Source organism: Barbatula barbatula (genome assembly GCF_947034865.1).
Source record: "Barbatula barbatula genome assembly, chromosome: 11".
In the NCBI taxonomy this organism is placed as follows: Eukaryota; Metazoa; Chordata; class Actinopteri; order Cypriniformes; family Nemacheilidae; genus Barbatula; species Barbatula barbatula.
In genome coordinates this window covers 20,869,305-21,109,112 of record NC_136774.1, presented here as the reverse complement: position 1 = coordinate 21,109,112, position 239,808 = coordinate 20,869,305, and the positions used below count along the sequence as shown (strand labels likewise).

Sequence of the window (239,808 nt, the reverse complement as noted above, 5' to 3'; positions counted from 1 at the left end):
TCTATGGTGGAGAAACAGATGGAATGTGTTTGGCTCAGGATTTACAGTATTGATGTGTGCTTGTCTGTGAGAAAAGAGATACAGCGTGGATACTTCTAAGATGGCCCCATTACCTGCAACACGTGCTCTTGTCTGGCAGACCCATTTGGGGGTTCGGTAACAAAGAAACGTGTGGGTCGCTGTGAGTGGCTGTGAATCCTGCCCTGACAGGTCCCCCCCCACAAAGCGCCTCCATTCGTCATGGCAACGACAGGAAATCAAAGTCCGCTTGGCTGTGGGTGTGCACTCTGGGCCACGGAACAGACGGATGGATGAGCTGTCAACACCATCAGCGGTGCCAGCTTATTTAACAATACATTTGGAAATGTCAGTGTTTCCCCTGCGCAGAATTTTCACCATGCCACCCACGGCACCTTTTGACCTCTTCCATTACCCATTTTTAACAGTGGGCAGGATTGTGTTTGCTGTTGAAATGCGCTAGACGGTTCTAATGCGTCTTGTGGGAAAGTCAATCCCAATGAGAGCTCCTCTATATCTCAATTGCTTCACCTGTGCGATAATGGGATGGAGAGTAAAAAATGGAGATTTAATTCTAAGATTCCGTGCTCGTAAAAAGATGACTCCTCCAGAGTTTCAAAAGAGGTCTCGGCAATGTCACAAGCAAGCAAAAAAGTTTAAAAACTCATCTACGTGCCAGACGAAAATATTATTGCTCATTTGTGTTTCATTTAAAGTGATTGTTAACTGGACCCTGTTCACTTGCATTGGTCTTGTGTCCACAATAGAAGTGAATGGGGTCCAGTGCTGTTCGGTAACCACCTTTCTTCAAAATATCTTCTTTTGTCATTAAGGTTGAATGTTTGGGTCAACTATCACTTTAAGTCTTAAATGTTTCTTGTAAAATTGCTTAGGAGAAATAAAAATAGAAACTAATGAGATGATTGTTCAAATCCATGAAGAGTATGGAGGTGTAAAATGAATGTGGATTGTAGAGCTAAAATAATCTGGATTTGGGTAAACGTGATGAGAAATCTTTGGGTTCATATTGAGATCCCAAATAATATTGACTTCTGAGTTCAGTTTGAGACATTGTTGAAATCGCTTCTGAAACTCTAATGGAGACAGTTGTGAGATTTGTTTCTCTCCGGAGAAATATATGAGACACGTTTCCTCTCCATTTAACCTTGTTGATGTCCAAGAGAAAAAATTACTATATTAAAGAGATCTGTGATTTTTCTTTGTTATGGGGCTATGTCGTAGCTCTCTGCGATATTTCTCCTTAAGTATTATAAAAATATCAGTAACAAAGTTACTCTGGGCATTAAATTCGTCCTCTGGGATCACTTGGCTAACACACAGCATATGAATCCACAGTTATTTTTACACTGAATGCCACTGTCATAATGTTGTGTACGCGGGCAGGCCAGATTATGACACTTCCAACAGCACAATTTGCAGAATGCAAAGTAGCTCCCAGCATGCCAGAAGTTAATGACATTTATAATTTATAAGTCATAAAGAAATCACTTGTGCCAAGGTAATAAAGCCGCAGACGTGAACGTATGTTTATGAAAAACTGTGACGCTTTTTAGGGCAAAATCGATTGGGCTGCATTCTGCAATCCATTTTTCAGTATTTACTTCTCGGTGAATACGAATTTAATTCACGTCAAACGCCGGCCCGCTCCAGTTCAGCCGGCGTCTCTTTATTTGTTGCATCCTGTGATCTCTTTCTCTTAGCTGAGAGGAACTCTGAAGTGTCTAATATATGAAGATGAATGACATTGTGTTCTGCAGTATTTTAGCTTGGCTGCTCCAGAGAGAGAAATGCTGTCTCTGTTTGCCGTTGTCAGATATCGTGTGACAGGATGTTGCTCTCGGTTCACTTGTGGTTGAATGCTGAGTGACAGAGACGTTGAAAAGAAGTTCATAGCTTGGGTTAATTAGCTCTTCCACACACAATGCAGGAGGTCTATTTCTGAACATGTTAACAGCGAAGACAAAGTACTGTATATAAAAACACAATTCAGGTCTTCGGTGTGTGACACAAGGCTACACAAATGAGGTTGTTAATTGTAATTGACTTAAACGGCTCTTTTAATAGTCATGGGTTAGTTGGTCGTGTGTGGACTTAAGGGATGTATTCAGGTGAATGTCACAAACCTGTCGAGAGTATGATTGAGGTCTTACCTAACCTGACATCAAAAATAAAAAAATATATGTTTTGCTTAAAAGAATAGATAATGCAAAAATGAAAATGTGGCATTATTGTTATGACGTTTATTCTCATTTCTTGTTTAAATTGTGGATATTTAATAGTAACGCATGCATTAACGCATTTTGTTAAGTAAATATTATTGTTTTATAAAGATAATTATTTTAAGGATGATGATGTTGAATGAATATGAACAAAATACAATATATAAAATATAGATGTCATTTTTTGCTTAATTGTGATTGTCACTGTTTGAAAGATCTTCTATGTGCTGAAAGAAATTAGATTTCTTCATGCAAAATTCGATCTTTCTTTCTTCACGAGCTAAACCCTTAAAGGGACCGTTCGGTCATTCGGTCATCATTCATTCACCCTCGTTTCACTCAAAACCTGTATTTGACTCTTTCTTCAGTGTAGCACAGAAGACGATATTTTAAGATGTGTGTTTTTATGTCGATGGAAGTCAGTGTGGACCAATGTTCAAAGTTCTTCAAAATATCTTCTTTGGCCTATAACATGACGATGAAAGACTTTGAATTTTCGGTAAACTCTCCCTTTATTCCCGTTGTTTCAAATGATTTACAGTGAGAGTTAGCAGCTGTGATTTTTGTTTCATATAAGAATTTCTTGCCTTATCTGCTGTCAGGAACAGAAGAGAAAGCAAGCAACGAATCCACAAAGAAACAGGTGTCAACCTCCTGTCAGTAGTCGCCCGGTGCGGTGTTTGGAGGAGGTTTTGAACCGCACTTGCTTTGAGCTTCATGTTCCCTTGCAGTTGTACCTGAAACTCTTGGCTGGAAGTGACACTGAAGACCTGAATCTGTTCCCTCTGATGGAAGAACTGAAGAGGAGAGCGAAGAGCAAATTTGACTTCGGTGACCCGGTCTGGGTGTATTATCGCCGAGTGCATGTAGATCCCTATCATTCGATTCTGTCTATCACGTCTAGACTAAACAGGCAAAAAACATCCTGTCATATCAATTAACTTTAACAACCTGTGATAGAAAGGCTGTCAAGATTTTGGCACCTCCATTCCTCTGTCTGTTTATCTTTCTCTCTCTCTCTCTCTCTCTCTCCTTGTATCCTGCATTTTCATGCTTATCTCCGTCGGTCTCCATTCATCCTCTGGCTGTTGAAACAAGGCGAGAACGCTGGTGTGCGAAACCTCGGAAGTCGGTGTCCGGCGGCACAGGAACGTTTTCACGGGCGGTTGTGTCATTGGTATGAAACAGGGAAACAGGCATCAGGGGGCTGTAGGAGGGGTTAATTCTCTTATCTAAATTCTGAGCTGCCTAGGATTAATGTGGGCCGTTATGGAAAGAGGTTGTGCCTCTATTTTGGATGATCAGAGAGAGCGAGCGATAGGGAGAGAGAGGTGACCTTCAGTGTTCTTCGTAGTCTTTACAATAATGATGTCTGCTGGGATTTCTCATCTTCACTCAACAAGATGCCCCCATCGCTGTCAAGGTTAAAACAATTTCAATAGACTTTGTATCAGACACACATGGCCTGAAATTGCCAGTAAGTTTCGCTCTTGATGTGTAATATTTCACATTGCATCATCGCACAAAGTAGGACAGGGAAACGTGTTTTTTTTGTACTTTACAGCCCAATCGTGATTTTGAAGTGGGAGCATGCTGAATATTGGTTGATGGGGCCTGTTGTTCTTTAAATAAACGAATTATTGCCGCTTGGCAAGGCATGTGATGCTAAGGTAAGCATGGCTATTACTCTTGCTCGTGGAGTATTTATCTCTGGTGTGTAATTGAGCCTGCAGCGGTTGCGCTCGGGGCATGAATCATATACAAATTGTGCGGCTTATTGAGTAAAATCATGCTATTAGTTTTCTTAGTCATTCTAAGCGGAAGAATGCCATTTAATAAATTGTAAAAAGACAGTTAGGTACCCAAAGCCTCCATGCATTGTAAATATAGTCACGGTTTAAGCTGTTTTTTACTTTTTTAATAAACTTATGGCCTCCGATTGTTCAATAAGATTCACATTAAAGTTTTCTTCTGCTTGATAGCTATCGCATGCTGTCATTCTTTGACTTGTTTAGCAAACAGGGACTGAGAGCGCTTCAGTAGTTTTTCAGTTTTTACTTTTGATGCAGTAAATCATTTAGATTTTCCTGTCCTCTTATATTTGACAGGATATATCGGCCCTGATCATCGGCTGTTTTAAACTAAAAGTAAAATATTGGTTTAAACATCCGATACCGATTATTGCACGATATATCGGTGCATCTCTAGTAAAAAGCATGATATATGCATTACAGTGCAGTTTAGTCTATGTTTACTAGGTCTTTGTACTTACTAATCAATACTTACTACTTTATTGATATACTTTAAAAAGTACTGTTGACACCGGTGTATAAAGACAAACAAAATTATTCAAGATAACAGAAGTGTAAACTACTGTATGGACCAGAATGGCTTTGGGGAAGTGGGTTTTTTCATAGCCCATTAAGCAAGCAGCTAGCGGTGTGTTTTAAAGCGCTCTGAACACTATAAAACTGTTTGTATCACCCTGGCAACCGTCCGCAACATCATAGGCGGGATCGAATGTATGCACAGGCAAGCACAGATATAATTTCATTAAGTAAATGTCAAAAACTAGGCCAATAAATAACATCCAGTGTACTTTTCTCATAGATGAAATGTGGCAGGTGGCCACTCCATTGCATATCAACATTAGTTTGTTTTCTTCTTGACAGGCATGTGTCTGCCCGGGCCAGGCTGACCGTAATCTGTTGTGGAACTGTAATTCTTCAGGTTGCTGGACTGTGAAACAGTTTGGTGGTCCGGCTTGAGAGGCCAGCCACTTGGGAATTGTGTGTTAGACTGGACGTCCTTCTTAATCAGCGGAGGTCATCCTCTCCATCGTCTCCATTGTCATTGTCTCTACACTGCTGTCTTTGCATTTCGAGGGGTCAAGCGCAACCGTGAGTGCTTTTTGTGGGGGGAATATGAAGAATGGCATTAAGGCATGCGGCACCGCAATCAGCATTCGTTTCAAACTAAAATCGAGGCTGACGTGTGGATGGCCAGAGGATACAGTGAGTGAATAGACACAGCGATTTGTCCTCTGTAAGTGATTTTGGATTTTCATGCGGTTCTGCATCTCGCATTGATTAACGCGCTCACGCGGTGTCGTCGCATTTTGGAGGCTGTACTAATTTGTTGTGCTTTTTTTGGCCGATGAGATCTGATTGGCCCTGTATTGGATCTGATCAGAGTGAATTATTATGCCCTTGAAATGAGCTTTCTGAGAAAGAGAATCTTACAGCAGTCAATGGTGATTCATCACTCTCCTAAAGTTCTATTACAGATATAAAAATCCCTTTTCATAACATCTCTATTGGCCCTTCAGCAGTATTACACAAGATTAATTTATATTGTAAATCTGCTTTTACGGCCATTTTAAAAAGCAGAGTTGTACCTGCTTGCTTTTTTTGATGGAACACAAGGGGCTGAATGCAGGAAGCAAAAGACGGAGACTTGAAATACGATTAGGTATGTATGAGTCAGCTAATGTCTTGCCGGACGCGTTCTCGTTCTTCTCTACAGCTTGTTGGTCATTGTGGTCACTTGAATAGAAAGTAAGCTTTGCCAGCACACTGAGAGTGTCGGAAATACTCAGCCAAGCATGTATAGCTGTCAGAGCAAGCGGTCTTTGAGGGAAAGTGGTCTCTCAGGAAAAAAGAGATATTGTGCTTTTATGAAAAACTTGGAACAAAAATGAGCACCTCCAAGGTAAAGCAAAAAGCTATGATTTATATAAAGAAGCACCTTCAAAGGTTTCTGGTCTCACATGTTTATCTTTGTTTCTTTTGATGGCCTTTTCCCAGATGAGAAAATGTGTTGTTCCTGGGCTAAAAAAGATGGAGAGATCTCTCTGATCCACTGCCTGGTTTGCTTTGGGTGGTTTAAGAAATTGCTTCTCTTGTGTTTGTGGAGATCCAGAAGAATAATGTTCAACTATTCGGTTTTGACAGTGTCTGCACTGAGGTGTGGAGATCTGTGGGATTGCATGTTTTTCCGAATCTGTAGTATTGTCTTGTTCCAGAGAATACATCTAAACAAACACATTCTTCCCTTACACAAAGAAAATTTATTTTTCTTTATGTCAATATATAAAATATACCTTTACATTGCAATTGAGGTAAAAGAAAGAAAACTGTGCAACAAAAGGACAACAATGAAAAAGTGCTGTGAAACGCGTCTCTGTTAACACGGTATATGAAGCTATTTGAAAAAAAAAAGAAGAAGGTGATGTTGACGAAAGAGATGTGTCTTTAGACGATTTTAAAGGTGGTTTTAGTATCTCCCAAACAATTCTTGTAGAAACAGGCAGATCATTCCACCATTGAAGAACAGTTTCCATATGAAATTATATCAAATATAGAATAATACATTGTTTATGGGAATTGCTGCTTTTTCAGCACTTGGTTTTAGAATATGGAAATGTATAATTTAATATATTGCATGTTGTTTTAGTATATTTCCATATATTTTTGTTGGGTTGCCATTAGCCACAAATGTAATTGAAGAAATGTAAATAAGTCATATGATCATGTCATATCTTTTTCTTATACAGTATATATAAATCTAATATCTTCGAACGAATAATTCTTTTTGAAAACAAGAACATATATTCACTAATAAAATAATAGGTCTCATTCATTAATGACCTTTCTCGTATTCATATGAACTTTTAAACTTCTCATGAAAACGTTCTTCCTGATTCACAATACGAGCATAGACATGTGAATTTGTTTGAATCTTGTGTATATGTGGTTTAAGTTACAATTATTTTACATTCAATAGAAAATGTAGTACGAAAGTTTGTGATATTGTTCTTACGCAGATTTCAAGCACAAATATGTGGGTAGTTGACAAATAAACTGTGTCCTATGGTGTGACAGCTAAATTAAATGAATACACGTATTCCTTAAGCTTTTTTTTATATCATTTTAAATATAAATTTTAATAGTAATATCATATATTTTCTAACTTTTTACTTATAGGACACATGGTACAGTTATTTTTTTCAATTACCCATGTGTGTATGCGATATTGAATGAGATCCAACGTTTTGCGTTGTAGCTCGACAATCGATCTTCTTACATATCGCTTTGTGTAATATGAATAGACTAACAGAAACAGGTAGCATGCTTGTCCTACCTCTTTTTTCCCCCTGAATGTTATTAACCTCATAATTATGCAAATTAGAACATTAACACAAATTCACAGTGTGACCTCAAACCCAGAGAAAAAAAGGCTGCATTAAACACACCAAACTTCTGCTCTCGCACTAACATTGACTTTTGGAAACAGCTTGCATCTCTTTTCGTCTCTCAAACCTTTCACTGTGATTTCTAACCCCACATGCCTATATAAAACTGTATTGATTCGCATTAAAGCCATGGCTGGTTCTAAAGCGTCTGTGTATGTGTGTACTCCACAGGTCAGTTGCCGGTAGGCACGTGTGAGATTGTGATGTTGAATAGAGACAGCAGTCAACCCAAGCGCACCATCGCCAGGCAGACGGCCCGCTGTGCCTGCCGCAGAGGACAGATCGCTGGCACTACAAGGGCCCGACCAGCGTGCGTGGATGGTGAGATACAGCCCACACACGTACACTTTCACATTGTGTACATGCGCACACACAGCAGTAGCCTACGGTACACGAACGCACGTATCCGCTCACAGCATGAAACGAGTCACATCATGCCGTTCGACTTTACTGTCCCATTTGCATTGTGTTCTTTTTACTTCTAGTGTCAATCTCTGGATATAACACAATAGTCACATGTAAAGAAACGTTGCTGTCACCGACATGTTATTGTCACACTGGAGAACAGCTGAAGCTTTTGAAAAGGGGAAAGAACAAATTCAGTCTTTGAATTGCTGACTGCCGTCGTGGTTTAGAAAGAACGGCTCAGGCTGTCTGTTCCACTGAACACCGGTGGAGTATCTCAGGGGGATGACGCCTTTAGGTTGTTAACCTGAATATGACGCTAGTTGTTGCATTTCGTAGCAGATAAACCTATTCTCCTGACAGATGGGGTTAGCGGTTCGCTTCTTCAGCGCGATAGTGTTTTTGGTAATGTGAGATCTCGGGCTCTTAAACCACACATTAGTAGCACTTTGTAACGGCAAGACCAGAGTAATTAACCAAGAGAGAACCATAATTACAGCAGTGGGGAATTGATTTTTATTGGCTTTCTCTGCTTCGTTCATGCTCCATTAGTGGTGGATCCATTAAAGAAAGACCTGTTGCACGCGCGTACACGCTCGCTGGAGAATTACACAGTAGATAATGACAGGCGTGCGGAGACGACTGCGGTTTTTGAGAATGTGAAGGACATTAAAGATGTATCCTTCCATCCGTCTGGACCTCGTGTCTTCTGCTTAACGGAGCTGTGAACGGTAGAGTTCTGTCATTTAAAATGGCATTCAAAATCTCAACGGCGAAAACGGGTTTTTACCGAAGGTGTATACACATTTCGCACGGAACTAGTGTGAGTTTTAAAGATGTTAGACGATGGATTATGCTCGTGTTGAAAGAATACTTTAAGTAAAGTACTGCACAGAACTTCTTGTGATTTCAAAGGCAAGGTTACGGATTTGAGAAATCACAACGAGAAGCTATAAAAAGATCATAAGGTCGCATTTTATGGTGCATGCCTAAATTTATATGGCGATGCCTTTAATTCTGTTTTAAAAGGAATACTCTTATTGTATTGGGGCAAATCGTGTCTATTGTGTTGAATAAACCTTTGGAATGATATAAAGTCACCCAAGCAATGTATCTGGATTATTCCATCATATTGCTGCTGTCCTTCTAAAATCTCCACATTTCGTGATTTTTTTTATTTGGCATAAATCATTATTATCAGTCACCCTTTATGTTTTTCACTGGGTTTTGCAAATATCCCACCAATAAAAAAGTATTAAAAACTGCTTTTCAACTTAACATCAAGTACAGTGTTTTTTGTTTCATGGGAATTTGGACATCCAAGGTTTCAAGACAACAGCGACGATATGTTCATACGGTCACTAAATACATGTAAAAGCACAAAATAATTTTCTGCTAATAATAGTCACAGTGTAAGTTAATTGTTTTATAATATTTTCATTTGGAATTTGGGAGAAATGTTGTCACTGTCACGAAATGGTTTTGGACAGAACCCAGATGCAGGCAGACGAAGGTATAACAAAAAATGTTTATTAAATAAAACACCCGCAAGGGGGTAAACATGAACAAAAACACTAGAAAAAACAAACACCTCCAACGAGGGGGACAAAAGGAAACAAAGTCCTTAATAATAAAATAATAAGTCCACAAACTATTTGCCTGGAGTCGTGTAATCCCCAGTCACAGCTCAACATAGACATCCACATTAGACAACCAATATAAGACAAAGACAATGCACCAACACTGAACAGAGAGAAACTGAGACCATATAAAGGGAGACACTAACGAGGAGTGATTACATGGGGAGAGTGGTGACAGCTGATGGGAATGAAACCCTAACGAGGTGAATTACAAAACAGACGATGGGAATGAAACTACAGGAGATAGGAGGGTGGGGCTGAGACATAACAGGAAGACACGTGGCATTAAGTAACAACATAAAGCCACCTGTCTCCACACATAACACAACAGAAACCCGAAAGACGTGGCAATGTCATGACTCTGCCCAGGGAGCTAGAAAGCTCGAGACAGGAAGGACAGAGTCCTAACATTACCCCCGCCCCCAGAAACGCCCCATGGCGTCTCAAGGGAGAAACTTCAGCGGGCCAAAACACCAAAGCACAAGGACAAACACCACAAGCACAACACAGAACAAACTAAGGGGAACATAAGGGAGGCTATGAAGGGGTTCGGGTGGGTCAACAAAAACAACAAACATGGGAGGGGGGGTGGGGGAATGGGAGGCCAAACCTTGGGGACACCAGAAAAGGGTGGGACAGGTTGAGGAGACTTGAAACAACCGGACGAGACCGGCGGGGACTTGAAACAACCGGACGAGACCGGCGGGGACTTGAAACAACCGGACGAGACCGGCGGGGACTTGAAACAACCGGACGAGACCGGCGGGGACTTGAAACAACCGGACGAGACCGGCGGGGACTTGAAACAACCGGACGAGACCGGCGGGGACTTGAAACAACCGGACGAGACCGGCGGGGACTTGAAACAACCGGACGAGACCGGCGGGGACTTGAAACAACCGGACGAGACCGGCGGGGACTTGAAAAGGCTAGGGAGAGGTGTGTGTCCAAGGGGGAAAAAAGTTTGAGGTGATGCCGGCCGGGGAACTGGCTGAGGCACCGGCTGGAAGTCCGGCTGAGGCACCGGCTGGAAGTCCGCCTGCGGAAGGACAGGCCTGGACGCCTGCGGATGGGCAGGTCTGGACGCCTGCTGATGGGCAGGTCTGGACGCCTGCTGATGGGCAGGTCCTGAAGCCTGCGGAAGGGCAGGTCCTGATGCCTGCGGAAAGGCAGGTCCTGATGCCTGCGGAAAGGCAGGTCCTGATGCCTGCGGAAAGGCAGGTCCTGATGCCTGCGGAAAGGCAGGTCCTGATGCCTGCGGAAAGGCAGGTCCTGATGCCTGCGGAAAGGCAGGTCCTGATGCCTGCGGAAAGGCAGGTCCTGATGCCTGCGGAAAGGCAGGTCCTGATGCCTGCGGAAAGGCAGGTCTGGCCGCCTGCGGAGAGGCAGGTCCTGACGCCTGCGGAGAGGCAGGTCCTGACGCCTGCGGAGAGGCAGGTCCTGACGCCTGCGGAGAGGCAGGTCTGGACGCCTGCTGGATCGCTGGCTGTGAACCCGGCTGGAGAACCGACAGGAGCGCCGGCTGGGCTGGGTTACGTGCCCCCCTCCGTTGCCTCTTCCTCTTCTGCCGAGCCAATCTCCTGGTAGTCGGCTGGAGGAAGGAGGTGAAGGACGGGGCTGGCTCCGCATTGGAGGCCTCCGAAGAGGACCCCCAGGACTCTCTCCTTCCACGCTTGCCCTGGAGACTGGTAGGTGGTGAAGAGGTTGCAGGGTCCGAGGCTGATGGTGCGGTGGTGGTCACCACCCCAAGCTCCAGGGTGTGATCCTCGGGGATGGGGCCCAACGGAGAAGACAACCTCGGACAGACGGAGACACTGGGCTCCGGTCGGCTCATGGCGAACTGGAGCACACCCTCGAAGCCAAGCGGTCTCAGCCTCATCATCTCCGCAGGCGATAGGGGGACCCTCAGTCCGCTGTTGAATGCCGCCGTCACCTCTTCCTCCCCGAAGAGCTCCTCCACTGCGGCTTCCAGGAACCTGTCCAGGTACTCGTCCCGGTCCAAGTTCCCCTGGCGAATGCTGGAGAGGGGACCAGGCTGGCGAGGCCTTGCAGGGAAAATCGCCGCCTGCTGGGTTCTTATGGGTTGGTGCATTCTGTCACGAAATGGTTTTGGACAGAACCCAGATGCAGGCAGACGAAGGTATAACAAAAAATGTTTATTAAATAAAACACCCGCAAGGGGGTAAACATGAACAAAAACACTAGAAAAAACAAACACCTCCAACGAGGGGGACAAAAGGAAACAAAGTCCTTAATAATAAAATAATAAGTCCACAAACTATTTGCCTGGAGTCGTGTAATCCCCAGTCACAGCTCAACATAGACATCCACATTAGACAACCAATATAAGACAAAGACAATGCACCAACACTGAACAGAGAGAAACTGAGACCATATAAAGGGAGACACTAACGAGGAGTGATTACATGGGGAGAGTGGTGACAGCTGATGGGAATGAAACCCTAACGAGGTGAATTACAAAACAGACGATGGGAATGAAACTACAGGAGATAGGAGGGTGGGGCTGAGACATAACAGGAAGACACGTGGCATTAAGTAACAACATAAAGCCACCTGTCTCCACACATAACACAACAGAAACCCGAAAGACGTGGCAATGTCATGACTCTGCCCAGGGAGCTAGAAAGCTCGAGACAGGAAGGACAGAGTCCTAACAGTCACGTTTTCACAGAATTAAAGAAAAATTATATTTTACCCAAACACTAACCGTTAAATTATTTTCCAGAGCTGTCTATGAGACAATACAGGACAGTATACGAGTCCTAAACTTATTTTCTCATACTATTGTCTCTTGCCTCCAAATTTCAAATCTTTTTTTGCTGTGAATCAGACGGTGTAATGTCATTTTGGATCAGCTTCAAGGCGCACACTTCTTTATTGAAGAATTTCATGAAATGGATACAAAGAATGGGTAATGTATTTCTGTTGAGTTCTGTTGTGTTCTGTTCCTGCAGAGGTAGTCTATAGGTGAGCTTGTGCGTGGCAGATGGGGCCGGGGGGCAGATGGTCGGGGGGGACGGAGGGCGTGTGGGGGCCGGGTCTCCCGAGGCCCTTGTCCCTCCGCCAGCATGTCTGTGTCAGAGTTTACGGCGTAGGTGTGTCGTGCTGGATAGAACCGGCTCAGGTGTTGCATCCGAACACACAGACGAATTGAGTCATGATGCGGAACAGCAGTGCCATGGGAAACGGTGTGTGTGTGGGTGTGATACATCCTGTTTGAAGCTGGACTCATTTTCTCAGCCCAAGCACAGTGGTCAGTGGGTGGTTACTATCTTTCTTCATATTCAAGGGAAAGTGGAAATAGACTATTATCTGGTTGCTTTGTGTTTATGTGGATGTTTTCCGCCGCATTGATGGTGCTTTTGTGCGTGTGTTTTGGGTATATTTTGCATACGCCTGGCCCATATACGCTGACCCTGAAAGAGAAACTATTCCTGTTCCCTTTATTTGCCAGCGGTTAATGATCAGCGAGTTTGGAGGGGAGGCGCACGGCTCTCGGGGAGAGCACGTGTTTGCAGGCCGCATGTATTGCGGAGAGCCGAACCTCATCAGGCTTCAGATGAAACAAATAGGGTACGAAAATATCTGCTAAACTCTGCGTGTGCTGCAATCTGCCGCTCTCTGCTTCCTGTGTGGCCTAGTTAGAGCACTAGACTGTGCCGAATAAGCAAGGTGCACATATGCATCTCACATGCATTAATGATAATTAAGAGTATATTCATGTTTGTATATTAAAGTTTTAGATTTGGGACTTAAAACCTCCTGTGGAACAGAACAGCACCTTTACAGATTTGCTTATGCATAGTGTTTCCATTTTAAGAAATTCTCTATGTGTGATGTCTGTAGTGCTAGTATGAATACTTGCTTTAAATCTGTACTTTTTTTTTATTCGGATTATTCTGAACAGTCTGGATTGATGTGTTGCAATCACGGTTTCTTACTGTACGGTATATGTATGAATGAATGAATACATTTCGAACATGTTCACATAATACAATTTAGATAATAAACAAAACAATACAAAAAAAATACATAATTTATCATATACATATCCGAAAAGAAGTAAGAAGAAGCAAAGGCTTATATAGTCCTACACCCTCCACAGTTATACGATTATCATATTATCTTTGTTATTCAGTCACCATAACCCTATATTAATAAATAAATTACAACTTGCCGCAAATGTTTGATTTTATCTCCATACAACTAAAAAAATCCAACATAGTTACATTCATATCTACCGTAAAGATGAATCATGTAAAAACAAAAAACAAAACAAACAACCAAGGTACAAACAAATTGGGACACAGACAGAAAGGCCGTATGAGTTCTTGCTTTGAGTTCAGTACTAGTGCAAGTTTGCTTATGATTACTTGCCTCGGTTCAGTTAATATGAGTACTTGCTTGAAGCTGGTACTAGTTCTAGTATATCGTTGCTGTCCTTCCAAAACCTTGGATGTCCAAATTCACAGTTTTCAGGAACTAAACATTTTCTACTTTTTGAATGATTAAATGCTGTGTTGTTGAAGTTAACAAGGACTTTTCAACACTTTTTCTTGGTTAGATATTTGCAAACCCCAGTGACGAACGTAAATAAAAACCACGAAATATGAAGATACTGGGTTTCAGAAGGACAGGAGCAATATGGCCGGTACTTGTCCCGAGCTAGTTAGTATGAGGACTTACTTGAAGTCAGTACTAGTACGAGTAATTGTTTGCGTAGTGCGAGTATGAGTGCTAGTGTGAGTTCTGGTTCAAAGTCGTATGACAACTAGATCAAAGCCATTACTAGTGTGGTTGCCATTAGGAGTGCTAGTTTAAAGTCAAGGTAAGTGTGTTAAGGTCAGTTGTAATATTAGTATTAGCTATATGTTTTATTAGAAATTATTTAAAATGCTAGTATGACTACTACCAAAGCATTCAGACTCGCGCGGGATGGTGTTTATTTGTTCTACTCAACAGTCATGGATTTCTATATATTTATTGGATATAACAGTCCACAGAAGTGTCAAAGCTCAGCTAATGGGGAGAAGTCATGGCCTTAAGTTTATCGACCTGTGAGATTACTGCAGATATTACTTTGAGCTCATAGTGCTGGCACACGCACTCCAGAACTTTACATTCCAACTCAAGTAGTTTAATGACGATCGTTTCCTCAGTATAACCCCACTTCATAATGACGTATCGCAGCTTAGACACCCTGACCGACTGTGCGCTAAATACTTCTCTGAAGCGTTCCAGCTTCATTTAAGCCCATTGATTTTCTTTAGCTCTCTTTGTTTTCTTTCTTCATGGCCCAGTTGTATTTGTGCTTTTGAATACTGTCCCTCGGAGGGAGGCTTGTTTATGTGATGTGAGCTGAATTTGATTGTTTTTGGCCCCCGGGGACAGGGGGACTTGGATGAGATCTGTAGCGCTGGCTCGGCTGTCCAGAGCTTTTGCACCGGATCGCTTTAAAGCCATAATCCTTCATTTCAGCAGACCCACTTACTTTGATAAATGCCCAGATAGAGCTTTGGAAACCATATCACACTCGATATTCATAAGTACTGCCGTGAGTCCTGCTATGTGTCTCGGATCAAGCGAATTATTGCAAACATATCTTAAGCGTCTGGTGACAGAAATGTTTGAAAACAGGAATGTCAATTTTGCGGTTTGAAAATTGCGTCACCAAAGAACTTTGCAGGACAAGATTAATAAAGATGTTGATTATTTTTTGGGAATGTTCGGATATTTGGGGTAAACCTAGATATATCACGTATCTGGGATTTGAATGGCTCAGATTGGATTGATGGATTTCTGTCTAATGTTTCATTGAAGCATGAGCCTTGATTCCGACGTTTCTTCTGAAATCCCGTGAATAGAAACAAATGAGTGAAGGGCTGTACGAATTTAGAGCTATAAAATCGTGCACGGCAAAGGTAATTTCATCTCCGAAAGAATTTTATGAGAAATGTTCATATTGAAATCGCCGGCTTGATTGCAGGCTTTGATATCTCTGAAAATCTGAGCAGAACTTTGTGATATTGTTGAGATCTATTCTGAAATGACAAATGAGATATTTCAATCTTTTTCTGAACAGAAAGTTTGTCGACGTCTCTCTTAGCCAAAGGCCTCAATTCACTCTCAAGTGTCATCGAAAAGAAATTATTATTATTTGTATTGAAGAGACCCGCCTGTTCTTCAGACCACATCTTTCCCTCTGGTGTGCGTGGTAGGAAGACACAAAGATGTTGTGCTGCTCTTCTGATTGTTTGATGCCTCAGATCCCTCTTTGACCTGTTTTGTTCCCACCACCTTCTCAGGGCTGGTTGATCTGTGTCTCAACCACTAGAACAGCATGGGGTTTATGAAACTTAGCCGGGATCTATTGAGCAAACACGAGAAGCGCATGAGAGAGTGAGAGAGAGCCTCAGACCGTACACATGTCTGATGTTGCTCTCTTTGACTTGTTTTATGGTTGAAGTTCTACGATGGAAGATAATGAAAGTCTGGGAGCGGAGGCCTGCAGGCTGCTTCCTGAAACATGCATGATTTACCATAATCTCAAATCCACTTTAATACACAAATCCATATTTTATGTTGGATGAAAAGGTTGCTTTCGTTTTGGATGCCTTCGGATCTTCGTGTCAACCAAAGGATCCATTAAAATCCATGAATGGGTAATATTTCAGATTATGGTTAAATTCAGGCAGTTAAAAATTACATTATTAATTGTGTTTTTGTTATTATTTATACAATGGCAAGAAATTGAACAAGACGACTAGCTGGAAACTAACAGGGGTGACGAAATAAATGATGATACTTGAAAGTAACTTTGAGCTACTTGTAAGTATAATAATGTTTTGTTAAAAAAGGGCGAAGTGTTTTACAGAAAACAAACCAACTAAACACGTCAGCAATAATAAAAATCACTTGCTTATTTGTGCTGTAGTTCGTGCGTGTTGTGTCCATACATATTAATTTGTTTTCTAGGTTTTGTCAAATTTAACTCAGCTAAAAGAAAAATCTATTTACACTTGTTTTTTCTGTGTTTGCAGCTCGGATAGTGAAAAGCAAGCAGTGGTGCGAAATGACTCCGTGTTCAGAAGGCGAGATTTGCGGGCTTCTCTTCAATCGTTCCGGTTGGACCTGCACCAAAGGCGGCGGCCGAATTAAAACTGTCACGGTGAGACCACGTTCTAAATATCTGTAACATTTCATTCACCGACTGAGATGTAGCTGCCACATAATGTTAGATCATTCACACTAAATGCGTCTTAGCTCATTACAATATTGGATAGCGCTTTGTGACTTTCATTAGGAAGCATTATTTCTTTATACACAGTAATGCAGAACAGATCATCGGTAAATGTGCATTCAAATTGCATTCAATTGATGGACGCTTTTGCATTTTTGGACGTAATCGCATTTGTGTGTGTACAACAGGAGCTGGTCTGTTAGGCATTGCATAATGTCCATTATTTATTGATGAAAGGCATTATGTAAGGGATAATGTAGACTTAGACGGTCATTAATCACAAAGTAAATGCTGACGGGGTAATCGGGACCCCAATGCAAAGCGGGGGGGTCTTGTATCACCCTAAATGGCTTGCTTTGCGTATGTACCGGATAAACTTACCAAATAAATAAATAAATGGCCATGCAATATTGATTTGAGTTGAAACGATTCTATTATGTGCGAAGGAAGAGAGGGACACGAGGGACAAACTAGCACAATCTGGGACAACGGTCAATTATGCAATATATCATTACATACTAATGTTTGACCGCAAAATGCACGGCTTGTATTCCAGAGAGCCGTTTCATTTAATTTCATTTCAGTTGGCTTTACGCTATGCTGATTGTATGTCCGTAGCATTAATGAAGCGTGTCTTATTCAACAAAACGTCCTGCCCACCCACCTGACCAATTTGCTCATGACTGTGAGGATCATTTGGATTCTACTGTATAAAGCTTGAAATGCAAAGATTGGACTTGAAATAGTTTAATTTGCATATGTGAGAATGAAGGTGAGAATGAATGTGAGATGAGGGTCGGCCATCGGGTGGTCCACGGTTACACAAGGGGTCAATTGTATTGCATTTAGACTGGGCGTTTCAATTTAACTGTCAATTTAACAGCTGGATAGACCGTCGCAGAACGAATGGGATCTTGAGATGAGTGTTTTTAAACGTTAAACTACCTATACCTTAGTATCGCAAACTCCATCACCTTTTCAAACAAATGTAAATTGCTCACTTCCTGTTGGGCGGAGCATATGAGATGCAACGCAAATGGCTTGATGAGGTCTACATGTGTACCAAGTTTTTATTTATTTGTGCAAAAATGTTTTTTTCAGGGGGCGCTGTAGAGCCCCTGTGCTACGCCCCAGGTCCCAGCCTCCGCGGCGTCCTAACGGCCGTAAGTCACCTAAAAATATCAACTATTTCATCATTTCCTCACCCTGATTTCATTCCAAACCTCTGTGACCTTTGTTCTTCTTTTTCTTCTTTAAAGAACGTTGTTAGCCAAACAACATAGGCGCCCATTGACTTCCACTGTATAGACACAAAACCACAGAGATATCCTTAAAATATCTTCTTTTGTGTCACACAGTAGAAGGAGTCATATGCAGGTTTTGAATGACATGAGGCTGAATGAAAGATGACAGGATATTTATTTTATGGTGAACCTTACAAAATGAGAATGAAATGCATTGCTGTGAACTTGCTAGTGATATTAGATTGAGGTCAATCTTTAGGAATACACGCTTGCCACAATAATGCGATTTTTTCTTATTCGTATGCTTTTCTCGACAAACATTACTATGAGTGAACAACTCAAAAACATAATCTTGTAATTTACTTTAATAAAAAGCTGTAACTCGATTTTATCTCTAAACAGTTGTCTCTCCAATATGGATTCTGCTTTTTTGAGTCAGGATATAAATTTGGCCGTGTAATGTTATTCGTCCCTGAGTCGCTGTGTGTTATGTGTCGCGTACATCACGGCCGTAAGTGCTGAGCTCAGGCGGTATTTGGTCGGTGCTGACCCTGCAGACTTTCACCCCACAATGTTAGGAGTCATTCTGTTTTTTTTGTAGTTGCTTTGCACAAAATGACAAGCAGCAATTATGCTGAATTAGAGCCTGTCTTCAGGGGGGGAAAGGGATATAGCAGAGCTGCATATTAAACAAGTGCAGTCTGCTCGGGTTGGAGGTGTAGAGCTATTTGGCCAGAGACGTTGAAATCATCTGTGTGTTTCTGAGGATGTGAAAGTGCGGATGTGAATATTTGAGGCTGTTTTGCAATGTTTTTGTGCATGCTTTTGTGTGTGTTTGCTTATTTCTTTTAAGCCAACATTAAATCCTAATTCCTGCATGCTTCTGTAACATAACCTGTTTCACTCAAAAATGCAATGGATTACAGAGGCGAAATGACTAGCGAACAAGACTCGGGTGTTATTTCAGGTATGCGGCCTGTCCTTTACACTTTCTCTCCGTCTCACTGTTATTCTTGTATGTCTGTCTGCTTGCTTTGTGTGTGCATGTGATGCGTGCGTGCGTGTGTGTGTGTGTCGTCTATGCGAGTGAGCCCGCAGCCTTGTGTCTTGCAGCCTGGGGCATCTGCCACAGATTTCATGCCCCTGTTTCCAGCAGCATATAATCTGGTTTGACAGCAAAGAGTGTGAAGAGTATGAAGAGTTTGCATAGGACTGTTGATGTATGTGAGAGTGTATTGGCTTGAAGTGTGTGCGAACAGATGTTTACGTTTGTGTATTTTTATGGATTTAATGTCCATTTGTGAGCACAAATATGTTATTATTTTATAATATATGGTGCTTTGGATAAAAATACTACCGAAAGGCATACATGTAAATTAGATCATAAATCAGCATACTGGGAATATGGAAAAAAAAATATTGTATTAATCGCATCCAAAATAATAGTTTGTGTATTCATAATATATCTCTGTGTACTTTGCATATTATTAACACATGCACACAAAGGCACAATTTGCAGGTGAGAAATGTGCCCACCACTTTTTGGAAGAAATTAAGAAATGCTTGATGAAGGTGTGTATTGTTTAGGGGTCATTAGCACCTTAAAACTTGGGGAAAACGCTTTCTCACCATCTCCCATTGCTCACACTCATAAGTTATTTTTGCGGAAGATAGTGAGCGGCGACTTCAGAAACGCGGCCAGAATGAAATGCGTGCATCATCCGCGTTCACAGAGCACAAAAACGCATAAACGATTGAACAAGTAACATTTTTAGTCATAGGAATAAGTGTAATGCACCGCAACATCTAAGTGACCTTCCACTAATGATAGTTTGAGAACCACATACTGTGAGAGCCGGAGTCAAAAAGCAGAGTATAGCCAATGGATGGACCGCCCACTATTTATGATAAATATTCCCAACGAATTATTACAGAAACAATTTATTTAAGTATTTATTGTTTTGGTCCCCACCACTTTTCAAAACAAAGTTACGCCACTGCATACACATACATATTAAGGAAATATTTTTATGTATTTATTTATATTTGCCATTAATTGAAACGATGTACTTACATTCATAAATGTTTGTATTTTATATGTATGTGATAATGATGACAACATTTATATGCACAGAACACCGACATATATAATGTACAGCAAACTTTTATCTGGATGCAATTAGTCGTGATTAATTATGTGACATCACTCTTTATATATTATATCATATTATATTATTAAGGGATGTCAAACGATTTGTGTATACATTATATATGTCTATACACTTTATGATTACAAAATTACTATGCACAGTACACTGACATATATTATGTAAACGCAAGATTTTATTCTGGATGCGATTAATTGCGATTATACGTATGTTATGTTATGTTATGTTATGTTATGTTATGTTATGTTATGTTATGTTATGTTATGTTATGTTATGTTATGTTATGTTATGTTATGTTATGTTATGTTATGTTATGTTATGTTATGTTATGTTATGTTATGTTATGTTATGTTATGTTATGTTATGTTATGTTATGTTATGTTATGTTATGTTATGTTATGTTATGTTATGTTATGTTATGTTATGTTATGTTATGTTATGTTATGTTATGTTATGTTATGTTAGCCACACCCATGGTCCATATCATAAATCAAAAATACTACAAAAAGCAGTCAGATATGCGGATGTGCATACATTGATGTTGGCAGCAACATCTCATCTGTGTGTTACAGAATATTACGGCATGTTTATCTTTTTATGCATAGACGGCTAAATAGCAGATGCATCACAGGGTGGCAAAACAACGGCAACAGACGGCCGAAAAAGCACAGAGTGCATAGTGTCACAGGCTCGCATCGAGAAAGCGTGTTCATTCATTTACAACGTTGTTCCACTGTTACACGCACACACATTTGCATGCTTCCGCACCTGCAGATTTTTATATCCAGACCCCCCAGGGTGTAGGGGATTCAGATAGAGCCAGGTTCTGACCCTCTAATGGATTTAGCATATGCAGCGCGCTGAATCCCTGCCAGGCATTAATACAGATCACTCACGAGGGCCACTAAACACGCCGGCCATTTGTCTTCACTAGTGAACTGCTGAAAGGTTCAAATTTGCCACAGTCTCCAGAGTCCACTGGTTTGGCACATCATGGGCTGTAGTGATATTCACAGACGAATATGACTGGTAAACAAAGAGGACGAAGGTGCCGATTGGTCCTGTTTGTGTTGTGAGGCTGGGGAGCAGAGAGGAGGGGTAGAGGGGCGGACGGCATGAGAACTCGCCCCAAGACGGTAGTTCTGCGAATGGCCTGGCCACAAACACTGAGTCATGCTGTCAGGTTGTTTGTGTAAAAGCATAATGCTCATGCAGGAGCGGGCACAGGCCTATGAGCACATCTTTAAAGAAATAGTTCACCCAAAAATAAAGTTTCTGTCCTACTCAACCTTCAATCTTGACACACGAAAAGTATGTAATGTACATCCAAGCCTTCTTAAAGGAACGGTTTCCCATAAATGGAAGGTCTTCATTTACTCACCCTCGAGTTGTTCCAAACCTGCATGAATTTCTTTGTTCTGATGAACACAGAGAAAGATATTGGGAAGAATGCTTGTAACCAAACGGTTCATGGTAACTATTGTTCTGTTAACCACAAAAGAAGATATTTTGAAGAATAGGTTCTGGGGCACTGTCATTTTTACTACAATAGTAGTCAACGGGGGTCAAGAATTGTTTGGTTACAAGCATTCTTCTTCATCAGAAGAAGGACATTTATACAGATTTGCAACAACTCATAGGTGAGTAAATGATGACCGATTTTATTATTTTTGGGGGAACTGTCCCATTAAGTTTTTTGATTGCTTTTTGTAATGAAATACAAATCATGATAATCTTCACAGTCATAAAGTTTTGGAATGACTGGATGTGTACATTTTCTTTTTTTTCGGTGGATTATACCTTGATATGATTTGTATAATCATATTTATTCAAATCAGATCTCTCTCTCTCTGTCTCTTTCTCTGTCTTTCTCTCTCATTGTAACCAGCATTTCTCTGTCACTGTTTTTTAAGGGCTCTTAAAAATGTCAGAAGGATTTATATTATACCCCTGTCTGCTGGCATTGACATCACAGCTCAGGTTGCTAATGAAATACTCGGTACTGTGTGTATTCTTATTAAAATCACTTGTTAGAGCAAAATGATGTCTTACAATGTGAATTTAATCTTATATTTTTACATTGTGGTTTTGGAGCATTAGATAAATGATGAATCTTATTTTCACCCATTCTAAAAGCACCAGGTCTTTATTCGTGTTTTGTGATTTTGATCATGTAGTGATAAAATTGGCAATTCATTTAAATGACCTTTTGGTTTCTTAACGGCATCGGTGAGGTTGTGATTCTGTAATTTTTGTGTCATTTTCCTCGGGGAAGTTGTGAAACAGCGGCTCAGTCAACCCCTCCGTTTAAAAGCACTACAGAAGACGTCGTCACGTTTTCTCTTCTTTGCTGAGGGAGATAACATATTAACGATGCGCCCTGTAGAGCGGTTTGTCCGTTTAGGGGGTGACGAATCCCATGTGAGGGGACCCGCGGTGTATGTAAAAGCTCATTCTAAAGTAATAAAAACTTCTTTCTGTAAGTTCTTTATGCACCTCTGAAGACATTGTTAGGTATATTATATTGCATTTCTGTTCATAGATCCTCCAAACGATTACACACTGGACCTTTAAATGCAATATCTGTATTTGAGCAAATCAACAATATGTGTCGCATGTTAGCGAATGTTACTTATGTACTGTAAATCTTAAAGCAGTAGAATCACGTCGATAATTCAAATAAGCTGTACAGTTTTTATTGCGTTTAACTTTGGTTGATTTAAAGTGCTTTTGATGCCTTATTAAAGTTGCTAAAGTTATTTAGCCAAAAGCTATTTCCCTTTCTTTTTGTCAATATTGTAATATTTCCTAATAACCAATTTTATATGCATTTGGAATTTAAAGCCCTCTCCATAATGAAATTAATAAATTGCTTGTGTTCTTTTTTGTTCTACTTCAATATTGGTTATTAAAGTAGTATAAATTAGATTTTGGACTGGCCTCAGAGGAGCGTGCGTTGAATAATTGGAGAATGTTCACAAGAACTTGCCTACACTTTTATTAAATTGAGGGCTAATATAAGATTACAAAATATGTTGAGTGCATGGTTTAACTAAGACAGATATCTGTCTACGGTGTCCAGATAGCTTAGTCAAAATGTCAGAATATGTGTTCTTCTAAAAGAAAGAGAATACTTGCAGATTGCTTGATAGTTTGTGACTGTAGATAATGCCGTGCTTGGTTTTGTTGACATTGCAGTCAATATCTATCTGGATGTTTATGTGCACATCAACAGAATAGTCTTAATTCGACTTTAAATTTTAGCTGCACACTTCAATAAAATACATACATAATACCTCACTATGGTCTCAAAGCCAATTGAATTAAATCCACTTTCATTTTATGAGGTTATTTAATGTTGATATTAGATTGTGGTGATACCATCGGTCTTTGTTATATAAAGTAGATGGGTTTATGGGAATATTCAGTCAGACATTTATTTGTGTGCTGTGACACATCGTAGATTGGTTCTTCATTGCTTCCCTCTCTGTACTTTTTTTTCTTTACTTTTTTTAACCATGTCACATTCTCTTGATCCGTCTCTTCTCTCTCTGTCCCGGTAATGATATTTTTCCTTCAGTGCACAGGCATCATTAAGGAGAGAAAGAAGGAACGGCGCGCAGGAATGAGACGATTGTTTTCAGCCAGGCGTTTTATTCAGGGAAGAGTAAGGCTCTGTGAGACGGGCTGCGACAGAGCCGTGATCAGACAGGGTCAGACCAAACACCGCGTCTCATCCGGGTTCCGTCCCATCCATCCCCATCACCCCCCACCTCCTCAAACCCGCCCGCGCTAGGTTTCCGCTCACGTCCGCCTCCGTTTGCAAACGTCTGCACTGTTAGAGGCCACTAAATATCTGACACACTGGAGAATTGGCAATCCTTTGAGAGTCTGTAGCCTTTTCAACCTCTCTCTTCTTTTTATTGAATACATTTAGGGAGACGTGCGCGCGGCGCCGCGGGTCGGCTGATTTGATTCCGCGTCGCTTCGTTCATTGATGGGAGGGGTGTCAAAATTCAGCTCTCTAGGTTCTCAAAGAGGCTGATGTGACGCTGCGGTGTGCGTCTTTATTCGTAATTGAGAGAAATACATTAGCCGAGTGACAGCGTGGGGTGTTTTTTTGTAATTGAAGTGGCAAGGTGTAAGGTAAAAAGAAAACACTTGTGGTCTCAGCGGACTGGTGCCACATCAATCGAACCTGGAGTTCTACAAAATCCAATTATTGCATTGTTAGTGTTATTGTTATGCATCCTGCCTCTGGAATAAAAGTATAATTTTATGTTTTTTCTGCCAGTTCATAATCAGTAGACAACTATTAATTTAACTGAAAGCTCATATGTATAACATTTCATAAATAGCGCTCAAACAGCTCTGCTAAAATTCACACCGAAACTAAAAAGACGAACAGACCAAAAAACTGCGTATCTGTAGAGTAGCTACCATTTTTTTGTTCTTACTGCACCTTCACAATGCTTAAGATGTAACTGTCATTGTTGCCAGTGAAACCTGTTTCATTCTCATTCAACTTTTATAAAAGTTGCATCCTGCAGGTGACTTAAAAAGACAGTCGATTTAGCGGCATCTAGTGGTGAAGTTGCAAATTGCAACCAACGGCTCACTCCACCGCTCACCCCTTTCTCTCGAAGCACAACGGAGGCTTAACACAACACTTCAATGTCCTCATGTTTTCGCTTCTTTGTAGGATGGGGAAAGCGTAATTACGAATCGCGCTCCGAAAAACAGTTTGTCCGTTTAGGGCTACTGTAGAAACAACATGGTGAATTCCATGGTGAATACTTAGTAACGTGTAACTGTAGTTTGATTACTTTTTAAAGCGTTTTAATTTCTAAAATAGTTATTCGATTAAAGTTCCAAGCCCATATGTTATATAGTATATCTGTTTTCTAGTTTTATCAATTACATTTACATTTAGTCATTTAGCAGACGCTTTTATCCAAAGCGACTTACAAAGAGTTCGGGGAGCAATAAGCGATATGTCATACAAGAGCAATAATACAATAGGTGCTAATACAACGTTACTAGTTTCAACAAAAGTCCAATACCTGTTTAGAGGGTTAGTGTACATTTTCTTTTTTTTCATTTGTCTGTCAGGTATTCGCCGCAGACGTGTGTTTTAAGTAGTTTTTTAAAGGTTGTGAGAGATGTGGTTGACCGGACCGCATTGAGAAGAATGTTCCACCAGGACCAGGTTCCACCAATTATATCGGAAAAGAGAAATAATTTGTTTGTCACTGTTAGAATATAATGTTGCGACATATCATAAAAGGTATACTTTGTCCCTTGTGTTTGACTTCCAGGAAACTAGTGATAAAATATATATACCTTGAATGCGCTATGAATTACTGTAGATAAAAATGTCTGCCAAATGCCACACTTATCTAAGCTATTGGGTTTGGTTTCTGTAGCTCAGTCGGTGGTTGTGGGTTAACATCCCAGAAAACACTAATACAGAACGTTAATGCATCAATGAATGAGTGAATGTATAAGCTTAAAGACCGGATTCAATCTTTCCATTGCTGCTTTATACGGATATATGTGTCCCTGTTGAGTTACTCCATCATTTAACATCAATATTTCAGGACAGCAGCCGTGCACCAGCATTGAGAAACAAAGGTTTGATTGAAAAGGTCGGAGCAGATCCACGCACGTTTTGTTACGGGTTCGGTGTTGAAGAGATCGTTACGAGTAATTGCCTTATCAAAGCCGTCTGCAATCGATATCAAAATGTTTCCGTCTGTTTTCAACACAGCGAATGATCCCAGCGTAATACTAGCAATTACATCTAAATGTCCAATTTCTGGTCATTTAGCTTGCATACAGACACAGATCGCCTTGTTTAGGTTTCTGTTTAGGTTTTGAGTTTTCCGAAACAGCGTTTCTTGTTTTTATACAACTTTCTCCTGTTTTAACACCCTAGTCCATTTCCCTCCTCAAACCTCAATCCTTTATGCTTCCGGGCCCTTCTCTTTCCTGTTAGAAGTTCCTCTCAGCGAGCCGCCCCGTTACTTTAACCGCATTTAGGCTATTTTCCATCTGAAGGATTGCGATTCTTTGAACTATCGTTTTTGCATCCCCCATGCAGGGCTTCGCATTTCCCGGAGGAATATGAGAGAGATGGGAGATGTTCACTGCGGGTCTATCAGGCGCTGATCAGAGAACGTTATATATTGTCTTTCAGGCCAACGCTTCAGTTTTGGGACTTTTTGAAAGCTCATTAGCATACAGAGACTGGCGTGCACACACTTCTGCGGGATAACCAATAGGGTGAAAAATTATTTTCTTACAAAGAAGAGCTTTTTAAATAATGTATCGCGTTGATGGAAACAGATCTTTCGAAGACACGATCGTACCTTCTGACATCAAAAGATGAAATGAACAGCACTATATAGGAATCCACTGGGGTCCTTTTATAAAACGAATCCCTTTTTCTTAGTTTGATACGGTAATTTTTGATAAGTTTTTATGCATTTTTATGCAGAATAAGCTAGAAGTTTAAAGCATTTTTACATGTAAGTTTTAAAGGGGGAAATGGTTTATGTAACAAATAATTGACGACGGGCCTTTCAATTATTGCATTACCACCTCGGGATGTGCATTAACTTTCACATAATTGAACGGGACGGAGTGAATTATTCCACTTATAACATGGTTACCACACCAAAGGACATCGTCCAAATGTTTAATTTCAATGTGTGTCATGTTATCGTCTTTAAAATGCTGTTGATGGATGGACTACTTTCTTGCGCATCTCATTTCCGTGTGGTGGGCGGAAATTCTGTGTTTGCATGTGAACGCGTGTGCGAGAGATCACGCGCACGTGTTTGCGACAATCAATTATTTCCTTCTCGTATTGTTTCTATCTTCAGCAGTAAAAAAATCACGCAAACTTTTGAAGGAGTAGGTCTATCAAAATATATTTCTTATCCGTTCTAAGCAGCATGAAGAGGAAAATGAACATGTATGCTATCGGTGTTTGTTTTTGTATTTAGTTTTTATATTTATTCGATTTCAGTAGATGTATTTCTCGTTTTTGAAATGCTTTGTTTATTAAAATGAAACTGCACACGTTTCCATTAACAGTAAAGTTTGACACTATTAACATCAGATGAAGAGCGGGGTGCTGTGTGCGGTGACGGCCTGTGTGTAACACTATAACATTTCTGTTGTTTAAACTTGGCAAAGTGATATTGAACTGTAAAGCGATCAGCAGACCTGGAACACCTTCATAAGTGTGCATTTTACTGAAAGTTAATGCATAGACATAGAACGTTTTTCAACCAATCAGATTGAAGCAGCCCAAAGAACAAACTACAAAGATAAACATGAAAGCCAGAGAAGAACTCTCATACCAGGATGGCCGAGACCCCCAGTGGTACCCTAAAAGTCTAGACGGCAACAGGGAATATAGCCTCCTTTTGAAATTCATTTCATGGAGATAATGTCTCTAACTCTTCTCTGACTTTAGCAGTCATTTTCAAAAGCTACTCCATCAATAAACGCTATATTGCCCATCAGGTTCATCCCCGCAGTTTTGCCTGTGATTTATAATTGCCTAATTGCTTCTCTTGCAGTCACTGGAGGAGATTAATCAATCCTTCAATTTTAAATTCCAGCCGATGCCGGTTGGAGGAACAGCCCTCGCCGCCGTTCTCACAGGGCACGTGGAATGGTGTTTAATTCATACAGTAGTCGTGCCTGCTGGTAGCGTGGAAATAGAAACTAACGCGAGCGTGTTAATGCACGCCTCCCACAGTTACAAGATCACTAATCTCTGCCAAAACAACATGATGTTAAGAATCCGCACTCTTTCGATCCCTGCTGTAAAACATCTGATGAATTTAGCCTAAGATGGTCTGTTTGCTGTTTTAGCTGGTCAGACACTACAAATTGAACCAAAATAAATCACTGCAGTTAAACCCAGCTAGCCACAAAATTTGCCCACTCCTTGAACAGTTAGAAGTGTTTTTGTAGTTAAACGGATTGTGGGATTAGCTGGTTTTATCAGGTCTGATTGCTGGTTTCATCATGCTTGATTACTGGTTTAATCAGGTCTGATTGCTGGTTTTAGTTGGTCTGACTGTTGTTTTTAGCTGGTATGATTACTGGTTTTAGCTGGTAGGATTACAGGTTTTATCAGGTTTGATTGTTGGTTTTATCAGGTTTAATCACTGGTTTCAACTGGTTTGATTGCTGGTTTTATCAGGTTTAATCACTGGTTTCAGAAGGTTTGATTGCTGGTTTTATCAGGTTTGATTGCTGGTTTTATCAGGTTTGATTGCTGGTTTTATTAGGTTTAATCACTGGTTTCAACTGGTTTGATTGCTGGTTTTATCAGGTTTGATTGCTGGTTTTATTAGGTTTAATCACTGGTTTCAACTGGTTTGATTGCTGGTTTTATCAGGTTTGATTGCTGGTTTTATTAGGTTTAATCCCTGGTTTCAACTGGTTTGATTGCTGGTTTTATCAGGTTTGATTGCTGGTTTTATTAGGTTTAATCCCTGGTTTCAGCTGGTTTGATTGTTGGTTTAATCACTGGTTTGATTGCTGGTTTTATTAGGTTAAATCACTGTTTTCAACTGGTTTGATTGCTGGTTTTATCAGGTTTGATTGCTGGTTTTATTAGGTTTAATCACTGGTTTCAACTGGTTTGATTGCTGGTTTTATCAGGTTTGATTGCTGGTTTTATTAGGTTTAATCACTGGTTTGATTGCTGGTTTTATCAGGTTTGATTGCTGGTTTTATTAGGTTTAATCCCGGGTTTCAACTGGTTTGATTGCTGGTTTTATCAGGTTTGATTGCTGGTTTTATTAGGTTTAATCCCTGGTTTCAGCTGGTTTGATTGCTGGTTTTATTAGGTTTAATCCCTGGTTTTATCAGGTTTGATTGCTGGTTTTATTAGGTTTGATTGCTGGTTTTATTAGGTTTAATCCCTGGTTTCAGCAGGTTTGATTGCTGGTTTTATCAGGTTTGATTGCTGGTTTTATTAGGTTTAATCCCTGGTTTCAGCAGGTTTGATTGCTGGTTTTATCAGGTTTGATTGCTGGTTTTATTAGGTTTAATCCCTGGTTTCAGCAGGTTTGATTGCTGGTTTTATCAGGTTTGATTGCTGGTTTTATTAGGTTTAATCCCTGGTTTCAACTGGTTTGATTGCTGGTTTTATCAGGTTTGATTGCTGGTTTTATTAGGTTTAATCCCTGGTTTCAGCAGGTTTGATTGCTGGTTTTATCAGGTTTGATTGCTGGTTTTATTAGGTTTAATCCCTGGTTTCAGATGGTTTGATTGCTGGTTTGATTCCTGGTTACAGAGAGTTGGAGACAGAAAGCCAGGGCCAAACAGAATCTATCAACACCATATCAAAGCCATTTTTAGCAGAGATTTTGTGGTGCATGTATTTTGTTATAAATATTTTGCCTTTAGAGCAACAGTGAGCCAACAGCTCGTATATGTCTGAAGCATTTGCACAGACCACAGCGCTACAGTTAAAATAATATAAATGTATTGTGATTAAAAACAACGCACATAATGTAAAATGTGCTTAATGGAGACAATATCATCAACACCAACAAATTACACTCTCTAAAAATCAGCTCTGTCATTGTACATGTTTAGTGTTTTGGGGTGGATAAAATGGGGCATTATTTAAATACGTTTCTAAAGCTGTATTTACTCCTTCGGAAAGTAAAATGTCACTACTGTTAATAATATTATCTCCATTAAGCACTTTTTACCTCCTGTGATGCCAACACCTGGAGCAGTAGCATCATTTGTGCTAATGATAGCTAATCCGCTCAATTAGCAAAGTACACATTTGTAATCTGGGTCTCTATGCTAGAAGGCAAGTTTACATACGCTTTGTCTTCCTCTTGCAGAATAATACCATACGACATTCACAGTACAGGAGCTTAACACAGTCCCTTGTGGTAAAATACGAACAATGGATAGTCAGCAGTGGCTACATTCTACCTTCCCCGCGTCTTACTCATCGTCTTGTGTTGTTTTTCTGCGTCTCAACCCCTCCTTTCCTCCTACAGAAGACCGCATTCACCTTTTTAGCCCATTAATTAGCACCGACGGTTAATAGCGCTTCCCACAATGTCGGCCTCAGCAGTTTTCCCTCAGTGTCTGTGTCACTGGATCAATATTAGGGAATAAAGCACCGGAGAGTCTCTGGTAGGAGTCAGGCCTGCGCAGTCACGACAGCTTCCCTCAAAAATATTTTTCTTCCATTAGAAGCGAGTTATCGATGCATCGATATCTGTGCTGTTTTCCATTCGCTTAGATTTTTTTAAGCAATAACCTGCTGAAAATTCTCCTCGCATCTCCACAAGGAAAAGGAATCTTTTTGGGAGCTCGGAGAGGAGAAATCGAAATCGGAAAACATAAAATCTAAAAGCTTCCTCTCGCTCGCAGGATCTGTTGTTTGCTTTTTACGGCTTTTCTGTTTTTGCTTTTGTTGTTTTTGTTTAACAATGTAGCCAGGGTGCTTAGCATTTAGATGACATGTTTGAGGAGAGGTGCGACAGATCAGACGCGCTGCGTGAAATGTTTCGTAGATTACGCCAGGGCGGGGCGGCATACGGGCGGGCGGGGGTCCGAACGGGCACTGGATAGCCAGTGCTGTCCGTTGAAGCTGCGGGCACTGTCAACACCATTGTGAATGATGCTGTGATGAGCCAATCAGCATGTGTGCCAATGAGAAGCTTAGTGTGCCTTCTGCATGCCAATGAGAGTAGTGGCTCCAAGTACCGCGAGCTTGCCAACAAACGACTCTGAGTCTTTATGGGGTTAAGAGGTTTTTTTAAACATTGAGCGAGCAAGTGGAAAGTTGAAAGTTTCTGGTAGTACAGACTTCAATGCACTGTGAAGTACAGACTACGGGGCCAGTTCATTCGTGCTGGTTTGAGACTTCAGAAGGCCTGTGGAAGCACAGTTGACAATGTTTTAGATGGCCAAACTAAAAGTAGATATGCTGCTAACTTTAGAATGTTCAGCAGCATGACAGTAGCTTTAAAATAGTGAGGTGGGTAATACTAGGTTTTCAAAATGGTGTAACTTCCAGTGACACAATACTTTTCTCCAACAGCTAGCAGTGTGGTTAAATAAAAAAGTTTTTTTTTAATGCCACATTGTATAACTCAACATCTCAACTTGAAAAGGCAAAGGTAGTTAAAAGAATCGCTCTCCAAAAAGTGAAGTGAGTGTTGATTAATTTCAGCAAATTACATTTTGTCCAATTTACATTTAATTTACTTTTGTTTACTATTTTGCAGTGTGGCTACTTTTTTACAGTTTTCTTCCATGGTTATTTATGTACTTATTTGTGTTATCAACACTCTGGAAGCCCTCGTGCGCATTGTTTTGTACATTTAGTGATCGATACTTGAAGCATGATGTTAGCAACTCCAAGGTCACGAGTTGTGTGTACTTCACATTCGATAATTCCCACTTCGACCCGGAAATAATTGATGGAACGGTGCCCTTTTAATGTAAGCAGAGACCCTTAATGTTTTATTGCTCCTAAATCATTAGTAACATTAATTTTTTAATGTTACAAAATCCAGACGTTACTTTCGGTTCGGCGTATTCGAATTTCCGAGAGCACGTGAAGGCAGCATTAAATGCCCAGCAAACACACTAACATGTTCAATACATTTTGAACAGCTTGTGATAAAAGCACATGCTTTTATTTTTTACGTTGATGCATCAATTGTTATCTTGCAGAAAAAGCACGGGTCTAATGAAATGCCTTACAAATCTTTCTTTTCATTCCAGCCTTTGCCCAAGGAGCCATCTTAAAGGACTCCAGATCGCCGTGAGGAGGTGAGCGGCTCTCCAATCAGATTATCTCGTATCTCGCTCTGTTTGTTCTTCTTTAGTAAATCATCACCGTAAGTCTCTAAATCTAATATGCAATGACACCGACGGTCCAGGGAGCACCACCAGAGCAGACCTGCGACAGACAGCGGACCACGTGGCCGCCGCGCTCACCGTGACAGATGGCAGCGACAGAGGTGGAATAAAGTAGAGCAGAATCGAGTGGAAATCTTATCATTTATCCAGCCAATTGTGCCCCGCCGGCGCTGATGAAGTTGTGTTAAGAGTGACGCACCTGTTCAGCGGAAGGGCTGGAGCGGGATTAGAGGGCAGTCAGGGGCGCCGGGTTTGCCGGGGATCAAGAGATGAGAGGAGATGATGATGGTTTGGGACGTGAGCGGAACCCAAAATCCTTCCCCATGCGTTCCAAGAGTCAGCTCCGCCTCAGTAGTCGCTCGACTCGTTGCAGATGGTGCGACGGCGGCATAGAAGGAGATACGGTTGTATTTAACAAGATATAACAAGATATATTTACATGCCAGCTGTTGTTTGTCTTACCAGCTTGCTTTGAGCGGTTCCCGGCAAGCGTACGCGGCTAGGAGGAGAGATATCGTGAGGATGAAAATTTGCATACATTTATGTTAATCCTTGAGGCAATTAGCACCTGTCAGTTAAGGGATTTTTCAGCAATATCGTTCTATTCTTTTCATTACCTGGTAGATTAAAATAAATACAAAATTATAACAACAACATTTTACACTTTTCTTCAGTGAAAACTGTCCTGCGGGAAGCGTTGACTTTCAATGGCATTAAAGTGTTATTCAAACAGTCAATTGAGTTGAACACACCTTCACTTTTGTGTGGGAAAAGCACTATTAAAAAGCGAGTCATGAGGGAGGACGCTTTATTGAAAGGCGTCATTATAAAGCATCCGGAGAGAGCACTTATGCAAGCATCTCAGAGGGAAGCTGTTGTGTTAGAATCCTGAGGAGACTTTCAGGGCTTTGTAGACTTCGCTGTGGTACGGCGTGAAGAAATGAAGTCTCTGCATTGTGGTTCCGGTAGAGTTAATGTCAATGTTATCAACATTTCCAGCATGTCGTGTCCTCCACCCTCGGGAGAGAGCCGCGTGATTCACAGGCAATTACTGATAGATGGAGAAACTGAAATGTGGAAAGGCCATAAATATTTATTTAGAGAGAAACTGGGAGGTTTGAAATTGTTTTTCTGATTTTTGGCAATTACATATGAAGTGCATTAAAGATTGATTCTGGAAGCACGGGGAATGTCACATTTACAAATCCCAGTTCCATGTTATTTATGAATGATGAATTTTGGGGGTTGTTATTTGGACAGCCTTGAACAGATATACTGTACATTTTTGATTCGCTTACTGAAAGAAATCATTTGAGAGAATTTGACTTCTAGGTTTTGATTTATTGACGTGTTATAGAGAAGTTTTTCTAAGTTCTCGAAAAATGTTAAAGCTGTTTGCTTATTGCACTTATTCAGAGCTGTTCTTTATAGTAAATCGTTCAAACTGTTTCGCAAGACCTGAATGACTCATCTGCGAACAGCGTGAATCTATTATTTATTTTTTTATCTGGTAACCATAAATGAATAAAAGGTCAAGAAGCGTGTGAACTCTGGGAAAGATTTTACTATTTTTAATGCGAAACTCCACAAATGTTACAGCAGTTAAGCACATAAAATGTATTTATTAAGAGCTATGGGAAAAAAAGAGATGCAATAATGATGAAGTTCACCGAGGCGTGATTTTTAAACAAGCGAATGTGCACACAAGCCCATGGGAAACAATGCAGATTAGTGTGCATGCAGTGAACATTAACAATTACATATTCAAAGTTAATTCAAATTGATCATGAATTAACACTCAAAGGGCCAACGGCAGGCATAACTTTATCTTTAGGAACAAAGAGGACAGCCACAAATGTATGTGCTCGCATTAAAAGGCGTGCGTGTTTAAAAAAATACATTTTACCAAGGTTTCTCTGCAAAAGCACATCACCCTTCACCATTTACCTTTTGTAAAGCGTGTGTGCTTTTCAAAGCGCAGGCTCTTCACTACGCTGTGATAAAAATCATCAGCCACTAAGTAAACACAAACAAAAGCACAAGAGCAACAAACATGAAAAGACGAGGCAGGAAATGTTGCTGCGTGATGTTTTTTCCTTCCTTTGATCATGCCACAGAATGCATTTCGCTAATGTCCTCACCATCTTTTTTCCTTTGTGTGTGTGCGTGCGTGTGCGTGCGTGCAGGCTTTCTGACATTCACAGGAACATCGCCAAACCGGAATCATCCATCAGCCCCACGTCCGTGTCCATCCTCTCATTTCGGCTCTTCAGAAATCAGCTGCCTCACCCTATCATCCCCAAACTGGAAAAGGAACCATCAGTCAACCATTCCAACGGTTACAAGCGGGTCAAGAAGTCCCAGCAGCGACCCCCACCACCTCTTAACCCCAGCGATTTTCTTAGCATCATCCATCTCAGCTGTTTACGTTTTGAGCTTGAGGTCTTTTAGCCAGAAGAACATTTCGCTTGCTTTCAGATAAGACTGCACGTGCACCGAAACAAACATTACACGTTTCTGACGGAGAGGCCGTTGCATCTAGAAGCTGGACCTTGTGGGAGTTATTCATGCTCGTCACCTGCGAGCAAGGACGCGTGCTGCAGAAGGAACAAGGACATATAGAGACGAATCCACACAGATGTTCGGGTCTCCCTGCAAGGATAGCACGTTCCCCTGTCTTTGTCATGAGTATGAACAGTTACACATTCATTTGATAAATTGAGAACTGGGCCAAAGCACTGTAGATTTGACCTTGGTGTCATTGGCTTCTGTGGACGTATGGATTCTGTGTGGTAAGCTGTGAGAATGGCGATGCACTGAAGCTCAAGTCTCATCATGGGTGATTTAAAGATTAGCAAACGCTGTCTGGATCTCATCTGTCTTTTCTCTCTGGGCCTCTCTTTCACTCTCTGCTTTAAATGTTTGTCTCTAATGGATATATCATTTCTACTGTATGAATACTTTATTTTGACTGTAAATTGACACTTGCGATGGAGTATTGACCTAGATAGAAAATAAAGGGTTGTGTCCATGTAAATGTGCACAAAGCTTTGGGAAGTTTCTCTGTGGGCCGCGCCGGTACTTCAAGTCAACGTGAGATCACCATTGGCTTGCGAATTTATAGTCTTAATAAACGTCCTTGGTTTTATTGGGCATGATTTATCAGTGCGACTTTATTCTTGTATTAAAAAAGTACTCGGATATTAAATTACTTTTGTTTAGCGTCCATGTAATCCAATTGGGCGCTTGAACTAATATTATCTCTTCATGTTGACTTTAAGTACTTAGTTCTTTCCTCGAGTGTTGAAGAAATCTGCCTTTCATCAAGTGAAAAGATCTATTGTTAAATCAAGTTCTCTGCCCACAGGCCTGCGAAGATCAAAACGCAAGGGGTTAAGCGACGGACGTAACTGATTGCATGAAAAAAGAGAGGAGAACCTCGTGTGAGAAGATGAAAGAGTAAAAGAATATGGTCACTTTCAGTGAACAGTAGTAATTCATCAGTCTCGAGGGCCCGGCTCCCTGAGTTGTGAATTTTAATGGTGTTTTTATGGTTCCTAATAAAGTCTGTTATGCTTCTGGCAAATATGCAGACCACGACATCCCTCGCTTCCAATTACTGAGAAAACTCAAGGAGATTCGGTGTTCATTCGTTATACTGCACGGTTACTCAGGAATAACAGGACTCTTTCTCTCTCTGACTCTATAATCTTTCGGTATTTGATTCTCTCTCAGTTTAAAAATGTTGAACAATTTATTGCCATGATTGTGTATACTTATATATAATGCTTTGGCAATATTATAAGACAAAAGGGTCAAATTCTGCAGAAGAACAAAAGTCATAAAGGTTTGGAAAGACATGGGGGTGACTAAATAATTAAATCATGAAATCCTTTGGTGGTGAACTTACCCTTTAAAATAAAGTTTAAATAATGTCCAATGAATGAACGAAAAGAACACTGTGTAGGTGGCTTGTACAAATCAAGACTGAAGTCTTTAATTTAAATACAACGGTGACAAAAATTTTACATTTGTATTCTCAAAGCAATTGCAGGGCTGCGAACAAGTAGTGCAAATATATACAAAGAGAGAAACAAGTAAGATGCATGTAATACAAAGTTAAATAATGGAAATACAAAAAAAGAAAATCTACATATAAGTAACAACAGAATCAATTAAAAGACCTTTAAATAATGTATACTGTAATAAGTAATTTTCCACGTAAAATGTAAAAAAGGTTGTTTACAGTAACAAATGTAAAATTACAGAAAAAGAACGCAAATTTACAAGAAAAGGGGGAAGGGAAATTTTACAGGGAAAACCTGTATTTTACAGTTTATTTCTGGTGCCCCAGCAGCAAGTTTGAAATAGGGTCAAAAACTTTAAAATTACAGAACAAGACCATACATTTTTGTATCCTATAAAATACTTTTTTACAGTGTAGTAATCATTAAAACAAGTCTTTCTCTCTCCTTGCTCTCTCCTTCAGGGCTGTTCAATCTCGTTCCTGGTGGCCATGTGCTGCAGAGTTTATTTTCAACCTCGCTTTTACACACCTGCTGTTATTAAAGTCAAGGTGTATTGTTCAGAGATTATTACTACTAACATTTTTAATTGCATCTCAATATGATGCCAACACAACCCAGCACTTCTTTTCACAGTCTCGGCTCAGGAAACAACTGTATAAATGACCCGAGAGACTGTAATCTCTATCTTCTGACATCGGCATCTGTTCCAGTGATTTCAAGGTGATATTTATGTACATTTAGTTATAAACAGCGCTTGTGGTTATGGGATCAATAATGTCAAAACATCAATTCACAGGTGCAGAACGGTCCAGGGAGGTCACGTTATTACGGCAGTATCTCAGCCTTTCGGCTCACTGTATCAAACCGTAATACACACGTTTTGTCTATCTGTCAGTGCTAACCACACAAGAATCCATCACGCGTCACATTCGTATGACTTAAGATAACAGAAGGATGCAGCGCGTGTCATTCTCATGTAAATGCAACCAGAAAACGTTCTTGTTCTGCCGGAAGCTGATGTCGAGGATTTCATTGAGAAATGTCGGGATGTGCAGTGGCTCCATCTTGAAATTCCGTCTGTGGTAGTTTGCCACCCTGAGGCATCTGTCATTAAGTCTATATAATACATCAGTAATTGGGGTTTATGCCCGGATTAAGCGATCGTTACACTTAATTACAACCAATCACGATGCTCGGAGATGTCTGGCACAGCAGATATAAAACAGAGGATAGTGTAAGAACCTTCAGAAACATAATTGCAACATGTTTTGTCATTAAGTTGGTATGAACAGTGCATTTTATTCATGTAAACAAATGTTTGGGCATTCAGATGTGTGGCGGTCTTCGACTTTATCAATACCAATTTGGTATCAAACATTTTTATTTTTGGTTTGAGTGTCCCTTTAAGGCCACAGTTTGTGATATATTTATGAGCCTGCATAAATATTTCGCCATCTTTGTTTGAAACATAAAATGGCAGGTAATGTTTTACGTGTGTTGAAGTCAAATGACGCCCCGTGATTTCCCACGAAATCCAAAATGACAGCTAAAATATAAATCAAGCTTACGGTTGTTCATTTTGGGTAAGGTAAACGTTATACCAGATTTACATACTATGAAGACCGTTTCGACTGATTTTTATTGTTAAACAAAATATTGCAGAATTAACCCTGAAAGCACACATACATCTGGGAGATCTCTATTTGATATCTGCATTTACATCTGCAAGACATATATTTTCTATTGTTTGCTTATCTGCAATACGTCTCTGAGACGTTTCGTTGACATTTGGAAGATGTCTGTACGTTGTTTATGATTTGTCGTGTCTTAAACATGTTTTTTCTAAGAAATGTATCATATGTTTTTACACAGCAGATGTTTTCCAGATCTTACTAGATATATCTGTGCTATCTGGGATATGTACATATAACACACTTTACAGTTCAATCATAATAATATATTATATATTTTGTAGTTCTGTCTTTGCACATTCATTATTTATACTACCCTTTAAAAAATACGGTGGAAAAAATGACTAAGGCTTGCATGTACAGAAACGCTCCCTACTCTGAGGTCCCAAAAAATATCCAGCCAAGATTTCAATCCGTCGCATTTTAACAGCGATGCATTAATACGAGTCAAAAAACGCCCTTGAGTGTGAATTCCATTACTGACCACCGACTGTGGCGCATGCATTTGCACCTCCGGTGGTCTGCCGTGCGTCGCTCTCAATAGATCCGACACAATAGCAGCCGAGTTCTTGAGTGCAGAATGTGCTTTCACTGTGAAACAAAAAAAAAACACGTCCTGGATTATGTTCAAATACAGGAAATTCGGCAGCCTTTACAGCAAAAAATGACAGAGGTTATTTCATACAGCACATTAAAACAGCACCCGGCCGCATTTGTTGATGGAGTGTGTGCGAGCAAAGAGTTTTACATAACAAAAGTTTGGAGAGACCTGCAGCTCTTGACTTGGTGTTGTGTTTGTTCATTTTTGACGGAGAGAGATAGAAACCCTCAAAGTGCTTCCCCTTAAGCAGATCGCCGACCTCTAGAAGATTGCCGGCCCACGAGCAGCGTGATTGTCAGAAATGTGCTCCTCACGCTCTTCACCCTGAGCGTTCACTCGGAAAACGCACATTCAGACACGCTGATATATGCAGTCACGCTGGTGCAGAGAATGCAAACCGACATCAGCCTTCAGCCAGGCTCTCGGTACGTTCTCCACATATGTGTACGGTCAATTCAAAATGCCTCGTTCATTTTTTGATAGTTTCTTAATTTCTCGTAAATTGCAATTTGGATGCATATTCAGTAGCACATCAACAACATCAAGGTTGTATGAATTGTCTCGCTCTTTCTTTTATTCCCCAGGAGCTGATTGGATTGGATCCTGACCTGAATGCAGTTGATTGTGGAGGATTACTCCACTCTTGAAACACCCGGCACCGATTGGTTGGAAATTAGGTGGCCTTGGTGACATCAGCCAAAATGGGAAGTGTCAAAGGTGGAGAAAGTCATTACAGTTTTGATGAAAGATTATAAAAACATGTTTTCCCTGCGGAATAACATGCGCTGAAGCATGCACAATAAGAAAGCAACATAAAAAGGCCAGTTTGATTTCGTGTTGACCTTAAACATCTCTCTCACCGGCCTCATCAAGAAAAATCGAGATATCAGAAGTCAATGAGAAAAAGGGTAATATTCGCACTGTATTTTACCTTTGCAAAACAGACAGCAGCCTAACTTCACTTTAGTGCAATAACAGGGTTGCGTAGCCTCGGGACATTTTCCTGGAAATATTGACGCTGTGTTTAATATCACTTGTCTTCTCAGGGGCACTTGGCGTCTTTGTGCCGGCATGCCAAATTGGATTGTACGCCGTGCCTCGATTATTTTTCTCTCTTTCCACAGTGATGTCAATCCTAAGGCAGCCATCTAGGCCGACATAAAACGATGCTTCTCTTTTGATAATCTGTCACAAATGTTTGCGCTTTACGCCTTTGACGTTGTGAATTGAACGGGAGCTAAATATAAACGACTAAAGATTTTCTATATGCCTACGTAAAACGTACAAATGATATATTTTAATTCGTATACACATAAGTCTTCATTGATATTCCGAAGGGATCGTCGGCCGGGTAAGATCAAATTGGTAAAGCATCGCAAAAGAGCTTTCATTGAAAGGGAATATGAAAGAAGACATGTGATTAAAAAAAATGTAGGCATAAATAAGACGGAAGGAAAAAATACTGCATTTGCAGAAAAGCAGAGGAATTGCATGAAATCTTTACGACGTGCTGTGTGAAATCTGTGTGTTGGCTGGAGGGCCTATAGCCTACACGTACAGTTTGCACATCATCAAAGGGGAACGTAATTCCCCTCCCACCGCAGAGAGAGAAAGTGAGAGATGCACATCAAAATTATTGACTGGATAAGTAATAGTTTACCTACTGGTGTGTTCTTCCCCGCTTGTTTCATAAGGTCATTGCTGCCTGATTAGATTCTATATATACTGTAATCTGAAATATACTTCAGCTGCAGGGCCCGAGTGGACATGGTTTTTGCCATGGAAACGAAACGGAGGTAATAAAAAGACACTCCGCCTCAGAATGGGTCTTGCTATGCACAGTCACAACCACATGCGAGTTCAAAGCACAGGACGCATTCGCAATTTAGGTTTATCGGATGTCGTAGATGTTGTTTGTTTCGTGTACCGTGATGTAGACTTAAAAAATAACTTTCTCACAGTCAGACAGAAGTCGTTCTGGATCACTGGTTGTTAATCAAAGTGAAACCGCGTAAACGCGTGCAGGAGGAGGGCAGCTGTGCTTCATGGCACACGGCAAATTCTTCCCTCAACCACAGTGCCACTCCCAGTTCTGCACTCATTTACTCAAGCCGGGCACAGGTGGGCGCACATTAGCGGATATAATAGCCATAAAACCCTGCAATTGGCAAAAATGAGATGGATTTCTATTAGCTTCCAAAGCCAATTGTCTGTAAAGGCTGCCGGGCTCTGTTTTTGCACCTTGGTGTTACTGTAAATTGAAAAATGTGTGTGCGGATGGATTTGTATGTTTACTGATAGTGGCACGGGCTATTAGCTGTTTGAAGATAGTCTATATTCTTTAAACCTCTTAGGCGCAGAGATCAATATGGTATAATTGACTCTGTGACTGTCTGTCTGGTTGACATCTCTCCGTCGCGCGGCCGCAGGGAGGGGAATTGGCACGGCTGTGTTTCGCTGGGTGGGGATTTTTAGTTCGAGCCACCCGAGGAAGCAAAATGTCAGCGAAATGTCAGAAACTTATTTAGAAAGGTGTTGCTACAGAGATAGATCTCATCTTAATTAGGGGAGGGAAGGGAAAGCCTTTATGGTCCACAGGGGTGGAATAGATTGAATGGATAGATCATGCATTTAAATGAGGGATTTCAACCAGGGAGATGTACAAACTTTAAGGGGAGATGACTTATTAACGGGTTGTTTAGATATTTTATACAATAAGATCTTTATATCTTAGATGTCTTTGTTTTGTATGACTTTTCTTTCTTCTTCACAAAAGAAGCTATTTTAAAGAACGTTGGTACCCAAACAACATTTGGACCCCATTGACTTGAATTATACGGACCCAAGACCACCGAGACATTTCTCAAAATATATTTTTTTGTATTCCACATGAGATGATGACAAGTCGTTGATGTCCTTCCAAAACTCGGATGTCCACATTCTCCGTTTTATATGAAATGGAAAGAATTATGTGCCGTTTACATTATTATTAAAGTGTGATCTGGGGTAGAGAGCCAAGAAGATAAAACTACAACAAAACTGAATCTGAGGATACAAATGGCTTTCTACTTATTTCTAACATAAGAGGCGTTCTGGAGGATATACAGAGAAGGACAAGGGTAGTCAAACTCTCCAGACCTTATTTTATCACTGGCGTTTCTAGAGTTCACAAATGTTTTTTCTTTTTTTTAACTAGGGTGCCAAGTTTCTGAACACTGAATGTCGAGTCACATCATGTGTGAGTCAACAAATGCACTTTTCGGACATGGTGAATGTTGAGCTTTGAAAGTTGCGGTGTGTTTTCGTAGCACATCAAACTCTTGTATTTTTAAAGGTCATCCAAAATTCATTTTCTCGTGATACGACCCCTCGAAACTCTTAAACATATTCCAGCGATGAGCATGACTCATGAATCTTTCGCTGCATCAGAAACAGCTCCTCCATGGCAACAGCACTTCAGAGATGTGCTACCGAGCAGCTGTGCTCTGCCTGTTCCATCACCATCATACAGCGCTGTTGTTTATCTACAAAATAATTATCCATTTCTTTCATTAGTCCAATTGCTTATATAAAAATAATGTACCTCGCATAAATATGCTTGAATATTTATTTGAAAGGAAAGCAATAATATAAGTGATCTGAAGAGCAGCCTTGAGAAAGATGCAGAGGAAGATGTCTTCAAAGAAAAGCCTTTTCACAACCAAACGTTACTTGTATCAAACCCCACGAGCATCACATTCGCTCTCGTGTGCACTAAGATACGCACTTTTTTCACATGCTAACAGGTACTGTCCCTTAAGGCATCCTCGTGTCCCGTACCCACAAACTGTCATATCTGGTTGATTGACCTCAGCTCACTGCAAGCAGAAGATAAAGGCACAATTTCCATCTCGATGCCCTAAAACAAACCCTCGGCGTGCAGCACTCCGAACCCAGAGATTCAGCCACTGGCCTGCATTTAATTAGCTTCAAATAGACGTGCCTTTATCGCTGGAGAGAAAAGAGAATGTTTGAGATGGCTGGCGCAGTGTTTCCTGAGGAAATCACTTCTGTGTGTGTTATTTACCCTTCATCTTCTGCGTGCTCTGCACTTTTGTTTGCGACTTAGACGCACCGCAAGGGCAACAAAATGTCACGGAGCATATAGAAACGGGTCACTGTGAATGCAAAAGAAACAGATTTTTTATGACAAAGATAGATCTGCCTAATCTACATTGTTTTCATTTTCTTGAACTGCACAATGTGGTTGTGTTGAAGAGAGTAGAGTGGAAATAAACCTACTTGTCTCTACATGGGAAGGAATATCAGATTTATTTTATGAACGTCAGTGAATTTATTAGATGAATAACAACCAGGATTGTCTAATGTTTATTTACACACAAAGTAATATCATTTATTGTTCATTTGTAATACATTAGCATGCTCATTTAAGGAGCTCAATGTGTAAAAAATGCTTAAATGAACATTAGGCAATAGTAATGCATTTTTTACGTGTTTTTACAACAATTATTGTTTATTACATGTTTAACTAATGTAAACAAATTGAACGCTTTTATAAAAAGTGATATATCAGGTTTAAAATGTATATATTATATGTCATATCGTATATAAATATATCATATTATCAAGAGCATATATTTTTTAATATTGTGCATGCAGTACGATACAACATTTATATTCTTAGTATGTATAAATTTTTGCAGATATTGACAGCTGAGCATATTTAAAATGTATAAAATATAAAACACCGTAAATGCCATATTTCAGATGTCTCCTTTATTTAATATTAATGAAAATAAAATGTAAAAGCGTAAATATAAAATGAAAATACTTTCAGCATTTATTCACCTTCATGTCAATCAAAACCTGTATGACTTTCTTTCTTCTGCAGAGATATTTAGAAAAACCAGTGAACCAGACTATCATTCTATATTCAGGGACACAAATCCCTTGAGACATTTTTCTAAATATCTTCTTTTGTTTTCCACAGAAGAGTTATATACATAATGATTTTACAGTAAATAAATGAAGAATGTTTATTTTTGGGTGAACTAACCCTTTCATATAAATCATCAGCTTTTAAGCCTAGAAACCCATAACCTGAACAGGGTGTTTCAGACGGAAGAAGAGACATACAATGCTGTGAGTTTACATTATTTACACGCCTACATTTTTAGGTCATGTGATCATGCATGTACTTGTAGGAGGTACAAGCAATAGATCAAATTTGGCCGTGTTTCTATGCCCTCATTAATCTTTGTAGCATTCGTGTGCGCCAATGCCTGATCAATACCCGCAAGGCGAGAGAACCGATGAAATTGACAGATTTAACATTGAGAGATGTTAGGAGCTGTAACCCAACAGCTTGGATGAATTATAAGCAGCGAGCTCGGCCGCAGAGCTGCTGTTATCCAGGTCTCCTGGCAAATGTTGTGAATGTGCCTTGAAGAGAAAGCCAGACCCAATATGATGCCCCCTGTCCCCAGAGGCAGCTGATGTCCAGATGGTTCTCTAGCACGCCCGCACTTTCCATACTTGTCTCGAATGCGCTCTGCCTTCTCTCTCTCTCTCTCTCTCTCTCTCTCTCTCTCTCTCTCTCTCTCTCTCTCTCTCTCTTTCTGAATTGGTAAAGGAGCCAAGCAGCAGAGCGGTATGTGCATTAACCGAATCTGGCCCAACTGCCCTCATCAAACCTTATTAGAAAGTTAATAAACAGAAATATAGTATAATCTACAAGCAATTCACTTTGTGTTTGTTAGCAGCAGACGCTAAGAACTTCATGGAGTGGAAAGAAGATTGTTACTGGAATAAAATAGGGTGCTGGGACAAATAGACTTTCAAGATGTGTTTTAGCTGGTTTATGAGCGTATCCCATATGATAATTCTGTTGTTGCTAATATTATTTGTATTTGTATTATATTCCCATTTATGTTTATGGTGCTTTTTATTGTGATGATTGTTTTTTTGATGTTGTACTTCTGTAGCGATTCTATATAAACAATGAGTTTATGGATGAACAGATAGTCTTGCTTCATATTACCGAATTAAAGCAGTATGCATTAGGGTTGTCACGCTAACATAAACATCTTAATGATTCTATATTTGCTGAAGTATCATGAGTAGTATCACAACGCTGTCCCTGTTCATAATTGAAATATATATAATAAACCACATTTCCTTAATACACAGATCTAAATGAAAATGTTGTTTTTACCATAGAAATCAGTATTATACTTTACAATACAATTTTTGAAGTATAGTAATTGAATAAATTGCCGCAAATACTTATGTTTTTGAGTCTTGCCATAGTAAATAAATTAGTGTCTTAAGATTTACTGGAGTAAATATTAAAGTACACAATTTGTACGTGGAAACTAATTTATACAGCAATGTTTATAAAGAGAAATGTTGGACATTAATTAAAACTAAAATGAACAGTAGCTTGTGCAATGTTTTAATGAGTCATTTTATTATTCAATCAATTTGTTCAAAACATCTTATTTATTCATCAAGCATCTGTGACTAAGGGACGAAATATAGAATCTATTGATTCATGTTCGTAGAAACAAAATAGTTTTTATTGTGTCACTCAGCACAACTTTTAATACACAGACATAGATTTTTAACGGTAGTATCGTAAGTGTATGTACATTATTATTTATAACCTGATATCGCACATATTAGGAGGTGGCTAACCAACACCTTACCCTATCCCAAACCCGAAAATCACACCCGCAAAGGCAAATTTACCTAAAAACAAGATGGCAAAGCAACGATAAAGGGCCACCCTTACCCTGCACCTAAACCTAACATCAACGGGTGCAAAGTCAAATCATAACAAAACATGAATGAGAGCGTAGGAATCCACACGAATGAGCCACCTTGTAAAAAATTTACGAATTCCCATCAGATTGCGTTGAAATATATATACGTATTAAAGATACCGTGTTTTAAAATGCATTCGATTAAAGGCTGTGCTGGTGACAAGAAAAGGAAATTCATGTCCGTGAACACGAATCAGTAGATTACAGTTCGTGACAATGTCACGAATTCCCATCAGACCGTGTTGGTTTTCAAACATGCAAACCAGTCTTATATTTCATGGAATATCTTCGGTGAAAAAGTCCTCATTTGTTTTCAGAACAGCCTCTGTGTTCGAGCGATAAAGAAAGTTTTTTTCTTTCATTTGAGAGGCTGATGCAAAGAAAAATGACTGTAGTACTTTCGTCTTCTTTTCCAAAACATCCCAGAGTCTCTCTCAGGCCCCGCTTAACTGAGGCATAATGAAATGTGACCAATGAGATGGAGAAGAAAGAGGAGTTCCAAGCAATTAGCACCTGTCTTTCTCTTTCATCTGACGAGAATTATAATCACGTCTGCTAGCGTGACATCGGCCCAGACGTGTATGAAGGAGGGAATGAGCTGAGTCATATCTTCAACAGATGTGCATCTCTTCTGCACCTGCTATTTCTTATTGAATCGGATGAAGGAGCTCCACGCGTGGTTTCTCTAGGACCTCCAAGGACCACAGATAAGATCTTCATACATCAAAAACCTCCGAGAGTTTGGTCCTTTAACAGTTTCGTTCTGGTACCACCTCAATCGGTCCAAACAATGGCTTTGAAGAGTAAGTCTAACAGAGACGTGACAACTTTTTATGAACTGTAGCGCAACGTGTAGTTTATATCAAATTGTAAGAATGATACTTTGACTTTAATTAACACTAAAATGAATTTCAATCATGTACAAAATCGGATTCTACTAATTAACTGTAACAGAGCCATTAAAACTCATGCATAATAAGATACAAATTGTATCTTTTCCCATCGCGTCATTCTGCACGTTCATACTTTCACATGTTTCGTGCCGGGGTCAATGAGTCTTTGAAAGAACACATGGTGCCACAAATGTCAAAATGATTTCCATCTATTAGAGAAAGGCAGCCTATGTAATTTGCTATAAAATATCAAAGTTCTGCTCCAGTTGCTACATCTGCTAATGTGATTCATTCGCTTTATCTCCCCTGCTGCGAGAATCAAAAGCATTAGCAAAACAACCCGATCTTTCAGTCTTTAATAAAAGTGGCATTTGTGATTTTGATCTCGCAGCTTAGAGATACCGCCCCCCCCCCTCTCTCTTTCTAACCTGACATGTATCCTGAATTTAAAAAAAGAAGTCGTTCTTTGATATTTCTTTAACAATGTCCTGCTGGGTTCTGAAAATCTTCACCTGGCTTATGCAATGGTATGCAGTCTGCATAAAAATAACCTGTAGTCCCTGCGTGTTCGAAATCAGGACTCGTGTCAGATAGCTCAATGTCACATAAATAGCTTGAGAACATGAGGAATAATGTTCAGGTGGATGGTCGTTATAGCAACTATATCATGAATATTATGTCAGATAAGATTAGATATATTTATTATCGTGTGTCGTGTTTTAATGTCTCTGTAACTAAATTAGTCAAATCTTTCTTAGACTTTATACAAGATGATCGGATGCGAAACATTTACTTAAAAAATATATGTTTTTGAATGTAGAAAAAGAGACAGCACAGTATGAGAGGAATCGAACTAGCACACCTAGGTAAAACCGGTCACCTAGGACAACACCATTTTTATAATTTTTTAATACAGTTATCTAAACTTCTTAAAAACAGGATATATTTACTGAACATTAGAAGCAAAATAATACACTTTCTTATAAATAATATGAGAAGTGATAAACATTCTCCGCATGTTTTGTCGTGCTTTCAGGGAAATCAAAATGTTGTTTCTGCCTAAAACAAGAAAAATCTCTTTGTCAGTGGGGTTACGAAAGCAATCAAGAAGATTGTTTTTCTACCCCATTGCAAACCTTTTTTATGTTTTAAGCATTAACTTCACAAATCTCTTTGATTTCTCTGAAACCAAGCTTGTGTCGTTCGCTTATCAAGTGAATCTCAGAATATGTCAAAAAAATAACTGACGTTCTAAAATGCTTGGTTGATATCACCCATGGTTGGGTAAAATATAGACGAAACCCATTGGTTTACTCAATGTTGGTTTAAAAGATTATAGAAAATGTCTGTTTTTGACCCAACCAGGGTTTAAAACAACACAACATAGGTTAATTAAACCCAAGATTGAGTTTGTCCATATTTTACCCAACCGTGAGTTGAAAACAACCCAGCATCTTTAAAAATATCTTATAAAAACGTAACATTTGTCTTAGTATTTTTACTATGTGGCTATCATTTTATAAAAACAAAAGGTAAAAGAGGGTTTTAGGTTTAAATCTTGCCCAACAGCGCCTTTTAATCATGATTACATTCACAATATAGCACCTTTACCTCTTATACCTTTAATTAATAAACAGTAAAATGAGAACGTCAATTAACTATTTGAGAAGTCAGATAAGACACTCTTTAACTTTAACTCCGCAGGTACATTGAGTCATCATATATACCCCCTACAGTCACTTCAACACATGTTGTCAAAGTGATTATCATATCACGGCTAAAACCTACACCCATTGTCAGACTGATATTCAAAGTTATATGTGAATTTAACAATTATATTTCAACAACTCTCACTGGGGGTTCTTTGTGATACTCAAGTCAACTTAATTTATATAGCGCTTTTACAATTATCATTGTTACAAAGCAGCTGTACAAGAAAACATATGTACTATAAGGAAAACATATAAGGTTATTCAAGTAAATACCAAAAAGGTGAAAACACAGAGCACAGATTCAGACACACCAAAGACAAGGAAAGACAGGTTAAAAAATTAAACAGACTATAAATTCCTATACGCAGTGTTAATTATATAAAACTTTAAAATTCTAGCAAAAGCGCAACAATATCTTTGTCCTGTGAGAGCCGCAGTAGTGCTTCGAAAGGGACGAGTGCAGTGGAGTGAGCCATTGGTTGCCATTCACAACCTCACTGCTAGATGCCGCTAAAATCTCCACATTGCTCCTTCAACAAAATGGCTTTGGATTCAGACTTGTTTGAAAACATATCCTTACAATTCCATTTGCAGATTTGACTGTCACTGGAAACCTTTTGTTAGCATACTGTATATTAAACGTATAAATATTGTATATTCAATGTAAAAGTACTGTTTACTGAATGCATAATTGCATTATTTCAAGATCAAGGTAACATCCCAATTTTGCCTATATTCCAGATCCACAGCATGGCGACTGCAACACAATTTCAGAGCCCAGTGTCACTGCAGAAAATGGTTAGAGTAATTGGAGCAGGTGAGATGGTGTTTGAACTGATGAGACAGTGGGAGAGAGAGAGGGAGATGGGGCGAGGGAGGGAGGGACAGTGTGCCAGTGAAGACTATAGAGCTTTCTCTATAATTAAGGCCGCAGGGAACTGCTTCCTGGACTGGGGGAAGTGACAAAGCCAGAAACCATTCAATTCTCACATCAGGACCTGTGATGGCTTATCTGACCATCTTAACCTCACTAAAGTGGTCATGCATACTCACACACACTAGTCAATGCGGCAGGCCGGGGCATTCGTGTGTGAGGGGGTCTCAGCAACATCATTAAAAGATTAAAACATATTTATCATTTACTTTTCATCCACTTCTTTTTAGGTCATAAAGCATGATTTACACAAAAGGCTGGAGAAGGGAGTGGAAATAATGTGCTATGAATCTGACAATTTTCTCTTTTCCCAAATGTAAATGTGAAATGGCCGTGACCACAAATGCGTCACAGGTTTGTTTGTTCAGGACTTCAGGGTTAAAACTGCATTAAAGATATATATGAAAACGAAACAAACTATGTAAGCGTGCAAAATAAATAGGCTTGTCTACTATGCTTCTGATATCTTTGTTGTTGTTGCGTCTCAGTGGTATTTTGGCACAATATTGTCCATCACAGCCAAATCAGGTAGCTGCCAATGTGGACAGGTTGCATGACCTGGACCCATAATTTTAAATCATGAAAAAAACTAAAACCAGCCAACATTAAAATTAGATTCACATGCAGAAAACAAAAACACATATTCATAGTAAGATATTTAGAAGCTAAATGTAAATGTATGTCATCATTTTACATATCATGGTACTATTAAAAAATGTCAGTGTTTGATTTACTTCTGCACCACGCAATTTTAATATTTTAGTTTCCACTTAAAGGGACAATTGAAGCGTTAACATTTCTTTCTTCTGTTGAACAACGGGAAAGATATTTGGAAGAATGGTTGTAACCAAACAGTTCTTGGCCACAATTGACCATCATAGTTGAAAACATTACAATAGTAGTCAAAAGTGCCCCAGAACTGTTTGCCTTTCTTCCATTCTTCATAATATCTTCTTTTTTGTTCAACAGAACAAAAAAATGTACAAAGCAGTTTTATTGTAGTCAATGGCGGTCAAGAACTGTTTGGTTACAACCATCCTTCCAAATATCAGAACTAAAAAATGTATACAGTTTTTTGAAGAACAGAGTAACAGAATTTTCATTTTTGGGTCAACTGTTCCTTTAATGTAAAATGTTCCCTGAAGCAAAACTTTTTCTAATACTTTTTCTCAGTAAATTGATCTTATTTATAGTTTATATCAAAAGTTTTTAGCACTCCATTAACTTTATAAACTCATTTTTGGAACATTTCAGAAGGTGTTAATGGAAAGATAATGACTACGTCAAGGGATCACACTTAGTGATGTTACTCACATACTTATTTTAACAGTTATTACTTTTCAAACTTCTATTATTTTGCGGCGCAATGTCGTCTCAGCGGGATGTGTTTGAGGTTTATTGCTGTCCTTCTTTACTTTTAAAAGTGTTATTGTTTCGCTATCAAAGCTATTGTTACACGTATCACTTCATCAAAGTTTTTGTTCTTGGGAAAAAATGTGGCCGTAAACAACAAGCAGCCACATTTTGATAGTCTTTTATTTGTTATCTTTATAATCAATGGGAGAGCCGGTGCCGCGCAATCATCGGTTCATGAGTCTGACTTCTCTGATTGTGTTCCATTGATTTTTTTGGAGGCGGCCTCAGTGTTTGATACTGATTGCAAGATGTATCTTATTGCGAGATATGAACGCTTCACTGGATACGCACACTGTGAAAGAAAGATTTTTATAGAGAATAGTAGAACTAGATCAAAAGAAAAAAGAGAAAACAAAACACTTGGTCAACTAAAGCCACAGTGTAACAAGCTATTTGTTCCTCTGCCAGCTTGTCTGGCATGAAAAGGACAAGGCCCCAAGATTAATGTACGAACCACCAAGGTGACAGTAATGAACTCTTAACTTGGGTTGTAAACGAGACAAAAGAAAGAGGTTTCTAAAGATCTGCTTTTATTAGCCTTTGAGAATAAAATTGAGTTTTTAATCTAATACCGAGCGGCACGCCGGAGACACATCTAAGCACAGAGAAAAAGAAGACGGTTATTCTTCTCATGAAATAAAAAAAAGGCTTGGCGTGTTTTTAGATGTTCTCCTCCTGTTTTATATTCAGCAGCTTGGGGCTTGTTTTCCTAATTTTTCTCTTGTGTGCAGTGAAAATCAACCTTGAAACGCTTGGTTTGAAATTAAAGAGAAAAACTTGCTGGTGATCTTCTTTTAATTACATTCAACGAATATCAGAGATATTTGCAGTGCAAGGTGAAAAGCAGGAATTGTTTCCAGGCACTTGTGATGTTGGTGGGAGATGTGGGGGCAGGTAAGAAAGGTGAGAGACCCAGAAATTGAATGAAACACAATCAAATAGAATCAAATTGTTTATGATATACGCCGTACAAAAAAAATTTAGAGAATTTTGAATTGTTTTTCTGAATTTAATATTGATGTTTGATTAGCTAAAATGATAATTTTTGTTACATTCTGTGAACTACAAACAATATTTCTCCCAAATTTCTAATATAAATATTGTTTCTATTTGCATATCTTTGCAGAAAATGAAAACAGTAACAGAAAATATGCTCTGTGTTTTCTTCAGACCTCAAATACTGCAAAGAGAGCAAGTTCATATTCACTTTTAACCAGTACAACAGCAATATTTGTACATGTATTTAGGAAAGGTTAAACAAAATGTATGCTAGTTTTCATGTGTCTTGTCATGCTGTCAGTCTTCCAGACCCTGGAAATGGCCACAAGACATCTATAAATGCTGAATAAATGAAAATTTGTAATGGTCTCTTAATTTTGACTGTATATTTTCTATAACTTATTATTTTTACCCACATAATTTCACTCATTAACATCGCTATTAGTTATATAATATGCTTGATTCTGATTGGTCGAAATTAGCATTTTATGTACGGTCATGTACTGTATTTTTCTAAATTTGACGGTTGTCCCTGGCAACTGTGCTAGGTTCATGCGTTTTACGAAGCACGTTGATTTCTTTATTTCATTTAATTAAATAATGTTAATCATTTCTGTTGATCTACTTATATGTTAAGTAGCACTTTAATAAACGGGATAATGTACAATCAGCCAATCATTGTTGCAAAATAAATCCTCTTCTTCGCATCACATCAAAATCCTGATCACCCTATTTGGGTTTATTTGACACGTGTAAATGATTCCTTTACATATATCAAAAGCTTGTGTTTTGCACCCATTGAAGCTCTGCTTTAGATTGGAGAGCTGTTTTGGTGATGGCCTGCCTACATTGAAAACCCCGCCTGCATATTCATCTGCCGTCAACATCCGCGCTGATCTAAGATCAGTGGAAATGCTAACAGATTGCTTTTTCCAGGTATAATAGACCTCCTTGATTGTACCGCGCATTTTCACACTTTCACTTGACTGAGGCTTTCTGTCTTGCCGAATAGTGGCGCCACGCTTGACTCGCCCTTATTATTATTTGTATTATTTCATTTGATATTCTTTCCAGCCAACATTGCTTGCATGCAATTCCCTTGAATTTTCTTCAAATAATTCAAATGTGAATACCTCCGACTGTGAAACACAAGACTTGTGTTCAAAGCTGAGCGGAGAAAGCTCTCATGCTTATGTAAACCGATGCGGAGGCTTTCAAATTTGATTGTCAATAAATATATTGCGGTCATATTAACTTTGGTGTTATGCTGCGAATTCAAAAAGTCAAACATCAGTCAACTTTTCTACATCTTAAAGTGATCTGGTTACGTAACACGCATCACCCGTAACACAGCTGGCCAACAGGCTCTATGAAACAGTCCGGAAAAAACTTTTGCAAAACTAAATCTTTTCACTTATTTTTAATATTTGATATGTCAGCATTCTTCTCTTTGCCAGTCCCCCCTGAGGAGAGGAAAAGTTGGAGTCTTTCTCTCATTGAAATGCATTTAGTTCGGCTCACTAACGCAAAGGCAGCAGCCAGCGGGCGGAAGAGCACAGGAATAATTTACACTCGGAAACAGACAGACCGCCTCACAAAGCACAGGGTATAGAACATCTGCATGCATCTCACCGTACTTCATAAACAACACCACGCTCAGGGTTGCCAGGTCCTTGTGACCTATACCTGCCCAACATCCAATCCCAAAACCAGCCCAACAGCGAGGCCCTCACGTAATCTGTGCCCTGCGGTATTCAAACATCCATCATTCAGAAGGTTTTATGTATCCTCTGCCAGCTTGCATCTTTGTTTATTAAATAGTCTGGCAATTCGAATATGCTTTCGGCTAACAATAAAACTGTAACATTCCCGGTGTTGCACATAGCACTAGGTTTTATTCATTCTGCATCCTGAACCAACCCAGTCGCATTGTAATATTTAAAATGTAAAAAGCGATTTATTTTAAGTGTAGTTCGGGTAACTTCAAGAGCATTGCATGATTCGTATGCAGGAAACACACATACTGATCAAATGTGTTCTCACTGTGAGACGATTTAGATCATTTGTACATGCAAAACGCATAAATGTTATGTAATGTAAATGTGTGCACAAATAATTCAGTGGCAAAGAAAATATCACAATAAACCCTTAAAAGATTTTTTCAGTGGGACATATTAAACAATCTTCAACTTCATTTATTGATTTAAAGTATTTCATTCATAAATTATATTTGTAATATATAATAGAAATATTTGAGTTACTCATTGACTTTTTTTACTTACATTTACACACTTTAAAGGGTATATTTAATTGATTTCACAGAGGCTCAATTGTGTTATTAACATAATATAGAAGCATATCGTATGGATTTGATTTCATATGTTTATCGACGGTCACAAACGCGCCAGGCCCAAAGTTAACTTCAGGTCTGTGTTTGGTTATCAGTCTGGCTAGTGGCTATGTATAACCATGTATTTTAGATGTCATTTATATTTTATCGTATACTAATTGTATTCAATTTGATTAAAACTAAGTTTAGAAACTTAAGTTTGGGCATCATCACTTTTGTTTATGTTGTTGCCACTGAAACGTCCATTTTCATTTCACAATTCTGCTGTCGCTCTCTTGTAATCACAGTCTGTTTTTATATTAAACTTGTTTCAATTTGCAGGCTGTTGATTATCCTCAAAATTCAACTCTGATTTATGTAATGTGCCAAACCCTCATACCACAAAACAAAAAATCAACCCGTAGCTGTTTAAAAAAGCTCAATCCTGCGGCAAACCACAGACAGGGCCATCTGAAATCCCCACGTATCCATTTTGCCCAATTTGCGGTTGTTTGTCTATATGGATGGAGGTTTTCGACTGTAAAGCACACCTAGTATACGAGTTAGAAAGTCGGATCTGTGCAGTAGGGGGAAATTTTACTGGGTCGTAGATGAGCACTTTTTAATTTATTAGTAAACACTTTGGGTCTCTAATTGACAGTTTAATGACAAACTGGCATTGCTTGCCTCACATTAAGCGAGTGTTAATGGTTGCACACTTAGGCTGTCAGTAGACATGCCCTAAAGGTGTCGACTGTCTGGTGCGGAGCACACAGGCTGGGTAGTAATCAGTAAAACCAATGCAGGCGAACACTAATAGTTCCCCAAATCCATGTGATTTAGTTTTTTAAGGTGGAACAGAGTAGGTCATATAATAGAGCCTAAGGGCAAAATTTGTAAATGCATGGATAAGAATAAGATAAGGGAGCTATGGTCAATGGAAAGTATCACAAAAGAGTAAGGAAAAAATAGTCTCGCTCACTTGGTCGAACTATTCCTTCAACCGTAATTCTATTTTTAAGACAAAAACGCAGATTCTTTAGGCATCTGTTCATTTATGCTTAAAGTCTTTGAACGTAACTAAACTGTGTGCCAGAACCAAAATTTAATGACAGACTGTAATTGATTCTGATATTCAACATGTTCCAACTTTGGATCTTATCTCTATGAAAACAAGCCAAATTTAAGCAATGATAAATCAAGCCAATATGCCAAAATTATTCATCTCGTGTGCAATTTTGTGAACGCATTACAGAGCATCTGTACTCAACTTCATCTTGCTCCTTGTTTAGGTTTGAAGAACTCGTAAAGAATAAAGAACATGTTCTTTTAAATTATAAACTACTTTATATTAAATACTGATTTAGATGATACATTAAAGCTCCGTAATGCCCATCTGTGCATTAGCTGGCAGTCTTTATAATATTCCTGCTATAATCACACATTTTGGATCGAAGTGTTTGCTCGGAAATATAGTTTATGAACCTGTGCTACACGACAAGGGAAATAGTTAGAATTTTGGCAGGAGGACTCGATTGTAAAATCTAAAGTTTCATATTCGCTGTATCTCTGATGCCAGGTGAATCACATGGTTGGCCGAGATCACACGCTGCGACCTCTACATCATTAGCATGCACTAATTAGCAGGGAAAATAAACACTGCAGACTAATTATTCAGAGGAATGAGACGCAAACAAAAGAAAGAACACTAATTACACGCCGTCATTATCAAACCTGCCTATTGGTTAGGGTCAAAGACGCTGTTATGAAAAGGGAGACATGCTTTCTTTACAGGGTATATAATGATGGGATTTGGTTGTTTATCTTTCAACACAGACATTGTTTTATAGCAAACATCTGTGTAAATTAGTCTCTGACAAGGGTCTTTTTTATTTGCAGGGCTCACAGACTTGTATAATCTCAAAATATAATTGAATTGAAATATGGGGGAAAATATACATTTTTACTTTCTTTGTCAATGAATGAGATACAAGTTTATTCGCAAGGCCAAAATACTTGACTGTATGGTAAGATTTCAAAATTCATGTCATTTCGGATCATTAACAAGAGTTGCGTGATGTGCAACATGCAATAACTGGCTAAATAATGCAATGTACGTTATGATAATGGACTTAAGCATGTAAAATCAATTTGAAAGAACAATTTATAAACGTATTAATAATTCACAACTACGCCAAGTAACCCACTTCAATGCCCATTTTGAACGTACGCAATGTTTATTTAGCAGGTCCCAAAGAAAACTGTAAAACCCAGCTCAATTTAGAAATTTGAAATGAAATCATGGTTATTATGGGAATTCTACTGGTAAATGATGGATCCTATGAGTGGGATTTTGTCTGGCAGATGGGATCAATAAAACACCATTAAATCCTGCTGGAATAATGCCCAAAACACCTTACAAAAAGAAAGTTTGTAATGGTTGAAAAGGAATAGTACAACTACAAAATGAAAATTCTGTAATCATTTTCTATCCCTGTTGTCAATTTAAACATGTGCGATTTTCTTCTGCGAAAGAAGATATTTTTAAAACCTTTGGTTACCAAAGACTTCTATGGACACAAAACCAATGCAAGTCAATGGGGACCAACGGTTTCTTTGAAATATCATTTTTGTGTTTTGTAGAAGGAAGAAAATCTAACAGGTGTAAAATTACAACAATTTCTTTAATAGAAAAAGCTAAAGATGACATTCAATTTTGTTGTTTTATTAATTCTTACCTCTGATACTATATACATGCATGTCCACAAGTGACAGCAATATAAAATTATACTTTGGCAGCCAGTGTCGTTGCTTTGATAACTTCATTATCCGCACTAAAAACCGCACCAGGAATATGCATACCGTGCAGTTCCCTGAGGAACGTCTATACGGTGAATATCATATAGACATTTGCCATTTTATCACTTGGCAGCCAGGACTCAAATCCCACGCATCTGATTAACTAATACTCCCCGAGCGGCCGGCGCATTTTCCCAGACTTCACTGCGGTGTGCCATAAGGCCAAACGGGATCGAAAGCGATGCGTTCAGCGAGCGGTCTCTTTCCCGGTGTTGTTTTTAATTACCGCTCTGTTTTCCTCCGGTCTTTGCATTTAGGGTGTAGATCATTAGTTTGCTGCCAGCCGCCCATCATCGTGCCCTTCACGAACCGCTGCGTTACTAAGAAGTCATTTACACCGGTTCTCCCCATATGGTTTCATCACTATTCCGGCACAGTCTCTGCTGCCACTCATAAAAACCCAGAGACTGTCAGCCTTTTTAAAAATGGCATTATACAGCTTAATGATGCAGCACTTTAATAGCAGTCGGGTACAAAGAGAAAGAGAAAAGAAAAAGTAATAAAGAGGCTGTGACTGGAATGCCGTCAATTCTACATCATAAAATGGCTATTTGTCATCCGTGGGCCTGCGCAGATCATTAGAAAATCTGTATGTGGTACAGTGATGGAAAAATACTGTATGTATAGGCTGCTTTCCGTAGTACTGACTGCATATCCCTCCCTGTGTCCCAGAAACTACAAACTTATAGGGACAGTTCACCCAACAATAACAATTCTGGCATCTTTTACTCACCCTTTGAGTTGTCCCAAATCTGTATATAAATATATTGCTTTGTTCTGATGAACACAAAGAAGGATATTTGCAAGAATACTTAATCAAACAGTTCTTGGACCCCGCTGACTACCATAGTAACACAATTACTTGTGTTAAACACAAAGAAGATATTTTGAAGAATGTAAAGCAAGCAGTTCTGGGGAACGTTTGACTAACATTGTATTTTTTCCTGCAATGGTAGTCAATGGGGTCCAAGAACTGTTTGGTTACAATCATTCGTCCAAATATCTTTCCCTGTGTTCAACCAAACAAAGAAATTTACACAGATTTGTAACAGCTAGAGAATGAGTAATTCATGACAGAATTATTTAGTGAACAATCCCTTAAAAGAAAATTCAGTTTGAACTGCCTGTGTTCAATTTCATGGTTTCTTTATAGATACAAAATATACACTGTACAAAATACCCGTAAAACTGTAATATTCTGGCAGCTGGGGTTTTGTCAAATAAAGTTAGGTTTTTTTGGTTGTTTTACCTAGAAATGGGCGATTTTATATGTAATTTTACATTTTTACCGCATTCGAAAAAAATCTGTTTACAGTGTTGCATCTAATAATATCTTTAAAAATATAAATAATTGTATACATTTTGTGAAAAAGACTCTGGAAAATGCTGTTTAGGACTGTTGTTGTTCTTGTGCGCTGCCTCAGATTAATAAATACATATAAAATATAATACATAATCAAGAAATTGTTATTTTAAATATTTATACAGTGAAAAAAATTTTTTAGCTGCTTGTCCAATTGGATTAATTTAAATAAGTTAAAGTAACATAATGTGTGTAAAATATTGTCACAACAAGATTTTTTCTTGTTCAGTTATGTAACTATTCATTGATGTTGGCACTACATAAATTATTTGTGTTGTGTTAACATAATTGTTACAACTAGGCAGAGGATTTATATTTCCCAGCATGCTTTGCGCAAGACTGCATTTTGAGAGTTATTTTCTTAATTAAGTGTTGTTTTATGTGTTTTTCAGTAAAGAGAAACACTTGTTAGGGTTAAATGTTCATTTATCTTTGAGATTTCGAGTTTGTTATATTTTTAAGTTTTGTGGTTAAAATTAATTTAGAAAAGCTTTGCCTTTGTTAACTTCATATCTTGTTAGAGTTCAAAGAAAATGTTCTGTCACATTAATTAAAAACACTTATGTTGAGAACGTTAAATGAAAATATGAAACGGTTCAAATTAGTTGCACGAATATGAGCCCAAAGTAATAAAAGAACTTTAAAAACAACATTTTCAATGCGTATTTAATACAGTATGCCAAACAGTTTTTCCCTGGCTTTCCCTCGCACTACTTAACTCGCCTTGCATGCCCTAAATGAGGCTGTGAAGTACTAAGGCAAGATTTTGATACTTGCATAATTAATACGGTTTAATGGTGGACTGGATCATTTGTAACAAGTTTTGAGTTCGCTGGCACACATAGAGGCATTAGTCAAATGATTCGTATGTTCTGTACACTTTGTACCCTGAGGAAATGCATGTTAAAAAGCGAAAAAAACATTCTTTCCCATCCTGCAACGGTTCCCTGGTTCTTGGAATTAATTTGTCGTTTCAAGTCTACACCTGAGCAGTAACCAAAAGAGAGAGAACTGAAGGATACCAGTCGCCTAGAGATTTTTCAAACCAGGATAACAACCATGGTTAATGTCGGATTAGAACACCCATAAAGTCGCATTATTCAAGATGGTAGGTGACAATGTTATTCGACCAGGTTTAAGAACAATATTGATAAGACCAAGCCTACAAAGATGTACACATTTTATGCTTATCCTTTCAAATGATTCAATGTTTTTAAAATAAAAAATGTAAAAACCATCAAGTGCATATACATTTGTTCATTTGAATTCTAAGACCATTTTAAGAAACCACTGAGTTTGCCCTCCAAACTTCATATATCTGACGTGCTCCATGGGTCAAAAGTGGCATCTTTCTAGCTATATTGACCTTTTCTCTCTAGATCTTGCTTGTAAACAGGTAAAGAATACCGGATATAATGTGCATGAAATCAAACCTGACTGTTTACTTTTTCATAAACGTTCCGTCTCAAAAAAACTCACCGGCTCACGTTCTTGCAAATAATTTGTCTTTGTAATCTTTCATCAAACAGCAATAACTTGCTCTGCCTTTAAAACGGCTTTTATTTTTCAACCCCTCCCCTTTAACCATCTGTCATATAGAGAATGCTTCATGAACCAATCAATTCTCGTTGGATAAAATCAAGTTCTGTCTTTTTTCACTGTGTTAGTGTCAATGTAGTTGTTAGATTTATAGGCAATAGTCAAATAACATGAATGAATAATAAATCAAATCTGCAGCAAAGCTCAGCAATATAGCTTGTTGATATGATAGAAAAAAACTTTCCACCGTGTACAAAAAAATACAGAAAACCTCCCTTTCGTGACACTTTGATGTTTTCTATGCTCAATGTTCTTCATTACATTCTGTATAATGCACACGGTATTGGAAAATGCTTTTAAGATTTAACATTATCTGTCTTGTCAGTGAAATACTGCCACATTACATATGGCCACATTTTGTAGTTCTCTCTCTCATTTCACCATTTGCGTGTGTGCGTGCGGCATACAGGCACTTCATTATAGGTGTGACATTAAAGATGAGTGTGAGTTCTAATTTGCACCCTAAACGTGCCAAAAACAAAAACTGTGATCTAGAAAGTGCAAGCAAAGTCTTCGCTCTTCATTTTTTAAATCAGTTTTCCTCTCATTAGGAGAAACGTCAGATTCCCTCCCACAGGTTTAAAAGTCTACCGCGTGCTTTATTCACCTGAAATCTTTCATCTTGAAATATATGTGACAGAGGCAAAGAAAGAAGTTGGCAAGACCATGCATATGTAAACAGCCATAATAGGATAGTTAAGAGAGGAAGTCAGTGAATCCAAATGCCAATGGACCATAGTCAGTGAATGTCATATTTAATTTGACACAAATGCAAACTGACGGTGACTGTAAGATATTCAATCTGCATAATTGTTTTTCTTTTGATGCCGTATGGCGGATTGAATCTAAAAAACATAGAAAAAATATTTACAAAGGGTTGTAAAAATGTAAAGGTCCAGGGTATGAAACCAAAACCATTTCTGAGTGCACGATCCCTTTAAATTATATTGAACCTACGACATTCCTTAAAAGTGCATTTACCTGTTCGACTTTCAGGTCAGGTGGACAATAAGTTATGTGCAACCTGTGCTGGGTCACACGCGAGACATGAATCCATGGACCTGACGTTTGGTAGGCAGGACAGGAAGGGTCTTTCTCTATCTCTGTTCCTGTCTTTCTCTCTCGCTCACAGGTGCTGGCCTCCTGGGCTTCAATGTCAGACATGGAGCATCACTGTCACTTAATGGTCCGTGGCCGGCTGGGGGGATGACAGGCATGAGTAACACATTTTTTACTGCCTTTAATACATAGTGACATGCAGCAGAAGCGCCCACATTCATTCAGTCAAAAACATAGACATCTGAACACCCACCCAAAAACAAAACAACGGACATTGCATTCTTAGCTACGTTGGGTCATCTTATGATGGGTACAAATGCATGTGTCATATCTGACCGGTTGTGCCATCATATCAGCACAAAGATGGAACATGCACAAATAATTTTATTAAAATTATTTTGATCCATGTTTGTAAGCTTTGATTTATTTGCAAGTGTACCGTACCCCTGAGCATGAATTACATTTTACCAGAAATGTGCATTTTTACTTTCTGTCTGTTTTAGGAAAATGGACCAAAAATATTGATGAAGCACCTTGTGCTAGGAGGCATTTCCAAATATTTGTGAAATAAGAAATTCTGCAGAATAGAAAAACAACACCGGATATGACTAGCAATAGGACAAGGCAAATTGTGTTTCAAGCTGTGACGTAAACTAAAAGTTTAATGGCATTTATATTCACCATAAAATGCTAAATTCTTTCATAATTTACTCACAATTATGTCATTCCAAACCTGTATGATTTACTTTTGCAAGAACGTTGGTAACTAAACAACACTGGCCCCCAATGACTTCCATTTCATGGACACAAAACCAAGACATTTCACAAATATATTTTTTTATGATCCACAAAATAAAAAGTCATATACATGTTTTGAATGAAACGAGGGTGATAAAATGCCCAACACAGTAAAGAAAACTACAAACAATCAAATAACATTCTAACCTCTTTCGTTTACTTTGATACCGTTTTATTGCGGCGGAGCCTTATGCATAACCGTGCCGGAGCAAAACAAATCATTTTAATATATGATCTTGGAAGAAATTCAGCTCTCTGTATTTATCAGTCTTGGCTCATAATAGCATGCCTTTATTTTGAGGAGTGTTTTATATTCTCTGTCAGAGATACATGACAATGAGGGCTAAGTGCTGTAGTGGAATAATGGAGGACCCCGAACGTCTCCTGCGTTTAATTTCCCAATGAATCCAAAGTAATGAGCGAATAAACCCATGCATAAATAATTTAGATAAATAAATGACCAGCGCAACGGCCTTTGCGGCACAATAGCGTCTCATTAAGACTATAACAATGACACAGCATGAAAGAGAGAGAGAGAGAGAGAGAGTCTGGCAATACCGTGGTAAAGGACTCATCAGGCACGTCTCTTAATGTAATGGTGGTAATGACAGTGCTTACAGTTGCATGAAGGCAAGTTGACCGGTCGCACAGTGCCGGGCTGCCGACTCTGTCGAGAATAATTAAAAATGTGTGTGTGCTCGTGCGGAGAAGAAAAAGAAGAACGATCGTGTGTGTGTTCAGGTGTCTGCAGGGGGAAAATAGAAAGCTTATTACCCATCTGCCATCCAATTTCAATCTATTTAAAACAAATGAAACATTCACAAGACCAGGGACATTTCATTATCTCCATTCTCGGCCTAACAGAGGCTTTTACAGCAGCCGACTAGATACCGGCAGAACAGGAACTGGAGGTAAAATCAGAGTAAATTAAGTGAAAATCTGAACTTTGCCAATGATATTTACATAACCTTTAGCATGCGGGTCACGCTCGTTTACGAGCCCAAATCAGCTCGTAAACGAACCGAATTAGACAGGAAGCCTGTTGCTAAACGGACACGATGTTCCGCACGCTCTCTGAATCACGAAGACACTGTAATTCGTCTCCGAAACGTCATTCCCAAGATGCCTCGCTGTCTTAGAAGAATCACGCCGAGCTTCAACAGCAGCGGAGCTAGTGAGCCGTAGAGTCTCCTGTGGGCAGGCGGTAGCATCAGCATGCTGATGGTACTTACAAAACTTCCTGTCCTGAGGTCACATTTAAATGGAAGAGATTTGAGAAGAAGAGTTTGGGTCATGGAGAAGGTTATCATCATTAATCATGCCAGCGTACCTTATACCCTCTTCAGCGCCAGTCCCAGATAACATCATTGATTGAGGCCGGTGATTAATTCCCCAGTAATGCAGGTGGAACTCACATCTTTAATTTGTTTCTAATCACTGGCTGGACGGTCACATGGCAACCCAGACGCGTGGAAAAGAATGAAAAGCTTCCTGGTCACATGCATTTTGTTGCACAGGGTACCTAGGATTATTTGCTCACAAACTATGAAGAAGTATAGGCCTACTTGTCAAAATGTGTGTTTTTATGTTTAAATCTGTACATTTGAGTTATTCAGTATAAAATGTATATCATTTGAAGTCGCACTTAAGTGGACAGTTCACCCAAAAATGAACATTCTGTCATCATTTACTTTCCCATTTTTGAGTGAACTATCACTTTAAAATGCCAGAATACCATGATGGCACTAAAACTGAATTACACCTCAAGATTATTTTAGCTGTGTCTGAATTCGCCCCTATTTCCTTTAGGTGTACCATTTCGGGTGTCCGCCATTTTGTGTTGTCCAAACTCATTTCCTACATACATTCACTAATTCTTACCCACAACGCATTCGGATTTTGAGTGTAGATCCGATGCCCACTCCAAGCTTCTTTTGTGTTCCTGACAAAAGCATGAACTGTTGATCCGATGGGATTTTAGCACTGAAAATAATGAACGTTTTGTTTGTTTGTGCAGACTCTTTGTGTGACCGCTTTTCCTCGCAAACCGACAGCCAGCCATCATCGGTGTCCTTCTTTTACGACAGGAGACGGGAAGCGTCTACATTTGCGCTAATATGAAGTCTCATGCTCTTTAAATTATTCATGAGTTGAGAGGAAAACTGAGCCGACATAGTTTTTTCAGTCTTGGAACTCTCCTTGGAGAGAAAGTGGGGTAAATTGGGTTGTTTTAAGAAAAGAAAAAGATTTAGTACAATTTGAGGAAAGTTTGATATATGGGGATAGTGCAATCATCAGGGGTTTCGGTGAAGGAACTGGCCCTGTCGGCATACTTCATAATTACTTGTATTCTCTCTGTTTCAAAACAGCAGGAGAGATTTGAAATGGTTTGAAATGTTCATTCTTCCTGCTAGCCTTCTGAATCCTAAAAAAATAAGGATGCCAAGAACATGCATGACGCTTTCCGACAGCAGCGTCAAATGATATTTAAACACAAATGTACATTGGTTGCACACACATGCACAAATGCAACTGTAGTCAAATGAATACATAAATAAAAAAGTAAGAGTGTGCGTGCGCATCCCATTTGCAATTTTCAACAAAAATACTATTATACCTTGCACGTTGATTCAATCCGCACTATGTATCTTTTATATAAAGTCTTATTAATAGTCATACATCGATCACGCTTTTTGGATCACGTGTAACATAAAATGAATGGAACGCAGTCTTGGACTAAAAAAGCATTGCACTACCTCGATCTGTAGGTGTATGCGACGAATAATTTCACTTTCATTATGGCATGCATTATTTTTTCCAAGCAAGTCAAAAAAACAAAAATGTGCCAATGTGTCAGTCGACGTTGAAATGTGTATCTAAACTGGTGTTTACACCACCCAGATCTTTTAATAAATACAGCCCCTCGTGTTATGAATACATATTAGAGCGATGCTGGTGACATTTAGATCCAGTGTGATTATGCGGCGAGGATAAAGAGGCAAAGCCCCACACGAGCGTCGGTTCAGGACGGAAGGGCCACAACACGTCTGCTGCTAATGAGCCAATTATCTCTGCACCGCAACACAGGAAGTCATGACTGTAAGAGTCACTTTTTATTCATTATCTTTACATGGGCAAGATGGCTTTCTGACACTAGATATGTTTATTAAACACGCCCTTTGCGTTCCTTTGTGGCTTATAAACATAGTATATATTTTAACTTTCAAAAAGGAACATCAACCACTGTGCGCATCCTGCAGTTTTGCATGGCGTTAACCGATACGTTCCAGACGCACTTTAAGTAACTATGTTACGTAGTATTTTGACTTAAATAATGCATTTCATTCATTATGATTGTGACTTGCATTATACGTGCAGTCATGCCGGTGTTATGTCGACTCATGCCCGTGAGCGTTCTTGGGGGTTTAGGTTATGGTTTCGTTTGGGTTCGACACAACTCGTAATTTCCGACCTCGTATTGGTAATAATGTCTCGGGGTCGTAAATATGACCTGTGAACTCCGGCCAATCGATCAACCCAGACCTCAGGGAGACGAGCGTCCGAGATGATTTGACGTCACGTCCAAGATGCTTCCAGTGAGATTAGCGCGGAGCTAACTTGCCTTATTTAAAACGTTGAACGACAAAACGGTGTATTTTTCCGAGAGCTTTAGTACTAAATTAAAACAACAAGTAAGCGGCATCGTTCCTGTGTGTTTTGTATTGGAGTGTAGCACGATTAGACAGAACTTGCTCTGTAAACAACCCACGTTGTGATTGTATGACAGTGACATCTAGTGGCCGATTAATTTTTTTAAATAAATAAGATGTCATTTATGGGTCAGTACCTGACACCTGTAGGGATTTATTTTTTGTCTTTCACAGTTATAGCCTTCTCACAATTGTGAGATTCAATGGCCGTAAAAATAAGAGAGTGATTAATATTGCAGGATATTGCATTCCCAGAATCCTCGCCGCATTTAATTTTGTGATGGCTCGCTATAACCTTTACTGTACGATCCATCACATTGGCATTACTGCTCTGATGTGCAACCTACTTCCAATACAACCAGGCTGTATACCAGTCCTGCAGCCGGCCAGTATAATGCCGAAGAGAAGGCATGGGCCAGATAGATGCTTTTTTGTAGGCAAAACATACATCAGAATCAGAAAGAGCTCTATTGCCAAGTATGCTTGCGCATACAAGGAATTTGTTTTTGTGACATAAGCTTCCAGTACACAGAGACAACAACACACAGACAAAAAATAGGCAAAAGTGTACAAATAATTGTGCTAGAAATGATAATGGGATGCGGGGATGTACTAGGATGGAGGGGTAACAAATAAATATAAGGATATTGTACAATTAAGCAATGTCAAACATGTATAACTTTCGTTACACTTGTTAAGCAGTGCAAAGACATTTATACACATTTACATTTTCTAAAAGGGCCTTGAATGCACTGAAACATTGCACAAAAATATTGTAGTATCATTTTGTTTTATTTATTATAGTAAGCCTTTATTAATGGTATGTAAACAACAGTACTCTGTAGTATTAATTACAGTAAATGTATACTGTAGCAAATATATTTTAATATTCACTATGGTAACGTTCAACACTCTAGTATGTAAGAATGCTACTACTGATCACTCACTATATATAGTACATACTGAATTATTCTATGTTTTTTTATGTGTGCTGGACAAAAGATAATAAAACAAACGGTTCGGATGGTGAGCAGCAGCGCCGTGTCAATCAAGCTGTCGTTTGAATGTGAAAGTGGGCGTGCGCGGGGATTATGACATCATCGAACATATCGGATCGCGTTCGACTGCGGCCAACATGTTACAAAGTTTCAAGGGCTCGTGATTTCGCGCGTCGGTGCCGCTTCCGTTCAGCGCTAAACGAAACGTCATAGGCAGCTTGCTTGTTTTTGTTTTGGCGCTAGACAAATTCGTTCCTACGTAGTGACCTTTCGTGGATCGCATGCAGAATATCGCGTAGGAGTCGCTGTGAGCTCGGTTAAGATTTGCTCGCTGCCTGTTTCCCTTCATCGCTCAATGGAGTCACGGGTCGGGTTCAGTCGTGAGGAGATCAACAGCACGATCTGGGAAGTTCCGGACAAGTACGTTTGCCTGAAGCAGATCGGAACCGGGGCGTATGGCAGTGTGTGGTGAGTTTCTCGTGTCGTTGCGCTTCCTGACGCTGGTAAACGACCTATCAACAGGTTCCCACATGAAGCAGGACACGGTTAAATGATGTGGTCCTTGAAATGGTGCTGGGCAAGGCAGTGCAGTAGTTATTCTTCTATGTGGGGTTTTATCCTGGCTGTGCATACAGTCTGGTTTGCATCTTAGTTTTGCATCCATTGCCTTGTCGTGTTTACATGCAATTTGTGAATTGATCTAGGTTGTGGTTTTGTTGTGCTAGTACGCATGTGTGGGATCATTCTGAAGATTTTGTAATGTCTTAGTGTTGCATAGAGATGTATTGATATAACAAATAGGCAATTATTATTTTATGGTAGGCCTATTTTATGTATGTTTGTGTAAACAGAATAAGGTTAAGTGAAATCATATAGATGTATACAGGCTACAGTACAGTAGAAAAGAGGGAAACGTTTTGTAGGTGTGAAACCTGTTGCAAGAAGGACGATATAATTCACTTTGAAATGGATTATATATTTATATTACCTTATTAACTAATGGCCATATAAAAGGCCTGATAGGACCACTAAACCAAATTATATAGTGTTATACGTTTTTTTTGTTTGTTTGTCTAGGCAGTTGGATGTATTGCATAGTATTTATCGAAAGAAAGTCACGTTATTACTACAGGGAGAAATGTCAACAACTTTTACATTTTTATTTTCTAGAAGCCACATAAAGCTTAACAACACTATAACACACTGTCAAAAGAAGAAGCTGTAAAACCACAAGTTCTGAAAACTTTGTTTTTTGCAGCCAAAGCAAAATGTGATATAATGGAAGTTTAAATGACATCGTCTAGTCTTGCAATTGAGTCAATAATGATTTGATTGCATTTGTTATTGTTGGAATGTTATGGTTGTTTTTCTTCCTTTTTCAGCTCCGCTATCAATAACAAAACCAAAGAGATGGTGGCCATCAAGAAGTTGCATCGGCCTTTTCAGTCGGAGATCTTTGCGAAGAGAGCCTATCGTGAGATGAGGCTCCTCAAGCACATGAAACACGAAAATGTGAGCATCACCTAAACCTGACACACCTTGAGGTTATGTTTCCATAGTTTACTGCTGGTTTCCAATAAGAAGTTTGAGCTAAATGCCCATAAGGGCTAAAATGAGATCAATGCACAGTTTGTGCACAGAACAGGATGCTTGTTTCAGATGATTGTTTATATCATTATGACACTATTTAGTTTGTACTGAAATCACTGACTCATTTCCTTTGTTTTTGCAACTTCAAATGTTGCCATCCAACCCAGGTTATAGGACTGCTAGACGTATTTACTCCCGCCTCCAGACTGGATGACTTCCAAGACTTGTAAGTCTTGGCTAAAATCTTTACAAATAGGCATATGGTTACATAAACTTAAAAGATTAGTTTATCTAAAAGTCAATGTAATGCCGTTTTTTGCATCTGTCAGGCTCCAAAACGACATAGTAGTATAAGAGTCCAAATAACTTAAGCTCTACATTCCTAGTTTTTTTAATAATTGTTTGACTCCTAATCTTCCCTTTGCATCAACATGCCCAACACATCATGCTAGTTCAAATATGTAAAATGGAGGTGAGATTTTCGAACAGCAGCATGACTTGGAAATGTTACGGAGTGGAAAACTTTCATGGATGCTTTCGACATTTCTGGGTTATGACAAACAAAAATAATTATGAGTTGTAAAATAACTAAGTTAAACTGTTGCTTCAAGAAAGTCAACTCTGTGCCTCTTATTTTTTAGCTACCTGGTGATGCCATACTTGTTCACAGATCTCTCCAAAGTCAAAGGTCTCCTGACAGAAGATCGCATACAGTTCCTGGTCTATCAGATGCTCTGCGGACTTAAGGTAAAGAAATATCTCACAGAGAGACAAAATAATTGTGTTTATTTTTAAAGCGCAATACTGCGTGATCAGACAGTCACAGGCAATTTAAACACATTGAATGTTTTTGGCGAAACAAGATTTGAGAAATTTGAACCAAGTGACTTAAAATGTCCTGGCTGAGAAAAATTCAATTACTGTGTCACATTAGGTTAGTCATTTTTACAATTGAAATTTATAGTCAAAATGTACAATTATAATGAGTTCTAATGCGGTCTCTTGACGCCGTGTTTTTGCACTTCAAAAGATTGACTTTAAAGTCAACATGAATGCAGAATTTTAATCTTTCAAATTACTGGTCTTATTTACATTACATTTAAATTTAGTAGACGCTTTAATCCAAACCATGATCAGTGTTTCCCACAGGATTTTGTGGAAATGTTGTGAAGGATGATGTCACGTGCTAATTAACATATTCGTGACATCATTGCGTTAGCTCTGTTTCACGAATCCAGGTAGATCCACAGTCATCCATTGTTCCACACTGGTATGAAATGCCCACATATTACAAAAACAGTCAGTTCCTGTTGGACAATACTTGCCTGTTTCATTAAGAACGAATTGTGAATACTGTCTCATGTTGACTTTAAGGAATAAAACATTTGGCCTCTGCAAATCACATCTGGTATTTACTAGATCAGAACAGAAATGTGTCCTCCAGCAAACCCTTACAATAATGAAATGCAGTTGTAGTGCACAAACTACAAACTGCGAACAGATTTGATAATACTGTCAACACAATTTGTCCTATTAGTATAATCAAGTATAAAAACATAGCAATGTAAAGAGTGATAAATACTGATTTGATCTCCCCGTTTCTTTTCATTCCACAGTACATTCATGGTGCTGGCATCATTCACAGAGTAAGTGAGACTGGCAGTGAATAAACAGCATCTGCTCATAATTATCATTTCCACACACAGCTGAATTAAAGACACATGGCATCTCTTGGGATCTCTGTAGTTCTTAGCCTGGAAGCATGAATGCCATCCTTTGGGAGGCTTTCATCTCTATGAATTACATCAAGTTACAGCTAATATGTGTTGATTGGTGAACTATCAACAGCGATTACCTACTCATCTTATAAGATGAGAGTGCAGTCATTCCACTCAGCCAACGACAATAAATATGTTATCGACTTTTAATGTCATTTCTGTGCCTCTAGCATCACAAAATAATGATTTCCTGAACCTTCCCACCTGTCTTTTCACACAAGCAATCGTTTTTACCTAAGAGCTACCATTTATACATAAGTACAGAAAATATCGGTCAATTTTGTGATGGCATAAAGGGGAAGTGTCCTCTAAATGGCCTCGCTTTTTTTCATGAACATGAAAACTGTGTGGAGTAAACATGTGACCTCGTACATGCCAGTAACAGTAATCCTATTCTCTGTTCACACATAGCGTCATTCTGGTAATTTACTAGTAATATTATGTTTTCTCATATTTATTGATGTTACAAATTTTCATTTTGTTATAGCTCACTTGTAGTTTGCACAGTAAACTGAAATGGATAGCATAGAAAAGAGTATTAAATAGAAAATATTTTATCGTTTACTCATTCTCATGCCATTTCGAATGACTTTCTTTATTCTGCAGAACACAAATGAAGAAATGTTGATGAATGTTGGCAAATCTTACATTTCACCTTTAAATAACGCTCTAAACTGAAGGAGCAGATTTTTGGCATGCCAGCATACTAGTTGTTTTTCTGCAAAATCCGCAGATTTGGATGAAAAAGAGGTCATTTATGTGAAATCGTGTAAATCCGAAGATACTTTTTTTCTGTGGGGGGGTCTTGGGCATCTACTCTCGATCATCTGAAATGTCTTTGGTCCAGCACCTGGTTTCGTTTGGCCAACCAGAATCAAGATAACAGCTAACAGCGTCGTCTTTTTTGGTCCTTGGGTCAACCAGACTCTGCATCGTCTTTTGTTAGTCCTTGGGCCAACCAGAATCACGCATTCTAAATGTCATGTTTGCGCCCGTGAAAAGCGTTACTGAAACGGACGAATGCAAAGTGTCCTCTTCTGGCACGGGTTAACACACAGGCTTGTAGTAATGGCCGGTTTGCGAACGAATCGTTCTTTTGAGCCGGTTCACCAAATTGGAATGAACCTTTCCAAACAGTTCGCATGTCGACTACGCACTTAATTACAAATTACTTGAATTACTTATTTTCTGGCATGTCTGACAGTCCCTCTGACTCGAAATAAACCATTTTATTATTCAGTTAGTCACAGTACTGAACTGAAGTGGGTGGAGTGGGAACTTATGAGCACGAGCAGCTGATACTGGGATGTATATACTGAACCTAGAGCTCTTTCCTTCGGACACGTTCGATTGAGAACCGATAATACTGCGCATGTGTGTAATTTCTAAAGCCGTGAGGCTACTAAAGAGTGTGGACAACTGATGTTGTCCTAATGCTACGAGCTCACGTGAACCGAGCATGTAAATATTATGGAGAAATATGGCAAAACATAGGTTTATATAATAACAAATAAATCGTATTGGATAGTGCATGTATCATATTCTGTAAATGTTTCTGTAAGATGCTGATGAAGATTAATTATGTACTTTGTCTTTAAGACTTAAAATATCATAGTATGCTGCACATCACTGTGCCTGTATTTAATGTGTGTGTATGCTTTTTGAACTTTCTTTTTTATAAAAGCTCTCAATAACAATTTGTTTTCTTTTTGAGCACTTTATCTCTCTTAATAATCTTCATCTCTCTATAATTCTTTTAACATCAGTCCTGCACTTTATTTTCTCAATCCTGCATGTTTTAAAACCCAAATCAAAGCGTCAGATGTGCAAGCGCTTTGCTTCCGATGAACACGCATCCTTTGTATTAGGAAAGACTTAGGAAGGTGCACCTCTCAGAAAACCTAGACAAATAAAGATCATTTTAGATGTTTTATTACGACTTGGAGCATTGGGATGGCAATGTATTTAGGATGGCCATGTACTGTATAAATCTTTTTATGAAAATCTCAGATTGGTCCAAAATCTATATTTTTCTTCACTTATTCCTGTAGCTCAAAATGATTGTCATGTGAATAGCTGTTGCCCACCCCATCAAACTCCACCCGCGACGTATGGCTGTCACCTTTTTCACCTCTTCCGAGTTTGCAGGTCTGTTTTGGAGAGACAGTCGAATTGTCGAGTTGTTTCTGGCACCCAGCGGTGTCTTAAATGGGAGGTGCCACATTGACTTCTCCTCCAAAAATACACGGTAGTCAAGGACTAGAACCGTTTAAAATCATTGTTCCACATGTGTCCTCTACCTACAGCTGTGTTATATGTAGAAGCGTATTAACATCAGTAAGTTCAAGTCTTCAAGACTTTGCATGTGCTCTGCTTTTTTATGATGTCATGAGGCCGTGGTTTCCTGTTTGGCGAGGCATTGCCTGTACATGCTCAAACCTCTTCACATAAAAGCGTCTGCCAAATGAATAAATGCAAATGCAAATGCAAATGAAGAGTTACACCTTTATGCATTGCAGGACCTCAAACCAGGAAATCTGGCCGTTAACCAAGATTGTGAGCTGAAGGTTGGTGCCATCATTCCTTCTCCATAAAAGAGAAGAGTGACCGCTGACTGTTTGCAGTAACACCCTGTCTTTGGTCTCGCTGCAGATCTTGGATTTTGGCCTGGCGCGTCACACAGAAGCAGAGATGACGGGTTACGTCGTGACGCGCTGGTACCGGGCGCCTGAGGTGATTCTGAACTGGATGCACTACACGCAGACAGGTAAGACATTTACACTGACACGCCTTTTTCAAACTAATGCCAATGCCTTACATTGTAGATATTGTTTATGTAAATATGAATAGTTCTTGATTGAGTCATCTGAATGTACATTTTTAGGTATTTCTGAATGAGATTAAATAAATAGAATTAATGGCCTAGCAGTGGTTCTCAAACTGGGGGCCCCCAAGATGGATTCAGGGGGGCCACAGATTTTTGGTATCACATGAAATATCGATATTTATCATACGTTTTAATGCAATTAAACATCAGAAAAATACGATTTTTTGTAATTACAGCTTCAGGATGCCTCCTATTTCTGAGAAACTAGTCGCATGCTCGGGTGTGATTTTGGCCCATTCTTACATACAAACAGTCTTCAAATCTAGAAGGTTCTGTGGGCCTTTTCTATGAACTCCGATCTTAAGTTACTTCTATAGATTTTCTTGGCTGGGCCACTCTAGCAGCTTAATTTTTTATTGTTTATCATTGTCTTGCTGAAATGTCCACCCTTGTTTCCTCTTCATCATCCTGGTAGATGGCAGCAGATTTTTATCAAGAATTTCTCTGTACATTATTCCATTCATCCTATCTTCAACAATATGAAGTTTGCCAGTGCTGTATGATGGAAAACAGCCCAACACCATTATGTTTTGTGGTTGATGTGCAGTGCCATTTGACCTTTAAACATGGTGTGTATTATGGCATCCAAAGAGTTAAACTTTGGTCTCATCTGAGCAGACTATATTCTCCCAGTATTTTAAAGGTTTGTCTAAATATAATGCAGCGACTTTAAATGAGCTTCAACATGCTTTTTCTTCAGCAATGAAGTTTTGCGTGGTGAGCATGTCTACAGGTCATGGTGGTTGAGTGCATTACATATCGTTTTGTAATTCTAGGTCTTTTTTAAGCTCTCCACAAGTGGTCCTTTTCTCTTGGACCACTCTTCTGATAATTCTTTTCACTCCTCTGTCAGAAATCTTGCACCTGGTCGTGGCCGATTTATGGTGAAATAATGTTCTTTCCACTTCCGGATTATGGCCCCAACAGTGCTCACTGGAACATTCAGAAGTTTAAAAATCCTTCTGTAACCAATGCCATCAGTATGTTTTGCAACAATAAGTTTGTGACGGCCTTGAGAGAGCTCTTTGCTTTATCCCATCCTGAGATGTTTCTTGTGTGGCACCTTTGTAGTGAGACACCTTTTTAGAGCCCATCAGTCACGTTAAATATATTTACTGAGAAAAACGGTGACTTATTCAATAGTTATTTTACCCAATGTATTACAGCAGTGGGATGTTTTTGTCCTTTCATTTAAAAATATTTTAATTGTCAAAATAATTTTGTGCTTTTAGTTGATTGTTTTAACAGATGCTTGGCGCTTCTTCCATTATTATTTATTTGCCAGTTGGACTAAATGTTCTCAGATTTTTTATTACCAAGATCAATACTAGGTTACAGACTCCAATAGCGCTGCATGAATCTGCTGTTTGTCAAATTGTTTGCATTGTTTTAATGGCTGGTGCTTGTAGCAATAATAATTGTTTTCTATATAAATTGCGAATGTTGTTTTTTCCCTATTTAGTGGATATCTGGTCTGTTGGATGCATCATGGGTGAAATGTTCAACGGAAAAACACTCTTTAAAGGAAAAGACTGTATCCTTCAGCTTCTACTTTTTTTAGTGCCCCTTAACTAATATTTTCTAGTCTGCATTTCAGAAAGTACACTCAGATTTTTTATATATTTTTTTAAATGTATATATCTTTGAAGAAATCTTTTTTTATAATTGTCATCATCATCATTATTCACTTAACTTCATGTGGGTTTTATATCTATATATGTCTTTAACTTTCGTCATTCAGACATGGATCAGTTGACTCAGATAATGAAAGTGACAGGGACACCTGGTCCAGAATTCATTGACAAACTCGAAAGCTCAGAGGTAACAGCACAAAAAAATTGAAAAACAGTTCAGCGCCTTTATCTTTGTTATGTGGATTGTGTTTGGTTCGTCTGAATCGTGATTTAATCTTGCCCCTTGAGATTTAACCAGAAATTACAAAATGAAAAAGAAAAATCGTACCTTGAATCTGGGGAACAATTTTGCCTGAATTATTGACATCTTGCTTGACCGTCGCCTTTGCTACAGTGTTCAGATGTCAGTCTTTATGTTGATCAAAATGAGCACCTTGTTTTAACAGGCAAAGAGCTACGTCAGCTCGCTGCCCCTGTACCCACGCAAGAACTTCTTAGCATTTTTTCCCAGAGCTAGTAAAAAAGGTAAGTAATACCCTAATACAACAAAATTACTCCTCTGTCATGTTGTGTCAGCTTCCTCGGTTTGCAAGAGGCTTTTCACTGTAAAACGTATGATTTACTTTGACCGCAACGTTTCTGCTTGTCATTTTGTCAGAAATAATGATACGTCACTTTGACAAGATGCTAAGTATTGGCAAGGGAGCAATTTAAGGTGTTTTTTTTACATTTCACTCAACTTTATAAGAGTTTACTACTTATGTGCTGTGCACAGCAGTCTCGATTATTTGTATTTGTCTGCTGGGAATGTCAAAAGATGACATTGTTATTCGACTTTTAGAAATGAATAAGATCTCCATCATTCTAATCATTAGGTTTTAAGAGTTGTTTTGCTCTACCAAGCAGCTGCAGTGTACTGACAAATGGTAAATAGTTCCTCACTATGAATAATGATACGGGCCTACTGGGCAAACATCATGTCACCTTATTAATATTTTAAAGCAATGCTGGTTTTATGTTGTCCCTCCCATGCACATTTTTTCGACTTTAAACTAGATTCAGTTAACATTCTATTGTAATAACCTCTAGTCCACTAAAGGTGGTCTATCTACTACAAGTAGAACAAACACTTTTATATCTTTGTATAGACCACTTCGCAAAATGTCAACACTGTCAGCACTTCTGAATTTATATCAGGAGTAGTTTTTCCAATCTTGCATAATATATATTAAAGATATTTGTTTAACATTTTAAAATTGGTTATACATATTTTGTTGGTTGTATTATGTGCAAACGTTTGTGTAACAGAAACAGACAGTTCATCAAAGTCATCCAAAGAGGTCTATAGAAATAGCTAAAATTTTTGCAGCTGGAACAGCGCTTTACAATAAAACTCGTATTCTTTAAGTTCAAATTCTAACATCAGTTTTTGCATTAGTGTAATGAACTAATGAAAAACTGTTATTCACAGCATTTATTGTTCTAATTTAATGTTTACATTTAAATACACTATTGTTCATTGTTGATTTATAATACAAAAACTGATATAATATAATATAACTGAATAATTGTATTGCTACGTTTAAGAATTAACTTAAAATACTAAATTACTTCTGCTGTCAAACCATAGCTCAGCGTGACACATACTAATACAATATTAATTACTTGCTCGCTTAATGCTATTTTAATGCTGCTGCTTTGTGTATGCCACGTGTCCTCCCTCATCACTACTACATGGTAACTAATCCCAGCGATAGACCTGCTTGAGAAGATGCTGGTTTTAGATGCAGACGCCCGTCTCACTGCTGATGGGGCGTTGACACACAGCTACTTCGATGGCTTGAGAGACCCAGAGGACTGGCCAGAACCGACGCCATACGACGACAGCTATGACAATGCCACATTGCCTTTAGAAGAATGGAAACGTGAGTCAGATTTAACGTGCACAATCTGAGATGGACTTCGTTATATATATTCAGTGGATTAACACGCAAAAGGTTAAATTTAATGTGATCGTTCTCTTTGCAGGTTTATCGTTTAAAGAAGTGAGGAGTTTCATTCCGTTCCCAAGAAGGGATTCAAAGAGAAGAAACACGCTCACAATGTCGTAGTGATGCTGTGACTGGTGTTAATGAAATATTTGAATGATACAATTTAGGCCTTCAACTACTGGAACAATTTAGTATTTTTTTCACCCGAATATGCTTTAGGAATATGTAGTATTTACGGACTTCTGGTTAGTGTTTCTGTGTAAAACCACACATGGTTAGTTCACCCAGAGAGAGAGAGAGAGAGAGAGAGAGAGAGAGAGAGCAGATGAATTTTTCGTGTGTCACGTGATTCATGGAGATAGTTCCAGGAAGTTATGATTTCTCCTTAAATCATTTTTTTATTTGTTAAATGTTTTAAAAGTTCGTCACAGTTGGTCTGTTTTGCTGCAGCTCCATACGAGACTAGTAACTTCCGGGAACTATTGAGAGGCTCCATGAACTGCCTTTGCTGTGAAAAAAACTGTTCCAATCGAGCCAACGGAGTTGACGCAACTCTCTCTCAGTGGCTTTGGTTCACCCAAAAAGTAAAGTCTGTCATAATTTACCCTTGTTGCTTGATGACTTGTAGGCAATACATTTCTTCTGCGGCCAAATGATGAGATATAGATTATATGCTTTGTCTAAGGACAGGATTTCCCCAAAAAGTGAAAATACTGCCTCTTTCGTGCTTTTAAGGGAGAGCTAAACATTACGGATCCCGTCCAACATTATAAGAGACGTGCTGGATATTAAAATAAGATTTTAAAGGTGCAGTAGGTACTTTTGTGCTATATATGTGTGTGCACGCTCTGTGATGAATGCTTGTGATAACTCGAGTACCTGCCTCAATGGCCAAAATCACTAAATCAGAATGCATCTCTTTTTTATGTAAACATGGTTAATGTTACAAACTGGAAAGTTTGGATACATGTCCAAATGTTGTATGACATAGATGGTAATATTCAAATTCCAGATTTTAATGTAAAGGAAAAAAGACCATTCGCTGTTTTTGGCCAATGGTTTATTGGCCAATAAACCAAAACATGAAAGAAATACTTCACCCAAAAATGAAAATTCTGGCATCATTTACTCACCTTCGAGTTCTTCCAAATCTGTATACATCTCTTTGTTCTGATGAACTGGAAGGTGAGTAAACGATGACAGAATTTTCATCCCTTTAAACGTCAATCCCTGACACCATACACTTTTCTAATATAACTTTTTTTAAATCTGTTCCTCACATTAATATTAATAAGAATTGGTACATAGAGTAGGCCTATATAACATTATGGTGCTTTTTGTACTTTTGGAGTGTTTCAGAATACTTTCATGGTACACAAAGGAGTCGTGAATATGATTTTAATTTGTGTTACACAAAAAGAGTGGGTGAACTATTCCCAAAATACTATCAGGTGTCAATAATAGATGGCCATTTACAGATAGAGGTACAATAAATGGTTGACTTGATATTTCAGTCAAAGTATTCCGTCATGTTTAGTCTTGTTTTTTTTCTTTTTAAGGTGAGACAGGATGTTTTACTTGGACGTAAATGTAAACGAATCCATTGATTGGCCACAACAAATGGTCCTTTAGAGCCGGGGGGCACATTAAGTGGGGGTTTTAGTTGCACCATGGTGTTAGATGTAGAGGCCCGTTCAAGTCTTCTTCATTTGCATTATTACAATGTTCGGATGTATTTCAACTGACATTTGATGACTTAAGTGCTGTGCTTTTATGTTATTTCAAGTATGTAACCAAATGTTCTGGATTGGGGGACCAATGTGTAACCATTTAAGAATACATTATTGAAAAACACAGTCTTGTTTGTCTTCTGGGTGATACTGTAATGCATTTAACACAGTTTTAATGCGTCTTGCGATGAAGAAACGTGATTTTCCTTTAGTCTTTGTTGACTAAATGCTCATGTTTCCTTTACACGCAGCGCCTCTTTGATCGCTGGCCAAATCCTTTGCTGCAACCAATCGAGCTGTATGCGTTACAGCTGACAGGTCGTGATGAAATCTGTGTGGGAAGCGCACTTGCACCTTAACACACTCAAGTGTCATAAACTTCCAACCCTTATAGTTTGGTAAATAAACACCACTGTTATGTGTTATTAAGTTAGCCGTACAGCTGACACGGTGGATGGCCTGCTTTTGCGAAGGGGCGTGTTCTCGCTATCTCGACCGAAAGCTCCGCTCCGTGTGTATCTGGCGAGCTACTAACTATCTACCCGGGCAAAGACGGTCGTTGTATTCGAGGCTCAAAATAGCCAGCCAGCTCCGTCAAAAAACAGCTAATCTAACGCGGGCTCGATCAGAAGTTAGGGTGCGGTAAACGCATCCAAATTCATGAGTACGCAGAAGACGTTTGAGGCAAAGAAACTATGGAAGACTGAACGAAAGAGGACGTTTTATCGACGAGTTTATACCGGCTTTACGGCCAAGCCGCCAGCTTGAAAAGATTCGGGTTCTCGGAGGACGGTTTGCGGAGTTTCGGCTGGAAAATTAGGTAATCGAAAGGCTTTATCCATTCGCGTTTGGTGTTTTTTGGGTGTGTGTGACGAATGGAGGCCACCTTTGTTAACCGTCGCTTAGCCAAGGAGGCTAGCTCGCACCGGCTTGTTTGTTACCGCACGCGGCGTTGCCGTGCTGGTAGCCCGGGCCAGAGCGGCTAGCATACCCGCCAGCTTTAGCCTTCTCGGCGTCATCCCTTTGGGTTTCCTTAATGTGAAAACTATATGCACGCGTTGTCTGTCTCTGAATACAATTCATATTATTTGAATTAATAAAAGCGTTGTCATGGATTATTTGTGTGAAATGGGAAAACGGTAAACTTGGCTGAATCAGAAGTTCTGTTAGTCTGTAAATATGGCTGACGTTTCGTTCTGGATTCGAGGACGCGCAACCTAACTCGCTGCCCGTGAGACTTTTCTCGTCGCCGATTGGCTGGACGGGGAGGGCGGAAGGCTCCGATTGGTTGTCTCAAGTACGTGGGGGTTGATAAACTTTGCAGCCTCTGGCGGTCGTCTCACTTCAATGATAAATTCCTGAAAAGTTCGCTTTAAGTTTTTTAACGTGTTAGCGAAGACGGTCGACGCGAACGACCGACGGCCGTGTCACCTTTTATTAGGCTTAAAAACGGTTTTTTGCGTTGACGGTAAGAGAATCAAGGGCTCGGGGCCTTAATATCAAAAGTCCCGCCCATTGGACAGCAAAAATAAAAACACTGAAGTTGGCGACTGGCCTGAACTTAATCCTACCGATGAATTTGTGCAATCAAATGTTATTTGCTAAACTGGAAATGGATGAATCGACATCACTTATATTTATGTCGTATTGCCCTGGGGAATGAATGGGTTATGCGTTCGTTTAGCGATCAACCGAACTATGTACACTTTCTAGTGTTCTCAGCGCGAGCGTGTTTTAAAGAATTGAATGAATTGCGAATATTTGATATGAAATCGTTTCTTTAATGCAGACCAAACATTAAAAGATTTTGCATTTGCTTTGCTTAAAGCTTCGATTGTCAAATCCACCGACAGGAAAGTTGTTTGTTTATTAAAAATGTAACTTGCGTTTTGTTGACGGTGAGAAACTTGCATTTTTAGGAACCACTGACGTTTTGGGAGTTTTTTTATTTTAATAACTTAAACCGGAATGACTTTAACACTTGAATATTGTGAACATTCACGATGCGGGATGTAACCACTTCCGGGAAACGAGCGCGCCCATGGTATTTAAAAAAACACGTGACTGCAGAGTGTGAAGCGGCTGGAATGAAAATCAGTACCTCCAAATCCGAGGCCATGGTCCTCAGTCGGAAAAGGGTGGCTTGCCCACTTCAGGTTGGTGGAGAGTTCCTTCCTCAAGTGGAGGAGTTTAAGTATCTCGGGGTCTTGTTCACGAGTGAGGGGAGGAGGGAACGGGAGATTGACAGACGGATCGGTGCAGCTTCTGCAGTAATGCGGTCGATGTACCGGTCCGTCGTGGTGAAGAAAGAGCTGAGCCGCAAGGCGAAGCTCTCAATTTACCGGTCAATCTACGTTCCTACTCTCACCTATGGTCATGAGCTTTGGGTCATGACCGAAAGGACAAGATCCCGGATACAGGCGGCTGAAATGAGCTTCCTCCGCAGGGTGGCTGGGCGATCCCTTAGAGATAGGGTGAGAAGCTCGGTCACCCGCGAGGAGCTCGGAGTAGAGCCGCTGCTCCTCCACATCGAGAGGGGTCAGCTGAGGTGGCTTGGGCATCTGTTACGGATGCCTACTGGACGCCTTCCTCGGAAGGTGTTCCGGGCCCGTCCGACCGGGAGGAGACCCCGGGGAAGACCTAGGACACGCTGGTGGGACTATGTCTCCCGGCTGGCCTGGGAACGCCTCGGTGTCCCCCCGGAAGAGCTGGAGGAAGTGTCTAGGGTGAGGGATGTCTGGGCATCTCTGCTTAGACTGCTGCCCCCGCGACCCGGTCCCGGATAAGCGGAAGAAAATGGATGGATGGATGGATGGACGTGACTGAGTGGATGTACACATTTCAAATGTATTGGTGAAAACAAATACATTACAGTCTGTTGTAAAATGTGCTTTGTTTTACATGTCTTAATTTTGTGCTATTTTGTTTTATTAGGGTCAACATACGAGGGGTTTTGTGGTGTGAGTGCCCATGAGAAAACCACGACGGAGGGGAGGCCTGTCTGGGGCCGTAGACGGCCAAAGAAGCGATGCCACCGGCAGTGGGGCAGCAGAGAGGGGGGCACAGCGGCGGTCACCCTCTCCCTACCGGCTAAAGGTTTCGCCCTCCAGAGAAACCCTGACGTACGCCCAAGCACAGAAGATCGTAGAGGTGGATTTGGATGGAAGGCTGCATAGGATCAGCATCTTTGACCCATTGACAGTCATCACCGAAGATGAAATGACCGCTCAGGACATTGCGGAGTGCAACAGCAACAAAGAGAACAGCGAACAGGCCCCTGCGACTGCTACAGTTAGCTCGCCTCGCAGATCAGCTGCTCACAGAGGCAGAAAGAAGGATGTGAAGCAGTCCTCTTCGCAGAACCACTGCTCGGGCTCTCAGTCACATTCTCAGAGCCACCATGGCTCCCTACCCGAGCCCACCTTTAGAATGCTGGAGTCTTACGAACCAACGGAGGCTCCCGCTCGCTCCACGGCTTACTACCGCTACATCGAGAAGTCTGGTGAAGAGTTGGACACGGATGCAGAGTATGACATGGATGAGGAAGACATGGCCTGGTTGGAGCTGGTGAATGATAGGCGAGATTCCGAAGGCCAGACGGAAGTTTCACCGGAGGCTTTCGAGCTCCTGATAGACCGTCTTGAAAAGGAGTCCTTCCTGGAATCTCGAAGCCAAGCTCCCTCGCAAAGCGTGATCGACGAAGATGCCTTCTGCTGCGTGTGTCTCGACGACGAGTGTCTCAACAGTAACGTCATCCTGTTCTGTGATATCTGTAACCTGGCTGTGCACCAGGAGTGCTATGGGGTTCCTTACATCCCAGAGGGTCAGTGGCTCTGCCGCTGTTGCCTGCAATCGCCATCTCGCCCTGTGGACTGCGTGCTGTGCCCTAATCAGGGCGGTGCTTTCAAACAGACCAGCGACGGGCGGTGGGCACATGTGGTCTGTGCCATTTGGATCCCTGAGGTGTGTTTTGCCAACACTGTCTTCCTTGAACCTGTCGAGGGCGTGGACAACATTCCACCGGCTAGGTGGAAGCTTACCTGCTACCTGTGCAAACAGAAAGGTCGTGGGGCGTCCATTCAGTGCCACAAGGCCAACTGCTACACGGCTTTTCACGTCACCTGCGCACAGAGAGCGGGACTCTTTATGAAAATAGAACCAGTCCGAGAGACAACTGTCAATGGGACTACGTTTTCGGTGAAAAAGACAGCGTTTTGCGAGGCGCACTCGCCGCCTGCCAAGGACGGGTCGGACGATGAAGAAAACGGGGGGAGGGTTTTGGGTTGTCGAGCTAACAGGGGCCGCAGCGCCTACACTCAGACGCCACCGCTGAAAAAGCGCGGAAGCAATAAATCGAATTCCAAACAGCAGCAGAAGAAGAAAAGAACAAAAGATGAGGTGTCCAAAAATGTGGCAACACCTTTGGTCACTGTCCCAGAAATACCCACTCACAGGTACGAGCATCATCACACGTACTTATTTAATGAACTGTTCCTTTACGTTGTTGTAAATACTTTGATGTGATTTACTCTTGTTGGTGTTGCTCACAGGTTGAATAAAATTTCAAAAGATGTGATCATACAGAAGAAGAGTCAGTTCATGCAGAGACTGCACAACTATTGGTTACTTAAGCGTCAATCCCGCAACGGAGTGCCTCTCATTCGTCGTTTACATTCGCATCTGCAGAGCCAGAAGAGTCCAGAGCAGGTCGGTGTTTATCAATATTAAAATGGCGTAAGCTTTACGGGTGTTTGTGTGCCTGTTGTAAATTGCTTATTTCTGTGTAGGTGGAGCCTGACGAAAAGCTGAACGCTGTAAAACAAGAGCTGAAATACTGGCAGAAGCTTCGTCATGATCTGGAGAGAGCTCGACTCTTGATAGAGCTCATCCGCAAGAGAGAGAAACTGAAGAGAGAGCAGGTACCACATATTTTCTCAGATTTTAACATGACTACTGTGTATTTGGGCATAACAAGAGTTGATAAGATCAATGAATGATGAAACCAGAAACACGTTAGAGGCCATCCACACGGAAACGTGGTTAGCTGTATATGTAAAGATCGTATTAGTGTTTCTTCCACACGGATCCTGCATTTTGGGAGCCTGAAACCTGGTCCTGGACTGAATAAATCTGAAAAGGCCACCCTTGCATTTTCGTGTGTGTACAGCTGATCTGTATATTTTCTAAAATGATGATGTCATCCCCCCAGCGCTCAAAATGTATGTCCATGCTCTAAATCTTAGTTTTTAGTCTATCTCCGTGTCAGAATTACTGCCCCACGTACTGATTCGGCGTGTATACTACATCGTTTTGAGTCGGTTAAGTGGTTTCGTGTGTGCGTGGATATTACTTGAGACGACGCCATGAAAAGGGAAAACAGCTCTGGCTTCGTGTGGATGTGGCCTTACCTTGACTCAAGTTCTTACAATCATGACTTAAATATTGACTCAACACTCAAGGGTTAAGACCCAGCACTTAAAAACTCAATAACGCCGTTTGATGAGCACTGTTTAAATACTGAAATAGAAAGTTGGGGTAGGACGTACTGAAGGGTTTTTCTTGCAAGATACGGGCTACTGGCTATTAAAAAAAACTTAAATAGCCTGTCCAAGCCCCATAACATGGTTCCTACGTGCTGTTGTTTTTTGAAGGTGGTGTATTTATTATTAAATGTCCAGTAAAACCATCTCCTCACATTTAATGTGCACTGAAGGTGCGTACACAAAACTGCGGTATTCTAAATCTGATCTGTATTATTTTGCCAACCGAGTTTTATGTTTGCATAAGTGTGACTGTAATTGTTTATTGCTTTTAAAGGTGAAGATTCATCAAGCTGTAACTGAGCACCAATTAATTCCAGTCCTGGTCCTCCTGCGGTCCACTTTAGACCAGCTTCAGGAGAAAGATACTGCCAAAATCTTTGCACAGCCTGTCAACTTGAAAGAGGTTTGTTTATGGTTATTTTGGCCTGAGAACAATTGTTTATGTCCATCCATTATTAAAATCAAAATTATTTAGGTCTGCAGGTTGAATTAGACATTATTCAATATTAAGGAATAACAGGCTGTGCATTGCAAGGATTTTAGCAAAGTTCCAATTTGTTTGGCAACGTATGTTTAACATGTTCAAAAGAAGAAATCGTCTTATAATGAAACTTTGTTCTTGGCTTCTCAGGTACCTGATTATCTGGAGTTCATCTCACACCCGATGGATTTCTCAACTATAAAAACCAAATTGGAGGCTCACCAGTATCGCTCTGTTTCTGACCTGGAGGCTGATTTCAGTCTCATGATCTCCAACTGTCTGCTTTACAATGCTAAAGACACTGTGTTTCACCAAGCTGCAATGCGTCTGAGGGACCTAGGGGGCGCTATCCTGAGGCACGCTCAGAGACAAGCCCAAAACACAGGCTTTGATTTGGACACAGGCATGCATCTGCCAGAATCGCCACACAAAAACAACTACTACCGCTGCACTTTGGAGGACGGTGAGTACTTCATGTGGAATGTCATGAAACTAGTGCTGAATCCATGTTTTTAAGACACAACACGTTCAAAGTTTCTCTTTAGTTGGAGTAAATACATTTTTGGGAACGTGACGTGACACTTTGTCTAAAGAGCAAATAGTACACAGTTTACTTTTGTTCTGTGTGTACTGATGGTTTGGTTGTTTGTTTAGTGGACACGCTGCTGGACCCTGATAATCGATTGCACATGACGACTGAAGACCAGCTGAGGGAGCTGCTAGATAAATTAGACGTGGTGACAACCATGCGTCCGGGTGGTGCGCGCACTCGCCGCATACGCCTGCTGCGCAAAGAAATCAACAGGGTTCGCTACAGGCAACACTCGCGGAACTCACACATGCTCAATGGAGACCTTAAAGAGGAAGATGAGGAGGAAGATGACGACAAAGAGATGGATGGTGAACATAACCTGTCTGCATCACTATCAGACAAAGGTAAGGCTACTAATGATGCGCACTTGCTCTTGGGAGTATAACTCTTTCATTTAAAGGGTCCTCAAGTAAGACTAAACAAATGAGCACGAAACGCTTGGTGTACTTTTGAGGGTGTGATACACTGTGTAAAACATTTGCAATGGCTAGTTTTGCCACCCTAGTGATGTGTCTTCCTGTTACCGTTTACACCTTTTGATTTTTTGACATCTAGATGACCTTAAATCAACCCCTCCACCCACGTTGGAACCCACAGGCCTGGCCTTGTCTCCTCCCCCTGGAGACACCCCCCGGGATCCACCCACCCTCCGACCCATGACGTCAGACCCCAGGACCACCCCATGCCTACCAAAGCGCCTCAGACTCAACAGCGACAGCCAAGAAGCGGATTCAAGCGCCACCCCTGTCAACAGCTGCACCAAACCCGAAGATTCTTCGCCTGGTAGCGAGAACAAACTCACCAACGGCCTGTCCTCCAACGAGTCACCATCCCGGCCCACAACGGGGGTCGGGCGGCGAACGTCCGTCCTTTTCAAAAAAGCAAAAAACGGTGCGAAGCTCCAACGTGAGCGAGACAATCAAATGCAAAATGGAAACAAGGAAGAAGCGCTCAAAGCTGACACCGTCTCTGCACGCACAACCAATTGCACCACCAAGAACGAAACTTGGGCACAGCCAACAACCCCAGCCAAACAGAGAACGAGAAGCAGGAGTCGGAGCCCAGAGCTGGAGAGAACTCCTCCCCGACTCACTCTTGAGCCTGGTAAAGAAAACCGTACCATAACAATAAATGAGTTGGGAAAGTTTCACCTCTGCGTTTAAAATACGTGATAAGTAATGAATGTTTTTGTTCTTGAATAGGCATTATGTTAATAAATGATGTCACATGATATGGACTATTATTTTTGACATCATCATTTCTGAATAACCCATTTTTGCAGCTTCGGTCTCATAAATGATCCGGCTGAATTATAGTGAGCTTTGTTTGCTTTTCTAACCTAAGCTGCAAAGTTTTCTATTGAATGCCCCTTAAAATTGATTTCTTTTCAGCTCTTACAAACGGATACAGAAAGCACAAAGATGGAAGTTCTGACTCGGAATGCAGCACCTCTCCGACACTCGGAGAACTGTAAGAGAAAATATAAATCACTAAAACCATTGGGATTACAGGTCACGGTTAACTTGCACACGGTTAACTTGTATGTTACTTTCAGAGTCTCGACACCCAAAAAAAGTCGGGGGAAACCTGCACTGTCCAAAGTCCCATTCTTAGAGGCTGTTAACGGAGATGCTGACTACACTGGGAAAGGTACGCACTGAATCTGAAGTGTAGAATTATCGACGGTTCACAAATGTTGCCATTCATTGCATTGTAAGAATATGTTGTTCAGTCATGGCCGATGTTTGATGATCCATGCATGAATTTCTGTGATCACCATATACAAAAGAACAGAGCTTATGATGGTTTTTCATCATTAATATTAGGGTCACTTACTTTTTTGAATACGGAAATTGAAAAAAGTAATCCTCATTTTTTGTGTAGATGTGCTGTCAAATGGGGACACGCCCGAGCCTGAACCTCTGGATCTGGTGTGGGCTAAATGCAGAGGCTATCCATCTTACCCTGCTCTGGTGAGAGACGGCCCTCTTCACTTACATTACACAATGACATTACATTCTCGATGTCTATAAAGGAATAGTTCAGCCAAAAATGGTTCCCATTTACTTGACCATAGTCATTTTAATTCGTACTATGGAAAGTCAATGAAGGCTATTTTCTGGCTGAACTATTCCTTTGAGTCATGCGTTGTCAATATTTGAAAAATAGAAAAGACTTTAATGGTTTTTTAAGACTATTCTATTTTTAGGCTTGTCAATTTTATTATGGTTCTTCATAATAATGGGTCAAAACCATTAAAAGCAACATGAAAACAATTGAAGACTTGCATTGTTGCACATTCTTATTGTGCTCATTCAGCTGTCTCTCATATATGTTTGGATGTCAATATTTTGCAGAGATGCAACTATTTAAAGTTGCATCTCTGGAATCTGAGGGTGCAAAAAAAATCTAAATATTGAGAAAATCGATCATTTTAAACCATACGTTGTTTTGTTGGCTTAAGCCACAAATATTCCTGTGCTACTTCAGACTGGTTTTGTGGTTTTGGACACGTATGAAAAAATCGAGTCCTTTATCTTAACTTCTAACTGAAAACCATTTTTCTTATTTTGTAGATAATAGATCCAGACATGCCTCAGGAGGGTCTGTTGCATAACGGTGTGCCCATCCCTGTGCCCCCTCTCGATGTGCTGGGCCTAGGGGAGCAGAGACAGGAAGAGGCTGGCGAGAAACTCTACCTCGTTCTCTTCTTCGACAACAAGCGCACCTGGTGAGACCTTCTTCCCTTCATCTTTCGGCCGCTTGCTTTCTGTATTCCTGTTGAAGTAAACAGTCATTAAGTGTCGGAGGTTTAATCCATCTTTTGTCCCTTTCTGCAGGCAGTGGCTTCCACAAGATAAGGTGCTTCCTCTCGGCGTGGACGACACGGCTGACAAGCTGCGTATGATGGAGGGCAAGACGACTAGCATCCGGAAGTCCGTGCAGGTGGCTTACGACCGAGCTATGATGCACCGGAGTCGTGTTCGGGAAGAAAATGGTTTCGTGGGTTCTAACTTTCTGTAGAGAAGCACCAAGCACATCTGTCCTCATTTACCACTCACACGTGCGTGATCTTAAAATGACTCCGTGTCGACAATTTTAACACCAGCCATTTGTTTACACACCAGTTTCCGGAGCATTTTAGTTTATCGATGGTGTTAAGGACACGCATGTTTGGTAAAGAGGTGATTTTTAGATTCGGTCTGGTTTGTGTTTAAGGTTTGTTAATGGTGGTTTGGGTTGAAGGGGTGAGGACTGCAGTTTCTGTCAATAATTAGTGTTTTATCTGTCTACACCACCCAGACTCTGTTTTAGCCTTTGGGTACATTCAGAGCTATTCATTTCTGCAAATAATCATTTTAAATGTACGAATGAACTTAAATAATCTAAACGTTTGAATGAATCACTGCCATTTTCTTATATTAGCTTTTTAACGTTTTACAAACCACTTCTTGTATATTGTAAAGACACTCATGTATATATGTTTTTTTATCTTATAGTATCTAAATTAATTTTTTTCTCTTGTTTATTGTTAAATAAAATGCCTGGGAGGTATGAAGAAATGAAGACGGATCTGTATATACGTGTAAAGATTTTCAAACAAACAGACTTCTTAGAAAGCCTACCTTGCTTGTGATATCAAAGAGTGCGAGTGTGTACATATATATGTACGTTACTGGCATACGTTGTATGTATGTGTATATGTACCAACTCGCAGTTGTCTATGGTTGAATATATATATTCTCATTTTTTGATACAAAAAATGTAATTTATTTATGGACCGCAAAGAGTTAAGGAATTAAATTATATTGGTTGAAGATGGAAAGCAAATCTCTTATTTAAGGTAAACTGTTAAATAGGCTTTTAAGATCTAACCTCACGTGAGCATTCAGACTCTTCTGGTTTCGTTTTTTTAAAGATTTGAGGTGAAATGATGGAGAGATGCATTGTACACTTGCTGTTCGACCGTGCAAATCGCTTTTACCATCGAGCACAGAACCTGTATTTATTGTTGAAAGTTGCAGCTTTTGTCACTGTTTATAAGATGGAACCTCTACGAGATTTTAAGCTTGTACAAACTGCAGATTTTACGACCCACCTAAGAATCTGTTCGAACAGTATTTTCATGTGGGAGAAATAAATGTTCTATTGAAACTACTGTGACTGCTGGTGTTTCTGTCTTATTTCTTCATGGTTTTTATATCATTTTTTAATTTATTTTGTGGTTGAGATTGTTAAACATTGTTTGATGATAAATCTAGATTATTTGCATGATAGTGCAAGTGCTCATTTTGTAGGATGTCATTGCACAGGGTAAGAAGTGCATTTACAAATATATAATTGACATAAAAACAATGTTACCACATCATGGTTTTTAATTTTCATTATATGCAATGTTTGTTAATACAGTTGTATTACTGTTACAGTCTGTAAATCAGTCATGTAAATATTTACCATGTATCACAATGTTTCTACAAAGTATTTCAAAATGTTCACACAAGGCAATAGACGTTTAAAACACCATTAGAAACGTTGATCGGCAATGCTGAGCTGTTCAGTATTTTGTAGTCATGCGAAAATCATAAAGGTGCATTAAAGCAGACTATGGTTAATACCATATGTGGGGAAAGATGAACGTGCGTGGGTTTTATTCCATAAAGCGATGTCACTCTGCTTTATCCAGATATGTTTTACCCTGTTCAAATGCTCACCACAGTTAATAAACCCTTGTATATACTGTATATATACAGTATAGTGGAAATATGTTCATAAATCTAAAAGACCCCGACTGCTGAGACTTCTCCAAAATACATCGTGTTGGGTTGCTTTGCTTTGTAAATAAAAACCTTTTCAATGTTATGTACAATGGAAAAAAATCACAAAACAGAATAGACAGTGTGAAATTTTCATTCATCCATTAAAAAAAGTTATATTTCCAAAGACTGATTCTGTTTCTTTACACTTAAATATCTGCAACTTGAATACATTATGCTGTTTGCAGATTTTTTTTAAGCCTTTCTTGACCGGTTCAAAATGGCAGTGACATTGATGTATAATAACTTCAGCATCTGTGAATGATATTTGACCAAAATTCCAATCTCATCTTATTGTCTGACGGCAAGATAGTATACAGAGTGAATGGCAAAAAAGTAGGAAATTATTTTGATGTTTGGTTGGTAAGCAATCGAAATAATGAAATAATGCAACTGAAATAATGTAAGCATAAAAGCAATAGCAGTATACTTTACATTTGGGTTACATTTTTATTTTTCATTGACAATTTTGAATATCAAAAATCACCAAAATTGGATCCAAAAACGCAAAACTATATATGTAGTGTGTTTAATTGTTTTTGTCATAAATCATGTTTTTATGATGTTTTATTGTGCTAGTTAGCTGTATGTAGAAGTTATTATGGCTTCAATCAAAACAAACCAACACCAGTTTGATTGATATTAATTAGGATGCACAATGCTCCGGGTGTACGTGTGTTCACTACTCACGGGATGGGTTAAATGCAGAGGTCACATTTCGGGTATGGGTCACCATATCTAACAAAAAGGTCCCTTTAGGTCACTCTCAATAAAAAAAATGGAAATAATCTCTTCATTTGCACATATAACCAACAGTAAGTTGATTATTGTTCTAAACAAAACGAGTAAATGTTAAACAGGCGGTCTCAGGACTGCATGTCCCAGGGATGTTGTGGAAGAAGAGTAAGTTGATTGTGTCGTAGTGTTCTCAGTTCTGTCAGTCGACCCAGGAGACGGGCGAAGCGTCGTGGATCCTGAGCTGCACCCGGATTACTACAGCAGAGTCTGGACAACAGCTCCAAAACAAACTCCTGTAAGCTCTCCACACAAGCCACCGCACGCAGAGAGGGCCTGTCTGCTTCACAACGGATGACAAATCATTTAAAAAAAAAAAATCACCCCATTTAAAATCATTAAAGAAACACTTACACATACTAGTATGCTATTAGTACTTATGAAGTATATTTTTAGGTTTATTTTTCGTTTGTTTCATTTGATGTTCCTTCCAATTTTGGGAATAATGAAACATTGCTTTGTCGTCAGATCAATCCACGAAAACTTCCATTGTTTTAATAAATGTTAATCGACAGACCTGAACACAATACTGCAGTTGCAGTAAGAAGTGCATATTCAGCCTCTGTCACTGCGATGGCAACCATGCTGTGAAGGAAATTTACCACCGACCTCAAGAGCTCGTCGTTCAGCCCTGAACAAAAACAAAACAACATCTTTACCGAAACCATTGCTTCAAGTTTTGGGCAAAACGATGAATTCATATGTTGGTATAATTACATTTACTGGTTAAAAGTGAGTGTCTGTTAAATCAACTCAAATGTGTCTGTGCGTGCAATGCGACATTTTGAATAACCACCTGAATGTGCCATCCTATGGCTGTTCCCAATCTTGGAAGTTTTTGCCCAGTCCGAGTTTAAGTTATTCAGACTTGCGGGGTGTAAAGCTTGTAAGAGACGACACAAATCAAACTGAACAATCAAGTCATTTTCGTTAAACAGAACAGCATTTATTTATGATCTATTGTATGTTAATACCAGTGCTGACACTTGTGGGGTTGTCTGAGAACTGATGAGCGAGAAGCAGGAACATGACTTCAACTAAGGAACTGGATAAGAGCGTGTGCTGGTCAGAACTTTCTAAAAGCTCGAACCCTAAAGAGCGGGTAACACAAACAAATGGGTCACCAAAACTTGATTTGGAAGAAATGCGTGATATGCAGTAAGGACGCTTACCAGGTACAATCCTTGAAAATTGTAAAAGCTTCTCTGTCTGAGGAGGGGTCAGGTCAACACTGTATGTTAAACTTGACCACAGAGGCACCTGCATGGGGAAAGATTCTTTACATTTAATTCCTTAGACAGACACCTACTTTATCATTTAATATCTATACAGTATATCATTTATTTATGAATGATTTAAACTAATTTGTCATACCCGGCAATTGGCGTTGTCTTGAATTATGTATCTACGATAAGCCTCAACAATTTTATTCAGAATGCATCTCTGCTCTCTAGAAAAACCAGATGATACCTGCAAGCACAGTAACTCTTCAATGTTGTAAAATATTGACATGTAAATCGGTGTGATTGAGGACTAGTGTGTTACCCGTGTGGTAGATGAGACACTTCTGCTTTCTGAACAGTCATCATCTTCAGCTCCGCGTGTTGACCCGTTGTGTCCTCTGTGTTTGGAGCCCTTCCTTAATCTCTTAGATTGGCATTGGACCTCAGTAAGCAGACCTGGGAAGTAGACACTAATATTGGCTGCGTTTTATGCTATTAAGGCATTTCTGTAAACAAGCATCTTAAAATGTTTATACATATTGAAGAGCAAATATATAGAGTTCCAATCCAAAACCTAGTGCTTCTGGGGTGCTTTCTTAGAAATCAAACTCCAATGTATAGCCTATCTTTATCCTTTACTTGTTTATGTGTTTGTTCGCCTTGCTAAAAAGTAAAAAGGAGTTATTGAAGAAAATAAAAAAGTGAAATTTCACCCCAAAATAAAAACGATGTCATCGTTTACTCGCCCTCTTGTCATTACACACCTGTATGACTTTCTTCCGCAAAACACACAAAAAAAGAATTTTGAAGAATGTTGTTAACTGGCACCCATTTACTTGCATTGGTTTTGTGTCCATGCAATAGAAGTCAATGGAGATCAGTGCAGTTCGGTTACCAACGTTCTTCAAAATATCTTCTTTTGTGATCTGCGGAAGAAAGAAAGTCATAAAAAGTTTGCAAAATGACATGAGGGTGAGCAAATGATGGCAGATCTTACACTTTTGGGGGAAGTTTTGGGTTAACTTAACGTGTCACTTCAACTACCCCAAATCACAATGGTAAACTTATAATAACGATTTATAATTTGAGCTATTGTGTATAATTTAATGAGAACTATCAGTTTGATGTCACTGGATAAATGTCATACAAATATGTGAAAGTAACCTGCAATTTTATGTTTCAAACAGAGATGGTGATAGCGAGACAAAAGTTATGGATTGAAGCTTTAAAGTCATAATACACTGCCATTGTTTATCAATCAATCAACCGGATATTAAACTGTAAGTTACTATATTCAATATTTTGTGTTCTACACTGGAAGTCTTATTGACAAGGAAGTAAATGACTGATTTTCATTATTATAATGCTATAGAGGCAGCAGAGGCACCAGAAAGCAACACAAGAATGAAATGAGTTAAAAAGATTCGCATCCATCTCACACTCTGCCAGCATCCCGACAGCTCTGCATTTGCGCAGTCTGCAGTCCTGACACTTTCTGCGCATGTACATGTCCATCTCACAGCTTCCGCCACTCTTACAGCGGTAAACTGCCTTTTTGGTCACGCTGCGTCTGAAGAAACCTGAAAGAGGTCAAATCTTGTTTGAGTTTGAAAGGATAGTAAAAATGCACCCTCTTGTCATTTAATATCTGTATAAGACTGAACACAACACAAAAAGAGTGCAACACAAAAGAGGATACTTTACAAAATGTCTCAGTGGTTTTGCGTCCATATATTGGAAGTCAAGTTATTTGGTTCGTCAAAATATCTTCTTTTGTGTACTGTCGCTACATGTGCTTATCGTCGACGTCTGGGGGCCCCAAGCAAACTTGTGAGGGGCCCTTGTACAAATAATTAAAATGAGATATAAACATAACTGCAAAGTATTCAAAATAAAAATCAATCGATCAATTAACACACTTAAAAAAACAAAGACTTAAAGACAAAAAACATTAAATTGACAGAAAAACAATTAAGTATAAAATTGTATTCAAATTCTATTTGACAAAACGGGTGGCTCTGGAACCATCTAGCTGTCAAACAATGATAACACGGCATGCAAACGCTGTTTTTACAAACCAAATTAGTGATTTACTAACAAAAATTAAACATGACAAATACAGTTTACTCAAGAAAACTAAGCATACGAAAACACATACAAAATTCTCCAAATGTGATGGCACAAACTAAACTTTACATATTATCATGGACAAACGAAATACTGATAGAGTTTGTAAATCTATAGGCGACTAGAGAATTGTTTTGTTGAAATGTATTGCGTCATTTGTCAAAACAAGAAAAAAGACTTTAAAATAGTACTGAAACACCTGGCTTCTTGTTCATTTGCTTAACGTTGTTGCCGTTTCCCCCCAAATGATTCTGCTCAAGTTGAATCCACAATTAATAAAAATAGTGTTTTGTTTACAATAGTGTTTTTGATTCGCTACTCAAGGGGGCCCCCTGGTGGTGCCCTACGGAATCTGTGTATAGAAAGGATCGGCTCTGGTCTCTACCTTTGCAGCCCTCACAGGTGAGAGCATTATAGTGATATCCCGAGGCTTTATCACCACACACCACACACAGCTCGTCTTGGCCCTTCACTCGAGCTCCGTGGGTCATCCTTTGTCTTTTCATCAGAGGAAGACTGTCACCGCTGCCTCTTCCCAGGCTTTGGACCTCCGCGTCCGGCTCACATGTGTATTCAGTACACTGATGGCTGTAGGGGTAGGGCGGGTTACACGGTTGAACGTTTGGAGCGCCGTACATCGAGAACTGCACATTGATGGGGCTAAACGTCTGCTGGGCATAGATAGAGCTCTGTAGATCCGGATCCTGGTAAGAACAGCCCAAAGGATCCACAAGAACATCTGCAGCAAGAACATAAGAGGAACGTCTTGAGATACATGAAACATGTTGCATTTTCACAGGATTCTTGAATTACCTCAAGACTCTTATGAGGCCGTTGGGATGTAATGAAAAATTCAGATTGCGACCTTTTGAATCTTTTCTGTGTCTGGAAACCGGATGCAGCTGAAGAGGTTACGGTTCTGTTTATTGCTGTTTGCTTTGTTATACTGAATGGAGTCTCTGTAATAGCTTTTTCGAGTTGGATGCAGGGTCACAAAAATTTATTTTAGATTTGAGATTCTCCATTGAGAGAACAAACGTCACTGATGGCAGAATGTCTGACACACATCTGCACAAGCGAGAATGTTTTCTTTTCTTAAAGAGACACCCCAAATTCTTTCATCATTTATTCACCCTCGTGTCATTTTAAACCAGTATGACTTTCTTTCTTCAGCAGAACGCAACAGAAGATATTTTGCACTGGTCCGTATCGACTTTTTTCAGGGTATTTTAAAAACACGAGGGAAAATAAATAATGACAGAATTAATATTTTTGAGTGTCTGTTCCTTTAAGGTCCAAGCAGGAGCAGAGGGAGCCTTTATATGGGCCTAAAATTATTTAGATCCTAGGCTTTTCATTTTAGATAAGTGTAAAATAAAAAAATGAAGGAAAACCACTGCTTTCATTTAATCATTTAACGATTCATTCTAAAATAAGTCAAAGAAATAAGATAAACTAATGCTATCAATTTAAGTTTAAATAAATACGATTAGCTTGAAGTCTTCAATCCATTTACACCAAATTCGTCTCTTTCCATGTCGTCCATAATTATCCGGTTTCCTGCCCTTCACTCCTGTCTTTCTCACAGATGGTTTATGTCCCGATAAGGATAGCACATCAGTTTTCCGTGTTAGTATCTGTTTGTAAACCACTGAGGTTTTCTGTAAACATTCATGTTGGTGAGAAGCTTTGCTTGAATACAATCATTGACTGGCCTTCGAGTCATCATGACATTAAGAAGCTAATGCACTGTTTGGACAGTAACTATTTCTCGAGAAGACGTTGTCTTCGTTTTGACAATGAGATTGCCCCCAAAAATTTAAGGGATACTCCCCCCAAAATAAAAATGCTGTCATGTTGTTACAAATCTGTATTCATTTCTTTGTTCTGTTGTACACAAAAGAAAGATATTTGGAATATATTTTAACAACCAACATTTCAGGGACATCATTGACTATCATAGTAGGAATGATTAAAACGGCAGTCAGCGCTGACCCAGATCAGTTCACTTTCCTAAATTATTCAAAATATCTTATTTTGTGTTCAACGGAGCATATTTTTTTCCTACTATGGCAGTCAATGGTGCCCCAGATGAGTGTGATGTGAGTTGCTAACGTTTAACCAAATATCTGTCTTTGTGTTCATCAGAACAAAGACATTTCTACATGTTTTACACAACTTGAGGATGACTAAATGAAGACAGAATTTTCACTTTATAACCTGAATATCAAACAAATTCTTACATTACCTGTAAAGTGACATAAACAGAAATAGCAAACAGTTGAATGCACAATCAAATTAGACAACAACATCTTACCATAGTACTGGGGAGGCTCTGTTATGTCAAACGCGTCAGACGCAGAAAGGTAACTGCCGATGGACATGCTCATCCCGGGATCTGTCCCCTCTCTCATCTTGACTGTCAGATCACCACGCTTCACTGACCACGTCTGGACCCCTAGAAGAGCAGAGAAACATGAGGATCTTCCTCTACTACTACTATATTATCTTAGGGCTCTCACAGCTCCCCAGCCCCGGCTATTTTAGGCGTCACTGTCACGAAAAGGTTATGACAGAACACAGAGAAGACTGCGGAGATCTCCGTCTGTGCTCCTTTGGGGCTCTGAGAGGAGATGAAGACCAGAAACTGTGAGAATAAGAGGAGAGACGAGGCACGGGTGTCTCGACAGATGCTCTGGCAAGAGTTTCAGAGAAAAGGCCACACAACAAAAAGCTTGTCCCGGACGTCTCAACGCGCTCGGCCTATGGATGACTTTCAGCATTCAGCAACCGTTCTGTGACTGAACTGAGCTTGCACACTTGTACTTGAACAATATGATTCAAAAGTGGATCTGAAACTACTATTTGTATGCCTAATTCTTGGATACATTTCTTTACACATACAGAACACTTAAAAAATACTGCATTGTTTAAACTGATGGTCGGTAAAATATAAAAGAGATATTTCACCTAAAAACAAACTATTTTCATCATTTACTCACCCTCTTGTCATTTCAAAACTGTATGACTACCTTTCTTCTGCAGAACACAAAAGAAGATATTTTGAAGAATGTTGGTAACCGAACAACAGCCGTAGCCATCACTTCTATTCAAAATATATTTTTATACTTGTATTTTAGGACCAGTTTTTCAATTAATATATCATGGAATTCGTCCGATTTTTCAGATCTTTGCATTCTTTGAGTCTTTCACATTGCTGACTTTATAACATTCATGAGATTTGTTTCAGTCGTAACGCAAAAGACACTGGACAAAATACATGCCGAAATAAAACTACCAATATTTTGCCAAAAGGAACAGTTTTATTATGGATAAAATTGGATTGGTGACCCATGACAATTTCATTGTTAAAGTCCCAAACATAAGCCTTGCATATTACCCAACACTGAACAACTGCCAACAGATGCTGTTTCATACTTGGCAAAAATCACAGGCTTCGTTTATATTAGATTCATCTTTAAACTTTATGCCCCCTGTCTAATTTATTTTCACTTGTTTGGATTTCAGTGTTTTGTGTGGCAATGTGGAATATGCTCTTTATCCCCAAGAGGACGATTCAGAGTGACATTCGGCTCATCTCTGGAGCTTTAGGGAGTGTTTATACGCCATGGCTCTGTTTGTCATGCAGTTAATCTTTGACATTGGAAAGACTAAGGATCGTAGGAATCTAACCTTCTCACCCTACAGACCCGTGGAGGGCAGGGGAGAGAGGGCTGGCTTTCCTAAAACTCTCAGATTAGGACACACACACACACACATGTGCCCTCCCGCACTCTTTATGCTGATAGAGAACATCTTCAGTTCTTGTGGTAGCAATGAGCTTCACCTCATTTGCGGGTTTTGTGTCGAAATAGATTGATGCCTTTGAGATCCAAGGGAGGGACATTTTTTGTTTTCGCTCCATTGCCATCCATCACAATGATTGTTGGTTCTTTACCCAAAAAAATCTGCAATGTTAAAAATGGACCTTATGAACTTCATGAACCGTTTCACTGCAGAAGGGGGTTGAAGAAGCGAGACGCTGATGATGAGAGTTTCACATTCGTTTTACTTACAAAGTACATAAACAGCAAGTATTTAAACAGGGATGTTTGGCGTACTGTAATACTGGTAGATGGTTTTACATTCAAAGTTCCCATGTAAGAACACTTCACGTTAGAAAGAGGACAAATAGCAAAACATTACTAAAGTTAAACCAACTTCCAACCTAGTGCAGATCAATTTAAAACTGAATGAATTTGTGATGGTAACAGCTTTTGAACATCAAACAGCTTTTAGTTTATTAAAGTGTGCTGTTAATTTACTGTATTAATATAACTTTATTGTTAACGCTATGTATTTCTATAATCCAATATGCCCCAAACACAGAGGACGTCTATCCGACAAACCCAGTGAAACCTCAGACCTATTTGCTCTATTCATATTCTTCACTGCTCCTCCTGTCATGCATAAGGCGTGGGAAATGTCACATCGGGAAATTATACTGCTGTTCTGAAATAGTGGGATTATACTAGTCCTATTAAGACAATCCTTCAGTCCACTTTATACAGTATGTACTCAGAAATAAACTTAAGATGTTTACACCTGACTAATACTGACAGAACACTTAATATTAATACTTAAAATGTATATTAAACTGTACTTTAAGTATAAAAATTAAATACATTAAATACACTTATTAGTAATTAGAGATGTGCAATATATCACAATTATCCAAATATCGCACATGCGCATATCGGATAGCAATGCATATCGCGATGGTTTGCGATAAAAGAGCGATTTAATTCTTCGAAAAGTTATGTATGGTCAAATTTTTTGATCGATGCGGATAGTATAATATCTATCTGGCACGTTTGTATATGCGTGCGTGCGTGTGCCCTGCAACAGTAAAACGTGGCTGTTCACGTTCAGAAGTTGTAGTGATGCTAATGTGAAATATATGTTGGTTATATAATTTCTTTAATATATTTTAATACAATTTAAATTTATTTTAGAAAAATGTATTTCGTATCGCATATCACATTATTTAGCACGGGGTATTTTTTCCTCAATATCGCACAGCCCTGTTATAAATAACAAAAATGTAAATTGTGTATATTATATATATATATATATATATACATGCATACATACATACAAGTAGACTCACAGTATAAAAACTTGTGGTTTAGTACACTTCAGGAAAATAGTTTAAAGAGTTGTGAGCTTAAACCTACAAGTATTCGACTATAGTACAATATATAGTACAAAGGTTTCACTATACGTACATAAAGTAAACTTACAATATACTTGAACTTTACTTAAATATACTTAATCAAATTAACTTGAAGTATAGTTATTTTTGTAAGGGTCAAACATTGACTGGATCAGTCAGAGGTTTTCCTAGCATAATGAACTGCAAATCCTGTTCGACTTAAAACTAAATCCTGTAACATGTACTTAACCGTGTTCATTACACACTTAAAGAATCATTAACGGAATGTTAAAGAGACGGAATTGTCAAATTCCACACATTCCCGTCCCTACTCGTCACAATAAACATATTGAGATCCAAATGACTTTATCCACAGTAGCACCACATGTGCAATGAAACACTCCGGCACTGATTTCCTTCATCTCTTTCTCTTCATCTCTCAGGTTATTAGTCATGTTATCATGTAGTGTTATCATGCTTCATGTTTGTTCATTGTCTGCAGTAGGCTGGCCTGAGCATGTTTACAGATTCTAGCGAGAAATCAGACGGCCTTGCACAAGGACAGTTGGGGGTGTCGGACTAAAGTCCAGAGCTGCTTGCAACGTTCTGAACTGACATGTCATTTTATGTGAAATTTTTTTTTGGTCTATTCTGGCTCACCAGCTGCCAGATCATTTCTGTTTTTTTACAGGATTTATTTCCCTATAGATTGAAAATAAATCGATTTTTGGGCAGCTGGGCCACCGGAAAAATAGCATAAAAGTATAGTTTTTTTCCACATAAAATAACAATATGCAGTCTTTTTCTGTAATTTGAAAACGCTTTATAGAATATTAAAAAAAGTTTATAGAATATTACAGTTTTTTTTACCTTAAATGATAAATCTGTAAATACAAAGTAAAATATTGTAAAATTACAGTAGGTTTAGTTTTTTTATTAAAGCAATAAGCCCCGCGAAGTAGTGGGTTACATTGCATTTTATAACAGCTAAGGCCATTGTGCATAGCAAGGTTTCATAAAATAAAGTATTTTATGTAATCCATTCAGCCGTTATAAATCGGGGTATTTTATAACAGCTTAGAACTCGGCTTAGCCAATCAGAAACGTGGCCCAAAACTGACCGTTTTTATAATACATAATCTAAACATTATAGACAGGGCAGATACTGTACACGTGATGTAAAAAATATACAAATGTATTTATATTACTAATGTTTTATTTTATTGTTTTTTATTATCCGTCAATCTGATTCCTGCAGTGTTCTTAACAAATACGGTTTCAGAAAACTGAAAAGTAATGTCATAAACATCCATTACGATTCCCCCAAAAAACACATCAGTACATAATAAAAATCTCAAAACAGGCCTGATAATACAATACAATAATACTCGGCACACACTCAACCCACTTCATAGGTACATCCTGATTTTTAGGTTCCCAAGTAAAAGTATTTTTTTTTTCATTTAGCCATTAGATCAACATTTTTAAAGCTTAAACTTCAGAGTAGTTAAGTATCAGTCATTTTTGGTCTACTCACCGGCTCTGATGTTGCGTGTGCTGGATCTCAGCTTGACTCGTGATGTTGACAGGAGTTGAACCCCTGACGTCCAACACTTGCCAAATACACACAGGAAGAGACACATGCGTAGAACAAACAGCCCCGGCCAACCCCAACCGTTAACTCAAATACGTACCAGTACGTGTCTTTGGTCTCACATGCAGTTTAAACACAGGGGTCGATAATGTTGTCCCATTACACAGATGAGTCAGTGTGGCCCATTAGATACTGTAAGTGCATCACGGTTTTAAGATCAACGGTTCTGGGAGTTTCCAACACGTGGAGTCGATATCTAGGAGTTTGGGCCTGTTGAACACAAATTGAAATGGGAGCGTAGAAGCGTCTAAGTAATGACCGACTTCTACGGTGTGAGATAGCAACATACGGTCTCATTAGGACATTCCCAGCAGCCCAGTGTTTATAAACAGCCCCAGTTCATCTAACTGATGGATGAGCACGTCTCTCTATCTCCGGTTCTTCCTGCCGAGCATCCGAGAATGTTCTCGTCTCAGCCAGGATTTCACAACCATCCCAACACACTCCCACATTCTCAGTGACCCCCCACACACACACACAGAGACCCCTGTTCCCTCTTTCACTCCGTGTGTGGGCCCTTCATGTCCTTCGCTGGGGGCAGAGGGGACATGGAGAGGGTTACAGACCCACCCTGATGCTCTTAACTCACAGGATGCTGATGACAGGGACTGTTATAATGAGGAAAGACAACACGGATGTGTTTGCCAGGAACGAAGGGACGGTTGATGTGACCTGGGGGTAGCATATGAAGAACGTGTCATGGAGAGATTTTAAGGCTGTTTCGAAGTATAGAGAGCTGTCAACATTTTAAGCCATCGTAGGTGTGCATCAAAAACGTTCCAAAAAGTTCTAGATACCTTCTTTTGGCACAATTTGAGAGGAAAACATGATTGCTTCGCAATTTTTTATTAAAAAGGAGTCTAAACAAGTGTTCAGCTGACACCATCTATGGACCACTGGTTGTTTTTCATCAATAGCCAATTCCAGTCAAGGCAGGTAAAGCAGTCTTTATAAAACCTTGTCAATAGTGAACACAGAATCCTCAACATCTCCCAGATCCTCAACTATCCATCGTGACGTGACTCCACTTTAGTGGAGTTCGTAAAGGAATCAATTCCCAATGCAAAAAGACATCAAACCATCTTTTCTTTAAATCAAAACAAAAGTTAGTGAATGTTGTGCGATGACAGAACAAAGAAACAAGCACAAAGCGAAATAAAATAACAGAACTTCAACAAAAGAAGTTACAAATGACTTACAGGTGCAGTTATGATTCGAGTTAAAGGAGTAGTTCACCTTCACTTCAAAATATCTTCTTTTGTGTTCTGCTGAAGCAAGGACGTCATGATACAGGTTTGAAATGACAAGAGGGTCAGTAAATGATGAAAGATTTTTTTCATTTTGAAGGTGAACTACTCCTTTTCAGGCCAACAACATACAGATTTAAAAAAAAAATCAATCATATACATTTCTACAATAGATATGACATTAAACGATTACACCCTATTAACATTACAGTAAACAGAAATGGGATTATTTTTTACAGTTCCTTCTCCCCACTAATACTTACAGACTGCTAGACCTGTCAAAGCATTCAGTTCCATTAAGAACAAAACACATGTCACATGATTGCATGCTTTACCATAAACATATTCAAGTACAGTACAAGTCCCTTTGGTACAAACATTAAGCAAATATTTTTCACATCAGACTAAGACATTTCAACATTGCGTAGGAGGTATAAAACAAATGGATAAAACCAGAAATAAATAAAACTAATCAAAACTTGAGATGGCCGATGGTAAATATAAAAAAACACATCAGGCATCTCTACCAATCTGATTCAGTTGTGCAGGAGGGCAGCAGCCTCTTCATCTGTACCTGTGGAATGCTGAGAGGATTTGCTGTATGTCATAAACTGTACGGATATCTGAAATGAAGGGTTAAGGCAAAAAGTTGAAATATGGAGGTCACATAACTTTAGTGACATGCAATACACAAATTGTAGTTTTGGCAACTATCCATGCCTTGTTGATATATGTGGGTGACTCAGGTGCTCCACAAGGTCAAACTCAAAAACATTCATGTAATACTGACCACAACATCAGGTGTTGTGACCTTTGACGTTCAAAACAAGCATTATCAACAAATCAATGCATGCAATTTGGCACCAACACAGTTACGTCAGGGTTCAGGAATTTTACAGACACCCCAAACTGACAAATCTTACAAACTGTAGCACATAGTGATGTTATTTTTAAACCCAACTTTTAACGCCGGGTAAAGAAACATCTTGCACTTCTTTAAAAAAAGTCTAGAGGTGCTTAAAAAACAGCATTTATAAAACGTGCATTACTGCTTAACTCAATAAATGTAAGAACTTTATACACTATTGCAAACTTTCGCATATTTTACCCATCATTTCACATTTTTCTGGGACCTCAAGATCACTGTGTTGGAAATAAATCCTCCTCTCATAACATCTCAGTGCTTTAAAAGGATATTATAAGGTCAAGCGACAGCGTCCCCAGGCTGCCGATGAGCCAGGGGAGGTGGTGCACGATGTAACTGGTCTCTCCCTGACCCCGATCCGGGTTCTTCAGCAGGACACTTATGCCATATGTAGTGTTTCCCAGAATGACCAGCGCGAACAAGAAAAACGACACGCCCTCTGTAGACTTCCTGCGTAACTGCAGACAGCGGGAAATGTTTCATTTGCAACTTAGCAGCAACATGAACAAAATGTGTGAATTTAGAAGCGTGACTTCTGAAACATCTCTGAACTTTTATGAGTGTCGCAGTAGAGGGAACGAATACGATACAATAAGGGGTAACAACTTTATGATACAACAAATGAAAACACATACAAGTCATATTTAATTGTATCCCAAAAAAATTAAGCCGAGTCTAGTCTTTATGAGAGTTAAGAATATAATATAATTTTACTTTTTAATTGTCATAACTATAATAGGTCCAGACATGTTACTTTCTATTGCTTGTGACCACCTGAAATATAATACAAACATGTTCTTAACCGGTTATAAAGACTTACATTGGTGTAAATCTGAGGCAGTCTGGAGCACAGATACAGTACTGATGACAAAGAGCCAATAGCGAAGCCTATAATTTCCTTTGTTGTAAAAGGCTGAAAAATATGATCAACATATTCTACATTAAACCACACTTAAAACATCCAAAATGAAATAGATTCAACTCAACGTTAAAAGCAAAGAATATCACAATTTATAATCATTCAAATAGCTAACTCCAGTTACCTGCACTGAACTATATTTTTCCTCTACGGCCAGCAGTGCTCGCCCCTTGAACCCTGTGGGCATCTGATCATCTACAGCTGAATGAGAAAAGCTGAGGATGGAAGAGGAGATTCCCAGAAGACACAGCACACTGACCGTATTCAGCAGCGCACCATCTCTGTCTGCAGGAGAAAAGCAGTTCCATGAATTAGAGTTTCAGGCCTCAGCACATTCGCATAACACTATGATGATGGAACGCTCAAAAGGAATATGAGGTTAAAGCACGAGGTACAGTATGAGTTTATGTATAGTATGAGGCATTTGAAGCATGAGTGCAAATAGAAAATTGCAAGAATTTTCTGGAAATACATTTGAGTACGGCTTAGAGGCAACTACTACATATACTTGTGGCTTTTGTGATGTATTGTAGAAGTAAAGGATCTTGAGATTAGGAGTCAAGTAAAGTTCAACCAAAACTGTTCATTTGTTTAATATTTATTTACCCTCATGTCATTCCGAACCTGTTTGACTTTCTTATGCGGAACACAAAAGAACATATTTTGAAGAATGTTGGTAACCAAACAACACCGGCCCCTGTTGACTTTCATTGAATGGACACAAAACACCCGAGACATTTCTCAAAATATCTTCTTTTGTGTTCCACAAAAGAAAGAGTCATACAGGTTATAAATGACATGAGGGAGAATAAACGATACGACCTTTATTACTGTGCTGTTTAACCTTATGTCGGATGCTGCATTGTTTTCACAAGTACAAATAAGTTGTCACAGAGAAATCCTTTTGCAAGAACAAGTAAACTCGATCTAAACTTTGGCTCTCTAGAGATGAGACATTTCTGGCATGGTCATAGTCTTTCAGATGTGTTATGAGATCTGACGTCCAACTCACTCCTACCTCTTTTGTTCTTTAGTTTGTAGTACAAGTACAACGACAGCATAAGCAAGTCTGCCAAGACGTAGTAAATAGCAGTGTATGTCTAATGGAGAGACAAGAAGAAGAATTAAAAGAAAGCAGTGACATTTGCAATTGACAAAATAACTCATGGATGGTTTTAAATTAAACCTAAAGCTCAGCAAAATCAGGATAATCCTTCAATCTGGCAATACGTATAAAAGCAGAAACCTTTCGAATCGCTCATTACCTGCAGGGGAAGCTGATCGGCCAAAAACGATCCCACCAGATTGCACGAGTCGCCCGCCAGCCACAATAAAAGAAACCAAATGGACAAAGCGCTGTCCATATTCCCCGTCTTGCAGGAACTGTAGTATTGCCTAAAAAGTACAACAGATGTACGGTTGTATATCCTCACGGCATCCCGGCAAGTTGAAAGCTGAAACATTGATCATATTGTGCCATGATACGTTTCAGATCTTGGGTTATGTTTGAGTTACTTACGGTAATGAGGACACCATGAAGCAAACTATAGACAGCAGGCCCAGAATAACACTGGCCATGTCTCTGGCGTCCTGAGCACATTCGCCCAGCCCGTCCCAAACCCACTGGGACCCGTTCGGGCACAGTGAGCTGAAGTTCCCATCCTTACTGAGCTTAAACGCGCCATCAGACATCACTGGAAATATGGAACAAACCATGTAAAAACAGATCAAAACATACACGTGTCGCATTCATTTGTAATGTGTATAAAAGAAAGAAAGAAAATCGTGTTGTGTCTCTCCTTTGCTTTAATCCTCCTAGTCGACTTGTAAACGAACGAACTAAGCGTGTTGACAAAACGTATTACTTGTAAGTCGCCTTGGATAAAAGCGTCTGCTAAATGAATAAATGTAAATGAGAACATGAGCATGACTTAAAACGATGATGCTAGTCGCGAATAATATGTAACACATCATTACCTGTAGTGTGGATCTGTTGTTGGTCTAGTCAACGGTACAGGGGTTTGTCGATTTTAGTCCGCTGTTTCCTAACCGCAGAAAGACGAAAACAAACAAGTCGTCAAAACAACGCGATTATCGTTGAGCCCTCTGATTGGATGATTGCGGTACGACAACGCATCGAGTACATCGTTGAGCGCTGTGATTGGACGACGCCGTTGGGTTCGTTTGGGTTTCAGATAAACGGAAGCGCGTTGACCAATCTCGCAGTATTCAGCATTTTTCCAAGACTGACGCCATAAAAAAAACTTCACAGATTTATCAATTAAAGCTTTTTACTGCAGTATCTTTATATTTGTTTGATATAATGTGAACGTTCCTCTTTGTATTCACGGCACTGATAGAAAATACGTCACGTCAGATGCGTCTGTCAGAGGACTCCAAAAGCGTCCTGTAGTTCACGCACGTTTCACATTTTCATCATTTCCTAATAAAATAAGACAATTTGACCATAGAGTTAGAGTGGAGTACAGGGTCATTTAAAATGCACGAAACTCCAAATCCTTAAATAATCACCCCACTGTTTTGAACGAGTTTTTCTTTACCTTCAGGTCTTCTTTCTCGACTCCAGAACACCAGAGCTCAAGCTGGCGTGACTGTTAGATCAGCTGATCTTCTCATCTGACTCCGAAATGACTATTCAGCAAAAACATGACGTCTAGACACGTGTGACATAAGAAAGTCGATTCTTCAGGGTCACCATACAATCGAAACTAACCGGTATAAAAGGCCAAAGTCCCTTAAGTCAAGTCTTCCCTAGCGGTCATATTTGCAACGTCTTCAGGCGTACGAGACCAAGTCTTATCTACTTAAATAGCGAAAAGCGTTAAATCTTAAAAATCGATGGCTATGGTGACAAGGAAATCACTTTTAAATTAAATATGATATCTGGTGTAAAATTAGACCTTTAAGCTCAGACTGTTCAAAGAAACACCTTTCCCCGGGTTGCTCCGGTTACTGAGCATGCGCGTTTTAACAGGCACGTGGGATACAGGTACCTCTACTGGGCACGCGCATTTTAATTCCCCATAACTTTTTGTCACGCTGAAAACTGTTGATTGATATTTTTTATTATTGTAAGATATTAGGTTAGTTGAAGGCCTTCGCTAACGTACTTTCTTGTAATTATACGGCGAGATTTTGCACCACTTCCGGTTGTAGCTGTATCTCTTCTAGCAACGACGCTCTCTGCGGTCCCTCCCCCTGAGAATCGTCATCTTTAATGATTGGTTCTTTTTGCTAGGAGGTGGGACTTCCATTGCTGAGCGTTGCGTATTTTACCAACCCAGAGCGCAACGCGTCATCATCTGTAAACCACGCCCACCGGGGGAAAACAATCCAAACCTCTCCATTGACTTTCTATTGGGGGATGCTGCCTCCTTATCATTTCTGACTTATATAAAAAACAGAACGATGTTTAAAAACTGCTATTTGACAAGATTGACATTGAACAAGCTAAAAAAACAAAACTACGTATTTAGAAGCTGTCTACCCCCAAAAACGAGCCAAAAGGGGAGCACAACGTGTCACATTGTCATTTTTTTACTAAACAAGGGTGTTTTGGTATATAACATGAGAAAATGTTTACTGGACACTTATCCCAAAATCTACTCATCCTTCTGGTCTTATTGCTTGTATCCACTTTTGTCTTTTTCAAGTCTGGCTTTTACGGTTCTGTATCTTATAAAGACGTAGTTCTAGGGGTTTAAGCTTGTTTACTGTACACCTTGTAAGACACCAGATTTTAGACATTGTTCTGTTTTTTTGTCTAAAGTCAGACATGGCGCAGTTTCTTGCAATAGAAAGTCAGTGGAATTTAGTTTAATTTGACCTTTTTTCCAATTATGAAACGTGATTCTTAATTTAAATCGTGAATAAAGAACAAATATTTCACTCAATACTTCAACCAGTTAAACGTAACATTGGCACTAGTGTTTATGCATTCTTTGAACACATAAACCTTAATTTTTAAATAAACATTAGTCAATGTTTATCAAAACTTCAACTTTGACATCTCAAATTATGTTTGTTTACATTGCCTTTGGTTGAGAAAAAAACAACACTTATTGAAAGCATGTTTGTGCAGGTAGCACAGATAACCATTTAATATATGTTAGAGTAGAGGGTCTGTGATTAATATCTGACACTGCAATGCAGTGGCGAATGTTGAATTAAAACAATCATCAAACTTATGAAGTGACTTAAATTAGTAGGAAACAAACTTAAAAACACATGCAAAGGCCGCAAGTGGGTCATATGTGACAAACTTTATCATACAACAGAAAGGAGAGGATGAGTGTCTCATTTATAAAGTATCATTCACAATAGATTTACAAATATAACAACAGATCTTTTAAAAGAAAAAGCATGTTAAATCAGACAAAAACAAAGACCTATTTAAATCTGTACAAGTGTCTTCTTTGACACCCAGTGATTTCCCCCAGGAGGAGAAAAATCTTGTCGATGACAACTTTACCACCCAAAATGTTTCCAAGTTCTTACAGTATATACAATGGATGAGAACAAAGAAATTATCTGAAAACCGTCAGATCCAGCAGTATCTGATCTTTTACAGACCAGGTCGTAAGGAAGACTAAATTTCTTCTCAGAAGCCAAATCTCTCAGTTTCCAAATTTTCTTCATGTTACTTTATATGCATCAAATTCTCAGCATCTACTTTTAAGCGTTTGCGTTTCGGCTGTATGAAGTCGTTGTCAGACTCCTCTGCGTCCTCCTCGTCGTCATTGGCTGGCGGCTCCTTCTCCGTGACTACCGGGAACGTTTGGTCGGGAAAAATCTCTAGCAGCTTTTCTTCCAAATACATACTGATGGCTTTTCCAGCTTCTGCCACTTCTGAGTCGGCCTAGAAGTGAAAGGAAAGGGGAAAGATTGTGGAAACGTGAGGAAAGATGAGAGGAATGCAGGTCCAGGTGAACAGGGAGGGATGAAGAGGTGAAGGGAGAAGATATCACAGAAAGGGTTAAAACTCCATCTAGGCACTTTGGGCGGCAGCGCAGCCCATCTGTGTGGTGTACGAAACATCTTACCTGAACATTACTCTGTTTGTCCTCATCATAAACCTGGATTATTCGAGACATCTAAAAAGACCAATGAAAGCACAAAAAAAATACGAAAGAAAAGGGGGAAGAAAGATTTTATACCATCAACGAAGTGAGGTGATAACCTCACCTATATATAAAAATGTCCAAGGAGCACAATGTCGTGTTACAATACATGCCATTTAGTTAAAGGGCATAAGAAAACAGACTGTCTATCATAGGGAAAAAGAAAACGACTAAAAGGTCCTGCTTTGCCAATAAGGCCAAATGATCTTCATTTGTCTATAACAATGATCAAAACTTCAATCAGATTATGATTTCTAAAGTGTCTACGTTAGCATATTGTGGCCACTATGGTGACTCAAAAGAAGATAAGCATCTGATGTGGTTTAAAGCAGATATGAGGGAAGGTTGAACAAAATGGGAAACAAAAAAGGGCCCTGTTGCACAACCTAATGCGTTAATAAAAGAACAAAACAATTTCTATACATTTCCTGATAACATGATGTTAACATAATGTGCATAACTTAAAGGGGTCAAATGCCGCGAAAACGTGTTTTTCTGTGTCTTTGGTGTGTTGTAAGCTTCCCATGCATGTATTAGTAAGTGTCGGCACAAAAGATGCATTCTATCAAATGCTCACCCAGACCTGCCTGAAACGCCTCGTGTAACCACATCCCCACAAATCTACATTAGTTTGTAATTCAACCATGACCGCCCAAATGTATACGCAAGTAAGGAGGGTATACCTAACAGTAAAATTGCTTTGGAACCTGTTGTTCCAAATATGAGGTGCTAAAGCATTCGACCAATCACTACGCACTGGTTAACTGGCCAATCACAGCACACCTTGGTGTTCAGCGCGATGAGCTTTGTAAAAAAACGCGCACGTTTCAGAGAGGCAGGGCAAAGAGGAGATGCAAACATGCACGGTATGTGGAATATACAGCGTTTTTGAACCTTAAATCGTGTTTACACATTACATTAGATCTAAAACAAACGATAATATTCGTTTAAGCCGTGTCATATGACCCCTTTAAAATAAATGTAGGCATTTTGTGAACGACTGCAAAACTGACAATTCACATCATGCATTATTCCTTTGAGAAGAAGTAAACATTTACAGAATCCGTCATAGAGCGTGCAATGTTTAAATACAGATCGATTTCATTCCGTTCAAATCCTCACAGTGTGTTAGTCCATAAACACAAATTTAACATCTAAAACAAACCACTGATCAATGCTTTCAGCCTCACTGAAACCAATTCGCTGCAGTAGTTAGTATTGATTTATCATGGTGAAAAAGTGTAAACACGTGCAATTTGTTTCACATTCTTGCTGTGTTGCTTTGGTGTATATATTCTTGAAAACCCTTCTCATGCAAAGAACAACACACCCCAACCCAGGTGAAAGACATGCCCCAGACTCACCTCATTGTATGTGGCACAATTGCTAAAAACCAGACGCACGTCAGACACAAACTCTTTGGGGCTCTTGTAATGCAGAGGATGCTTCTGCTGCAGTTTCAGCTTCACCAGGTTTAAGTCCATTGGCTGCTTTATTATTTTATAGTAATTGGGTACCTAGAGGAAAAACGAGGCTTCAGCATTAAATGTTGTTTACGAGAAGTTGAATTTGTTATATCTAAACGTGAATTGCCCTACTAAAGGCATTAAGGTCTTAAAGCATGCTGCCTTGGAATATTTTTGGAACGGAACAATCGAGTACAACCCGAAAAAATATAGAAAACAAAGAAAAAACAAAAAGTGCACGAGAGCCAATTAGGGGCGTATGTAAAACAAATCTCAATGAGATTAGCGTTCATTATTCTGTTACTGCGCATTAGCCCGATGCATTGTTGCATTCGCTCAATGATGTAATTACGTAGCAATCACACTGCAGTCATGAGAAGTAACCCCCGGGCTCAATATGTATTTAAAAATGTATGAATACATTCTCGGCAGTAGAACATGTGAGCCATGTTGCAGTTTAAATATTTATTTGATGCGATACCATTAACATTCAGCAATTACAAATGACAGACGAGAGATGATCCGATTAAACACCAGAGAAGCAGCCTTGGCTTTTAGGATTGCTTCATCGTAAATGACTACATTCCTGAGAAATGAGGAAACTGTGGGCACACCGGAGACTCACCGTTGAAGGAACAGGCTCCTGAAACTCCACGCTGAGCTCATGACAGAACACAAACAACAGCAGGCGCTCACACCGCTACAAAACAGATGCAGAAGAGAGAAGAAACATAAAATCTTCACATCTCATAACAAAAACTAAAGAATCGTGTTGGAAAAAAGGGAATGTAGCCGATCGCGTGAATAAATGTGATCGGAAATCACGCGATCCTACTTCGTGTGGTTATACATTGAAGCATAGTATAGCACAATACGTATGAAGAAAATGTATTTAAGCAACTGAATAAATAAATCGTCCCTGGAGGATTACTGAGCAAAAGTGCTGTAGACGTGCTAAAATACAGAGGTACACCTTCATATAAATGCGCCTTATTGTAAATGCAGTCGTAACGCAAGCCCTCGAGAACTGACATTTGGCCTCTTTATATTGTTGGCATCTATTAAAAAGCTGCACACACTGAAAATATATAAACAAAATAGCACTGCCTCTAGTTACTCAAATGTCATGGAACAGCTATTGTAAATTAAATATTTATTGCTTTGTTTCCAGTACTATAGTTTTAATACGGAGTATTGCAGACATGACATGTGTGGAAACCACGGAGGGGAATTAGCAGTTTAGCTCTACCGGTTCCATCACGCTAGTCTGTGGGTTTTGTGAATGGGTTTTTTGGCAAATTGCCTAAAATAGGGTCTGTGGTTGACAAAACCTTTAAATATGTCCACTTTTCAATCTATGACATGAAACACACCGGATATAACCCACTCGGGATTTTCAAAGCTTTATTGTGTCTTCAAAACACGGTTGCTAACAAGTTGCTAAATGTGACATCATACTACAGCGCATATAAATCTCATAAATAAACCAGCATGGACACAAATCTCAAAAAAAGTGGATGGGGATTAATTCACGGAGTAACTACTTAACAGCAAACAAGTTTTTAATAAATTTTGGTTGATATCAAGCGACAGTGGTGAAGTCTGTTTACAGCCTCGCATAGCTTTTTACCTCTGGCGATTGTATTTAGGCTTCAAAAGTAATTTTATGTTGATTTGTAAAGATTATCTTGATAGACAAAATGTGTTTGTATCAAATAGTTTTGTAATTCACAGAGTTTATTTTGTACGATCTTCCAAGTCAAATGGGAAAAATGCAGAAGCTTTTGGTCAAGGGAACCAGTGCGGCACTAACTTCTGGTTGGCCTACAAAAATGTGGTCTTCTTTTATTGTGCAATGTGCATAGTGTCACAACAAATTTCCTGTTCAAGTGATCTTACTAAATATCTTGGTGTGAAGCTCAGCAACTGTGGTGTTTCTCAGTCTGACTCACCCGTTGATCTTCTGAGCTCATTGCCGTTTCACTCTTGTCTTTCTTACTGGGTGGGCAGTCGTCACAGTTGTACTCGATCTCTGGGTTTGTAAGATTTCTACAGAACGTGCACATCCAGTCTCCACTACAGCACAGAAAAAACAGAGTATTTAAGATGTTTTGCAATGGGTTGTGTTTTGCATTAAAGACAATGGTTAAAGGGAAAATTCATCCAAAAACATGCATTCTTTTATAATTGACTCGTACTCATGTCAAATCAAACCTGTAGGACTTTCCTCTGCACAACACAAAATAAGATATTTTAAAGAACATTGGTAACCAAACAACATTGAACCCCATTGACATTCAATGTATGGCCACAAAACCAATTTCTCAATAAATCTTCCTTTCTGTTCCCCAGAAGAAAGAGTCCTATACAGGTTTTGAATGACATCACAGTTACGTACCTGGGAGAAGATTTGAGAGTCGGAATGTGGCAGTTGATATGGAAGACTTTCGGACAGCGATCACAGCACAGCAGCTCTCCTCCGTTCTGACACACCGCACACCAGTCCTCATTCGGGTCGTCTTCCTTACTGACGCCCGTCTGGCTGTTAGCGTTAGCCAAGGCACGCTGGGAAGCCGAAGGCCTCACCTGACCTCCGTTCGACTGTGTTCTCCCATTGGTCAGAGGCGTCTGGGAGCTGGGGTTCGTGCACGATGAGAGCCGTTCGATCTGTGGTTCCGATTTGACGTTCTCACCCAGTGTCCTTAACACGTCCTGGACTGAACCCGTGGATACGGATGCAAGAATGGGGAGCGGTGAAGTCACGCCACCTTCTGGACTGCTCATCTGGTTTGAGGAAGAAGAATAAACAGAAGACATTGAGAAAGATTAAAATATACAACAGATGTTCGAAACCTCATAGACAGTGGAGATTCACATGCGATCAACATTATTTCGGCAATATATCGTGTGAAATGCTGCTGCAAATGCAACAATTTAAAAGTTTTTTATAAGGAAAATATGAAATGGGGTTCCCACCCCGTGATTCTTTTCTTGTTTTTTCTAATTATTCATCAGTCGAAGACAAAGGTTCTCAAGCTTTATGACTCCAAGGCCCCCCATTGTATTCAAAGGGCCCCCTCACACTCACAAAAACTCATAATGTCTATTTTCGATCTTAAAATTAACATTCATTTTTTTATATTTCAATGCTCATTTTACTACTTTTAAATTATTAGTCATTCTGAAGTCACCCCTGGAAGTCAGCGGGGACCCCCCTTTGTTGGTCCTAGCTCCCCCTCTGGTCTAAGAGATCTTGCAAATTAAATATTATATATAAGCTGTGCATAACTACTTTAAATATCTACATTTGCTTTGAAAATTTTCAGTTTTAGTTTGTGTAGTTTTATGACGTTCAGCCTTAAATATCATAAAAAAATCTTGTTTTTATTTTACATTTATTCATTAGACAGACGCTTTTATTCAAAACGACTTACAGTTGAGGAAAACAACAAGCAATTCATCTAAATGAGCCAACACAAGAGCAAGTAATACACAATATTTTCTCCATGACCGTGTAAACCCTATGGAAAGAAAAAAATTGAATGAAACAAAGCAGTAAAATACCATGCAAGCACTCCGTCCCCCATCTTTGCTTTGTTCTGTTTTGACGTTTGTTCCAGAAAAGCTACACTCTTCCTCCGCTCCGGGTTCCTGTTTGACCTTTACTTGCTCCACGGCCGTGTTCCCCGTAACAGGTCTGCCAGCTGACCCACAACTACAACACACACCATAACAATCTTTCATGCAATGTCTCAACAATAATCGATGATACAGCATCAAAATACATTGGCAAATATTATTCCAGTCAAAACATTTCACACACATTGTGGTTAAGGTTTTCTTCGAGCGGAATACATCCTGTTTAACTCCCCTTGAATAGACGTACCCAAATGTTTCATAAGACAATCAATAAGATATAAAAATGACGTTACTCTTTAAAAGCCCATATACTGTAACCCTGGGAAGTAAAAAAGCATTTAATTCTGACCTGCCCCGACTGCCCGTGCTTGATGTGCTGGATGGACGAGCTGGCGTGTGAGAATTAGATAGACCTAAAGAAACAGAGCAAAACATAGAGACTATTAAAACTATTACGAATTAAAACTCATTCCTGTAATAATCCCTATTCTTCAAGAATAAAGGCTGAAGAGGCTGAAATACCTGATGATCCTGGAGAATGTGTCGAAGGTGCGGGTGATGGATTTAAAGTGCTGATGGGACCAGCAGAAGGATATGAACTAGCAGATATATATCGACTGAGGAGGTTGTCCAGCATACTCGAACCGGCATCTTCAAGCTAGAAAAAAAGGAATGAGGTCATTTGTAGACAACTTCACTACTTTTGCTTGGATTTCATATTACTGCAATTAATATAAAATATGACTTTGTTATGTTGCTTTCATATTATATCTGTTATTAAAAAATAAAAAAGTCAGATTCAAGAGCTGAAATCCATTTTGTTTAGTTACCTTAGCTGTCTTAAACATGATTACATTTAGGACCTTGATTAAATTTAGACCCAACAGTTATTATTTTTAGAGCATTTATTACATTTAGGACCAAACTGAATTACAGCTGGGTGCTTTATTATATTTACAACCAAACTTAATTATATCTAGGTACTTTATTACATTTACATCCAATTACATTAAGCCCTAGTGATTATATCCTCTGGGGAATTTGATCTCGTAACCGTTGGGTTTCTAGCCCACATCTTTATCCAGTAAGGTTCACCACAGCATCCAAGCAGGAGTTAGGTTACCTGGATGGGAGGAATGTCGGGGAGGCAGGGCAGGTTTTCAGGGTTGGTGACCGATGGTATGAGCTCGATGGGGGCTATGACAGGGCTGGTGGGTCCTCTGTGAACGTGGGCATTGGCCATACTAGCACTGGTAGGACTGGTGGGGTTGGCAGCGCTAACATTGTGCAGTGATTGCACAGGGAATGGCCCTGCATGCCCTGGGTTTGAATGCTATGAGGAAACAAAAGTTAAAGAACAGGAAAAGTCGTTTCATTCCTGGTTAATCTTGTTTGTTTAGATGTAGAAACGACTAAAGTATAGTGTGCCTTTATCTTATTTCCAAGAAAATAAATCAAAAACAAAACAAACACTACCGCATAATCGTATCGATGGACAAGGACAAAACACATGTCAGGGTGAAGGGTAAAGGAGGGTCAAACTTAAAAAAATTTTTTTTTAATGTGACATATTTTCTCTGCTTGCTCTGGTTTTCTCTGACTTGCGGTTGAGATTCCATGCGATCCTTCAAAACAATATTTTCAATATGGGGGCTAAATATGTCACCTTAGATATTTTCCATTCTAGTATCGTCTATTTTTATCATTTTAAACTTGACCAAATCTAACAGCAAAATCCAAGACCATTTCTATCACTGCTTATCATACCTCTTCAGCACCGATGAATGAGAGAAACAATTTGGTGCATGTTGTCATGTGTCCAGCAGGCTTTTTTGTACTGACCTGTCTCTGAAGTTGCATCATGGGATACGGCTGGCCGTTGAGTCTGGGCTGCCCTAAAGGCATGCGGTTCTGTCCAGACACAAAGCGTATGTGATGAGGTGGATACATGTGGGCGGTACCATTACCTCCGGCTCTCTGAAGGGCCTGCATACTGATGAGCCTCGGGGGCTGAAAGAGAGAGAGAGAGAGAGAGAGAGAGATAGAGAGGGAGTGAGAGAGGGAGGAAGGATTAGAATCACAACTTCAGCCTGCTTCTTAAACACACATCTCAATGAAATGTTCCATCTGCCACACGATAAGATGTCAACGGGCTGACCAACAGACAAGTCCAGATGCACTTTAAAATTGAAACCTGTCCGAAATAAAACATTTAGTAGGGCCGTATTGATGTTTAACCTACCGGCTGCTGTATCATCTGCGTTGGTCCTCCCTGTCTGGGATGCTGGGACATCTGCGAGGCAATGCGCATCTGCTGCTGTATCTGTTGCTGATGTTGTTGCTGTTGCTGATGTTGTTGCTGTTGCTGATGTTGTTGCTGCTGTTGTTGCTGCTGCTGCTGCTGCTGCTGCTGCTGTTGATGATGTTGCTGTTGATGATGTTGTTTCTGAGCCATTGCAGCTTGTTGCATGTGTTGCAGCCGCAGCTGTGCGAGGTTGATCTGACCCGAGTGCTTTCCGGGATGGTTGTGACTGGGCGAGATCTGTTGACCGACCATCATGTTGGGTGGAGGAGCGCTATGCGGCACTTTTTCAATAACCAGATTGCCTAAGAGAAACAGACAAGGACGTTTTAGCGTGACTCAGATAAAACGAGTGAAGGCCTGTTTACACCAAGATGAAACTGAGAGGAAGGAAAAAGGTAAAACTACTGAAACATGATCATGGCTTCTTGATGTTTTTCCAAAACAAAAATCTGGCCTTGGTGTAAACGTCCTTCTAAGTGTACTGAAAAACAGTTTCAGCTGATAGTTGAGTCAATACCGAGGTTAACCACATTCTTGGCCCAGAAGGTGGGGTCGCAGAAGAAGCGGACTGCTCCATTGGTCTGAGGTACTGCATCCATACGGGCCTTCATAACGAAACGCAGCTGGTACGTTATCTACAGCAGTAACAAAAAACAAACAAATGTAAGGACACAAACAAAAAAAGTGCACAAATATTTAAGACCGTAGGTGATGTTTTAAAGCAACTGATGTCTGAAACAGAACAGTTATAGGATGTCCATTTTTAAATTAAAAAAAGCCTTGAAACAACACAACCAGCTCAAAAAATGTATCACAACACTAAGCAACAAGACCTAAAGATCCTTTAAATTATTTTCTATTTTTATAAAAGCATTGTAAATGCAGAATTAAATAAAAATGACAATCACAAATGAACAAATAAGTCAGTGAATTTTGTTTTAAATGTTTTGTTTAAGTAGGTAAATCGCTGCTGTCTTTCTGAAACCTTGTATCTCCATATTACGTGATTTACATTTTTGCCAAAAATCATTATTATTAGTCACCTTTTATGGGTTTTGCACATATTTAACCATTAAAAAGACCAAGTATTTAGACATTTACAAAGTGCATTGTTTTCTTTTTCCATTTCCTGAAAAACAGCTCATCTGGGCATCCGAGGAAATACAAATATACAAGCATTTTGAAAGTGGAATCAGTGCCTCATGGGACTGCACGGGTTCATCTGCAGCAGTTTCTGTTTCCATGGTAACGGCATTTTTGTCATTTTGAGTGAATAAGAAATGTCCTATCAGAATTATGGGTAAGGAATCACACTGACTTCTGGCTTGTACAGAAGCACATACCATTGCTTAAACCTCAGAGGTCATGGGCGGTTAATTTTGTAATTCCTCTAAGAAGAATTAAAGTGGATTTTTGCTTTCCAGGACCCCTTTGTTTGGCGCGACAGCTACAAAATATTAACAAGATAGGTTTTGTGTTGAGGCTGACCAGTCTCTTGCTGTAGAGCAGGGCTGTGCTGCTTCCGTTGCTGATGGCCCAGTTGGTGAAGTTGAGCACGTGGATGATCTGCTGGGCCAGAAAACCGATGTCCCGCTGCTGGCTGAGCAGCTTAATGCTTCTCTCTTTGGTCACACTCTTCATACGGAGAATGAAGAACATAAGCAAATTAGGTTTTTCATAATGATGACACACGTTATCAGAGTCAAAATCCAACCAAAACAAAATCAGTAAAGTGTCACATGAAGAAAAGACATCTTGCGTTGCTCACGATCACAGAGTATGTTTATATATGCATATATAAGGCGGGTAACCCAAAGTTTACTTCAAGCTTTACCGCAGAATGTGACATCACAGACAGGGGTTGATTCATCAATGGGACTGAAGCTCAAAAGTGTGAACCGAGGCTAAATTGGGGTCGTAACTGGCGTGTTGTCTGTTGCTTTTCTGGTTCAGAGACGGCTTTTTTCATTTTTAAGTTTGACTACTCAAACCTCACAGTCAAAATCTTGACATCACTGTCTGTAAATGAATGCCTTTAATCTTTACGCGACGGTTCTGCTTCAATTCACACAATCAGTAACACTTCCCCCCACAGCCATTTACAAGATCTATGATGTGCGTGATAAAGGTCACACGACGTGTGGGCTAACATGACCCTGTCTACACCAGGTTTAAACATCTCCATCGTCAGCAAGGTTTACACCTGGTATAAATATCAAGGGCAAACGAGATAGAGTCGCAGTCAACACGACAGGTGATAAGATACATCAGAATGCATCAGTGGAATGTGGTCACTTCTAGTGCTGCATGATTATCATATTGAAATCACGATGTCAGGCTATGCGATTACATGACGGCAAAATGTTGCGATTATATTAAAGAAACAAGTGCATTCGTGGACGTAACAAGACATCCATTCTAAAAAATATATGCCCCATTTTCTATGCGAGCAAACAAACAGAGTCGTCTTGTGTGGCGGTGGCGCGTGTGCTTGGTCACGTGACTTGCGGGGCGCAGGTGTGGAGACGGGAGAAATGGATGCAGAGCAGACCGACACTGAACAGAAAAAATGCTACCTCTGTTATTTGGCAATATTTTGGTTTCAGGATATCAGACACTGAGCGGAGAGGTACTGTGCAGAATTAGCTAAACTAAAGTTGTAAATAAAGTACTAAATATAATGTTCTAGAAAGCGGTAACAACAAAGATTATACAGGCTTAGGTTTTACAGAGTGAACCACACATTTATATCCAGTTTCTTTTTCAAAAGAGTTCATACAAGTGTATGCTACAATCTGCTTAAATGTCCGTTTGTTGGGATTATTTTCCTAAAAAAATTTACATACGTATTTATGTTATATTTGTTTAATTTACATGTACTGTTGAGCATATATATATTTTTAAGTTAATTTAATTCAGTAATGCAAAGATGTTACTGTTATTTAATTTCAATTTGAAAACTTTGTGCCATTCTAGTTCTTTTGCTAGTTTGAATAGTATATCTCAGTTGAGAAACGTCAATGAAGTTTGATGGTTTTTTTTATTGTATGCATACGTACCTCCAACTGCTGCAGCAGAGACTTGCCCTTCTTGTTGATTTCATTGATGAGAGTAAATACTGCTATCTTTATTTCATGTTCAACCTTCTTGTGCGTCTCGGCGACTTCTTTGATTCTATGGGATAAACGTAAACATGCAATTTTATGCTTTCAACAGAGAGGGCGATAAAGACTCCAAAGTTACAGATTAAACTGTAGCTGTAAAGATTAAGTAGATTTTAAAAAAAGTATTTTGCTATAAGGCCCTTTTTAGCATTAAGAAAGCTGATGGTACAGATGGTAACCATACCTGCTCTGCACCTCCGACAAAGAGAATTCCACAAAGTTTCTCTTTTCCAGCAACTTGGACATGAACGTTTCAATGATGCCTTTTTGGTTCTCGAAGGCTTCCTCTAGAAACTGGTACCTGCACATCAAAATTGAGAATGAAAAAAAAACCATCACAAAACTGTTCGAACTAAACACGACAGCTCTTACAGACATGACGAAATGAGGTTTGGCTCACCTGTGCTCTTTATGCTCCAACAGCTGACAGTCTCTGCAGGTCAAAGTGTCACACGTCTCGCAAAAGAGTTTAAGAGCCTCTTGTTTATGCACCGGACAAAAGACGGGCCTTTGACCTGACGTCCCGACCGACTCTACACAAAACACACAACCACCATGTGAAATTCATCTCTTCCTTCTCGTACCTCCCCCTTTTGATTCTCTCACCATATGACTGCCATATGTTTTCAAGCACCCTCTGCCAAACTCAAATGCAATGAGTGCGTTAGCTTTAATGAAAACAGCCGAAAGAGCGAACTCTGCCTGTTGCCATAGCAACCGCACTACGATTCAGCAGCCTGCCAAAATGCGTATAACAGATACTCCATACCGTCACAGAAACACCCAAACTACAGCAGGCTTGCCAGACCAGAGTTTATCTTTTACTATAACTAAATTGACCGTATCGTAACGGCCTTGCAAATGTGAGCAACTCAAATGAAAAGGAATTAGTTGTAAACCAAACGGCTTTTAGAGCACGTACCAGAAGACACTTCCTCTTTTTTGCGTATTTTATGGTCCTTGGTGAACTTGACCCGTTGATGCGCCTCGATGCAGGTCTTACAAAGCCACTCGCCGCATTCAACGCAGAATCCGACAGCGCTGGCGTTATCCTCGCAACTGGTGCAGACCTGTCACAGAGAAAATTTAGGACGATGTCTCTTTAAAACTGTGTTTCCAGAATTGATTTATTGGCCCAACATCAAAAGAACACAGTGAATGCAATCCAGCTGATAAAAGCAATGTATAAATTTAGGAGCGTGGAGCTTAGAATTGATTAGTTTCCCTGGATTTGACTTAAAAGCATTTTTCATAACGATTTCCATTTAATTGTATTCAGTAACTTTTTTCGTGCATTTCTAAGACACTTTTCTAAACTTGATTTTCAAGATCAATCGAGTTGAAACAGCAGGAATTTTAATTGATCCCTCGAGAAAAGAATGACTCATCACACCCCATGTCAAATTTACATTTATGCATTTGTCAGACTGTTTTATCCAAAGTGACTTATGGTGAAATTACTCTATACATTTATTCAGTTTGTGCGTTCACTGGGCATCAAACCCATCACTTATGATTTGTAGATGAAGCTGAAGCAGACCTGTGTTGAGTTCTCCGTTGAAGCGTTTGTGGCTTCTGAAGTATCCTTGACAAAGTAATTATCAACCATGTCGGTCTGTTTGTACTCCTGATGGCACACTGTGCATCGCATGACGTTCACTGGAAAATGCAAACACATGATTCGATACATTTGTAATGCAGTTAAAATCTCAGTTTTTACGGCAAATGTTGAATTAATAAGGTTGGGATTTTGCCAGGAGTAATAAACACTAAATAATTTAAACTCCAGACGTGGTCACACATGCTTTTTCGATCTAGACGCAGACCGGAAACACAAGCTCCTGTTAAAAATGCTTCATTTCACAGTGCGCCAAAAGTCACGTTTGGTGAACTCTGGCCTGCAAATTCAAGTCACGTGACGCCATGTGAACACACCATTGTGTGACCTTTTCAGTTGGAGGAAACATTATAATAATCCAATTTTGCACCATACAGCTATAAAATGCCAACATCCAACCGTTTTTTTATGAACAGCTTTTCTGCTCACATGCAAGGCTCTGCACCTTCTGAAAGTCCAGTGTGACCACAGTATGATCTAATGAATGAAAATAAACAACCAGAGAATAAAAACTACAAACGACAAGAGCTTGAAAACTGGCCACTTCCATATTTTGGTCAATTAATAATTCACAAGGTTTAGCATAACATTATTGCAAACAACTGCAATAACAGTCTGTTATTGAGTGCATCACAAATAATTCGGACTTTTATCAAATACTGTGAATGGATAGGCCCCTCCCCCATGTGTCACCCCTCCCCACTTCAAATTCCAAACAGCCCGTCAACCCCGCCCCCGCATAACACAGTCCAGCTCCAACCAGTTCAGCCCGGTTTACGCAAGTTTGAATCGAATCATACTGCTTCCAGCTGGTTTTCCTCTAAGCCCCAGGTGCAAACCTCGACGACGATTGGCTGCCAGGCGCAGCTGGAGAATCACACTGCACTAAACCCACTGCATGTCACAGCTGATTACTCTCGACTGATATTAACTGGAAGCAGTGATGCATCGTCTGTGACACGTGCGCTCGATAACACGTCACACGCAGTCCTGTAAAGCAGTCGAAATGACTGTTATTATTTTAGATGACTGATATGAACCACTGTCTTACGCGTCAAACATTCATTTCAATGATTTGTAACAGGTCCTTAAAAACACCAGACATTTAACAAGTTAACCAAACAAGTGTTTTGCGATTCAATCTTGCATGTGAAAAAAAAAACATTTGACAGTAATTTTAAAAAAAATTCTATCCTTTTAAGTTCCCACATCTTTTATTGTTTACTTGCTGTCCTTTTTCGACGCTGTTTACCACTTAATTTCATCATATTGTGTAATTTTGTGCAGGGCACTGCAACGGTAAAACACGGCAATTTACTTACAGATGTAGTAATAACCTTTCGTCTTTCGTGGGCCACTTATTGCTTCTTTTCCGAAAGAGATAACGTATTTACGAAATGCGCTCTGTAGCGCAGTTTGTCCATCTATGGCTTCTGTAGAAACAACATGACGAACTCTATGCAAGGGGACGCGTGGTGTATGTAAATAGAAATAGCTCCTTCAGAGGTCATTAAAACATAACGCTTCATTATGCAAGGTCTTTATACACCACTGAAGTCGTAGTTATGTATATTATATTCAATTTCGGTCAATAGATCCTCCAAAAAAAATACACACGGCACCTTTAAGGCATTTTTTGATATTCCATATATTCATATAACTTTTTCTTCAATATCCTACAGCGTGTACAAAAGAATTATAAATTCATAAGCAAAACCTTTTATGCTCTCAATATAATGTGAGAAAAGAATTTGCTTGTAAAAAGTACACATTTCTGCATTCAGCGGATGTGTTTATCTAAAGCATCAAGGCTTTCAGGCAATGTATATGTTTTACAAGAAGATGCGTGGCTTGTGCTCTTGGGATGCCTACGCTGCTAGCATGAGTTAGAGGAAAATACATGACACTGAAAATGTTCGGCCATTTATCAATGCTTAAGCAATATAAGGAACAGAAAAACATAATTTAATGACTAACTTCTTTGCATATTAATATTAACAACAACAAAGAGATTTCGGCTAATCCTTATAAAGCAAGAACTCACAGGATCTCAACACTGAGGCTGGGACGAATGCCGACTTCACGCGTGCTTTGAATAATTTATGGAACGCCTGTTACTAAATCCACATGTTACTTTCGGGTTGAAGTGGGAATTATCGAATTTCCAAGAGCACGTGGATGCAGCATAATTCACCAGGTCTGTGTGATGAACTTTTCACTTTGACAGATAGCAAATATTCTGCAGGTCAAATATTGATTTGATGACATTAGGTCAAAAAAAGAGATTTTGAAACAGTAAAGAAACTTTATTATTAAGTGCTTGCGTGCTTTTAAAGGGATACTTCACCCAAAAATGAAAATTCCGTCATCATTTAATCACCTTCGAGTTGTTCCAAATCTGTATAAAAAGACAGACAGATGTTGCCCCCCATTGACTCCCATAGTAAGAAAAAAATACAAATAGAAGTCAAAAGTACCCCAGAACAGTTGACATTCTTCGAAATTTCTTCTTTTGAGTTCAACAAAAAGTATTAGCGTACCTGAGCTCACAGAGTAAAAACCAAATGAAGCCTTCAAACACTGAATTATTCTTGTTGTATAAATATAATGCTTACTTTTTAGAAATCGCAATGTAATGCTATAGCTGACAAACCAGTTCATTCCACCAAAGTTGAAACATCTCATTTCACTTCCATTCCACCAACAATGACACAAAACAGACTGTGACCATGTTGTGTGACAACACTCCAGCAGGCCCGTGTTTGGATCCCGCCGTGCATCACAAATACAAAACCACTGCTACGGGGTCCTGCAGAAAGTCTCTAATCTTACCCAACAGTATTTTGGGATAAGCACAACACAGAAAGCTTTGTCAAAGCCATTGTGTACATTAGGCATGGGCCGAATACCGGTTTAAAAGAGTGAAGGTTTCAGAACCGCTAAAATGTTCTGTGATACCGTTTCTAAGGTGTTTACAGGAAAATAAATCATGAAATTCAATGTTTGATATTTATGTCTAATATATATGTCTAATATATAAGAATTTTGTAATTTAAATGCTTTATTTTTATAGACACACTATATGTTGGTTTAAAATGACATGTCCACTTGAAAAGTTTTTTTTTCTACACCCAGACGTTTGGAATAAACACATTTAAGTGTTGTAACAGCAATACCGTATTACTTTTGATAAAGGTTATTATACGGCCAGAATCTCACACCGGCCAATGCCTGGTGTACATCCAGAAAAACGCAGACGTCACAGACCAAGACCCCAAGACTTGGGCGATTCGATTACTGCCCACTTCTATGGCACTTAGATGGTGCCAAAACAGCAGGACCACCTGTCTGATGAAAAGATGCCCGTGTTCACCTGCATAAACAGGATCACTGTGTGTGCCCTTCCTAGAAAGCATCTGGTAGGACTGGTGTGTTTGTAATAAGCAAGAGCCCTTAAAAATCAATTTGAGTGACACCTGTCACATAAACTGGTCCGGGTCTTCTACATACAGAGAGAACCGGCTGATGGTGTTTGCTCGACATCAGATGCTTCCAGGCGTCATACAGCTGGAACAGTAGATAAGCATCACTGCATGGAGAATAACAACCGAGCAACCTCACATTTTTGTAACTGCACGTTCACATCGCTTTTATGCAAAAAATAAAACTGACAGTGCATTCACGCCACACAGCATTTAATCTGTATGAGTTGCCAGAGGCTCGAACCCGTGACTTAACGTTGCTAACTTGGGTCGCACGTGCACTAGTCTTGACCATAACCGAATCATTGGCTAACGTTTACTAAAGAGAAGCGTTTCAGTTCCTTATTTACACTTACCAATGTGAGTGTCCTGCCCGTGAGGCCCCTGAACCGGCACCGTGATCTTGCGCTCCGGCTGCGGGATGCATTTTAAGCAGAAGGAGTGCAGACATGGAAGCAGCTTGGGATCACAGTCGCGGTTCTGGAGACTGTGTTTACATACAACGCACGTATCCAGGAGGTTTAACGGGGCGGCAGGGGTTGATGAAGTGGAGGATGATGATGACGATGCCGGTGGAGGAGGAGGCGACATCTCGGTGTTGAGAGCGGGTGACGCGCTGGGGTTGTCCGAGGAGGACGACCGCGGCGGCGGCTCGCTGCTCTCAACATTCTGGGTCCCGTCCGAAGCTCCGCCGCCGTCGCTGGATGTCGTCGGCGCTTGGGAAGCCGTTTCTGGGGATTTCACCACGTCTTCTCCGTCCTTCGTGTCCGCTTCGATTAAAATGACTGCGTCCTGGTCCTTCGTGCCGCCGTCACCGTTATCTTCTCCTCCCGAAGCCCCTACCTCCATGTTAGCGGAGCTCTGTGTACAATCATGGCCTTTGTTGTCCGCCATTTTTGCTCCTCTTTGAACCGCCTGACGCTCGACGCGCACAGAAAATCCGACGGCTCTGACGTCATCCCGTCGCTTTCTCGATCGTCACAGATAAAAACATCGACCCGTTTTTTTCACAAAAGAATACTAAATATATATAATATAATTGATATATATATATATATATATCATATATTATATGATATATATATATTTAGTATTCTTTTGTATATTTTTTGTAATATTTTACATTCCGTACATTTAGGTCCATAAATATTTGGACAGAGACAATTTTTATTTTATTATAGCTGTGTACCTAAATGTATTCGAGTTACATTTATATAAATATTGTCTTAAAGTGCATTCACTAAGCTTTATTAAGAGTGTATTCACATCCAGATTAGATTGAATATGTAGCTCCCCCTATTTCAAGGGACCAAAAGTAATTGGACAGCTGTTATAATTAAAGAATTTTGTTAACACTTTACAATAAGGTGATATTTATTAACAATTGGTTAATGCATTAGCTAATATGAACTAACAATGAACAATATTAATACAGCATTTATTAATGTTAGTTCATGTTACTTTCAGCAGTTACTAATACATTATTAAAAACAAAAGTTGTCACTGTTAACATTAGTTAAGTTACCATGATCTAACATGAGTAACTGTATTAACATGAACTAACATTAACAAGGAATAATAAATGCTTTATTGTTAGCTAATGCATTTACTCATGTTAACTAATAGCACCTTATTGTGAAATGTTACCAGAATTTCATCATAAATGAAGCATGTTAAAGTTCTGGAGTTGATCCTACGTGCGGTGGGTGCATTCGGAAGCTGTTGCTGCATGTGATTATGCTTTTCAGGGAGACCTCCATGCAAGTGAAACATACCATAGTTAGTTTTCAAAAACACAACAAATCCATCAGAAAGATCCCACTGGCCGGTCTAGCTTGGCCCGCCGCCTCTGCAGCCTTCGCCAGGGAAGTGAGACTGTGGATGATTATGTGGAGAGGTTCCTGGACATCGCAGGACAGGGCGTCTTCGGGGAGGAGGAGCTGGCGGTGCTGTTTAACACCGGTCTCAGAGAGCCACTCTCTCGATCGGAGATGAGGGCGATGAGGCCGTTGGACTTCGACGCTGTGTGGGATGCCGCCACAGGTCGTTCGTGGTCCACGACCTCATCGAACTCCTTTGACTCATCTCCGCTGGTTGCGATACCAGAGAGTGGTCCTCTGCAGATCAGGAATGTGGGCATCCCCACGCACCACTCCCCAACCTCTGCGGCCTCTCCACAACCGCCCAGTCTCACTGGCAAGCGAGGGAGACGGGAATCCTGGGGGTCCTCGGTTGAGACCTCCAATCCCGAGCCGCTCATCCCATTCTCTTCATTCCTGCAGCCGGCCTCCAGGCGGGGGGCTCGGCTGAAGAAGAGGCAACGGAGGGCGGCTCGGAGGGCGGCTCGAAGGGTGGTCCCGTCGAGCCCGGTGGTCCCGTCAATCCCGGTGGTCCCGTCAAGTCCGGTGGTCCCGGTGGTCCCGTCAAGTCCGGGGGTCCCGTCAAGTCCGGTGGTCCCGGTGGTCCCGTCAAGTCCGGTGGTCCCGGTGGTCCCGTCAAGTCCGGTGGTCCCGGTGGTCCCGTCAAGTCCGGTGGTCCCGGTGGGCTTCCAGCCGGTGTCTCAGCCGTCCTTCCAACCGGCCTTCCAGCCGGTGTCTCAGCCGGCCTTCCAACCGGCCTTCCAACCGGCCTTCCAACCGGCCTTCCAGCCGGTCTTCCAGCCGGTGTCTCAGCCGGCCTTCCAGCCGGTGTCTCAGCCGGCCTTCCAACCGGCCTTCCAGCCGGTGTCTCAGCCGGCCTTCCAACCGGCCTTCCAGTCGGTGTCTCAGCCGGCCTTCCACTCGGCCTTCCACTCGGCCTTCCACTCGGCCTTCCAGCCGGCCTTCCAGCCGGCCTTCCAGCCGGCCTTCCAGCAGGTCTTTCAGCAGGCCTTTCAGCCGGTGTCACAGCAGGGGACTCCTAGAGCCTCTATGACTCCCCCTAAGACTGTTCCACCCAATCCATGCCCTTTTGGACTGCCCCCTAGGCACTCTTTGCCTCCACCCCCCCTCCCTTGTTTGTTATTTTTATTGTCTCACCCCAACCCTTCTGTTATTATTTCTTGTATGCCCCTAGTCATGTTTGCTATGTTCTGTTGGTTTATGTCTGTTACCCAGTCTGTCTTGTCTTGTTAGTTGCTCCCTTGGTGAACGCCAGGAGTCGTTCATTAAGGGGGGGATTCTGTCATGATTCTGCCTTCTCTTGTCTTGGTTTTCTGGTCTAGAGGCAGAATCATGACGGACCCACGTGTTTTATGTGGAGAGAAACATATTATTGTCAATCAGGACATAATATGCGTTCTCTCCTGTCTCGTCATTTGGCCCCGCCCCTCTCGTTTCTAGTATAGCTTTCCTCCTGTGTCTCATTACCCACACCTGCCCATCGTTATCTCCTTTGTTAGTCTCCCTATATATATACCCTCTTGTTTATTGTCTTGTTGCTCGTTCGTTGTAAATGTTTCCTTGCGTGTACCTGTACCTTGGCTCGTGTTCATGTTCCCTGGCTCGTGTTCATGTTCCCTTGTAGTTTGAAGTCTTTACTTTCTGTTTTTGTATTGTGCCTCCGTTCAGTTTTCCCCCCATTGTGGGTGTATTATTTGTAATTTGCAGTTTTATTTAGTATTAAACTCTTTTACCCCGTATTGCTGCCTGCGCTTGGGTTCTCTCTACCTGTCCCGTGACAGTAGAAGAGAAAAGTGGTGGATGATGACATTATCCTCTCCATGATGAAGAAAAACCCCTTCACATCGTCCAGACAAGTGAAGATTTAATCCAGATGCTTCTGTCTTCTGTTACATCACCAAAAAAACTCTAGTGACTCGGTGCTTTAGGAAGCCATTCATGGAAGTTGAATCACATTGCCTGAACAATGAGATATTCCAAGCCTTCTGCATGATTCCTGTTAGTCTTATGCAGGTTTTACCTACGTATTAGTTTTATCTTTCCAAAAAAGCTTTTTTCAGAGTTAATTCGGCTATTTTAGAAATCGAATCTACCAATCCTATTCTTGAGGCGTTTGCACCTTGTTGTGAACCCTCTGTAGTTGTCCTTATCTTATCTTTATTGTTTATTCAATGACATCTTTACCTCTTGTCTGGATGCTGTGAAGGGGCTTTTCTTTATCATGGAGAAGATAATGCAATCACCCACCCTGTTATCTTATATGGACATCCAGGATTTTTTTTTTGATGCTTAGCTCACCGTTGTGTTGTTTTCTTCTCAGAATTTACCAAATTGTTGATTTGGCCGCTGTTCCTGGAATCTTTCTGATGGATTTGTGTTTGAAATCTTACTATGGTCTGTTTCAGTTGCATGGAGATCTCCTTGAACCTCATGATGTGGGTTCACAACAGCTGCCAAAGGCAAACGCCACACATAGAATCAACTCCAGACCTTTAACATGTGTAATTAATGAAGAAATTATTTAACCGAAAGAACCATTCCTGTCCATAAAACAGCTTTTGATTCAACTGTCCAATTACTTTTGGTCCCTTGAAAAAGCCAAGGGGGAGCTACATAATAAAGAGCTGTAATTCCTAAACCCTTCAGCTAATTTGGATGTGAATACGTTCTAAATAAAGAGAGTGTGTACACTAAGACAATGTATATTATTATAATATATAAACAAACTTCACAAGCACAACAAAACTTGACAAAAGCATGCAAAGCCACAAAAATGTAAATGATTTTGGATGCATACAGAGCTATGATAATTTGAAGTGTGCAACCAACCCTGCAATAAAAATACATTTGACATTAAAACGAAATGTTAGAACTGTAAAACCAAGTGATAATCCAAATTCACCAAAAATTTGTATTTGTGGATTCGGTCAGACACGCTTTCATTTGCTACTGTAACATAAGAACCTAAAAGAATAGCTTGAGCTCAAGACAGAAAATGTGCAGAAGCTTTTTGGCACAGGATGGTTCAATGACAATATATGCCTGTAAATGTTGACTGGATAAACATGTTGTTAAGAGAGGAATTGAACCAGGCAATATATAATTTCAGCCTTTTATTGTATATTTAAAAAAGTAATACAAACCGAGTGGACCAATAGTAACAACAAGTTATCGTACATAAAGACAACACAAATCATTATAATCAACAGAACTTTTCCAAGACGGTGATGTCCAGTGTTTATTATTGGTGCACCAGCATTATTGTCTGTTTCCTTGTGTAAACAGCTCTTTTGTCACGAGACAAAATCAATTACAAAAAAAACTTTGTAAGAGTGATCATTTGCTAGCCCGAGATAAGTTGAAGTCCACACAGTTTGAAGATGGTGTTGAACTGGTTTTGATATTTAAAAGTCCTGCCGAATATTCTCTTTGTTCTCATCGCCCTGTGACTGCTTCGTCTGTGCAATTTCATTCTCCAAATGTACAATGGCTCGCTCGATCTCGTAGTTCTTACTGACAAGAGACACCCAGCTGCAAAACAAAGCAAAAACAGTTGTATTTTGATTGAATTTAACTTCCCTCATGGCAGATACTGAAAATGCACTGAATGCTGTACTGACTTTGACTCTAGTTCTCGAAGTTTGGTTCCTCCAGCGAGCTGGTCATTTTTGCGCTGCCAGTTCAGGTCCTGTATTTGTTTCCTTAAATCAAGTAATAATTAGACAAGAAATCATATTCAAACATTTCAACCAAAGTCAGCTGTGCATTTTTTAATGCTCCTGTGACCACGTGTGACTAAATTTCTGACTCAAGATACATCTGATGTGAATTGTAATTTAATCTTTTGTGTCCTTATTTGATTCACTTATTCTTTCTATAGCTGTCCAGTAAAATTTGGGGACAATGGACAGCACGTCTAACAGCAAGTTTTTACGAGTAGAATTAACACTAATGCTACACGGTTGTGCGTTTTCAACTACTTGTAAAACCTTAAGTTACATTGAGATTTTATCACTATCCGCTTCTGATCTCACAACCCAAAACACAAGTTGTACACAGGGCTAAAGTCAATTGTACTGAATTACACAAAGGTTACTTACCTAACCTTCTGCAGTTCCTTTTGTGCATTTTCAATCATTACAGCCAAGTTACTGTTTCATGGTAAAAGAATAATTTATTAGCATAAAATCCAACAAATGCACAAATAAATCTACAAGCAACGTCATGTCCTATGCACTCTTACTGCATGTACAAGTACAAATGGTAAATAAACAATACATTTCTGATTCATAATAAATGTTTGCAAATAGTCAAATGTCTCACAGGTCAATCTTTACTTTTGCCAGCAAAGGGTCAAATCATAAATTGTTTCCCTTTCGTCTGTTCACTTACTCATTAAACACCTTCCACGCATTGGTCCCATACTGGGCCATGAGGTCAAGATTCTCAATACGCACTGCCTGGTGCTCAAGCTGGGCCATAGAGTTATTGACGCTGTCCTGCCATGCCGTGATGTCATTCTTCTGCCCAGATGATGGAGCAGGAAGCTCATACCTTTAGGGGTGATATAAAAACTCTTTTAGGGCATAATTTGATACGTTTCGACTTGACATGCAAGTGCATATTTCTTCTCCTGGACAACCTTTAAATGTAGAACAAATTATTCCCGTCCCTTTAAATGACATTCATTTCAGTAAAGCCCTGTAAATAAAATGTAAGATCAATCTTTACCTTTTCATACTGAGCAGCTCCATGGGTTGGCGGGCCGCGAGTCTCTCAAACTCATTTTTCATAATCTCTGTCTAATGAAAAGAAGAAACATAATAAAACCCATATATTCAGTCAAAACGATTCACATACTTAAAAATATATTTTTAAAAAGGTTAATATGAACTTGTTTCTGAAACAAAACAATGTCTATTGTTCATAAATAGTAAAATATGTGGGAGTTTGACATGGAAGGCATGACGGGATTCTTCGCTCACTAATAATTGACAAAGATTATAGTTTGAATATGTAGATGATATGAAAACACAGCAGATATTGTCAGTTTTGTACCTCAAACGCTGAAAAATCCGGTGTGGGCATGTAACTCAGGTAATTCTTGGTTGGTCTGTATCGCCTTGTCTCTTCCTCCACCAGTGCAGCTGCCTAAGAGAAAGTGAATAAAAAACCGAAGAAACCACCTTTTAACAAACACATCAGTACATAAACAACACGATTACGTTGTTACTAAATAAGAGTAGTACATAAAAGTAACAAAAGAGTAGCAAAACAGCTTCGTTAATGGACGAAGAAGAACTCAACCACCAGTTTGCGGTCCGACTGATAGCTGGTCAAATAGTCTTTATTCGTTGATTTAAGTACACTGAACGCAAATTAAAAATATAGTCTGTTCACTTACGGCTTCTCTGACTCCAGGAGCATCATATCCCTGGTCGAAATACGGCAGAGCATCTACAAACACATCACCTGCGACCGAAGACGGACCTGCCATCCTTTCCTTTCAGAAACAAACGCACGCGCGCACGCCAGCTCTGACTCTGCTGTATGTTCAATGACCGGCGCGTGAACACCAGCGCCGTCTTGCGTTCTGGAGAAGATTTCCACGGCGGTCTCCCAGTGCATTACAGCACGAGTTGCATGTTAATTTTGTAAAATTATAAACACGTATTCACAGTTATCAATATATTATTTATGTATTCAGCAATAATTTTAATTATAATTTAATAATTTGTATATTTAGTATTTTTCTTAAATATATGAAGATGTGTTTTATAAATGTATAAATAAATGAATATACACAGTACAAAGGCGTATCTGTTAACACAAACTTTTATTTTGGATGCCAATAATCATTTGACACACCTAGTATATTTGTCAAAAGCTTATATACAGACTGAAATCGGAATGCATACACAACTAAATCGGCATCAAAGTGAAAATATTTTATTTTCATGTTACAAAAGGTCTACTGACATAATATATTTAAAAAATGTACAAAAAAGCCTCTGAAATGGTTCTCTGCAGTTAGAATGTACATATATGTTTAGTAAAAGAGGAAATACTTTGTTTGCCATTTAACTTGAGAGGCAAATTCTGTGCAAATGAGAATTCCTACATTAGTTCTTTGAGAACAATACAATCCATTTTTCATTATATTTTCTTTTAAACAACAAATTACTTCCAGTTGGACGCCTTTTAGTCTAGTATAATAAAAAATACATTGCACAATAAAAACAATAAGATAAAAACGACAGGGTAAGACATTTGAGATGGCTATAAACCCAAGCCTTATAACTCGTTCGCAATCAGTTTATTGTCCTCATTTATCAAAACAGCAATAACATCCTCTTCCTGTAAGTTCTAATTCAGTCGTCTTTGTCCCTTTTGCTTAAAACTCATTTCCAGCCTTTTCCTCTTCTGTGATGGCACAGCAAATCCAAGCCAGAGACTTTTTACGGGGAGGACAAGCTGATTCTAGTCTTGACCTCATCTCCACCCAGGAGGCCCTCTATGAAACTGTGAGAAGCTGGTTGAGTCATCGCACTCTTGTGAGAAAGCCGTTCATTCTTGGTGTGTGACGCAAGATTTCAGGCTGTTTGGACATCGCCTCACTTCTTCTGCAAGAATTTCATTTTGTTCCCTGAAAACAAACACATGTTGTGAGCAAAGCACAAAGCTTTTTTTAATACTACCCTGCACAAATGGGAAAGCAGAAAATGATTTACCAAGCCCCTTGAGAAATCTGTTGACTCCGCTGAGCTCCGTTTCAGGATAGGAATTCAGATATTCTGCGGCTCTCATTTCGAACAGCCCTGATAAAAAAGATGGGACGTGTTTCTCAATACATATAGTAACAGAAATCATCACAGGCATTTCAAAACAGGCCCGTCTCTCACCTTTAACACCACCTTTTCTGAGCTCACGGTCGTGAATGAAGCCAGCAAACATCTGCGTGTCCATGAAGAGTTGAAGGAACTGTCGAACTCCTCGGGAAGGATGAGATTTCCGAAAAGCGTCTCTCTGCAGCTCTCGGGCACCACCGGGCCCTCCATCAGTCATGTAGAGGGAATAGTGTCCGACCAGCTCAACGAAGAACCAAACAAAGGCCTCTGACACCAATGTGCTCAAATCTGACTCGTCTGTTGAAAAAGCAGAACTGTAATGCAAGACTGAACCGTGTAAAAAAACATTCCCTCTTTATCTCACAATCTTATATTTTTAAATTCCAGTTAAAAAACGTGCATTGTGCATGCTACATAGTTACTCATCTCTATATGGATATACAGGAAATATGACTTTACAATATAAACAGCTCATTTAACACAATGTGAGACACATCAAACACACAAGTGAAACCAGTTTTCAGGTTTCTTCTGTGAGTCAGATATTGCAGGTTTGGGTGTGAAGGCACATCAGTGAAAGAGAAATCTGACCTTCTCGCTCATCCCTTGTGGTTTGATCTAGCATCTCCTGCCTGTTTTCTAGTATCTCCTGGAGTGCTGCCTGCAGCTTTCTAGGTAAGATACAGTCCTCATCTCCTAGCTGAAATACAGAGATGACCAGAGAAAGATGCATGTAAGAGCAGGGTAGAAACAGACATTTCTTCTGGAAAAAACACATCAATGCCGCAAAGCTTTCATATGGAGACCAGATGGTCAGGTTACTCTTGATCTCTCAAAACAATTCGACAGCATTTGCATCTTCTTGCTTTTGGAAAGAGAACATTTATGCAACTAAGGATGCATTCACACTGCAATGCCTAATGCACAAATCTGTGTTCATAGTCATTTTAAAATATAAAATAATATACATGTGAGTTTTGCACCATCTGTTTTCATTTACTTCCACAGAGAAGCACAGACACAGAAATTCTGGTCAAAAGTAATAAGCCAACAATGTTTTTAGTTTGTAAGTGTTAATGTGGCAATTATTTTATGCAAATTAACATAAAAAAGATAAATAAATGAGTTGAAGTATTTTAGTTAATAGTTTCAACTACTACAGTATTACTACAGTCTTTTGATAAAAAAATACAGCTTCTCAGGTCCCGACTTGTGTCAGGCCACACCCCTCACAAAACACAAAGCGAGTCTTACAAAAGTACACACCCGTGTATTATAAGGGACTAAAGACTGAATTCTCACCTGAACGACAAACTTGTCTGCACATAAATCCACGATAAGAACCTGGAAGCATGAGTCAAAAAATGAATGAAGGTCAACACAATACAAGAGCAGATATTACGCAACAATGTTACGTAGGTATCTTTCATGCTCGTTGAATACAGTACGAAAATATAAATATCTTATGCATTTAGAAACAAAAAAATTCTCTTTATAAGTGACCGTAAAACCATTAGATGGCCCTAAAAGAAGCTATGCAGGCCTTGTATGAATTTCGAAGTGTCTTGGACAAATGTGGCGTCAAACAAATCCTGACATAACGTCGAGGAATTTATGGATGCCATTTATGACATGTGCTCGGATTGATGTTCTGTCAATGTGTACAAAGTTATATGTGTTAGTTTGTTTACAGCCTTTCAATTTTGATTCTTGCCATGTAAAGAAATATATATTATAACATGGAGACTGACCTCCTCAATGGGCATATCCAGAACATGAGGGAGGGATGGTGACAGCGCCCCCATCAGGAAGGGTGTAGGAGAGCAGCAGATGTCCAGCATGCTGACAGGAAGCACGGGTACGAAGGTGTGCTGCCAGGTGAAGGGATACAGTAGTGCCAGGGCAGAGTGGGCACATCGAGATAAGACACTGCATAAAAAAGGATCATGTCTTAATGCAGGAAACAAGAACACATTAAAGGCAGCGAGAAGGTAAATTGGTTTCTAAAAGATTTGCATGTGCCAGGTAAGATTTGCAAAAGTCTAGATCATCTTGCAAGAGTAATATATTTGCATGTGTAGTGTATGATTTGCAAGCAATTTAAGCTGAACTATATCTTAACTAGAAGAACATGCCGCTAGCTATGCCACGGATTTGGTTAAGCAATGCCATTAGTACATGCTAAAGAAATGCACATACTAATAAAATGTGAAAAGGAGGAAATTAAACATCGCTTTGGATAGAAGCATCTGCCAAATGCATAAAAGCAAATCCAGTATTACAAAAAGACTTTTGGACAATAGTTTTGAGCTCACACTATTCTTTTAATTCCTAGCTCTAGCTGGCATCCATGTAGTATATTGCATCAGCGATTTGTAAAATTGTTAAACATCTACAAAGCTTATGTAATCTATAATACAATCAGCCCGACAACAACGAATAGAGCATAAAACTGTAAGGTATGGTGAGCTGCACCTGAGTTTATCTGCAATAAAGATGACCCTCCTTTCCAGCAGCAGAGAAGCAAAGACCTGCAAGAGCGTGGTGACACTCAGACACTGCAGCAATCCCTCGAAATCCACGTGTTCCAAACGCGAGTCCACCGGCCTGCACAGAGTCAGAACCTCATTTCCAGAGCCCGGCAGGAAGCTCTTGACGGAGATGGTGCGTCCAGGAGCCGGGAATGGAGCTTCCATGACACTGTGCATGAAAGGATGAACCAAAGCAGGAGAAATCTCTCTTCTCCTCTCCACCTCTTCCAAGATCTGCATACACACGATGAGAAGGTTCTCAATTAAAACAAAGCCAGAGACATCAACAGGTCTACCGTTAGACATGACATTAAACAATAATGGTGTTTGTTGACTTGTTTGATTTGACAGCAGAATTGCAATGAAGCTCCTGACCTTTGAAAACAGATTGAAGCAGCCCAGTCTGCTGATGATGCAGTGAACTTCAGGAAGTCTCTTTCCCTTTCCACTGGGCTGTCAGATATCAAAGGTCATAGATGTCAAGAGTAGCCAACATGATTTCATCTGATAACATTTTCTGGTAAAAAGCCGCGTTTGGCGTATTTACAAACGTACCAGGATTTTGCGACAGTATCCAAATAAGCGACTGCCGTCTTCCCCCGTGAGGACAAAAGAAAATGTTTCACTGTGAATGACAAAAGATTCGTTTAACTGATCAATTTATTACATTTGTGTCAGAAAATTCAGTATTGAATAAAGTCAGTTTTGGGCGTTACAGTAAGCACGTTTAATAATTATCTGACCTGCTGTGATCTGAGGTGGGACGCCAATCTTGACAATCCGGAAAACAGAACTTTGGAATGGCCTTCAATCTATCCTCAGCCTCGCGTGACAGCCGTGAAGACTTCTCGAACTACGTGCAAAATACAGACAACAGATTATTTAAACATTGCTTGTTTTTGGAATATCATTTAAAAGTTAATTTGGACCCCAAAACGAACCTCTAATATTAACCTGAAAAATTATAAGCAATACATTATCTTCACTTTAAGATTTGACTGCATCGGCTTTCTTTACCTTTGTAGGGAACTGTTGCGTGATCTCAGGCGTGTAGGTGTTTCCAGAGGAACCTTTTCTAAGCGAAACCACAACAAACTGTTGGAAAAGCTGCTGCTGTTGAAGCTGGATCAAGTCTCGCTCTAATGTGCGGTAACCCGGCCGTCGTTTCAACGTTGACTGAACGTACACCGTACGCTGCGAGCGACCTAGAAGAATGTAAACAAGCATGGATGGGTAACTAAAAACTGAGCTGGTCTGATTCTCAAGTGACACTTGAATAAACACACGCTGACCTTTAGAGCTCTCCTCTGGATCGCTCTCCGTTCCACTCAATTCCTCTGCAAGAAAACGCAGGTTTATTGTGTGATGTTTAGGAAAGGCTCATGTTAAGCCGACTAAGGGAATGCCTACCTCTGCTTGATGTCGCCCATACGCGTTTTCTTCCTCTTTTGGCTTCAAAGATCTCCTGGATCCTGTTTACAAGCTATGCGAGAAAAACAAACAATATTCCCTCAGAGTTAGATCCTTAAAGGTAGGTGTAGCGGCACATTAAAAACAATCCAGAAACCGCTGAGGAGCTGAGTGCAGGAATAACTTCTATGATGCGTCTTGAGGCTTGTATGTTGATTTATTTTGCTCAGTTTTGTACGGTCAACAAAATATGTGCTCCAGCACTCATCCCCATTCTTCCATGTGAACACACACACACACAACAGGTGTTTTAACCCCACTTAATTAATGACACTCCCATTATCATTAGGTCACATGACTTTCCCATTACATGGCTCCTACAGTAGGGATGCTCGATTATGACATAAATCATAATCACGATTATTTTGGCCGATATTGAGATCCCGGTTATTTAACACGATTACTCATTAACCTTTAAAAAAAACATAGAAAAAAGAAAAACTTGGCTTTTTAAACTTTGAATATAAATGTAAAGAAATAGTGCTGCAGAACCACTGTAAAGGTGGTTTTATACCACAAGAAAAGAGAGGATCCTTGCTAAATGGAATGCGGCACAATAATCGTTTACCTCGATTATTTAGTTTTTGTAATTGATGATACTTTTCCATTCATCGCACAGCCCTGCTAAAAGGGATATTCCAGGTTAACTCATACATGCTTGTCCTTCATTTACAATTACGGAATTAAACCGTGACCGGCACCGTAAATCAATTTGTAAAAATCTAAAACATAACACTTCAATATGACATATTACCATGACACTGATGATCTCGTCACAAACAGCTACGGAAACACCTGGTTTCTGTTGTACATGTAGCGCTATTAATGCTATTCCTGTGCGTTTTGATACAGTAAGGTCCAAGTTAAAATGATTGCCTATGTTAATTGACATCCCGTAACCGAAAATATTCCACATAGACAGTCATGGAGACCACATCAGTGACACAGCACACACTTGTGACATCTGCCCATGATGAACGGAAACAGTGTGCTGGTGTTTCTCTCCAGATAAAGCTCTTCACCACGCGTCATGACAAGAATAACAATTTACAAGAGATGAACAACACTGCAAATTGAATTCAGAAATGTTGCGTATGAAGTATATGAAGATAAAAAATTTGAATCTAAAACGTTAACAAAAAGCAAGCATCTGAACGTCTGATCTGTAATACATCTCCAGTTGTTTCATTTGTTCAGTTGTGTCACCTTACCTTTTCTCTCCGTCCTCTATCATTTAAACAGCATTCCTCCATGAGCCACTCTCAGATGATTTAGACTTGCCAAAAAACTGCACGGATCATTCCGGCACAAAGCTGAATATAGCTGATTATTCAGCACTGTACAGTTGCACACGCTCCTCAAGATAATCCTCAACCTCTCCGGCTCCAATTCCTGCCACCATCCATCCATCTTTCTACCACTTCCTCCCTATCGCTTCCTCATCAGAGCTGACATTTCTCTACTGATGATGTTAGTTTCTCTTCTCTGTTTCCATTTCTCTACTATCAGCACATTGACTCGTGAACACTGAGGCAAAGACGGGAAAAACTTTTGTATATCAAGGAATTATGCATGTTTTTCTGTTAAACATGTTTATCCAAAGTATTTACCTATGCTGATTTTTTGCAGCAAAATGTTCCTATATCTTGATATAAACAAAGATAATAAATAATATTTATAAATATACAGCATTCACTTGAATAAGTGAATTGGTAATACAGGACTGATGTAAAATGATCAACTGACTATGCATGTCTCAAGACTGTGTGCCCTATTTAAAGCATTAAGGGTGTCAATTATGTCATAAAAAGTGTTGTTCAGACTACATTTCACAGATTACTGAAATAGGTGACAGCTATCGCAGGTTGTGCAACTTGTAATGACGTCAAAGGCATGTGTTTGTGTGCGTGTACCGTGGGTTGTCTGTGTGTCTTGTACACGGCAGCAGGTTTAGCCGTGGCTGATTTAGGAGTGTTTGCTGAATAAGGATGAGCAGGTGGTGTTACAGATTCTCTGTGGTCCCGCCCCACTTTGTATAGCATGTCGGCGTTAGATAGTGTGAAAGGTTTCGGTGAGACCTGCGTCCAGTGAAAACAAGAAGTAAAAATTTCAATTCAACAATCAGCCAGTAATTCAGAGCCCATTGGTGCAAAACTACTTTTACAAGTTATTAAAATAAACAGTGGGAAATCAAGGGTCTTCAAAATAAATCATATTAAAATGTTTAATGTTCAATAATACACGAAGGTCATCTGTGCTTCTGAAGCCAAAGGGTCCCAGAAATGTGCATCTGCCTTTTACAGCAGAATACATTTTTAAAGATATGCAATTACCTTCATATGTGGGCTCTGTCTTTGTACAACAGTATAGTTTCGCGGCCGTCTTATGGGTAAACACATGGGAGAGAGTTTGATGTCTTCATAGGGGTTCTCTCTCGACATATCCACTGCAAAAAATGGGTTAAAAATTTAAGTTTAATCCAAAACAAAAAGCATAAAACTGATGGCCCACTGATTTTTGTTCAACTCCTTGCATTTCCTTTCAACAGATATTGTGTGAAGTACATTTCACTGCACTTCAAAGAAATATCTGATCGACTACACGTGCCTTGGCTTTCTCTGAAACACTTACAGATGATGTCCTCATAGATGCTGTCTTCAGACAGGGCGTGGAAAAGACCAGAACGTCTACCCTCCTTCTCTCTAGAGGCCTGTTGGGCTGTCAGCCGTACCACGTCCTCAAACTCAAAAGACTTCCTGGTAAGAGTAGAATCAAAACTGTAATAGGAATCATCCTTGTTGATAGTATATGATATGGGTCAGTGACTCTGGAAGTTAAGGTTTACTTCAATTGGCTAGCTGAAGTTTCAGGATAAACTGGCTTTAAATCTGGAATAGTACAAAAAAAACCCACGATCTGATTTTTAATTGTCTTCATTGCTCACTGTAGCATTTATATACATTAATAACATAGCTGCACAATATATTGAAATATTGCAAAAAATTAATATCATTTTTTATAATCATTTTTATTTATACGTACGAGTGTTCAAAAGGAGCCCAGCGTGACCTCAGCTGAAACAGAATTGGGCCAAATGTGGACAATAGACTGCAGTCTGCCAAAGCAAAGCTGACATCACAGCTGGGCCTGTTACCAGACAACAAAACTCTCACCAACTCACACTTCGACTCAAATCACTACCCTCAACAAAGACATAAAGCTGACAAACACAGAGAATCGAAATGAAGAAGCATAAGGACTTGATTTATTAACATTTTCTGGGGAAAACGTACCACGTTTATGCAACTGCTTGCTATGCAACTGCTTTGGTATTCAAATGACAATATGGTTGCTAGGGTGTTGCTAGGGTGGTAATATACCGGTCCAAGTTTTGATGATTCTAGTACCTACCTATTGTTTGGGTCTATTCATTAATAGTAAGACTAAAAATCCAGGAATTTTCTTCTGTACTGTATGTATAATCAATAAACGATAATGATGTTTGCTTTAGAAGACAGCATTAGTAAAGCAGAAAACAGGGCGAGGCATTTCAGTGTGAGAAGTTTAAGGCCAACACCTAATATTCAAGGAAATATCATTTGTGATCTGGTTCGGCAGGTTTTGGAAGGAGCCTAACACTATTTATGAAAGGATAGCCCCACAAGAAATTCTTTCACAACAGTCCAAAAAGAAACATAATATTGGTGTAATGCTGTCTTATCTTTGGTCGTTTATGACATCTGCATTTTTATCAACCCAAAAATAAGTATGGATTACTGACTCCTTTGATGTCCAGACACATGTTTTCAAAATACACTTACTGTACCAGAGAATGTTTAAATCTGACATGATCGATTTGCAATTCCCAAGTCAAGTTCAAAGCATTCAAAGGGGTAGATCACCTCAAAATAATTCATGCCTTTCCAAAGCTGTATGGCTTTCCTTCTTATCGGCTATTCACATTTTGCGTCTTTTGCACGCATATTAGTTATTTTAAATGTAGATGCGTGATAAGCGCGCTCAAATAGGGAGGCGTTTTTCTGTATTTAACCTTTTCTGAATGCCGCACGCACATCGCATGAGAAGCTTGCGTTTTCAAACGCAAAATATGAATCGCCCCCTTATGCAGATGACAATAGAAGATATTTTGAGAAGTGTTGGTAACCCCATTGAGTTACATTGTATAGACACAGAGCAGCATTTGTTAAAAATATAATCTTTTGTGCTCCACAGAAGAAAGAGTTTTATGCAGGTTTTGATCAACTTTTCAAATAAAAGTGAAAAAATGGTGAAAGAGTTGTTATATTTGCGTAAACTATCGCTTTATAATTATTGAATGCTGAGCAGAAAACATTTTATGTCAAAGTTTAACTCTCTTTGAAATTCAATCACCTGTTCTTTCTGTTTCTGGAAAGTCCGTTGACCGTGTTTCCTGGACAAGGTGGAGGCGGACAGCTGGGCGGCTTTAAAATGATGTCATTCCTCCGCACTTTATTCGATTTACTGACTGATGAGTTCTGATTCTCCCACTGCATCCACTGGCCAGGAGGACTGCTTGCACCCTCATACTGGAATGTACGCTGTGGTTTAGGTGGAGGCGAAGTGGGGTTCTGGGGACAGCGTCCAATTTCATCAAGACATTTGGTCACAGCTGAGGAATCTTTTTCTCTCTCCCAGAAAGATTTATCTTTCTCTAGTCTTTTCCAGAAACCCCTGGAGGTGTAAAAGTTCCCGGGAGGCAGCGACGCCTCTGGGTCATCCAGGCACTGAGGTAGAGGCGTCATTTCGACATCTGCAAAGTGGTTTGTCCTGACATTATTGCTTTTAACATGTCCAACGTTCAGTTTAATTAAAGGAGACTGGACTTGGGTCACGGTGCTCAATGGTTTAGTTGCAGGAGTTGATGTTACAAATTTACTCGAAAGATTTCGTGGCGAATCAGAGTGGACTCCGACTGGTCTGTGAGACACCTGGTATTCCCTGAAATCCAAACCTAAGCTTTTAGCTTTTGAAACGGTTGGTTTGGTATGTACTCCATCACTTTTGTTGCTACATTCAAATCCGTTTCCAACAAGGTCGGCTGAAAATGTGCGAGTATGGGTTTTAACAGGGGACTGGACTTGGGTCACAGTAAACAATGGCTTAGTCGCAAGAGTCGCTGTAGCACATTTATTAAAAGGAGTTTGATTTCTTGACAAATCAGAGTGGACTCCATCTACAACCGGTCTGCGAGACACCTGGTATTCCCTGAAATCCAAACCCAGGCTTTTAGCTTTTGACGCAGTTGCTTTGTTACTGTCAACTCCGTTACCGACAAGGTCCCCTGAAAGAGTACGAGAGTGTGTTTTAACTTTCCCCTTCTCAACGTCCTCGTTTTGGCTAAGTCCTTCCCATTGGGAGATTTTCTGCTTGATGTTGACGCCAGCCTGGCGAGCCGCCGCAGGTATTCCTGCCGTTCGTTCTGCAACCGCATTCCCCCCACGTCTTCCACCGTCCACTCCGAGGGCCAGCATTACAGCGAGGCTACAATTTGAGCCAGCCGTCACAGAGCAGACATCACGGCAGGAAACCTGTGGGTCTGTCTGACATTGCTGTAAGATACTGCTGTGAATGGAGAGCCAATCAAGGAAAAAGTCCCTCCTTCACAGCACTGAGAGGTTATTCAAGTTCACAGCAGAATTTCTGTTCCATAGGGCCGCTGTGTGTTAAGTTTCTCTGCCATTCTTTCTTCACTTTAGATCCTGTAAAGAGAAAGAAGAGACTCAATTATAAGGTTCAAGAGACTGGAGGCGTAACCAACATTGAGGTCTTAAAGGATTAATCGAAAAATACAAATTTTGTCATTGTTTACTCACTTTCAATTTAACCTTTCAATGCTTAAGAGTAAAAGCACAGGGTTTTAGATTTTTGGATGGACTACTCCTTTAAGGATGCCCTATATATTGGACATATTCTTTAAAGGGACACTTCACCAAAAATTTTTAAATTCTGTCATCATTGACTCACCTTCAAGTTTGTTCTAACAGACAAAGAGAAAGATATTTGGAAGAATCCTTATAACCAAACAGATTTTGCCCACCATTGATTCACATATTCCCACACAAAATACATTATGAAGAATGTAGGACAGCAAACTGATGACAGAATTTTCCATTTTGCGTGAAGTATCCCTTTAAGGGCCATTCATGCAAGATGGATAACTTGGTTTGTAAAGTCGGGGTTTGACATCTATTAGTTTAAAAAGAGAAAATGCTTGAAGCGTATTAAACAAATATATATATATATATCAGTCACAATACACTTGGCTGTTCCATGCTGGCAGCTAAATTAAAAATAATTATTATACTATATTTAGAAACTAATCAACCTAACTAGCAACCAGTCCGTTGTTGAGTGACTTGCAAAACTGACACCCTATTTTTCCACCCTCTCCAGGATACAATGCGATGGTCCCTCCATTTAGCAACAATGCAGGAAACCTAAGTCTATCACTGTCAAGGTCACCAGCGTAACAAGAAATAAAACCCCAACAAAGCTGAGATAGACAGCAACAGGAACATGCGAGACGACAAAGCATTGTGCGGGACATTTACAAGGGCTCCTCCATCCCCAGGAACACCCACCCCCATTCCAACACTCCCAGCCTCTCCAACTGGGTCGTCCAAATCGCTGCCATGCATTAACACACTTGAGCATAATGTAATTCAATTTCACTCCTCTCCAAAAGCTTCTTTCAGCTCAGCACGAAAAGGACCAGCATTCCAAGCATTTCCACATCCATGTGCGCATAATAGAAGGGCCTTCATTGTCACTCAACAACACTCTTTAGAGGGTTCAGCACATCAGTGAGGCATATATGCACAATTTCATGCACGTTTGAAAAATGCTGGTGTGTGAAACACAAAAAGAGGCCTCTTAAAACTTCCTCAAAGTTTCTCTCTTTAATGCATCTACTGTAGCTGGGACAGATCTGGCAGCTCTCACACAAGTTCTCATCTGTGGTCAAACTGTTCTGGACACGTTGCACGCTGAGGAGGCTGTGAGTATTTAGAGTGAGGACATGCTGAAATTCCTTGGCACGGAGATGTTGCGGAATAATAATTCCATACGTTGCGTTCCAGGAAAGCGATTGGCTAATATGACCAGAAACATCTGATCAGTCAAACCTAAAAATGATGCTCATGTACTGGTTGACCTAAATCTAACGGACTGGAATCCCTGCACGATTTGGTGCCAGAACCCATCCCCCTATGATCATCGCATCTACTGACCCACATGTGCATCTGTGTGTGTGTGTGTGTGTGTGTGTGCGTGTGTGTGCGTGTGTGTGTGCAGGAAGGCCTTGCCTGTTTCCTGATACACAGGAAGATTGGATCAGCAGAATGTCCATAATGACGGTTTTACAAATTTGTGACGGTGTACAACTTCAAACTCTTTGTTGCACGGTTTTCTGATTCATAACACATTTATTTTAACTAACAATGTTCACGTTCACAATCTAAAATGCTACAGATGGTTGCGTGAAGTTGCGTGGGCTAGATCAGCAATATAAATCGACCAGCTACAATTTCGCCGGGTCTGCGGTAAGCCGTCGAAAAACCAAATCATCATGACATGAACTTCCAAACCGCGTTCATGCCTTTCCGAGCATCAGAGCTTAAAGGGGAAGTTCACCCAAAAATCTACTTTGCGTGATTCTTTACTCACCCACATGGCGTTAAACATGTTTAGCGAACTTCCGGCGTCTTGGGAGCACAAATGAAGATATTTAGGAGGTTTTCCAGGCCTCCTCATAGATATCACGGAGTCAGTTTATTCCAAGGTCCAGAAAAGTACAAAGACATCGTTGAATTGGTCTATCCGCGCATAGTGGCTCAGTTAAATTTCTTTGAAGCGACGAGAATGCTTTATGTGCGAAAAACAAACCAAAATACTGACTTCAATCGATATATTCTCCTCTAACTTGCCTTGCGGCGGGGCAAGCACTGCTGTCAGGTCAGTCTATATGGTGCGCGTTCACCAGAGCACTTCCCAGAATATATCGATACGATCATTTCTGGTTTGTTTTCGCACATAAAGTATTTCCTGTCGCTTCCAAAAAATCCAACTGAGCCTTTATGAGCGGATTGACCAATTTAACGATGTCATTGTACTTTTCTGGACCTTGGCAAAAACTGACACCATGATGTCTATGAAGAGGCCTGGAAATCTCTCGGATGCCACCTAAATATCTTGATTTGTGCTTCGGAGACGACGGAAGTTCTCTAAACATGTTTAACGTCATCACACAAGTAAAAAAATGACACAGAGTTGATGTTTGGGTGAACTTCCCCTTTAACCTTTCCTTTCCTCTGAGCCACCTGCTTCCAGGCACGCCACCCTAAACCCCTGGAACCTTATATTTAAGGTGATCAAAAGAAACACAACAGACACAAAACGCCACAACCAAGCCAACATAAACCAGACACTAGTATTACCTCGGACCACAAATGGTAGAGAATCAAGACATAAATATAATGTGATATTACCTTTGACAGGTTATCCACCCACCCGGGGTACCTGTGCATGAGGGGACATGCCACTGGGTGGGTCGGAGGGTGGGAACGTAACTAATAGTGTCTATAATACAACCCACTGACCACCATAGAGAGTTCAAATCCGAACTTTAACAATAAACCAAGCCGAGACGTCAAAAGAGACACGCATGCAAGATTAGACGAGTTACGTTTGTACAAGATTTTGATAAGCACGCTTAGTGCAGTGTTAAAGTATATCAAATAAAACAATGCAAACTCCGGTAAACATCCGAAATGTGTGATTTGATTATTTAAATCTCTTAAACCTCGAAACACGTAAGCAAAATAAAGTTTAAACGCCAGAGCTCCTCCGGTCTTTTGTTATAATTGAAGTAACGTTAATATCAACTTACGTAAACACCTCCAGCGTTTCACAACACATATGTTCGGCGTAAGCGAGATCAAAGCGTTTAAAAGTGTCGGTACTCATCGATACCGAGTTTATAACTTTGTTGGTCTGAACGTAAACACGAAGTCTTCAAGTCTCACTGCACGTTAGCCAGTCGGCTACAAAGTAAACTCCTTCACGAAAACCGCGTCCTCGTCCAGCGCGTCGTATCCGATATGCAACAGTTAAACCCCGCAACTGTCGACAATGTAGTTATTTATATTTCAGTCAGAAAATGCGTTTAAATGTTATGTGACGTCCTGCTGTCAGTTCCCCATCCGAGCTTCAGTTCTCGTGCGCGAATGACTCGGCTCTCGAGCGGCTCCCGCAATAAAAGCCGAGTCTCCTCATAAAATGACTCACGTTCATAAAACTAAATACCCGTGGGTCTAGAAAACGGAAATGCCACATTGTTTTGATATTATTGTTTAATTGGCTTAATCTAAGACGTCCGATGGAAATTAATCATGCGGTAGTTCTTTACGAGAATTATCCATTGTTATAACCATGGCAACTATGGTTGTCGTGTTTTTGTCGCACCATAAATGTAACCGTGATGAAGTAAAACTGTGGTGATCAAACTAGAAAAAAGCAAGAAAACTATTACAAAACGTGTAAGATTTAAGGCGGATTTCTCATGATAATGACATCACGCAATCTCCCACCAGTAGAACCATTATAGTTTTAATTATACCAATGCAACTGCCAGTATAACCATTAAGTCCAATCATTTCTGCAATGGTATTTTATTGTATTTTGTTTTTCAGCGGTCATACGTTCTATGGTGAATGAGAATTTTCTTTGTGAATAATAAGCAGAAATTGAAACCATATATCCTCTTTTTTTAAACTTTTATTATGTTATTTATTGAGTCAACTCTTTCTTTCCTGTAACATTTCTTTTAGAAGAAAACAAAACAAAGACTACCAAAAACACATAATACATTAAGGCAGGGGTTTTCAAACTTTTCACTACAAGGACCCCAAAGATGTTTAACCTTTAGCGAGGGACACCCTTTCTTAATACATATCCATTTTGGTATAAAGAAGCATTAAACTGTCAGACGAATAGTAAGTGTGATATTATAAAGACAACATATTGTTTGAAAACGTTAAACTGGAATAATCTTCAGTATAGAGTTTTACAACTTTTGCTGTCTTTAGTTTCTCAACAATTTTCTGGGGACCCCTTAAACTACTCTGGAGGCCCCATGGGGGTACCCGGACCCTAGCTTGAAAACCCCTGCATTAAGGCACTAGAGATGTAAACTTGTACTGGAGTAAGTGCCGAGGGTCAAGCAAAAGAGAAATCTGATCGAATCAGACACATTCACAAAAGGACTCGGAGTATGTATTTAACTGTTCACATTAATGACAGCAGACATCATTTAGAGAGAGAGAGCTACTGAACAACGCACATGTGTGTTTACTCGGCCATCAGACCCTGTTTAATAAGGTTCAGCTCATAACAGTGGGTCTCGTAGCGGTAGGCCATACGAATCTGAGCCACGTTGGTTTTGCGGATGTCGTTGCCCTCGGGACCGTCCTTCAGGTAGTTAACGCCAAGGAAGTGTGTCTTCTCCTGTTCGTATGACAAAAAAAGATGAATGAAATCTCCCCATTTGCTATTAACCCTTAAGATAATGAACAATGCTAAACAAACCTTGTTTTACGGGTGGGTTTTGTTTTAACTTAGTTTTACTTTTACTACAAATATCATGGTTAAACTATGGTTAATGTAGTAAAACCATTTTCCTAAGGGAACCATCGGTTTCCACTTATTTAAGAGTCGTGATGGATTGTGATGCATTAGGTCATGTGACATCACCTCAGCAGACAAGCCGCTCTGAAGAATACTGTTCCTGGCGATCTCACACATGTCGCAGGTGCTGAGCTTGAAAACCTGAGCCGCAATGGCATACTCCTCCATAAGAGGCTCCTGTTGATTTAATCAGATCAGTGCAAAAGTGTGAAACCAATTTTGCGAATGATTCAATAACACCTGCTGATTCATTTTCGAGTGGCAATGAAATGGGAACATGTGTGAGAGGGACAGATGCTCGCCTTTGTGTAGTGGAACTGCATGGGGTCATCGGTGGACAGGGAGACCATCAGACCTTTCTGGTGGAACTCCAACAGTGGATTCTTGTTGTATTCCAGGAAGAGGCTGTTGTTACTGAGCGGTGACATGGCAATGGGAATCTGGGCCAGAAAATACAAGTATTGTAGGACCGGACTCTGAAAAAAAAATTAAAACAGGAACACAAGTCAATACATGGTCAAGAAAGATGTGCTACACCAACACAGACTTAAAGGTCCAGTGTGTCATTTTTTGGAGGATCTTTTGACAGAAACGCAATATATTATACATAACTATGTCTTTAGAGGTATGTAAGGAACTTACATATGGAAACATCATGTGTTTCTTACCACAGAATGAGCTATTTCTATCTACGTACACCGCGGGTCCCCTTACATGGAATTTGCCATGTTGTTTCTACAGTAGCCCTGAACAGACAAACTGCCATACAGACCAAATATGACTTTCCTTCTTTTGCAGAACACAAAATATATTTTTATGAACCTTCTTAACCAAACGAGTTTGGACCCCATTGACTTCTTTTGTATGGAGAGTCATATATGTGTTTCGTTTTCTTCCGAGAAAGAGAGAGAGATGTGTAAGACAGGTGGCAAGGATAAGTGTGCCCCCTATTGGTCAGGGTAAGCGGTGTAGTAACCTTCTTGAGGTTGAGTCCGTGAGAGATGTTGTCAGCAGTCATGAAACAGGCCAGAAGGTGAGTTACAGCTCCGGCCTCTCCACAGTGAGGTCTGAACTGAAATGTGTTCATACCCCTCTCCCTGAAAACCACAAACGCACACATAACATACAGCACACCTACCTCTGAATACATCTGTGCATTGTTGAAACACACAATGTCTACAAAAGTCCTATAACGCAAGCCTCTAACTTTTTATATCATCAACACACTTACTTGCGCAGGTGGTTGAGCCGGGCGATGTTTGCATACATGTAGTAAATCCAGTAAGTGTATGATGGGCTCTTCACAATGTCCCACTCTTCAGGCGTGGGGCTCTTTGTGGAGAACATATGACCACTGTGTTTGGACTCATCATCCACGCTGTCAAAGCCAGTGACCTTGAGAGACACAAAACAAGAGGACTGATGAGCTAAAAGAACGTGGGGTTTAGTGTTGGTGTACTTTCATATTACGCACGTGCTTCAAGAAGATGCTGAGCTCTGGGTTGGACTGCGGGTCGATGGTGGCCTGGAAAACTGGAAGGAAGATGTTTTCCAACATCTTTCCAAAATGTGGCACAAAGTTCCTGCCTCTGAAAATATCACTTAAGGGAAGGTATGAGAGATACGTTACAAACACTTTTTTAAAGAAAGGCTAAACTGTGCTACATCTACAGTCTTTAATGCATAAGAGATAAAGAGGATTACTTACTAGATTCTTGGTACTTGAATCATCCACTTGAGGTGAGGAGAAAATACTTTGTGCATATTAAACCAGCTCGAAAGTTTAGCCCACTCATTTGGGTTACAGCCATAGATGGACAGTCTGGGTTCTGCGTACTGGTATCTGGCATCTTCTAGGTCACTTGACACTTCCTGGGACATTCCACACATTTAAATGGTTTGAGGGCTTCCCATTAATGCAGATGCGGCGTGATTCTACGGGTTATTGAATATTTACCTTAATAATGGTTGCAAAGTACTCTCCGGATATATGATTCTCGGTCTTCATATAAAGATCACGTAACTCGCTGGCTCCCACAGGATTGTACTTGGCATTGAATTTATCAAAACGCTGGAAGGTTTGTCGGCCCTGTATAAAGGAGCGTAAAGAAGGATGTACTGCATCATGTGAGATTTAACAAGAACGGACTTTTGTTTGTTTGACTGGAGTTGTGTGGTACCTACAGCATGCACATCCAGGGAATCTACAGTCAGGTCATAAGGATGCAGGTTGAGAGAAGCGAAAAGTTCCTTCATGGTGACTTCCTTGCCCTTCAAAACATGCACCACCCGATCTGCGTCTATGCGGTAGGACTTCTTGATGAAACGCAGAAGATGCTTCTGGTTCATGCAGGCGGCAGCATGGATGTGAGTATCCACCTGCACCGGGGACATAAAAAAACAACGTTGGTGTCAAAACTCCATCACATCCAACAATAGGCTAAATTTGCTGAAATGAATATAACTTTTATGAAAAATACCCATTGGACAGTTCATGACTTAACTCATGTTCGTTTGGCTAAAATTCCTGTTAAGTTATAAAAATATTAATATTTTATTACCAACGTTTTTAGCAACGGCATTTTTTATCAAATGCTTTTTTAACGTTACTGCAAGGACTTTAAGAGAATGTTCTACGAACGCTGCCTGTTTTTGTGGACGAACTGTTTTATTGAAAATTGCTGTATTGATTTATTAGTATGTTTTAAGTCATACCTTCCTGCAGTTGTAAAAGTCTCGGTGGGGATTATTCTTCAGTTCCTTCATTTCTTCCATCTCGTTCAACATCTCGTGGACGTTGAACTTTGACTGGAGGAACTTCAGACGACGATGTGTGTATGTCTTTCTGAAGCACATGACATGGGAAACTACATAAATAAGTATAATTTAGTTCTTTGTATATGTGTCTTTTATGAAGTATAATCCTTTACCACTTAATAATTGACTATGTAATTAGATATAAACGGACAGTTTAGCCAAAAATAAAAAAACTATCATCATTTATTCACCCTTATGTCGTTTAAACCCTGTTTATTCTTCTGTGGAACACAAAAGAAGATATTTTGAGAAATGACTCTGTCTATACAACATTCTCAAAATATCTTATTTTGTGATTCATTTTTTGAAGAACTTTCCCTTTAAGAACTTTTCAAATAATTAAATATTAAATGTGTTAATGTGACAGACGGACAAAACAACAGTTCCAAATGATGCCCAGGATCTGCATGACTGAAGACCCAAATATATTTATATCAATAAGATATCTCACTGCCATTGAAAGGAATGGGGAGGAACGCTCAATTTGTGGCCGCTGTAGCGAAGCTTTGCGCATGCGTAGAAATTTTGAAATGTTGTTTATAAATATGTTGTTTAATTGGGATTTTAGCCAGAAATTGTAGAAATATCAGTATTCCCATACATGTGTTGTTTGAATTACGTATTAACTGCCTTAACTGCGCTGAGGCGTGTTGCAAAGATGGCCGCCGAGTGGCCCTACTCCCCTAAATGGACTTCCCCTAAATGGAAGAACTCACGTTGGGCCTTGAGCTATCAAGGCGATTAGAAAGTTCATGTCGTCGAGGAAGGTGGCAAGGTCTGGACCAGGATGGTTGAGAGGCTGGTGTTTATCAGCAGATGCCGCATCTTTGTAGACGAAGATGACACCATCCTTCATGCGAGCAACGTAGCCGTTGTTAGGAGGGAGATCTTTAGTGCTAAATGGATCCTCACCAGACTTAGGAGGAGGAGTAAACACTGAAAGACATATACATTCACAATGTGTGCTTGCATTTCAGTTCATTCCACTCCTTATGACAATTTGGAAAAGAAAAGGTGATTCAAATAACAATACTGTAGATATTGCATTATACTCCAAAAGCAGTGAAGGCCAGGCTAGGATTCGAAATACAACCGATAGGATAAGAAATTGATTTGGATGATTATCATGAATATAAAAGGGTTCGGTTATTACCTGGAAGAACTTGATCTTCAGGTTTCCACTTTTCTCCTTCAATCTGGCATAAGAACTGAGATGGGGTGATGGGGAATCTCTGGAAGGCAAGTTTCATGTACTTCTCTCTGATGGTCAGTGCACGATACAGACCCTTACAAGACAGCTCAAAGTCATCCATGGTCACCTGTAATACAGTTTTAAAAGACGCAAGATACATCTTCACTTACAAACAAATACTTAAGACGGCAGAAAAAATAAAGAAAAGAAGTTCATGTAATTCTCCTTTTCTGCACTGAACTGTACACAATCGACTTGGAGATGTTTCATGTACAGAAAAAGTTAATTTATAAATTAATCTTACAATATTTATATAGGAACAAATTGACGGGTCGTTAGACAGAAGATGCCTTTTTATATAAAAGCAATCTTATGAATTGCCTCCTGTCGTTCATAGGCCTAAATTCTCCCTTCAAATGTCAGATATAGATTTCAGAAACCTAATCGAGGGCTGCATGGACATCCCCGTCCGATCTATTTCTGATGGTCATCTACCTGAGGCTATAAATGGAACCGTACCCCAGCAGCATAGTCTCCAGTGATGGTGACCCTCTGGAAGTGAGGCACTTCTAAGTATGTCGGTTGATCTAGTAGAGGCTGAGTGCGGTTCAGAACCTTCATACTGTCGGGGATTGAGCAGGGATGAGATTAGCATCAAGTATAAGTGTATAATAAATATTCCAATATAAAACAAATATACGGTACAGAAATTATGCATTTCAACTCATTACACTGGATTTTTCCACCTGTTTGAAATTCAACAATCCTGCACATTCCATTGGGATTCTTTTAATCGACGTACATTAACAAAATGTTAGTTAGTACTGCATTGTGTATCCCTTCATATATATATTTTGACCGTTTCAAATTTATTTTGAATAAGTAATTTGCTGAATTTACTATTTATAGATTTGTGTTTAGTTGAACATTTTCATTTTTGTTTTATTCTGTGAACTAACAACATTATTTCTCCCAAATTTCAAATGTTTGTGTTTGCATTTATTTGCAGGAAATGAAAATAGGAGAAACAGGTAAAAATAACAGAAAATGTGCTCTGTATTCTACCAGAGCTCAAAAACTGCAAAGAAAACAAGTTTGTGTTCATCAACCTTATTAATAAAAAAAAGTTATGTGACAATCTCTATTTTATCACAGTTTTCATTTGTCTTGTCTATCACATTGTTGTTGGATGCTGTTGGCCAAAGTGAGATAACTACCAATAAGTCACTTAAATAACCCACTTTAAATATTTAGATAAATAAAAGTTTTGGAAGAAAAATAAATTAGACCTAAATAAATGAATCATGTCAAATGTTATAAACTGACCGCTTCTCCACGTCATCATCATTGGCCATGTGAAGAGCCAGTTCCTGGTTGAGGATGGGACAGTCATCTGCCACATCAAACATAGAGATCTCCTCACGGACGTCTTCATCTTTAGTCTCTGAAGCAAAGACCCGCTCGGCGATCGCACGCATGCGATCATCAGTCTCTGATGACCAGAAGGAAGCACATGTACACATTGATTTAAATGCAAATGAATCGTTAAAGCACCAAAGCAACACAGCAGCCTATGAAGTCTATGAAAAGCTAGAAGCATCCAATGAGACCATATGTTCTTTTTGATCTGAACGACTTCTCAGTATAAAATTAAAACGTTAGGCGTGTATAAAGCCATTTTTAAGATTCATTTTCAGTTACTGACCATCAGCAGAGATCTGATCAGATATCATGCAGAGGAAAGCAAACTTACAATAAAATCTATAAAGCAAGACGTATTATAAACAGAAAACCCAAATCATAACATATATGTCAAAATGAATACAGAAAACAACTTCTGCATGATTTCACAGGTCTACATCCTCATGACATTTCATTACGCATGCACGTAATCTAACCGGTCCAACCAACACTTTAAAAGAAATCCGTTAAAATAGGAATTTATCCTATTCATTTTTACAGTTGTTTTACTTGTATTTTACATTTTAGCATCAACGGAAATGTCCGTAATTTACTGGTCATTTTTCTGCCAGTGCTTACCCGTTCTTTAACAGGATGTTTTTACAGTGAAGGCTGTACACAAAACAACATTATTCAGTTCATTTGTTTGCTCATGTGCTGTATTACAAAAGTACAACTGAACAAACAAATGAGTAAATTTACACAGATGCAACTATACGCGCAGTTTTATCACATCGAAGCATCTGTAACATCCATCTCGGACGACTCCTTTTGTACTCACTTGCTTTATTCAATTCCACAGATTGTGCAGAGAAGATCCAAAACATTGAAAAGGAAAGGAAGTTATATGTTAGACTGAGTTAGTAAGCCAACATCTGAGCTAAATTATAATACACAAACCTTTTATTGGGATGGACAAATGCATGCCACCAGAAAAAATATCAAAAAGGATTGACAGTAAATGAGAGGCGGCCTTTGGTTTATACAGTATGTACAAAATGTAGAAAGAAATCAAGTCAAACATCAGCAAATCATGCTCAATGTGTCTTCAACTTGTCCACAAGATTTTTAGGAAGAACTGGATCAAGGCACGACATTTTACAAACACATATACACCTTCAGTCTCTAGTTCAATCTGTTCTTCCTTCAGAGAGAGACACTTTTATTTGTTTGTGTTCACTTTCCATGACGGTCCAAACAAGAACCGTGACACCAAGGGTTTTTTGTGATGCATGGATAATGTGCACAAAAACAAATAAACAATAAAAACGTGTTGTTCCCCTGAAGTATCCGGACGTTTTTACAGGGCCAGTTTATTGGATACAGCAGTATGATGGCGGATACGATGAGTTCATGCTCACCCGCTCTTCCAAACACAAAAACAATCATCAGGCTGCGGTCTCCTAATACTTACGCTTTTCCTCTGCGGGGTTAGTAACATGTACCCATCAGGTTTATGTAGAAAGGGGTGAAACAAGAAGTTATGATCCCAACATTGAAAATATAACATTTACCATAAAACAAGCTGTTTGTTATATTCAACTATTATCCGAAATGACAGTGAATTGTTCAGGCACACAACAAAACATGATCAAGGAATTGATTTTCTTAGGTTTTGAACTTTATTAAATACACACATATTGGTAAATACACCAATGGGAACAATTGTAGAGATCGAGACATGCAGAAACAAATGACTGAATGGGATACCTCAAAATAGCATTCTGTCGTCATCTATGAAATGAGAGCGAGTTTTTAATTTTGGGTAAACTATCTCTACAAATTTCAGTTGCCGTTTCATTGCAATATATTTGGCTGCATGATACTTGGAACAGGGCACATGGTGTAAGGACCACTTGTAAGATGCTTCCTCTTCCACTTTTAAAGCTCATTTCTTTTTTTTTTAAAGATTAGTGAAACTTCATTTTTGGGCAAACCGTTTCTTTAAACGGAGATGGGCATGGTAAATCACCCCGTATTAAAAGAGGGGTCAATAACAAGGGTGTAACATAATTAGCCATGTGTTTGGCCTGTTACATTACACAGTCTTCTCTGCTTCTATTCCTGGCCCTAATGAAAATCTAGTAATATCAATGACTGATATCATATCGCCGCCTATAAATTACAACTTTCCATGTAAAGAAACCAAGTGTGTATCAGTTAATGATGCGAAATGAATAAATGAGAAAAAATATGTGCATGCATACCATGCTTGGGTTTAAATGACAGCCCAGCTGCTCTGCATTTTTACAAACATTTATAATGGAAAAATGATCTTTAGGTGACTTATAGCTTGTCATGCAACAGCAGGACACCTGAGCCTGCCTGAAAATGCTGACCGCAGAGTCTATCTGTTGATAGCCCCCGTCTGCAGAAATGAGTCATCACTCATATGCTCTCAAGGGTTCGGCCAGATCAAAACAGCTGCAGAGAGCACTAGTGAAAGAGAGCCGTGAAGAATGATGTCTGCTCACACATGTGGTTCTAAGACGGATGCATTATGCATAAGAACAAAGTGCAAGCTGTACCCTAGAAGAAACAATGGGATGTTTGGGACAAACCCAAACAGAGATTTAAATTAGCCGAGAAAATGTAGATATTTGACCCAACCATGGGTTGAACCAGCCAGGCATTATTGTGTGGAATCAAGCTCAGTTTGCATTATTTCGGGAAGTCAGGGTGTAACTAATAAATAAAATCTTTAAATAAGTAGTACAGGATATTCCGTACCCCAACATATCTCTAAATGGCGAGAACAAAAAGTTCTGGAAGACGAACCCCTCTGATTCCATTCCACACCTTTACTGAAATGTGTTTTTGGCACAGTTTAATAATTCAACACCCGTCATAACTACTCATTGAGGAAAAATAACAACAGTCGAGTTCAAGTTCAAAAACCTGACACAATTCCTAGATTACATTTGATGCTCGAGGCCACGGCTACACCCAGAACTTGAATTCAATGCATAACTTACACATGTAAAATCCCTCTTTATGGTACCGTGAACAGGTTTGTGTACACGTGTATGAGTCCATCACATGCATTGTTATGTTTCCTGTTAGAAGAAACGACCAAAACTAAAATGGATTGTTTATTGGATTCAGGAGGCAACACACTCACCAGGTGCTGCGACTTTGGGCATGTTGACTGTTCCTGACAAGAAGAATCCTCTCCGGTCCGACACGGTTCCCTCCTAGCTTGAAGTGTGCGGTTCTGCCACTGCACCAGTTCAATATTAAGCCCAGTCGTCCAGTGTAACCAGAGCTGTGTACCCACACTGGAGACGAGAGCTGGACCCTCAATGTTCTGTGTGCTCAACTCTATTTTCGGTTTAAAGAGACAGGTTCAAGTATGGTAACGAGAGTGAAGGATATGATGTATGCATACACCTGAACATGCATACATACAACGCTCATGAATATACACACACAAAAACATATGCCGGTTTTTGCAATTGATTTACTGGTAAAACGTTTTGTTATATGGTAGGCACATTACAATTTGTTACATGTTAATATCCCCGAAAAACATGAAGTGTTCATCTTCACATGACTTTCAAAACATTTGATTAACTAAAGTTTGGCATGCCGACAAATTGTGCTTAGATGCAAAATACATTGAAAATCTAGAACAAGTAGGATTGTTAATGTAATGGCAAACCTGGTTTGTCTTTGCTAGAAAACATCCTGGCCCTGTCAGTGTCACAACAGATGGCCAAATGTAACACCATAACACCACTAATAATAGGAACACACAAGAGATTTCACTCTTGATGATATCAGGCACAGTTGTAGACAAATGCACATAAATAACATCATACTGAAAAACATGAATGAACAGGACTTTGAGGTTATTTATCTACAGGCAGAGAAACAAATCATCTCCAACCCCATGACCTGATAAACCATAAAAATAAACACATTTTACAGTTTTCCTAGAAGATTTAAGACATTATTTCACAAGGGCTAAAAGATGTAATGCTTTACAGGACAGAAAACACATTTGACATGTATACAAGCGGCACCGCAATTCAGGCCCTTAGGTCACATCCATCACACATGCTTATCCGATTTCTTTCTTTAAACTACATTGATTCCATCATCATGCATTACGTCCAATTGTTCAGTTGAGATCAAAGAAGATAAAACTTGAATGTGACGGGTCACTTGGAAAGTAAAATGCTAAATAAAGTCTTTGGATATGAACAAAAGAAACGAAACACAAATAATGGCACATTTTCGAAATACATCCACGTTCACAGTATTCCTGAGCATTGAATCCGCCTTGAAGATTAAAGGTCATTTTTCTACGTTCGCTCTTTAATAGGTAACTATTACGCTGCCTATATAAATATAGGATAATAGCTTCCAAAATTGATGATGATTCTACATTTAATACTATAAACAGATTTTAAAAACATACTTACTTTAAGAAAACAATGCGTGGGGAAATCTCATGAAATCTGTCAAGAAAATGCTCAGCGCATTTCACACCTTAAAGATTATTTATTTAAAATTATACTTAAACAACCACATAAAAAACATGTTTTTATGGGATTGTAGTATTTGAATGCAAAAAAGTAAGTTGGCAAAATGTAATGCACCATCTTAATGGTTCTACAATCGTATTATTTGTGTGCAAATCCCTCTAGGATGAAATGTAATCTGAACATGTGTCCATGTGACTGAAAAAAGCTTTTACGCTAGTTTTCAGCTATACAGTGAAAAAGAAGGCTGTCTGAAGATGTCTTCACAGGGGCTTACAAGTGAAAAGATTCAATGCCAATGCCCATTTCTTTTAAAGGAAAAGCAAAAGTACTATATGACAAGAATGCATAAACACTCTGTGAAAAGCAAAACATCAAAATGTCTCTCAAAAGGCCTGGTTTTGTTATCGCAGGTAACAGCCAACCAACAGGTAAACAGGTGACAGCTGACCGGTTGTGCATTTATCCCTTTCAGCCAGCAGGGGCCGACTGTAGACCCTCAACACAAATATCAATCTGAGGGTTTTACAAGATCGACCACTTAAAACGATCCATCCTTAAGTGGTGATAAGGCGTCCAGCTGCCTGGCCAACAAAGACAAACAGAGAGGGGGTGAGACACTGCAGTCACATGACTTCACAGGACACACCCAGGCAGCCCTGCTTCCTGTCCTCCCTGCTGTTGAGCTTTTTCATGCGATAATGCCGGATCTCACGAACGAGGGTGTAAAAAGCGTCTTCGACTCCCTGGAAGAGGAGAGGAAGAGAAATGCACAAACGTTGAACAACAAAAGAGAGGAACAAGAAAGGAGTCAAGATAACGTTAGGAGAGATATTCTTTAACATTTGTTTGTGATGACCTGAATGAGGAATTCTCAAATGTTGCTAAATGTAAGACGAATAAGAACTGACAGTCTTTTCTCACCTGTCTAGTCTTGGCTGAGGTTTCCACAAACTCTATGCCGTAACTTCTGGCAAGTTCCTGAGCCTGTTTGGTGTCCACCGTTCTAGCCAAATCACACTTGTTCCCCACTAGAACCATCGGAACATCATCAGAGTCTTTAACTCGCTTGATCTGCTCTCTAATAAACGAATGACAGCAATAGACGCCACATAAATACTAAATAGGCTAAATTAGCAGTTCGGAAAACTGAACTGAAACTGCTTTCATAGGCTTACTAACCTGTACAAGTGCACATCAGCAAAGGATTTGCTGTTGTTTATAGCAAAGACGCACAGGAAGCCCTCTCCCGTCCTCATGTACTGGTCTCTCATAGCGCTGTACTCCTCTTGACCGGCAGTGTCCAGGATGTCCAGCAGACACGTTTCGCCATCGATCACCACCTGCTTCCTGTAAGAGTCCTGCATACAGAGGTTTATGAGTACAGTTATTAAATTCGCAGCTTTAGGAAAGGTGAGGTCATGTCATATACCCTACCTCAATAGTGGGGTCATATTCATCCACAAAGTGATTCTGAATGAGCTGGATGGTTAAAGCGCTTTTCCCGACACCACCTGCTCCCACAACAACCAGCTTATACTCGGTCATCTTATAGACCTGAGAGACCACCTGTGACCAGGATGCAGAAAAGAGAGAGAGTGGACATACATCAATTGTTAGCGATTGAATAGCTTTATATCGATGTCGAATCGAATTTCTCCGTATTTTGTATAAATCATAACTACTGGTTCAATTTAATTTAATGCTATTTTATTTATATAGCACTTTTCCCAATGTGCATTGTTCCAAAGCAGCTTTACAGGAGAAAATAAGAAAAACACAGCGCATGGTGTTTATAGAACAAGTAAGATCCTTTTTCATAAATAATATCCAATAAACTGTGAATAACAATTACTAATAAATAACTAATAAGAATTGATATCTAACATAAAATGTTTGTCTGTGGGTTTTGCAAAAAGAGCGGAGGGTTTCGCTTTCAGACACGATATGGAACTTATAAAACATTACACATACTTTATGTACATGGCATTTGCTCAGATAAGCAGATGCATTTCTTAAATCGGCATGTTAATAGGTAGTACAATAGATGCACTGCTTCAAAACAGCACATCATCTCAACTCCATTGGTTCCTTAGCACCAGTTACATCTATTTATAGAATCGTTTCTAAATGTCAAAGCAGTTCTCAGGTAACACCATTTATTAAACAGACGAGCACGCACCCTCGGCCATAACCTAAACCTGAGAAACAGGTGAAAAACATTTCAAAGAATTCGTCTAAACGTCAAAAAATACATCTCGAAACAATGAACTATTTAGAGCAATAGTTCACCTAAAGTAAAACTTATGTCATCTTTGATTCGCACTCCTGGCTTTGGATCAAAACGAAGAAGATATTTGGAGAAAGATATGCATCCCATGAAAGTCAATTCTCTAAAATCTTGTATTGTGTGTTTCTACAGAAGTCAGTCAAGTTTGGAATGACATGACGGCCCACTAGGGGGCGTCAACAAGAAAGGATCTATACAAAAATCAAGATATTTGTCAACGTACAGCTAATTTCATGAAAAATATACATCTTCCTCATCATGTCAAGCTCTATAAAACTTCACAGGACACAAATTATAAGTGAGGGAATTAAATAAGGTTGAGATTTCTTGCTCTTATAACAAGTGCTGTTTATAGAGGTAGCGTGTTCAACAAGTCCCCCTGCTGGTGTGAGATGCAATGACCTGTTTAAGCGAACACAGTGATAGTTAAACACTAAATATGTCTTTAGAAGACATTAAAAGACAACAAAATGATCAATGTGAGGTTGAACTGTAGATCAACACACGCACGATCCGCTCAACGGCTCGTTTAAGCATCTAACAGGGTATAAATTAAAGTTAAAAAGCATAAAACACAGTCTTTAGTATCATAGGAACGTCAGATGTGTGAATAAATGAGACACAAACTACATCCATGAACACTTAAGTGTCACCCAAGCGTCTTGAGCATCTTAAAGGTGTGCGAGACAGCCTTTTTGTGGCATTAAGGAGGAAATCAGCCATTTTAAAAGACCCTCAGCGTATCCCAAAGGCCAATAATCACGGGAAAGTATTTAGACAGGCGTGGAGGGTGATAGAAGAAGCTGATGGGTTTGTAGGGCGTGTGTGTTGATAGAAGGAAACTCACCGCTTACACTGCACTTCTGCGATCTCTGCCTGATTTGATCAACAGGGCTCTGATAGTCACTGCTGCTTTAACGCCCAAAATAACGCCATGTGGAGCACTTCTCAGGCTTCTTTCTGTTGTCTGAAGGTGACGAAAAGTACCCGAACGAAATGAAAGACGAGGCTAACCGTTCAGACGGCAACAACTAAGTTTAATTAGCCTGTGTAAAGTTTTCAATAAGAGTTGACCAAGCAGCTTCCCTAGAACTTCACGTTTCGGAGGAAACTTCCGGCTTCGGAATTCCTCAGAGCGTGTCAGAATAAAAGTCCCTCTGTTGGCGTGCATCGTGTTTTGGAGTAGTGTCCTTGATCGTTTTAAAATGCAATTTCATTTTCGGATCAAATTAATTCCGTGAGATCTGTGAATTGAGTGTTTTTTAATGTTCCAGGCAAAAGTGTAGAGAAGCTATTTCTATTGTCAGGACGTGTATGGTACACTGCGGCAAAATCGAGACTTGAACAGTGGAAAGAAATTCAATCTATTTCTCGTTTTTGTGAGAAAAGAGTATTACTTATTCTCACGATCAGAGATTCATGGACGCTTTGTATCAATATGAAAGAACAATCATACAAAATACGTTTGGTAATAATAATGAGTCCCAAAATCATTTTGAGGACCTGAATACTGAACTTGAAGTAAAGCAATATTCAAATCAAGCAAAGAAAAAAAGGACAACTACAATTTCTATTAGAATTTAATTATTAGTTAAAATGTACTGCTTATTACAAATAAGTATTCATCTTAAAAACACGTATGTATTAAAAAGCAAGACTTTTAAATAAGCAATGTATAACTGGGAAGTGATCAAAACTACATCTGTACATTAAATTAATATACGTTTAACAAAAAAGGTTAAATATAGACAATTTGCAGAATTGATAAAAACCTACACAAGATGTTTTTATATACAAATCTGATTACAAACATTAAGCGGAAACATACAATGCAGACTGTAAATAATAAAACGGATAAAACTTAAACAAGCTGCCTTTGTATTCCTGCAAGATGTTTAAGCAGCCAACACATGCTTTTAAAAATGTCTTCCCACGAAAGGTGCTTTCTCCCACAAAAGTCAAACAATCAAAATATTTTAGATATTTTGGCATTAAACTGCATTCATACCAGCCCTCCTATTGAGTCCCTGCTGCAGAAGGGAGTAAAATTGTTGACAAATATGTGACAAATACCGAGCGTGGCCGTTACAGTTAGAAATGGATTCCAGGAATGTCATTTTCAAATACAGGTCCATTACTGATGCCTTTGAAAGAAACAGAGTAGCAGATCATGATGTGAGTAGTATCAAGGGAGGGGATGGCAAGTAAGACAGGAAAGAAACCATTCGATTCGGTAGGCCCAGTTGAGTCAACACCCCTTGTGCCCTTTTCCCAAGGGTATTTCTGAGTGCAATTCTGCATAACTGCTGAAGCGTCAGAGGTGTGGCTGAAAGAAGACGAGATTAGACTTTAAATGCCTCCTAGTATAACCAAACCAATCGAAAACATTGATTTCAATTGAATTGCACTGTATCTTCACATCGACAATTACATTTTAAAACATGTTGCGAAATAAAAGTAAGACAAACTTACATTCGTAAAACTCTAAGGAGACGGCAGATGGTGAGCCGGGTCTGGTGTACTGAAGGGGCTTTTTGCCGAGGTTGTCCGTGGCATAAATATTTCCTCCAAATTCGACCAAAAGCTCAATTAGTTCCAGATTTCTTACTTTGGCAGCGTGATGCAGTGCCGTCTCATGGAGCTTGGCAGCATTAACATTCGCACCTAAGGCAGAAAAACATTTAAGAAACACATTAATCAAAAAGACATGTCTAACACCATAAACAGAATGTGCACAAGTCTTTTGGTATCATATAGAGAGTTTCATCCGACACGGTCTATGTTTGCCTAGTGTCTAATAATATAACTATTTATATGTCATTTAATTAATGTTAATATTATTATTTTATTGTACAATGACTGTATTAAATAAACAATTTGTTGAATTTTGTATGTTCATTTTATTAAATAAACAAATTGTTTAATGGGTCCTGTATTTGGTCGGATTTAAACACACTGTATGGTACATTGACATGTAGCGGTTGAGCTTGATATGGGAGTCTAAATTCTAAATATGTGAGAGACAAGTTTAGCCAAGTAACGGTTCATCTCGGTTTCTTTTGCTTGTTATCAGAAATAATCTACTCTTAAGTGCAGCCCACGAATGCGCAGTAACATTTGTTTATGTTGTTATATTGATAATACATGCTACAAAAAAAGGCCTCTTTCAAAATCTAGAGATCAGATGGCCAAGAGAGCTTGGAATTGTGTTCCAGGACTCGCAATAATAATAAAACTCACCTGCATTGAGCAAAACCCTGACACAGTCGACATATTGCCTGGCACACGCCACATGCAGCGGAGTGCCGAAGTGACAGTCGTGGGCTTCCATTAAAGCACCACAATCTATCATGAGCTGGACACATTTAGAGTTGCCTAACAGACACAAAAACATATATCCTTATTACAATACCAACATTAGAACTGTCAACTTCATGTTATAATAAAAACATGTTTTTTAATGGGATAGTTCACCCAAAAATAAAGAAAATCTTTGTTCTGATGTACACAGAGAACGATATTTGGAAGAATGCTTCTATAACCAAACAGTTCTTGGACCCCACTGACTACCACAGTAAGATAAAATCCTTTAAACTTTTTTTCTGTTCTTTGTGTCTATTGTTGTCAATGGGGTCCACGAACTGTTTGGTTACAAGCATTCGTCCAAATATATTTTTCTACATTCAACCAAACAAAGACATTTATACATATTTGGACAAACTATGTTTGTAGTATGTGTTTCCTCACTTACATTCCTACATTCCCCCATAGACTTGGAGGGAATTGGCATCATAAAGTGTGAAAATATATTCAATGATTTATTCATCACAATAATGTAAGGCATATTATTTGGGACTTTTATTGTTATATTTAGCAAATAATGAGGCTTAAATTTTCAATTGATTAACAGTCATAAGAAACATACACAATTGACATATTCACATTAAAAAGGTTAAATCAAGCGTTGGGTTGCCTTACCGCCCATACAGGCCTCATGGAGAGGTGAGAATGTAAATAGTGGAGGGTTAACAGTGGCTCCATGATCTAACAGCAACTTCACACACTCCAGACTACCAGCAGCGCAAGCGTCACATAACGGAGTGCTGCCGTCTATGTTACGAGCGTCAACCTGTTACACAACAACACCAGATTTGTTTCTATTTCATAGATTTTTACTACAATAGTTATAATAATTCCTATTTAATATGTCCCCTTAAAAAATGATGTGACACCAAAGTGTACACTACTTAGTTTTGCATATACTTAGGATTGCTGTGCTTACATTAGCTCCAGCATCCAGGAGCAGTTTGACACATTGTGTATGTCCCTGTATACAGGCCTCATGAAGAGGAGTGATGGAGTCCACAGCCACGATGTTGACAGATGCTCCGTTCTCGATGAGCTTCTGCAGCTGTACAGCTCTGCCCTGAGCTGCAGCTTCATGCACTGCCGAGCGATCCGACCAGAAACCCAAACCATGTGCTGCATAGACACGGCAGAAGAAAACGTCACACCTTTCCAAAAGAACTTACATGTAACCAGTTTATAAAAGGTTTATATACCCTATAATGCTTTTAGACATCTGAAGCAATATTATCTTCAATATTATCTAAACAAATTCTTTCATCATTTATTCACCCTTCATGTTGTTCTAAACCAGACTCTGTTTTCTGTGGAACATAAGAGAAGATATTTAGAGAAATGTTTCGGTGTACATAAAATGGAAATTAATGTTGTGTGGTTGCCAGCGTTCTTTCAAATATCTTCTTTTATATAAGAAATGACATGATGGTGAACAAATAATCAAATACATTTCATATATGGTGACCTATTGCATTAATTTTAAATTGAGCATTTTTATCCCTCAACCACATCTTTTTTGTGTGTGTGAAACTGACCAAAACGTTTCAAATAAGGGTTATTCCTGCGCGTTATTATTGAAAGTGTAACATTGTAAGAATTTACAAACGTTCTGTTTTTGGACATGGTACCCTTCTATTAGATTAGATTAGATTCAACTTTATTGTCATTACACATATACAAGTACAGTGTAACGAAATGTAGTTTAGGTCTAACCAGAAGTGCAATAAGCAAGTGCAGGATATACAGTTAGAATAACTACAGAATACAATACTAGGAAAATATTAAACAGTGGGCATGGACTATGAAAATATTTTACAGCAGGTATGTTCTGTGAAAATATGACAGTAGGTATGTACTATGAACAATATATACAGATGGCTATATACTATGAACATTGATGTACAGGTGGCTATGATCAGATAATAATTAAGACTAAACAATAGTGCAAGAGACTTAAGTGTGCATAATAAGCATGGGAATAATTTACTACATCAATCAAAGGATTGTGATTTTACTCTTTTAAATCATCCCTGTGCCCTAATAAAGCCACAATACCGTACTGCACGAGGTTTATCATATTGCAAAACCAAGTACACTTTGCTGACTTATGTGTTGACTCAGGCCACACTGATCCAGGCTTTAGATAGCTAGTAATTGTCATTGGTGACTGATTCAAGGCCAAACAGCATGTGATCTACGGTTCAGGTTGAGGATATTTGTCATCGAGTCTCGCTTTAAATAAGGTTAGCTCTATTCAAACCCACGTCATACTGATCTGCGTCAGATTTGCTTTTATGTCAACGTATCAAGTCTGATATAAGACAGACGCCTTGCATGTGTCATGACTCGCGTTAACTATCACCGTCTTACCAATATCTCCAAAAAGCGACGGTCTCGTCCGCGTTATTTCAAACTCCATTTCTTCCCATTTATATGCGAATAATAGAGGGAATCTGGGTCAAGGACCGTAAAAACACGAAGGTGCTGTTCTCCATTGTTTACAAACAACCGACCTATTTCCGGTTCAAGGAACCTCGGAGACAATGAAGTGACGGCTCAGAGAGACGAATCCCCATTGGGCGACATTAAATGTCAAGATGTTGGGAGTAATTTTGCTATCAAAATAATAACATTTTAAAGTAGAGTATACTAAGAATTGCGAAAACATTTATGTATATGTTAAGCAGATTTAGCGATCTTTTTTAACAGTTATTGATTTAACATGGACAGCGATGATTGGTTCAGCCTTTGCAGCGATGAGAAAAGACACACATTACCTGCGCACGCGCGCAACTCCCGTAAACCGACTCCGTGGAAGTTAATATTGACAATTTAGTTTAAGTAAAAATTTAGATCAAAATATCGAGTTAAGCTAATAAACGTTTTTAACAGATAGTTTCTTGCCATTCCAGTCCTTTTCGCATTTCTATTTTATCTCTTCAGGTTTAATCTTACCGTCGTCCAGTGTGACGTGCGCCCCCTGTGGACTGGAGTAAACACGACCTTATTAACCAAACACAAGTCAGTGGTTCATCTAGTTTATTTCATATGCAAAGCAATGGTGCAGCTGACAAAGACGCACAAAAAACAAGTAGCAAGACAATTAAAACATTACGGCATTTCGTACCATTTACAACAACAGCAACAGCAAAGAGATTCGTTTCGTAGATATCAGTATGTAAATGGTGTTCAGCCAGAACACCTGTACTGTTTTGCGCAAGCCTTTAAGAATTTCCCAGTCCTTCATGTGGCTTTATTTGTGATGTTAAAGCCAAAATGTCTTCAAAACACTTCAAAGGTCTATAGGGGCCCTCGACTGAATTCTAGCACACGTACCAAATGCTTTCAGATTATAGTGCGGTTCAAAAGTCTAAGACATTTGTAAAGTAAATCAAGTTTAGATGTTGCAAATATTAAATAAAAGAAAAGTGTTATTACATAAAATGAATTATTTTTAAATCGTACGTAATCATATTTCTAACATTTATCATGTTAACTTCATTGTACCAAAGGTGACATTTTCTTGCCTCCATTGAAGGTAGCCAAAGGGGGACCTTTATATTCATTTTTCTTCACGTTATTAAATCATCTTTTTACCCTATAACTCTTAATGTCGTTGTTGTTTTAGTAAAGAAGACGTACATAAAAATAAACGCATAGCACGAATCTCTGAATTATGGACCCTACTGTATGTCTTATTAAAAAACATTTTACTAAAGAAATATGACACATAAAAGTCTTCCTATAAGCTAATCCTCCCTTATTTTACATTCCTACATATGTAAAACACACATTCTTGATGGGTCGACAGCATTTCACTAACCACACACCGTTTGTGCAACTCTGCTAATTTTTTCCCAAGCTTCCTTTACAAGAACTTTGGACCACATGTGAACCATTCTATAAGAAAAGCAAAGGTCAAAAGACAAAAATCATAATAGTATCCATATGCTGACCAGCAGTATTCATTGTTAAAGCAGTTAAACATCAGTGGTGCGGAGTTTGTTAAGGTTTTCTGAAATGTCTGTGTCCCTGGGACCAAACTGAGGCTGTGAGTGGTGCCGTTGCCGAGTTTGGGACTGACTGACTTTACTTGTGTGTGTCAGTGAGGGAAGGGAGCAGTACGGACCCTCTTCCTTCAAACGCTGCTCCTGATTGGGCACAGGCATCCAGGGCTGCCATGAATCAACCACAGAGGTTGACTTGACAAGCTGAGGTTTGCCCTGTGTAGAAACGACCTTGCTGGAGCCTCGATACTGTCAATACAGAGAATAAATGGTGGAAACAATGAATGGACACGGTTTAGTTTCTATGACGTCAAACAGGTTTCCTGCTTTGACTGATAAAACAGTAAGCCCCACCCAAAACCAATACCATTGGCTAAACCAATGTTGCCATGTTGGTGTGGTAGGGATGTGTTTAATGATTTAAGCAGTGTCTGAGAAATCTAGGAATGGTTTACTTAATAGGCTAGTTGTGGCCGTGCATTAAATTGATAGTTCACAAAAAAATTGAAATTCTGTTACCGTTTATTCCGCCTCTTGGCATTTCAAACCCGTATTACTTTCTTTCTTCTACAGAACACACAAGAAGATATTTTGAAAAATGCTTTATTTATAATTTACTTGCATTGGATTTGTATACAATAGAAGGGAACGTGTACTGCCATTGTTTGGTAAAAACATTCTTCAAAATATCTTTTTGTGCGTGTTCTGCATTCGAAAGTCACAGAGGTTGAAATGACAAGAGGGTAAAGAGTAAATGAGATCCCAATTTTCATGTTTGGGTGAACTATTTGTTTAAATACATATTTCTGAATTGTGTAAACATTCACATTTTTTCACAGTTGATTGGGATCCATTTCATCATCTGATTGATTAACTTTTTACCTTAGACACTCCTCGGAAGTCTTGAATTTTTGAAGCAATATCCTTAATCCAGCCCTTCATGTCCTCAGGGGTGTCTGTCTGCATATATAAACACACATTTGTTTTAGTTTCTTTGCGGGGACTTGCCCAAATCACACCCCTACACCTAACCCTCACAGACACCTTTTTGGATTTTCATGGATAAGCATACATTTCATTAGTTTACATTAAAACTATACTAATAAACTACACTTAAAAATCATAACCTCCATTTGCATTAAATGATTAGTTCTACAAAAATGGCCCCCATTGACTTCATAGTATGAATAAAAATGACTATGTAAGGTGAATGGTGGCAAATTTGAAGTGAACGAATCCTTTAATAGAGTGCCTCAGCGGAACTGCAAACACATTTAAGCCTGTCATGCTTTAAAATCGGATTTATTATGAGCTGTTTACGTTTTGCATGAGTGGCAGAGCATTTATGCAAGAATGATTCAAAACACATTCAACACAGCTGCACATTTGACTGTTTGTCAATGAGACAAACCACATGCCAATGATTCATTTTTTATTCTTATTAGTCAGTGTTACCTGAATGTAGAAAGTTCTGGTACCCGTGATGATTTCAAACAGATTGTCACGGCACAGCAGATCCCTAAAAAGCAAACATCACTTCGTAAAATGTAATATGTTCAATTGGCAGTTGCTTTGAAAGGACCGTGGATTCATATTGACCAAGACTGTTGTGAAACAAACGACCAAAGAGAAAGAAACATTAGCTCACCCTGATTTTACAAGGCACTCGTTTACTTTCAGTACATCCTTCAATCTAATACTGCGCAACGGTTCCTTATCCTAAACAGAAACAGAGGTTTGTTTATTTTTTATGATGAATGTAAATCACTGGTATGCTTTTCAAAGTTTTAATGTGCCTTACCATTTCAGATTTATAGTAGCTCACAGTTTGGTCGTCTAGAACAAAAAATCTTCTCTTCCAGCTCTTTCTCTAAAATATGGATGGAGTTGTGAAAAAAAGTTGAGGTTGTCAATAAAAAATGTAAGCAGTGTTTTAACTGGTTTTGCCCAAGGATGTCCAAATACAGTATTTGTGACAAATGTGCATTAAACATTTGATTTAGAAATTGATAATCACAAGCCAATCGCTGCTGTCCTTTTGAAACATTATATCTCCATATTTTTTGCTTTGAATTTTTTGCCATAAATTAATATTATTAGTTTGTCACTGGGTTTCGCAAATATCTCAAATATCTAACCAATATACATTTCTAAAAGGTGTTTGTCAACTTTGATGACACACTATTTAATCGTTTATCAGAAAAACAGCGAACTTGGACATCCAAGGTATTGAAATGTATTTTACTATGACTGATTATTAATTTCAATTATTATCCAATTATTAGTGACCAAAACAGATCGGCTACTGGTCTGGACCGCTGCTTTATTCCTAAAATCTCTGAGTCTGGTCTTACCACATTGCCTTGCTTGACACAGTAACCAGACCTCAATACATTGGGCCGCACGCTCTGGCATCTCCTTAAAGTGACATGTGACCCAAGGTCACTCGTGAAGACATCGTCAGTCTCGCTCTGAGGACGCCAAATTCACAATTCATTCCCTTCAAGTTTGAAACATTAACGAACATGAAAAAAGAACAGATAAGAATCGCTCACCTGCTGGACAGGTGTGTGCACAACCACACCACCAACAATTTTTGTTTTGTAAGCCTGTCGAGACGTTGACTGGCTTGGGTTCGAAACAGGTGTGACATCAGAGCTTTGGGTCACTGAGGGTACTTTTGGAACCTTAAAGAGATATTGATACACTCGGGTTCATTTATTTTTAAATAAACGACAATATATGGACTCGGCAATCAAAAAATATATATTTTGCATAAAGTCTTTAATTTTCTACATGCTTGTCGAATGAATGAAGCTGAGGATCAGCTGGTTAGCATGGGTCAGTTACATGTAGGTGGTGTTTTTTAAAAAGCCATTCAAAGGTCTAAACATTCCTTCAAAATATAGTGTAGCGTAATGATTTTTTGCGAGATTTAACTTTTTGAATCTAAATGTTGGGTTGAACTTTTATGGTTTTATTTTTATGTAAGTATAAAATACCGTAATTTTGGTAGCGTTATTCAAAGCGATGACCCATTCTTTCAAGTCCGCTGCGTCATTTGCCTGCATGAAGTATCGTCTGGACAACGCATTTATAACTGCAGAAAACAATTTGTTATTAAAGCTGTGACAAGCCAAGGAACCTTTTGTGCCCATTTTCTGTACTTACCAAAGCAGAACACTGCCTTGGGTTTCTGCTTCAGTGATGCTTCATTAACCTACAAACAAACAAGGAGAAGTCATTGAAGAGTACATAAACAAAAAATTTGTAAGCATCGAGTGACATATCGACTATGTGATGAACTGTGATATTGAATTACCTTTGAAATGTAACTGAGACGCAAACTTCCAACATATTCTGTTCCCACAGGTAAGTTCTGTTGAGTTTTTTCAGGAAACAGGCAGAGTTATTCAAATTAAGCAGGATAAAAAATAGGATGCAAATGAGTGGTGCCGGCCAATAACATTAATGAAACAAAGATCCTGCAAGTCAAACGAAACGATATGAAATCTACCAATACCTGCGGATTGTCCATATACCACACCAGAAAATTCTTATGCGTATCCAATATAAAATAACGCCGGTAAAACCTATCACTGTTCTCGTGTTCCTCTATATCCAGGAATCCACAGGTTCGATTTTGTCTATCTAGGTAAGGCATGTCCCAGACCTGAAAAAGTGAATGAACAAATGCACACCTGTAATACAATTACTTTGTTTCAAAAACATATTTTAAACAGACCTCCCAATTGTCTTAAACGATGGAAATCTTAAGCGCACAATATTCAGTGTTTTATATATGTGACCCTGGATCACAAAACCAGTCTTAAGTAGCACGGGAACATTTTGAGTAGAAGCCAAAAATCCATTGTGTGGGTCAAAATGATAGATTTTTCTTTTATGCCAAAAATCATTAGGATATTAAGAAAAGATCATGTTCCATAAAGATATTTGGTAAATTTTCAACCCAAAATATATAAAAACTTAATTTTTGTGAGTGGATGGCCTGCTAGTGCCTCAGATTAACAACTTCAATATTTAGATGTTTTGCACCCTTTACTTCCAGAGTTTTACACTCTTGTATCTCCACAAGATATCGTCCCATCTTAACAACCCTTATATCAATAAAAAGCTTATTCAGCTTTCAGTTGACGTAAAAATCTCAATTTCGCAAAATTGACTGGTTTTGTTGTCCTGGGTCACATATAACATCACGACCCTGCTTCCCTGGTGGGAATATAAATCAGTTACACAAAGTTTGACGCAAACAAGTCATATGGCTATTTCTCTCTACACTCTCGGGATGAACAAAACGACAGAAATAACAATAGTTTCATGACAGGTGGATTTAGGTGACATGAAGGTTTTAATAAACCCAATAAAACGGATCATAAATGCAACGAGATCAGGCTTTTGGAGAGGAAGTCGCTATTGCGCACGACTGCCACACCTAATACCAACTTGATTCACTTCCAAAATCCCAAAGGCTCGTGACTCACCCTCGTTCTCCAGCGTGGGAAATGTTGAACACGATACACGCGCAATGCATGCGCTCATTTATCCGCGAAAAGAGAGGAACGCGCCGCGCAGAGAGTCGAGCCGTGCGCGCTGGTGCATGATAGAAACGAGCGCAGACTCTTTCCGGGAGTTAAAACCAAACTCAACGCATCCGGTAGTGTGTATCTATATTTTTTTTCATATGCGGAAAGCGGAACCCAGCCGATGTCGTGTCAGATGCTACGCAATGGATGGGAGTTAGACGCAAAGCCTTTTTTTCATTTATGCACAAATGTTTATGCACAAGTTACGTCTTGCTTTATTATAGTAATCTCTATTTGAAGCCTTTCACGTTATTTGAATGATGAATTGATGCTTTTATGTTTATTTGTGTTATATAATGTTGTCAAGCTCTACAGTATGTTCATGTGGTGATTTTTGTATTGGTGCTACTGGAAAAGGCTTCTGGATGCGTTTTGGTCGAGACATGGAAACAAAACGTTGACGTCAATGGGAGATCATTTTCCGACAATCCATCATGCCAGGATTCTCCTCACGAAGGCTGTCGAGAGATGCTGTGATCTAGGGTGCATACAAAAACATGGAAAGTGCAAAAGTATAACAAGTTTTTCAAATGAATACCCTGACCAGGTTTAGTGTTTTTCCCATTTTGCACCATGCATCTTATATTTTGATCAAACCTTAGAGAGCATTGAAAGCAAATATGCAGATTTTTGGTCACAAGCAAAATGTAAATTGATTGAAAATCTTTTATTAAATATGAGGATACATTTTTAGGAAGAATGTTTAGAAGGCCACACGAGTTTTTAAGTTTTACGAAGAACAAACAAACAAGAAAAGCACCACAGCAATCTTCATGCTTCACGAAGTAAAAATAACCAGGAAAAAGTCATTTCAAACATATGCAAATGAGCAGTGACATACACTGTGAATAAAGTGTGACTAAAGTTGTCTGAAGTATTGGGTAGGTTTGTGCTTGTTTTGTAAATACTTTGGCACACTATAAACTGTTACCTGTGCTCGGTTTTAGGCAATGATAAGTCAGTCACACAAAAAGATTACGTTTAGCAAATGATTCATATATATATATATATATATATATATATATTAAACAAAATAAATACACTGTGTGCAAATTATTTTGAAACCTGGTAATTGTGGAGGCCACTTGAGTACATTGGTCGGGTAAGCAGTAGTGTGCAAATGATGCTCAGCTGGTACTAAAGTGACCAAATTGTGCCAAGAATCCATCTGTATGGTGCAGAAGAAATCAAATCTCAACAGACAACGTTGGATAGCATCCATGGTCCATCCATCGATCCATCAACAATTCAGTTCACTCTTCTTAGCTCGATGCCTGTTGGTTATATACAGCAGCAGAAATAAAATAAAGAGACATTTCAAGATGTATTGCGCCTAATCCAGTCAAGTGTCTGTTGATTTTCAACATCATCAAACCTCAGGAGTGGCAGAGTCATCCAACAGTAATGTGAAAGACTGACAGCATGACAAGACACATGAAAACGGTGATAAGAATCGAGGTTATCACATAAGAATAATTGTATAACCTTTCCTAAATACATGTACATATATTGCTGTTGTATTGCTTAAAAGTGAATATGAACTTGTATTTTTTTTAAGTATTTGAGGTCTGAAAAAATACAGAGTAGTTTATTGCTATTTTGACTTGTTTCTCCAGTTTCATTTTCTGCTCGTAAATGCAAATAAGTCCAGAGAGTTAGTATTTCATAGAATTAAACAAAACATTTTACCTAAACATATACCTATATATAAATAGTCTCTAAATGTTTTCCGCAGCTGTATGTGACTTTTTTCTAAGCTTTAATAGATAAACTAAAAAAATGCTTAAATAATCGATATCGGATAATGAACAAGCATACAAAATCAACTCATTTATTAGAGTTTCAGTCAATGTGATCTATAAAAAACATCTAGTCAGGATAAAACATTAAAACATTTCTATGACCAACATTTGTACATGCTTTTCAGCAACAATTAAAACTGATGCGACCTCTTACTGAAAAGCCAACAAACTGTTTATCAACAAATACTCAACAGATCATAAAGATATTTGTGATAAACCATAAATTATTAATATCAACAATTGTTGTAAATAACTAGATTTTGTTAAAAACATAACAATCAATGTTCAAGAAAAAACAACAACTTTATGAAACGTAACAAGAGTCTTGTAAAAGAATCTGGGAGAATGTGTAAATGTCCATGGTTAAAATGCCATTTTTTTCAAAAGCGTCAGATGACGTGTCTGAAAAGTAAAACAAAAACAAAGGTTATACAAAGATGTTGAGATGTGGTATATATGCATACTTCTCTAATCGAAATAATACGATGTATAGTGTAGGGATCAATGCATAAATGAGGATAAAAACCTTTTTTTATTCAAGTTATTTGTTTAATCAAGCAATAAAAGCAGAAAAAATGTTGTGCAGAACAAATATTCCACAGTGTTTATATTGCGTGAGCAAGGTGCTTCTATACAGATAGTGACAAGCAGGTGGTCCAGAAAGTACAAGACGGCAGCGTGATGGATAATACGTGGCTAATTATTGAGAAATACAAAGTGATTTATGACCCCATGACAGTTTTTATAAAAACATGAATGCTAAAGAAAAGGCATAGGAGGCAGTTTCATCGGCCACTGGAATGGATGGGAAGTTATTGTGAAACTCTTTTAATAGTCTGGGCTAATATAACTTCACATAAGCAGTGTTTTGAAGTACCATCCTAACATCAAAATAAAATATCATTTAAATAGTCCATTCTTTTCAGCTATTGTGTAAAGGTCCTGTAAAGGTTTATTATTGTATTTCTGTGTTGTCCTACACTTAATTCAAAGTCATTTCATCTGGATACACCATGGAAGTTTACGGTGGATGCTGTTATATATATCCATCAACCACTCGCACTAAACATAAAACAGAGAATCACAATGATGAAAATAGCGCCTTTCATAAACCCTTTTTAAAAACGTTAAATGCCGCCACATCCGAAAGCCAGAATGCGCTCTCGATCTCATTGCGATTTTAGATCGAGCAGTACTTCCTATTGATCAAAGAGCCGTAGTTCACGGAAGAGCTGTTCATAAAACACAGAATCGCAGCATTTGCGACTTCAGCATCGCCCTAGACAGACATAATTGACGTGAATGGCGATTGTCGCCTCAGCCATTTTATACTGAAGTCGTAGTTTGTTCATGGACCAAAAAATCTAAACTCTCACCTGTAATAAACACAGGAAACCGAAGTGACTTGTTTTGAAACTGGAGGCTGGTCAGACAACAGAGGTAATCCGGTTGGCCCTGTGATGTGACGTCACATTCATGATAGGGCAAGATTTCGACAATGCCAGCCTCTTGACAGGAATCCATGACGCGCTGTTTCTTACTTGCCTCTTGACTAGACCTGCAAAAGAGATTATTTGGCTGTATGTGTGTGTAGAACTGTACTGACGTCTTTTGATTAAAGGAGTGTTGCAACGGTGTGCCATGCATTCTGACTTCTTTACAATGGTAAACGTGCTGTTTTCTCATGCTTAACACGGCCAATTTGTCAAAAATCAAGTTGGACGTATCACATCATATTTCTATGCTTGATACACTCCCACAGTGTTCGTACAGGATTCGGAAAGTTTTTTTTTTAACATGAAAAATCACATGAAACATGAAAAATCACAGCACGCGGTAAATGAAACTGATGTCTGTTTTCTTGGCGATGTGTGCGCACGTGCTTTAATTCCGCTCCCCCCCCACACGTGTCGCATGTCTTTCGGAAATAACCGTACAGCTGTATCTGTCTTCAGATCAAACTGGAAAGACTAAAGACTGCGGATATTTGAAGGGTGCGATACTATTCTGTAAGTACTCAAGATTAAAATGAGATGTACAGAAACTGTGTAAGTTAGGCCACTTTAAATAGTATACTTGAAGACCATCTACAAGAGATCCTTTTCAACTAAAATCTGAAAAATTTGAATGCACTTTGGCTGTTCATTTATACAAAAACTGCATTTTGGGGACTGAAAACGCAAACTTTTCAAAACGGGTCTCAAAGTGCACATTTGTAAAACGACGGCATTATCGTTTCTGTGTAAACATTCAACCCAACAAAGTGTATTAAAAGCGCTTTTAGATTAAAACAGTGTAAGTGGATGTGCGCAAGCACGTAGGGTTTCTTTTTAGTGCAACAGCGCCATCCACTTGCCTGGCATGCATAATACAAGGTTTTAATTCATTTCCCGGATCCTTGTAAATGTAAATCGTTTTGATAACGCTGTCGTGTGAATTTTTCAACATCGCAAATGAAAAACTTTTCAGTTTCTTATCCTGTAAACGTACTATTAGTATAAATCTTTGAGGTACTAAGAATACTGTGAGTTAGATGTTGGTCTGAACATAGTTCTGATAAAATGTCGACTTTGATGATGAAGCCAGAAGGTCCCAAGTTTCTAAAACATCTTGCTTATGCTCACTTATTATCATGTTTGTGTTCCACAGAAAAAAATAGGTTTAAAACAGAATGAGGGTGTTTAAATACATTTTTCATCTTAAATCCACCGACTGAGCAGTAAAGCAGCAGACTTCTAAGATAGACGCACATGTTGTTTGAGCAGTGTCCTTACCTCGCACGTTCCCGAAGTTTGCGGCTGTCTTTGTAGTGCAGAAACCATTTCCATTTTCCTTTCTTGTCCAGTTCTTCCAGGATCCCCACAACTTTCTTCATGTTGTCTTCAAATAAATTTGACAACACACACACACGATTACATTTTTATTTATTTTAACATAATTCTTTAGTTTAATACTATTAGTGATTGACAGTACCTAGAGTAAGTGTGTCAAGAGCCAGTTCATCACACACTATAAAGCCGCCGTTAGCAAAAAGTTCATGGTGAGTGAAGTTCACTACGTCATCTGGTCGATCAATGCCAGCAAACAGGACGTTAGACAACTTTTTTAGTTCCAGCAAATAAGGCACCTGGTTGAACATAAAAACAAGTTATTTTGATTTGATTTTGATTTGATTCAATTTATTGTCATTACACACATACAAGTACAGTGCAACGAAATGTATATATTTTGGGGTCAACATCAAATGATTCCAGGGAATCCAGGGATTAGTCTAAATTATTTTCTGTGGTAATTGACAGCATGAAAATTCTGTTATCATTTATTCAATCTCGTGTTATTCTGTTTTTTTTTTAGCAACACAAAAAGAGATCTTGGAAAGACGTAGTAGGCTTTCCCTTTTATTACATAGAAAATATGTCTTCCTTGGAAAGAAAGTCATACAGGTCTGTAAGAAAATGAAAGTGAGTAAATTAAACTACTTTCTGAACTTCTGCTAAAAGGAAAAAACACAACAAAACCAACCACGTACCTCGCTTATGTGTTCTGCTATATCCTGATTCCTCAATAAAATGAGAAGAGGGATTTGACTGCTGTCGCTGAGGTCAAACTCGTCCGGCTCAACAGGTATGTGACCTTCCATCATCAACAGATTCTACCAAACGCAAAACAGCTTAATTCGTACCTTTGAACCACTTAAAAAAACTAGAAAAGCAAGCAATAAAACACTCTTACCCTGGATTCTTTGAAGAAGGTGTCTGCTGACGTAACGTGGATATAGAACCTATACTGAAGATTGCATTTTTGCTTCACAGTAAAACTGAGATTGTCAAACGCGTCTTTTCTGACACTCCCAGAGAACCCAGGCTGTTGGCTGTCCTGATCCCATTTCATTTTCATCGCCTCGGTTTGTCGAGGAACAGTCCTGTCAGTCCAGACGTCATTCATCCAGGATTCGTGTTTCGTGGTTTCACTGGAGGTTTCACAGAAATGTTTCCGTTTTCTCTTTATTCCTTTCCTATCTGACAAGTCCACTTTTATCCTCAAATCTGTAAGTGATGGTCTCTCTACATCCTTTGAACTCTCTACATTGACATTTGAATACTGAACAGTCATTGGAAACGTACCGTGTTCAGTATCTGTCCTATTGCGAAGTGAACGGAGAGAACTTTTACCTTCCTTGAGAATACAATTGAGCTGTTCAGAGAAGATGAGGTATTCTAGATCAACAGAAGATTGGATCAAGTCAACCTTATTTTGTGGATCTTGCCTGTTGTTCGACGAGTCTTTAGGCCTGGTGGTCATTCTGTTTGAGTCTACAGGTGGTTTCACGGCGGGGGAATTATTGAATGTAACATGGCTCCCTTTCTTGTCCAAAATGGTTACGATGGATGAGAGTGGGACGTCAAATTTGTTTCTTTCTTTACTATCACTATCATCCCAGGATGACACTCTTCTGAAATACCTGCGCCAATTAAATCTCTGTACGCTTTTTTTAGTGTCTGAAAGGGAATTAACTGTAACTGTCCGGGTTGGCTTTGTTGCCTGATATGAAGTTTTCCTGACGCTGTAGTCTACAGTACAACTCAATGAATGTTCCTCATTCCACCCAGAGTTTTGACACACTGTGAATTTGTCAGTTCTGGATCTCTTTTCTGGAATACGCTCCAGCTCCAGATTGTCTGTGCCAGGCTGGAGAACGCAAGTGACCTTTGTTTGACATCTGACACGATCGCTTCTCCTCTTGGCATCATCAGAAGCAGATTCTGATTTGTAATTGCTTTTGGTCCAACAAAAATTACCCATCTCAGTCATTTTCGCTTTATAGGAATCCTCTGGATTGTACACTGGATAACTGAAATCACTATAATCTTCATCAAACAGATCATCCTCATTAAAATAGTGACTATCTGATCCATCTGTTTTATGGTAAGACCATGGTACATGTTCATCGGATGGATGATAAGATGTGTGCGTTTCGTCAACATCGTAGTCTATGTATGAAAGTTCAGTGTCGTGTTGAGATGCACTTTCTGTGATGGCAGCCGGCTCCTCCTTTTGTTGGGAAATGGGACTGAGTTTATCCTTAAACTGGATGTCTGGCGTCTCTCCGGGTGACTTATATTTGCTTTTCTTCCACCCTGGCTCTTCAGAGGGGGTTTCTTCACATTTTTCTACAAAGTCGGTGAATGACATTTTAGTGTGAACGTCGGAACGAGGGCTTACAGATGAGTGCTCGGTGATGTCATTGGCAATGTTGTTTGAAGCCTCTTTCAAATCACTGAAACTCTTGCTTACTTCAGGACCATATGAAACTTCGTCCTGAGTGGGTGTAGAACACGTACTGTTGATCTTACCGTTTAACATTATCTTCAGAGCTGGAGGAGCAACCGTTTCTTCACAGGTGGTAGTAGTGATATTGCGGGATGATGCCCACATTTTGGGAGATTGGCATTTCTGGTGTGCATCTTGAGCTTCGTCTTCACAAGAATATGATCCTTGACTCACATTATAATTTTCTGCATCTCTTTCTTTATGTTCTGGACTTGTATCTAATTTGCTTGATTCAGTATTGTGTGTTGGTTCACTCTCACACAACTCATGTGCTTCTTGTACTTCAATGTTCTGCTCAAGGGTCACATTTTCACTTCCACTTTGCATTGCGTCAACAGTATCGTTGTTAGAGGCGGTTTTCTCTTCAACAGACATTAGCTGACCAGATGAAGTCACATCACCTGAATGTGAAACGTCATCAATTTCAGTATGTGCGTCATCCACAGGGTTTGCCTCCTCTTGCTGCTCAGTTTGTGTTTCGCTCTTTTCCATCCTGACAGAATTGACGGTCTCTGAAACAAATGATTTAACACTAGGGATATTTAGTTCATACATGTGTATCGCTGCATTGGCATCAGAATCATCATCACTGATTTCCATATTAACATTGTCTGTATTGTCCATTAGTTCCACAACTAACTCATCTGGGTGTTCGGCCTCTGATGTGGATGTTTTTCTTTCAGAGTCGCTGCAATCCTGTTCATTCCTTTCCTCTGATATACTCCGACCTTCTTGCAATTCATCCTCAACTGCGCATCTTTCTTCAGTCTCCTCCACTGGCTCTTCAGTGTCTGTCTCTTGAACAGAACTTGGTGATGTGTTGACCACATTTGAGTCGTCATCTCCAGCATTAATGGTCTCGTTTTGCTCTTCAACCAACTCCTCTTTCAGCTCAACAACATGAGTGTCACATTTATCTGTGTGATCGTGTGGATCTGCATGATGGATCTCATGCTCTGTAATACTGGACTCATCTCCGCTCAAACTTTGAAATGTCACTTTTTCTTCTTCCACAATCTTCAAACCTTCATCCTCACTGTCTTCATCTGTGTGACTGTCTTCTTTACTGCTTTTTGTTTCAGATGCACTTTCATTCTGTACCGAAGCAGGCGATACATCCGCATTTGTAAGCTCTAAGGTCTTATCAACATTTTCCTCACCCACAAACACAGGGCCATCCTGGGTTCCTTGTCCCTTATAAGATGCTTTACTCTCTGCATTCTTAGACATATCTTCTTTTTGCACTACAGCTACTGCATTCCCAGGTTTATCTTTCAAGCACAGATCAAAACTTTTTCTATTTAACACCAAACCATAACATTTGGAGAATGCTGACGGTTTAATTACTTGATGAAAGACACCGATGTCTTTGGGAGCAAGAGAATCCGTTCTAATGGGTGCGACATTTTTGTAGATATGGGAAACTTTCTGTACTTGAATTTGCGGCTGCTTGCTTATTCTAATACTTGATGCTTGCTCACACAATCGACCGTACGCGCTGTTTCCTTCTAAGAGCTGAGTGTATGAGCAATCAGCAATGATGTCGTTTTCATCATCAATGTCATCGTCTTTATCAGTCTCCACATTTTCAACCAGTATTTCCACAGCTGATCTATGATCCTGTAAATCAAAACACAAATAAATCTGTTAAACACAAACTGTCTAATGTCAGCATAATAACTGACACAAGCTTGATTTCCTATAGCTCAGTGGTCAGAGCATGGTTAGCAATGCCAAGTTCATGGGTTCGATCCCAGAGATTGCACATACCCAGAAACTTATCTATAGTAATGAAAAGTTGCTTTGGATAAAAGCGTTTGCCATATGCGTAAATGTTATGGATGACACTCAAATTGTACTGGAAAATAACGAAAGTCTAAAATATTGTACTGTATATACAACTGTAACTTGCAATGTCTGGAAAAAAACTACCCTGTTTTAATGAATGCACAAGTATGAGATTACCATGAATGATGTAACTTTAGGACTGGAGGGGCCCGAGGGCGAATGCTTTGGTGATATTTCTTGAGATCCTTCTCCTGGATGTAACACTGTATCATCTCCTTTGCTTTGTTGCAAACCCAAATGGATATTCACAGGCTCACAGTTTTTCACAGAAAGATCCAGAATCCCTGAATGCAAATGGACCTTGGGCAAGTCCTCTTTCAGTTTTAACTTGACATTAAGCGATGACACAGGAGTCTGCATTAGATCTACATCCCGTTTCTCTCCGACATCCACGTTGTCTTTCTCCTTCAAAAGCGCGGCACTATTTTCAAGGTGAAATAACCTGGATGTGGATTTACTATAGAAAAGACCAATCCACATGTGGAAAATGAGATGGACCTCCTCAGGGGTGTCTTCGATGCCATGGTTCCATTTGCTTTAAAATTAGATAAAGGGAAATGTGGTTAACGGATTTGGTCTGAGAAGCGTTTCTGCAAGCCTATTTAAGCGTTTTGACTCGGACCATAATAACTGTTACAGAAGTGCAAACCTCTGCTTCAGCATAATTTACGTATGTGATCAAATGACCAAATTCCCACAAATGATTGGTAGAATGACAGCAGATAAAAGCGTATCCATATTGGTATTTATATTAGTGAAATTGAAAATTCAATGAACGATGTTGGTTTATGTTGGTAAACAAGACCAAAGATCCCTGACAGCAAAACAATGGATAGAAGCAGCACATACTAAATCTTATTCGTGAAAGTCCGAAAAAAGTGAATGTATATTCTTAATGATGCATAAACCGTATCTTGTAAGAAAAGCTGTATATTGTGTAATTAGTGCATTTTTGACAGTAAAATAGGAAAAATAATTAAAACAGGATACACTACTTACCCATGAAGAGCTCGCATAACAGTTTTGTCTAAACTGTCGTTGGTGAACTTGCTGTCGTGTTTAAACTCGTACGTTTCTCTCCAAACCCTCATCACTTGAATCGATCCTTTTTTTTCAAATACATGTCTATACTGGAAAATATCCGACCTTCGCATTTTCGCATTAGACGCCAAAGCCCCATCTGGAGGAATCATACTTTTCTGTTCCGTTTTGACACCTTCTTTCTGACAAAATGGGATGGCAGCATCCACGGGCAGCTTCAGATGCAGTCCAGTCTCCAAGGACAGAGAAGATTCTGCAGTTGGAGAGTACACCTGTGGGCACGTACCTGACAAACCTGACAGCAGAGAGGTGGGCTGTGAGTAAGAATGCTCCTTTGATATTTCCAAAAGCAATTCACCAGCCACTATGAGACCCTCTGGAAAAGGAGACCTGGGAGGTGATTTAAACCATGTGGACGGACACTGCAGAAGAGCGTGAAGGACGGACTCTGGAGAGCCACCGGCCTTGACTCCAGCAGGTGTCTCTCGCCCAGGTTTGGCAGCTAAATCTAATAACGTTTTATTGTTACTTGAACCGAGCGCCAAATCAGCAAGTAAACTCAGAGCATCTGAGGGCAGAGTCGCACCCGCGGTCAGTTTTTCTGTACTGAGCTTGTCATGGGAGCTAATTCTGCCCTCCCCTTCCCCAATAAGCGAAGACGTGAGTTGCTTGTTGGCTTGTTTTAATATTTTGAAAGGGACGGATGTGTGAAAATTGGGGGACCCTGTAGGGAAAAGACAAGACAAAGCATAAAACATCAAGAGAGCAAAAACAGCAAAGCAAGTGATTGGTCAAATGTATGAAGATACACAAAAGAGGAAGAACAGCGTGAAAGATGCCTTAAGAGGAGCGGCAACTATTTTATTACGGTATCGACTGAAAAGATTTCCCACACAAACGAATGAAGCTGTTTAATTTGTTTGGTCAGTAAATCACACTTGAAATACGAGTGTAGGAAGGCAGAGAGAAAAAGAGTTTAAAAGGCAAACCTTTAGCTGAGTGCTGAATTGTTTACAATATTAAGATATGTGTAGCATTAACATGATATCAATAACCGTGAGGATTGGGTATCGCGTTTATTACCAATGCCGATAAATCATCACAAATAGAAAAGGGAATGAAAAGAGTCATTTATCTTTCACAAATGTATTCATGGGACCCACTGGGAATGTCCTTACCCAAACATGTTTTTGGGCGATTATGAAAACATTCATTTTAATGATTAGATCAATTAAAGAATTAAATAAAAGAATACTAAAATGAATATAAAAACAGTTCTTACCTTTTTCGTTTGAGGCCTTGGGAATAAGACCTTTCCACGCCACAGGTTGGGTTGTCATTGCCTCTTGGTTTCCATGTAATAAGAAATGCTGTTCCTCAACACTTACAGATTGTAATCCTTTGTCTTTCAATTGTTTATTACTGATATCATCCATGTTTTCAGACATTTCTTTTTTGGATTCCGGCTCTGGTTGAGATATTCCATCCCCACCGGAGGACTTAGATTTAGACTGTTTTCCCCTTCTGAGCACCGTCTTCAGTTTACTTATAGATATTGCACTGTAGACAGGATGTTTTTCTTTCTTTTTGGTTTTCTCCGGAGAGGCGACTTTAGGAAAAGTGGACGTAGACTGGTCAGGAACTCTAAGAGGACTTGTGTTTTCATCTGCTTGAGCAGTAATGGTATGATCTTTGTTGGGGTCCTTGAGGCTTTCAGCCTCATTCGATGCAGACGTTGTGGGCTGTTGACTTTTATCCATTTCTGATGGGCTGACTTTGTCATGTTTGCCCACAGTTGTTATTGTTTGTTCTATCGGAACCCTTAACTTGTCTTTTGAAGGACTCTCAGACGTGACTTGACCTTCATTAACCACTGGAACTTTAGAGGGAGATTCTTCACTACTTTCGACAATTTTTGTGAATTTGCTCTCCACAGGAGAAATCACTTCTGCACTTGTGTCAATGCTTGTCTCAACACACATGTTGGATGAATCTACATCTCCACTAGCGACATCTGAACCATGCGGGACAAAGACTCTACCACATGTTGTAATTATGTTCTTGAGACCGTATCGATCTTTCAAGCAAATTCCTTCCATCTTCCTCTTGGGTCCCCTAGACAAATTCTCCTCACATATCGAGTCATTACTGCAGGGCTTAGTTGCATCCGACCTTAAACAACGTTTCAGATTGCCATCGGTATTCCACAATCGTTTGCGCCTTGGCAAAGACCGCCAGTCTAGTTTCTTGGGACTCCCTGGGTCAATTTTCTCATCATAGTCATGTATAGATTCAGCTGGCATGCTTATGGAGACCGCTGTGCTTACCAAAGGGGCTGGTTCTTTTCTGGTTGCACTCAAGTTTCGACTCACACCCCTTCGCCTGTGACCCCTGCCCCTGTTGCTTGAATGGGGTCTCTGATTAATGTCATTAGCAGTCGGATTGTCCGACTCTGGTTTTTCGTTTCTGTCCATCATGGATTCATTGGAGTTCGCTGGTAAAATGAGCGCAAAACTTGAGGTAGGTAAAGTAAGCTCTCTTTGAACTTCTTTTTTTACTCGCAAAGCCTTCCAATGCATTTTGCGATTCCTACCACTACGCTTTGGACGAGACCTCCAATCTACTTTGTTATCAGCTTTTTTTTTCTCAGGATATATAATATCCTCTAACCCACCGCTTACTGCAGTACCACCCTCTTCCTTGGTTAAACCTACAGCCGTTGCTTTACATCCTTGAGATTTTTTAGCATCGGCCCCAACACTTACACAGTTCTCTGTAGGCACATCCCCTAACTTAGGCGACACGGTAGACTTTGGATACTCAGGCTCACTGTTTGCTAACGTAACTACTGCGGTTTCCGGTGTTCCAAGCCCCTCTTGCAAAGCAGGCCGCGACTGCTCTGCAGACAAATTCTTATCTTTTTCATTCTTTTCAAATGCCATGGCAGAGGTACTCTGACCATCACCGATGGCCTCTGGTTGCTTCGTTACCTCCATGGCACCCACCTGCTCAGGAGATGAAATATAGTAGTAGACATCATCCTCTTGTTCATGTTGTCGTCCAGCAGACAGTAACTCCAATGCCCTGACTACTGGAACTGTAAAGCCACACGGCTCCTCAAAATAAGATTTCAGTCTCGTTCCAGTCTCCTGCGACCATTTAGGAGAAATCAAAGTAAAACCACTAGGCACATCATATTGGTCTGGAAACATACTCGCTTCCCTAGTGGGAGCGTCTAACAGTCCTGGCTGTATAAGAGTGGCATAGTTTTGCAGATGCTTCTCTAAATTAGTATGCGGGGCCCCCTGTTGGTTTGGAGGACATTTTCCCATCTCTGTTTCTGCATAGTTGATCGCCGGGATGGCTTTTATTATATCTGCTGGCACAGTGTTCTTTGTCAGTGCACACTTGGTATCTAAATGTAACGAGATGTTGATTAGACACATGGAGAATGCATATCAAAAGACACTTTTAATGATTCATTTATTTTCTTTGTTACCTCTTGGTACAGTTCTGGAGTCTGGGAAGATAAACATGCCTTGAAGCACAGCTGCCTTTCCGGATCTCGCATCTAGAGCAACAAAATATCCTAAGTTTTTGATTCAGTAAGAAAAACAGCATCAGGACTGTGCAATGTCTTACCTTCATAAGAGAAGAGGTGTGAAGAGTGTAACAGTAAGAGGAATCCAGAATCCTCGAGCGGTATAACAAGAGCCTGGTTAAATAAAAACAGACAAAACATATTAAGATTTTGTAGGTTTATTAACTGGGTTGATGAGAAATATTGGCCACTCTCATAGTTACCATGTCTTTTTCCTTCAGCTCCTGGGTTATTTGAGCAAGGTCATTTTTAGCCTTCGAAGACACAACGTCATACAAATTGAAACATCTGCCATCTATACAAACTATGGAAATATGGAGAAAAGAAAATTACAGGATGTAGAGTACCCATTTACATTCACATTTTTGCACTAATATTGGAAACATAGGGTCAGATTTATTAAACAGGACAAAATAGCGCTAGAGCGCAATTTCACAAAAGGGCCGATGGACGTGGAATTATCCACAGGTGATTTACTAACAAGCTGCACATTAAAAAACACAGGCTCATTATTTCATTCCCATGATGACCAACGCAATCTACCAAGAGCAGCGCATATTAGCGCATGGTTTAAGACATGCTTTTTAGTGGGCGTTGAATAAAGCCGCAAATACCAGTACAATGACGAGCACAAACCTTAGAAAATCACGTTGCGTGATTCATTTAAATACTCTCCTCGCATAAAGTTTGCGTCGAAAGAGGAGACTCCTACACATGCATATGCAATAAGGTGTGCAAAAACAGCTGTGCCCACGCGTTTTCATTGCAAATTTTCACTGCCTTGTTTTAGTATAGACAATAGTTTTTTATGCCAAAAGAGGTGTATATAAATATGTTAGTAAATCTGGCCCATAGTGTTTATTGAAAATGATATTTCACACACCTTCACCAACAAGGCAAGTTTCAAAAATTTCCTGGGGTAAAGTCCTTTTCAGTTCAGACACACCAATTGCACGGTCAATTTTAACCATCTTGGGGCTGAAAAATACAGTGGTACATGCAAATAAAACTTAATACTGAAATGTGCATCAAGCAATGGTTTGTAATAACTAAAACATTTTTTAATAAAAAAAAAAGAAGTACAGTCAAGAATAAAGGACGACCAGAGAACAGAGAGACTGGGACACAAATATTAGGTGGGATTATTCTTCAATATCCTGCAACCAAAACGTAAAATGGAAAGTATAGTATCTATAAGTATAAGTTTAGCCTAAAGTATTTAAAAAATGTCGATTCTGTGTGTGACATACAGTTTTGCTGGGAACCAGGCTCCACTGACAGACTGAAGACCAACGTCATAAACAGTTGATTCAATCTTCAACTGTCCGATCCATGGTTTGTAATGAAACACTACAATGAAAGAAGCAATAAAAACGGTTAACAAAAGCAACAAACACAATTTGACTGAAAAAAAACATCTCATAGTTGCTTACTAAGTTAGTGGCTTCATCAAAAAGACAGAAACAATACAATTAAAAACTCTTACCTTTTTTAACTTGGCTTGAAAAGAAAGAACAACAAATATTAAATTAATTCCTTAATTAAATAATTACTATAATAATTATGAAAAAGTAAATGACTACCTCTGTTCCTCCAACCCCGAGTTGGCAGCAGTCTCCCCGTATGAGAATGGCACAATGGCTAACGGACAAGCTTGTCTTGGAAACGATTCAATTTTACCTCTTCCAACAAGTTCATACAAGTAGTACTGCAATGGAAAGCAACAGAATAAGATCCGCAGTTTAATCCGTGTAAGAAAGAAAGGAAGGAAGCCCTTGCGTTTGTGAGATATCTCACCTGTGTGCGCTCATAAGCCAAGAAAGAACTAGTAGTTGAAGTCACTGCACCTAGATGCTCCGATACATGGCAGTCGAACCCGGGAGACGGGGGAGTGAAATTCTGGGTGTAGTTATCAGTAACCTCTTTAATTCTCCCCTGATTTTGCAAAGTAAAATTTACAATTCAATATGTGCATATGGCAAGACATTAAAAACTGAAAACTGACAAAGAGACGAACACTAACAGAAGAAAATTGTTTAAATGCATTTATGTCTGTACCTTTGTTAGCTTCACAAGGACTATATAGCCAGACTTTCCATTATACCAACGCTTCAGATCCAGGCAGTCAGAGTATTTTGAAATGTAGACACCTAATTGAGTTAATATCAGAAAGACCACACAAAAGTCATTGCAACAAGGAACAGAAACAATTTCATTAACTGCAGAAACACAACTCGAAATATTGATACACAAATATGTTACAAGAACATGCAAATGTCCAAGAACTGTATTCAACACACGTTTCCTTCACAAGTCTCACCTTATAATATCAGGTCCAAAGTGTTACGTAACAAATCGCATACTTGGTTAAATCAGCTGCAAAAAATAACCTTGTACTATTTTATAAAACACTGCGTTTATCTTCTGAAATACGCTCGGTTGAAGCTTTTGGTGATATGTGTTTTTCATTTTCAACACAGGTATAACAACAGACTGTTGGTAGACAGCTGGATAGACTAGTTCTTCTGCATTTTTTTAAGAAACACCTCAGGTCAAAACAGAGTTTTCATGAAGACCTGTTCAATGGAAAAGCGCGAAGATTTGGCACTTCTATTAAAAGATGTTTAAAGTCAATATTTTATATACATTTAAATGATCATAGTTCTTGTGCGGTACCAAGAACCAGCCGGGTTAAGTGTCTGTGAACTGAGACTCTTTTATTTAAGGAACTGGGAAGTCAATAGCAAAGATATCAGTGGATTTCTGGTGATTTGAAAACAAAAAACAAGCCAAGCAACTGACAGATGAACAGGAGTAGACCGCTTTCTTCAAGTTCTACAGAACTTCAGCCACATGTTATGACTTAATCTGGCCAAGAATTCCCAATTTAAGACCAAAATACTTATTTGTTTTCTAGTACAATTAGCATATACAACTAATGTACAGATCTGTATTGTCTCGCGCATGATGGGTTGCCTTCATTTCAAGGTCTTTTGGGCAGTAAATTTCCATTCCCTGTGTTTATTACAAGAACAAATGCTTTCAACTGTTCCTGGTTGGAGCAAATTAGACCGAGCCAAACATGCGGAGCATTTTATTTTTCAAAAAACTCAATCAAACAAATTCTGGATATGTATCAACTAACCCGAAATGCATACAAAGATTGTACTCAACCCAGTACCTACTGTAGGAAAAGTTTATTCATTTCCAGACTAAGTTAGATAAACACGATGTGCCCAGGCGTGGTGTACAACCAGCCAATTAGATTGGAACTAGTGCTTTCAACAAGTGCCAAATCCTGCCGATCTTTGAGTGCAATGTGTACAGTACATTATACAGTTCCAGAACTGTATGGTAATCCACAATACACAAAATTTCTTTCAAAAACGTGAACAGGTTTTTCCATTTCAGGAGAACTTTACCTTTAACAGCTGCATCACGCTTAAAAATATTCTTCAAGCTTATTCATGTGAACCTCTAAGAATGATGTGTCAAGACCTGCAGTAAACAGCTAAGTTTTAACCGCAACATAAAACCTGATAAGGACTCAGTGATGATCATACAATACAGCTGCTTTTAGTTACACTGAACTTCTGTTTCACAACAGCGTATGCGACCCAGGACCACAAAACCAGTCTTAAGTAGCATAGGAATTGTTTTTGTAGTAGCCCAAAATACGAAAAAAAAACATTTATGCCAAAAATCATAAGAATATTAAGTATAGATCTTGTTCCATGAAGATATTTTCTAAATTTCTTACCGTAAATATTTAAAAACTTTATTTAGTGGGTAATATGCTATGCTAAGGACTTAATTTCGACAACTTTAAAGGCGAATTTCTCAATGTACAGATTTTTTTGCACCCTTGAATTCCGGATTTTCAAATAGTTGTCTCTCGGGCCAAATATCGGCCTTCCTAACAAACCATACACCAATGGACACTTTTTGTACTAGAAGCGCTGTAGCCTGACTGACACACCCTCAGAATGTAGGGGCACACCCTAAATCAGCCTGCTATGTGATCATTGACATTAAGATTATGTAAGATAACTTCACATAAACTTAACAATAACATTCGCCTGTCGTTCATTCTTGCTGTGAACGGATGGGAAATGATTCAGCGCTATCTCAAGTATATCAGCAGAAATATGGCGTATTCTGAACTACTCAGTGAACTTCCAGATTCTGAAAATCTGTCACGGCAAATGCGCTCACGTTGTGTAAACTTGTCAATGATGAGCTGGGCTGTGATCGACGCAACGACAGCGAGAAATATCTGTCACCAAGCCGTGGAGCGCCAGACTCTCCCCTTCTCACACACATAGGCCCACGCTGGTTGGCTCGCGATCTACTCGTCTTTTCACATGTGATATAACAACTAGATGAAAATACAAATTGGCAGGTTGCACATGCGCGAGTAAAAAGGCTCACGCCGTCTCAAAAACTGGTCGCAAAAGCGTCCATTTAGTCACAGTCTGGAGCCCTGGGTCACATACACCAGTCCACAACCATTTTTGGTGAATATCTGAAGAACCTTTCTGTTTCACAAAGGTAGTTTCTAGTGGGGGTTCTTTAAACTATAAAAAAGTAAAACCAAAATGGTTCTTTAAAGAATGTTTGACTGAAAGGTTCTTTGCGGAACCCAAAAGAGTTCCGTGGCATTGCTGTGAAATACGTTATGTTGTTCCTTTTTTTTGAAGAGTGTATATTTGGTGGCTGTATATTTTCTGTTTTATTTCTGCTTTCAATGCTGTGTTCTGCACCCACATTCGGTTGTGCCTTTGCTATTTGACATTCTCATGTAACTTAAGTTAAACAAAAATAAACGTAAAATTCATTTTCAGAAGCTCTAGTTGTGGGGCTTTATAATGGCTACCTTCACTTTCTCTTTCTATATCCAAGTTATATCAGTACAATATACAGCTGAACTTTCACTTTTCCTTCATAGGGGAAGAAATCCAACTCGGAAGCAGCAGTGCAAGTGAAACCAAAAGCTGCGCATTACCTGCATAGTAAGACATACATTGAATCAACCCAATGGAAATCTGTGCCAATGACTGTGACGGTAACACATTTCATATCAAGTCAAACCTTTTGAAGTTTCGATATCTTATTGCAATCAATTATTAAACAGGAAATCTGAGGCATGTTTCTAAAAACACAAGGTTGGAGATATAATAACCCCACATACGATGGTAAAGGTTATTTACCTTTCGAGGAGTCTCCAAGTGTAGTGCACTTTGCTTGTCCAACCACTAGGCCTGTTTCCCCAACTTTCTTGGCCTGTGAAAATAAAACAAAACATTGTGACTGTGTCCGAATACCTCGCAGTCTTTTAAAGAAGCTGTCTGTGTCTCATTCATAAAAGTGTTGCATTTTGTACCTTGTCTACATCATCAAAAAGCAGAAAGCCATACGACTCCTCAAGTTCCTGTTCAGAATATCCCATTTCTTGCTTGTCAGCACGAAAGGCAGCATACTATGGGAAATAAACATTCATGATATTACACATAATAAATTTACAAGACGTCCAGCACTGAGTTCAGTATGGACATTATTTAGATATTAACTCACCCGTTTTTGCAAAGCAGCATTGTTGATCCAAAGGGCAGATTTGTAGGTAAAACACTCGTTGGACTCTTTATACAAATAGTTGTTTTGAAGTGGAGCAAGAATGTTCTCATTAAATGTTACTGAATCTGGAAGCACAGGCTCTAGAAGAGCTGATAAGACAAGACACACAAAAAATGTGTGTTATGCTACAAATTTGTGACACTTTTACAAAAACACTTTTTCGTGGCAAATGTAAAGCAACTAAAGGTAAATGTATTACACACATACATAATACAACGGAAAGATGTGATCATACATTTGAGCAATAAAATCTTGACTGCTCTCTCTGTCATGAATAAGTCATGGGAAATGTCCTATTGGGCAAGTCAACTGTTCTGAAATAGTGGGATTATAACACCTAGTCCTATTATACAAACCTCAGGCTCATAATATAAACATAATGCTCACGTAAAAAGCTATATTCACCTAAAAAATTTAATTCAGTCATCATTTATATACCCTTATGGCTTTACTTCTGTGGGACACAAAAGAAAATATTCTGAGATGTTTCACTGGTTTTGTTGGAAGTCAATGGAAGTCAATGTGGGACAATGTTGTGTGGTTCTTCAAAATATCTTGCTTTGTGTTCTGGAAGAATATAGAAAGTCTTACGGGTTTGAAATGACAAAATGCTTTTACATGTAAAATATCTTTATACATGAGCATTATAGTTTTTGTGGGGCATCTAAATCCTACTGTGGTCGTGAAGTGCAAAACAAAACAGCAAATAGCAAAACTATAACAAATCTTAAAAGCAAAAAAAAAAAAAAAATCCCAATTACAATTTTTAAAACGCAATGGGTCTTGGTAGGTCTTTTGTTGAGATGGGACAGCTACTGCTGATTGGACGAAACTCCTGTCATTCAAGATATCCAGGACGCTCACTTTGAGGAAAGACATTCATATGTGATACAGAGCATATTCATTGGTTCACGTCACATCTTGTTAAAAGTTAAAATGAGCTCATATTGCATTAGGAGTAGATGTGTGTCCGGGGCGCTACTGTTTCACATTGGATGCATGAGCACTGAGCACCTGTGTAACTTTTTGTTTTCCCCTCACATGATACATACAATATTAGCATATAGCATGATTTGTACTCTTATCTGTGAGAGTTATCGCTTTCTAGCAAGGGGATTCATGCTTATATTGTATGTATCATGTGAGGGGAAAACAATGGTTCAAAGGCATGCCAGTCGCGGTCGCATTGCTCAGCTCTCAGGACTGAATGTCCTTCCTACAGTATGGCGCGTTCCGAACGGGTTATATTGCCTTCAAAAAGGACCTTCGGGAAGAGGACACCCAACAAATAATTATCTCCATATAAAGAGAAAATGACATTGTTTTTATTGCTCTTTTTGCCAAGTGAATTTTAAAAAGACACATTAGGAGATACAGTTGTGTTGTTCCATCCAGAGCTTACACATCAAGAGCTTAACTCTTCAAAGGGAGTCGGGCATAAGGATGATTACTTTGGAACGGAAAGCGGCGTGTCCTCCATATCTTGATTGACAGGAGTTACGTCCAATAAGCAGTAGCCATCCCATTCCAACAAAAGACCCACCTTTTCCGGTTTGACTGATTTGTCGATGTGTTTTCAGATTTTTCTTTTTGCTTTCTGAATTGTCTTTGTGTTTTATAGTTGACTATTTTTGTTTTTAGAATTGATATTGCGTTTTCAGATTTGCACTTGTGATTTTGGATGTTTTATTTTGCTTAGTAATGCGTTTTGTGATTTGTTGTTTTGATTTGCACTTCGTGGCCACCCACCGTAAAATCCTTCTAATCCCTATCTGAAAACACAGATGTTCTGAAACAACAATCACGCTTTTGTAGGTCGTTTTTCTCAGAATGTCAAGAACATTCCGAACCTAGGAGATCTATGGTCAGTTAAAACAAGACCTGTTTTTTGGCTTCTGTCCAAAAACCGGCTTTACAACCTTTCATCTAAAACCAAGTCGCCAAAGGTGGGGTTCTTGCGAAATCTTTCTGCTAAAAAGTATTATTGCGTAACACTTTTACTATGTCCTTACAGCTATAGTAGTTATAAAATAGCTTGCCATGCAGTCACCAGTCTTCAACACAAGATCTATGTTGTGGGTTGATGTTTAAAACTACACGTGTCCTTTGGTGTGACATAGCAAAACTTTAGAAAACAAACTGATAACAACAAAATTGTACTGTATTATACTTTTTATTTAACATCTATAATAGCATAAGATTGTTTCTACATTTTTACTGTCACACCACACTTGTACTGTACATTTGGCAACTAGTCTACATACATATGAGATGGACCAAGATTTTTATATGAACAACACCATCATTGACTATTCTCAAAATCTACAAACATGCATTGCACCCATTGAAGTTGATGACTTATGTCTAAATAAGTCATAATTCAAAGCAAAACGAGACTTTTCCAAACAGACACCGCGAACATCAACAAACCGATGATGGACCCCAACCAGTCAAATCCGAAGATGTTTTGCATGTTTCGTATGAACCGAATCATCGTGAATCATTATATAGAGTTAAGAGCAACCAAACAACCCAGTCTCAGACTCCAGGCTCTATTAAAGGCTACCAAAATGGCACATTATTGCAATAATGGTGCACAGTAAAATCGCCAGTGTTAAAAATGGTCAAATTAACACTCACAGTGTATATATAATCCGTGGATTATATACACTGTGAGAGTTACTTTGACCTTCTTTAACACTGGCAAATTAACACTCACAGTGTATATATAATCCGTGGATTATATACACCGTGAGAGTTAATTTGACCTTTTTTAACACTGGCAATTTAGCTGTGCGTAAACCTATTTCACGAACGCATGACGTGAATCTAAACATGACCATTTCGCTGTTTGTCAACACATAAAGGATGACAGAAAAAACGAGAGAGGACTCAAACCACACACACTCCACAATATAAACAACATTAAAGAGGCAAACCCAACTAATACAACTCTGACAGCATCATTCACACAAACACAATCGTCATTTCGACGAACTCGTGTCACCTTCTTTGGATTGTGTAGTCGCATTATCCATGAAGACGAGGCATGCGTCCGCGATGTTGATATATTAGATGTTTCTCGTCCTCGGCTCACGACATCCCATAAACACAGATAACAAGATTGGTAAAAGCAGTCAAGAAACGCGCATTTAAAGCAGTACGTGTATGTTTTTAACTCGACGACTGGTCCCTCATGGACTGCGTTTTCGGGACTCAGTGGTGTACTGTGTGTGTGACTGTGTTGCAACCAGGAAGAGAATCCACAGAAAGGCTGCCAAAGGTTGGGCTGTGGAAACGAGGGACTGAGAGCGAATCGCTTCGAGAAACCGTTTTGTAACGGATACGAATTCTCACGGGAATCCGGTATTATTAGACAGCGCTGTCTGTTTAACGGAAACGTCTTCGGGGAGCAGCGCGAGAGAGAAACCGAAAAAGAAACAGAAAGTCAAAAGTTAGGCGTCCATTTTGCGTCGAGCTGCAGTTGCGCTTTGCGCCGCTGGTGTTTTGTAATGAAACTGAATTTAATTATTTAAAAAAAATTAACAATTTAAAAGTAAATCGTGTAACGGTGTGAACGTTATTGTCGGATGGAGAAGTCGATCGTATCAAGGTTAAAAACGCTACTGGTTGATTTCAATAAGAGGATTAGTTTGCTCCTCCGGCCTACAGGGGGAGATGTTCGGTTGTTTTGGGTGTTCCCGCCACCCTCTTCCGTTTAACAGAGCAGAACAGAATGTTCCCAGTTTTTCTGAGAATGTGTAGTCGGTCATGAGGTTTGTGTTGTCACACATTTACATGTGAAATGCACGTGGATAACATTTGGAGGAGTGCATATTACGACTTTTAACATTTAAAATATATTAAATAAATGGTCGAAATAAAACAAGGCAACTTGGTAATTGTTAGATTATTTACTTTGTCTAGGTATACAGCTTTTATGAGTTGAAGGGTCTAGTCGACGGAGCAATCCGAGGAACCGAGCTCGGGGACCAAGAATGACACAGACACAGAAGTGTAGTTCACTCAAAGTCAAAGTTTACTAAAGATGGGTTCAGTGGATATGTATGCAGAAATGAGGGAGCGATGGACATATCCATTATCCCTGAACATCTCACACAATAACAAGATACCACAATAAATCAGACATTTGTTATGTCAACACGTACCGAGCACGGCGACATAATGGAGATCCCTTAGACAAAACATATATCTGTCCTTGCAGGTTGAAACACAGAGAATTCTGGCTTCACACACTATTTAGATTTACATGTAAAAAGGGAAGTCCTTGAAAAACTTTGTGAAATGTGAGCTCTTGGCAACTGACTGTTCTTCTCATGTACAGAAAGCAGATTACGTAATTATAATGCAAATGGACAATTCCAGCATTTTGGTTTTGAATATATTTATTACCAATATATTGAACCATCTATATTTTATTAAACCCCTTAATGATAGAGTCCAGACGACAAAGGCAATCGGTCTTAGAAAGAGTGTTCTATTTTAAAAAAGGGGAAATAAATGCATTATGGATGTGACAAAAAAGGACACGTTTTTGAGAGACTACATAATTCATGGGATTTTCATAGGACTTTAAAGTAAAGCCTTAAAGGGTTTAGCCCCTACCTACCTAACAGAGCTTCTATCACACTACTCTCTAAGATCTCAAAACGCAGGACTTTTGATAACACCTAGAATAAATCCACCAAAGGGGGTCGAGCTTTCTCGTACGTAGCACCTAAACTCTGGAATAGCCTTCCAGACACTATTCGAGTATCAGACACACTCGCCCAATTCAAATCTAGATTTAAGACGCATCTTTTCAGCCAAGCATTCACTTAATGCAAATATGCTAAATAAACGACCGGGAGACTGCTGACATTAGATATTATTTACTAGAATAATTGAACTTGTTATATCAACACCGCGCAATGTGTTTTACCTCTTTTGTGTTTTTCGGTTTTTCTTATTTTCCCCTGTAAAGCTACTCTGGAACAATGCACATTGTGAAAAGCGCTATATAAATAAAATTGAATTGAATGTTTGTCAATGAAGATATACCAAACTAGAAAGCAAACCTACCAAACAAATACAGAACGGATGGCTCTTTGTAGAACATACAACGAAAGTGACAACTAAATGTTTTGATTTTAAAGTTGACATTTGCATGAAACGCCCAAACGGTTCTTCAGTAGGTTACATATTGTCATGAGTCTGTAATTCCGATAATATAAATTTACACAAATTCTGATATCATCCAGTTGAACCCTGACCCTTTAGGTTAGTGTGTAATGTTACTAATGTTGTTTTGAAACAGAAGTTAATAATAAATAGAGTTGAACCATGTAAAGAACAAAACATTCCAGGCACATTTTCTGCAATAACATTTTTTATCTGTAAATCTAAATGTAACAAGTGCAAATACACAAAATATAAACTGATCATGTTAATTAAATGCAACAGACATGCAAGACCCTCAATTAAACAAACAGCCACACAAACCAAAAACTAAATAAAAAAAAGGATAATACAACATTTTGCAAATGGTTTGCAGTCTTTCCACTTTCCCAGAAAGCAGACCATTCATCTAATACCATCTCACAATTGAATATTATTTCAGTTTTAATTAGAAAAAGGCTTTATAAGTCCATTATCCATTGCTCTGGACAGGCAGGCACGCGCAGCATCAATAGCCTCTTGTTTCTTAGGGTTGTCCTCTAGTTTTGCCACATATGTCAAGATTTCCAGCAATTCACTTTCCATCAACTCCTTGGCTATCTGCTCTCCCCCATCAAGCATGTTATACACAGTCACGAGACCTCTGTGCTGAATTTGAGGGTTTTCATGGAGACACAGTCTCTGCATGATCTCAAGCCACTGCCCACTCTGTGGATGATAAAAAGAGCCATTTATTCATTCGTCTTATGTCCCGAGACACCCCAAAATAATAGAAAACACAATGACCAGAAAAATAGGAACAGACGCATCAAATGATTGTGGGAGCTATCACATACCACTTTGGTTATCTTAGTGGCGAGTTTCTTCTGTGAGGCAGAGAGCATAGCCAGGGCACCGGCTGCCGCTCTCTGTAGCTTCTCATCGTCTTCACCGCAGAGCAGAACCAGCAGCTTCAGTTTATCATTACCATCTTCAAGATATCTGTCTTGAACCTGTCCAAAAGAACGAATCAGATCAACATACCCATTCAGAATGTCTAAGCACACGTAAAAAGCTAATTACACAATTACATTGGCAGTGTTAATGCATGTCAGTGGTATTTTATACCTCTTTACAGCAAACCAGATTACACATGCATTCTGTCGCAGCTTGTCTGATCTGATCGTGGTCTTCAAACATGTAGTTCTCGATCTCAGGAAGGGCTTTCTCTTTCAGGATTTTCAATCTGTGGAATAAGAGTACATTTTTTTCCAAAAGGAAGTAACTGTGTTGGCACTTGAGCAAAAAATGTGTCACAAGTTAGGCGAACTCTTACCGAAGTTTGTCATTTAAGGCGGCAAGATTTGTGAGACCCAGAAGCGCTTCAAAGTTTTCCATACCGTCTCGTTCTGTGCTTAGCAAGGACACCAGTGGTCGCACAACTTCATACACCTGTTCAAAAAAGTAATGAAATTGCAGCTGTGAGCGTTCAAATACATGTTCAGGTTTTGAGATTGTAGACGTTAAACGCTATCTCACCCTCTCCCCGGGGAAGGCAATTTCAGGGTTGGAGACAGCAGCGATCTTAGCCAGTGCATGACAGGCCTTTATTTTCCCTTTGTCAGTTCCCTCAAGGGCAAGTGGGATTAAAGTCTGTTGTACATAGCAACAAATACATTACTTTCATAAGATTCGAGCATTGACTGAAGTATCTTTGAGGTTTGTATTCATGTGCGATCCCTTACTTTTCCTCCACCTTGGGCTACGATTGTGCCACGATCTTTAGTATCTTCTGACAAGGCAAGAAACACTCTGGGCAAGCAAAAAGAAGAAAGGTAAGAACTAATAAAAGACAAATAAACAAACAGGATACATTGTTTTGTAGTTCTCAACAGGCTTTAGTTCAGGATTTTATATTTTTATTGAACAATAATTAACTTATCATGCTACAAAAAGAGTAGTGTACACCTACCGCCACTAGACGGCTTTATTCACCTTAATTCGGACTTCCTGTTTCCTGACACACCTCTTTCTCATTCACTTTATTAGTCTGTATAAATATTAATTTCAGTACCATTCTGTAAATTATTTTATATTGTCCTTGACTTAAATTGTAGATTGATTGAGAATTGTGTTGAGATTACCATTTTAAGGACCATTGCTTGCTTCCCTGCTTTTTGGCTTAGAAATCAGTTTCTTGGTTCAGATTTTTGAGCTTATTTACGCCCCAGTAAAGGACACGTGAATCTTACCATGACTTCTGCGCTTGTTCTGTTTACAAAACTTTGCAATATGGAAATTTTGGAAATTAAAGGCACTTTGACATGTGGAAATCTAGAAAGTCTTTTCTATTCTCCTTTGAAAGCTGGAAGGCTTACAGTATTTTATTGATATCATAACTATGTAAGATACTTTTTTGACATATTATTCTGATTCAGAACAGATCTGTGACTAACCAGGTGAAAACCTTCATCGAGTGTCTTACCGTGCAAGCATCTCTTTTGTCTGATCGGTCAGAATGGAGTTATCTGCTTTGACCATGACAGCTAGCGCTGATGTGACTCCAGCCTTCAACATCTTCTTCACTCGCTTTTGAATGAAATCCTTTTTATCCTAAAGCACAAGAGAAATGCTTTAAAATGAAATCCGCTAAATCCACTTAATGATGGGTATTTGTAATGAAACATAATATAAATATAATAACATGGACATTTCGAACCTGTCAAATATAGTTGAACATCTTCATGTGTAATTACCTTTGGGTGCTGCTCAGGCACGTGCTGTTTGGAGAACTTGGCCAGCTGCACCATTTCAGGGAGGATATCTTTCTTATCATAGCTGTTGGTGCAGTTGACCAGGGTGCAGGCTACAGCATACAAGATGGTCTTATCTTTCGACTAGAACACAAAATATACAGTACATGTGTCACAATGTTAACCTTAGTCTGCTGATCATAAGTGTGATTTATGTTATAAGATAGATAATACCTTGGCGAGTTCAAACATGGACCTCATGGCTGGTTCGTCTTCAACAAAGTCATCTTTCACATCAGCATCATTGGTAAGATAAGCCAGACCTTCAATGGCCCATTTTCTGGTGCGGACATCAAGCGTGGGGTTGCAGAGCCACCTGTATACCAGATCAAAAGACGGTGATTCATTGAGCATAAAGTGAGTACATATTACGCATGATTTTTATTTCAAAAGATCAAGAAATATCTGATGTCCCCTATATGGCAATCTGAAACAAAATCGCCTCTCTGTTTGAAACATAGAATTGCAAGTTGAAACCAAATGATGTCAGACTGACATTTGCAAACCCAAAATATTGTAAGCTATACAGTAAAAAAAGATTTGAATGAGATGTGTTTTTACTTAGTTGTTATGTATAATGCAAGTTTGTTTTGTTCTTACAATTTTTTCATTTATTTCTTAAATATAATGAAAAAATTAGAGAAAATTCTGGAGCCCAAACTGCAAGACAATTAACTTTTTTTACAGGATTTATTTTACAGTGATGAATTGGAGTAAGAAGACATTTTGAATATTTCTGCACTTTTTCTCCCTTTCTATCAAAAAGTTCGCAGCTATAAGAAGAATATCATTCTAACTTTCTGCACTGTTTGGCCAGTTTCTCCGTAGAACCTTCTGCAAACTGTCTCATACTGTAATCGTCCCCTCCGGCAGAACCCAGTTTACAAAGACCCTGTGAAAGGAGACGTCATATTACCATCAGTCGGACTCATAACCACTAACAAAAACTACAAAACATCAACAAATATCAAAGCATGTCCGCTTACCACAAGAGCTCTGATCTTAATCTTCTCGTTTTTCGTTTTCTTATACATTTCCTTCAGCAGAGATACACCATTACTGATGAAGAAGGAGGCTTTGCTGGTTTTGGTGGAGGCGTGAATGAGGGCCTCCACCGCTACCAGCTGATCCACCTCACGCTCGGAGCCGCAAAGGGCCACCATCATCTCCATCACACCCTGACGGCCCGACAGAGCGTTTCCCACGTCAAACGGCCCCTGCAGAAGGCCTGACAGAGTATTTATGGCATGGATGTTTTTGTCCATATCGTTGGGGTCAAACTTGCTCCTGTTGACGAAAACGTGCGGCGAGATTAATACGAAACTTAATTAAAAACACGATTGGTGCTGCTATTGATTTTGAGCATTGCAGCCGGAATGAACATACTTGATGTAGTCATCGCAGATATCTCTGAAGTTATCTCTCTCAGGGTCACAGCGCAAGTCATCGTAAAGCTTGTTGAGGAGCACGCTAGCGATCAGCTGTGTGTTCTCCGTCAACGGTAACTGATCGGGAAGATCAGGGACCTGACCGCAGACCTTCAGAATCTTTCTAAGGCCTGGTTTTAACATAGAAGCATTAAAGCACACACATGAAAGCTATTATATGTGATTTGAAATATGAACATGCATTTTTCTTGTAAATGACATACCGTGGTCAATGGTGAAGAGACACTTGGAGTGGTCACTGTTTTTCTTATCTTTTCTTGGCACATTTCTGGAGAGGAGGTTCAGAGCGTTGTCTCGGCCATGTCCTGATACCTTTTTACTTGCGACCATCTCCAACAAGGCCAGCAGGATGTCCTTCAGGTCCTTACTGGAGTCTGAGTGCCAAATATAAAAGAATTAAGTCAAGACATTCATTTGTATTACCTTTTAATAAAATACATTTGCACGCAGATATTTTTCAGTTTCTTTCAACTTAATTTTAGTTGTCATTGTCCATGTTTTGTTCCGTTTCTTTTGAAATGTCTAATATAAGTACATACTACAACATATTAATGTTAATATAAACAGAAATCTGTTGTGATGACACACAACACTATCAAGCAATTACGATTGGTTGTTTTAAATGCCTCTTTCTTATTATACAATACAATACATTTCCTATATATTTACTGTCAATATAAAGATCTATTTTAAAACATGTAGAATAATATATAGAGCTTTAAATATCACTTTGTTCCAATATGTGGAAATATATTATTTATTATATTAAATTTTTCCCGTGGTATATTCCCATATAATTCAGTTCCCTAAGGTGAAGTCAGGCTTGGGAGGTCAGATCAAACAACACAAAGAAATTTGCGCTTTATATTTATTGCGTTTCTGTTAAAAATTCAGAGCAGTTTAAAGAGATCATTTTAGATAATGAACATTTCAATACTGCTCGTTTAAAAAATAAAAATGATAATGATGAAAATACGTCACATATTTTCTCTTACCGAGCACGAGTGCCTCTTCTTTGCCGTAAAGTCTCTTGTCCGCTCCAGACAGCGAGTCATAGACGCACTGGAAGAGATTCGCAGTCGCCAACGCAATCTCCTCATCATCCACAGCCATGATGCTGCACAGTTTGGAAATTCCAACCATGTGGATGATGGCCGTCGCCTTTAGAAGCACAGGAACACAAAAACTCACACATCAAATAACTAAAGGGAATTGCAGAACTGCATTGACTGTCATGAGGACACAAATGTACTTATTTTAAACGTGCAGACTTTCTTCATATGCAAAGTAAATGTAACAATGAATTTATTGTTGTAGTGTAATAGTATGATGTCATTCATCCGTCGTGGTTTCTTACTCTTGCCCTGTGGCCTGTGCACATTGCTGACAGGGTCCGGATGGCGGCCAGGATCATCTCAAGTTTTCCTGTGTCGATGAGCTGAACAAGCAGAGGCACTCCATTGTTCTGGAAAATTATCTCTGCTCCAGCGTCTTCTCTGGCCAGGACAACCAGGTTGTTTGCAGCCTGAAATAAATGTGATCTCACATGATTTACTTTATGTGGATGATTTACTAATGCAAATGATAATTTGAATAATATTGTTCAAACCTTTTCTCTTTTTTCCTTATCTGATTCCTCTGAGAAAAGGATGTCAAACATGTTCTGCACTCTGGAGTCTGTTGAAAAGCTTGTTTTCAGCTGGGGGGAAATCGGACATGCTTTTAGACATCGCATTTATGCATTTCCATCTAAAGTATTTATCATAGAGTATTATACAGTTTTGTTTATCCGTATGTAAATCCAACTCTCTACCAACGGAGTGTTATCTCGACAGAACAATCCTCACTTTCTGCTGAATATCAGCTCCGAGTCTTCTGAGGGTCTCGAGGAAGGTTTTGTTTTTAGGGTCTATGGTTGCACATCTCTGAACGTCTTTAAACGCCATGTCCAGTTTGCCAAGCTTTTCAAGTGCTTGACATCTTCTGTACAGAGCTTTTACATCTCCTGCGTCCACATCGATCGCTGCAGTTGGTTAGAAAAAAAATCAGCGTTATTTTCATGGTTCCTTATAATATGTTTAAGTTGTCACATAAACATAAGAGACGACGTCGCATTTGAAATCATAAAACATGAATGTGGAGTGATACCTTTAGTAGCATCTGATGCTGCAAGGTTGTAGTTTTCCTGGAAACACAAAAGTGAAATGTGTCATGCAGAAAGATGAAATATATTTTATGGAGACTTGCATTTGGTATGGTGAGAGGATTTCTACCTTTTTCAGGTAACAGGCTGATCTGTTCTTGTAAATGACAGCCAGTGTTTTCTTGTCTTTGCAAGACTTTATGGCTTTAGTGTAGCTCTCAGTGGCTTGGTCGATTTCTCCTGCCTGAAAGTGCTTGTTCCCCTCTTCTTTTAACTGGACTGGATCTCCCATTTCTCCCATCTAGATAAAAACACAATGGCTACACGTATAATCATTTAGAGCTACAGTTTAGACTATATTCATACATATAAAATTAACATATTGTCGCTGTCCTTCTTATACGCAAAGTGACAAACAAAAGCTAATATATTGATGGCAGAAAATTAAAACCACAAAATATGGAGATACAATGATTCAGAACAGTCAAATATTTTCTGTACTTAGTAGATACATCGATGCAAATGTTATATTTATCATTTGAATAAGTGAAACTGTAAAACATGTTTATGGGGATTTCAAGTGGCTAGATTAAGTGGCTGAATTGGTCAGAAATATCCCTTGCAAAAATACCTTGGTTTTACTATAGTAAAAGTGTAGTAAACATGTTTTTGTCAGTACAAATATCACTTTTAAACTGTTGTTACTAAAGCCATCGTTTATTTGTGGTTACCATGGTTTATGTGAAGTAAAACCATTGTTAAATTTTCTAAGGGATGTTTGATGTAACAATGAAAATTTCTATGCTGTATATGGCGGGTTACATCCATAAAGTATTAAGTGTTAACAGTTTTAAAGTTTTAAACCTTAAGGCAACAATTTCAGGTTTGTTTATACAAGGCAAAAAAAATCATTTGGAACTTAGTCAATATAATTTTAGACAACGGCTTTTAAAAATAACATTGTTTTCCCATTTACAGTCATATTGCAGATCTCAAAAATCAACACAATTGAACACATTCTGCCTCATTTTGTAAATGGCTTTGGAGAAAAGCGTCTGCTAAATGTAAATATTGAAAAAAATCCAGAAGGTTAAAAGTAATATTCTCAAGCAGACGGTGAAGCACATGTTATCAGTGACTTTAAATGTCTGACCCTCATGCCTTATTTGGGCAACAGTCTGGCCCTCTGAGAGCTCCCGCTTCCACGCTACCCAACAGAATCCATAAACAGACACAGTAATTCCCTTTTCTCTCTCATACAGATCTTAAAAACAATCCTTGCCGGATATCACATAAAACTACATACCGTCATTGATGTCAAATCTCTTCCTTCTTTCAAAAGAAATCTCTGTTTGTCTGTGGTTGAGGTGTTTCCGGCGGCGTTTGGTTTTATCTGTTGTAACAGCCCCCCAACACTCACTTATATATCTTTTAAGCATGGGGGGACATACCAGAATAATGGGTTCAACCATAACATCGGAAGGGGGTGACAGCCTTCATTCACCTCACCTGTTGATAAGGAAAAGTATCATTCATCCAACAAACAGCAACACGAGAACCTATCCGTTATGCATTTTTATTATGTCGTGTTGAGGGATTTGATTATTGCTGTAATGGGAATGTCACTATAAAACACAGAATGTTAGGATCCCTTAGATCAGGGAAATGGACTGTCTGTGATAAGGTCTATTTAGGGAGCGAGAGACTGACAGCTGAGAAAATGTAGTAGCAAATGTCCACACTCACCCAAAGGGGGCAGGCGGTGTTAACAGCTGGTGTGGTGGAGGTCTAGCTGGTAGTTTCTAGAATGTTAAAGCTCTCGAAATCTGGAGTACAGAGAAAGGCGTCACGTTCAACTAAACATCCCGCAGCCTTTTGGTCCTGCGCTGTAGGTGAGCTTCACCTTTATGGTGTGCGTTTATAGGGTCAAAACTTAATTTTGAAAGTAGTTCATGGCGAATTAAAGGGACAGTTCGCCCAAAAATGAAAATTCTGTCCTTTACTCACCCTCAGGTCGTTTCAAACCTGTATAAGTGTCTTTATTCTGCTGAACACAAAGGAAGATATTTGTAAGAATGCTGGTAACCAAATAGATCTTATCCCCCATTTACTGCCATAGTAGGGAAAATAAATACATGGGGGAAGAGATTTGTTTGGTTTCTGACATTCTTCCAAATATCTTCCTTTGTGTTTAGGTTAAAAACGAAATGCATACAGGTTTATACAGGTTTGGGTGAGCAAATGATGACAGCATTTAACCATCCCTTTGACTTTTTATATATATAATGTTAATTTCAAAAGCAGTTCTAAATTTAGAGACGTAAATATTATCGATTTATTCAACCGCAAGTTGTAGTTGTCCATTGTCCATATTTTTCAACTTTCCTCAGGGGCCCCTAAAATGAAAAAATATACAATTTTAAAACATTTCTAATAACTTTCAATTGCTTATGAGGTTATTTTTTTAGTCCATTAATAAAACTTAATTAATAGACTTTGAACAGTTAGAAATAATTTTGTAATCGCCCTTTTTTATTAATAAATCATTCATTCACCCCGATGTCATTCCAAACCCATTTGACTTTATTTCTTCTGCAGAACACAAAAGAAGATATTTTGAAGAATGTTAACCAAACAACATTGACCCCCATTGACTTCAATTCCCCCATTGACATTTCTCAAAATATGTTCTTCTACGTCCCACATTGTTAATTCGTGATGACATCATTTTTAATTTTGGGTGGACCATCCCTTTAAGGAAAAGATAATGATATTGGCAATAAACCCTGACGCATTTAAGATATGAAAATCAGTGCAATGCAACGTTCATTTATAATAATGATTTAATAAATTATGGCCTCAAAACAAACAAAAGGTGCAATAATATTAAAAAACGTCTCTGACATGGTTTTTAAAATAATAAAGCACTTTAGCGTCTAACATCAGCATTCTTTTGGACCTCTAGGAAGCAGATTTCCTGAGAGAATGCACGTGTGAAACTCTCCCCTCCCCACCTGAAAGTCTTTCTGCTCATCTATCTACATTCTGGCATCTATGAAAAGTGTAAATGATGCTCTGTTGACGTGAATTCTTTGACGTACCAGAATAAATTAGCTATACATTGAAAGATACATACATTTACAGTACAAAGTGTGTTTGTGCTCTTCAAGTCACACATAGATTTCCTCTACAAACTGTTTCCTTGGAATTCAAAGGTCAAGATTATTACTCCACTGAGGAGGGCTACCACACTTGTGTGATATGTATGAAAATTGCACATTTACAAATATATGAACAGCTTTGTTACCTAAAGTCACTGAGCACTGCATCTAGGACACTAAAATCTAGATACTAAGGAGGTATAGTGGAGAGCAGTTTTAAAGCTTCTTTGCATGTCAAAGGAGCATATTTATTGCATGTCTCTTAAATGAAGAACGATGACATCACAGCCTGTGATGTCACGTCTGACCCCAGAGCTGCCGTGATGATCTGTAAAGTTCATTTGCCTCTCAAAAGCAATGGTGGACTACAAAAGCACAATCAGCATGTGGTTAATGGCATCCGTGAAGATAAAATCTCGTGAGTTTAGATTAGATCCTGGCACTACGACGCGATGCACGTCACATGCACGATTTCCCAGAGTCCACAGAGTTCTCCTGCATTGGGATGTGATGTACAGTACATATACGCATGATTGCAGCTGCAGGTTTATTGGCGAATGTCTGCGAGTTGGCTTCTTGTTTTGGTTTGGCAGCAGGGGGCGCTGTCTGCACATGACAATCCAGAGGACTACAGAAGCAGGCGATGTGATGATAGGAGAGGTTCATCTCATGTTGGTCCTCACTGAAACAACACATTTAAAACGTTAATGGAATATAAATGAGTGCAAATGTGCAACAACAGAGTGAATGACTTTTTGAGTGACATATCACCCTTTAACCTCACTCATCATACAAAATCTTACAAGTACAAGTTATAATAAATACGTAAAATATGTGACTAAAATACAAGCGGACAACAGTTGTTTAACTTGACACGTATAAAAACAAAGGAGTTTATTACTGCCATGAACCTAAGTTTACTTTACTTTAGTTTCAGCATCATAAGTTTGATGCTAAATGAATATAAATATATTAATTGATGTAATGTCAATGTGCTTTTAAATATTGTCGCTGTCAGGTGGAAACTCTGACATTTTCAGGAAATGGAATGAACATTTTTAATGTAAAAAATACTAAAATGTATTAAATATTGCATCTTTATGAAACCTAAAAACAAATGACCCATAGCAATAATTAAAAATGTAAAAAACTATCAATTTGACGGTTAATAAAAAAGTACAGAATTAGTAAACATGTTATAAAATTGTAAATTAAAGCCCAAATAAAAGAATACCATACTTTACTATAGGATTGACTATAGTTAAATGTTTTTGAACCTTACCATAGTAAGAACTAAAGTATACTGCATCAGTATACATTTACAAAGTATAGTAATTATAACATTGGCGTATACTACACTTGACAGTTTACTATAGTAAATACTAAAATACACTATGGTATATTTTTCAGAAATAGAACTGTAATGCACAAACTTACAAAATAGACATCCAGCACCGAGTCATCATCTCTGTCTATTTCCATGGTGCTTTGCTCAGATGTTAGACAGATGGCGCTGTCCTCCAATGTGAAGGTTGAACCAATGGCACGTCTGATTTGAAAAATAAATAATGGCGGTGAATTAGAACAGCATAGACAAATGAAGAGTATGACTGCTGAATATAATGGAAAGTTAGTTGTCTCCATGTCAATGCCGATATGTGCGTTTGTGATGATCTGAGAAAATAAAAGGGTATGTCTATATCTGCATGAAACTGAGATAAAGCCAGACATTTTAATTACTCTTTTACATCCACTATATGGAATGTGCTTATGCATTTATTGCCCGCAATAATCTCTCGAGTTGTTGCTGCCATGGCAACCAAACCCTTGTTCACCACATGAGTGTAAAACACACCTCTGTCTCCGACACATTTCAAACACAGAAGGTATTTATTAACAGATCCCTGTGCTGTTTTATCAAACATTTTCTCAACTATATATCACATGACCCATCAGCACACTTTTAGTATATACAGCCGCTGTAAAATCTTCATTTAATCAGATGTATTTCTAGATGTATTTTTGGTCGGGTGTCCGTTTTATTTTATTCAATTTAAACCGCAGGAGTGACAAAGTCATCCAACAGCAATGTGAATGACTGAAAGCATGACGGGACGCATGAAAACTGTGAAAAAAAGAAATTTGGGAGAAATATTCACAGGTTCACATGCAGAATAAAACAAAAAAAATTCCGAAATACATATAAACAGTAAAGTCAGAAAAACTGAAAATGGTTTCTAAAATGATTTCCACGGCTGTATATAATGTCAGTTCTGGACTAGATTCACACAAAATTATTGATAATTGAAAAACATTGATAATTGCCAAGCAATACTGTTAGGTTTGGGGTTTCTTTTTTATTGTAATTGTATTCATGTTTTAAATCAGTTCGTATTTTTACAGTTTTCATTGTATAATGAGTTTTTTTAATGCTGCTTTTGTTATTTTATTTTAATATTTTTATTCTAATATTATATTTAGCTATTTTAACCGACTACGATACTAAATTCATTTGAATAAACATATCTATTTATAAATCTACATTAAAAAAAATGTATATGAAAGATTTTGGTGCGTCAACTTCAATTTAATTTAGTTCATTGCTTAGGCAACAGCTCTCGTTTTAATCTAGTTTAAATGGATATTATATTTGATAGTGGACACTTACAGTACATGATGTTTACGTCTATATTTTATTTCACTTAAATGGAATATGCAAACGGGTCGATGACATACTTCCGCTAAAATCTCAGCCAGACTGTCCCAACCATCGCCATAGGAAACAATAGCGTATCGCTTCCACAGGATTACGATCAACAACGCGAGTCTAATAATTCAAACACTTCCCCATACGTCGACAACCGAAATGGAGAAGCCATTTCAAGGTGCATTAACAAATCTGTTCGCCAAAATGTGAACATTTTCTTACTAAACACATCGATATCTTTTTGTGAAAATCCCCTCAGTGTTATGAGAGCGGAAGTGACCTAGCTGGATGAGATTGTAGCGGAAGTACTTCATCGTCCCGTGTGCATTGCCCCATCAACAAAGCTTTAAATAGTGTTATCAGAGGGGTAGTTTACCCAAACATTGAATGAGAAAAGCTAGTTCCAAACCTGAATAAATATCTGCATAATATCCTTGTTTGGGTAAACACAAAGAACGATATTAGGAAGAATGTTAGCCACCAACAATGCTGATGCATCATTGACTACTATGGTAGGAAGTTGTTAGGAACAACTTAAGCGTGAGAAAGTGATGACAGAATTTTTATTTTTGAGTAAAAATAACTCTGATAGCACACGTACATCTTGCAGACATCTATTTGATATCTGCAAGACACCTATCAGATGCTGTTTGCTCATCTGCCCTACGTCTCTGAGACGTCTGCTGTCAGATGTCATACAGACCTCAAGAAGATGTCTGTAAGATGTGTATGATTTAGAATGGATGTACAACAGATATTTCTAAGATGTTTAGCAGATGTTTTTACACAGCAGATGTTTTCCAGACCTCCAGATCTTTAGCAGACATCTTACAGATGTAGCTGTGCTATCTGGGAACCCGGCATAGCACAAATGTGGCAGAGAGGTTTAAAAAGTATGCTTTCAATCAATAACTTTAGTAGCCTACTGCATGCCTTAAAAACACCACTATTATATAATCCCATACCTATTGATTCAACCAACAAGATAACATCTGGTGAGGCTCATTTAACTCATCAATCTTAGTAAGCGCAGGGGCAACACCTATGTGCCCATTTTTTACATTTTACAACAATGCCCCCTTTATATCCTCCTTTAGCAAGCATTTAAAATATTTATGATCTCTTTTCAATGGAATTGCGCCTGAAACAGGTGCGTGTCAAAGCTGAAATGATCAACGCAAACCAAACACAAAGAATCGGGAAACAGAGGAAAAGCAGCGTGACGACACCTGGTCAGCATGATACAGGAAGTGGATTATAATGTATAACATGTAGCATTGTATTCAGAAGGAAGTAGAGAGAAGGAGGTGAGATGTTAAAAGTTAACAGGTGTGTGTCAGGTTTATAGTGTGAGACGTGTTACCTTTCATTGGATCTGGCGTCCAGGTAGCGATCTGTCACATAAATGGAGGGCGGGGGGAGGTTGTGGCGTGTGGAAGTGGCCTCATACTGGTTGGGTGTTTGAGGGACCAGGTCGGGACGGCTATAGGACCAGAATGCTGTGATAGGAGATGATAAAAGGTCAGACGAGGTGTCCGCGGAGCGATTTTAACTAACTATTTTAAGTAAGCTATTTCAGAATAGAAATAAGCCCATCTAAAATGACTTATTTTTCTAAATTTCTACTATTAAACCCTGGGACCGGCCTAACCTGCTAAGCTTTAGGTGCATCACTGTAAACATTTACTGCTTAACCAGTTTGAAGAACCAGACAAATCTATTGTTTGTAGTAAACATGACAAATTCGCCCAGAACATTCCTTTAAATAAAATGGAAACGCACCAGTACATCATGTACAAATAACCTCTATTTTATGTTTAAATAAAGTACATAATAAGGTAACTATAATATGAAACTACAATTCAGACCCAGCAGCTCTGAGCCGATGACTAACGCCGCATGGAAAAATCAACAAGGGCCGTGTCAAACTTCTGAACAGTCGAGTTTGTGTTTAGGTTGTAAACGCGAGCTGAAAGCGGAATAAATGGCTGTTTCTGAAGGCAATTTGCTGCTAAAGGGTTTATTTTTTTAAACAATATTTCATGAAATAAAAACGCAGACACTTCCTATTCATAAATGTCAACAGTGATACAACTGACGTCAGCAAGTAAATCTAATCATTTGTCATTGACTCATAGGCGACGGGATACAAATGGGTGACTGTGTGTATGGGTTGACAGAGCACAATAACTCCATATTGAACCCATTTTTATAAGAGTGCCGCCCACCTGGTCCATCAAGACTAGCTAGACTACGAGCTCCTCCGAGTCTGTCGATTCTCTGCTCCCGCTTCTCATCCTTCTGCGATGACAGAACCTCCTGAGAGGAGAACTTCAGTGCTGGTATGGAGTTCCTCTGCCTTTTGCTCGGTGAATAGCGGTTTGCTGGAGGTCCAGAGGATAAGAAAAATCTTTAAGACCTCAAATTTCTTCTAGACTGTATTGTGTAAAATGATCTCAAAGTGATACTTTGGCACACAAATAAAAATTCTGTCCTCATTTACACACCCTCTTGTCATTTCAAACCTCTATGACTTTCTTTCTTCCGCAGAACACAAAAGAAGATATTTTGAAGAATGTCGCCCCCATTGACTTGCATTGGTTTTGTGTCCATACAATAAAAGTGAATGGGGGCCGCCGCTGCTACAAACTTTCTTCGAAATGTCTTCCCTAGTGTTCTGCTGAAGAAAGAAAAATCATACAGATTTGAAATGACAAAAGAGACACTGGAAAGCTTTTTTAAGAATATTGAAGAAGTTCCCAAACTATCCAGGTGTCTTTGGCTGCTTTTTCTTTATTATTTGGTCAAGGTCATTCGTTTGAAAAATATATTTATTTTACATTTTGTTTCTAAGAAAGAGATTGATATGTTGGCACAATTGTACTTTTGTATACATAAGTAATTTCAAATGTTTAAGCTCATACTTTAAGATTTGTAAGATTATTAGAAAATTCCAGCCAAGCGTTTCCAAACTTTTGACCGACACTGTATGTTAATTGTCAATTTTTACTGCTCTTTTTACACATACTGTATGGGACTGATACTGTTAAGAAATAAAAGAAACATACTAAGACAAAAACAGATTGAGTCGTCCTATTATCAACAGCGAAAAATATGATATTTCATAGAATTCACTGTGAAAATCTAATACATGACGGAGGATCAACAGACTGTGAAAATCACATTCTCAAGTTGTCTCAAATTAACTTTTTAGAGCAGAAATACACTGATGGAACCTTGTAAACAAAATGATCACTGAAGACAAACTGATGTAATGTAAACAGATCGATTCTCCATCGCTGACTTACGATTGGTCTTCCGAAATACTCTGGTGCTCATGAACTTCAGAAACCTGTTTGCATAGAAATTCGGCCTGTGCACGGACACGGTATCCTAGGAGAAAGAAAATATCGAACAGGGAGGCGTCTTTAATTCCTCATCCGTATGAAAAGGCTATTCATAAGCGAAGTGAGATTAGGTTGGAGCGGTGGTAACTTACACCATCATAGACCAGAGCCTTCCACGAGTGTTCCAACTTCTTAATGAACCTGTGTGGGAAATGAGCGAGCGAGATCTTGTCAAGGATTCGTGTAAACTTGGTGTAATGAACTAATATTGTATCAGCTTGTATTTGACGTTTGGGTTAACGGGTTAGTGGTTATGCAACACCAGGCTTACCTGTAAGACTGTAAGATGTCAATTATACCAAGAAAAATAAGCAGCTTGTCATCTCGGGTTGTTCTTGCAGGGATTCCTCCCATTCTGGATAAAAACAAAAGATTGTGTAATTCCATAACAAGTCTCATTAAACATGACCACGTTACATTTACCACTAAGTGACAAAATCAAGATTGCATGTGGATAAAGAAATGAAATCCACTATCTGGTTAAAATATTCCTAGACTGTTTTGAGCATTTTATTGGCAATGCAATGGTCAGAGGTTCTAACCTCTAGAAAATCCATACTTATAAAATCTAGTATGAAATCTCGGTAACTAAGATGCCATCAGGTTTTCACTTCTTTGCTGAAGAAGATCAAATATTTATGAAACGCGATCTCTAGAGCAGTTTGTCCCTTTAGTGCTACTGCAGAAACAACATGGCGGATTCCATGTAAGGGGACCAGTGGCGTATGTAGATCGAAATAGCTCATTCTAAGATAATAAAAACAAAACTCTTCATTACGTAAGGTCTTAATACACCTCTGAAGATGTTTTTACGCTTATTGCATTTCTGTCGACAGATCCAAAAATTTACACATTGGACCTTTAACGACTAGAAAGAGTTTTTGATTAAAACACAGATTTGCACATCAGGGTCTTACGTGTTGTCGGCGGTCAAGGCCTCATTAGCTTTGCCGTCTCCTTGAATGGACTCCATGGCTGTGGAGTACAGAACTTTCTGTGTTAAAGTTCTCTTCCAATCCGATCCGTCTCGGAGTCTGTTACCCTGATCCAGTACATGCACCCCCAGCAGAAGACTGTAGTCCATGATTTTAAAACTCTCCAGCACCTAAACGATTTAAAAAATCAATCATGTCAGCGCTCATTCAAAACACGGAGGACTCATGCAAACTATGAGTCATCAGAAAAATAGGAGCTTGGGACACGTTGGCACAATAATCCCCCTAATCATCTGAATATAACAGGTTTAAAACTACAAACAACTAAGATTGAAGCATCCGCTGTTGTTTACTAGTTGAATGCTTTCTTAAATCATGCAGTGCCTAAGAAGCCATTACGCTTTCTAAAAATCTCACAGAAAATAAACACAGACAGCGTAATAGCAGACCAAATGGGTTTGAAACCATCTGAGACAAACACACGAGGTACATCTTATTCAGTAATACGTGTCATTTAACAACGTTGATGCAATGCACAAACTATGGACTCAATATTTAACTTTGCTTTTGTTTTGAATCCAAAAGCAAAGCCTGCTTGGAACCCATGCATTTTAGACCATAGTCTAGTTTGGCATTGGGTGACACATTTTGACAGATGCATTGTTTAGTTGTGAGATCAGCACAATCCGTCTATGAACAAAGTTGGTCATTTGTTGACATGGAAATAGAAAAAATGTAAAACAAGCCATCTTCCTATAGGATCTTCATCATATGTATATCTATGTGCGTGACTTTACAGAGATGCAAGCCTGTGTTTGGCTTTAGTAGTGACCCAATAATGGGTTAACACACATACAGTTTTGCATAGTTTTTTTAATAGTAAATATAATTTGAATAGGGCGACACACAACCACCTTGTTTTGCATCCCGCCAGGAGCATCTAAAAGCTTCCAAATGGGACATAAAGTAAAGGTCACATTAATATCATCTGTGGTGGGAGGAAATACAAGAGGTTTTACCTTAAACTACAATATATGTCAAGCTCTGTCCTCCAGAAAGAAAAAGATATGACCCCTCAACGATAGCACTCCTTGAAAACAGGAAGGGCCGTTGTTCTGTAAATTCGATTATTGAGCGATCTGTGATATTTGTTTGAAAGTATTTTATGCACAGTATGTTCCGTTTTCCACATGAAACGAGTCTGTGACGTGTGTCATAGCATCATGAACACCACATGCTTGTCTGCTCGCTGTGCCAACATCAGCCGAGTCAGCAGAAATGAGAAGGAAAGGAGCCAGTAAATCCTACTTACTGTCACTTATCATTCATTAACATCAGACGGTGCAGAGTTCAATGAAGGAAATGTGCCAGCTGTAATCGCTCATGTCATGTGGGAAGATCATTGAATAAAACTGAACTTCCAAATGTACCATATAAGAGTAGAAACAGCACCATTGAGCTTATGAGTCTAAAGAGTACATGTATTGATAAATGATGTCTTGCACAACACATAAAAAAACACGTCATACACGCCACGTAAGTCATTATTGGAAAAGGATTTTCAAGTATTAAGGGTTTATGTTTGCAGTATATACAGACCATTTAAAGGGCTAGTTCATGCCAAAATTAACATTCGTTTATTCACCCTCGCGTCCTTCCAAACCAGTTTGACTTTCCTTCTTCTGCAGAACACAAAAGAAGATATTTGAAGAATGCTGCTAACCAAACAACATTGACTTCCATTGTATAGACACAAAACTTTTCTCAAAATGTCTTCTTTTCAGACATTCAGGCAAGTGCCATATATATTGGTTTTGAATGACATGAGAGTGAATAAATGACGACAGAACTTCTGCTTTTAATATACCAGATTTTCAACTTTCACTTTCGACCGCTTCGAAAAAGGCTGCCGGCATTCATTGTCATCTGTCAGGTGGAGCGTTATGGAGGCGTTCTGTACTGTCGGCATCAGGTCATTAAAATGAATGCTTGCACTCGTGTTAACTACAGGGAGCGAATATAAACAGCTATAGCGTACGCGCCCTATATATTATTGACATTCCATGCAGGCTTTTATTGTGTTATGTGATCCGTGTCGGGTTCCACAGAAGAATCTGTTTGGTGGCTCTTCTGGATTCTCATAGATTGGACTGTTTTGTGTTCTGCAGTTCAGATCCGGGTGTGCTGCTTACTCATGAGAAAAAAGCTTTCTGCTTAGTGTTCATTTTAGTTCGTGGACAGGACGTAGTCGGGAGGAAACCCAAGAATACAATTTTCAAAGTGGACACTTAAAATGACTTTTGGGAATTAGTTTGAATTGCAGTATTACACACAATATAAAGTAAAAAAGAGCTGTGAACGTTTTAAGGTTAAAAATGAATTACATAAATAATCAAAACTCCTTTCCTTACAATGATTCACAACGGTAAGCTTATGAAAATGATTTACTTGGATGAAATATTCATTTGGATTTTTAAATAAAGATATGTAAATGTTAAGCTTTCCTGTGGCTCAGTGGTTACAACGTGGCGCTAGCAACGCCAATGTCATGCGGGGATTGCACACATAGTCAAAAAACAAATCTATAATACAATGCAATGAAAGTTGCTTTGGATAAAAGCGTCTGCCAAAAGCATAAATGTAAAGTAATAACAAGGAGACGGTGACAGAGAGGTCAAAAGGGGCAGTTCACACAATTCTGTCGTCATTTACTCACCGTCAAGTTAGTCCAAAGCTGTAAAGATTTGTTTGTTCTGATGAACACAGAGAAAGATTTGTGGGAAATCTTTTTGGGAAAAGACAATAGTGGGCTTTATAAACGTCTTTGTTCTGTTGAACACGAAAGATACTTTGAAGAACGCAGAAAAGCAAACAGTTCTGGGGGCACTTTTTACTACGATTGTCACTTTTCCTACTGTGGCAGTCAATGGTGGCCAAGCGCTGTTTGGTTACAAGCATTCTTCCAAATATCTTTCTCTGTGTTCATCAGAACAAAGAAATATCTACAGATCTGGAACAACTCGAAGGCGAGTAAATGAAGACAGGATTTTTATTTTTGGGTGAACTGTCCCTTTAAATAACTTTAAAGAACAAATGACATACGTTTTCATAAAACTTGATGTTAGATCTCTCTGCAGGATTGTATAATAAACTCACTAAAACTAAACGCTTGATCCTAAAGCATATTCTTAAACTTCAAAGTACTAAAATCCAGTTTTTACTGTAACACTTGTTTCAGTTATCATGTATTCATTGCATGGCTTCAGTTCTCTGTTTGAAGTTCTCAATGAAGTCATCTTAAACTTTACTGTTGCCACGACAACCAGTGAGTTTTTCCATCAGCTGTTCTTGAGATTCAACAAGTGAAGAGCTAAAACACAGTTTCCCATGATCATGTGCGAAGACAGATAGAGCTTCATTGCACAAAGGCATTGCTTAAACATATGCATGCAAAAGCGAAAACTCAAGTTTACTTATCGAAGCCATTGCTGTAACCAAACTACCTCAAAATCTAAAGCAAATCTGAAAACAGTTTTAAAAGCTACAGGAGTTTTGGACAGGCGTTCTCATGGGCTTCAGTAAGCCGACTCTCCCCAAACATGGTGATGTTGAGTTCTGCTTCCATCCCCGGCTCTCTCATGATTTCCATTATGGCTAATCCTTTCAATAGTTCAGAGCTCGCAGGGGCCAGACGGACAGAACATACTCGAGGTGCCAAGACAAACTCTGGCCTTTTCAGAATCCAGCCTGTTTTAAGAGGAACATTCAGTCTCTAACCTTTTTAACAAGTCATGTCTGGAATGCCACCGAAATGGCAACACTATGAAGCTTGATTATTGGTAAACAAGCATGAGCATCACGTCTGCAAAAGAATTAGAGAAGCACAAGGCGACCACAGACTGTTACGATGTCACGATGCAACATCATGCCTCGGTCATTTGGGTAATTCAGTTACTCAACTGTTTGCAGTTAACAGCCTTTCCGCGAAAGACACTTGAGCTAAGGGCCGTTCACATTATATCGATGACGACAACCATAATAATAAGAAATTACGTTTTAAAAATCGTTCTCCATTTATTAGAATAGCGGGGTTTACATCACAACCACGTTAATTCAGGTTAATGAAATGAACACTTTGAAAACGTCTCTGTTCATTGAAATCATATAAAATATAGACCTAAAAATGATTGAAATGTTGCCTCAAAAATAAACTGATAAAAGTTTAAAGCACTAAATTATAATAATAAAAAAACACTAAACAAAACTAAAATAGAAATGAATTAATATTATGTTGCAACATAAGAAATGTACAAATACAAATTATAAAATGACAAAAGCATTTGCTAAAATTGCTAAAACTTGCTAAACCATAAAAACTAAAGATTTAAAAATAAAAGTTCATTCAAAATATGAATAAAACTAAAATCAACTGAGGGTATTGCGGAGCACCGGATATTAAGTCACTGATATGCAACAAATACAAGGGAGACAAGGGACGGGATTTGCATGAAATATATCACACTGTGTAAGTGGTTTTGGATATTCCACAACAACATTCTTCCATATTGAAAAATATAACAATGAATAAATGCTTATATATAATTATATTAAAAACTCAATTATACGGCAACTCAGAACACCTTTGCAACCCTAAAACGACGACCTGGCAACCATAGGCATCACTCACATTTCTTCAGGAAATCATCATCTTGGAATTATAAGGTTCTATCTGCATTCTGAGTAGCTTTGAGATATTAAAAAAAGGTCCAGCGTGTCAGTTTTGGAGGATCTATTGACAGAAATGCAATTCAATATACAGTACATAACTATGTCTTCAGAGGTGTATAAAGACCTTACATAATGACAAAACGTCAGACGGTACATTACAATTCCAAGGCGTGTAAAAGTCAAGAACTCTATGCCAACAACAACAAAGCAGCGAACAAAAGTATGAGCGTAACCGAGCACTCCAATGATGATCTCCTGAGCTATAAATGAGTAACTTTGAGCGAAACAAACTGTCCTCAAAGAGACGCAAGTGCCCAAACATCCCAACATAGCTCCATAGTGTGTATAAGAGTTATACCAAACCAAATGAATCATAACAAAGCCATGTCAACAAAAGACAAACAATTGTGATACCAGAGCCAAATTAGGATGCAAATGTGATGGCGGACTAAGTTAACCCATCACCCTCATACTAAGAGAAGATAAGCAGCCTGTATATAGAATGCCCTTGAGGTACAAATTAACCCAGATTTTCTATGGCTGTCAAACATTGTTGTGTAACACGTCACAAAAGAACACAGAAGGCAATGTTTACAACAAAGCTCTACAATTAAGTCTGATTGTTTTCAGTTTCATCTCGCTGAAAATCATGTGAACAACAACCAAATCCAGTAGACCACGTCTACAGCTCTGAAATAGAAAGGAATGCCGGACTGGATTGATGCGGTTATTTCCCAGCTGAGCAGAGAGGTTTGCCACTCAGCACATTTGAGATCTGTTAATAACCTACTCGGACGCTGAACTTGTTTTAGTGTGAAACCGTGGCAGGTCCTTCGACTGCTTGTATATAAAGACTGGACATCCTTACCATTGACACAGCGTGAATTGCACGAAACGTAACCATGCACACTACATAGGGAGGTGATGCAGCCAATATTGATGATGCTGAGCATCAACAAGTAAGCAAAACGCAAATGGACACTCACCCGACAGTCTCGCTGTAACGTCTTCATCAAGGCATTGTATGTCTCCGGGTCAAAGTACAAGCCCTCGTGCATGTCCACAAAGTCAAGGTCTTTATACGTGGGACAGGACTTTTCTCGCTCCTTACGAGACGCCCGCCTTTTGTACGTAGAGCCTTTCAGGTCATATTTGTAGTGCATCTTTAAAGATCGTGGTAGAACGTTGTTCATAACTACAACGCGAATGTTCATCCCTCCCGCCTGGACGCAGTACAGCCCGTAGAACTTGGGTAGGAGAGTTCTTGGGTTCTGGTTGAGGTTCTATAAAAAATTGAAAGAAATCCTAGTCAAGTTTTCCTGCAGCTCAACTGGTTGAGCATTGTGCTAGTAACGCAAAGGTCATGGGTGTGACTCCCAAAGAACACGCATACTGCTAAAAGAAATGAATGCACTGTATGTCGCTTTGGATTACATGTGAAATTTGCATATCGGAAAAAAGAAAAACTTTTATTTTGATCAAAGGTTCCAGGAAAGAGACCACGGTCTAGATTTTTTTGCCATTCATTCACCGCTATTAGCGACAATGTTTACACATCTTAACAAATTGGAAATGCTAGAAAAAGAAACACAGAGGACATACAGTATGTGTGAGAATACTGTCAATAATATTTCCAACATTGCTAAGAAAATGAAAGAACTGTTCACATACAACACTAGCGAAACGTTTAAAGACACTCAAGTAAAGTTATGCTATTCGTGGTTTAAAAGCTTGAAATTGGGTACATTTTTATTTACGTTAAAAGCATAACTCTATATAAGACCTACCATGTAGTATCCTGGAAGCAGTTTCTGCAGAAACTCGGCTTCTTTGTGCTGGACGGTTTTGATGATAAATTCATCATCGCTGGTCAGGTAGAAGAGCGAGCTGCTGGCGCCCGGGTTAGACAGCTCGATCAAAGGCTCTTTACAGATAGAATACTGCAGCAAAACAAAAATGATCAGCATCCGTCACCAGCAAAAATCATATTTTGCAATCATTTACAATATATGGTTATTTCACCATTAATGACTGTAAGTTTTTGATTTCATTACGTCAGTATTTACAGTATCTGTCTGATTTTGGTTCATGAGTTCAAAGTCATCTTCAAAGTCATCATAGTTTTTCCAATAAATAAAGAGTTTGGGTTCCAAAATGAGAACAAAATATGAAAAACATCCCGTTTTTATTGTGCATTCAAATGAATATCAATCAAACTTCCATAATAACTAAAAAAATAAAGCTAACTTACACAATCGAACACAATAAAAACATAATAACATTGTAAAATGCATCTCATTTTGGAACCAAACTCTTCATATGCAACTACATAAACAACTGAAAACACTGCATAAAAGAATCAAAAACATCACCACACTGCCTAACATGTTTTTGCAGTATACAGTAATGTGCATAGAACCATACAATAGTTTGCTTTATGTACCGAAAGACTAACTTATAGTTGCCTGGAAGTGCTGTGGTTGAGTAAGAAACCTAAACATGAGGTCTTAAAGCAAACGTTTGTGTGCTGGTGAACTTCCCTGAGGAGGGGAAGCAGAAGTACAGCACTGAACTTCAGCCACACATTGCCATTCCGTATAATGAAGTCAAAAGTCACGTTGTACCTCTGCACAAACACATGGACATTTGCATTCGCTGCTGCTCCCTGGGAGCGTGTTTGTGTGCGCGTGGGTGTGTGTGGCGTGTTACCGAGCTTGCACTTCACCGCTCCTTCATGCATGTTTACAAAAATGAGCACAACAAACTCAAGAAAGCGCAAACAACTCTTTCTGTTGTCATTTTTCACTCGACCCTTTTCTTTCTGTTTTTTAAGGCCCTCAGTTGTTCTCTAATAAATCTCATAGTCTTACTTTTACCTCCTATAGATGTTTGATCGGTGCCCAGTTACAGAATAAAAAACGTTTTAGGAACTCAAAAGACTTTGCATTATCTCAATTGCATTATGAATCATCCGCCAAAAGGAAAGACATGTTTACTATGGTTGTTACGAAATATTATGGCACAACATATTGCAGTGTAAATTTATGGCATGTATTTATGTTTAATTCTACTGGTTGAGCTGCCAACACATCTACAAACTGTACATATTAAATTTTTTCAATTTTATCAATTTAAGTTCCTTTCTTAATTTGATGTCAAATTTAGGGCTGTCAAACTTAGTTAATCGCTTACAGAATAAAGGTTTGTGTTAACATAATGTACTGAGCGGCATATTCATTTTGTATGTATAAACAAGATACATACACATACATGTAAATACATTTAAGAAATATTTACATGCAATTGTTATATCTAACAATAATTAAAATTATATATAAATGTTTATGTATTTAGATATTTTTTATTTTAATAGGTTTTTATAAATACAAAATTAATATGCACATTATGCAGTCATATATCATGTAAACACAAGCTTTTATTTTTTGTTATGTAATGTTCAGGGTTTTATTTTGACAAAGTTTTGGAATGTCATGTTTTGTTTTAAAATGTTTTACTATTGTCTTATACACCTGGTATTGAGTCTATCGTCACACTACTATTTTTTACACAAAACAGATGCAAAATAAACATATTTACTTACAATAATATAGAAGTTGTAAACTGAAATAAATATGGGATGGAGTGAGGTCATGTGACGCACATGTATCGAAGGATTCTGCATACATTTTCCCCATACTATTGGCTCCTCAACATAAGTAGCATTTTTCCAAACATGTGCGCTTTATGCAAAGAAGAAGGAATTCCTGTGAGCCTATTCAAAACATGCACATGCTAAATAAAATCACAAGAAAAGGTTTTCCCTTGTCATCAGGCACATCACAACATCCAGCATCTACCTTTCACGACCCAAACTCAGCCGTCCTAGATCTACCTCTCTCTTCTTTTATTTGATTAATTCTTTAACCCAATGTGGCTAAAGAATGAATACGTTTGATTCCTTTACTAGGAATAATATACAGTTATACAGTTATACAGTTTCGCAACTTACACGCAAACCAACCCCACGGACACTTGGGAGCGATATCCCTCTGCAGGGCTCATTACACACACATTAGATATTGAAGAGCAGCAGAGCAATTAACAGCTCGAAATGAGATGGTACGGCCAATCCGCATCGTCCGCTGTGACTCACACGCACACAAACATCGACATTAATCTGCACAAGCAGGAGGTGCAGAGATGCTGCAGAGGTGCTGCAGTGGCTGTGAGTCAGACTGAGCAGTGATGCAGCTCAGCGCCGGGGAACACACAGCACCAACACCTCCTCTAATCACAATGTGCCCAGACCTCGCACTGCGAGAAGACATCAAACCAAACTGCTAATCCCTGCCGGTTTGAGTTTCTGCCAGTCACAGTTGGCACAGTGTAATGGTTAAGTTCATGACTGGTCAGTGGAATAATGTTACCGGTTACTGATGCGAGCAGACATTGAACTTTAATTGAAACAAAGCTACTTTGTTCTGGCTCAGTCGGAGAGAGGACGTGTGCACACTTTAATCCGGGAGGTAATAAAATGGCATTGTGACAGAGCCGTGGCCTAGTAGTTCACGAGTTCACAAATTCAAATCTGGCTTGAGTCATTGGGGACATTTTCGTTCTGGAGAGCAAAAAATCTATGTAGTGCAAATTTATTTTAGCTGAAGATAAAAGTAAATGTTAAAATAAATGTTAAGTGTATGCCATCGGATACCACGTTAATACTATACGTACGACATAGGAAATAATAATATCGTCAATAAATATGATAATGTAGTTATAAAGTAAAATACAAAATGAACAACTTAAAAGATGAACCTCACTGACAGCATTGTTCATTTACTCAAAAACATTTGAAAAGACATCATTTAAATGTTAAAATCAATCATTTAAATATTGTGAATCTTCTAGTTATGATTAAATAAATGAAACTCTTGAAAGCTGCAATCCGTAACTGCAATTCACAACTTTAAGCTTATTATAATGTTTTGTAAGTTTAGCTGTCGGGTACATTTACGTGAATAACGTCAATTTGGTGTCATTTCACCAAGTAAAGATAAGTACATAAAGTAACCTGAAGTGTTATGATTCAAACAGAGATGGCGATAGAGAGGCAAAAGTGACGCCTCGTTCACACAGGTGTTGGCATTAACGCTTCTCATTTACTTTGAATGGGTGACATCATGCGTTGCCGAATTGAATTGTGGGTCTGTCTGCGACACGTCACTGCTGTAGCTTGCGGCAAATAGTGACAATTTCTCAACTTTTCATGCGCCAACGCAGGTGTCAGCCAATCAGATCGCCAGCCAATTGCGTTCATGCAACAGACAAAACAGAGTAACAAAATGGAAGAAAGGTTTATTATTGCAGTGGGTAATCACACGTTTCTTCACGACCGATCTTTATATATGTACCGGACTCACACCGAAAAACGACTAAATGTCAAAAGACGCCTTTTTGTGTTGTGGTCCAATGTAATTGGCTTTTGTATATATTGTATATAACGATCGCGTTAGTGCCAAGCAGTCATGGCCTCCGTCAAAACTCGACGCCCCTGTGTTAATGTAGCGTTACAGGTTGCAGCTTCAAGAACGTGAATACTAGTATTCGTTTTGATTTCATTTTGTAAAGCAAACATTTGTTACCAGGTAATCATCTGGCTTGATCCCGAAGAGCTCTCGGAAGTAACGGAAAGCCAATGGCGCGTAATTCTTGAAGCGGAAGTCTGGATAATGGTGCGCTGGCGTCAGGTTACTTCCCTCACTGAGAAGAGAAAATATTTGCTTTAGGCATCACAAATAACAAAACATTTATGTGAATTAACTGCGTGTCATAAATTACTGTCACAAGAAGCTTAAGGGAGAAATCTGGAGTCTTTCTGTAACCCCGATCTTCCAAAATGACTGTATATGAAACTGTTACTCAACCAAAATGCTTCTTTATCCCTGAGGTAAAGAGGCGCATTTGATCCTTTGTCGTCCTGGTTGCAATGTGACCCACCAGCGGTAAACAGTCGAGGAAATCTTTACCAAAGAAGCACAACCAGAACCAATGCCTGAGGATAAGGAGGTTCTAGTTCTTCTCTATTGACTGTTACACAAACTAAAGACCAATGTCAACCACATCAGTTATACAAGATGACATGTAAACATACCCTGGGAATAAATATCCTGTAATGTGCTGAATATTTTCCCAGGCCCTTTCGTGATACGAGGCAGGTCATCTAGTCTTCGGATCGTTTTATTCATTACTGAGAGTGCGACTTTAAGAGGTGGGGTGATCCCTCATAAGAAGGTTGGTGTTGCAGAATATGGGCCACTTCTCAGACAGCGCTTCACTGAATGAGCTATGTCCCACAACTGAGAAATAAACCCTAATCTGTTCCCATTAGTGAAACACAATCCAAACATTTACAATTGACACGTGAATCGCTATTCTCTATGAGCTTCGAGCACCATAGAAAGCATTCCAGACTATCAGAGATATCGTGGGGGAAATAGCACAGTACATGCTGTTTCGTGTTTTAAAGGGATAGTTCACACAAAAATGAACACGAAAGAAGATATTTTGAAGACCGTTTACCAACATTGATCCCCATTAACTTTCATTGTATGAACACAAAACCACATTCGCCATTTTTCAGGAAATAGAAAAAAACACTAGTTTGAATTCATCACATACTGTGTTGTCAAAGTTGAAAAGCAGTGTCAAAACCCAGTGTCAAACATAAAGTGTGACATAATAATGATTTATAGCAAATAAAAGTAGTGATATACTGCAGTGATATACAGGTTTAGAACGTCAAGAGGATGACTAAATGAGGTTGACTAAATTAAACTTTGTTGGGTGAATTTTCCATTCAAGCACCTACAATGTTTTTTAAGTGAACTATACCTTTAAGCAGTATAGAGTGCAGTATGCAATATGCAGAGGCTATTTTATAGTATGCTACATTTTATGAGGATGCTAATTCGTAAGAATCATACACGTTAGCACGCTTTAGTATGATCTGCTTTCGCACCAGTGATGGTTAGGTTTGGGATGGGGCTTCATTGCTTTTTTCTAAAAATCTAAAATCTTAGTATGATTCACATTGTATGAATTCACATGACTTTGTAAAATAGCTACGAATTCCCGTGGGATCAGGCTGGGCGCTGAAGCAAGAGCAGCCCATAATAAGACAAATAGGATATATTTAGTACGGGGAACGCTAATGAATCTGTGGCCTCCCGGTGAATCAGTACAATAGATGAATTATCTCTGCTCTGGGCAATGTATTCAAATAAGAGTCATTTAAGCAAAGCGCAATTTTCTTTTAAACAACTACAAAGCCTTAGAATGTGCTGAAGCTGTTATAGTTCTTTATCTCATAATAAAATCGCTTTAGTATGCATTTCATTCACAGAAAGATTTCCTGATGTTGGCATTTATTCATTGACCGAGAAATATAGAGCCAATGACCCGGAAATACCAGAAACACAGATTTCGAGAATTTTTTGCATTGGAAATGACTAGAACCATTACTGATAACGAGACATTCTGTATATAGATATATTTTATTTACTGTAGTTATCAATATTCTCTGTTTGTACCTGGGTAAAAACACGCTCTCCACCACATAAAAGTCCTGCATGAGCACATCTCGGTCAGGTTTTGAGGTCAGGTTCCCCACCGTGTAACCGATGCCCAGCTGGATAGCTCCTTTCAGGGTAGATGATGTAGTCTGAAAATATGTCAAAAAAGCTTGATAAATTATTTTATCCAAGTCATTTTATAGCCTTTCTTCATTTAGGAAACATATTTCACACAACTCAAGGTTGAACCAAAGTCCTGTACAATATAACTCAAATCTAAGAAAACAGACGATGCTAGATCGTGTAGATATTTAAAGACAAAATATAGGTCTGTTGAGGTTACGAAATGCTGAAGACCTGGCTTGGAAACGGAGGTATCTTTGGTTAACATTTGTAAGTCAAAGCAGCTTAGAAAGGTTCACTCAATGTACGAGTGTTCAAGCAACCATGGTAAGACAAGAAGACTGCATGTTTGTGTTAGGGTTGGGCGATGTCTAAATTGGCATTGGACGATGCATACAGTAAAGCATCGTGATGGACGATGACATCGGTGACAAGGTGCGACGTTATAAAGTGAGGTGCGTTTAAGCGCGAACTGGAGAGTTATGAAGTCAGGCGTGTGTCATCTGTACATTGCAAATTTTATAGTTATACAACGCGAGCTGCGCAGACATGCATCTTCTTGCATTGTAACGTCAGGCGGGTCAGCTCCACATCGTGATGTATGTCAGCTATCGGCGACAGATGATGACATTGTCTATCGGCCCAACCCTAGTTTGTGTACCATAAACTCCAGGAATTTTGAAAAGTTCATTAAAGAGTTTCTGTTGATAGTATAATTTAGGATAGTGGACACTATCAACATGAAACCATCACTGGAGACAATGGAAAAACGTCATTCTTCAGTCTAAAATAAGATATTAGACGACATCTTGTTGATATAGGCTAGAATATCTCAATGACTCTGTTTACAACCGGTAAGCACTAAATACAGGTGTAAACAGGGTGAGTAATGTTTCATGGACTGACGATCAAACCACTTTAAAAACAGAAGGTTAAATCTTAAAGGTCCAGTGTATGAAATTCAGCGGCATGTAGCGAAGAGGTTGTGCATGGCAACCAACGGCTCACTTCATCCCTCCCTTTCAAAGCACTACGGTGGCTGACAAAGAACTAAGATTTTGTTACGTTTTCGGCTCTTTGCTGAAGGAGATAACGCATTTAGGAAACGCTGTTTACCTGTTTACAAATTCTATAGAAACAACATGTAAGGGGACCGGCGGTGCTCATTCTAAGTGTAATAAAACAACGCTTCATTATGTAAGGGCTTTATACATCTCTGAAGACATAGTTAGTACATAGAAGTATAGAAATTGTGTATATTATATTGTTTTTCTGTCAATAGATCCTCCTAAAAATACACATTGGACCTTTAAATCAGCCTGAGATCAATTTATCTTCAAGGGATAGTTCACACAAATATAATATATTCTCATTTCTTTTATTTTCTGTCTTCTGCCAAACACAAAGGAAGATATTCTGAGCTAAACATTGGACCTCATTGACTTCCACTGTATGGACACAAAACCACAAACATTAATAAAACATCATCACCTTCTTATACGTCTTCTCTCTACTGTTATTGCTCGATCCACTGACTCCATTCGCATTGGCCGATGACATCTGTGATGAAAATGATAAAGAGAGTTAAGATGAGTTAACACGAGTGTATGTATGTAAATAAAATCCTCAGACCCCGGCCACCCGTAAACCATAACATTTGCAACGGACTGCAGGATATCCTGGCGTGGTTATTAAGCGGCATGTAAATACACTAATCTGCTAATAAAATGATGTACTTGGGGTCTACCTTGTTTCAACCAAGAACACAGGTGCTGCTCTGCTGGTCACGGCTGCTGCATAACCCAGTCATGTGGAAAAGATGGACAGCCACGGTCGGGGAGCGGATGAGAATGAATGTTCTTTCTGTCAGCCTGTGGATGAGAAAAATAGGGCTAGTTAGTACGGATGTGACTGAAAGTGTGAAAAAAAGGCGTAACGGCCAACAAACAAGAGTGGGGGTGTGACCTGTCAAGATGGTGCTCAGGTCATATCTCACCCCAGATAGAGAAGACAAAATAAACTTTATGTGATTTAAAGATCGGAACATTTTTACACATTTTTTTAATTTTGTGATATGGTGAAAAGGTATTTAACTACTGTAAAAATACCGTTCTGGCTCCTCGAACACAGCTCTATTACAGTTTACTAAAACGAAAAGTATTAAAGAGATAGTTCAAATTCATAGGGATAGTCTAGTTCAAGTTGAGTTTAAATAATATTAGGCAAATAAAATATGCAATTTATTTGATTTCAATGAACAAAAATGTTTTAAAACAAAATTTTAAATGAAATAAAACGTCGCTCTATATTACTATTTCAAAAACGTAAAATTACCGAAACAAAGAAACACAACGTCTCAGTGATAGATTAAAATAAATTCAGGCACAAAAATGATTCACAGAAAATGAATAAAAACGAAATTAAAACTGATATAAAAATTCATTAAACTTACATAGCAATCTTAAAATAAACAAATAAATAATAAAATGACAAAAGCACATAACTAAATTGCTAAACAATTGAACTAAAATGAACATGGAAATAAAAATATCAAAATAAACTATACCATAACTAAATCAAAAATTTGAATAAAACAACAATAAAATTGGAAACAAAACAACGCCAGCTCTGCTTTATACAAAGTATATTCTGTCTGGTAAAAAGTGAATATAAACTTAAGTAAATATGACAGAGACAAATACAATTCAAGGGTGAAAAGTGTCATATGTAAAAAAAAGCCCTCTTCTTTCCCAGGTTCATATGCCAGATACTATACATTAGACCTCCATAGGTACATTGTCCCAAAGTTGATCGATGAAGAGTTATTTTAACACTCCTCACCGAGACAATACAGCATCTCTTTAGCCTGATCTCATGACTGGTTAAGCGTTCGTGCTTGCAAACTGACGGCTACCTCGTAAAAACAGCAGAGACGGTGCAGGCGCTCACGGTCTGTGTAAATGAGGAAAAATGACCTTTCAGACTGCAAGCATAAACAAACTGGAAGACTGAGAGCTTATTCAGGGCTAAGAGCAACTTCTGTCGGAAAATCTAAAGCGTCTGTGCCATTAGCTCCGTGCCAGCATGTTTATATCCACAGACTTGAAAAAAATATAATAATGTTTTCCGCTGGTTGTGGAGAGAGAGAGTCTGTGCGCAGTGGGCATGCGAGGAAAAGAAAAGAGAGGTTAAAAAGGAGAGAAAGTGTTGGGATGTTGGCTCCTGATAACCAGCTGCTGTCTGCAGGTTTTCATCAAACTGCTATACAGAGCTATTACACAATCCACTGAAGCGTCACATGCCAGCCCAGTGCAGTTCACACACAATAAATGTCCTCCACGTGTCATTATCCGCAATACTGTAATTTATGAAAACGTCAATCCAAACTGGAACGGTGAAGCATCATGTAACTCAGGAAGGTGCCGCTCAAACGTCAGAACGAATGTTTACAACATTTATTTTACTTTGGTATTGTGCTGTGTGTATTTGTTGGAGGATCTATCGCTTATTGCTCCCCGAACTCGTCTGCTAAATGACTAAATGTAAATGTAAATCTATTGACAGAAATGCAATTTAATATACATAACTACGTCTTGCATAATGAAAAACCATGCCATGCTGTTTCAACAGTAGCCCTAAACGGACAAACTGCTCTACAGAGCGCGTTTCGTAAATATGTTTCCTTCGGCACAGAAGCGAAAACGCGACGACATCTTTGTTCTGTGTCGACCACCGTAGTGTTTCAAAAGGGAGGGGTGGAGGGACCCACTGGTTGCAATTCAAAACCTCACCGCTAGATGTCGCTACATTTCATACACTGGACTTTTAATGTTCATTATCACCAATATTATGGTTCAGTTTTGGTGATGTTAGTTGCATTAAGTAAGTTTAACAGCTACAACTTTTGATTTTAAAGATTGACGAAGATGAATACATGCTGTTCATTGTTTGTTCATGTTACCTAATGTAGTTTACTTATGTTAACAAATTCAACCTTATTGTAAAGTGTTACAAAATCAACTAGGGGGGGTCCACTGGTGTCATGTTAAAAACATTACAGATATTGTATAAACTAGATAAAAAATTGTCCCAATTGTCCCACTTATATCTTTGTACATAACTTATCTATTTTTCTTAAAATCAACGTATTTACATTTTCTGCCTTGTGTTTATGTATGTTATGTAAGCACTCAAAGCTCCTGAAACCAGAAGAACTTGCTTGTGTGCAATGAATAAACCTCAATCTGATGCAAACTAAATATACAGTAAAATTAATTTTATAAACATTGTTTCAGTTCAGATCATCTGTGTGACATAAGTGGCTAAATATCATTGTGTGTTATCAGACAGATCAGTAAATCATGTTAGCTTACATAAATATACAAAACACCATAACCATTACTGTATGTATTACATTACAGCCTAGGGCATCTCTTACTGTACAAGCTAAATATGCTTAATGTGCAAACTATAAGAAAGCCATTCATTGGTTCATTTTTCCCAAAAGTGTAAACAGTGTGGCTCCATCCGAACATTGATCTATATGTTTGAGTATCGTAAATAGCCCAACACAGCAACCAAAGAGGGGCGGGACTATCGTTTGCTAGCCAATGACAGCGTTTTCTGTAATCCAATAAAGAACAACACTTCCATTGTACAAAAACAAACTTAGATGGAACTGACAGTGGAAAAGCCACAGATCTTGAAGTAGGGAAGTGCCCTTTAAAGGCATTACAGATTTGCTTCTATCACCATAACACATAACACCTGTCCTCGCTTCCTCTCTCTCTTTCCCTCCATCTCTCTCTTTTTTCTTCATTTTGTCACCTTCCTGAAAGACATTAAATAAAAAGAACTGAATGTCATAATGTTTCAACCAAATGTACTTACTGTCTTTCCTCGAAAACTACAAATGTCTTCACAAGCAAACAAAGACGTGGATCTGCTTGCTTATTAGACTTGCTTATACACGGTGTCCACCCGCCAACCGATTACATCACTGTTCATTTCGGATATTGCTTTCTTCGTTTTTTTTAATATAGGCACCTTATTTAACGTAAAGGTTTTTTCATTTCGCTTCTTATAAATGTTTTGCTTGATGTGTGTCGTGATTATTCGTGTTGTTAAAGGAAACCTATCTGACGTTAATGTTTTTTCTTATATTTTGCATAGTGTGTGCAGTGCTTATTCGTTTTGTAAGGTCTGTGTTTAATATAAGCAAATATCATTGTGCATTTTTGTAGTGTTGTGTTTTTTTATTCAAAAAAGATACTGACCCACCATTAATTCAAGCAATTGTCGTTCCCGAATTGTCGCTAATTTAAAACAAAATACAAAGATGGTTTCATCACCATCACTTGCTGGACATACAAGCCTCTCTTTAGCTTGGATCTGCGGGATAACGGATCTTAGATATTATCGTTAATAGCGCTCTCAATATGGATATTTCTCTTAAACAAATGCATCGATTCGCTTCAGAACACCTGTGTTATGGCCACAGAGCTGTTTGGAGCAGTTATTTGATCGATGGATGCACTTTTTTGGAGCTTCAAAAAGTCGACACCCATTCACTCCCATTGTACCGTTTGGAAGTAAAATGAAACGTGGTATTATAACTCCGACTGCATTTTTCTTCAAGAAGAAAACCATATTCAGTCAAATGTATTGAGGGCGAGTAAAACATCTTTGTTTAGGATAAATATCGATATTGACAACGCTATTAACAATAATGTCTGACTTCCGTTATCCCTATGCTGCGCGTGAACGAGAGGGTTGTTGATCCGGAAAATGACGCAGGTATTGTAAGTTCCAGTGACGAAGATGGGGACATTTTTGGAGGGGCTCATTTTTTCCCTGGTTTCATTCAAACTCTGTATATGACATATGAAATATATATTTTGAGAAAGGTCTTAGTGGATTTGAGTCCATATGAAAGTCAACAGGGGCCAATGTTGTTTGGTTATCAAAAACGTTTTTTTGTTTAGGGTGAACTATCCCTTTAAGCAAGAACATATGGTCACTGTCAGTTTTGTCTCCCAAACACAGCCATCCGACGTCTGCACACTTCAAAACATTGTTTAACTGTGAAAATGAAATCTCTTCAAGAATTATTCATGTGTGAGAGCCAAAATCCTGTGTGTGTCCATTTTAATTGAGGGCTTAAAGCTTGGGAACAGGATTAGGAGTGTTGCGCGGCACAGGCCTCACAGATGCACTCTTCATTCTGACCGGAGGTTCTCTCCGTCGTTTGTTAATTTGGTACAGTACAGACAGTGATAATATAACTGGATTATATTACTGGATATAATGCTCATGTGTAACAATACAGCTTTATATGCGAAGAAAGAAATGTAATTCAGTAAGAAGTGCTGTGTAGATTTGGCATGTGGACATCTACGTGAAAGCTGGCTCTAATGGCTATTGGTGATTTAAGTGATGTTCTTAAAGGAACCGTTCACCCAAAAATGAATATTCTTCCAAATATCTTTCTCTGTGTCCCTTTATTCACAATCCATGACAGACCTAATCTTAAATCAAATAAAAATGTTACTTAATTTCAATAAAATGCTTTTTATGCCCTCTCTCTAATATCCTCTCAACAAACTTCTTTTCGGTGGCTTTATGAAGACCAAGACCTCTGAGGAGCACTGGTGGAGTCTCGGGAGGAGGCTGCGAGAGATGGTTAGAGATAAAGGGAAAAACAAGGACGATATTCATGCTGCGTCCCTATTTACTATTCCAAGGGAGTTGAACTCGGCATGCACGGAACGATGAGAACCAGGTGATCAGACCAACTGCTGAACAGTCGACTCGGGACAAGGGCAGAGAGATCTGCTGCGAAGGTCGAACGAGTGAAAAGAGCTTGAGAAAGGCCAGAAATATACTTTGACGAAAGTATGAAATACATCTGAAAACAGGTTTCATTAAGCATCAATGATAACAAACTTAAATTTAACTTAAATAAATATGTTAGAGAATATGATGGATAGAGCAGTATAGATTATTATGCTTCTCTGGGGATCAAACCATAATGTTTTCAAATCCAAGGTATAAGTGAAATATATGGAAGGTAGATGCCCGACACAGGACTGATCGATCATTTGATGTTACATTATCACGATGCTATCTACCTGCATCCAGCGGAGAGCCAGACCCGTTGTTCATCTCGCAGTCTGGGCGATGTCCAGCGTGGTGATAAGAAAAGCATTCTGCACTTTAATATGCAATCACTACGTGTACCAGAGAGGACGTTTTGTATACTAAGGGTATTTCTACAGTTACATAATATAATACGATAATAAAACAATTACATGTAGGTCAGCTGGTAGACTGCAACGCAACAATAAGGTCAAGGGTTCGACTCCCAAGAAACAAACACAACGTGATAAAACGCATCTTAAATGCACTATAAGTCGCATCAGATATAACGAAATGTTGAGAAATATTACAGAGGCAATCGTCAGCATTGTCTGGACTCTCATTGGCCGTCACTGTTTTGTGCTCCTTTGCATAAAGTGCAAAATCGTTGCCGTCATTCATGCAGCAGCCAGAACTAAACTTTTCAGAAAGAATTTGAATAATATAAATAAAGACACACAGCAGTATATCTTAAGAGCTCAAATGTGATTTCTACTGCATACAACTAAGATTTTGCTCATAGCTACTTTTAGAAATGCATATAATATTACTGTATGACGATCTGAAGTTTAGACTTCAAACACGGTAACTACAACAAGCTTCGTGACCAAACCCTGTCCATGCAGGGGATAGACAACTTCCTGAGTGTGCGTCTGACATAAGAGCCTTTCCAAGAACCTTGCTGCTCCTTGGGGACATGTTGCCATTGGAAGCAATTGATGCTTTTTCTTCAGATGAACAGAACAGGATATGTATGTCTAGATTCCATTGTTGTTCTGAAACCAATGAATGCAACAACGTCGCTCTCAGTTGCCTGTCTAGCTCTCTCCAACAATGCTTCAAAACAGCTTAAACTCACAGCATTTTGACATTTAACAATAAATGTGAGTGTTGGTTTATTCCAACACATAAAGCAGCCGATCACAACATCATCGATCATTGATCAGGACAGGTTTGACATCCCACTTTACGTTCTACTAAGACCATTAGCTAGTCATCAATTAGTCACCCTTTTTTAAAGGGGTACTATTTTTATTTTTTACACTTTTTAGTGTGTAACGTTGCTGTTTGTGATTTAAAAAAACAAAATTGCGAAGTTTAAACACCACTCCGAACGGAGACAAAGGCCCTGTCACAGATGGCGCACTTCGTGTGCACTGAGGAAGACTCCAATGAAGTTGCCTACCTATGAATCCTCGCGAACGACCAATCACAGAACGGATGGGAGAGTGTCGTGGGTGTCAGACATATACGTTAATATGACAGATAATTTTTTTAATGTATATTCTAAAACATTTTCAAATTAAAATGGTTTCTTATTCGCATTTTTATAAGCCAAATATTCAAGAATAAAAACTTTTAATGCAGTGCATTTTCTTACTAAAGGTAATAAGCCTCTAATGTTTTGTTATATTCAGTTGACCCTGGGCTCTGTAAAGCTGAACAACACAGCTTCTGTATTATAGAAAAATATTAAACAACAACATATATGCATATTAAGAACACATTATGACCATTAAGTATTGTGTGTACAAATAAATAAATATACATAAGCACTTGCATTGCCAACATAATTATCTATTGCATAACGCTCGGGTGGCATATCCACCTATGAAATCCAGAACTATAAAAACGGGCAGCTCCTGTCTCCCAAATAACAACAACTGGACAACAGTGTGGTCGATTTCACGCGGCGCTGCACAGACTTATCAGTGTATGACAACAAATTACTGCAAGAGTGTTTAGAAAGCACTGCTTGCTCTTTCCCGCCGTGATGACCTCAAGTCTGTCCATAAATGCAGTCCCATGTACCCTTGTGGACTCGTGCCTAGTGCCCTATAGCTCTGCACTTCCTGACGTCACCAAGTGTGGACTCGGTGGAGGTCGACAAGATTGGAGTGTGCCATGTGGGACAGAAAACACTTTTTCGAAAGTCGGGACCACAACCTCTTCTGCTTCTACAACTGCTTCTTTTGTTTGTCGAATGTCACAATTCTGCTTATTTAAATAATTACTGACCAAGGCTTATATGCCTAGCTGGGGGCACAAAAGCATTAAAGGACTAGTTTAACAAAAAAGAAATGTCCACACTATTTATTTACCTTCATGTTCTTCTGATGTGACATTGTTGAGCAGCCACCAACCAGCAACATGCTCTTTGTATTTAAAGCATTGTATTTTAAGCAAGGGTTAAAACAGGAAGATTTTACATAACATGTAAATTCTTGATCATGTCCTTTGATTCCTATAGATGCACTACTGCAGTAAGACCTAAATATGTGTAATTCAAAAGAAAATGATAAACACAACGTGGTATTGACCTCAGCTGTGTCTGGAGGTATTGTATTCACATCTACCTACCTGTGCATATTAACAGCTTTCGTTACGCAACCCTGCATGCAAGAGCCACATATGGAGAAAGACATGGCCGATGTTCCACGGATGTGTTTTTCCAGACTCTAATTTACATCTGGTGATTTCCTATTCAAAAGCAGTGGCTCAATAACCTTTTGCCAAAGAGAGTTGCAGGGAAAGCGTAAAGGAACCTGAAGACCTATTCAAATGTTGTTTTTCTGAATGCAACCATCTTCAAACCTTAAACCTTTTGAAAACTCAGGTGAGAATTGTCTGTGTACCCTAAATGCATTTGACAAAAACTAAAACAAAATCATCCTCAAATATACAGTACATGCTCCATGTAGACGTACGAGTTATCTCAATTATACTCATTTATCAATTTACTCATGATCATATGTCAATCCATAATTGTGATGTTGGGGTGCTAAAACAAACAAAGCAATAATTCAACAGCATCACAAAGCTTCAATGTATATATGTATACATATTTACTGTACATATGCATATTAGTTGAGATGGGGAAAAGTCTCAAGTGAACTACGTAAATCACCTTTAACAACTCCTATTTCTGTGTATGTTGCAAGTAATAGTTCAATGAAATATACAAATTCTCTCATAATTTATTCATCCTGATGACAACCCAGATATGTTCAACTTCCTTTACAAAGAATTTTATATTACAATTAGTGCTGGGCAGCGATTAAAAATTGTAATCGCATGAATCACATGACTTTTATGTGATTAATCGTGATTAATCGCATTATTACGCGTAAAATTCAATACTGAATTCAGAAGTAGTGTATTGTGCACTTTTATTTTAAAAGTACTGCTATATGAACAAAAGTGCAATAGGATTTGTGTTGTAAACACTTTCAACAAATAACATGCTTTTTTCAGTATTTCCTTTACATAGTAGCATTAACAATTTTAATTAAAAATATTTCTTGTGAATCTCAGCTTAAACATTAATGTATTCAAAGTAAATACAAAACCAAAGCATTAGGCCACTGACAAGGGCATTAACATTCTGTCTAGTTTGATATAGAAAAATATGTTTTATGATTATACGAGTGACGGGACACTTATCCCATGAGAATGCATTCATGAGAACGAGATTTTCAGACTTTATTAAATAAATCCTCAATGATTAAATATATAGGGGAAAATAGTCTCTTAAATCACCTTAAAAACACAAAATGCAAAAAATGAAAGAAATGTAACATCATAAAAAATGTATGAAAAAAATTAAACTTCTGTTTTAATTAATTATATTATGCAGTAATAATATGTAAACACTGCTAAATGTATTGTCAAAAACTGACAGGCAGTAATTGCACAAAAATTATGCATTGTTTTCTTAACAGGCGCAGCTATTAGTAAAGAGATCTTGTCACACCCCTAATGATTATTAATATAAAACATAAACTCTCTTTCAATACAAAGAGTAAAGTGTACTGTATTTAAAGCACATCTTTAAAAAACTAAATCATTGTATGCTATTTTATGCTTTATATTTACAATTGAACACAATTCCTTTTACATGAGTGTTTTGGCCCGTCGTTTATTGTTTGATGAACATTATAAACAGAGATCTTTATTAAGCTGCTGCCCCTTTAAGAGCGCTACATACAGATATACGGATCTAATATACTGTGACGCGCCAGTCTTGTTTCCCAGCTGTTAACGTTCATAAAACGGACTACTTTTACATGGACCGTTGCTAATATGAGAATTTTGACATTATTTTGTATTTATTTGTCTGTTTCAGAGTAAGACTACGTGAAAGAGAACTCAGTTAAGTAGTTTACGCTCCGACTCTCTGGGGCGCATGTTTAAACACATTTTTTTTCGACTAAAGAAAACAATACATAAAAATCTTGGATGACAACAGGGGTGAACACATTAGCATAAAAATGCATGTTGAAAGTGAACAAATCCGTTAATGCACGATAAAAGAATTGTCTGCGTTAACAATTAATATTTTTACGCGATTAAATAAATTATGATTAAATAAATATTATGATTCCAGTAGTTTAATAAATGCCTTCTGAAGTGAAACGATACATTTGTGAGAGAAATTTTTTTGCGGCCGCTGCATTCTGTATTCATGTAAATACAATACACAGGTGCAACATCTCATTGTTTCTCGCTTGTCTCATGGCAAAACACTCACATGAGTATGTGAGAATTTTCATTTTTCAGTGAACTATTTCTTTAAAAGTGAAAGGGACAAAGTTATTATTTGAATGGTTAACCTGCTGCAGTTTTCGTTCGCAGGTGCCGTTTCTCAATGTCTAATAATGGAAACAAATGAATACACTGAAGCAAAATGATCCACTAGGAAGTCCACTGAGAAGTCTGTGACAATCCAGCCAGAGCAACATATCACACTGTTGAAAAGAGCATGTCAAACCAGGCACTTCTGTATTGATCTAGGACCATCCAAGTGAGCTGTTGAAGTGAGTCAGTAAACTGATGCTGGGTCTGTGTGAAGGGTACTGTATTTTAATAGTTGTATATTGGCTGTCTGCAGCCTGAATACAAAGGAGGAATGTAGCGGCCCATTGTGAGAACAATGATATATGTTCATGTCGGTGAGAGTACCGGTCATGATGACTGGGATACAGCTGAAAAACTCAATACTCAACAATAAGAACACTCAAATCTTTTTAAAGGAACCTCTCATAGATTTTTTTCAGGTTCATTTGTTGCATTCATTTTGATTACTCTTATATGGTGAAACATTGTAATAATTTAAGGGAACAATGACTAGTAGCCCCCACTCCCACCAACTGAGATGTTTTAATGTGCCTTCGGCCTTGAATGTTCCAAAAGTTACACCACAGTATGTTTTTACAGTACATCAAGCTATTTATCTCAATGATTTAGGAAAATCCACTTGTTGAGTCTGACGTCAAGCACCACAGCGTCAAGTTCCAAGCGCTCTATCAATGCCATAGGCAAATAACTAAAATATGCTAATATAGAGTGCTGTAAAACTACAAAAAAAACTTTATCCTAACTTTTAAGTTCATAAATCGAAATCTCAGATAGCCAGACAGCAATTCGTTTTATGAGTAATTCAAATATTGATATCGGAGATGTTGTGATCCCTGAGACTGTTGTGTACATGTGAGTTCATGATTATGAAAGTTTAGCTTCAACGGTGATATAAATAACAGTGCTCATAAAGGCATTTTTAAGCTGTACCCTCAGTTGAAATGACTTGATGCCTGGACCCGGCTATGATGATATGGTATTACTATTTAATACATCATGACTTAAAGGCATAGTTTACCTAATAATGACATTTCTGTCATTATTTTCTGACCCTCGTGTTGTTCAAACCCTGTATAAATGTCTTTGTTCTGCTCAACACAAAGGAATACATTTGGATATCTATTTTGGTTTTCGAGTCAACTATCCCTTTAACACGCATATTGGATTCCTTATTATAAGAGTGAAACATGCGTAAATAAACTGATTCAAACTGAATTCATTCTTATGCAAAATGCTGGCACTAGGCTGTTTTGAAGAATGGGCTAAGAACACAAAAATGCCAGCATCAGAGAAACTTCTGATTTACAATCGCACAATTCACGAAGGCTGCAGGACGCCTCTGAAAACAGCAACTGTAGCCGAGAGCCACCCGGAAAATGATCTGCGTAAGAGACAACAAATGCTAGAAGAATTTCTTCCTCATTGTTCCCGGCTGTCATGTGACTTTGTACCTCCAGGTAGAAAGCCTGTCCGGACAACATAGTGTTTTCAAATATTATGAAAGGTCTCATAAGATCAGATGGTATGCAATACTCCATGCTCATTTTCACTTTATTGTTTCTAAAACAAGACTCCGTTTAAATCCATAACAGTTGATTCTCAACCACAAAGTATTAAACACGACTAGAAATAGTGGTCACTTGGGGTTTTTGTAGGATGCCCCACTGGCTTTATAAAGGAGAAATACAGTTTGCCTTACACACTTTTTAATACTGTGAATCCACAGCAACATAAAGACGAAACTCTCATGATACAGACTACTTTGACAGCATATTTGGTCATTTTGTGTGCATACTTCCCGTAATTCCCAGATATTGGTGAAAGACCGATACGATGCCCCAAAATGCTGTCTAGTAGGCAGCGCACTAGATTTTGAGATACTGCCCCGTGGGAGCTCGCATCAATAGAAGAAGCATCACAACTCCTCACAAATCTTTTTTGTCTTCTTAGCCCATTCTTCATCATAACCACCTTTCCCTCCCATGTTGAATTACGTTTTATTCTGGTCTCAAAAAGTAAATATTTTTAATTTATAATAATTATTACCTATTCTTTTGCAAACACAAACAGACAAATTGTGATACGTGTGTCTTAAAAATACAAGTTGTCCCTAGTGTTGTTGTTGTTGTTGTTATTCAAAGCTGCCTGAATGTTTATACTAGAAATGCGACTGAAATGATTATTAAAGACGTATGGCACGTTTGCTTACATGCCAGCTGAACAATATACACCTGGGTCCTAAGTTAGGACTCCTGACTACAGGTGTACGTCCCTTTTGACCCTATCTGGACTGGTTATTTCGCAATAAATATCATTTTAATAATACCTTACCTGTATTTCTTTAAGGGTGGGGAGGGGGTCTGTCTGCTTTCAGAGATGGAGGCTTGACGATGATATTCCACAACCCGATGATGTTTCGCTCAATAGATACAAATGGTGAACTGAATGTTTTCTCTACTTTGTAAAATCCTAAATGAAGGCGAGTGTCATACAGCAGCACGAGTCTCCGCCTCCTCCACCCGGAGAAATGCAGAAGTCACTTTTAATTCAAGCTTTTGATGCCACCTGCAGGCCTGTGTCTGTCGAAGCCAAGTGGCGCTCACAAGCCCCCTAATATATATCGATATAGGTCGTGTGCACATATGACGTCGCGGAGCGAGCGGAGAAATGGGCGCGTCGAAAGGCGGGGCTTGGCGAAAGGTAGAGGCGTGTCGAAAGGTTTCTCATTGGTCAAAGGTGCGCTTTACAAATTAGTCGACCAATCAACGTTAACCACACGCACAAGTCATTTCTTTTAAACAGGAAGAAGCCCTTAAAAACGAAATATAATTGTATGAGACAAGTCTGTTTTGCTTAATTGCTTAATAATAATAAATGATAGAAGGTAGACCTAACCAAACAGCTCTCACTCATGAAGTTTTATGAGTATTTCAGTACATGCTAGATCATAGTCGGATGATAGAAATGCCTTTTA

At 39.0% G+C, this 239,808-nt stretch overlaps 15 protein-coding genes across 32 annotated transcripts in view; 3 read left to right on the top strand and 12 right to left on the bottom strand.

The window, feature by feature from the left end:
- tafa5l (TAFA chemokine like family member 5, like) overlaps positions 1-35,757 on the top strand; it is a 40,124-nt gene extending 4,367 nt beyond the window's left edge. The window contains exons 2-6 of one of the 3 annotated variants that reach the window (XR_013787329.1): positions 7,684-7,833; positions 16,619-16,746; positions 17,920-17,981; positions 32,024-32,071; positions 34,348-35,752. Coding sequence is in view for 2 of the 3 variants with exons in the window: in XM_079468176.1 (XP_079324302.1) it covers positions 7,684-7,833; positions 16,619-16,746; positions 32,024-32,047 (302 nt within the window). In the remaining variant the exon portion in view is untranslated. Of the gene's footprint in view, positions 1-7,683; positions 7,834-16,618; positions 16,747-17,919; positions 17,982-32,023; positions 32,072-34,347 lie in introns of all 3 variants that reach the window. The other 2 variants (XM_079468176.1, XM_079468177.1) reach the window with 2 other exon arrangements.
- A 28,474-nt stretch (positions 35,758-64,231) lies between these two features.
- mapk13 (mitogen-activated protein kinase 13) lies at positions 64,232-78,052 on the top strand. Of its 3 annotated transcripts, none has more exons than XM_079467353.1 (13): positions 64,286-64,365; positions 66,262-66,442; positions 67,357-67,486; positions 67,732-67,790; positions 68,206-68,311; positions 69,181-69,210; positions 71,862-71,909; positions 71,995-72,109; positions 73,692-73,763; positions 73,971-74,050; positions 74,310-74,388; positions 75,615-75,788; positions 75,892-77,701. In XM_079467353.1, the coding sequence occupies exons 2-13, from the start codon at positions 66,330-66,332 to the stop codon at positions 75,972-75,974; spliced, it is 1,089 nt and encodes a 362-aa protein (XP_079323479.1). In that variant the 5' UTR covers positions 64,286-64,365; positions 66,262-66,329; the 3' UTR covers positions 75,975-77,701. The 3 variants fall into 3 exon arrangements, with proteins under 3 accessions (XP_079323480.1, XP_079323479.1, XP_079323478.1); XM_079467352.1 differs by having other exon boundaries at positions 66,218-66,442; XM_079467354.1 differs by lacking the exon at positions 66,262-66,442 and having other exon boundaries at positions 64,232-64,365; positions 75,892-78,052.
- On the top strand, positions 77,835-88,578 carry brpf3b (bromodomain and PHD finger containing, 3b). Of its 3 annotated transcripts, none has more exons than XM_079467315.1 (13): positions 77,835-78,404; positions 80,519-82,038; positions 82,135-82,291; positions 82,372-82,503; positions 83,402-83,530; positions 83,759-84,071; positions 84,263-84,544; positions 84,756-85,304; positions 85,592-85,670; positions 85,756-85,850; positions 86,085-86,173; positions 86,777-86,931; positions 87,041-88,578. In XM_079467315.1, exons 2-13 carry the CDS (start codon positions 80,555-80,557, stop codon positions 87,222-87,224), a joined length of 3,648 nt encoding a protein of 1,215 aa, XP_079323441.1. In that variant the 5' UTR covers positions 77,835-78,404; positions 80,519-80,554; the 3' UTR covers positions 87,225-88,578. The 3 variants fall into 3 exon arrangements, with proteins under 3 accessions (XP_079323441.1, XP_079323443.1, XP_079323442.1); XM_079467317.1 differs by lacking the exon at positions 77,835-78,404 and adding an exon at positions 78,864-79,052; XM_079467316.1 differs by lacking the exon at positions 77,835-78,404 and adding an exon at positions 78,914-80,431.
- Positions 88,561-100,323, bottom strand: nr1h5 (nuclear receptor subfamily 1, group H, member 5). Of its 4 annotated transcripts, none has more exons than XM_079467343.1 (11): positions 99,912-100,323; positions 95,477-95,617; positions 93,545-93,898; positions 92,472-92,612; positions 91,355-91,488; positions 91,184-91,279; positions 90,982-91,069; positions 90,784-90,900; positions 90,606-90,692; positions 90,327-90,440; positions 88,561-90,089 (listed from the first exon to the last, which is right to left on the bottom strand). In XM_079467343.1, exons 1-11 carry the CDS (start codon positions 100,015-100,017, stop codon positions 89,881-89,883), a joined length of 1,587 nt encoding a protein of 528 aa, XP_079323469.1. In that variant the 5' UTR covers positions 100,018-100,323; the 3' UTR covers positions 88,561-89,880. The 4 variants fall into 4 exon arrangements, with proteins under 4 accessions (XP_079323469.1, XP_079323471.1, XP_079323468.1 ...); XM_079467345.1 differs by having other exon boundaries at positions 100,069-100,323; XM_079467342.1 differs by having other exon boundaries at positions 88,562-90,092; positions 99,912-100,147.
- A 543-nt stretch (positions 100,324-100,866) lies between these two features.
- slc66a1 (solute carrier family 66 member 1) lies at positions 100,867-105,803 on the bottom strand. Its single transcript, XM_079467356.1, has 9 exons — positions 105,681-105,803; positions 105,097-105,164; positions 104,639-104,813; positions 104,385-104,514; positions 104,138-104,219; positions 103,244-103,404; positions 103,021-103,113; positions 102,473-102,658; positions 100,867-101,898 (listed from the first exon to the last, which is right to left on the bottom strand). The coding sequence occupies exons 3-9, from the start codon at positions 104,809-104,811 to the stop codon at positions 101,812-101,814; spliced, it is 912 nt and encodes a 303-aa protein (XP_079323482.1). The 5' UTR covers positions 104,812-104,813; positions 105,097-105,164; positions 105,681-105,803; the 3' UTR covers positions 100,867-101,811.
- A 1,237-nt stretch (positions 105,804-107,040) lies between these two features.
- On the bottom strand, positions 107,041-124,888 carry trim33 (tripartite motif containing 33). Of its 2 annotated transcripts, XM_079467318.1 has the most exons (20): positions 124,291-124,888; positions 120,375-120,493; positions 119,757-119,904; positions 119,235-119,367; positions 119,019-119,135; positions 118,730-118,844; positions 117,159-117,305; positions 116,188-116,305; positions 115,608-115,972; positions 115,208-115,375; positions 114,489-114,698; positions 113,888-114,023; positions 113,715-113,778; positions 113,291-113,441; positions 112,125-112,510; positions 111,679-111,802; positions 110,352-110,426; positions 109,625-109,777; positions 108,183-108,233; positions 107,041-107,998 (listed from the first exon to the last, which is right to left on the bottom strand). In XM_079467318.1, exons 1-20 carry the CDS (start codon positions 124,826-124,828, stop codon positions 107,780-107,782), a joined length of 3,537 nt encoding a protein of 1,178 aa, XP_079323444.1. In that variant the 5' UTR covers positions 124,829-124,888; the 3' UTR covers positions 107,041-107,779. The 2 variants fall into 2 exon arrangements, with proteins under 2 accessions (XP_079323444.1, XP_079323445.1); XM_079467319.1 differs by lacking the exon at positions 108,183-108,233 and having other exon boundaries at positions 107,204-107,998; positions 124,291-124,879.
- Positions 124,889-128,899: 4,011 nt separating this feature from the next.
- bcas2 (BCAS2 pre-mRNA processing factor) lies at positions 128,900-131,450 on the bottom strand. The gene is made up of 7 exons (XM_079467362.1): positions 131,219-131,450; positions 130,873-130,965; positions 130,546-130,616; positions 130,207-130,368; positions 129,915-129,965; positions 129,435-129,515; positions 128,900-129,345 (listed from the first exon to the last, which is right to left on the bottom strand). The coding sequence occupies exons 1-7, from the start codon at positions 131,309-131,311 to the stop codon at positions 129,219-129,221; spliced, it is 678 nt and encodes a 225-aa protein (XP_079323488.1). The 5' UTR covers positions 131,312-131,450; the 3' UTR covers positions 128,900-129,218.
- Positions 131,451-131,633: 183 nt separating this feature from the next.
- dennd2c (DENN/MADD domain containing 2C) lies at positions 131,634-146,018 on the bottom strand. Of its 3 annotated transcripts, none has more exons than XM_079467333.1 (18): positions 145,593-146,018; positions 141,056-142,404; positions 139,295-139,419; positions 138,997-139,109; positions 138,577-138,741; positions 136,604-136,676; positions 136,486-136,530; positions 136,211-136,398; positions 135,937-136,046; positions 135,749-135,818; positions 135,569-135,646; positions 135,138-135,427; positions 134,414-134,591; positions 133,965-134,006; positions 133,254-133,362; positions 132,717-132,959; positions 132,546-132,632; positions 131,634-132,460 (listed from the first exon to the last, which is right to left on the bottom strand). In XM_079467333.1, the coding sequence occupies exons 2-18, from the start codon at positions 142,174-142,176 to the stop codon at positions 132,429-132,431; spliced, it is 3,069 nt and encodes a 1,022-aa protein (XP_079323459.1). In that variant the 5' UTR covers positions 142,177-142,404; positions 145,593-146,018; the 3' UTR covers positions 131,634-132,428. The 3 variants fall into 3 exon arrangements, with proteins under 3 accessions (XP_079323459.1, XP_079323461.1, XP_079323460.1); XM_079467335.1 differs by lacking the exon at positions 145,593-146,018 and adding an exon at positions 145,192-145,306; XM_079467334.1 differs by lacking the exon at positions 145,593-146,018 and adding an exon at positions 144,371-144,928.
- A 295-nt stretch (positions 146,019-146,313) lies between these two features.
- Positions 146,314-156,129, bottom strand: ampd1 (adenosine monophosphate deaminase 1 (isoform M)). The gene is made up of 15 exons (XM_079467336.1): positions 155,980-156,129; positions 152,724-152,889; positions 151,917-152,019; positions 151,359-151,524; positions 150,922-151,141; positions 150,104-150,233; positions 149,573-149,767; positions 149,346-149,477; positions 149,097-149,260; positions 148,863-148,989; positions 148,620-148,783; positions 148,365-148,485; positions 147,691-147,864; positions 147,455-147,565; positions 146,314-147,208 (listed from the first exon to the last, which is right to left on the bottom strand). Exons 1-15 carry the CDS (start codon positions 155,999-156,001, stop codon positions 147,053-147,055), a joined length of 2,151 nt encoding a protein of 716 aa, XP_079323462.1. The 5' UTR covers positions 156,002-156,129; the 3' UTR covers positions 146,314-147,052.
- A 22-nt stretch (positions 156,130-156,151) lies between these two features.
- Positions 156,152-160,809, bottom strand: nras (NRAS proto-oncogene, GTPase). Its single transcript, XM_079467365.1, has 5 exons — positions 160,483-160,809; positions 158,783-158,914; positions 158,528-158,706; positions 158,270-158,426; positions 156,152-158,091 (listed from the first exon to the last, which is right to left on the bottom strand). Exons 2-5 carry the CDS (start codon positions 158,891-158,893, stop codon positions 157,972-157,974), a joined length of 567 nt encoding a protein of 188 aa, XP_079323491.1. The 5' UTR covers positions 158,894-158,914; positions 160,483-160,809; the 3' UTR covers positions 156,152-157,971.
- Positions 160,810-161,169: 360 nt separating this feature from the next.
- On the bottom strand, positions 161,170-165,729 carry asb13b (ankyrin repeat and SOCS box containing 13b). Of its 4 annotated transcripts, none has more exons than XM_079467358.1 (7): positions 165,369-165,543; positions 164,274-164,305; positions 163,918-164,117; positions 163,614-163,764; positions 162,876-163,010; positions 162,108-162,299; positions 161,199-161,961 (listed from the first exon to the last, which is right to left on the bottom strand). In XM_079467358.1, the coding sequence occupies exons 2-7, from the start codon at positions 164,278-164,280 to the stop codon at positions 161,804-161,806; spliced, it is 843 nt and encodes a 280-aa protein (XP_079323484.1). In that variant the 5' UTR covers positions 164,281-164,305; positions 165,369-165,543; the 3' UTR covers positions 161,199-161,803. The 4 variants fall into 4 exon arrangements, with proteins under 4 accessions (XP_079323483.1, XP_079323484.1, XP_079323486.1 ...); XM_079467360.1 differs by having other exon boundaries at positions 164,274-164,706; positions 164,770-165,524; XM_079467357.1 differs by lacking the exon at positions 164,274-164,305 and having other exon boundaries at positions 161,170-161,961; positions 165,369-165,729.
- Positions 165,730-166,022: 293 nt separating this feature from the next.
- plekha2 (pleckstrin homology domain containing A2) lies at positions 166,023-171,670 on the bottom strand. 2 transcript variants are annotated; one of them, XM_079467351.1, is made up of 13 exons: positions 171,508-171,670; positions 170,529-170,678; positions 170,328-170,384; positions 170,177-170,225; positions 170,008-170,105; positions 169,561-169,692; positions 169,360-169,476; positions 168,807-168,875; positions 168,654-168,724; positions 168,461-168,524; positions 167,888-167,965; positions 167,128-167,254; positions 166,023-166,898 (listed from the first exon to the last, which is right to left on the bottom strand). In XM_079467351.1, the coding sequence occupies exons 2-13, from the start codon at positions 170,667-170,669 to the stop codon at positions 166,867-166,869; spliced, it is 1,035 nt and encodes a 344-aa protein (XP_079323477.1). In that variant the 5' UTR covers positions 170,670-170,678; positions 171,508-171,670; the 3' UTR covers positions 166,023-166,866. The 2 variants fall into 2 exon arrangements, with proteins under 2 accessions (XP_079323477.1, XP_079323476.1); XM_079467350.1 differs by having other exon boundaries at positions 166,846-167,254; positions 171,508-171,646.
- A 1,756-nt stretch (positions 171,671-173,426) lies between these two features.
- Positions 173,427-194,346, bottom strand: tasor2 (transcription activation suppressor family member 2). Of its 2 annotated transcripts, none has more exons than XM_079467301.1 (22): positions 193,874-194,346; positions 190,807-190,955; positions 190,616-190,711; positions 190,443-190,515; positions 187,291-187,382; positions 187,030-187,167; positions 186,816-186,940; positions 186,719-186,732; positions 186,483-186,582; positions 186,116-186,210; positions 185,436-185,536; positions 185,274-185,346; positions 185,131-185,220; positions 182,914-185,046; positions 181,590-182,355; positions 180,708-181,125; positions 177,144-180,362; positions 176,941-177,063; positions 176,385-176,538; positions 176,186-176,291; positions 174,788-174,969; positions 173,427-173,813 (listed from the first exon to the last, which is right to left on the bottom strand). In XM_079467301.1, the coding sequence occupies exons 1-22, from the start codon at positions 193,902-193,904 to the stop codon at positions 173,716-173,718; spliced, it is 8,376 nt and encodes a 2,791-aa protein (XP_079323427.1). In that variant the 5' UTR covers positions 193,905-194,346; the 3' UTR covers positions 173,427-173,715. The 2 variants fall into 2 exon arrangements, with proteins under 2 accessions (XP_079323427.1, XP_079323428.1); XM_079467302.1 differs by having other exon boundaries at positions 185,131-185,202.
- Positions 194,347-194,883: 537 nt separating this feature from the next.
- Positions 194,884-203,839, bottom strand: unc45b (unc-45 myosin chaperone B). The gene is made up of 20 exons (XM_079467332.1): positions 203,734-203,839; positions 202,558-202,728; positions 202,433-202,469; positions 202,132-202,307; positions 201,894-201,983; positions 201,642-201,809; positions 201,280-201,445; positions 200,488-200,658; positions 200,223-200,394; positions 199,823-200,123; positions 199,634-199,728; positions 199,011-199,152; positions 198,780-198,920; positions 198,509-198,636; positions 197,769-197,835; positions 197,563-197,676; positions 197,360-197,475; positions 197,152-197,269; positions 196,881-197,036; positions 194,884-196,752 (listed from the first exon to the last, which is right to left on the bottom strand). The coding sequence occupies exons 1-20, from the start codon at positions 203,737-203,739 to the stop codon at positions 196,489-196,491; spliced, it is 2,799 nt and encodes a 932-aa protein (XP_079323458.1). The 5' UTR covers positions 203,740-203,839; the 3' UTR covers positions 194,884-196,488.
- A 1,415-nt stretch (positions 203,840-205,254) lies between these two features.
- pip5k1bb (phosphatidylinositol-4-phosphate 5-kinase, type I, beta b) lies at positions 205,255-239,474 on the bottom strand. The gene is made up of 15 exons (XM_079467349.1): positions 239,166-239,474; positions 226,807-226,930; positions 226,551-226,619; positions 224,955-225,085; positions 223,008-223,125; positions 219,153-219,305; positions 218,352-218,648; positions 212,620-212,807; positions 211,974-212,057; positions 211,795-211,843; positions 211,604-211,688; positions 210,524-210,679; positions 209,659-209,794; positions 207,026-207,137; positions 205,255-206,270 (listed from the first exon to the last, which is right to left on the bottom strand). Exons 3-15 carry the CDS (start codon positions 226,617-226,619, stop codon positions 206,268-206,270), a joined length of 1,581 nt encoding a protein of 526 aa, XP_079323475.1. The 5' UTR covers positions 226,807-226,930; positions 239,166-239,474; the 3' UTR covers positions 205,255-206,267.
- Between the last annotated feature and the right edge of the window lie 334 nt (positions 239,475-239,808).

What these genes read in the sequence shown, in the direction of transcription:
- mapk13 (XM_079467353.1), top strand. Translation starts at nt 66,330, where the DNA reads ATGGAGTCACGGGTCGGGTTCAGTCGTGAGGAGATCAACAGCACGATC. An exon ending in GGGGCGTATGGCAGTGTGTG is followed by an intron (nt 66,443 to 67,356) that starts GTGAGTTTCTCG and finishes TTCCTTTTTCAG; the next exon opens with CTCCGCTATCAATAACAAAA. An exon ending in ACAAACTCGAAAGCTCAGAG is followed by an intron (nt 74,051 to 74,309) that starts GTAACAGCACAA and finishes TTGTTTTAACAG; the next exon opens with GCAAAGAGCTACGTCAGCTC.
- brpf3b (XM_079467315.1), top strand. Translation starts at nt 80,555, where the DNA reads ATGAGAAAACCACGACGGAGGGGAGGCCTGTCTGGGGCCGTAGACGGC. An exon ending in TCTCCGACACTCGGAGAACT is followed by an intron (nt 85,671 to 85,755) that starts GTAAGAGAAAAT and finishes TGTTACTTTCAG; the next exon opens with AGTCTCGACACCCAAAAAAA. An exon ending in ATCCATCTTACCCTGCTCTG is followed by an intron (nt 86,174 to 86,776) that starts GTGAGAGACGGC and finishes CTTATTTTGTAG; the next exon opens with ATAATAGATCCAGACATGCC.
- nr1h5 (XM_079467342.1), bottom strand. Translation starts at nt 100,017, where the DNA reads ATGTGTCTCTTCCTGTGTGTATTTGGCAAGTGTTGGACGTCAGGGGTT. An exon ending in CACCTGTGAGGGCTGCAAAG is followed by an intron (nt 92,613 to 93,544) that starts GTAGAGACCAGA and finishes GACCTCTTTCAG; the next exon opens with GTTTCTTCAGACGCAGCGTG. An exon ending in TGTCGGGATGCTGGCAGAGT is followed by an intron (nt 91,489 to 92,471) that starts GTGAGATGGATG and finishes TCTACTTCCCAG; the next exon opens with GTCTGCTTACTGAGGTCCAA.
- slc66a1 (XM_079467356.1), bottom strand. Translation starts at nt 104,811, where the DNA reads ATGTCTGATGGCGCGTTTAAGCTCAGTAAGGATGGGAACTTCAGCTCA. An exon ending in CAAACTAAAGAACAAAAGAG is followed by an intron (nt 103,405 to 104,137) that starts GTAGGAGTGAGT and finishes TTTCTCCTGCAG; the next exon opens with ACAGAGATGGTGCGCTGCTG. An exon ending in CGCTGTCGCTTGACCTTATA is followed by an intron (nt 101,899 to 102,472) that starts ATATCCTTTTAA and finishes CCTTCATTTCAG; the next exon opens with ATATCCGTACAGTTTATGAC.
- trim33 (XM_079467318.1), bottom strand. Translation starts at nt 124,828, where the DNA reads ATGGCGGACAACAAAGGCCATGATTGTACACAGAGCTCCGCTAACATG. An exon ending in CGCAGATGATACAGCAGCCG is followed by an intron (nt 115,376 to 115,607) that starts GTAGGTTAAACA and finishes TCTCTCTTTCAG; the next exon opens with CCCCCGAGGCTCATCAGTAT. An exon ending in ATTGTGCCACATACAATGAG is followed by an intron (nt 108,234 to 109,624) that starts GTGAGTCTGGGG and finishes TGGTCTTTTTAG; the next exon opens with ATGTCTCGAATAATCCAGGT.
- bcas2 (XM_079467362.1), bottom strand. Translation starts at nt 131,311, where the DNA reads ATGGCAGGTCCGTCTTCGGTCGCAGGTGATGTGTTTGTAGATGCTCTG. An exon ending in AAGGAACTGCAGAAGGTTAG is followed by an intron (nt 129,516 to 129,914) that starts GTAAGTAACCTT and finishes ACTTGATTTAAG; the next exon opens with GAAACAAATACAGGACCTGA. An exon ending in CTTCGAGAACTAGAGTCAAA is followed by an intron (nt 129,346 to 129,434) that starts GTCAGTACAGCA and finishes TTTGTTTTGCAG; the next exon opens with CTGGGTGTCTCTTGTCAGTA.
- dennd2c (XM_079467333.1), bottom strand. Translation starts at nt 142,176, where the DNA reads ATGCTGGCCCTCGGAGTGGACGGTGGAAGACGTGGGGGGAATGCGGTT. An exon ending in CCCACCTCAGATCACAGCAG is followed by an intron (nt 135,819 to 135,936) that starts GTCAGATAATTA and finishes TGTCATTCACAG; the next exon opens with TGAAACATTTTCTTTTGTCC. An exon ending in TTTATTGCAGATAAACTCAG is followed by an intron (nt 134,592 to 135,137) that starts GTGCAGCTCACC and finishes TTTTTTATGCAG; the next exon opens with TGTCTTATCTCGATGTGCCC.
- ampd1 (XM_079467336.1), bottom strand. Translation starts at nt 156,001, where the DNA reads ATGCCCAAAGTCGCAGCACCTG. An exon ending in TGAAGATCAAGTTCTTCCAG is followed by an intron (nt 151,142 to 151,358) that starts GTAATAACCGAA and finishes TATGTCTTTCAG; the next exon opens with TGTTTACTCCTCCTCCTAAG. An exon ending in TGCAGTTCCACTACACAAAG is followed by an intron (nt 147,566 to 147,690) that starts GCGAGCATCTGT and finishes TTAAATCAACAG; the next exon opens with GAGCCTCTTATGGAGGAGTA.
- nras (XM_079467365.1), bottom strand. Translation starts at nt 158,893, where the DNA reads ATGACCGAGTATAAGCTGGTTGTTGTGGGAGCAGGTGGTGTCGGGAAA. An exon ending in GCTGATGTGCACTTGTACAG is followed by an intron (nt 158,427 to 158,527) that starts GTTAGTAAGCCT and finishes TTCGTTTATTAG; the next exon opens with AGAGCAGATCAAGCGAGTTA. An exon ending in CCTCAGCCAAGACTAGACAG is followed by an intron (nt 158,092 to 158,269) that starts GTGAGAAAAGAC and finishes CTCCTCTTCCAG; the next exon opens with GGAGTCGAAGACGCTTTTTA.
- asb13b (XM_079467357.1), bottom strand. Translation starts at nt 165,417, where the DNA reads ATGGAGTTTGAAATAACGCGGACGAGACCGTCGCTTTTTGGAGATATT. An exon ending in TCCTGGATGCTGGAGCTAAT is followed by an intron (nt 163,765 to 163,917) that starts GTAAGCACAGCA and finishes GTTGTGTAACAG; the next exon opens with GTTGACGCTCGTAACATAGA. An exon ending in CTCCTTAGAGTTTTACGAAT is followed by an intron (nt 161,962 to 162,107) that starts GTAAGTTTGTCT and finishes GTCTTCTTTCAG; the next exon opens with CCACACCTCTGACGCTTCAG.
- plekha2 (XM_079467350.1), bottom strand. Translation starts at nt 170,669, where the DNA reads ATGCCTTACCTAGATAGACAAAATCGAACCTGTGGATTCCTGGATATA. An exon ending in GGTATATGGACAATCCGCAG is followed by an intron (nt 170,385 to 170,528) that starts GTATTGGTAGAT and finishes AAAACTCAACAG; the next exon opens with AACTTACCTGTGGGAACAGA. An exon ending in GCTACTATAAATCTGAAATG is followed by an intron (nt 168,725 to 168,806) that starts GTAAGGCACATT and finishes GTTTCTGTTTAG; the next exon opens with GATAAGGAACCGTTGCGCAG.
- tasor2 (XM_079467301.1), bottom strand. Translation starts at nt 193,904, where the DNA reads ATGGATAATGCGACTACACAATCCAAAGAAG. An exon ending in AGCTGAAGGAAAAAGACATG is followed by an intron (nt 185,347 to 185,435) that starts GTAACTATGAGA and finishes TTATTTAACCAG; the next exon opens with GCTCTTGTTATACCGCTCGA. An exon ending in GTTATGCGAGCTCTTCATGG is followed by an intron (nt 181,126 to 181,589) that starts GTAAGTAGTGTA and finishes CTAATTTTAAAG; the next exon opens with CAAATGGAACCATGGCATCG.
- unc45b (XM_079467332.1), bottom strand. An exon ending in AGAAGAGGCACTCGTGCTCG is followed by an intron (nt 200,659 to 201,279) that starts GTAAGAGAAAAT and finishes TTTGGCACTCAG; the next exon opens with ACTCCAGTAAGGACCTGAAG. An exon ending in TAGCCCAAGGTGGAGGAAAA is followed by an intron (nt 197,677 to 197,768) that starts GTAAGGGATCGC and finishes TATGTACAACAG; the next exon opens with ACTTTAATCCCACTTGCCCT.
- pip5k1bb (XM_079467349.1), bottom strand. Translation starts at nt 226,619, where the DNA reads ATGTCATCGGCCAATGCGAATGGAGTCAGTGGATCGAGCAATAACAGT. An exon ending in AGGCTCTGGTCTATGATGGT is followed by an intron (nt 211,689 to 211,794) that starts GTAAGTTACCAC and finishes TCTTTCTCCTAG; the next exon opens with GATACCGTGTCCGTGCACAG. An exon ending in AGCTAGTCTTGATGGACCAG is followed by an intron (nt 209,795 to 210,523) that starts GTGGGCGGCACT and finishes CTCCTATCACAG; the next exon opens with CATTCTGGTCCTATAGCCGT.